The sequence below is a fragment of the Nesoenas mayeri genome, assembly GCF_963082525.1.
Source record: "Nesoenas mayeri genome assembly, chromosome: 7".
In the NCBI taxonomy this organism is placed as follows: domain Eukaryota; kingdom Metazoa; phylum Chordata; class Aves; order Columbiformes; family Columbidae; genus Nesoenas; species Nesoenas mayeri.
In genome coordinates this window covers 25356002-25593617 of record NC_137551.1, presented here as the reverse complement: position 1 = coordinate 25593617, position 237616 = coordinate 25356002, and the positions used below count along the sequence as shown (strand labels likewise).

At 50.3% G+C, this 237616-nt stretch overlaps 6 protein-coding genes across 15 annotated transcripts in view; 2 read left to right on the top strand and 4 right to left on the bottom strand.

Moving 5' to 3' along the window:
- Positions 1-5348: 5348 nt before the first annotated feature.
- On the bottom strand, positions 5349-48371 carry KCNIP2 (potassium voltage-gated channel interacting protein 2; the record flags this gene model as incomplete). Of its 6 annotated transcripts, none has more annotated exons than XM_080348076.1 (9): positions 5349-5396; positions 5728-5790; positions 6067-6171; positions 6562-6669; positions 7202-7272; positions 7376-7445; positions 7848-8019; positions 9073-9190; positions 48299-48371. In XM_080348076.1, 9 exons carry the CDS (start codon positions 48369-48371, stop codon positions 5349-5351), a joined length of 828 nt encoding a protein of 275 aa, XP_080204202.1. The 6 variants fall into 6 exon arrangements, with proteins under 6 accessions (XP_080204202.1, XP_080204203.1, XP_080204205.1 ...); XM_080348077.1 differs by having other exon boundaries at positions 9091-9190; XM_080348079.1 differs by having other exon boundaries at positions 7848-7968; positions 9091-9190.
- Positions 48372-56694: 8323 nt separating this feature from the next.
- Positions 56695-185512, bottom strand: ARMH3 (armadillo like helical domain containing 3). 4 transcript variants are annotated; one of them, XM_080347392.1, is made up of 26 exons: positions 185408-185512; positions 178171-178282; positions 177648-177704; positions 177366-177512; positions 175356-175463; positions 174150-174242; positions 173259-173333; positions 172495-172581; positions 167110-167166; positions 166056-166099; positions 164503-164563; positions 163517-163563; positions 162752-162827; positions 160080-160173; positions 155130-155231; positions 150824-150882; positions 149373-149438; positions 148212-148281; positions 146630-146690; positions 143724-143812; positions 129084-129166; positions 128440-128566; positions 125733-125808; positions 90661-90739; positions 64783-64899; positions 56695-59047 (listed from the first exon to the last, which is right to left on the bottom strand). In XM_080347392.1, the coding sequence occupies exons 2-26, from the start codon at positions 178270-178272 to the stop codon at positions 58955-58957; spliced, it is 2070 nt and encodes a 689-aa protein (XP_080203518.1). In that variant the 5' UTR covers positions 178273-178282; positions 185408-185512; the 3' UTR covers positions 56695-58954. The 4 variants fall into 4 exon arrangements, with proteins under 4 accessions (XP_080203518.1, XP_080203520.1, XP_080203519.1 ...); XM_080347394.1 differs by lacking the exon at positions 185408-185512 and adding an exon at positions 185022-185296; XM_080347393.1 differs by lacking the exon at positions 185408-185512 and adding an exon at positions 182324-182336.
- A 286-nt stretch (positions 185513-185798) lies between these two features.
- Positions 185799-189826, top strand: HPS6 (HPS6 biogenesis of lysosomal organelles complex 2 subunit 3). Its single transcript, XM_080347391.1, has 2 exons — positions 185799-185925; positions 186195-189826. The coding sequence occupies exon 2, from the start codon at positions 186210-186212 to the stop codon at positions 188667-188669; it is 2460 nt and encodes an 819-aa protein (XP_080203517.1). The 5' UTR covers positions 185799-185925; positions 186195-186209; the 3' UTR covers positions 188670-189826.
- Positions 189827-191704: 1878 nt separating this feature from the next.
- LOC308042657 (prominin-1-A-like) lies at positions 191705-203479 on the bottom strand (the record flags this gene model as incomplete). Its single annotated transcript, XM_080348243.1, has 24 exons — positions 191705-192260; positions 193420-193437; positions 194506-194618; positions 194887-194976; positions 195069-195137; positions 195446-195526; positions 195848-195901; positions 196031-196141; positions 196343-196414; positions 196667-196810; positions 196927-197011; positions 197226-197317; positions 197466-197589; positions 198493-198645; positions 198912-199071; positions 199342-199405; positions 199741-199815; positions 199897-200087; positions 200359-200448; positions 200876-200939; positions 201098-201218; positions 201654-201859; positions 202057-202121; positions 203350-203479. The coding sequence occupies 24 exons, from the start codon at positions 203477-203479 to the stop codon at positions 192209-192211; spliced, it is 2424 nt and encodes an 807-aa protein (XP_080204369.1). The 3' UTR covers positions 191705-192208.
- Positions 203480-206599: 3120 nt separating this feature from the next.
- LDB1 (LIM domain binding 1) lies at positions 206600-232881 on the bottom strand. Of its 2 annotated transcripts, none has more exons than XM_080348130.1 (11): positions 232714-232881; positions 213061-213163; positions 212424-212468; positions 212124-212199; positions 211688-211790; positions 211308-211480; positions 210846-210968; positions 210601-210684; positions 210191-210314; positions 209615-209757; positions 206600-209251 (listed from the first exon to the last, which is right to left on the bottom strand). In XM_080348130.1, exons 1-11 carry the CDS (start codon positions 232736-232738, stop codon positions 209021-209023), a joined length of 1230 nt encoding a protein of 409 aa, XP_080204256.1. In that variant the 5' UTR covers positions 232739-232881; the 3' UTR covers positions 206600-209020. The 2 variants fall into 2 exon arrangements, with proteins under 2 accessions (XP_080204256.1, XP_080204255.1); XM_080348129.1 differs by having other exon boundaries at positions 206601-209251; positions 209609-209757; positions 232714-232880.
- Positions 232882-236223: 3342 nt separating this feature from the next.
- Positions 236224-237616, top strand: part of PPRC1 (PPARG related coactivator 1) — a gene marked incomplete at its 5' end in the record, with an annotated part of 13318 nt that continues 11925 nt past the window's right edge. Inside the window, one exon of the mRNA XM_080347685.1 lies at positions 236224-236364. Within this exon, the coding sequence (XP_080203811.1) occupies positions 236224-236364 (141 nt within the window). The remainder of the gene's footprint in view (positions 236365-237616) is intronic.

The following is a 237616-nucleotide window of genomic DNA, read 5'->3' as shown; positions in this document are numbered from 1 at the left end:
GAGCATCACAGAATCATTTTGGTTGGAAAAGACCCTCAAATCATCCAGTCCAACCGTTAACCCAACACTGGCAATAAACCATGTCCCTAAGAACTTCATCTACATGTCTTTTAAACACCTCTAGGGATGGTGACTCAACTACTTCCCCAGGAGGCCCGTTCCACTGCTTTACAACCTTTTCCATTAAGAACTTTTTCCTAATAGCCAATCTAAAACTCCCCTGGTGCAACCTGAAGCCATTTCCTCTCATCCTACACTTGCTAGTGGAAAGAAGAGACCAACACCCTCCTTGCTGCAACCCCCTTTCAGACAGTTGTAGACAGCAATAAGGTCTTCCCCCAGCCTCCTTTTCTTCAGGCTAAACAGCCCCAGTTCCCTCTGCTGCTCCTCATCAGACTTGTGCTCCAGACCCTTCACCAGCTTCATCACCTTCCTCTGCACTCTCTCCAGCACCTCAATGTCTTTCTTGTAGTGACCTGTGCTGTTTTAGGTGAGCTTTTTATAGCTCCCAGAGTAGAGGAAAGTCTGGGGGCAGGGGGGAAGTGGTGGTTGCGAAAGAGGGACAAGTCTTGAGAAGTCCTGGGCCACGTTGAGGGGTCTCTGCTTTGCCCCTTTGTATCATGCAGAAATCCAGGGGAAGGGATGATTGCAAAAGATTGACAAGTCTCGACAAGTCCCGGGCCACGTCAAGGGGTCTCAACTTTTCCCCTTCGTTTGCCGAGCTGGGCATATCAGTAGATGGGGCTACGTGCCCTCCAGCACATCCTCCACCTCCGGCCAGTCAGCTGGCCTGATCTGTGGCTCGTTAGCTCGCCATTGATACGTAGATCGCAGTTACCCTGCTCTGAATGTGTCATCTCCTGGCTGAACTAGTTTTGCCACAATGTTTTCAGCCATAATCCTTGTCAATACACAACAGGGCCCCAAAACCCAACACAGTATTTGAGGTGGGGGCCGCACCAGCACCGAGTACAGGTGGACAATCCCTGCCCTAGTCCTGCTGGCCACACTATTCTTGATGCATGTCAGGATGCTGCTGGCCTTTTTGGCCACCCAGGCACACTGCTGGCACTGGGGAGGGCATGGCAGGTACGAGCCAACAACAAATCAGTGAGCAAAAAGCTGCTGGAAAGCCCAGTTTGTGAGGAAGGGCTGGAGAAAGCCTGCAGACATCAGAGCAGCTCTGTCATTTTTCAGCCAAAACTGAAAAAGAATGAATGAAACTGATTTAAAACATCTCCTTATAATTTGGACACTGTCTGCCCCTACCCAATTCAGCTCTTCCAAAACCTTCCCTTGCATTTTTGAAGTCTGTTTCTTGCTCTTCAAGCTTATTTCTCCTGATGATATTTTGGCACAATGAGAAACCCAAGACAGCTGCATTTCTGGCTCCATCTATACACGTACTCAGGAAGCTGCAAAGACCCTGGCCAAGGAGCATCTCTAGTTACCATCAAGTCCAATCTAAAGCTTTCAAAGAGCAAAAATAGCAGTTGTACAGCTACCCTAAATAGTAACTTGCTAAATTGTATTACCATGCAACAAGACTTTATGGAAGAGGAGAAATGCACAGAATTTGGGTGGAAAACACACAGCACTTTTATACCACCTTGTGCAGAGCTGGGCAGCTGGCTGCTAGGTTAGAAGGGACCCTGAAGGCATCATGCTCATAGCTTTGGTCATGCTGAAATAATCCTGCAGTAACAGCTCCCCCAGTGTTTGGATCTCATCCTTCTACAAGATGTTTGTGTTTCTATGCAATATTTAGAATGCTGGAGTGAATCAGTGCCCCAGGCTGCATCTGCTGCCTCATCCAGTTGCTCAGCTGTTTTTCCACATAACTACAATTCTTTTTACCTCTGAAAGCTGGGAAAAAAGATGGCTTGAAACAGCAGAAAGCTGCCCTTTTCTGAGGACCCACCAGCTCTTACTTCAATTCTCAGCATAAACCCTACAACTTCACTGTTACCCACCTTTAAATGCCATGTCCTAATAAGGGACACCTGGTTCCAAGCGCTGTCTCATACAGTAGCTTCTCATAGCAAGCTGATGACACCCCTGGAGGGACAGATCCGGTCTTCCCTGCAGGTCTGCAGAGATTATTTCTTGGCTACCAGGGAACCAGCAATGGTTCCTGAGCAAACCTATTGTCCTTTAGCATGAAAAGGCTAAAGTGGCATGTGAGAGCTGAGTGAGACCCACAGCACCCTTTTCCCCATTGTCACCACTACCACTCACCCTGGGAAAAAGGACCAAAGGGACCCCATCAGTCTCTCACAGCATCTCTATGCCACGAGAGGGCACATCAAGCCCACAGATGGCCTTGCCCAAAATAGCAACCAGCCAAGCAGACCTCACAGGTTATATATACTGGGAAGGATGTGTTAGATGGGAAAACACACTCAGGCCAATTCACACCGCTGTACACAGACCTGGGCAATCACCAGCAGGTCAAAAAGTCCCTAGGGAGTCAGAGGCTTTGGAAAGAGCAGACTTGCAGCTTTCCCAGCTGTACAATGAAAATTCCTCCCTATAGCAAGAGCTTAATTTTTTAATATGTTTTGGTCTCCAGGCAGCTCTTTGTATTGAGCTTTCAGTTCCTGGACCACAGACTGCACAATGCTGGAAGGTGTCACTGTCCCACATCAGGTCCATTAGCCTGTTGTTCTGTTGTTTTCTTACTTACCTGCATCTTTTTTTCTTCTTTGTTTTGCTTCAAGCCATTTTTTCTACTTCTCAAGGCTACACTTTTCTAAGGATCAGTGAATACCTGTCTGTTCATGTCCATAAGAAAAACCTCTTTCCAGTCCACACACCTCTCTTCAAGCTGGTAACCAAGTATCTTCCTGTTAGCTCAGCCTTTAATACCCCATCCTAAACAAGCGTCACCTGGTCCTAAGCTTGGGTTCGCTCAGAAGCTCCCATGACAAGCTTGTAACACACCTGACAGCCCGACTCCTGAGAACAGATGTGCTTGGTGTAACACCCCATTAGCCTAATGCCTACAGTTTCTTAGCAGAGAAAAGGCTGTATTTACAGGGCCATCAACAGCAAAGCCAGGTTCTTTGGGACCCAGCCTAGCACACACCCCATACCCATGCAACCTCCCAAAGCACCCTGCACCTGCAGCACCCTGAAAAGGCTGCCAACCCTCTGCAGAGACCCCCAGCCCCTATCTCCTCTGCCCCCCACAGACATGTGACAGAGGCAAAGACACAACGGTGTTGTGCATAGCGATTGTGGTTAGATTTTATTGTTGTTTTTGTTTTGTTTGTTTTAAACCCATATTATTGTTATAATACAAAATATACAGACTGGAGATACCAAGCGGGTTATGGGTCACCATGCCCCAGGGTGAGGGGGGGTCACACCATGCGACCTGCAGTGTGAGGGAGGAGGTGGCATCTGCTCCACGTGGCAGGGGACAATGGATAACCCAGAGAACCTGGGTGTAGGGAGGACAGGGGAGAATGAGGGGCAAGGGTCAGGATACCTGCCCTCCCACCCTTGGGAGACTGCAGGTGGGAGCTTGGCCACATGGCAAACCCATGGACAGGACTGTGAGATGAACAATGTATTGAATGAACCTAAAAAACACATCATGTCTGCAAGGGCTGGACCGTGGGTGGTGACCCTGGGGAGCAGCCCTGTAGCTTTGGCTCATGGCCCTGGGAGGGGGTTTTTAATGGCTCCGACACCAGGGGCTCAGCCTGGGTCTGGGGCCTGGCCCAATACAAGTACTGGCCTTGCTCACCCCTCCCCTGTTGACCCCAGACACCACAGCTCAGGCCAGACCTGATCACCCTTGGTTGCTAAGGACGCAGAGACTGCAGCAGCAGAGCCGGGGCTGCCCACACTGGGTACGTTCCCCATGCCTGTGGGATTGCACAGAGAGGCTTCAGGGGTTGGTACGGGGTCATTAGCCCATAAGCATCACTGCCCCAGCTAGGGCTTGGAAGGGTGTATGGGCAGGACAGGCCTGCCTGCACACAGCCAGCTCTGAGGAGCTGGTGGTGAAGATGTGGGGAGCCCCAGGATGCTGGCTCCATCCCTGAGGTGTCCAGGCAGGCTCTCACCCCAGGGCATGGCTGCACCAGGAGAAGAGGCTGAGCCCACCTCACCCCAGGATATCCCTCCAGCCTGCTGGTGGCACAGCACTGACTCCTGGCCAGCCCCAGCCTTGACTTTCTCCCTGAGGAGCCGCCAGCTCAGCTGTGTCCCCAGCACAGGGCTATGCCTGTGGGAACACCTCTGCCCCACTGATTGCTCCCCAGCCCCCTTGGTGGGCTGGGACAGGCCAGGGCACAGGAGCAGGGAAGGTCAGCAGAAAAGCCCCAGCAAGACCCTCCTACACTGCAAACAATGCCAGGAACATGGCTGTGACAGCCAAGGGCCAGAGTGGACACTAGAGCCCAGCATGTCTCCCTCTACTGCATGTCCCCATGTCCTGGCTGCCATGTCCTCAGGGAGGGGTGGTAAGGCTGTCTCTCCATCAGAGCCTCAAAATGGGTCCCCAAGGTCCCCTGTATACCAGCACCCTGAACTCGAAGGACAGGGGCTGAGGTTGCAGCTCTCCCAACCCATCCTGGGCAGACCAGTGCCACAAGAGGCACCTGAGGGTCTCTTCAGTCTCCCCTCTGCCCAGGTCAGGATGAGCCTCCTAGGTCCAACTGGGGCCCACCCGGATCAGGGGCTGCTCCCCACAGCTCATGCAGTAATGAACCCCAAGTGCTCATGAGGCTGCTTTCTCCTGGCACAGCCCCTCTGTCCACCCACCCACCCACCTAGGGGGTGGGCAAGGAGGGCAGCCAGCAGCTCATGGTCAATGTGCCAGACATGCTCCCCTTATCAGGCCACAGCTGGGGCAGGGGAGGAAGCCAAGCTGGTGGCATCCATTGCAAAACTTTATTGGTTTCTAGACAGCATTGCTGGAGGGTTTTGCCTGGAGCCAGTGCTGGGGGCTCCCAGGGTTGGGGAGGGCCAGGGATGGGGAAGCCATGGCTGCACAGGGTGCTCTGCATGGGGGGAAACCTCTACCGCAGACCAAGGCTGCAGCTTCCCCACCGGGAATGGGTGCAGGGAGGTTTGTTCAGGCCAAACACTCGCTTCGTGCCAGCCGTGTTCACACTTCAACATCTGGGAGTACCTGCTTGGGAACCCCCAAGGAAAGTGGAGCTGGCCCAGGGGGAAGGGAAGATCCCAGTGCCAACCTTGTGCCCAGGAAGGGAAGCCCCTTCCTGCCAGGGCACCTGTGCAGCCGGTGGAGGGGAGGCTCAAAGGAAAAGTCGAGAGAGAAGCAGGTTCTGCGCCTGGTGGCAGGAGAGCTCAGCTGGAGGCAGGTCCAGGAACTAAATCACATTGTCAAAGAGCTGCATGGACCGCATGATGTTCTCGTCCTGCAGGGAGGAGGTGGGAAGTGGGGGGGTTGGGTACAGAACAGCAACCTGAGCAGCTCCCCCCAAACCTCGCCTTACTATCATGGCAGCTCTGACCTGTGGGACAAGAGCCCCAAGGATTACAGGTAGTTTCCAAGCCCTACTGGGATGCATGGCTCTCCCTATCTGAACAGGAATGCCAGCATAGATACAGTTCCCAAAGCGAGCCCCACCCTTGCCCTTGGAAGCCCTGCCATCCCCCCCTCTCTGCCAGGATGGTGATGAGGGGACAAAGATCGCCAAGGGACAGGGAGGTTTCCCAGCCCCAAAGCAGAGATGCTGGTGGCTTTACCTTCTGGCAAGACTCCAGGAACTCCTCTATTGTCACCACGCCATCCTTGTTTCGGTCCATTTTCTGCAGACAAGCATAGCAAGGGGGCTATGGCAAGGACAGCCCTGGGGAGAGGCCAGCACCCCCTGCCAGCGCCCCGCAGGAGCTGGACACAGTGTAGCCCTGTCCCAGCCATAGCCAAATATCCAGCAGAACCAGGATGGTCTTTTCTCTCCCTAGCTCCAGCACAGCCCTGCTTCATCCCCAGTATGGAGTGTTTTCTCCTGCACCATGCCAGGTTTTGGGCAGCCGCTGGCTTTGTGCTGGAGCTCTAGTTCCCCAGGATGGTGCTTGGCTCACCTGGAAGAAGTTCTCCACATGCTCCCGGGGTGCTTCCTCCCGCATGGCTGGGTAGGTGTACTTGCCCATCATATCATAGATGGACTTCATGATGTCCAGCATTTCCTGGAGGAAAGGGGAGCATGGTTGCAGGGTCAACATGGGGCTCTACCTCTGCCTTGTCCCCATCCCACACCTTTTTTGTGATGCTCCTGAAGGACCTGTAGGGTGCCCAGGTGTGTTCCTGCCAGCTCTGTGCACCGTGTAGGGCCATGTGTGTGCCTGCTTGTGTGATTGAGCCCCAAAGCAGCACACTTCTCATCTACCTTCCACCCCAGAGACACACCAGTGCAAGGGGGACAGGAGGGACCTGTTTGCAAAGCTGAGCTCAGTAAATGTTGGACCACTCCCAGCTCTTCTCCAGAGCTCAGCCAACACCCCCAAGTCCTGCCCTTGTCTCTGCCAGGCCCAAACCTGCGCTGGCCTCAGGGAACAGCCTGGAACCCCCCATCCCACCTCTTTGGTGATGCAACCATCTTTGTTCAGGTCGTAGAGGTTGAAGGCCCAGTTCAGGCGGTCGTCAATGGTGCCCCGCAGGATGATGGACAGCCCAGACACAAAGTCCTGCAAGGACAGGCAAGGCAGGCAGACAGGAGTTACAGCCACAAAGCGTCTCACAGATGACACATCCCTGGTTGTCCCTCCCACAGAGGGGGAACTCAGCCCCAAAAAGTATGCGCCCCAGGGTTGGGCTGACAAGGAAAATGTTGAGTATCAAAAAGAGCCTGGGGAAAAATGATTGCTTGTCCTCAAACACGATCCACGTAAATCCCTTGGAACACAGCACGTAAAAGGACAATATACACCGGGTCCTGCTGTTCAGCCAAAGCCTGGACAAAACCCAGCCGTGACTCTGCCTGCCAGTCTGGGTACCTACAAGACACTAGCCAGAAAATACAGAAAACTTTTTTTTGTTGCTTTTCAGTGTTTTTCCACTACCTCTAGGAATTTAATAAACTGCACCAGCCCCTGTGAAGGTCACCATCCATTTGTGACAGTCAGCAACACCACTCAGCCCAGCCCATGGTACCCGAAGGGATGTGTCCTCCCCACCCTGCTACCCTCCCCCTTAGCCCCCTCCTTGGTCTCTGCTCACCTCGAAGCTGACAGAGCCATCATGGTCAGTGTCGAAGGCATTGAAGAGGAAGGTGGCGTACGTGCTGGAGTCTAGGGGGAGGCAGACAGTGTGAGGGTGGGTGCTGTGTGACCCCCTGGCCCCATGCAGGCACCCATGCAGGGCATGGGGCTGGAGGTGGGGATAGGCACTCACCTCCCTGTGGGAAGAACTGTGAGTAGATCTGCTTGAAGTTTTCTTCATTGACAATGCCGCTTGGGCACTCCTGTCACGGCAAGATGCAGCGTCACCTCCACATTGCAGAGAGGGGCTAATGACCCCCCCTAAATCCCTGTGGCTCACTTTCCTCGCCCCCCAGCCCTGCACTGCCTGGTGAGGCAGCTGGTAAGGCTGCTTGGAACATCTCCCTGATTTGGTGAGCTGCAGCCCTTGCTGGAGTGGCTCTACAACCCAGGCACCCAAGGAGGTGCACCCAAGGGATGGAGCACAGGATCAAGCCTCCCCACTGTACTCCCCGGAGGTGAGATCAGGCTGCAGCCTGATATAAACTGAACTCCAAGGTCCCAAAAACCTTTGCAAACCCTAGGCACCACTGGGTGCGAAGCACCCTTGGAGGTGGACATGGCAGCGGAGGGGGAACTAGCAAAGCTGGTTGAGGGGTACTCACATTCTTGAAGCCCCGGTACAGGACCTGCAGTTCCTTGCGGGTGAACTTGGTCTGCTCCTGGAGCTGCTCCAGCCCCTCAGGGCGGTGGCAGACAGTGGAGAGCTCAAACTCATCCTCAACGCTGTCTGCAAGGAACCCAGAGGAAGAGAGGACAGCTGAGGCCAGCACTGTCCTGCCCTGCCCTGCTTGGGGGCAGGAGAGGTACCTTGCGCAGCACACCCCATCCTCTGACACCTGCCCAGGGTGACACATTTTTGGGGTGCCCTGCTCAGCTGGAGTTGGGTCTATGCCAGCAGGGGACACTCAGAGACATCATGGGGACAAAACAGTAGCTCACACTGGGCAACAGCCCCCGCACCCCCCCAGTGCTCAGACCCCCCTTGTCTGCCCCTTCCCCCCCCACCCCAGCACAGGCATCTGTGCTGTGAAGCTGAGATCCTGGACATGCTGCAAGTGTGTGCTACGCCAGTGCTTGTGTCGAGCAGGAGAGCTGCCCCCCAGAACCTCTATCCTTAAATATACCCCCAGCCTTGTCCAGACCCCACCCTGCCTGCTGTGCCCCACCTTCATCAGTGGTTTCTCCCCATCATCTGCCAAGCTGCACAACCCCTGCCCACAGCAGCCAGCACCCCCAGACCCCACTGCAACTAAGAGGGGCTGTGGCTCCATAGGAGGTTCCCCCACCCTCTATGTGGTGGATCAGCCCCTGCCCCTCCATACTCACCTCTTCTCCTGGGGTGTCAGCTCGCACTGCAGGGCAGGGGGAGACCCCAGGCAGGGGCTTGGACTCACCAAGTGGCCAAGCATACCTGGTGGAGGAGGTCATGGGGGCACTCTGGGCAGTTCTATGTTCACTCCCTGCTCAGCCCTTTTTGCCCACCCCCCATCACACCTCCATCTCCAAACCAACACTGAGCTTTATGCAAAAACCCTCAGCCCTATAACCAGTGCCAGGAGGGTCCCGCTGCCCCAAGCCAGCTCCAAAGAGGGTCTTGCTGCTGTGCATCCTGTGGGAGCCACTCCAGGGAGCTGGAGAGGGGGAAAACCAGCCTGGAAGCAGGTGAGGGCAGAGATGGGTGCAGAGCTCATCAGATTGGACCCCTTCAGGGCGGGACTGATCTAATAGTCCCAAACCCAGGGCAGGGGAATGGTGGAGGCATCCCCTTCCCATGGGCAGGGCCAGGGTGGAGGGCAGGCAGCAGCACCACCGAGGACACACACACACAAAGGCAAGAAGAAGCACTTGCTTTCGCTGAGCGAGGGGATGGATTTGGGCCGGCAGCAGGGCAGCAGTTTGAGGAATCGCTGCTTCAGCGCTTTTTTAGTTTGGGCCGGCGGGTTGCCTGGAAGAAAGAAGGAGTCACCAAGCAGAAGAGTTAACAGAGCAGCGGCCCCTGGACCCGGCAGACAGCAGGGTTGGGCACCCAGCGTGGGGCAAGCGGGGTCAGGGGCAGGACATGCAGTGTGAGGCCAGAGAAGCAGGAAGGCAAAGCCCAGCCCAGGCTTTGCTCAGCCTTTCTGCTTCAACTCAGGACAAACCCAGCACTGAAGTTTCCCTCCTTGGGAAGGATAGGAGTAGCAAGGGGCAACCCTGCTGGGCTATCCACAGCCAGCACCTCTGCACCCTCCCATTGGAGCATGTTTGGGTGCACTGGAGACACCCAGCAGCCCAGAGACCCACGAGAAGGCAGGACTGGACTCTGCCCTGTAGTCTCAAGACCAAATACTTGCTCCCTGAGGACCCTTCCCTCCCTGTGGGGCTGTGCAGGGATGCAAGGCAGGATGGAGCCCAAGAAAGAGCCTGCAGCTGAGACAGGGCATTGCATCCTCCCTAGAGCTGGGCCCTGGGTTTGATCCTGCTGGCACCCACCAGCTGAATGCCAAGCGTGCGCTGAACCCAGCCATGCAGCCCAGACTGCGACATGCACCCCCATCCCAGCATGGCACTGAGATCCGAGCCAGGGGACCCACTTGGAGACAGCCAGAAGGGGAATGGGGCTCAGGGCTCTGCCTGGGTCAGGCCATGGGGCCAGGTGAGGGGCTCCTCACATCAGCCTGGCCCATGGCCATCACTTCAAAGTGGCCTTGCATTAATAGCAGGTCCCCTCACTATACAGATGCCCCCGCCACCCCCTAGTCCCCCATCCAGACCCCAATGGCTTTGCTCAGCCCCATCTCTCCCAGCTGGTACTGCCCCACGGCTGCAGACCCGCTCCCTCCCTTCCCACAGGGCCCCGCAGTGCCTCAAGCCAGAAAACTCAGCACAGGACTAATGCCACAGGCAGGGAGAGGAGGAAGAGGAGGGGATAAAGGCTGTGCTGGGCTCCAGCCCCCAAAGGGAGGCAGACAGCATATGGGGCACCCACGAGATGAAAGGTGCGAAGTCCCTTTAGGGCTCTGCTGACACCACATTTGCTTCAAGTGCCCTAGACCTCTGCAAGCAGCAGGTCACGATGCGCACACATCCCAAGCCCTGTTTTTGGGGTTGTTTCTCTTGCCCTCTAGGAGATGTGGCTTCTACAGCAGCTTTCTCAGCCTTGTGGGGCTACACTGAACCCCAGGTGTTGGGGAAATGATGCTGTGTGGTACCCAGCTCCAGGATAGGGTTGCGGGTCTGCATCCAGCAGCCCCTGCTAGGCAGGTTGGTTCCCAAGTGCCCGCAGGCAGGACTTGGGATCCTTTGAGCTTACACCAAGGCAGCAGAGGCTGGAGCAGGCAGGTCCATCACTTTTGGGTGATGGAAAACAGCTCCAGGAGGTTATTTTCCCAGCAGGACATCACACAAAGCCACTCAGAGAGGGCAAACTTGTACCCAGGAAGCAGCATCCACAGCGGTATGTCAGTGATGTGGAACCATGCACGAATGCACCCCCTGGCATTTGTCGTGGGGTGACAGGGGGAAGGGTGAGGGCTAGGATCTTGGCACTTGCAGGACAGCACAGGCTGGCTCCAGTCTGCTCTGGGGTTGGCAGACAGGTGAGGACAAAGAGGCCTTTTTTTCCTAGAAGTGAGCATCAGTTGTACATAAAACATTATTTTGCCCCAGCTACTTTTCTAGAGCTTTAATTTACAGAGTAAAAGGGAGATTGCACCTTTCAGCCTTTCAAGGATGCTCTGGGGCCAGGTCACTCTGGCAGAGCCAAGTTGTGGCAACAGACCTGGGAGGCAGAAGCAGCCCCTTTGCCCAGGGGGAGGTGACAGGGAAGGCACAGCGACACCCAATGCCAGGGCGATGGACAAGGGAAGGGAGCAGGGTGGGAGGGAAACCACACAGCAAGAGAGATGCAACAGAGAGTAAACTGTGGTTGGACTCACAGGGGCAGCAGGTATAGGCACGTGCAGTAGGTCAGGTCAGGTGCAAGTTACACTTTAGTTTGTTATAAAGAAGGAAAAAGAAAAAAAAAAAATAAAGAACATGGGCATTTTCTTAAGGAGGAAACTGAAGAGACCCCGATTCCAGGGGCCCCAGGGCAGGGGAGGGAGCACGTTCAGCACATGCAGCTCAACAACAGGAGAGGGGTGACCGGGGCTGGTGTTTTGCTATCCTGGCTTTGGTGCACCTGAGGGCTCTGCAGGGAAGGACGCACCATACTCTTCTTGTCTCCAACATCCAAACCGTGAGCAAGTCTGAGGGCTCCCTGGGTTCCCCCTTGCTAGAAAACAGTTCTGCCCACAGATGGGGAGTGGAGCCTGGATGTGTGCTGCCCCGCTGGGCACACGGGATGTCTACAGCACAAAGCCCTGTCCCTGTCATTGACAGCTCCTTTTCCAGATGTCGTTCTTCCCACCACCCCTCTGCAAGACCCACAAAGTGGCTGGGCACAAAACAAGCCAACAGAGAGGGCTGGCAGTGTTTTATCTGTGGCTGGAGGTCTGCTGGATTAAGTGACTTGTCACTTCCCATGCATCTCTCCGCAACCCAGTGACGTTGAAACACATGCACAAAACAAGCCTCAATCCTTGAACAGCACCAAAAGGGGAAGGAATTTCCCATCCCCACACTGTTGAAATGAATCCCAGAGGCTGCTGAACACTGGCTCTGCAGGGGCCCATAGCAGCAGATCCCTGAGCCCAACAGAGACCACCACTGGGATAGCCATGGACCACTTTGTATTGAGCTGCTGTGTCCTTGGGGGCTGAATCCAGCCAGTGCCACCATGTCGGGGGGTTACATGTTGCTGGGTTGACACCCCCCTTCCCAGGTAGGACTCAAGCCTGGGCAGCTCTGTGGTGTCCCCAGAGAGAAGGCAGCAGCTGGGGTCAGCCCAATGCATAACCATGTCCCCACCCTCCCCACAGAGCCACAGTGGCCTCCTAATGACAACTGGCTGGGGAGACCAACCCACCCCCTTCCACAGCACCCTCCTGCTAGAAAAGACCCTACAATAACAAACCAACAGGCAGTGTCAAGACTTCCTCCTCACCCTCAGTAATAATCCGTCAGTAAATGTATAATCACGATGGGTTGAAGATGTGCATCCCATAGCAGCAAGAACCACCAGTGTCCCCAGCTCAGCACCTGAGCACAGCACCGTTCCAGCATGGGAGCAGAGCACCAGCAGCCACAGGGTTGGTCATGCAGCTCCCACAGCCCCTGCTTTGCCACATGGGGCAACACTGGGGCAGTTGGAAAGTCAGGAGGAGCTGGTACCCCAGGGATGATCTGCCCTGGCAGCAGGGCTAGGGTGGCAGAAAGCAGCTGAGTGAGGGAATCTTCTGCCGTTTCAGGTATCCTGGCTGGGGATCAGGATGGCAAACTCCAGCCAGAGTAAGGGGACAAGCCAAAAGGGGCAGGGCAGGCCCAGAGTAGCATGGAAGAAGAGGTCAGCACTTCTCAGAACATGCTCTTTCCAGTGGAAGAGCCTCCATCCCCTTCCAGAGCATCACCTTTTCCTGGGAGGCCAGAGGCACATGCCCAAGCCCCCCCCAGGCCATGGCTCTGTATCCATCCAGGCAACAATGTTGAGCCCAGCTGCTCCTACAACCTGTGGCTCACCATCATCCTGTGCAGGGTCTACCAGCCCCCAGCTCTGCTCCCCCTGCACAGCACCCAGCCTCGGGCAGTGCCACCTCCCAGCCAGGGGGACCGCAGCTCTGTGGGGTCTGCAATGAAGGCTGGCAGGAGAAAGGGAGAGCAAGCCCCCCCAGCAGCCGCGGGGGGACAGGATTGGTCCCACCAGCAGCAGCTTTGCAAATGACCCTCATCTGTCAGTGCTGACAGAGCTGAGTGAAGACAGTGCCAAAGTGCCTGCAGCAGCAGCTGCTGGGGCCAGACAGTCATCCATTAGGGGAAATAAATCAGAGCTGGCATCTCCAGGGGCAGGACACAGAGAGTCCCTGTCCTGGGGTGGGACAGGGGCAGCCTCAGCCTGAACACCCAGACCCAGCAGGGCTGAAGGAGCTGGGAGCAGCAAAGCTGCTGAGACCTGCAGTTCTTGGGAGAGCAGAGGCTCAGGGCCAGGATGTTCCCTGGTACCAGGGAGTGGAGAGCAGCTGCACAACCCTCATGCTGAGCAGCCCCTGAAGGGAGATAGGGGCATGGGCTAGAAGGGGCAACAGAGCCAAGCAGGGCTTACAGCAGTGCTGTCCCCATTCCCACCCCAAGTCTGTGACAGCGCTCTCAGACAGCCTGGCTGTGCCCAAAGGAGACGTTGGCAGAATAATAATTTCTCAGGCCAAACCATGTATGAAATGTTGCGAACAGGGAACAGGACAGGACACAGGTTGCCAAGGGATAATGGAGCACAGGGGCTCCCCAAGCAGAGCAGGTAAGGTTGAGGGACTGGGACAGCTGTGTGCGTCACTCTGCCACAAAACTTTCATGCAGGGACACATCCTGCCTTGTGTCCATCACCACCTTCTGGCAGGAACATCTCTGGCAGCAGGAACCAGCACATCTAAGGTGCTAGAGGAGCTACCCAAAAAATGCCTCAACAGAGCAGCAGCTCCTCTTGGCTGCAGGCAGCAAGTCCTGCAAGAGAGCTGGTGCTCTGCATACCCATCACCCAGACGCCATCCATACCTGCCCCAGTAAGGCACAGGAACAAAGCCTAGATATGCCTCTGTCACAGCCCAGCCCAGTCCCAGGCATTTCAGGGACACCCTCCATCACAAGGGGGTTGAAAGCAACCCCTGGGCACAGCAGCCTCCTCCTTTCTCTCTGCTCTGCTCCTCTGGTCGTTCCTATCACATCCTCCCATCACAGCTCCCATCGGAGACCTGGCTGCCTGAGGGGCTGCAGCCCCTTCATCTTGCAACATCTGCAGTGCCAGCCAGGAGGCAGATGGGATGGGGGCAAACAAACCCCAAATTGCACTCATGCAGTCTGTTGGCAGCCCTTGTCTGAGCCAGGACTGTCTGTGGCACAGCCAAGGGATGCAGCTGAAGGAGACAAGACAGAAGCACCATGCAGCTCTCTGCATTCTGACCATCACCAGGCACAACCAACAGGTCACACACCCCTCACTCCAGCATGTTTTGGATCCTCTTGTCTAACCACATCCAACCCTGTCCTCAGCACCCACCTGCCAATCCAGGGAGTGCAGCAGCCACAGCAGCTCCTTCCCTCCCCAACCCTGGCACAGCTCCACAGGGTGGGCAAAGGGGACAGGGGCTCCAGACTCTTTTATCTACACTCTCCCCATAGCTGCCAATTCCCATGGCAGCAGGGAAAGCTTTCCACTGTGCGATGCCGTATCCCACATCCATCATTCTTTGCCCCCAGCTCCCACTCCTCTCTCCAGCCCCAGTCACCTGCAGCCCTCCATTATCTGATGAAGTCCAGCCCCCTGCACCCCAATACCACCAGACTGCAACACCCCAGCTAGGCCCTAGTAACCTCCACATCACTGCACCCCAGTGCCTCCAGATCCAGATATCCCCTACCCTAATGTTCCCAGATACCCTAACTTCTTATCATCGTCCACCCCAACACCACATATCCCAATGTCCACAGATATTCCCACCCTAACAGCCCCATGCCCCTGCACCCCAGTGCCCTCCCAAGCATCCCAACACTCCCAAATACCCTCAGACCTCCTAATTTTCCCAGCTCTCTACACCCCAATGCCATCAGACACCCTCCGACACCCTTATGCCACCCAAATGCCCCAAAACACACAAATCTCCCAAACCTCTCCCAAGTACCCTACAGTGCCTGGGATAGGAGGTGAGGAACACCTCTACCACAACATCCCCATCTCATTGCAACCCCATCCCCATCCCTGTCCCACCTCCCCTGGCCAGGTCGATGATGCCCAGGGCATGGAGTAGCTTGAGAGTGGAGCAGAGCAGCAGGATGACGCCCACCGTTTGCAGCCCCTGCAGGTCCCAGGGTGCTCCAGCAACTGACATCTCCCAGACACACAGCCCCAGCAGGCAGCTGGTCTGTCAGTGACAGACCCAGCAAGGGAGGAGAGGGGAGGGCAGGGGAGGAGAAACCTGCCTTGGCCCTCCCTCTTCCCACCCCAGCACCCTCTGGGGTCCCTCAGGCTGCAGGGGAGGAGGGAGCCCATGCAGCTGCCCAAGGGACTTAGGAGTCAGCTCTCACCCCAGGGCACCTCTGCACCTACCTAGCCTGACACAGGCACCCACAGCACTGGAAACCATGGAGGGGTGCAGAGCTGGCAGCATTGGGTGAGTAGAGGAGGCTCACCTGCTCCCAGCTCCCACTCCAACAGCAGCATGTGGTAGCACCATCCCTGGAGTCGAGCTGTGCGCAGGGACTCTAGAGCAGGAACCCTCATCCCAAACCACCAAAGCTGGCCCCACCTTACGTGCACCCACGGCACAGCACGAGGAACTCCCTGCCTTGGAGCTCAGTCTTGTCTGCTGATCATGTCCACAGACACCTGCCACCCTCACCTCTTCCCTTTTCACCTCCTGGGGGAACATCTGCACCTCTCCACACCAGGAAGTGAGTCACAGCCATGTGCAAGACGTGCACGTGGAGAAGCCACAGCTGGGACCTGCCAGCCCTGGGTACCTTGCTTTCTGTTGGAGGGGAATGTACCCCACTACACTCCAGGGTGCTGGAGTGCTCCAGGGAGGGCAGCATGGTGGGGCAGCCAGCCAGAGTGGGGGCTCCCTGCAGCCCACCCAAAGTCCTGCCTTGTGGGCAGCAGGGCAGAGACCCCAGCCTGACAGCAGTGGTTAGTAGAAAGTTTCTTTGAGCCAGTTTTCTATGCATCTCTTGCCTAAAATCTGCTTCCAATGTGGCCACTCCCTGCTCCAGCTGCACAGCAAGACCCTGGGCAGGCACCTGTGGGGAATGAGACATTTCCCTGCCTTCCTGGGAGGGAATGCTGGAGCCAAGCGTGGACAGCACATGAGACCTCCTACTGCCTGAGCTCTGGTGACCACAATCCCGCAGAGCCCTGGCCAAGGCACCTCTAGTCTCACCTGTGCCCAGTCCTGGGGTCCAATTCCATGCAGGGGAGAGGTGAAGGAGACCCCATTGAGCTCTCACAGCACCCTGTAGCCCAACGCAGCCTGTGCTAGAGAGCCCCAGGCCGGCTGCAAGCCAGCCTCTCCCAGTGGACCCCCAGGCTTCATCCTCCACCAGCAGAGCAGGGCTGCAAAGAAGTGCTGTCCCAACAGGCTCCCTTGCTCTCTGGCTTTATTGATTTTTCTCCAGCCTGAGATTTTCTCACCTCCCTGGGTCTGAGTGGTCTCCTTGCCCCTCCATCCTCTAGCTCAGAGCCCATCTCTGGGGCAGGATTCAGCAGAGTGGGTCCCTGCTCCGTGTCCAGCTGGGTCCCCATGTTCCCCTCTCCAGGCACATCAACAACAGAAAGAGTAAGCCAGGCCAAAGGAAAGTGGGAGGGAAGCAATATGAAAAGTGATTAACACAAGGCCGGAGGGAGAATAGATTCAACAAGCTAATTACATCTAGCTGGGCTGAGCGGGACATGACACCATGCCATGGCAGAATCGGTGTGATGTGTGCTGCGGTCCTCGGGGAGCTCAGTGTTGGGGGAAATGCCTTGTCCTGGCTGCAGCTGTGGGTGTCACAGCCAAGGCAACCCAGTGCCAAGTCTCCTTCTCCCACAGCTTCACTGTATCCAGGCAGAGCAAGACAGTGCAGCCCATCCTGTGTCCACAGCAATGACTAGGGCTGATGTCCCTGGGTGTGGAACATGTGGAAGATGCTCCACAGAGGAGAGCATAGGGGCCTCAGGAGACCTTCTTCTCCAAGACCCCAGTGCTGGCAGGATGCAGCCCAGCTATGGTATGTCTCAGAGTATAAGGTTATGCCACAATCCAAATTCAGAGCCTGGCCATAGCTACTGTACATCTCTGGCCCTTGCCCTCTCACTTTGCAAGCCCTCACCATGAGTGGGCAGCTCTCTACTGATTCAGCCTCTAGACCCTGCCCAGCCCTCCAGCCAACTGAAAAACCTGTCAGCCTTTGGAAAAGGAAAGGCAAGGGTTAAACCCACTGCACATGGAGAAATCTCTGTTGCACCCCAACCCAGAAAACCCCAAACTTCAACCTGGAGCACCTACAGCTGTCTCAAGATGGATTTCCATGCTCCAGGATCTACCCCACCTCCAGCCAGTTTGCATTGACCTCTCAGCTCTGCCAAACCTGCCAGGCTGGATGGTGCCCTGAGCCCAAGTACCCCTGGCACTGTGCCCCAAAGGGCTGGTCCCTCCTGCAGCCCAGACACCACACTTCTGCCAAAGTCATTCTTGGAAAGCAGGAGGAAAGCAGGGCTTGGCACAGGGCTTTGCTCTCATTAGCACCATGGGGATGCTCATTTTATCCCCTCTCCAGAAGGACCATCACCCCGAGCCAGGCACCAGGAGGTGGCCGTGCTTCCCATTCTGCATTCTCAGCTCTGGGGCAACAGCCCCACTGGAGAGGGCAGAGGACAGAGTATCTCAGGTTGGGGGCTCTCCAAGACACCCCCAATCCTGCCTGCCCCCTGTACAGACCCTGACCCAGCCGAGGCAGGGACAGCCCTGCCGGCCCCAGGCAGGCACCAATTATCCTCCCAATAGCAATCTGCAGCTTCATCTAATATTCATCTAAGGCTGAACTACACGGGTGGCTCTCCTGCCTTTTACCTCCCGCCCACCTCTTCTCCCAGCCAGGACCAATTGCTCCATGCTGAATTATTGATGCTGCACTTCAGGAGCCAAAATCAATAATGTTTCTCTTTGCCTGCCCCCTCCAAAGCACTTGGCTAAAGTGAGCTCTTGGCAGGGGGCTGGGAGCCCCCCAGGCAGCTCAGCAGCACGTGTGCAGCTCCACCAGGAGATGTTCAGGGCTGGGGACAGGTGTGGTCGCACAGAGTAACAGTGGCATGACATGGTTCATCAGCGATTAACCAGCTGGTAAACAACACTGGCTCTGGCATCGATTGTCCCTGGAGCTCCTGGAGCACAATGCACCCATGGTAGATGCTCCACTGCTGCTGCTAGACAGCAGGTCTGGTTGTATGGGATCTGAGGGGGAACACTGCTAAAGGGACAGGGCGAGAGGGTGCAGACATCCAGTGCTTCCATTCAAGCCCTTGCTCCGAGGCCAGCTAGCTCCCCCATGTCATCCCTCTCCCCTTCATGGTCCCCCCAGAGGCAGATGAGGTCTCGCTGAAAGACGCTCCCACCAAACCCTTCCCCAGGGCTAGGGCATTTTTCTGATCTCTGGGGATGCCCCATCCCCAGCCCACCACCATGGAGGTACAACACCTCCTGGCACAACCCATCCCTGGGACACTACCTGCATGGCCTCAGCAGGGAGACTGCCATAGGCAGGGGAAAGGCAGGGGACCAGCAGTGATGGGACAGGGAGAGCACAGAGTAGCAGCCGGGGCAGGGGCAACACAGCAAGGAGTGTCGATGGCTCTGGAGTAGGTGCTATGGCCCTGCGTCCATTAGCAGACTTGAGCCATTAGCGTAGAGTTTCAGACTCTTTGTGGTTCCTGGGCTGTCACTGCCAGCCCAGGCATGGCTGGTAAACAACCGCTGGAGGGGACTCGGCATTTCCCAGCACCAGACACTGCCTGGGACCTTCCCCAGATAGCAAAGTCTCCTACCTGCTGCCTCCTGAGCTGAGGAGGGGTGAGCCACAAACAGCATCTCACCTCCACCCCAACACACAGCCGCATGCCTGCAGGACTCCATGTACAATGCCCAGGGCTCAGTTCAACCTCAGACAATTTCTGCCCCTTGAGCAACATGTTTTCCTCTCCTCTGAGAACCTTTTGGTGATGGGAGCAATTAGTGCTAATCCAGGACACCTGGGTCCCACTCACACTACCATAGCTAAGGCAAATTTCCACTGAGGTCAGAGGGACCCCACAGCTCCTCAGCATGGGGATGCAGGGGTAGAGCAGGGCAGGCTGCGCCTCCCTATGCTGCACAGTGACACCGTGTCCTCCTGAGGATGAGAGCAGAGTGGCAGCATGGCCTGTCCTGTGTGGGAGACAGGCATGCCGCTGTCCATCCCAGTCCTCTCTGGAGCAGTACCAGGTGACAGGGACAAGGCGGGACACAGGACACCCCACCTTCAGTCTCCTGTTCTGGCCCAGGTCAGAGCAAAGTCACTTGCAGGGGGACAAGGAATGTGCCCCAGGGGACAGAGGAGAATGGGCCAGGCAAGGAGCAGCCACACAGGCCAGAGGGTGGCCCCTACCTTATTCTGCACCCCTCAGCAGGGTGGCTGTAGGGGCTGGGGGGCTCTCTGCCTCCTCACTCTCCACCACGGCTGGGAACCAGTGTGCTTCAGATCAGCCAAAATCGATGCCAATGACTTTGGTCCACAGCTTCAGGCAGCTGTGCGGGGAAGCAAAAGCACAGGGAAGAGGGGAAAACATGGTTTGGGGCAGGCACTCCCCCCAAATTACCAGCAGAACCAGGGAGGTTGGGGGTCCAATCTGGGCACAGTCAGAGTGGTCCTCCTGGGGCTCACAGGCAAGATGCCTGGCAGTTAGCTCAGCCCCTGCCTCAGTTTCCCTCTTGGCATGATCCACCTAGGAGCAGTGCCACTGGAGCACAGCGACAAAGCAAGCAGTTAAGCAGCAGTGAAAACTTCCACCCACCATGCTTTCCTGTCCTGCAAGCAGGTTTGCAGGGCCAGAGGGGCGCTCTGGGAAGAGCAGGAGTGCAGCAGGGACCCATCCTGCACAGTCCTGACTGCTGGTGCTGCGCCTGACAGCTCACATTTGTGCTATTCAGGATGAGGCGACCACAGACCCCGGGAACACCTTGCTCCTATAGAGGTGCTGGCTAAACACCCCCATGCCCACTTGCACATTCACACACAATCCCGGTCCATGGCACCCCAGCACACACCAAAGTCGTCACTGTGCAGCAGACACCCTGCCAGCCCTGTCCCCTCCCCATAGCCCCAGCCACTGCGACCTTGCACGGAGCAGGCAGGACATCCCACACCTCACACCAGAATCTCCCTGCTTGCCCCTATGAGCAGCAGATGAACACCATATCCCAGGACGTGCCCATGGATGCAGCACCCTCAGATAATTTTTGAGGGCAGCTCTGGACACCCACCAGCTGCCCCCCATGCTCCCAGAGGAGCCAGCACCACCCACACCCGTTACCTTCCAAGGACACAGGCTCGAAGAGGCCAAATTGCTCCAGCACCTTGACGAAGAGGACCAAGACCACCAGCACTGCGATCATCTCAAGGCCTTCGAGGTTCATGGTGGGGGTGTTTCATGGCCCTATACCGTCCCACCCCCTCCCCACCTCTGTAATGGAACCCCCTCACCCTAGCACCACAGCTGCTGGACCACGCATCCCTAGAGACCCCTGCCACTCTCAGCTGTCACCCTCCTCTACTCAGAAGCACCCGCCATCAGCTGTGGGTGAGCAAGGGGTCAGCACGGGGCTGTGGCAGGTGGCGTGAGGAGCCACAGCCGAGAGCCCAGGCAGAGCAGGGCCGTGCCTGTGAGTGAGAGCAGAGAGAGGCCAAGCGGGGGGAGGTGTGGGGGGTGACAGTGATGGGGGGGCCGGGGCGGAAGGAGGCATGCCCTCCCATTCCAATGACACCACCTTCATCGATTTGCTTAATGCAGTTGCTAAGGAAACGGGCCACAGATATTAAAAGGCAGTCAGTTCCCAGGGGCGGACATGGGGAGGGACAGGACGCTGGGCACTGGGTAAACATCCAGGATGGCAATGACTCAGACTTGTCCTCTCTACCCCACACAACTGCCGGCCCCATGGGCACCACCATGGCTGAGCAACCCAAAGTCTCCGCAACTGTGTCCTGGAGTGGGTCTGGGGCAACAGGTCCAGCTGCCCCATTTTCAAGCAGACAGATGTGTCCAGCCATCTCACTGGGAGAGTCAAGGGGAGACGGGGAGCAGGGCTGGGGAAACAGGCATGGAAAGGGGGCTGTGATGTAGGATGCCTGAGATGCTGCCAGACCCACAGGCAGCACAGCAACGGGCAGGAGAGGAGGGGACACAGGGGCTGGGGACCCAGCAGGACCAAGGGACCCAGCCAAGGTCGAGCAGTAACTGGAGGCAGAGGGCAAACCCAGGCGTCTATGTGCCTGGAGCACGCACACACAGAGTTATATTTAGCTCCTACACTTTTTTTTAATAGCATCCCAACCCTTGCCTGACTGCTCAATCACAAGCCACAGGGACCACCAGGGGGCCAGGTGCCTGCCAGTCCCTGCCCCATCACCAGGGCTCAGCACCTCTTGGGGTGCACAGCTTCCCTCGAGGGTGCTGCTGACACTGCCCGTCCCCAGGTAGGTGAGTCCCACAAGAGGCATGATGCGAAACCACTCCTAACTCCAGCACTAGTGTGGCAGGCAGGGAGCAGGGCTGCCCCCATGCCACTGCTGCTCCCCATCCCACTTTGTGCCCCCAGAAGCAAGGCCAGCTGCCCCAGGAGCAGGTGGGGTGGCCATGCTCAGGCTAAGGGGCAGATCTCCTGCCCAGCTCTAGGGTTCTCCTACACCCACAAAGGGCCCTGCAGATGGGATGGAGGCAGAAAAGCCCCTCTTCCTCTCCGTTGTCATTGTGCCGGGAGAAAATGTTGCACGAGGGGAAGAAATGTCACCCAGGAACAACCGCCAGGGGGAAGGGGATTGCTGAGGTGCTGGCTGATGCTGGCAAGAGCTCCCAGAAGGGCTGCCCCAAACCAACACCCCCAGGCCCTGAACCCCCACCCAGGCCCCCATTCCCAGCCCAGGAGGTTGCAGATTTGTCCCCTGGCAGGGGATGGAGAGGGCTGGTGGCTCAGTCCCAGGTCATGGGATGGCCAGGCCATCTAGCGGCTCTGTGCCACCAGGCTTGGCATCTCCTGCCTGCCTGGGGTGTGTTCCCAAAGCTCTGATGCCAGCAGAAGATGCCAGCGATGCATCAGAAGCAGCCTGGTAAGAGAGATGAAAGTCCTCCCTGGGGAAACATCCCTCAGGCTGGAAGTTTTCAGACCTGGCATTTCCTTTTCTTGGAAAGAAGCACGTTTCCAGGCACTAAGCCTGGATGTCACCTGGCTGGTTCCCGGCTTCACCCCTGCCCTGACCTAGTCTGTTTGGGGACAGGGTGGCACAGACTTATTACACTCCTGGAGGAAGTTTCTCCCTGACACCAACTGCGTTTTTAAAGCCATTTTTCTTGCCGAGCCTTGCTTGCAATCTATCCTCTCTCTGAGCCTCCAACTGCTCCCAGGGCTGACGCCTGTCCCACACAACAGAGGGATAATTATGCAACCTAATTTTGGCCAGAAACAGCCATAGAGGAGCCCTTCCAGCCTGAGCCAGGACTTGTCCCAACAAATACAGTTTTGAGGCAGCTCCTCTGCAAAGCAAACCTGCTCAGCCCATGTGAGCAGACTGTCCTCAGCCCCCCATGCACCTCCACTGGCATTGTGGGATGCTGGGGATGAAGGGCAGTGGCAGGTCAGCCATGGAGTGACAGCGTCCCCGCCTGCCCTTATGTCCGTCCCGTGCCAGTCAGCCGAGCAGCAATAAATCACCCGCCAGCCACAATGTCAGGATTATTCTTTTCCACACTGAAGCCATTAATAAAAGCTCTCTGCTGTTCACTGCCAGCATGACAGAGGATCCCACCAGGACCAGCACAGGCACCTGCTGCCAGTCCCACATCCAAGTGCCACACACTGCGTCAGAGCCCAGCTCCCAGCACTCCCAAACTCACCAGGGTTGCTTGCCCAGAGCACAGCCTCTCCCACCGAGGGCAGCTCCAGATGGGCTGGGGGTGCTAGGGGACCACCCCCTCAGCTCATCCTCTTCCCTAGGGGTGCTCCTCCACCTGGAGCTGCCCCCAGGATGGAAGAGACATGTGGGACCACATGTGGGGCTTTGCCCATGGAGTTAGATGTGCAGTCGCCTGCAAGGGGTCCTCAAACAGCCATCCAAAGTATATGCACCCCACCAGAAGTAGGACAGGGCTTTGCCTCCCACCCCACCAAGGGCCGTGGCTCCCAGGGGTGGCTCCTTGCCCCTCCAGCCAGTCAGCATTTGGCCATGCCATGGGAAGAGCCATGAGGCTCTGGCTGGGCCACGACAGAGAGGTCACACAGACGGAGGGAGAAACACACGCCCCAGACAGTAGAGGCCCTGCACATCTGGGCTGCACTGGTGCCACCCCTTCTGCCTTGCTCCTTGACTTGTGGGTCTCACCTTGCAAAGCCCCTGGCACACACATTCCACTGCAGTGGGGCTTGGAGAGACCCTTTACTACGGAAACAGGGACCCAGGCACATCCCAGAGCTCCTCAACACACCAGCTGAGAAGCAAAGATATAGGTCATGCCCAAAGGGACTGATAGCCCCAAAATGCAGATTGAGACACCAGCATTGGCACCAGGCACCCCTCACAGAGCAGGAGGCACCAGAGAGCCTGTCTGCATCTCCATCCCGCAGTGAGGGGCAGAGGTACCCAGACACCAGCAGCACGGCAGAGCCGGCTGCCCCTGGAGCAGCCCTGGGCACTGCCATGGCTCAGCTGTGGCTGCCACCAGCCTCTTTCACACACTGCAGAGCAAGACCAGGGCCAGGAGGAACAAATAAAATGACAGAGGAGGACACCGAAGTGCTCCAGAGAGGCAGAGGGGCATCTCCAATACCCTTCTTCCACAACAAATGCCTGGCTTGCCTTGTCACCTGGCATGTGGAAAAGGGTAGGATGAATCAGCATCACCTTGTCCCCCCATGTCCCCAACCCCATACCTTCAATGCCGCTGATGATTTTGAAGCAGCGGGTGGTGAACCAATAGGAGATGAGGAGGAGGATGGCTATCAGGGAGGCATAGAGCAGGCTGTCGTTGTGCAGGGATGTCCTCTCCATGGCTCCATCCCCTGTGCCTGCTTGTGCCCCCTACCCAGCCCTGCTGTGCAATCTGGGGCAGCCCTGTCCCAGCAGCCCTTCTGCTGGAGGAGCTGGCCACCCCAGGCAGGGAGGCGGGGGGCTGCACGGGCAGGCAGGCAGGTAATTGGGAGCAGCGTGTGATAGCCAGGCTCCCAAACCAATTACCTTAATTGTGCTCAGGCAGCACATGGCAAACAGTTAAAAATAACCCTCCCGGCCCGGGGGAAAGTGCCACCATCAGCCAGGAGAAGGGAGCATGGGTCAGAGAACAGATGGGGCTCATTACACATGTGGCTGTGTCTCTATGCCACAGGGCCAGCAAGGCATTGCTGTAGCCCAACAGCTGCTCTGAGTTCATTGATGACCCCAGAACCCTCAGGGCTGAGCCCCTTGCTGCCAGCCTGCAGGAGGAGCTGCGAGTCCTGGAAATGGGGCTCCCCAGGGAATGATGCCGCAGCCTGGGACTGGTGAATGCCAGGATCTCCACTGAGATGCCTGTGCCCATCTTTGCTCCAGACACTGGGACCTGAAGGAAGGTGTATCTGCATGGCAGCTGGCCCAGAGACCTGGGATTAGCATCTGCTTTTCTCAGCCGGGAGTCAGAGCCAACCAGCCTTGCTCCGGCTCTGTGATGCCAGGTGCACTCGGGCAGTGTCACCGTGCATTTGGGCACACTCACTCCCAGACCTCTGAGACATCTGCAGTCTCTGGACCACGCTCAGCCCCATCAGCTGCCCCACAGGACATGTGACTGGGGAAGATGCTGGACCCAAGTGTTCCACCCCCACAGCTCTTTGCATACAAGACATCCCATCCCCACCGCTGCAGCTACAGCCAGGGGACTTGGCCACCCAAGTGTGAGGTGAGGAGCACAATGTTACCCCAGTCATGCCATTTTCAGGGCACAGAACCCAGATGTCCAGGTCCATCCCCAACTTCCTTCTCTCTCCCTCAAGACCAGCTGCTCCAAGCATCTACAGGGGACACAGAACAGAGTAGCAGAGTGGCCCCAGCATGTGCCCATGGCTCAGTGCTGGGGAGGGAGGCAGGCCCTGTAATGCTGCCCCAGGCACAGCTGTGCCAGGATGGGCAGCCCAGGCTGGCATTGAGTCTATGCTGCCTGTCCTCCTTTGGGCTGTGACAATGACATCTGTGAAGCATCCCCTGCCCTGGCTCTTGCTGCCGGTAGCACATCCCTACCATGCGGCTAAAATTAACCACCCTGCCAGCCACCCACTGTGTATAAATAGAAGCGCCCAGGAGCAGGGTTTCTTGCCCAGAAAGCAGCTCCATGTGCACAGCACACCATGGGCACACACAGGGCAACACCCAGAACCATCAGATAGCCAGTTACTGTCCCCATCCTCCCAGCACTGCCAGTAGCTGGGCACAGGGGACTGTCTTGCTGCAGGACAGGAGCAGACAGTGAGGGAGTGGGGCAGTCACCTATTGCCAAGCAACCTGTCTTTTCAGAAGGGGACCACACACTTTGACCAGGCTCTTCCCTGCTTGGGAGCCATCCCTGTGGCTACCCCTAGGGTACTCCTAGCCCAGTGCCACAGGGTGCTAGGACACTACCCCCCCAGAATGTGCTAGGGGACAAAGTGGGCCACAAGAGAGGCAATGGCCCCTGGGCACAGCTGGGCAGCAGCTGTGGTCCCTTGGGTGCCAAGAGACCAGCCTGATGGATAGGAGCCTCTCTTTTTTTTTTTGGTTCTCGAGGCCATCATCCATTAGGGAGAGTTAAATTTAGGTTACAGCTGATCCCTTATTACCTCGCTGCTAATCAGAGCGCGAGCAGATTATTAATAAGCACATTAAAATATTGGTGAAATGCTATTTTTGGGAGGTGAAGTCACAGTTTTAATCTGGTTAATTGATTGAATCATTCCTCTTTTTCCCCATCAGCGACCCGTCCTTGGCCGGCTCCCCAGGGCACCCAGCTGGGAGGGCACCCCACCCAGGACCTGCCTGGCTGGGTACCCAGTGCACTCTGTGGTGAGCTCATATGGGACCTCCTTCACCTATGCAAGGAGGGCAGAGGGGCTCATTGGCCCCCAAAAGGGGACAATGGGGGAGAACAGCAGCTGGAGGGGGGACAGCATTCCAGTGACCCATGTGCCACACGGACCAGTGCAAGGGCTTGGGAGGAGGGGATGCTGCAGAGAGGACAAGGCTGTGCAAGCTCCATATCCTGCTCCCAATCCTGAGCTCAGATCCTTAGTAGGGAACAGAGCTGCACAGCTCTGGGTTTCACTCCACTTTGGATTTTCCCAGAGCTTGGGAGGACACCAAGAGGAGAGTGAGCAGTGGTAGCCAGTACCTCACTGTCAGCCTAGCCCTCTGCTCCCATCCATGCCCCAAGCACACCCAGTAGGGCTGCAGGGACAGTACGGGCCTGAGCCCTTGAGGCCACTCAGCACCACACAAAACCAGCCTGGAGGCCCAGTGCCGGCAGACACCCGCTACAGACCCAGCCCCAGAGTGCCCAGCTGCAAAGCCCAGGACACCAGGACAAGGACCTGCAGGACATCCTTGCAGGTGGTGGGGAAGGGAGCAACCCAAGGTCCCCTTCCCACTCTACTTCATTACCTGCAGCTCTGTCCCACACATCTGGGGCTGGACTCAGCTAACTCATCCTCTGGCCCCTCCACACCGGGCTGGTTGGCTGGTGCCCAATGGAGCCAACTAGAAGCAACAGAACCGGCACTGCCTGCAGGCACACCCACCCTCTGGAGTTCGTCACACTGCTCAGCCAGGCCCATGCTTATCCTGGTACCTCTTCCCCTACTGCCATGTTGTGGGCTGGTGTGGAGCCCTGAAGGACCCATGGAGCTGCAAAGTGATGGGAAATGCCTATGGGGAGGCTTTTCTGGGGCCAAGCAACTCTCCATTACAGGGCTCAGGTTAACATGGGCAGGGAGGTGACACAGCAGCCTGGTATGGTTCACAGGGTAGATACTGCTCCCATGTCCCAGCCCCCAGTGCTACACCAAGAGGTGTCCAGGGTGCCCCCACCATCCACTGGACACAGGTGTGGGCACAGGCTGGGAAGACCTAGGGGACAGGGGAGATGGGAGATGATAGAGCCTGGGAGGGCTTTTCTAGGCAGGCTGGGTCCTGGCGAAGGCGATGCAAATCCCAGCCCTGCTCCAAGGCGTGACACTGCCACATTGGCCCTGCTGCTCCTGGCATGACATGTCCCTCCCCAGCACCATAGTGGCCCAGAGCAGCAGCCTGGAGGTCCCTGGCAGGGCCAGGCCATAGGGAGGACAACCTGCCCCCAGCAGAGGGGCATGGGTACAGGGACAGGAACTGGTCACCCATGGTCCCAGCACACACAGGTACATGATGACCACCCCAAGATGTGCCCATTGGCGTCAGGAGGTGGCTCTAGGCTCACACCCAGGAGAGCAGGTCCTGGCCAGCTGGCTGGGCTATGCAAGTGCTGGCAGAGGGATGCACATCCTGCCATGGCTGTACCAGCAAAACGGGGGACACACAGTACACAGCTCTGTCCTCAGGACCAGGCAGCATCTCAGGATGCAAGCACAGATGGATAAAGGCACCAGGGTGTGTCCCTGTCCCAGCCCATGGGCACACCCAGGGTTTCCCTGGCTGGCTGGATCAACTGAGGGCACAGCCCTGGTCCTGGAAGCAGCAGATGCCTGGTATGACAGGAGAGGGTCAGACCAGCTGTAGTTTATTTCCACAGCAGTTTTCTCACTGCACCAGTCCCCTACCCAAATAAAACATTTCTGTCACCCCAGGTCCACAGGGGACCTTCAGAGTCTCTTATTGCCTCCCATGAGCATCTTCAGCTTTGCCCCCCACAGAGCCTAGTGCAACCCCTCCAACTGGGGCTGAATAGCTCAGCACCACTCAGCACCTAAACAGAATTTCCCCCTCTCCCCAAATAATCCCACAAAAACCAACCAGACAAAAACCCCCTCCAATGGAAAAGAGCCCCTATGCCTCCTAGGGAGGCACCTACCTTGGGAGAGGGTCCCAGTGACAAACTGGTAGAAGAAGCGAATCACCCGGCCCAGCTGTCTCTTGCAGCGCTGCTGGCAGTGGCTCATGGCTCCAGCTCACAGCGCTGAGGAGGGACCCAGACGCCCCCCTCCCAGCCGGCAAACAGTCCCTCAGCTCCTCCGAGCAGCAGGCGATGCCCGCGGGAGGACAGAGCCTTCCTTGCCCGGAGCGAACCTGCGGACATCGGCTGCAGGTCCAGCCCGGCGGGGAGGGCGCAGATAGCGCCCGGGAGCGCGGCAGCCGCCAGGCCCCGCTCCCAGGCGGCAGGCTGCCGGCCGGCAAGTTTGGGGCTGGGATGCTCCTGTGCAGGCTGTCTGCAATCCAAAGGGGCAGTGGAGCTGGCGTCGATGGCCCTCCCAGGGCTTAGGCACACAAAAGCTGACCACAAGCTCGGTGAGGGAGCGGGGTGCCTGGGTAACGCCCCCGCCGTGCCAGCCCGCCGGCCCCTTCCGTGCAGCAAAGTTGCAGGGAGTAGCGGCAGGAGGACGCTCGGGGCCGGGGAGCCCAGCGGTGCCAGCCAGCTCTCCGGGAGAGACGGGTGGACGGCTTCCTGGCTGGCAGAGCCCCGGGTCGCCCCTGGCTCCTGGTCCGCCCCTTGCCAGCAGCTCGACCCGGCACTTCACGCCCCGGCTGGCCAAGAACCAGAGGCAGGTTGGTATGGCAACTCGCAGACTCCACAGGTCCCGCTGACCAATGAGGCACTGCTGCATCCCAGGGCCGCCTCTCTCCAAGAGCAGGGAAGGGTGTTCCTTCCGGAGGGGAGCCGGCACGGAGAGCATTGTACTGCCCTGGGCATCAGCGCTCCGCTCCCACTACCAAGTGCTCTGAGCATCCCGCATCCCTGAGCATCAATCATTTGCTCCAGCCAGCTGTGAGTGTCCTGCATCCCTGTGGCAACAGCACTCCAGCAGTGCAAACGTCCTGCATCCCCAAGCATCAGCCCTCCAGCGCTGCGAGCATTCTGCATCCCTGGCACCAGCCACCTGCTCCCGCTGGCTCCACGTATGGGAAGAGAAGAGAATCAGTGCAAGGATGGGAGAAAGAGGAGTCAGACTCCCAGACTGTCAGGGCTGAGAGCTGCTCACTCCAAAGCTCAGCCTGGCAGTGAGTTGCTAGCTTGCACAGTATGTCAGAGCCAGAAGAGAGTCTGGCACGTGGCAGCAGTGGGATTTCCCTGCTCTCAGAGACAGCCCAAGATGCTCTGTGCAGACTGGCGACCGCATCCCTTCTCAAAGTCCCATTTTTCCAGCTGCAGTTCCCTCTCCACATCACATCCACAGCCTGCACCAGCAGGATCTCTTGGCTCTGCATCCATCCAGGCTCTATTATCTCATAAGCCTCATCTCTTATTAATGGTGGAAGAAGCGAAGAAAAAGAGACCTGATGGAAAATACAACTTTGGGTCCCTCAGGGATGGGAAAGGGGGTACAGGTGTGATCTAGACAGGAACAGTCAGACTACCCAGTCTCTATCGATGCCTCAACAAAGGATGGGGCATGAGCCCCTCCAGGCCTTGATATGGGGTAACCTCACCTCTGGCTCCTTAAAAGAAGGGCCATCCCCTCCAACCCAAGCCGCCCCTGTCTATTATGCTGGCTATGCCCCTGTAAAGGGAGGCAGTCCTCCAAACAGAGAGCCCCCAGACCATGGCAGACAGTGCCCTGGAGCAGTGGGGAACAGGCATCAGGGGATGCTGCACCAGTCAGTGCAGGGCTAAGCAAGCTTTGGGGAGACACTACAGCAAGGTGTGACACACAACAGAGAAGAGGTTTGCAGCCCTACAATAACACATCCACAAAGCCCTGGGCCAGGAAAGGGCTGCAAGGGACATCAGCCCTGCAGGAGGAAGGGGACAGCTGAAGCAGAGTAGTCATTTCAGTGGACACAGGAGCACAGCTGCAGGGCCAATCTATGAATGCAACACCCCAACTGAACCTATTCCCTGCAGACCACCTGCCCACAGAATAAAGCTCAGAAATTTTGGCTGTCAGTGGTGCCCAGTCCCCTCCTGCCACCTTCTGGGGGCAGGTCAGGGGTTTAGGACCCTCAGTCCTTATCTACAGTATCCAGGAGCCCCACTCTTGGCTCAAACCCACAACACAAACACACTGGGACAGTTTCTTGAAACGACCCTTGAGCTGTGTGACACAAGGCCAAATCCCGTAAAAGCAGCACTCCCCCCACGCTGAGAGAGATACCACTGCATCACCGCGGGACCAGCCAGCACAACTCAGCCCAATGCAGCCACAGCATCCCAAAAGCCCGTGGGATACAGGAGAGGTGGCAGACCAGCCACAGGAGGGTGCCAGAGCCCGCAGGACGTGACAGCAAGCAAAGTTTGCAGATCCATCCCAAACCCACCATCCAGCTCCTTGGGAGCCAGATCCCACCTAGGCAGGAAGGTTGCTCCATCCCAGCATGTCCCGGGAAGGTTGGATATGCAAGCACTGCCCTGTGCACCCTGATAGTGATGGCTGTGTAGGACAGGGGAGCTCACATATCCCCCATCAGCATGCAGAGACCACCCCACGCCAACCTGCAGGGACACAGTGGAAGAGAAGAGCCCAGCACTCATGTCACCCGCCCCACCTCCAGGCTTGGCTGCCCACCAGCATCCCCAGGTGCTACAACCAGTCCAGAACTGGACAGTGATTTTTAAAGCAGCATGACCCCTCCAGGTTGGTCCTCAGCTCTCCAGAGAGGCCATCATGCACTGACACCAAGACAGAAACTCATGAGGACCAGATGGGCTGAGCCAGGGGACTGTCCTCATCCCCGTGCATCCTGCACCTGGCAAGTCTCAGCAGGTATTTTGCAAGGACAGTGCATTGCTGAGAGATGTGAGTCAGTTTGCTCCCATCCCAGGGCTCCCTCCAAGCATGCGCTCCTCAGGCTGGCATCAGGGACCACATGTCTTGCCCTTGCATAAGGGCACCAAAGCCACTTGGTCACTGATGTACCTCTCACCCAGAAAGACAAAGCAGAAATCACAAACAACAAATCAGGGCTGTTGAGCCCACTGTTACACACTTTCTTTCTGGCAATCTGTCACCTGGGTCACAGCCACCACAGATACCGTTGCAGGGAGCACCCTGCCAGCCTCCTGACTCACCTGTGCTTCTCCCAAAGTTGTTGCCCCCATGAGGCCAGTGGTCTCCAAGCCCCTACCCCAGACACAGGCAAACTCCAGTCCCCACAGTGTCTCACAAGGGCAAAGGACATCACCTCTCAAAGGGATATTTTGAGCCAGCCTGCGTCCCCAGAAAACCTGTTGGGCTACTGAAAGGAGACACGGCATTGCTAGAGCCGCGGCAATGGGAAGGGGGAAAACAGCTGCCCGCCTGCAGGTTTTGGGGCTGTGCTGGGTCACCTCCAGCTTGGATGCACAGCAGCCCAGGGCAGCGCACGCAGCGCCCGTGCGGTGCCTCGGCCCGACCCGCGGGCTGTGCCGGCCACGGTGCTGTTGCTGCTGTCTGACGCTAAGAGGAGCCCCCGCACAGCGCAGCAGCAGCGGCGAGGCCACGGGGAGGTGAGCCGGGGACGTGGTTCATTCAGACGGCTGTGGCGGCGGGTGGCACACGAGGGACAGGAGGAGACACGTGCAGTTGTGTCGGAGCACGCATGGCCACCTGGACAAGGCCGTGCACACGTGTGCAAGGATACATGGGAACCGTGAAGGCCAATCCATGCACAGACACAGTGCCAGCACACTCTGCTGGAAGTCCCTCGCGGCCTGGATGGGACAGTGACAGCACCACTGCAGAGGGGGACATGACACAGCTATCCACATCAGAGCCATTGCTTCCTTCTCTGCCCAAGTTCTCTCCTCCTGAGATAGCTTCTTGGCAGGCACATCCTTCCTAAGGCACTGACATCTGGGCTGGTACCTGCTTCAGGAGCGCTGGGGGCAGACAAGGGAATTCATGCTGGTTCCTGGCCATAAAATATTCATTAGCACAGCCACAAAAATAAGGGGGAAAATAAAAGATAAACAGAAGGCAGGGAGCAGACACAATGCTTTCAGGCAGCTCAGCAGCGCAAAGACAAGTCCATGGAAAGGCTGGGTCAGGGACAGGACTTAAGACATGGGTCCCTTGCTGCTCATGCAAAACCTGTCCTGCTGTCACGGGTGTTGTGGGCATGTGAACACCCCTGGAAAATGCAACCAGGAGACAGTAATACTTGCAGACAACCACACGCTTGCGTGCACAACCAGCATGGGCACGAACACCCTGGGACATGGACATCCCCAAGGGGCACCATGCTGGTGCTCAGGGGCCATTCCTGCCTATGCCAGCCCTGGATGGTGCTCAGGTTTCAAAGTGTTTCAGCCCAGTCCACATGCCTCATGGACAGGACAAGAACAGGGTTCCAGGCCAGGGCCACCCTGACCAGGGCATCAGGGGGCTCTCTGGGGTCATCCTGGGGCTGTCAGAGGGCAGACCCCTGTGACAGCATCCACCAACAACACCTCCCTCAAGGAAGAAAGGCAATCAGGGTGAGAAGGATGCAGAGTACCCTGTAGCCCCGTGCCTCCTGGCTGGAGGGAGGGCTCAGCAAGACTCACCCCAGAGCCAGAGCATGCTGAGGGATGAGGAGGAGAACACCTCAGCAACAGAGACTGTGGAAGGCGTGAGTTCCTGGTCCCAAACACATGGTATGAGAGCAGGTGGCTCCATGGGAGCCAAACACTGCTGCCATTGCAGAGGAAGGCTTGATGCAGCCAGCCCCACCTGAGTGTCCTGTTGCTGCTCCTGCCTCCTCCCAGCCCTGGGGACCTGCAGCCTCAGGGACTTCGGAAAATTCTGAAAACATGATGCCAGAGAAAATAAATCAGGCAGCTAATGAGGTGATTTGCATAGCTATTAGCAGGTAGGATTTGCAGCAGCTGTAACATGGGATGTGCTGTCACTGCAAAGTGCAGCCTGGGGGCTCTGCTGGTGCCTGCAGAGAGAAACACACAGCACAACCACAACCACGCTGCATGAGCCCACTGCAGGTGCCTTCCACCCCACCGGCCTGGGGGGAAAGGGGGACAGGAGCAAACTGAACAAGGAGGTGAGAGAAAGCCTCAGAGTAGGGCAGACAGCCATGGAAGAGCAGTGTGCTCTAACCGTGAGCCCACGCTGCCTTTGGCCATGCACCCCACATCATGCCAGGCAGGAGAGCGCTGGCCATCCTAGTACCTTCAGGGATGCAGGGGCAACACATCTGCAACCTGCGATGCTGCCGGATTCCCCACCCACGATGCTGGAATAAATGCCCCGTAAATTGGCCGTGTGATGGAGAGGGGTGGTGTGCAGGGCCACAATCCCCCGGGCTGCCAGGGCATGTCTGACTTTGATCACAAACCTGCGGCGACAGCTCGGCTCGTTCTCAGCCGATGGATCTTGTTAAAAAATGCATGTGGCGTGATCCGTCTGCTCAGGAAGGCGCTGCCAGGGAAGGAACCCAGCCCAACACTGTGCACTGGTCCCTCAGCAACAAACTACAAGCAGCCAGCACACAGCAGGTGACAGGGCAGCAGCTTGGCTCTGGTGGCACCGGCTGGGGACCGGGACATGCCCCAGCCAACATTTAGCTCCAAAGCACCCCTGCAATGCAGGGAAAGGATGGGGCTACCCCCACAGTCTCAAGGCAGAGACAAGAAGAAAGACCAAATGGATAGGTGATCAGATGAACAGACAGACACAAGGTCTACCGGCAACTTGGATGGTGGGTGTGGGGCAAAAATTGGGGCCAGAGTCCCCCAGGGACCACCCTGGTGCATTCATCACACCCATCGCCCCCCATGATGGCCCCCAGGCCTCCAGGTTATGCCAAGGCACTAGCTTCTCCCAAGCTGCATTTTTTAAGTCAGTTCTGCTAAATATTTCAGGGATTTACACAGAAAAGCTCTCTGTGCTCAGTGGCATGTCGGCCCCATTGGCATCACGCAGGCAGCTGCAGACACCCCCGCCTGCCGGGGTGTGAATAATTAATCACCCCCACACATAGGGTAGCAGCGGTGGGGAGGAGGGGACCAGACAGGGGGGACGGGCTCCATCACCCCAACCCAGGCTCTTGGGTGCACCCTGAGAGCCTCCATGTCTTGCAAAGGGAGAGCAAAGACCAGGAACAACATCTGCAGGGAAACGGAGGCACGCGGAAGGGAAAAGAGCCAGGAGCTGAGCCCAGCCCTGATTATAGGACTGACACATTGAGAATTACTGAGTGGTAAGCAAGTATAACCATAGCCTGCCTGAAGCACCTGGGGCCATTTCTGAGCTTGTTGGGTCTGCAAAGCACAGCAACACAGGTGGCACCCAGGATATATCAGGCAGTGGGGCAGCACAACTGCCAGGACCTCCAGAGAGCACAGCCATCCAGGTGGGTCATCACCATCTGGGAGTGCACAGCTCGCACTGGGGCACAACACAGCCACAGCATGTCCTTAACCTGAATGGGCATCTATTTTTGTACCTCAGATGCCCACCCTGCCCTATGCCCACAGCACCTCACAGGGAGCACCGGGGGTTTCCATGCCTAACACACTACTCTGCATTCCCAGGTCTGCCCCAGCTCCCACTCCGAGCCTCACCGGAGCCTCCTGAACTGTGAGGCTGGGAAAAATTTCAGCCTGGCCACAAGCAATGCCAGCCCTGCTCCCAAATCTGCTCCAGGGGAGGCCACGGCCAGCAGGCTGCCACATGTCCCGGACCCCCAGCATGCTCCCCTCCAGCCTTGCCATGCTCAAAGCCTTGCACCAAGCCACAGTGACAGCGACAAATTAACAAGCCCCATGCAATCATGCACAGGTTGGGCTCAGATAAATTGGAGATGGCACAAGGCTAATTTCCTTGCAATCAGCGTCTGCTCTACTGCCAATAGCTCCGGCTCGGCACAGTGATGGGAGGAAACACGGCAGGGATGAGCTGGTATGTGAACTCGGCTCCCACATGTGCAGGCAGCAGGGTGCCCTACATCACCCAGCCAGACACTGCCGGGCTGACGGCACGGGAAAGACTATTAGCACTGTGGCTCATCCAGGGGCTCCGGCACACACTGGCTGCGCAGCTGGGAGAGGGAGATAAGGTGCCCAAGGGATCCCAGAGAGGGGAAACGTACTTCAAATGGCTGGAATCCCCCTCAAATGGACTTAGCTTGAAGGCACTGAGAGTGCTTGCTGCTATTAATAACTCGAGTGCTGTAACAAGGCACCTGCCCCCGGCTCCCCAGCTCGGACCCTCCCTGGATGGGGAGACACAGCAACAAAGCAGGGACGGAGATCAAAGCGGTGCTGGAGATGGGGCTGAGGTCCTGACCCACGGCTCCTCACCTTCCCCATGCCAACAGCTTCCGGCACTGGCCTGAAACCCCTGGATGGGTGACAACTGTCTGGGGGGATGTGGGGGGCTTAGGGCAGGGATAACACACTAGATCAGTGCTGTCCCCCTGACAGCCCACATGCACCTTTCTCCAGCCTCAAGCTAAAACACTGCGCAGCCCCATGGCCGGGCTGATGCCTCCCCCACCAGCACTGACCCTCTCCCCACTTGTACCACAAGCAATGGCTCAGCCCTCCAGCCCCCTGCTCTGCCCGCCCTGCATCACGGGGCAGCAGGGCCGCCCACCCAGCATCTCCAGGGCACCCGTTCAGCCCACTGCCAGCCTGAGGGTGCCCCCAGAGACTGCCTTTTTAAACTGACATTTTGGGGACAGGAAATCTATTTTTGGTTGTTTCAGAGGCAACGTTTCCATTGCAGTTTGTCTGCCTTCGCCAGAGGGAGGGATGCTCTCCCCGGGGATGCCGTGGCAGCCAGCTTTGTGTTGGGTTGCGGTGCTCGGCACCAGCTCTGCACCACTGGGTCATCCTCACACTGTCCCAGTGCTTGAAGCCAACAAACCCAGGAGGCAAGAGGGAAAAGACATTTCTGGATTCCCCACCTGGGCATGAGGGCCAGGAGCATCCCACCCAGAAGAGGGGCACAGAGTAGTACCTGGGGTCTGTGCTCCCACCTGGAACATCCCCAGCATCAGCAGGATGTCTTTTCCACACACTTTGGTGAGACACCCCCAAAAAAATAAGCACATAGAACTGAACAGCCCTCACCCTCCCCTGGAGCTGCCAAGCACTCTTGGTAGGAATAAATGTGCCTGGTAGTTACTCAGGGGGGAGACTACAGCCTCCCTGTGCAAAACCTGCTGAGAGGCTTAGAAATAAATATGTTAATAATCAAATATCCATCCCGCGCCTGAGCTCATGGGAGGACTTTCAAGTCTAATTAGCAGCAGATTTGTACCATCACTGCCTAGGCTCAAGGGACAATTCGCCGTGGTTCCCATGAAGCGAGAGCTCGGCTATAATTAGCCAGCAGCATCCCATCTGCAAGGATTACCTCCAAATCCTCCCCTGCGCTCTGGGCTGGGGTGCAGGCAAGACCAAGGTAAGCTGAGATGAGAGATGCCCCCTGGCTTTGATCTGTGAAAAACGACTCCCTGGCTGCAAATCCAGGGCAGGCAGGAGGACAGACAGCGCACAAGAAGCACCCTGAGCCTGCAGATCAACCCACATTACCCTGCCTGCAAGTAAACCCTATGGAGGCAGTGAGGTCATCCTCCCACAGCATCCTGCCATGAAGCCCCAGAGTGCCCCCAAAATCTCTCCATCCCTGGACCCATCATCCTCCCCAACGCACAGGGCTGCTCACAGCACCAGGAGGCCCGTCCCCAACTGGGGGACATTTTCCAGTCTACCCCAGCCATGCATCTTGGACATCTCATCACCCACACCCTCCACGAGACTGAAGCTAAGTGTAGCTTGTGATGCTGCCTGCACAATGAATGGCGGGTGCTTGGTGCACGGGGACCCAGCACTGCAAGGAACCAGATGGCATCTGCAAAAAGAACTGGCTCCTTGTTACAGGCAAACACAAAGCTTGGGGCTTGGGAACAGTTTGGGGACATTCATCAATCCCCACCCAGGCTGGGCTGAGGACCCATGGCACTGCAGTTCAGTGCAGTGCTTTGTCTTGGGTAGATGGAAATCCTGTCAGACCAGACCTTTCCCCAGTCCATCACGGTGAGGCAGGCAGTGCCCAGGGTAGCGTTCCCACTGCCCCGACCCATTTGTTTTGAAAGAAGGACACGTCCTGCTCCTGAGGATGCCACAACACACATAGTTCCTGGTGCTACAGCACCTTGTGGGGTGGCTGGGATGGGGAGGAAGAGGCACCCAGGGGAGCAAGACGTGGCAGCAGCTGGAGGTGCATTACTTCCAGTCCCCAAAATGGCACCCTGGGTTCCTCATGCCAGGAGCTTCACAGAGGCTTGCACCAGGGGACAGCACAAAGGCAGGGAGACAGTGAAGGGATGAGGGAAGGGTTGGAGAGAGAGCAGAGGGGGACACATCCACACTGAGGACCCATGGCACAGCTGAGGATGCTCTGCTGAGTGGGGAGCAGGACCCCACATGTCCAGCCCTGGAGGGGAGTGACTGCCAGATACTCAGTCGGAGCTCACTGACCCAGCAGCAGCTGCCAGGGACACTCATTAAGACCAACTAATTGTGGGCAGAGGTGGCTGGCCTGGCAGTGGGCACTCTGCCCGCATGCTCTTCCCAGCCTGGCAGTGGGCACAGCTCTGAGCCAAGGGGAGAATTACAGATGGGGTGGTGGCAGTCGTACCCAGAGCACCTCCGTAGAGATGGCCTGTAAACATCTGTGCCAGAGATGCTGTGCCCACGAACAACAAAATAACAAAATCAGCACCCTCCCAGGGGCACACAGGTACCCCACCTTCAACCATGTCTCTTGAGCCAGAGCACAGCTGGCCCCATCCAGCTCCTCTGCCAAGAGACCTCCCCAGTGCCACCAGGTTATTTGTGCCAGCAAACAAGGGGTTACCAGCCCCTCACTTTCCCACAGTTATTTAATTAAGCAGTGATAAAAGCAAAGATGTATTATCCAGAGAGTGACAGCAGGTTGTAATTACAGCAGGGCGGGCTGAGAAAACAAACAGTGTCGAGGGAGGCACAGGGTGGTGTGGGGCTGTGGAGCCACTGCAGACCCTTGGGACCCACGTCTCTGCCCTAGAGCTGTGGCCCAGGGCACAGGTGGGACCCTCAGGTCTGCAGGCAACAGAGGGGATGAAAGGCTCCTTTAACCTGATGGATGTGGTCCCAAAAGAGCCTCCCACTCCAGCTCACACTGCGCTGGGGTGGTGCCGATCCTGGTCCCTTTCCAGAGTTGCTGGGTCTGGACCAGCCCCAGGGAGCAGCAGGTTTTCAATGAATTGCTTTGAAATATTAAACACCATTTCCTGCCTCCCTGCACTGCTCTGGGCCAGCCCTCTCCACCAAGGGGAATTGCTGCCCAGCTGGGGTAAGGGGACAAAGTCCCCACTGGGATGTGGCACTGGGGAGGGCCTCTTCTTGCCCCCCATGGAGCCAGGCATAATGTCCATCCACTGGGTTCCCCCAGGCTTGGGTTTGAAACTTCTGTCCCAGGCACAGCAAGGGGCAGAGGTGGGACATGTGGCACAGCCAGGCCTTGAGCAAGCAGAACATGGTCCCTTCCTCACCCAGCCACCCAGCAACAGTGCTCTCCCTGGTGACAAGGACAGTATCACCCCCATGTCCCCTTCCAGGGGCTGGTGGGACCCACTGAGTACCACCATAGTCACAGCAGGGACACATCAGACACATCATTCCTGAGGGGCGCATGGTCACCTTCTCCCTCCTGCCCGTCCTGTGCCATTGGATGCTGCTGTTCCCTGTGCATCCCCCAGCACCACCCACATTCCTTCACTAAATCCTTCTGCTCTCAGACCAGTCCTCTTAGGCTCCCCCTTTCCCATTGCAGCATCTTGAAATTAATGCCCAGCCGAGCACAGGATAGAAGAATATTAATTCTGGGCAGAGGGGCAGTCTCCACTGTGCCTTTGAACACCTAAAGCACTCTTCCCTGCTCTTCTCCCCCTCACCATGCATGAAAGGAACCAGATCTGCCACAACCACAATGAGCATCACTCTGGCAAGAGCTCCGAGCACCCACAGCCCTGAGGTGGGCTGGCTGAGGGCAGTGAGCCCCCGCTCCAGCCGGCTCCCTGCTTAGGAGGCTGTGAAGTCCCCAGGAAAGAGCCCCGGCCGTGCTTGGGTTTGCACCCCCTGCATGGGTTTGCTATCGCCAGCAGCAACAGACAGCTGGGACCTCACTGCAAGTTCCAGAGCTGCCCTTGGGGGCTTCAGGGCCCTGAGCCAATGCAGGGTACCAGACAGCCTGCACCCCCACTGGGACACCTTGGAGTCCCCAGTTCTGAAGTGAGAAGCCGGGAAGGATTTGAGTGCTGGTGGGAAGCACTTGTGACCCCACGGCCTGGGGAGCTCAGAGGAGCTGGAGCAGCATGTGGCGGGTACGAGGCATGGATGTGGCAGGTGCCACTACACACCCCCTGGTCAATGCAGGGGACACTTCGTGCCCCTGTCACTATGGAGCAGTTGGGACAAGGCCCTTTCAGAGGAGCTGTGTGAGGGTGAGCAGACACTGAGGCCACAAGAAATACATCCATCTCATGCAGTCAGGGTCTAGGTGGGACTCGGCGGTTTTGGAAAAAACTCTCAGGGAGCTGACACCATCACTACCAGCACAATGCAGCTGTGGAATCACAATCCCAGCAAGACCTGGGATGCTCCCAGCCAGTGAGCCCACAGAGCCACCCTCTCCTGGGGCAGTGGTGGCCAGGGTGGTGGGAGCCGGGGCCAGGCGTCACTCGCCACAGCAGAGCTCCTGCTGATCCTCTCTGTTATGCAACAAATTATTCCACTCGCATTAATGACTTTGCAGCAAAGGGGGAAATGACATGAAAGATTCCTGGTGCTGGGGAGTGACTCACTTTGCACAGCGGCGGAGGGGAGGCCAGTGGGCAGGGTGGGTGCCGGGGGATATTTGCTCAGGTCAGCATGAGAAATGCAGAGCAGGGGCTGGGCTCAGAAGGTGTGACTTCGGAGGGGATAAAGAGCTACTTGAGGGCATAACCCATCACACAGGAGAGGGCTGAGGTGTCCCCAGGGTACACTGTGATCAGCCCTAACCACAGCACATTACAGCATTCCTGCCCAGGAGCTGCAACCCGAAAAGCCAGCAGCAGCAGCCATCCCTCCCTGCTCTGGGGCCAGATGCAAGTAAATCAAGAGCCACCAAGGGCTGGCCAGCCAGCCAGCCACCTCCTGGGGACACCAGAGACACGCGGAGACACACAAGGGACTTCAACAACCCACTGCCAAGGAGGCTCGGTGGGATCCTTGCAGTGATGGAGGGCAGAGTGGATTATTGCCTTTAAACCCATTTAGGGGCTTTCTGTAAGCAATACAATTTTTAAAAATTCAATCTAGGAAGAAGCGATTAACCAAACGGGCCAGGAGCAGTGGCTCGCTTGTCTAATCTTGTTAGCAAGCAGGCTGGCTCTCATTTCACCCTGCTGCAGCTGGATGGGCTGCAGTATCCAGGTGAGAGCAGCTGGATGGTTCATCCCTGGCTCCTGCTGGGACTGAGGGTGATCCAAGGATGCGCAAGTTTGCCAGTGCCTCCCTGCATCTCTCAGGGCTGCACCTTCCTCAGCTGGGCCAAGGGAAAAACCCTGGAAAACCTCTTCCCTGTGACTCAGATCCTGGCCAGACTGTCACCAATGCTCCGTCCCTAAAATGCACTTTTTTCATCTCCAAATATGTGGGTTTGGTGATGAGAAGACAGTTAAAGGGAGACAGTGCATCCCAGTTCTGCTGCTGGGGTCAGTGCCTGGAGCCAGGACCAGAGTCCTTCTTTCTGCCCCACAGAGGCTCGGTGACAGGGTCCTGTCAGTCTCTCCTGGTAGCATCTTGACAAGAAACCTCCCTCTGCTTCAGACAGTCAAGCCCATTCCCAGCAGGAATGCCACTGCCACAGGAGGTGGCTCACAGGGATAGCAGGACAGCCCAGGGGTGTTGTGGTCTGGCCAGTCAGTCCCCTCATCTCCATACGGCAGAGCTGTGGCAGCGGATTTATGCCATCAGCCCACCTGCAGTTAGCGACTCCATCACTATATCTGACCTGCTCCTAGGTGAGGGGCTGCAGGTGAAGCATCTCTGCTGCCAGCCTGGCACTGGCCCTTGAGGCTCTGAGCACCCCCTACCTGCCTGTGGGCAGCGCAGCCCTCGCCAGACCTTTCTGTAGGCCAGATAGCTCCCACACCACTCCCTCTCCTCCAGGACAAAGCCACCAGCTTGTCCCAGCTACAGCCCAGGGCACTCCAAGCGGAGTGTGGATCGAGCTCGTCCATGTGCAGGTTGTGCCCTTGTCTCACACAGGGCACAGCCCCCACATGCTTGCTGGGGATGGAGCTGGTGTAGGAACCGGACGGGCACTGCAGCAGCCATGGGGGACCTGCCTGCATGGCCCCCAGACTGCAATGTACCCAGGTTCCCAGTGTCCCCGGACAGGGTGAGCAAGAGCAGCATGGATGGGACACCAACCCTCTTGCCGCACCCCAGAACTCCCGGCAGCAATGTTAATTGCATCTTGGGGTTGGGAGTGGTGCCCGACACCCAAACAGACCTGACAGGTTCAAAGTCCAGTGTTTCCTGCCAAAACAGGGCTGGGGTCACCTACAGCCAGACGGAGCTGGGCCCTGGGGCTGCTGTTGGGCATGGGCAGGAGTGTGATACTGCAAGTGTGTGGGCGTGCGGGTGTACGGCACCCCCGCCCACTGGTATCTGCAGGTGAGTCACCCTGTCCAGACCAGAGAGGAAAAATTCTGGGAGACCCAAATTCAGCAGCAGGTGACACATCCCCCATGCCCCCCATCCCCTTCAGCTCCTGTTGAATGTGGCAGCCATTCTGCCCCCAGCTCCCCTCCTGCAGGGCTCCATTCCCAAACAAGTTAATTACTCACATGGCTCCCCAGGGGCTGCACCACCCATTTTCATTTGAAGTGGAAGACAAATTTACTTAAAAGCCAGAAGTAGCCCAAGCCACAGCAGGTCGAGGACAGGAGGACCCTGAAAAGAGCCGCCCTTCCAGCGCAGCCCTGCTGCCACATCCTCTTTACAAAGCCACTCGGTAGGGTATCACTGAGAGCGGGGCCACTTCATCCCCTACATCTCATCCCCAGCCCTGTCCCACGCACTGTCCTGCCGCTCATCCCCATGGCACCGCACCCACCCAGCCCCAGCTGCTGACAGAGCACCCTGGCACAGATGGTGGGTTGAACAGGACCCCTGCACCCACCCACAAGCCCTTGCCCCATGGAAAGGCTCCTCTCTCACTTCGCACCCAGGGAAGCCACTTGCATCAGCTCCAGCAGTTGACTTGCTCAGCAATAGCCTCCCCCAGGGCTCTGCAACCCCTTAGCAGAGGATTTTGGTCACCCATCCCAACCCAGAGCCCCTTGCCACGGCATCAGGGAGGCAGTCTGCCCGGCTCAGCCCCCCGGCAGGGCACAGCACGGAGATTCATTTCACTAGAGGCTCATTCATCTGCAGCACGATTAAAGCCCAGGGCTGGGATCCATCCCGGCGGCAGGAGAGCGATTTGCCAGCAGATGGATTTATCATCTCCCAAGCACAGCAATTTGGCTTAAACAAAACCAAACCACTTCTCCTAATGAAAACACCACTAATGAGAAGAGCCAGTGAGGGAGGGGGAGGACAGCTCCACTAATGGGGTCTGTTCTGTCCTTCAGGGCTGGGTGACCCCGTAATGCCCTGGCTACAAGGCAAGGGCATGAAGCTCAGTTCCAGCCAGGACTTATGGACCCGATATGGCCAAGGGAAACCAGAGCCTGCTCCATGGGCCAGCTCTGCTCACCCTCCCACACCTCCTCCTGTCCCGGCTCCCAGAGCTCTGGGGGGCAGTTGGTCTCAGCATAACACACAGCAGTAAAGCAGCATCACTGAGCCCAGACAACTTGTACAGCTGTGATATGGCCAGACGTAGGGAAAAACTCCTCTCTGTGCCCGGACACAGAGATGACGAAAGCCCTCCCTGCCAGTGCAACGCCAGCCCCGTGCAGCAGGAGTTGTACACCTTGGCCAAAGTTGGAACAGCGCATGAATTATGTATCGGCTTCTGCAGAAATCAGCTGTGTAACCGCCCCAACCAAACGCACAAACTTCCTGTCGATTAATCCTGTGTCACCAGTTCCCCACAGGCTCCGACCCACCTCTGTCTGTGAGGATGCAGCAGCGGCTGCCAGAACCTCAGCTCCAGCCTTTCCACCTGCAAAATCAAACGTGCCCACAGGCAGCAGCACCCAGTAGCATCACCTGCATGTCCCTCATCCCCTGTGCAGCTTTGCCCCAGCACAGGCTCAGAGCAGCATCCCCTCTGGCAAGGAGCCCCAGGGGCTGAACCTCTGGTCAGGGGAGGCCACAACGCGCTGTGAGAGGGGATTCATCAGCATCGAAGGGCTGCAGACAAGCCAGGACAGCAAAGGGGGAAGAGGCAGAGGGATACAGATGCCAGAGAGTAAGAGAGAGCAGACAGAGATGAGACAGAGTCAGGCAACACTCCCATCACCCCAGGAAGGTGCAGCAGCCATGGAGGACAGGGCGCTTTGGCATAGAGAGGACCCCACGGGAGACCACCACCCCAGCGCATGAGTGGGGAGACCTTTCCCCACCGTACCCCACCCTGAGTGGGGGCCTCCTGGAGAAGTTGGGGACCTGGTCTGAGGGTCAGTCCAGCTTCCAGCCCAGCCTCACCACCCTGCCGTGGGTAGCAGAAGCAGCATGTGGAGGGGGAATGCATAGGGCGGCAGCAGCAGCACGGAGGAGGAAGGATAGCGGAGGAGCAGCGGGACGGGAAGCATGCACAGTTCCCAAGGGCCAGACTCCCCAGGGGAAGGACATTGATGTGTGTCACTGTGGGACTGCTTCTAGGAGGTGACAACCCATGTGTGCTGCTGGTCACAGGGATGCAGGCAGCTGGCCCGGCCAGACCTGTGTGGGCAGGGCCGTGCACCCAGGGATGTTCCTGTGCAGTTTGAGAAAGCAACTGGGCAAGAAAAGGAGCTTTGTTCTGGGCATGAGCAAAACGCTGCTGTGGTCTTAGGCACAGTCCCCATCCCAGTGCCCCTCCCTGGGATCCACCACAGCACAAAACCTGCCAAGCACACCCACAGCTGGATGCCCAGCTGGCCTCTGCCTGCCTCCTGCCCTTGATCCACCACATCAGCCCCATCACTCCATTCACCAGCTGCAGATCCTAGTGCTTCCCCTACACACACTGTTATTTTGGACAGACAAGCACTGACACCCCCCCTCCACACCCTGTGAAATGAATTATCCCCCTTGCAGGTAGAAGTCCTATGCTACAGCAATCTTGCGGAGATTTTCCTCCTGCCTGGCTAATCATGGGCTGTGAGCAGCCACGATGGAGCTGCTGGGTTTGCCGACAGCAGAACAAGGCCCTGGCGCAGCCCTAGATCTGCCCATCACCTGGTACCCGCCTCCGGCAGATGCATCGCTGGGGCACAGCTCTTCCACTTTACCCTGCAACAGGGACCGCAGCTCGGCTCCCACTGTCCTCCCATCGTCCCTACTGACCCATCCTCCCCCCAGCATGTTTGCAGGGAACAGCTCAGCCCTATCTCTCCTTTCTTACTATCACTGGGAGAGATTGTCTCTGAAACACCCTCCCTCTAGGTAGGGAGGAGAGTTCAGCCAGATGCTGCGCTGTCGCTATGCTGGTACCTACAGTTTTCAGCTCACTGGGTGGGCTGCTCAAAGCGCTAGGAGTTAGGGAGTCCCCATCCATCAGCCATGCCTTGGGAGGCAGGAGGATCCCAAAACTCTGCAGACAGTCTCTATAGCAATTGTTCACCCATTGCAAACCCTTCGCTGCCCTTGGGGTGGAGCAAAGCAATTGCTCAAGACCCAGCAACCCAGCAATGGGAAGGAGAAAGCAGGGGTGAAAAAGCAGGCGTGAAAAACGAGCCTCCTAACCCCTTTTGGGGGACGAACAGCCCTGGAGATGAATCCCTCATCCTTCCAAAATGCAGTTAGGGGGTTTGGCCCACTCCAAACAGCCCGGTTGTTGACCCTGTGCTGGCACATGCCCTTCCACTCGCAGGACACAGCATAGCTGGGATAGTCTTGTCCCTCAGGGTGGGATGGAGCCCCAGGTCACCAAACTGGGGCTGGGGCAGTCCTCTGCCTCTACAACCCCATGGACTGGTGGGAAAGCCACCTCTGAGACCCTCTCATCTCTTGCGCTGCTAGGATTCAGGGCTGGGGATGTGGTACCTGCACTCCTCAGGGCAAAGTGGCACCGGGCTCCCATTTTTCCTGCATGGAGGGACACGTCCAGAGCACTCCTGAGACACTGGCTCCGGGCTCTGCTTGTACACTAATCGCTCAAGCCATTAGAGGAGTGGAGGAATAATGTAATTTATGGATGGCTTTTACTTCTCACTAGCATCACCTAAATACCCCAGAAATGGACTGGTTTAATTTCCTAGTGGTGTATCACAAACATTCCTCTCCTTAGCACCCAGGCAGGTGCCCAGCCCCAGGCTCAGCAGTGGCATGGCCAGTGCCTGTCCTCACCCCACACCATTGCACTGGGGCCAGGCATAGGCAGAGTCCATCCTGGCTTGCCCCAGCGCTGCTGGCCCATGTCTCCCCATCACCGGAGCCAGTGCTGCCCTCCCCGCTGCTCACACGCAGGCAGCTTTCATTCACTCAGGCGCTCTCTCCTCTCACATACACATCCACGTGCCCTGAGCCTGCAAAGCCCACGGCTGTTCCATCTGGGGTCAGGGTTGCCGGGCACCTCTGGAGATGCCACAGGGATAGGGGGCTGTCACTGCACCTCCATTTTCAACAGCTCTTTAAATTTAAAATTCAGTGTGCTGCTGGGGAAGGTGTGGGGCTTTCCTACCCTGTGGATGGTTGGAGTTCCTGCTGCCCCTTAGCCCCTCTCCTTCTTTTGGGAGGGGATATTGCTAACCGTTCCCTAGGCATGCATAGGTGGGAGTCTCATCTCCCTCATGCCTGTTTTTGAGGAGCAATAGGAAGGCGGCAGGACCGACTGCTGTCCCCATACACATCAACTGGAGCTGCTGTTGCATCACCTGACATCAAATCATCTCTCAGCAGCTCTTGCATGGCAGATGCCCCCTCAAACCCTGATAGACCCTGATGAGTGGAGGACCTCAAGACTGCAGGAACACCCCAGACTGTTCATGCTTGTCCCCAGGCAGAACTGAGATACCAAAAAGCAAGTGTCGGCAGGGACCCTCCCATCTGCAGGGGAGACTAAGCCCATGCTGGCACTGCCAGCTCCACCCTGGGACTTCACTACGGCCCCACGGGGGTCCCAGCTCCTCACCACATCCCCAGGGAACCAGAAGGGCCCAGGCCAGGTTAGCAGGCAGCAGCTTGAGCTATTAAACCCTTCCTAGAGCTAAGGCTGCATTCCGTCTCCTCCTGCCTGCACCACTTCCACGCTCTTTCTGGGAGAAAAACAACTTTCCCTCCACAGGAAGGGACAGCTTCGGTGCACTCAGCCAGCGCAAGGGAAATCGGTGCTGCTGGGACCAGCTCCCTCTCCTCCCTGGCATTACCGCTGGCTCTACCCTGGCAGGTCACTGACCTGACAGCAATGGCAAAAGTGATGTGACCTTCCAGGGCCTCCGTTTCCTAAGCTGAGAAATGGGGCAGATATTTCAGTCTTATTCCCCCAAGGCTCCTCATCAGCCCCATCCCCACAAGTAGGGGCTGCAACAGCGGCACAGATCCCCTCTGTCCAGGTTGCTGCTGCACGGCTGGCTCAGAGGTAAGCCCAGGCATAAAAGGTCTCAGCCTCAGAGAGACTGGAATTTGTTTTTAACTTTGGTTTGATTTAAATCCATATGGACATTTTAAAGTTACCGGAGAAACCAAAAGTTGTGTGTGGGTTCCAAGTTCCTACACAGCTCAAAAATATCCTCCCTGCAGCACGTTTGGGCAAGCAGCAAACAGCAATTCCCACACATGGAGTTGCTCAGGAAAGCAGAGCAGGGGTCTTGCGCTACTACAACCACCTCCTCGAAACTCCAGAGCAAAGCCCAAAATCTATTCTAGACTGTGGCAGGAAAAGCATCACCAGGATTCGTGGGAGAAGCTTGTGCACATAACCCAGTACTGCAGCCTGTACCCAGCCTGCAGTACAAGGGCACCCAACCCCACCAGCTATGGACAGCTTTGGCTCTGCCGTGGGTCCTGCAAGGCAGGTGGGAATTGCTGCCCCATTTCATAGCTCCTGTGACAGAGGCACTGAAAGGGGACAGGATTTGGCCTGATTTGTGGAGAGGACATGGGGAAAAAGGGGTGCTGCCAGCTCCAGCCCAGCTGCTTCATTACCAGACAACGGGGAATGAGGTGTGAGGGATGGACGCAGATGTTGTGGTGGGATGTGGGAATCCAGGGAGTTCTCTGCTGTGGCAAATGATGGAGGGGGATGCAATAGGGTCACAACCGGGTCATATTTGGCTTCCCTAGCTCATGGCCATCCCATCTGGAGGCTGAGCATCTCTGGATATGCTGAGGGACAATGAGTGGAGAAGATACCAGGTTTTGTGGCACTGCTGAGGTTTGCTGAGCGGGGTGAGCCTCCCCGTTTCTGGGAGAACCTGCAGCCAGGGTGCTGCTGTGCCACTCGAGTGTGCTGTGTGGGGTCCAAGGCATGTCAGAGAAAGCCCAGCACCAAACCCTGCTGTCCAAAGGGGTTTGGGAGCAGCGGTGAGGGAGGGTGTGCTTGGGGACAGTCACAAGCGATCCAAGCATCCCAGCCCCCGGTGGGGGCCTGTTCCCTGCCAACCTGCCTCGGGGCAACCTCTGCCGGGCTGGGAACGACTCTAACCCCCTCCCGGGGAATACCCCACCCCGGGCCCGGGACAGTCCCCCTGCTCCAGCGTCGGGGTCGCGGCCGCCCCCACTCCCAGACCAGGCGTGCGGCGAAGCGGGGCGGGCAGGGGGCCGGGGCTCAGGCGGGTCTGGAAGCGGGCGGGCGGGCAAGGGTGCCCGGGGCCGGGTCGGGTGCCTGGGGCCGCCCCCGCGCCGTGGTCCCGAGCGGCTGCTGCACCTTCCCCGGCGGGCGGCACTCACCCGTCAGCTGGTCGTAGGAGCCGTCCAGGTCGCGGGAGTCGGACAGGCTCTCCTTCCTGCCCTTGCTCCGCATCTTCCCGCCCCGCCGAGTGGCGGGGGGAACCGCGACGGGGCGCACGGGCTCCGCCGCCGGGCAGGGGGGGCCCGCGCCCGCCGCCTCCCCCCGCCCCGCCGCCCGCGGCACTCACCGCGGCAGCAGGAAGGGGCCGGCGGTGCCGGGGAGCTCGGCTCGGTACGGCTCGGTACGGCAGGCAGGAGCGCGCAGCCGCCCCGTTCCCCGCCGCCGCCGGGGCTGGGCACAGCCGCCCCCTCCCTCCCGTCCTTCCCCGCCTCCTCCCGGGAGCCGCCGGCCCGGCCCCGCCGCCCTGCGCCGCGCCGCCGCGGGGAAACTGAGGCACGGCCGGGGGCGGGAGGAGGCTGTCCCGGCGGCCGATGGGGGGAACTCCGGGGAAGAGGCAGGGAGGGAGCTGCTCCGGGCTGCACCGAGGTGGGGGTCTCCGGCGGTATGGGAGAGCCCTGGGGGACAGGGACCACGAAGGGATGGAGAAGGGGTTGGGGACGGAGAAGGCTTGGGCCAGGAGGAGCATGGACCCCCACCCCACAGCAGATGAGAGATGGTCCCCCAAGCTCTGCATGTCGGTGCCCATGCTGGTCTACACCTTGGGATCTCCAGGAGCTACAGAGGAAGGGGGACCCTGGCCACAGCAGCTGCTGCATCCCCCCCTCAGGGAAAAGCTGCATGGGAAATCAGTCAGAAGCAGAGGGGACGTGCAGTGGCCAAGGGACACAAGAGAAGGGTGGCCCAGGTCCCCCTGCTTGCAGCCAAGCACAGGAGCAGGTCCTCTCTGCCACCCTCAAACCTAAGCATGAGATGCCCATTCACAGTTGAAGCCTCTAGCAGGATTTTGCCCCACCTCCTGCAGCCCCAGGGAAGGGGTAAAGCAGTAGCACACCTTGCGGGGGGCTTCCAGGGGCACGGTGCTGCCAAGAGAGGAGCTCACAGCCTCACTGGTACATCTGTCACTGAGGCTAGAGGTCCCCCTGCTGTCCCCGGTTATCTGCTGCCATCTGTGCACGATGCCAGCCCGGGAGGGGTGTGGACTATGCTGGAGAGTCCCTGTCACGGGCAAAGCCAGGGGCTTTTGTCACACCATCGCCCATGTGCCACGTGCCACGTTTGCACCGTGCCAAGGGTCCTGGGCACGTCTTGAGGTACTGCCCAGCTCCCGGCATTTCCCACCTCTCCTCCCTTTATCCTCTGATTCACGAAGACAGAGGGGATCAGGAGCCAGAAGCAAGACAAAGTATTCTGTCCCAGCCCCTGTGCTCAAGCCTGTCCCTCCCGGCCCATGGGAGCCACAGGACAGAAAGGGAATCCAGAGCAGCAAGGAGGGAGGGCCACACTCACGCGGCAGCGTGTTGTCAGCGTGCTTTGGTGTCAAGCCATGAAAGAAGCCGCCTTAGCGAGGCAGCGATGCTTAGCAACTGCCTGGATCTAAAAATAAGAGCCATTTAGAGGGGAAAACGCAGTGGAGAAATGCTCGGAGAACTAAACACATTCCCCCAGCCCTCCCCATGGCCCGGCCAACACCGCAAAGCCTGCACGTACGGACCAGCTGGAGAGAAGCTCCCGGGACAGCCCTGGCGATGTCCCCTCTGCTTAGTCTGATGAGCAGAGCTGGAGCCTGGTGAGCCCAACGACCCCCTGCACTGCTGGGCTTGTCCATCCTGCTGCTCCTTGCCCTTCCCATCCTCCTTCCTCCATCCTTTCCATCACACCCTGGGCTGCATCCACTTGGCAGCCCCTGGGGACCAGTGGTGTCCCAGGGAGGTAACCTCAGTTAGGAGAGCTGCATGAGTGGTGCCCAGGCTCATGCGCCCCATCTCCAGAATCCTGCAGCTCCATCCCACTGCAGACATGGTGGGCCCAGCAGAGCTGTATAGGGGAAGTTTTCACCTTCTGCCATCCCTTGTCCATTGGGAGGCAAACATGGCTATTTTTATCCCAGCTAAGTGCTCCTGTTCCTGCAGGCAAGCGAGAGATACTTTGCCAGGCTGGTGAGAGGAGGGGAAAAGTTGGGCAGGTTGGTGGATACCACGGGGTAGGATGGGGCAGCCCCAGGGCCAGGCTGACACAGCCCACCCTCCCCACAGTGTAGAAAATGGGGGACACAGCTCACTTGATCTCTGGTCACAGCTCCTTTCCTTAGCAGACACGAGAGCTGGGCATCCTGCCAGGATTCACAGACTTCAAGCCTTTCTCTGCTCGGAAAAAGTGCAACGTCCTCTCCTGAATGTTCCTCTAGGCACTGGGGGCCAGCGATCTGCAAGATGCCAGAGTGGGAGCAGCCCACTGCTGGCCGCTGCTGCCTTTCTGCTGCAAGAACAGGTCCAGCCCCTGCCTGCCAGCTCAGACCCAGGCAGGGCCCTGCTGCGGGTGTGCTGGGTGCACAGACATCTCAGTAAACATGTCTGGCCAGGGACGGACACGGCAGCAAAGTCACACCCGGAGTGCAGAGAGCATCCTCTGCAGCACGTCTCACCGGGACGTGCGGCAGATGCAGAAAGGCTGGGCCAGGCTGAGGAAAATCACCTGAGTGGCATCCGAGGCTTTAATCAACACTCTTGTGCCTTGCACAGTCCCTGCTGCTGCTGGCCGCATCCACCACAAAAACAATCAGCAGGTCTGGAGTGGGCAGAAGCTGTCTGCAGGTAGGGCTGGCGGCCTCTCCTGTGGCAGAAGACACTGAATTAACCATTTCCAGAAGATGGAAGAGTTCCGGCAGCTCCTGCAAGCCCAGATCCCAGTTACAAGGGGTAATTGGGAGGGAGAGTCATGCCCCAGATGGCCAAGAAGTGGTGCAGGGTCCACAGCAAATGGAGCGCAGCTCACCGTGAAGCCCTTACCCCAGTGCTCAGGGCCAGGAAAGTGTGGAGGACAGGCAGACAGCTGGATCCATCCTGCTGGGGTGGGCAGGGGCTCTGTGGAAGCACCCAGGTTCCCGAGCTCTTCTCGAAGAGAGCAGCAGAAAGCCATGGGGGAAACAGGGCCTCATAAACCAGTCCCAGGGCTTGGCACAGCCAGCAGTGGGGTGGGATGGGGCTGGAGAACCAGGGGGAGGTGAGCTGGAGGCGTGAGGGGTACTGCACCCTGAGGTGCACCTTGGGCTGTGTGTCTCTCGAGGCAGGGACATGGGACCACCCATTCACCCTCACTGTGATGGAAATCACTTGTTCGCATTGGCCCAGACACGAGGCACGTTCCCTAAGTGGCCCATCTGTCACCCTGTCAGCGGCAGCAGTGCTTCGATAAAGGACATCTGCACGGGATTAATGCTGCTCCCCAGGCAGCTGAGCCGCAGCCGGGAATGGCTCTGAGCCAGGGCGAGAGGGGCTGGGAGGTGTGCATGGGGCCGCGCTGTCCAGGGGACTTGTTTGTCCCCAGGTCAGCGTGTGGCCAGTGCAGACTTTTCCAGAGTAACCGGAGAAGGGAACGAGTTTGGGGATGCTCCAGTATTGCCTGGAGCACTGGGTGCAGGGCCCTGCTGCGGGCAGAGCTGTGCCAGGCTGCCACCAGCCTTGTCCAGACCCAGGCTGGGCTGACCTGAGCCCACCCACAGCCATCCCTGTTCGTCTCCAGAACACTCGCCTTGCAATATGGGGCCAATCCCTTCAGCTCATCCACATGTCCAGCTCCCTGCTGGGAACCCTCCCAGCTCTGGGGGCAGCAAGCTCCTCTCAGCTGCTGCTGATGCATGTGTCTCCAGGGAGCCCTGCCAAAAACCCCGGCCGCGACACAAGGCCCAAGACGATCCCAAACTGCTCCCCTCCAGAGGAGCAAGAAGAGCCTGGAAAGGCGGCAGGGGCACTGGGATGTGCACCCTACCGAGCTGGGGTACAGGGGTGAGGGGAGCTCTCCCCTGGGGCACGAGCCATGCAAGTCCTTTGCGAACAATTTGCTGTGGCTGTTATGGGGGGACAGGGAGGGGGAAAGATGCAATTTAACACTTCATTAGGTAACCGCAAGGCATCGATCCGCTCTACCAGCCTGCGTGTTGTCTAATTGCATATCTCCATTCTTATTAATTATATTGGAAAAGCAGAGAGCAGGACTCAGGAGTCTGATCCTATCTTTAGGAAATTTCAAACAGAGATGTAATTGCCAAGTGCACTATATCATGGTGCTTTATCCACTCTTAACAGTATTTTAAAGCCATGGTCATCAATAGCAGTCCTCGGGATGTGCTCTCAACAGATGCCATTAATCTTATTTTGGTTGCAGTCGCCTTGTGCCTCTGGGCTCAGATTTATACTCGGCAGTGAGCGAAAGCTCTGCTCCCCCAGCAGAGAGGGCTCCCGAAGAGCTCCCAGGCTGGGACATGGGACACAGCACCCAGGGGCTGGTTCCAGGGACAGAGGGCAGAAAGTGGAGCTACTTAAGCCAGCTTCACCCGTTGCAAAAAATGCCAGAAAACAGCAGCCTAATATGGAGATGAGCAGCTTGGCACCAGGGCTATTCCCCTCCCATGGTCCACACAGCCCCCCAGGCTGGAGGAGGGATGCTCGTGGCCATGCAGGCAGTTGCAGGGGGGTTCCAGCCAGGGCAAATGGCCTCACTCAGGAATAAACAACAGTGTCTACTACATCCTCAGAGAAAATGGATCTGGATGGCACTAGGCCTAGATGAGCCCCTTGGTCTGAGGACCAGGGGAGCAGCTTCAGCAGACCAGCAGGTCCCGGGGAGGCGATGCCCACCAGGGCATCACCCAGGACACAGGCAGCTGGGGCAGGCAGGGGAGGACAACTCCCATCTCTGTAAACCCACCCTGCAGAGACACATGAGTAGATAGAAGCCACTGGGAGATTCAGTTCTAGGGGGGAATTTCGGCTGCTGAAAATCTTGCAACGCTCGAGGAGGAACAGATGCCTACAAGCTGCCGGGCGAGCTTTGCAAGCAGGAATGCTGCAGGAGAAAGGGAACCTCCTTTGTCAAATGCAAATCAGCAGGTGGGAGAAATCTGGGTGTGCGGGAGGGAGAAAGGACTGCATCACGCTTTACATCCTCAAAAGCAGGTCACCTGCCTCTGCCCACGCCTGCAGCAAGGAGGGAACTCCCCGGCACAGCCCCACTGCTGGGCGGGCTGCGGGGGGCTCTGTGCCCACCCTGAGTGTTTCTCTTCCACTTCTGCATAATGGATACAGAATCTGTGTTAAGAAAAGCACTTGTTCTGGAGAGCAGAGATGGGAATGAAGCATTCCTGGACTTAGGATATATCCCATGTTTCATGAACCCTCCCAGCATTATAAAGGATCGTGTGTTTGTGTGCTCAGTGCCTGTGGGCTCAGCTTTTATTTAAAGAGGAATGAGATACTATTTCCAACCTTCACTTACACCACACTGGATGCCACACCAGGGGCCCTTTCAGCAGCTCAGGTCTGCTGTGAAAACGTGTGTGCATCTTTGTTAGGAGCGAGTCCATGCTATGGACACATGTTCTCCTGCTCTGCCAGGGCAAAGTGCCATGCCTGAGCTCACCTCTGTGGGAGGGGATGTCTGTGCTGACTGTGGTCTCAGCATACGCTCCTCTGTTGCCCATCCCAAGGCCTGGCAATGGCCACAGCAAAGGGGCCAAAAGCTGGGTGTGGGGACCTGGGAGGTGCAGACCCATCCTGCTGGAGCATCACTTGCCCTCGGCTGGGAAAGCAACCAGCTAGGGGCTGCTGAACAGGGCACAGCCATGGCTGCTGCAGCCACAGGTCATCAGAGCATCCTCACCCCCACACACCAGCGGGAGGGCCCTGGTTGAACCCTGGAGCAGAGGGGCTCCAGCTAATGAATCATTAATTGCTTCAGAGAGGAAACAAGCAAAACCCAACCTATGCATGCCCGAGTGACCTGTGGGCCCTGGGACCCAGCCAGACTGTACATCACCGAGAAATGGTTGAGGGTTCACCTGCCAAAGCAGAGCTGGAGAACCAGCCCAGCCCAGTGGGTGTCCATCTCCCTGCAGCCTTCCCAGCCCCATCGTGCCCCCACGGGACTCCCGGGAGCTCCCAGCCTCTGGCAGCAGACTGGCAAAGCTCTGAGCTGCGCTGCAGTGAGCCCGGCTCATTTAATCTATTCAATTGGACTCAATTTCCAGCCACATGATTCAATTAGCCCTGGAGGGACAACATGGGAGAGCAGAGGCTGGGGAGCACAGCCCAGCCCATGCTCCAGCAGCCACCGAGCCAGGAGAGGGGAACGTGGCACGGAGCCCCAGCAGCTCATCCCGCAGGGGACAGGACTCTGCACTTGTCCCAGCCCTCTAGGACACACTGAGATGACAGGGGCTGCCAAGGGTGGCCTAAAGATGCTTTAAAAAGACAACAGGAGTGAGGCAAGTATCCAGCGATGCTCCCGTAAGGGTGCTGCCTGTCCCATTTATTTGGGGTCACCCCTGTGTTTGTCTGGTGTCCCCCTGAGCTCACCCACACTGTGCTGCAGCAGGGAGAACCAGGGTTCTGACCAGGACGCAGGATTCCAGCAGCCCTGGGAAAGTCCAAGTCCCAGAGGCCTTGTAACAACCCTTCTCCAGCCTTCTGGCCCAGACTTTCATTCATGATTTACTTCAGTGTCTGCACTTCCCCTGAAAGCATCAGCAAAGGCATTAATTAGTTTCCACTAGGGGAAAAGCCCAGCTTATCTTGGCCCCTTTGGATGTTCTGCAGTTCCCAAAGCTGGGTTTTACTCCTTTCATGTTACCGCAATAGTTCATCTGCCAAGAAAACGCCATCACCTCCACAAGGACAAACCTTCGTCCAGGATGACCTGCTCAGCATAGACAGGTTGCAGCCCTTGCTCATCCCAACAAGTACCAAAAAAGAAAACAGAGCTCAGAAAACAGGGAGGAGAATAAATATCCAGGCAGCATTGGTGCTGACACCAAGACAGAGAGGTGCTTGCCAGCGCCAAGAGCCAGCCATAAATCTTACCGCAGAACGCTGGCCACACACCAGCCCCAACACGCACGATGGCAGCCGCGACTCAGTGGGGTAACAGCGTCTCCCTCTGCTGCACACCAGGCTGGGAAGGACACCGGCTCCTCCTGCCCTCCCAGCCCCTGGCTCCATCCCAGGAGGGAAGCGTGGGGAGGCAGACGGTGCACACTGGGGGTGATCACCTGTGCAAGTGCTGTCCAGGAGATAGTTCTCCCCGTGACAGCAGGCTTCTCCTCCTGACACCCACCACACAACAGCCTGGCAGGACCCCAGAGCAGGGGGAGAGCATGCAATTCTTCAGCCAGGGAGAGAAATGCGCCCCAGCAGGCACCAGGACAGGCTCACGTGGAGGGCAGCTCAATCCTACAGAGATACAGCCCCACCACACCACATGTGGGAATGAAGAGGACGAAGAGCTTTGTAAACCAAACAGAGCAGGTGAGCAAAGGTGCACTGGGCTCTGGCCGCTGTACATGGGACTCAGGGGTGTGACTACCTGCTTCTGACACCCTGGAGAAGCAGCCAAACCATCACAGGCAGCGCCTCCTCTGACAACCCACAGCCCGGGCACAGGGGACTCAGCTCCTGAGGAGCTGCCTCTCTCTCAAGTCTGCATGAAAAATGGGACCTGTAAGAGTTAGGGAAGAAGAGACAATACTAAAAATCACAGTGGCACTTACAAATTAATTTTTAATAACTCCTTCCAAAGTTTAGCTCAAACTCAATTTTTCTCCTCCAGAATTTGGTCATTATTTTGTAAAATATTTGTCTCCCTGCAGCAGCTGCCTAATTTAAAGGCAGCAATGTGATTTCTCCCCACACTCCCCAAGCCTCAAAACCACCTCTTCCAATAATAGACTAGGTTATGAATTAGATATAATAAAATACACCCAACAGCTCAGATCAGATACGGGAAAGTTCGGGGCCATCAGCCACGTCCTGAGGCTGAATGTTAGGAATTAAACGACTTTCTGCTTAGTTCAAGTTGGCCTCAAAACACTAGTAGTAGTATGGTGTTTAACAAAACAGGCAAATCTGCAGCAAAATCTGTGAGCAGAAGTTTGCTGACACCAGCAGCAGAGAGTATCATACTGTGCACAGGTAGATCTCTGCATCCCTCGCTCACATCCATGGGCTCTCAGTCTTGCTCCCATTTTCCCCACTGGCAGCCCCAGGGGCATGTCAGAGGCAGAAGGATGCTCAGGACACACTGGTACCTGCAGTCTGGACCAAGGAGGAGGCACCGCTGTGCAGAGGGAGGTTCTGATGCTGCTCAGACGCAAGAGCAAGCGACTGCTCTGCTGCAGCCAGCATGTCACCAAATGGTGACAGGGCCACCCCATAATTCCCCCACTTTCCCCTCTGTGAAGGACAAACACTGCACACTCCGGACACGCAGGGCTCTGCTATTTATTGAGCTCTAGGTGTGTATGTACATCCATTTACAGTGCTCGTTTCAGTGACGGTGTGACAAGAGAACGTGTGTCACAGTCTTCCCCGGCTCAGCCTTGGACAAGGGCTGACCGCAAGAGCTGCTCCCAGTCACAGCCTGTGCTTCCCAGTTCATCCCAGCAAGGGAGCACCACGAGGGAGATAAGACCTTCAATGGCTGAGCCCAGAGTGAAAAGCTGAAAATCCCAGAGGTGGCTGAGGCAGAGGCAGGCTCATCCCCACCTGTCCCACCTATCTGTCCAGTCTCAGCCTAAGCAGGATCAGAGAAAAGGAGGCATGTGGACGGTTGGGTGACTCAATGCTCTGACAGCAGTGGTGCTGTGGCTGCACCTCAAGGAAGCCACTCAAGCCCGCTTTGGGAAGAAACTGCCCCCCTCGCAGGGTCTGGGAAGAGCTCCCCACACATACAGACAAGTACCCCAGGCTACAAACTATTTTCACTCATTTTTCACTGGAGAAATGGTCTTCTTCTATATGCCCTGGCCTGTTGTCATGCAGTGTTTTTATGAAGCCTGCTTGCTCTCCCAAGCACCGTCCCTCTGACATGTACACATTTCCACACACTTGCACGGCAGGAAAGCAAATAAGTGTCTGGCTTAGCTGATAAAAGCCAGACAATTCCACGCTGAGGCAAAGTATCTTCTGCAGGGAGAAGCCGGTGCTCCCAAGGGAAATATATGGTCTCCATTGAGTGCTGTGATCAGTGGGCAGCCAAGGACACGGTTTTCAGTTTCCCATGCTCATGGCATGTAAATATGAAACACTAAAACAATTAACACACGCTGGCATGAATAAGCCTTGCCTAAAAATGGCTGAGAATCATATCACTCACAGTAACTCACAAGGGTAAGAGGTGGGCAGGCACTTTTTTTTAAAAAAAACCTCTGCTTTCTAGAGAAAAAAAAATGTGGATCTGGGATGTAAATAATTTCTCTACTTCAATCCACCAAGTCAGGCCAGATCCTAACATCACTGCTGGGAGCTCAAAATGCACGAGCAGGGAGCGGGTGTTCACACTGTGTGTTCCTGAGTTGGCAGCCTGACCCAGCACCGGGAACAGGCTCTGCTGGACCTGGGCACCTCCAGAGCCCCAGCTCTGGCACAGAGAGATCTGCCTGTGCCCCAGGGCACCATCTCAGAGCTCTTCCCTAGGAAGGTCTCAGCAGACTGTTGCTGCAAGTCACTTGGTGAAGATGGGAGGACAAGCGAGAAAGTGAAGTAACTACTCCACATTTTAATTGCGTGCTACACACAAGAGAAAAAACAGGATTTAGTTTGTGAAGGTCACCAGGCACTGGGAAACACGTGCAAGGCAGACGATCCTGTGAGGAAGAGGAGGACTGTCACAATGCAGTCTCTGATGGGCAATAGGGGCAGTGGGGCAAGGGAGTCTCCCTGTCCTCTGCCTCATGAAAACGGAGTATCTATAAATGTCCCTCAACCTTAGAAACAGCAGATATGAGCTGGCCTACTGGAACCAACAGTGACCCCAAGTAGAGCTGGTCTCCAATTACAAAGTGGTCTGTTTGATGACCCATATTCTTGCATACTGGCTCAGACAGAACCCTGTAAGCCAACAGCCTTAGAGGCAAAATTTCTCCTTCTCGAGTAGCCCAATGACTTGGTTCAAGTAACACCATCTGACATGAGGAGCCAGCAGTGAGCAGGGACTGCCCTTGAGAGGTGCTGTTTTATACCCCAAAGCCATTCCCAGTGGGACGGCACTGGATTTGACCTGCACTGTGGGAGGTCAAGTTGATCCAGGCTGATGGAAAAAGAACTGCCCTCACCTGCGATCAGAGAGCTTTCTCTGTAGAGCAGGCGAGCGATCCCGACCCAGAACTCTCTCACACAGCCAGATTGGTTTTATTGTTTTGGTTGCGAGCTTTGCCCAGCTCTGCTACAAAGGTTTCCAGTGCATCTTCCCTGAGGCTGCGGAGGGAATCTCCCATTGCTACATTACCGGAATGGCTGCCCACCCCCATGGCACCTTATAAAATTGCTCCCTCCTCCTCCTTAACATGCCCATCACCTCTCCTCAGCCTCAGTCCTGTTGAAACACACGCCTTTGGAATCAAACACACAGCAGCAAGGCTTTCCCCTAGAACAAATGCAGTCCCTTCTGCAGGTGGAAGGCAAGGGGCGACCGGCTGCAGGTCTGGAGTGTCCCTGCCCAGACAGGCCCGTCTCTGGTCAGCCCTGCGCAGCGGCTGCATCCTTGCTTCAGGAGATCGTAGAGAATTCCTTCAGCAGCAGCTCCTGGCTCAGCGTGTTGAAAGCAAGGTTCTTCCTCACATTGATGCTGATGGACCGAACCTGACAGAGACAAAACAGCACGTTTTAGCCAAGGGATTCTTCCTGGCTCCCCGTGAGCATGGCAGCTCTGACACTGCTGACCTCCAGGTTCAGCATGAAACCGTTTTTATGCTGTTACAGGCCCAGAGAACTTGCTGCAGCCAGCTCTCACTGAGACTCCAGCTTAGCAAGAAATCCCCAAGGATTAGCTGCTTGCTGGAAAAACAGGAATGTCTATAGCGACATATCAGCAAGTAAAGTAAATTCCAAATGAGACAGGGATGGGAGAGGCTGGTCTGTTGGGATGCATGAGCTATGATGTGATGGGGAATGTGAGCACTTCCAGGATGCAGCTGGAAGAGCATTTTCTACCAGCACCCACTGGAATGCCAGCCAGCGTTCTGGATGAATGCAGAGCCATGGCCTCTGTCCTCCTCCAGAACCTGCGGAGCCAAAGACACGGAGTCAAGGAAAGGACAGAAGCCATGCCACTGTGCTGTAAACAGAAATTATCATCCAAGCTGGCAGAAAACTGTGGGCTCAGAGCAAGCTGTGTGTATTCTGTGTTGAGTGCCTTACACTTGAAGCTGGGTCACTAGCTGTCTCTGAAGGAGACACCTTTGTCCCCTAATGATGCCCAGACTTGTGGCCACCCGCAGACTCTGCCAGGAAGAGCTGGGCAGCCCTGTCACGCAGCAGCCTCCCTGCCCCCTTCGTGCCTGCAGACTTGCTGGCCGAACACGCCGGCCCCAGACTGGGCTCAGTCTCAGCTGCACTCAGCAACGAGAAAACAAAGTCAAACATCATCTGTGTCAGCGACTGTGCTGCAGCAACAGAAAGCAAAACTGACACAAGCTCATCCAAACAACGGGATTACGGTTCCCAGAGACTTGGAGCCTGTGATAATAAGGTTGCTGCTGACCTGGTTAGTGTTTTGTGCTTTTTAAAAGCACTGGGAGATGAATTATATAGCAGCAGAATGAGGAATCCAACATCGGGGGCTCGAAGAGCAAGTCAGCAGTGTTTATACTGCTGAGGGTCCTACTTGCTGCCCTGGTGAGAAAGCAGAAGGGAAGGGCAAACAGCTCCCAAAAAGGCAGAATGTGTAGAAGAGTGGGAAGCAAATCAAAACATGGAAGGTTAAAAGGCAAAGCTGCGAAGTGAACCCCAGTGAGCCCCATTGCACAGACTCTTACCACTTGAGCAAGCTAGCAAAGATTTCTACACTTAAGGATGGAATATTTAAGCTTTAGAACATCTGGAGAAACCACAGGTTCTCCTCCGTTGGGATGCTTGGCAGAGACCCCACACATCTTTGTTCCCTTGCAGTGCTTCCTCACCTCTCTTCCCTTGGTGTCTTTTGCCTTACTCCATAGTGAAACAGCTTGGAATCAAGGCTTGTCAGGTAGCCACACGTTACAGCCTATGTTACAGCCAGGATTTGGTCCCAGTCCTACTGAGGGCTCCCCACCCCAGAGACCCAGCCAGTTCTGATGGCAGAGGAAAAACCCAGCTAAACAAATGCAGAGAGTCCTCTGCCCTGGGGAGTGCCTGCAGAAAAGGGCCAGATGCTACAGGCAGCGTAAGCCAGCATCCCTACTCTGACTACGAGCATTTCCATAGGTCCCAGCAACAGAAAGAACAAGCAGAAATGAGCTCCTGGCCTCAGGAACTGCTGCCAGAGGCCAGACACCAGCAGTAAAAGACACCCAAATGCATACACATCAAGGTCTCCAAGAAGGATGTGGCAGCAGTGTCAACAGGCCCAGAAAGGGAAGCTGGAGTGACACATGATGAGAACACAGGGCTTAGCAGAAATTGTACCTATGGGGCAGAGCACAAGAAATTAAGCCTGTTTAACTTGCAAAGAGGTGGTTTAGGAGGAACAGATCAAACACTCTCCAATATGTAAAATGAGGTCAGAAGAGAACAGTGAGTAATATTTCTCTGCCTCCCCAGGGACGGGGCAAGAAATACTTAGCTTAATTTAAGACAAAGAAGATTTACACAGGAAAAGAGGAAATACTTTTAAACCTATGGGTTGTGAAGCAGCGGAGTAGATCACCTGGGGCCAGCATGGAGCTCTTTTCACTTCAAGACAGCTTCAGGTTTCAAGAGGAGCTTAGACACAAACTTTGGTCAAAAGCGGTCTAGATGGACTTGGATCTGCTTTAACACAAGTTGGGGAGAGGAGTGGGCATGATAACACACAAAATGACTCTGACATTTCTACAAATCTCTGACCAGCATTTCTCCTGCTCTGAGAAAGCTGGCGGCTCTGAGCCAACCAGCTTAAAAGGTAAGAATAGCTCAAATTAGAGTTAAATCAAGTTATCTCCAGCACAAGGAGCCAGAGCTCATCTGCCTTTTGGGGCTGGGAGACCAGACAGTGACACAGGGAGGTGTCAGCCTGTAACGCGGATAAACTTCAGAAGCTTCCCTGCAGTCTGGCTGAGCTGCTCCACCCGTGAGGCTTCCTCCGGAGTCCTCATGGTGCAGAGGGCAGCCCTGGCCTGGCTGCTAGCCTGGAAACTTCCAGAACCTTCTGGAGTGGCTTATACAAGGGGCCAAAACCAGCCGCCGAAAGTAAGCCTAGAGCTTTAACATCCACTCTGTCAGGAAGTAAAAGCAGAGCCCATGTCCTCTCTTGCTCCTGTATGGAGCCTGCTGGAGCACACTAGGGCCAGAAGAGCTTTTAAAATTGTTTTCTCTCTATTAGCAGTTTGGATCACATTTAGCCCACAGACTCGGAAGAAACATGGAATGCATGAAATACTGACATCACCTAGAGAACATTGAGCAAATGAAAGAATGGATGAAGTGGTGGCATTAACCATGTGAAGAAAACATTATTCAGTTCTAGTTTTGTGTCATTATAGTTGGTTGTGTGCAACACTGTACAGACACTCCTATTTTGCAGCAAGTCCCATCATTAAACCTGTTTCCAATCAACAAGCAGCTCTTCAGAAATTTGTACAATGGGAGGAAGGTTTACACTGACTACTACATCTAATTAAAAGTCAAATTAGTGTAATTTCCCCTGCAGAAATCAATCCCTAATCAGACTATTTTGAGATTCTGCTGAAACCTCTCCAACTGCAAAGACACTGAATGCTTTGGAAAGATGCTGAATCTCTTTCCACATATTCCTGCAGCTGCGATGCAAGGGTCCAAAAGCTCACATCCAAACCATTCATTCTATCAAAGCAGCACAGACCTCAAATGACATCCCTGAGGGTTCAAAGGGAAAAAAAAAGTGCTAGAAAACTTCCTAGCTTCCTTCCTTTAGCCTCTCAAAAGACAGCACAACAGGCTAGAAAACCCAGTTCATAAAACACTCTGCACATTACCTTCCACCACAATGTGGCTGCAGTATCGTAGGCCTTTGAAAGCTTCTTTGAAAAGGGAATGGGAAAAGAAAGCAGATTTTTCTTTGGGATAAGCAAGAAAGAGCAGCACTGAGGCATAGCCAGAGAAGTGAAACAGTGCATTAGCAAAGCATGTCAAAGGACTGAGAACAAGATTTCTAAGCATAAAGGAGACAAGAGAATGGCTTGGGGAAGTTTCTGCTCACCCACTTAATGGGAGCACAGGGAGATGAAAAGGCAGCTGAAAAGGAAAATGGCTCCTGCATGTCATTCCCTACCAAGAAGGATTTGCTTTAATGCAATCGCACAGATAGAGATAAGAAAACCAGGCAGAAAATGGGAAGAATTATTTGCAAATGGATCCTGTTCAGGAAGACCTGATGGGACCAGCGTGAGTTTGGAAACCATATTGGAAACCGGTAGTTCACCACCAGTCCTGCTCCTTTGGCACTTGGGTAGGGGGATATTATCCAACAGCAGACCAGCAACAGAAGCCGAAGTGAAGAGTCAGAAACAAGCACCTTGTTTGAAGAGGACACGGGGAGGGCTGGGCAGACTGGGGCCTTTCTGGTAAGTCATTCAAACAATTAATAAAACCATCAGTTGCTGTGCACCTAGAGGAAAAACCAGTGTGGAGGATGGGAGGCCAGCTGGGTTTGCAGAAGACAAATCATAACATATCAGGTTGATTTCCCACTGTGTTGAGAGAATGGCTTAATGGAATGCAGGGGATTTTCTGTAGCTGTGAGTAAAGAACATTTAATAGGGTCCCAATTCTCAGGGCATCTAGAGAAACGTGGATTAAACAGATTCACAACTGGGTCAAATCAGTACATTTAGACAGTAATTATTCAGGCTTTCATATGCTCTTGAGGATAGGGTCCCAGGGGTACCTGGATGGGAAATTTTCAGAAGGGCGTTGAGGAGGGACTGGTTATGCTAAACAGATTCTTAAATGATACAAAATTAGGATTTGGAGGGAAAAAAAAAAAGGCTAGGAAGAAAATAATTTTAGCTGAAGTGTTTTGTTGTGATTATCTTAGGACTGAGAATGTCATTTTAATCAATTGGCATGATCAGCCTGAGCTTCTGCCAGGCCAAGTGGAAAGTGGGGCACGCACGAAGCAGAGCATCCACGTGGCCGAGAGGCTGGGGAAGGAGATGCTGGCTGAGGAGGGCAGGAGCCCTTGGGACAGAACAGATGACAACAGAAACATGAACGCGTCTCATTTCCAGGCTACAGTAATAGGAGAAGCCTGTGTCACAGGAAGGCTATGGCCCAATTTCTTTGGGGGTATTCCAGATAGGGTATCAAACAGCAGGCCAGACAGACAAAAACAGGCAGAAAACAGCACAGAAAAATGGCATGAAAGCGACTGCAAGTGGTTTTGCCCATATCCTACCCAATGACAGTGCTGGGATGACCCAGAAAACATTAAAAAGCATTCATTAGAAGGAAGTAAATCAAATTCAGTCATGCTTGCTCTGGAGCAGAGTAGACAGAGGGAGGCATAACATTCCCAAACTCATGCAGACTCGTGACAGAGTGGGCAGACATCAATTACTCATCAATCAACAAGGACAGAGCTGGGAGAAAGAATCAGCTCTCAAACTGGTAGAGGAAGCTGCCAGAGTTAAAGATCTCTCCCTTCGCTGAAGCTGTAATGATTCAAAAGTGAGGAAAACCAGGCTCCCCTCAGATACCAGCCACTACAAAAACACTGCCTCCCTGGTGATGCAGCTGCCGGACAAGAAATTGTTGCATCAGGGCTCTCTGGAACAAGCTGGCTTGCTGAAAAATATAACTACCAATGCAAATTATTTGGACCCAGTTTTGTATTCGCTATATTATTTTTGTGGGGCTTCCTACCACTAGTCTTCTCTGGTAAGAGACATTTCTAGGGAACACCTTTGCTTTCTTTGCTTGAGAACCCTATCTTGTGAGTGATGGAGGAAAGCAACAAACAGGCACGTGTTTCACCAGCATCACATGTTCTGCTCAGTCCAGTACTTTCTGGTCCCCTTAACAACAGCAAAAAGGCTAAGTTGCTCTGCATGATAAACACAAAGTGGGAGCAGTCAGCTTCTCCACCATGCAAATCTACCACCACAAAGGACAGTGGATCCCCATGTCAGAAGTGACAGAGACTGAGTGACCAGAGCTGGCCTGAGCAGTCTGGTGGCTCCTCCCCAGCCACGTTTTGCAGGGCAGGGAGCATTCACATCAGTTGAGACATGTGGTGTCTGCTCAGATCCTATTCCTGCCCCCTCTTTAGAGCCAAATGGAATAACAGGGCTTTTCAGCTATACTGCAAAATGCCACTGCCCAGGCCATAGGCAAAGGCTTTGGAAAAGGGTTGTTAATTCTGCGGAACCAAGGCAGCTTACCAGCTCTTTGAAGAAGGCAGCCTCTTTATGCTGCTCAGAGTAGCGTTCATACTGGTCCAGTCCGTCCTGCAGTTTCAGGGTCAGCGTGTCGTAGTTGGACCGCACGACTTCCAAAACCTGCCAAGACAGCCAAAGACAGCAGAGTCAGTATCCACAGACGCCTCAGCACAGGAGCAGCAAGGCTGAGCTAGATCACAGCTCTGACACCTGTTTTTGCAACACTCATGGCTTGAACAGCCAATATTTGGCTCATGACTAACACCACAGAGGTGGGCACTAAAGTCTTCCAAACGCCAGTAAAGAACAGCCTTCAAATTTACAGAATTTCTCCATTCCTGAGAACAGTGGATGAGCCTATGACAGCAGCAGTTTTCCAAATACTATTATGTCACCAAGAGAAGTAGACATGATCTCATTAAATTAAGCAGCTAATTACCATGTGTATACTCAAATGTAACACAGTAGGCACCATGCGAACACAGGTTTGCCTGATGCCATGGCCCCTCCAATGCTAGTTTTGCCAGCCCACCTCCCTCCTGGCTTGCTAATCACCATTCACAATCTGCTAAACCGCCAGCTTGTACAGCTGCTCAGGTCAGCTTCCACACAGCACTGCACTTCTCTCCTGATAGCAACAACATTCTGACAGGCGCCAAGAGAAGACCAACCCTGGTACGGACTCCAGTTTTGGAAACAGATGGAGACATGAATCCAGGTCTTCTTGCCCAGGAGGTATTTTATTATCTGCCTTCACTGCAATCAAAGTACTTCAGCTTATATTACTGTCTTACTCTGCTCCCAGCACTGGGCTACACTTGCAAATGCATAGTTACATATCTCTGTCCTATTGAACTATTCATTTACCTAACTAGGGAACACCAAGAGGGACTCCCACAATGCTTTTTAGTTTCAAAGCATTGTGTGAACAAATGCATTCCTCAAAGCATTTGTGAGATGCTAACAATAATCTTCCTAACAGGAGGCATATAGCTCAGTACTCCTGGGCAAAACATATGCTTGAAACAATTCTCTTAAACATATGAACTTCTTTCTTAGGCTGTTACCATTGGATCTGAGAGCTAAACAGAATATCAGTATTTGAGGTTTGCACTACAGTAGCATCTGCTCATGAAAGGCCTCAGCCAGGAGGACTACCTACTACAAGGTGCAAAGGAAGAGGACTCTGCCCCAGGCATCACAACTCAGAAAAGATCCTAAGAAAAGTATTGCAGATGATTTAAGACAACAGTCACCAGAACAACAAGGAACCCTTTTATACTTCTCCTCTTGTCCTCCCAGCAATGTAACCACTACCCTCAATTGCCCTTTTAGGTATCTGGCAGCTCCTGTCCTTCACAGTACTGAATCATGTCCTTATATCCTTTACTCTAGGAAACCTAGACTTAGGGTTCTTTCAAAAGCTTGTTTTCCCCAAACTTTGCATGTGGCAGTGGTACAGAGAGACACCCATGCAAATGCTTAGAAGCAGGCTAGGGCCTGAGGTGGCAGAAACCACAGGGCACCATCCAAATTAGGACTGGGGGTGAAAAAAGGTCCCAGAAGTGGTTCCCAGGTAAGGGTCACACAGCAGAGTCTGTTTGCTGCTCGGCTGTCCCTCAGCATTGCAGAGGCAAGCTAGGGGCAGGAATCAGCATTTTGCAACGTGATTGAAGAACCGACTGTCAGTGTCCTGCTGCTGCAAGGGCACGCAGCCTCCTCTCCAGCACTCATTTCCTAATGCTGTTTGTCAGCTCCACTGCAATGACAGCCACCTCCAATTCAGTCTGGCCTTCTTGTTCCCGTGTGCAGAAGCTGCAAGAAGTTATCACAGAGCCAAGAGCAACAATGAAAGCAAGCTGCCTGGGTACATGAATAATTTACTCTGGGGCAACTATCCTCTAGGGATGGAGGGTAATAGTGTAATGCACCTTCTGAGCAATACAGACCTAGCAGCTTGCATGGGTCAGCAGGTTCTCCTCCTGTCAATCTGAGAAAGCCAAGTTGATCAAGATTAATAAACTGCAGGGGAGAAACCTTGTTTGAAAGGTGAGGAGTAGAACAGGCTTCTCCAGCAGTAACTCAGAGTGGAAGCATTTTACCCACTCCACAGGAACCTTCCTCTTGGGCACCCCTTCACTCCCCTGTGTCCCCCTACACACAGCCATGCATAGGGCCGTAAGGGTGTGCCCAGACAATGGATGCACACTCTTCTCTACGAAGAATCAGGATTCCTCCTTGCTAGCTCTGAGCAGAGATCTCTTCAGATGCTCAACAAAGGCATCCTCAAACCATGATGAGGAGTAGTAAATTCCGAGGGCAGCAGCAAGCTCTACAGGCAGTACCTTTTAAATCAGCCCTCCTGTGTCACCTTTGAAAGGCAGCTAGGAACTTGGTTTGATACTCCAGGAGGAGAACAGTGAAGGAACAAGAGGTCCCAAAAGTCTATACTGTGTTACCTGCTACTTATCATTATCTCTGCAGTGAACTTGAGATCAGTGTATCCCTTTAGCTGTGTATTTTCATTGGCTTCCACTCCTTATCTCCTTTAATTATGAAATAGAATTTTAAAAGAAAGGGTAAGTTAAAAATAAACAGCTTCTCCTCACTGCCTGATAATTTCCCTTTCTTGCTGCTACTGAGAAATGCTACGTGGGATCTGAGATAAACCCACTCACAGATCATTTCACTTTATACCTTATAACAGATAGAAAGTGTTACTGAGATTAGGACCTGCCATCCTAGAGACGATTTCATCTGCTCTTTCAGATGCAGCTGCTAGACAGAGGAGAGGTTAAAGAGCAGCAGAAGGTATTAAGAGCATCTAACATGAAGGTTTGAAAGGCATCAGCTTTCTACACAGATGACAGAAAAACACATCCTCCGTGTAACAGAAGATTGTGTGTTAGCATCCTCCACCCTTCTCACACACCGCTTTGACTTTTGCTCAGGAAAACGACTGCAGGAAGAACATCCTTTTGTGTTAAACATACAAGATCCTTATCTGCACCTTTCTGTCAGATACAAAGAACCAGAGGAATTCAATTTTGAGATTACACCATGTCTCTTTCAAGGTCTTGTCCAACCTGGTCTTCCTAGAAGTCTCTGTGGAAGACTAGGAAACATCAATTCCAAGAAGGTAAAGTATGAATAACTTAAAGGAGGCAACTTTTACCTGGACTCTTCCACACAGATGCTAAATAGTCATTCAGTTTTTTAAAATCTCATGAGCAGCTGGAAGAGCACCACTTCTAGTGTCAGGCAAGGGTAGAAGAAAATCAACTGTAGAAGATTTTCAAGGAGCTTGATGTGACACTCCTCAGATTGCAAGGAAAAACATGCAGGGCACCTTTTTTGGGGTTTTTTTAAAAAAAAGCTTTACTGGATCCTTATGGTGTAAAAAAATTAAGTGGAGTCACAACCTAAATCTCTTTTTCTAGGTTACCTTAGGGAGATCAGAGTCTTAAAAATGCAATACAACAGAAGTGAGCAACTCAGACATGGTCAATACAAGAAAGGCAAAGGCTGCTGAATTCCTTTACTGCAGTTACCTGTATTAGCCCTAGAGGCTACATTCATTCATTTAATTCACTGCAACAAACCAGAAGTCAGTGGAGCTGCACCACTGTAATTTAAAGATAATTTGCCATCACATTAACCCTCTGCCCGACCACTCACTCACTGACTGCTTTCCAGAAATTCCAGAGAAACATTAGTGATTCAGGTCCCTGCATACGTGTCCCCAAACCAACCTTCTGGGAGCTGTTCTGAACAGCAAGTGCTTTCTGTGGCGCTCAGATTTCAGGTTGCTCCTGCAGCTACAGCTGCCCCATACTTTGCCTTCCCCAGCAATACGGACACCCTGTGAGCATGGGCATCCCTCTGGGTAACACAGCAGGGGGCTGGCTGCCAATGGATGTGGGGCTCAGCAGCATCCCTGCCATGCCATGCCATGCCATGCCATGCCATGCCATGCCATGCCATGCCATGCCATGCCATGCCTCTGCACCCAGAGGAACAAGAATATTTCACAGTTTTTGGCTCCTTACTGTGGTGAACCACCAGCTTACCACTCCCTTGCAAACTGGATGGACAACCTCTGAAGGCTCAGTGGACTCTTGTGGACACAAGCTCTGAAACCAGTTTCCTCAGAAACAATTGCTCCTGTCCCAAAATTTTCAGCATTCAAAACAGACCATGTTTTGCTGTACCACTCTCTACAGACAGGCTCCTTCTTATGGCACTAGAGCTGCTCCCTCTGGCTGATCCTCAACACAAGCTGACTTGCTGTGCTTTCCCAGGAGAGAACAGACCTTCTGGAAGATCCTGTCCTGGGAAAGCAAAGGGATTTACATGCAGTAGCTTCAGATCCTCATCCTGCCCAGGAGAACACAGCCCCTGTTCACAGCAAAGCCAGAAAGGGAGCTGCACCTGCAATGAAATCTAACAGGCAACACACAGAACTAGGGCGCACCTATTAATGTCTGTCAGACACAGTACACTACACTGCTTAGTAACTTTTTAACCTGCAGAATCTTTCATCATCTACAACTGCAGGCTCTGCCTCACTGCAACAAAAAATTAGAGGGCGTCACCAATTCACATCACCCAGCAAAGGACCTGGTGGTGGGCAGGTCCTGGGAAGCATACACGGGTAACGAGAGAAAAATAAAGGGAAAACAGAAGCAAGAAGAAAGCAAGGTCTCCACACTCACCTTTTAATCAGCGCAGAAAAGGACAGCAATGCAAACGGTCAGCATCACTGGTACTTCGCTAAAGCCCCTCTGTGCCCATAAAACAGTCATTAGCACCCACAACACAGAAGCACTTGGAAAAGAACTGACCGAATGATCACACATGAAGCAAAAGGCAAAAAAGCACCCCAACAAACCCCAGGTTAAAAGCCATTTTTGCTCCCCACGCCAAGTCCATGTGGCTCTCAAAGTTGGGATGCTGGAGGCTCTCCAGGTCAGGCCCAGCATGCCCTCACAGGACAGAGAAGCCGGGTGCTGCTGTCCCAGCTGTCTCATGCTGGAGGACGGAGCAGCCCATCTCTGGGGCATGTAACGCCCTCACCAGAACTTCTGCGTGGACATGGCATGGGGACCATAGGCAGCCGGGGACAGACAAACATGCCTTCTGTCCTCTCCGCAGAGGCGGTGGAGTCCCTGTTGCTGTGTACCACAGAGGGAATTGCAGCAGCCTCACCTCTGAAGCCTAGGCAAAGTCCAAGATACCACAAGCAAACACAGCAGCCTGTGTCCCCAGCTCAGAGCATGCAGGCTGTAGGAAAAGATATTAGGGTTTCACTATTCTAGTAGAAGCCTGATGTGCATTTTACACTGGAGTCCTCAAGCTGGCTTGTTTACTCCATGTTTAGTACAAATCTTCCCCTTTTTCTCTCTCACTAATCTCCACAAGCAACTCACAGTCCCCGAGTGTTTCTCCTAGTGAATTCAACTGAACAGCAACATTTCTCACTGTAATGAAAAGGCTGCTGCCACCTGGACTATGAAGAGGCTATTGCCTCTCCATAATGAAGTGCCAGATAACTGAGATAAATTTTACAGTAGTATTTCCTAATTAATATGCCTTCCCCCTCCCCAAATGGCATCACACTCCTCACAGAGCAACTTAAAAGTTGCTGATGTAGGCTGGAGTCTTTGCTGGGATTAATTCCCAGAAGTGCCAAAGACAAAGTACATAACTAAATAATTACAAGTTAAATAAAAACACACACAGCTGCCGTATTTCCCAACAGACTCAGCGCAGACCCCGGTTGCACTCGTTTCCTTCTCCCTTTCCTCTTTTGCTGTCTACAAGAGCCAAGTTCAGAGAGAAGATCCACTAAGAGTGCCAGTGCTACACGTGTGCTGGAAGCAGCTGCCATTCACACTGGCTTCAAGAAAAACACCCACTCTAGGACAAGCAGCAGCACAGACCTTTTGTCTGACCCAAAACTACCTTACCTTTGCAGCTGTCCTGGAGCTAAATGCAGTGCTGATGCTTCAACACCATCCCTCACCCCTGAGCTGATCAAACCATGAGTATTAACTCTGTGTTCATGAATGTTAAGAGGAAGAGGAGGAGGATGTTGCTATGACAGTCTAACAACTCAGATTCCTGAGATATGCAGTGCAAACAGCACACATCTACAGATCCAGAGGACGCAGAATGAGTCTGGAGCCTGTGGTGGCAAAGACAAAGATCTGGGCTTGAGACGCAACTGTAGTCACGTCACATACATGCAAGATACGCAGAGCACGTTGTCATTGCTGCTCCAGTGCCGCAGATGTCCTGCGCCAAGCTGCTGCTGTACATATTACACACAAGCAGAGGACCGATGGCCCTTTCCTGCTGAGGGTGTGAGGCTGCTCAGACTAAGCCTGTAAGACAGGCCCCACCAGCTCACACAAGTGCCACCCTCAGAGTAGGAAGCAGCAGCCTGTCTGCCCTGGGGGCATGAAAAAATCCTAGAATTTTTACTATTTTTCCAGTAGTAAAAACCTCAGCTAGCCCAAAAAATTAAGTGAAAGCAACCAAGGGCAAATTTCTCCTCTGAGGTCTGAAACAGGACTGCACTGACGCAGAATAAATCAGCAACGCTGGGCATAAGAGTTGTGTCCAGGTCATAGGAGGGAAAAAGGTCTGCAGAGCTGGGTGCAGCTGCCCAGAAGCCCTGCAACAGCACTGAGCCATGAATACACGCTCCAGTACAGACTGTGGGGAAACAAGCTGATGGGAGTTGAGCCTGGAGCTGGACAGATGGTGAAGGCTGAGCAGCACATAGGAAAGGTGAGAGAGCCAGGAGACAGGCAGAAGAAGTGCCTTGTTCTGCTTTACCCTGCTGAGTGCAGGGTCCCCTTGTACACAATTCCCACCAGGTTACTCAGACACTTTGTGTGTCCCAGTCCTCTTCCGCTGGGCTCACTATGCATTAGCCAGGACACACTATGTCTAGGAGCTTGTAAATGAAGTCTTTGCCAATTGATTTGTCCTTCATCCCTGTCAGTCACTCCTGCTGTGTCAACTGCACTGCTCTGTGCCCAGCCAAACCCAAGGACAGACTAACTCTCCGTGTCCCAAACCATTCCTGAGATCTGCTTTTGTATATTTGTACTTGAGCAGTACTGAAATCCAGGCCTTGCCACTTCTCTAGATAAGGCAAAAGGTTTTGACTGTACATTAATAATAATAATAATAATAATAATAATAATAATAATAATAATAATAATAATAATAATAATAATAATAATAATTATTATTATTATTATTATTATTATTATTATTATTATTATTATTATTATTTTACTTAGCAACATCAAGGCAACATCAAGTGCCTCAACTCAGCACGGAGCCACAGTCTGTCAGGCTCAGATGACACACAGTGGCTCAGATGTTTGTTCAATGATCTCACAGAGATCTGTGATCTTTGCAGGAACAAGCCTACAGAGTTGACAGTTTCTATCCATGGAGTGGGAAAGTTCAGTTACAGTCTTTCTCGTCTGCCCATAGGTGTCTCTTCTAAAGAGAAATAATTTATAAGCTTACTCAGAAAATGAGTGCCGTTCTCTGAACTCTGCTAGTAGAAACGGCATCCCATTTTCGGACAAGAGTAATCTGCTTCAGAAGTGTTTTAAAACCACAATCCATTAGAAGCCTAAGGTGTTCAACTCTATTTAATGGTGGGAAAAGACTCATTGATGCAACCAATCTGGAAATCACACAGCTTTCAGAAACATCTCAAAGCCAAAACTGTTCCTCAGCTCCACCCAGAAGCAGCTGTAAATGCACAATGCAGTGCCCATTCCAAGCTCTCATGGGACAGACCTTCGCAAGATTTAAGTTACTTTCAGAAGCAGAAAGGCTGCAAAGTAGGACAAAGGCAAGTAAAAACAGACGTGGTCACAGAGAGCAGCTATATGCACAGCTTGCAGAGGACTTAATTTGTAAAAGTTTCAGACAAATGGAGTATATTAATGTGGTTGATAACCCTTGACATCCCCGTGTAGGCACAGCTGAGGCTAGGAAGTCCTGTGCTGGGAGTATGTAATCTTCTGAGCTCCAGCAATCCGGTAGCTGAAAGGCTGATCACCTCACCAGGAAACCTGTGCCATGAATCATTTTACCACAGAATAATTTCAAGAGTCATGTCCACATGACAACTTCCATACTTGTAAAATGCACTTTGCTCAAACCACTTGGACAAGGAGCAAAAATGCACTTAGCCTCACACTGCTTTTTCTCAAGACTAATCCACTTTTCTTAGTTCCATGGATGATCAGTGGGTTTACACTAAACTGCATGTATCACTTGGCACGAAGAACCTGTCTCTCTCTGCGGGACGCTGGGCTCTTTCCCAAACTGCAGGGACAGACTCTCGCCAGGAAATACAGGAGGCAATTCTGTGTCATTCAGGAGGGGAAAATGGGCTCGGTGGGTTTCTGCCAAGAGAACGAACATCCATGTACTGCACAACACTGGCACTTCCAAAGCCCAGACAGGGAAAAAGAAGTCAAAGATCCTGAAACAAATTATCTTAAAAATTATCAATTAATAAAAAAGCACCCTCCAAAACAGACTTTTATATCTGGAGGGGGAGAGCCACCAGGAACGAAACTGATTGCGGTCCATTAAGCTTGCCTGTTGTTAGAAATGTTGTGAGGAAGGCAGGCAGCAGCCAGGATGATGGCATGAGCATAAAACCCCGAGATAGATAGATTTGCTATTTTGGAGTTACAGCCCATTTTGGAGCTGTGAACCCTTATCTCCAGCTGGTGGCATTTATGAAAACATTTCTCACTGCAAGGTATGTAAGAGCACTTGCAATTCTGCCAAGACTTTAAATGCATTGCAGACAGCTATGGACCGGACCATTAATTTTTTTATTTCCCCGTTGTGCTTACAATTAACTTAAGTGCTGAAATGTGATGGGTTGTTCCAGGAGAAGCTTTTTATCTACAGTTGCAATCTAGGACAGCAGTAAATCAACTGCTGTCACCAAAACATGAGACAAGATGAAGAGAGCATCCTTACACTCACTGTTGCATATTAGCCCTTCAACCTAAGTGGCTAAAGTCAGCAAATGAATGCTGTGATTTGTGTACAACCTTTGGTGCAACCCTCTATTTACAGAAGACCTTGTTTCTCTAAGCACAGAGGAAAAAAAAACAACCAGCAGCAGCTCTCCAGCACCAGTTAACTCACCAAAGTAAGACCAGTGACCTCGGTGCCCAAAACAAGAGCTGCTGCTCCAGCCAAACTGAGAAGAACATACAAAGCTTTTACAGAAACCAAAGACAGCTACAAGAACCTAAAAGAACAGTAGCTGAAGATTTTAAGAAAAGGACAGAAATAAAATCTTTCTAGAGCCAGCAGCCAGAAAGCATCCTGGCAAATGTTGAATCTCAAATATACAACTTTCAGTTCAGATTGCCTCGATGAGGTGACAACAGGACACCTGGTATACGCCAGAGGAAACTCATTCCTAGGAAAGAAATTCACATTTGCCCAGAAGACAGTTGGCTCAGGAATAAGGCTGTCTAGAGAACAGATTAAGACAGGGTATGCAACAAAAACCTTTCCGTTAAATCAAACCTCGACAGAAGCAAGTGGACTGTTCCAGTTCGAAGAAAGCAAAGTCTAATTGTGCCCAAGGGAAAAACAATGGCGAGCCTTGTTCTGGTTATGGTCTAATCAAAGATGTGCAGTCACAGGAGGTTTCTGGAACTATGTCACCTGGTCAGGTTCACAGGAATTGGCAGGGGATCCAAGAGAGCTTGTGCACCTCACATGGCCACCACGGACTTCTATGGCATTTAATCATTGCAGACACTGACTTGGAAAAACACCAAACAAACAACTCACCGGGATTCTGACTTGAAGATCAAGACACATGAAAGCAGAACATAGACACCACAGAAAGCCACAGAGCTCACCATGCATTTGCTTTTTCTTTTTTCTTCTTTTACAGCAACTAGCAGGCGAACAGCCTCTACAGATGCCACTGGTACAACCCTGGGCGTGACATTTGCCGAGAAAAAGTAGATGCTAACCACTTAGCTCATGACTTTTTTTTTAAAAAACAATCAGCAATCTTGTTAAATGTGGTTTGCACATCATGAATAAATTTAATTAAAGGAAGCAGCAAAGCTAAATAGCAATACACTAAAAACCTGGCCACAAACCAAGTGGATACTGTGTATTTAAAGCAAGTCAACAGAATATAGGACATGCCAGAGAAACACCAGTTAGGACTGGGGGAAGATATGCATTGGGAGGGGGAGGGCTTAGAAAGATCAGTTCCATAGCTCCTACTTACATTTAAGTCAAGCTATTAATTGCACCACGGAAGTGATTAAAGGCAATAAAATTCAGTGGCTGGAGAAACAAGAAAAGGCCAAGAAAGAGAAAAACCAGAGCTCACCTACCTGACTGACCACATGTAGAAAATGAATGCAAGTCCATTCTAAGATGGGGAAAACCAGAACACTTTCAAATACAAGCAATTCTGGATAGCAATAAATCAGACAAGCAAATAACTGTTTGATTATCCGTACTATTTTTTACTACAGTATCTTTTCTGAAATAAGGGCACTGGAATCAATATACAAGATTTAAAACATCGTTGTCACTGTGTAAGTCTGTGACAACCCCAGTACACCTGCTTTATTTTTGTTGTCTCCCTAATAATTTCTAATTCTATATCTGTCTTTCTGTCCACCATTGAGCCTTCAGTCAACATCTGCAGGTTTATCACAGTGACCCCAAGAGTCCTTCCCTGCATGGCAATATCTAGAAGACTTTACTGCAGCTTAAAGCCTTTAAGAGACTTATGAATTCAATCTGCAAAAATACATTCTAAAGGTACAGCCCAAAAGAAATAGATCTATAGTTAATTGGTTAGCTACAAATAGCTGTAGCTACAAATAGCTAGAAAAAGGTGTAGTAGCTGTATGCTAAGGCAGCTGGCTAACAAAGAAAGGTGGGCAGAGCTTGGAAGTTTGTGTGACTCAATCCATTTAAAAGTTTTAGCTGTTAAGGCTTTCGCAAATCTGGAGTTGGAACAGACAGCTCTCAGCTGCTGGATGATCCTTATAAACAGAAAATCCTGTAGTGAAAAGGGAACTTCAGTTGCAAAGTGTCTGCTCTAAGGCTGCAGTTCCAAAAGTGGTTTAAGTCCATCTATGTGCTGGCCACCTAAAATGCAATACAGGAGTAGCTCCTCTTTCAAATGCACTTATTTCAGATATAAGGCATCCTAATATGCAACTCAGAAGTATCTTCATTCTGGTCACAAGCCCTGAGGCTACTGATGACCAGGCACAGTGTGGACATCCGGAGGAACTGCGAAGGTAAGAAGGAGCAGAGATGACTGTCCCCTGGACACTGAGAATGCAGCTGTGCAAGTTAAGTTTATAACAATTATGACAGTGACTAAATTCCTACTAAGGCAATGGGATCAAATCTGTCCCAACTGACTCCTCACAAACTCCAGATGCACTTTTGGATCCTACTCTATTGCACAGCTGGAGGAAAAGACAAAGTCTGTGATGAAGGTAAAAATAAGAGAACCAAATAATTTCTGATACGACATACCAAAGGAGTGAAGCTTGTTAACATTTTAATTTGTTAAATTATCCCCTTTTGTGCTGTTGGAAGGTGTCATTCTTTTTGAACTCCATCTGGGCAATGACCAGAGCTGAAACAGAATGAGACCATTTATGCTTGGAAGCATTCACGGCCAGCACAGAAACATCTTTTGCTGTGAAACCAGAGCTGCTTAAAGTTGACTGCTAAGTTAATTCAAAATGAACATTTAAATGGCTAGTGGGACAGCTAGAAATACAGAGGCTACTATCCAAGATAATCACTAGCAAGGGCCTAATGAGGTGCTAAACTTTGTGAGCTGAGACACTTGACAGAAAGGGAGATGTGTAGGACAGCTGGGCAGCAGACAGTCAGCGAGGTGAATTTGAGAGGGAGCAGACTTGGGCATGGACCACACACAGAAAAACAGGTCAGAGGCTTCTGAGAAACCAAATGGTCTGACATTTATTGCTGCTTTTCTCAGGGAGAGAAGTCTGCGTGCATTCTCTGAAATAAACACAGAGGTACCAAAATTTGCTGACGCTCTGTTATTTCTAGTCATTTCTCCTTATACCTAACAGAAGCAATCAGGGCCCAAGATAATAGCCATGTCTCTCAAGAAGGATTCCTGCCACAGTAAAGTGGCACCTTACAATCCAAAGATGTCTGGAGGACAAAAAGGGCTTGTGTGCCCAAGAACTGTTTATCCCTGCAACACTTGTTCCACTTCTATCTTTAAAGCATCAGACCTACCATCTCTTCAGCACCAGCTTTCTCACAATTCAGACACTCCCAGCAACAACCTCAAAACACCACCGAGGACAGGTCCCTTCAGAATGCATGGCTGTGAAGAGACTGAAAAGAGGCATCTTACCTCTAGGAGAGTGACAGTGTTATCTCCACAGAAGTTCAGATGCTGGATGGGCAGGAAGGACATGACACAAAGTGGAGGTTTTTTGCTAATAGGCCAATAAGATTATTGTGTTGGCTGTACGCCCGCCATCGACATTCAAGGAAAAGGTGACTTGTGCTGGCACTGGCCCCATTTTCTCCAAAGGTGAGAACAAAAGTTACGCTTATTTTCCAAAGCACCTTTAGCTGTTGAATCCTCAAGCTGAGCTAATCAGTACGCAGAGCCGCAAGCTGGAGAACAACTTGTCCGCAAAGCCTGCCCTCTGAATGAAAAAAAGGACGCACTCTTTGATGTCACAGCTCCAAACTGAACCTGCCGGCTACAGAGATGGGATATATTTGTACATACTGCACTACTGAAGACTCAGGCAAACATGATGCCACTATCTTGGAGATATGGAGTTGATCACCAAGGCTTCCACTTTCTCTCTAAATGGCTCTTTTTGCCATATTGCCAGATAAGTACCTGCAAGATCTGTAACGGAAATGTCATCTCCACGGTAATTTCTGCAGTGCTTGGAGGACACCATTGTTCTTCAGCCTAAAAATCCCTGTGTGAGGATTTAGTGCTCCCAAGTGCCTCTTGGACCTCAAACGTTTTCAAAGGTATTAGCTCTGATGAGTTTTTGAAGAAGGCTCAGGGAAGTCACTCAGTATTTCTCATAAGGAAAAGGTAGCTCTGACCTGGTAGAATAAAAATTGCTGAGAAGGAGGAGGAGGAAGAAAGTCCACACAGCCCACATTCTCTGCAAGCAAGGAAATGAGATTTGATTTACTCTGTGATTCTGAGGTGTGTTCAATTTCAGCTTGAATTTCTATTGCATAACTTGAGCTTGGCTGAGCAATGTCCCCATTACAGACTGTCCAAAGCAATATAAGATGATCCACACAACTATCTCTGATCAGGTTCAAAGCCTTGGTGAGGTGTTTTTTTTAAGCATATTTTTGCATGTGCAACTCACAAGCCTGTGCTTTCCACTGAGTTAGAGGAAGACTATATAAAAAAGCAATTAGATACAGTGGATACACAGCTCCCTTATTGTTGCCAATTAATTAATGTATTTATTTAGCTCACTGGTTAAATTTCCTCTTACTACACAGCAGAGAACAACTCTGGGTCTGTGTTTTCCGCAATTCAAAGGGATTAGATGACAACCAGAAGTTACTCACTAAAAGGACTTAAGGGTTTCAGTTCAAGGATTAATAACTCAGCTGCTTTTTCTCCAGATTTTAAACCCACTAATTTGTACTGCACCAGCTGGTAATTTTATTTGCACAACTATTTTTGTTTTAATGGGAATCCTAAACTCTGCTCTTTCCAAAATGCTGCTGCATTGACCTCTTGGTATTATTCTCACATCTGAATTCTTGACTACATTCAAAGAGGATTTCATACTTGCTTAGCAAATTTCTTAAGAAATTGCATCTTATATTATACTAATACACAGAAGTTCAAGTTTTACTTGACTCTTCCTAGCTAATCAGGCATTTTCAGTTGAGCAGTCCCCTCAGAAATCAACCACCACTAGAAAGCAGCATTGGTGGAAGCTCTGGACCACGTCTCTCTGCATCTCCAACTCGGTCTCACATTTTAGAGCTCTACAAAATCTGGAGTTTGCATGCATTTGACCACATAGTAACACACCTTCGAGATGGGATAAACCACAGGGGTCCATTTTCACCCTGGGTTAACACAGAATTTGTTACCACACTTATCCTGCTGAGAAACCAAGGGACAGAAGTTCAAGGGGGCCACATCTCTGATCTTACAGTTCTGAGGACCATTCACAAGGAGGAGTTTCAGTGAAACAGTGCTGTAATTTAAGCCAAATGCTTCCACCACCCTGGGCTGTATGAATAAAACTGAAAAGCAAGCCTGCAAGTTGAAAAATTCAGATACTTCATACTTTTCGGGTTTGTTGTAAATCTACAATAGTCTGAACTGGCCTGATGCAGGAAGGACTAAATTCTTTCCATATGCCTTTTTAAGGACTGACTTGTGACTGTGCCTAGAGCTTTTGTTTGATGCATTTTTATAAATGGTAATAAGTAGAGCTGTTCAGTCGGTTTACTGCTTCTAGACAACAACCGCCAGCTACAATCAGCTCGGAGAGAACAGGAGGGCAGGGCTGGCAGCAGCCACGGGACACATCACAGCAGCAAGCGATGGTTGTGCATTAGGAAAGCTGCCATCGTTCTTCCTTCTCATCTCATCTAAAACATGTCAAGGGCACTAATTAACAGGGTATCCATGGCACACAAAGGCTACAAAGAAAGATGTCCCTAGTGCTCTGTTAAGGCCCAATCCCAAGGTGACTACTGAGGCTTCAGGAGCCCGCTGAACTCTCCCAGTGACGAGTCTCCAAAACAGTCTGATATTCAGAAAGAATTCAAAGATCACAAGAGCTGCAGAACTGAGAAAAGCAGAAAGGAAATAGAATGACCTACTTTATATTCTGCTATCACATGTTGAAAGAGACAGGATGGTAAAATGCCAGAAGAGGCACATGTAAAGGAATCCTCTCAAATGTGTGTGCTGTCAGCAGTGTGATGGCACACAATCCCCCACAGAAGAAACAACAGCAGGGAAAAACTCAACTCAAATACTGTACCAGAACAGCAATTCAATACCTAGAGAGAAGAGAACACACAGTAGGAGCTACACAGTGTGAGAGAAGGTTGCAATCGAAACGCCACTCGCCATTACACTAGCGGGCATTAAAACCTCTGCCAGGAAGTGGCACGTCGCAGCAGAATGATCCTATCGCCTTTTCCAAGAGCAAGTGACAGAGGAGAGGTGTGATCTTAAATATTTTGTAGATATTTCTGCAGCATCTGTTCTTGACTTAGTATCAAGAGGCAGGGCAGAAGAATCTGCAGCCACCTGTGAGCACCTGGGTACCACTATGTAAGATTAGTGGAGACAGGGTTAATACTCCAGAGTCTGGATTCACCTTTTAAACTACAGTCCTTTTGGGAGCTGGAAAATCAGGCACTTTTTTTGTGAGAGTTACAGGCAGGTGATTTTTCTTATCTTTTTTTTTTTTTTTTTTTAAAGGGGAATGTTATAAAAATAAAATCCTTCTCCTCCCCACATTTGGCTTCTGAAACTTGTGCATCTTTCATTTTTTTTAAACAAAAATCAGGATCAAACCAAACAGCTTTTTTTTAAAAAAAACCATCTTAACCTGACCTTTTCTAAACTCATCACACAAAAAGCTGTCCTTGACATGCCTAAGTTGACGTCACAATGAGTTATGATCTCATGTACAAAAAGTATGACAGCTCCAAGCTGGGTCCACCAACAGAACAGTTGCTTCCATCTGCAAACTGTGCTTCACTCAAGTGAGGGGTTTCCAGGTGAGGATGAGGGACCAGGCTGTGTCTCAAGATAACAGCGCAGCTGACACAAGACCACAGGTTTCTGGTTCAACTAAACAACTGACTTCCCGATGAGCGACTGGGGCAGGAGCAGTCAGCGGTCCCAGTACCACAACCCACTTCTTTATGCTGAGTTGTTTACTATGACATTGACTGCCTTGCCCTAGCATCACTAAGTCCTAGTTCTGAAACATTAACATATTAAATAATGACAGATACACTTTAGGACTCAAGGAGTCCTGGAATATTATCCCTTTGGGCACTACTGAGGGTGGAAAGCTCAGCAAGAACTGGATGATGTGGGAAACTGTCATCAGCTGGAGAAATTAAGTTCAGTTCATATTAATATTCTCCCCTGCAAAAAGTGTGTCATGCTCAGGTGTCTGCGAAGAAGGCTGAGATGAGGCATTACCGTAGCTTTCTTTTTATTCTCCTGAGAAGGGGAGTTTAGCCCAGCAACAGACCTAAGTTTCCTTTCTATGCCTACAAAGCAACTTGTAGGTGGCACTGTAATTAAATAGGTCCACCACTTAAAATAGAAACACACATCTTTATAGCTGAGGTGAGAACTAGGAGTCTGTAGTGAGATGCTTCCATCAGGTTGTAGGTTTTCAGGAACAGTAACAACAGGGTAGAAAACTCCCAGCAAAGCAGCCTGGATGCAAAACCAAAACAGCCTAAGTTCCAGCGTGACTACCTCAGCTTCCTCTCAAATCCACGCTTCTCTTTCCATCAGCTGCAAGATTGCTCCTGTCCTAGCGTTTCAAGATGTTCAACAAAAAGAGCACTTCTTGCAAACAAAACACAGCCTTAAACAGTCTGTACTGTAGCTCACAGCTACCTCTTTTAAGAAATGAAAGGGACAAAAACACCCTTGCAAATGCTGTCTCGTGAATCTCCATCTAGATCCATGTTGTGTGTTACATAAAATCCCTACTTCACTGACAGACCTTAGGGTGACAGTAACAACCAACATTTCATGCAACTTGGACAGATGCCCAACTCCAGCAAACCACCAGTATGACACAGCTAAGCAAAGGCTGGTATCTAGGTTTGGGGAGGAGCATATTTATTTCTAGTGCAGAAGAGGGCTGTAAAGGGAGACTCAGTTACCAGTCAGCTGAGCTTTAACACTCGGAAGGAAAACTGCTGACAGAATGAGAGAAACCTGAGGGTAGGCTCTGTGAGATCTCCATATTCACATATGGACTGATTAGTCCTGGGTCTGGAACATTAGTTTTCACAGTAACACACAGAGGAGGCTGCAAAGGACAATGCAACACCTATGTGAAAAGGCTGGTGCCTAACTTGCAAGAAAAGCAATAGTTTGATTCACAGATGTTGCTGAAGAAATATAACCAGAGGGGAGTTGATAGCAGTGCCCAGAGAAAAAAATTCTCACAGTATCACCATGATACTATTATTTCAGGCTTTCCCCTGTGTTAAACATCCTCATGGGGCTCCAGGGCAGCTCACTTTGGTCTGCAAAAGATTGTACAGACCTTCCCAAAGTCAAAGTACCCCAAGAACAGCTAGCTAGCCACATCATGCCCACTCACTACCTACTCTCAGACACTGAATCTCACTGCTAGAAAGATGCGGTGGTGTTCTGTGTCGTCACATTTCACTGCAAGCAGCTGTCATTATCTCAGAGATGCAGTCGGTCATTAGCGGGACTGGAGCTCATTCATGGCATTGCAAGTGGGAGGACAAGCACTCAAAGACTTCTCCACCTCTATGGCTCCTATACAAGGCCCTAAGACAGCATTTTCTGACAAGTCAGGAAGTCCAAGAGTAAGATTTCAAAGCCTTCTGTGTCTGTGTTTACATCCAACTCAAAACGAAACGCAGTCTCCTGAATTACAACTGCTGAGGAAAATACAATTGAGAAACCAAGACGGGTTTTGTGCACAAATAAGGCTTAAGCACAGTATTTCATTAGCTGGGTTCTGCACAAAGTAAGATTTAGTGGCAAAGTTTCTAACTAGGAAGATAAGGCATATGGCAGGGGATACTGGAAACCTTATTGGATGTCAGTCTGCGAGAAACTACCCCTTTCTCCAAATGCTAAGGATACATCAGCAGGTTTTCCATACTTATTTTCTTACTGCCAGAGGTCATCCTAACTAACTTGTGTTTTCATGGAAGAGAAAAGCTTCCTAGTTTAAACTAACATTGATGCAACTATGACACACCAGTTAACATTGATGCAAGCAATGATTGCTGGGTCACATCAGCTTATTTCAGAAATTCTATAATAGGTACTTTCAGACAGTGGTCCAGGCCAATTCATCAGCTTCTTGTCTGGGAGGCCGGAATATACTTTCCCTGATAGCAAGTCTTGCTGTGAAACAGTTATTGATGCAGAACATAAATCCATGGTTTGGAAAAAGTGAAAGAGGAACTCCTATGAACAGGTGCTCAGGTGAAAGCGAACACAAGGCTATGAATTAACATCCTTCCACAGGCCCACACTCATGCCAGCTATGAGGCAGATGCTGCTGCTGAAACAGCATGTGCTGCCAGCAATACTTAGCTCCCCAGGAGCTTATTTGTGCCTTAACCAAGCCATGGGGGAATCCAAGCGTCCTCTGACTAAGGCAGCGGAATTGATTTATAGCCCCTGGCACTTGGCTGATGCAGAACCACCTTCCCCAGTTCCATCTCTCTGGACATCCATTTCCCCACTTGCTTGTCTTTGAATGACACATCTTAGCTCCCCGAGCAATCCCGCTGCCTGCCTCAGGTCTCTCATGAAGATAAGAAGAGTGACACACATCAAAGGTGCCACCTTCTCCTTTATTAAAAGGTATGCCTTTGAGCTCCCTACTATGGATAAGAAATTTGAACTTATTGTCTTAACGTCCAAATGCAAAGAGTTAGAGATCCAAAAAACCAAATCTTCCAGCTGAGTGGAGCTCTGTTCAGGTGTGGCACCTTTTGGCTCAGCAGCATTTACTCTCCTGCTCTGTGAGGGATGGAGACTGCGAAGCTCAATTTGTTTCCCACTTCGAAATCAGAGCGATGACCCAATTTGTCACTTTTGGGAAACAGCTGCAGCTCCAGCTAGAGGATCCAGAGGAAGAAGGCAGAAAAACATCATCTGTTGCAGCAGGATACTACCACAGAGAAGGAAGAGTAGCAGTCTCTGAAGGCAGTTTTATCCTAAAGAATCCCCGGAACGAGTATGGCTGGCAGTCACTGCAAAGCCTGTCCCTGTTTGCAGGAGGAGAATTTGACTCCATGAACTCAGAGACACATCACCGTCTGTAACTGGCACAGCAGGCTACAGCCTGTCTGCTTTTAGGATTCAGAAGCAGAGGGATGACTGACTGTAAGGAAGCTTAGGGTGGAGCTCAGGACTAGAGTAACAAAGTACAGTGCAACAAATCCAGCTTTATAGAGAGCAACGAAAGAAGTTTGCACGGTATCTATATGCATTATGCACCTGGCAACAGCCAGCGTCTATTATTCCTGTTTCACAAGGGATTAAAAACCTTCTCAATCTGAAGTCTTACATAATGCAAATTGAATTGTGCATTCTCACAAGCCAGCCGTTGACAGCTCCTCCTTTAATCGTAGATGTGCAAAGTTGTAATTTAATCTTTATAAATGCAGACTGTTTTGATCATTCTGTTGCAATCCTCTGTGGAGCTTTCCCTGCCCTACACAGGCGCTTAGCAGTGACGGCAATCCGTAACATCGCTTTGCCTTCCCCAGTAGATCACACGCTTCAAACGCTGCCTGGCTCCCCAAGGGCTCCACACCAGCTGCCCTCTCACTCAGGAGGACACAGGGCTCAAGGTTTGCTCAAGGCAGCACAGCAAAAGCTAGGAATGAGTTCAGACTCCAGCCTGCAGCCCTGTCCTCTAGCTACCCACAGCCCCCTTTCCAGGTTAAGTACCACAGATACCACAAATCTACCACGTATCTGGGATGTGTTTTGTGGAACACCTTCACCAAGGGTGCAGAACAAGCACTGGAACTAGAGCAACATCAGCATGTCTCCACAGCATGGGCTGGGAGCTTAGCACAAAGTTAAATCTATGGCTCTTGACCAGCACACTCCCAGTTGCGCTTCAAGCTGGGTTCATAACTCTCATCCCCTAGCTTTGCCTCTGTAACCTCAGCACAGAAACTTGTCTAGCTCCAGGAGACTTCACCCTGTTGCAGCAAGTAGCAGCTCCAGAAGGTAGCTCTTCCAAAAGAAGTCCCCAGCATTCAGTGGTCACCTACACTACAGCAGTTTTCAGGCTCTTACCAGTCCCTGTGCTACCAGCAACAGCCAGGCAAGGATATGAAAACAGCCATGAGAACCGAAGGCAAGCCTTACTTTGAAGTTTAATAGACTTATTTTGGTACCAGTTTGTACTGTGAGGCAGTTCCTCATTTGCCCAAGGGGACAGGCTCACAGAAGGGGTAGGAAGCAGAACATGCCTTCAGCATTTGCCATCCACAAAGGGTGGAAAGACTCCCCTGCTCCGGGAGCAGCCAGGGTGATCCAGGGTCACGCTGCCTCCGAGTGCAGCTAAATGCCACTAGCAGTAAAGGGCAGGATGCCGCGGCACTTGTGTCGAGCCTGAAAGAAGGGAATTGAAAGGTTTCTTGCATTTCTTTTTGGGGTTTCTGGGACTGAATTAGAAACAGGGTTACATCTCTCCAGCAGTAGGTGTTTTTAAAACCCTTCTTTTGTCCCTCTAACGTCCTACCTCAGGTTGTCCCTCCTTCTCCAATGACGCACAGTTTATTGTATTACGCTTGTTAATAAAAGGCACTACACAGCACAAACTCACTGCTCCAAAGCTCACCTCCAGCTTCAAACCTCCTTGCAGCAAAGCTGATCAGTCCTTGAAGTCTCTTCAGACCCATTCAGCCTGGCACACTGCGTAAAGCAGTCTGAGGCACTAGGAAACTGCAGGGATATTTCTCTGGTAAACAAACAAACAAAACCCCCAAGATACCTAAACCAGAGAACCCCCCACTAGCTAGGCAAAATGGCAACTTGCCAACTCCAGAAGACTTTTTATATAGACCATTTTAAACCTAGAATTCCAATTTCACCCGGTGCAGCTTAGCTCTTTCTATTTAAACAATAAAATCTGTTTCAAGCCACTAATCGTGAGTAGGTGTCTGTAATGAGACCATGAAACCCAACATCCCTGCCTTACATGCAAAGATGTGATGACTTTAAATTAGGGCTTTGCCTTGGTGACCCCATAGCTGGAGATTCACATTCCTACTACTGCGTGCACCACGGCACTAGCAAGCTTGATGCTTTCTACGCCAAAGCTCACTGCATTTCAGAAGTGAAGTAGCATTATGCCAAAACCATTTAAAAATATTTCTGGAGCCCTCACAACATGTTATATTAATGTAAGAGATTAGGAGGATTTATTGTAGTAGTACCTAGCACTGATGGTACTCAACATTTTAAAAATACCAAATAGACACATGCTAACAGGCTTTTAACTCTTTACACCACTGTCAGCAGTGCTAAAAAAGAACAAAGCATTTCATATCTGCAAGTGGGTTTGCTGCTAGTTACAGGAACCAGAGCAAGTTGAACAAAACATTACACCAATGGATCAGAGTTAGAATACTTCAGGGCACTTAAAACCAACCGCATCCTTTTGTGCAAGTCACTGGTGGAGTCTCCTTGAGCTGTACTTCAGGTCAGTCCCTCAAAGCCCCACCTGATAATAAAAGGCCATGTGGATTGGGGGTGTGTGGGGAGTATTCTGCATTTGTAGTATAACCTCAAGGAAAGGGAAAATAGCTTTTTGAGATTGCTCAACTGAGCTGGATTGCAGCTACCTCAGTTATAAAGGTATTACAGTATGGAACAACCCAAATATTATACTCATTTGTCACAATTTCAAAAGCAATACAGTTTTCCTGCTTTTCCATCACAATCTGTTCTGGCTCCCAGAACTTTTCATCTGCAGTTAGCAGATTAATGCACACAGTACAGGTGTTCACAACAGTCTTTCACAATGAAGTCTATGGCACCTCCAAACCAGAGGTACTCAGTGTCCCTGCTGTGTTTGGAAAGAAAGGGGCTCCTATTAGAAAACAGCACGTAGATATTCCTGACTAGGAAGGATCATCAGTCCCACGTGTCTGTCATCTCAATTTTAAGATCCTTAGAGCAGAAATCCTAGAGAGAACAAGTGCCAAAGAGAAAATGAGACCTTAGTGAGCAATTTTACTACCTAATTCTCCAGCAAATTGGCACAAGACTTGCTTGGCATGCGAGGTACCACAAGACATTCCTGCTCCAAGAAGATTTCACCAAAAGAAGTACTGGGTTCCTCTCACTGTAGCCTCTCTAGAATAATTGTGCTACATCACAACATACAGCTCTTCTTTCTCATCCAGAAAAGGCAGATGTGAGATCCCATCCAGATCACTCATACCCTGCACTGTCAGTCTTTCTGTTTGTCTGCATCTGCCCTTCTGGAGCAACTCTTGTGTTGCTGTTTTCTCACTGCCTTGACCCTGTTTTCTGCAACTGCTTCTGCTGGAAAACATGTTGGGAGCTCCTCAGATCAGATATGACAAAGTCTGCTGCCTCCAGTGTGTTAAGTACACGGCAGTCCGGTCATCTGGAGAGCACAGATAAGCCTATGAATTCATTTCACAGAAGGCTATTTTACCCTTTGACTTGAGAAGGGACCCAAATATCTTTGAAGACATGGGAATAATCACTTGCATGGAAGAGCTAAAACTACCTTGGCAGTAAATGGCAAACCCTATTTTTAACTGTGCAGCATCTTTCAATTCCTTAAAGGAGAGGCGGGCAAGAGCCAAACATGTTGAGAGGGAAAATACCACAGAAACACAGATTAACACTGAAGTCAGGTTTAACAAATTAGCAAGTGAAGGAAGATGCCAATAACTAGCTAAGACACCTCCCATTTCATGGTGAGGAACTACAGCAAGGTCAGAAAGATTATGAGTTTGCTTTGGCACATAGACTCTGCAGAATGGCACTGGCAAGGATCACACGGTGTTGACAGACTGAGGTGGCTCATTGTCAACTCCCTGGCATTCGCGCACTCCAGGGAATCTCCCACCCTTTGCTCAAGAGAATATGGAAAGAAAAGTGTCTCTTCCCAGTATTTTGGATGTGAACACTGGATAAACCCCACAACAGTCAGCAAAGTAGTATCACAAAGCCTTCCAAATATACCTGCCTAGACCACAGATCTGTATGTTCAAACTATGGTTCCTGGAGACCTTTAGGGCTAAAGATGTACAGTAGTGTTAACAGTCTATCCTTAAAACAATCCCCTGTCCATCATTTTACAGAGCCTACAAATCCCCTCAGCATGTAATAATGTCAACATTAATGCTTATAAACAAAAAAGGAGAAAGCCCTGAGATGACAGACTGAGAATGGTAATAAACAGACATGAGTGATTAACAAGGTAATAAAGCCTTCAATAGGATTAGGAAAAAGATAGAGCAAAATCTCATTCAGCTGATTACTTAGCTACTTTTAAGGATATTAAAAATACAAAAATAAAAATAACAATTTTTAATATATTATCTGGCACATGAACAGGGTGCCAGAACAGTCAGAGAGCAGCATAGGAAGTTTCACACAGGCTCAAATAAGAGTCTGGAAGCTGAGTAGGTTCAAGTGAATTGGAAGCACCTCAGAGCAGCTGGAAATTCCTCTTCAGAGAGAGCTATGTCAAAGCCATTCCTGCCTGATTAATAGGAGATTCTCAGATACCAGAGAGGAGTATGATCAGCCATATGAGAATGTGGCCAAAGGCTAGAATCTGGGAAGGAAAGCTTCGTTAAAAGAAAAGTTTGATACTCAAAACTGTAAAAATAAATATTCCCAGTCTCCCAAAAGTATCAAAATAACTCAAGGGAATGACCAGTCCCAAATGTAGTATCTGTGTGTGGATACACAACTTAAATGTCAGTATTACATATTTCAATGTGGTACACTTTAAAAAAAAAACCAAACAAGGCTAGAAAGGAGGATGGGTTTTGTGTAGGAAATATTTATGGAGAGAAGGGGAATTAAGTGAACACATAGGTAAAAACGAAAGGTACAGCTAGAAAGAAAAAAAAAAAAAAAAGACAGCAGCCAAAAAGCAAGCTTAACCCTCCCATGCCATGCTGAAGAGCTAACACAGAATGAAAACAACAAGCTGTGTTAGCCCACAAAAGCCAGATCCTGTCCTTGCTCTCGGCCGTCTACCTTTGCCTCTCATGTACTCACCACATGGGACAGCTGCTGATGGAGGGGAAACCACAGTCCAGCACAGACCTGAGCTCACTGGCTAATTGAAAGTGGCGGCAAGAAGTCTCCATCCCTCTTCTCCTTGTGCAGTAAATTGCACAGAACTGACTGAACACCCTCACTGAGACCACACAGTTCCTCACCACACAGACATGTCCCTTATTTCTCTGCAGTTCACCAGGACCTATTATTGCCTTGCTTTGTTTGAAGTTCTCCTTACATTGAGAGAAAACATGAAGGGAAAAAAGAAAAAAGAGAAATCTAGCTGTCTTTCAACTTCCTAGTCATCTTCCTCAAAATGCTCCATGCATCAGCACCGATTTCATTATCTGCCTGCTGCTAGAGATTTTATTTAAAGAATAACACACAAGGAAGAAGGGATTTAACCTGACCTTTCTGAACTGCTGGGAGATGAATACTACACAGAGCTAACAGTGAAAAGCTCATTTCCATCCTCAGACTAAGCTAATGACTATGCAAAATTCCTCTCTATCAAAGCCCCCAGTTTCAAATTGGGCTATCAAAAGCTTTTCTTTTTTAGGGGCCTGGGTTGATGCAATCAGTGTATCATCAGCAAATGAGGACTGATAACATGAACGATCACAAAGCATAGCTATGGGTACAGTGACTCTCAGAGGTAGAACAATACAGAAAAATTGAGTCAATTAAAACTAGTGTTCTTTTAGCCAGCTATAACAAGAAGAGACTATAAAGCAGTAGGGTCCAACTTTTTTTTTCCCACCACACCAGTACAACATTCAGCTCGAGATTTTGGGGTGTTACATAGTAAAGATCAAGTAGGATAACAAATGAAAAGCTTAGTGGGAAGCATGGAAGGCTATCATCAAGTAATGAGTAAAAATATATCATAGAGAGAGACATGAATTACAGATCAAGGCCTTTTAACAGACACAAGCACAGGATCCCATCCAGTGGAAATGTCCACCCTAGACTGTGTGCGTAACTTCTTCTCCAGAAGGTCCAGAGGTGCTGACATGGCTGTGTCTGTGATGATCTCCCCAGCTTGTGTAGCAGCTCTGTATTTTGTCCACTACAGGCTCCTGCAGAGTCATTTACCTCTCCAAGAGTAATTAACATATAATCCCAATATTTTATTTTGGGAAATAGGCCATCTCTTCCCTTCCTGAGACCACGCACAGTAGCCTATTTTCAAATAGCCACGTTTACACATTTAAGCAATACAAGCGGGACATAAAGAGAGCAAACCAGGCCAAATTAAGGAAGGAAAACCTAACCCTAACACCCTTTTTATTAAAAATGTTCTCTTTTCAACATCTAAAACAACTGAATTCAATTATCCTAGAAAATTTCTACCAGCTGTTGCCTGAGTTCTAATTCCCCAATATCATAGAAAATCAAGCTACACCCAACAGTTCTCCAATAACTAAATTCACTGCCAAAAGCCTCCTGCTCCTTTCTAAACACCAGCATCCTCACAGTCTGTAGCCACACTTGCTGAGAATGCTGCATATCTTCATCATTCGTAGCCATCCCTCTGCATGTCCTGGACCAACATGTCTGCATGTGGTGGTAAAAGTGGCTAAAGCAAGCCTTGTTTCTCTTCCTCTCGCCCACACCTGAACAAGGAACACAAGAGTCTTGCCTTCACTCCTCATATTGCTGCAACTTCATCAGTCCCAGTGAGCACAAGGTATAGCTAAATGCCAGTATTCCAGAGATCAACATGAAAAAAGGTCATCGCACGCCCAGCTTACCTGATCCTCGGAAAGCTGTGATATGTGATTCACCGCAGCGTAAGACTCTATCTTCGGGTTGAAGTGATTGATGATGGCTCTGAAAGAAAGGAGGGAAATTTTCAGGTCTCGGGAACAGCTTAGGGATGCAGCAGACATTCCCTGCCAGTGCACATGGAGCCGCAGTCCTGAGAGCAGCAGTTGCTCCCTCATCGCACCGTATTGCCTGTTCTGCTAAGGGACGCTCCATGCTGAGAGGCCAATGCAGATTCAGCCACAGGCTCACTGGAAATGGCGAGCACAGGCACTGTCCTACCCACGGGTGCATTTTTCCCAGCAGATATGGGGCTGTGCTTGCTGCTTTGGCAGGGGGAATTTGCTCAGTGTTCCAGCAGAGACACAGAGTACCTGGCCATTGCTGTCCCATCCTGCTCAGGAGCTGTATCTCCTCACCCCTTCCAAATCGGTATCACCTGACATTTTGCTCTATGGAACTTGGTTGCCTGATGCGCTGATGCTGATGGTTATTGCTTTGGACCTCCACTATGTTTAAAATGCTGTAAATTGGCTTTTACTTGTAGTTATTCATCACTGCAGCCACCACTTTGACGTCTCCCATAATGACTTTTAGTCCTCAGCCCCAATTTAGATGCTTAGAGATAATTTATGACTGTCCCAAAAGCAGAAACAATGATCACTCCTACTTCTCTGCCTCACTTCTCTCACTGCTTGCAACAACATACTCCCCTTCCCTTCTAAGTGGATCTAGAGGCATGTGTGAGAAATCTAAAATTGAAAATAAAATCATAATTGGGAAAACTAAAAAGTCACACTGCAACTGGAATATTTGCTCAGCTTCTCCTCTGCTTGTCAGGTGCAACTGAGAAGACAAATGGCAAGACTCCCTAGGCTTGGGTTTGCAACTGGTCTGGTTGGGATATTACTCATGAGACCCACTGCCGAGGTAAACACTTACATGGGAACAGACCATGTTGGTGCTTGACACAGATGTGCACTGATGGTGCCTGGAGAACACTTGCTTGGCCAAATTACACCGCAGTAGCAGTCAGGGCTTTCACTCTGATGTTCATCAGCGTGAAAATTTACTCCAGCTCCCTCTGCTGTGCTCTAATGGGCTCCCTCCTCCCGACACCTCGCCCCGCTGAAGGGCTTTCAGCTGCTTTCTCCAAACCTCATCACAGCTAAGAGCTAGCACCTGAGTCCAGGAATAAGTGATATTCAGTGGCGCCAACTGGAGCCAGTGGAAAAAAAAAAACCTACATGGAAGCATCCTTACTTCTTTAAATACATAGATGAAGAAAAACAGTGTGGAAGGGGTAAGGAATATAAGAAGAGTGGAAAAAAACCCAAACAGAATCTGCAGATTCGCTAGAACATTCCCAGCCACACAGTTCATTGACACACCAGACACCATCCATGCGCTGGGACAGTCACTCCAGTGGCTGTTCCTACAGCATCAGTATGTGCTCAGCACAGCGGCTGCTGCAGTCCTGCCTGCCGCGGCGGTTACATCAGTGAAGCGAATTCAGCAGGGCCCCTGCCGGGCTTCCTCTACCTCTCCTCCCTCCGGAGGAGGACAGGCAGCAGGTAGACATGCCCAGACTCTTCCCATTTCAGCCCGAGCAGAGAAACAGCTCCTGTGAGTCACAATCACACTTTCTATTACCCAGCCTCTCAAAAGCTGTGGCTTTCAAGTTGCATGTTTCATGCCTGGCTGGAGTCGTATTTACACTCCTACAGGACACACTACAAGCTATTGAAAGTAAAGGGAACACAGACTCAAAACAACTTAACTTCTGGCTTGACATAAGGTTTGGCAGCTCGGCAGGGTTCAGTGCACTCACATGGTTCCAACATTTACCAGGGAACAGATTTAGCATTCATTTGTATCCACTGCTGTGAAGCACTTCAACATGGGCCGCCTGCTCACAAGTCCCCGCTTGGCTCTGAGCTAGTGGAGCAGCACCTGCAGTCACAGCTGGGGTTCACCCGGGGAAAGTAAAACCAGCAACCAGCTGCCGCTGCAGTGAGAATCATCAGACATTAAGGAAGAGAAAGAATATGAGTCTCCTTCCTCATTTCCCTAAAGGAAAATGGACAGCTCCTCAGCAACTAGAGGAAAAAGTTCAGCTGTTTAATTGGTTTTAAGCAAGCACTTTCAGTCTGAAGAATTCCTTCCCAACCCGATCTTTTGCAGAGCTGTTTTCCTGAGCCTGCAAGCAGCCTGAAGCAAAGGAGCATGAAGAGCTTGGAATCAAACCTGGCTCAGTGTAGCCAGGTTTTTACTGCCCTGCATATGCTACCAGGGCGTACCTGTGCAGGCAGTACAGCTCCTCCTCACGCAGCTACAATGAAAAATTCCATCGCTACCCAGCCCAGGCTGCTGTGCAATAGCAGAGGCTTTCTGCATCAACTACTCTGCTACGCCTCCGCTATTCTTCCATCTCAGAAAATCCTTCTTGTCCCTGGGGCATATTTTTAGGCAACTGGCCTCCTGGGCTACCGAGTAACAGCTGGAATTTCACTTTGCAAAGCTGCCACTCCACAGGCTTTGTTCCTGGAGCCAACAGGGGACTGGAGCTCTTATGCACAGTCTCCCCCTTATGGACAATAGAACAGCAGCTTTGCCATCATTAGTTCACACACCAGCATGTAACAGCTGAGCCACTTGCACTGTGATTGCCTTGGTTATTGGGATATCAGCCAGGACCTTTGGAAAGGGGGAAGGAAACAGTTAAAGTGCTTGGGAAAGATTTGTGATGTGCTGTCCTCTACTGAGATCTTCATATTGATATCATGGAGGAAAAAAAAAAAAGAAAAAAAACCTTGTGTTCAGTATTCATGAAGGACTAGTGTCTTCAATGCATTTGTAAAAGAAAGAGATGGTAAAGTGTAAACTGAAAGACAAAGCACTGCAGTTCCCCAACCAGCCTTCAGTAGTGTGTACACTGAGATATTTCCACACCATGAGTTTCTCAGTGGGGCTGGCTGCAATTTGTCATACAAATGCTTTAGGGACACAGTTCTCTAGGGATGTCACTTTAGTAACTCTGCCTCTTCTGACAGATTCACAGTTCAGCAGGTAACACACAAGAGAGGAGACTGTCACTGGACAAGGGAAGGGTGCTGAAAAGGCAGGAGCTGAAACAATCATTCAGGAATGAAAAGAAAAGAAGTGGCTCTCAGTGGCTTGTCTCATGCTGAGTGCCCCAAGGCAGACCACAACCCACCTCCCCATTCTTTATTCCCCCATCTCCCAATGAGAATCATTCACACTCTAGCCATGCCAGTGCTCTTGGAAAAACATATGTTCTCCCACCACTTCTTCATGCAGCTCTTCAGAGAGCATGCTACCTAGACATCATGATGCCAGACACCATACAAACACACACATACTCATGTTTTCTTCAGGATTAACATAGAACACTTGCATTTCTTTACTTATGCATTTATGGCATACTTATTACATTTATTTATTTGTGAATAAGGAAATCATTGCAGGAAAAATATAGTGTCCAATGTGATTTAGGAATGAATCATTGATTTGTACTAGCTGTATTAACCATGTTTTAGACAATAATAGCGGGTCCTGCTGCAACAGGTGTTGTACAAATACACACTGGTGGGAAACCTCCGTCCCAGAAAGCTAATGTTCTCAAATGCAACACAATAGGGAAAGCTCAGAAAAGTGTGGTGGCAACAGAAAATATTACAATGCTGTTACTTACGAAGTGTCATGAAAGACTTTAGTTAGAGATAAACCAAGGACAGAAAATAACACAGAGAAAGAATACTGAAGCAAGAAGTGCAGAGATGGGAATGGAGACAGAAGGGCAGACGGGATCAAGAAAAACAAAGGTGAAGAGCCTGCAGGACAGAGATGATCAAAGCAACAGCAACTGGTCCCAGGGTGGTCAGTCCTCTACAAACTGAAGAGCTCTGACCGGAAGATTTCTACTTTGGCTGTTCTTGAAGCTGCAGCAACTGGCCAGTTCTGAAGTGACTGGTACTAGCCCTTTCTCCCTCAAATACATAGGTTGGAAGATGAGAAGTGGGGAAAATCTCCATGTGGGCCCTGTTAGGTTTTTTTCCCTCAAATGGGGACATCTCCCATTGCAGCTCTCACCTTGAGCTGTGGTGAGAGAAGGTGTACCTCCAGGTGGGTTGCATTCCCTAACTCACCAACTTCACTGCAACAGGGCTTGCTTCTGCAGTGGCTGCAGTGGTTCTCCAGACAGTAACATTTAAAAAATTGTTTCTATAAAGTCTTTAAAAATTGCCTAGAGTTACTCCTGGATAGACAGAAACAACCAGTGCTGCCCTTCAGAGAAGCCCAGAGTAAAACAGGTTCTGAAGATGCAGAGTTTGCTGGCAGTGAAGGGCTCCTATGAAAACTGATATGGCATGCATGGAAAGAAAATATTTAATTGATTCCTCAGTTTATTTGCCACCAGTTGTAACATGACGTGTGAGAAGTTAAATGCAACAGCAACACTAAGCTACTGGGCCCTTAATTCCTAACATCTCCCACTCCACACGCAGCCACCATGGCAAGGAACACCACCCTGCCCACCCTAGCCTCATAACAAGCTGGTCTGCATCCAGTGCGCAGGGAAAGCAAAATCACAATGCTCAGGCAGGCAGCACTTCCTCAGCACGTTTTCTCTGACCTCCAAACTCTCCTCATCAAGTTATTGCAGATGAGCTGTCTCATACCAGCTCCTGCTTGACAGCAGCTACATTTCCAGAGTCTCGTAAGACAATACTGTCCTCTTGTCCTGAGCAGTGAAATTAAGCATTCTGGAGGTGCTGAAAGTAGGCTAAGGGAAGAACAGAAAGGTTGCAAAGCTTATTATAGGGATGGGAATGCTGAGCCATCATTCAGTGCATGAGCCTGGTCTTTGCACCTATTTTGCAGGTCCAGTATGCAGTGCACAGCATAAAACTTTCTTTGTATACTTAAACAATAAAAGCAGCACTGCAAGCTCAGTTCTTCCTACATCCAGTTACAGTGGAACAGAGGAGCAGTAACACTTAGCTGGTATTTACCCCTTTGCAGGGGTAACTGCAAGGGGTGACTTTATATCCACTACACATATTCATCTTCTCAACTGGATGCTCACACCAGCACAGGGCAGCAGTGAGCGCACCTCTGTTTTCATCGAGTAAAGCTGAATGGATAGCAAAGGCAGCCAGTTTGCTTTCCCTCTGCAATAAAAACTGACAGTATCTGAGATGGACAAACACTCCAGCATGCACTAAGCTTGTAGTACCATGATGGAGACTAGAAACAAGAGGAAACAAGAAAGTGCAAGCGTCTTTTATCACATTCCACTTAATAAAGCTGCTTTACTATAAAACGGAGACCTAAGATACAGCGGTTATTGTTCAAGAACAGGAATCAGTATGTGACCAGTTTCTCTCTGATTTGCTACAGCAGTTCCTTCTCCCACTCACATACCTTAGCTTCTCCCTTCATAAAACAGGAATAAGAACAATCACCTCGACAAAGTGTTTTTAAATGAACAAGGTGAAAAGAGTTCAGAGCATTTTACTATGTGATATGTTCAAAACCGCTCAAGCACAAGCCAGCAAGTAAATTACACATAATATAGAGACCAAAATTAATACAAGCCTCCTATCCCCTTTCCCCATTCCTGCCATCGCAATCATGGTTGCTGGAGACCTGTGCAAAACTCCCAGGCACAAGCCAGTCTTCCCGCAGCAAGCTGTGTCTCAGCAAGCTGCTGTTTGGGGCAGGGATGCTGCTGGCATTGCTCTCTTATGCACTCCCAGCACTCAAGACAATAAAACCCCAGCTGTTCAGCATCTGCAACAATCAGACTGAGTTACGCCATATGTACAGCCCCACCTGGCAGGAGGTGGGGGATTAGATTATTTTAACACATGTCCACAAGGCATTGCTCTAAAGTACACGTATCTGCCATACCTATGCTGTGTGCGTCAATTAAAAGCAAGCAAACCCCCTGGAACGGTGCACTAAATTCTTCCTTCTACTGTGGTTTAATTCCAGTCTGTTAAATTTCTTCTGCTCCTACACTTTAATGAGTACTGTCATTGAGCTGAAAGTCCACAACTCACAGGGGGAGGCATCTTCCAGACACAATAATAAACTGCAGGGGAGAATCCAAGACAAAGGGATATTTGAGTCAAAAGCACTTGCTTTACAGCTCACCAAAAACACCTGAGTCAGCACTGCTGTAATTTCATGGAAGAAATAAGCCCACTACACCTGTTTATTTCTGCCATACTGAAACCTATTGATTGTGACGACAGGCTCCCTGGCAGAGGGTGATACATGGTCTATTTATTTAATACAGAAGGGACAAAAGCGCACGTAAGTGCCAACTGAGGTTCTCCCAATTCCCGGCATTGTTTTATCAAGCCCCATTCTGCAAGGGCAGAAGCAGAGGACATGTTTTGTGACCCACCGTGCTGCTCTGCTGTGCATCTTCCCACTTCACTGTTCGCTGGACGCAAACCTGGTATCACTATGCCTTGCAGGATGTGCTGATTTTCTCTTCTTAGCAGTTCATGTTCATACACTGAAGCCAAGCAACCCAAATATCTCCACCCTCACACCTAAATGACTTCTTTTTGGCTTCTTAACTAAGGAAGTCCTCATGGGTAAGCAGTTAACTGTTTTGGGACAGTTGCATGACCTCACTGGAGACTACAACTCAAGGAATTCATCTGCTTGAATATTTTCATGCAGCCAGAGCATCACTGGAATCACTCCTGCAAGACTTGCAGACACACTGTCAGTTCAAGAATAGTCTAGATGAATTTCTGTTCCCTTTTCTCAATAAATTGGCATCAAAATTCTTAAGTATCCATAGCCAGTGGCACTGCTAGTTCAACTGATATGAATGACGAAGTAGAAGATAATGCCTATGTTTAGGAAGTGAAAACATCTATAGATACTATCCTGATCTATGTTCCAACTCTTCTGCTGATCCATTCTTCCACAGCAAAACTATGACTTGATAATTTCTTATTTTTTTTATTTACCAAATTTATTATTTACCAAATTAATTTACCAGAAAATTTATTTACCAAATTACCAAATTCAACAAAGCCATAATTTCTCAATCATGTAATTTATAAGAGAGATCAAGTGACACCCTTTTTTGACACATTTCATTGCTCTGAAACACCCGGCTACTAGTAGTGAGAGTTTACTTTTACCAAAGTAACAGCATTAAAAAGCCACTGTGCCTCAAATCCAGCAAGCAGCAGTAAACTCAAAGTTTCTCAGCTCACCTCTACAAACTGGTGCAGTTTGACAGAACATGGAAACATCATAGACATAAAGCCTGTCCCCTGGGCTTGGGCTGCTGGACACTAAAACCTGCAACTCAGCCCAGCACGCTTAAGATGCAAGAGCTGCCTATGCCAAGGTGGACAGCTATGCAGCACTCGAGATGTTTATGCACAAAGGGCACAATGTCTCTGCTTCCACAGTTGTGGTACCAATTTTGAAGCTTCAAATAACTCCTAAAATGAGAAGCCCTCCTTAGAAGGTTTCTTAATACAAGCTTTTAGAAAGTGCCTGCTGTCCTAGGTTCCTGGTCCTGCCTCAATATCTGCACAGACCTATAATAAATAATATTAGAATGGAAGTATCTTTCAGAGACTAAACATTTTCTGTAGCACATGCTCACCAGTCCTCTTATCTCATATAATCATTTGTTCAAAGTTCTTCAGATGTGCCAAACGAGCAGAAAATATAGTCTTATTAAATAAAGCTGTGGTTCTTTTAGTATCTAAGCACCCTTTGATGCAAACAGCATGATACACTCTAGTAGGCAGGTGTTTTACAGTAATAAAATATGTCATAAAGATATTGCCACAACAAGTACAAGCCCTTCAATTACCTTTAACTCCCTCATGTACAAGGCAACCTGCTCTCCAAAACATATAACAAGGTATGAAGAAACAGCTAACCCAGAAGATGACCAAAAAAACTCACACAAAAACAAAACACCAAACCAAACAACCAAAAAACACCAAGGAGAACGAAAAAGAAATTGACTAGTTTACCAGACAGGTTTGCAGAGTCAGCTTCGCTGGTTAGTATCACTAGTAAGGAGTAAAGAACTTCTGGCAAATATTTATTCTCTGCAACCACTGTAAGTGGGTCAGCATCTACCCACTGCTTCATAATTCACACTACAGACTGCCATCCGAGCCTCCTGAGACACAAGATGCCGCAAAAACTCAAACAGGATCAAAACCGGAAATATTTTATATTACTTCTACACCCATTAGCATCTTAATTAGCATTTTACCATAGGATGTTTAACTTCAAGGAAAGTAGAAAGTCTGTCTCATTGCATGCTGCATTTAGTGCAGAATGCCATATGGACATCACATACCAGCTTCAAAATATACCGCACAAAGAGTGAAATTTAAGAAGTTTATAAACCATCCCACTGGGACATTTTAAAGCTCTCTGAGAAGGGCAACGAGTAGGGCTGCGAGTCTTATTAACTTAGTGAACACTTGCCATCAACCTCATCTTTTCTACAGCGGGTGGAAATGACTCTTACAACTCCACTTTGCCAGGTGCCAGCCTGCAGGTATTGCACAAGGCCCTGAACACCCTGTTCACAGGCTGTGGCAGCCAGACAGAATCCTCTCTCTTTAGGTCACGTAACACAAGCTCATCTCGCCGACTCACAGTAAGAACTGTGCCTGTGGCAGAAGTCCCAGAGGGAAAGGAAGGCACTGAAGCTTCAGCATTTGTCTGGGCTGAGCGAGTAGAGGGTTAGAATAGCACAATCTAGTTGTGAAGTGGCTGGGTATTAAATCACATTAAGAGAGAGGGAGGAAGGAGTGTTGCCTAAGCAAGAATCAACTACAGTCAAACCTGCTTTGCAAAGGAAATGAAGGCGAGTCCCACAACGATACTTAGTTACACCAAGTGTCAGCTATGGCTGTACCTGCACAGCCACAGATATCTAAACAGAGATTTACAAACTCAATGGTTCAGACATTACCAGCTGCCATGCAGACCAAAACCCGTTATTTACACTCCATTCCTCTGAAAACACAGGATGCTGCAAACCTCCAACATCAGACAGGTGCAAATGAGAATCACATTTGCTGAGAAATGCCTGTTGGAAGCAACTAAAGCAATGCCTTGCCTTCCAAAAACAAGGACCAAGACTAAAGCACAGACTGATGACATGACCCCAAGTGAATACCATGTCCTCATAAAGATGTCATCACATATCAACTGGGACAAGGCGAAGTCGGTTTTCAGGGCCAAGGAAAGCTGTAGAGCCAAACACCATTGCAGCTGAATGAACGGTACCCTTGTTATGACATTTATTTCATGTCTGAAGGGCTGGGAGATCTGTAGTTGATTAACATTCTGTTTTCCTGAGACAGGGTGGTTTATGGAGCCATGCAGAGCTTCATCACATCACAGATATCTAACTCCTTTGCTGTAACTATTTCACATGTACTCATCTTCTTTTCTATTTAATTCCCTTAAGCAGACCTGCCTCCCTGAAAGCCAAGCTCCCTCCCTCCCAGTAACTGCAGACCTCACAAATCTACTCTTCATGTCTAAGGGGTGATGATCAGATGCAAGCGATTTATCGCAGTTGAACAAGTTATCAGCTGAGTTACTGACAACAGGCAGGTAGTAAATCCATTGTGACTGCAGAGGAAAATGCCATACTTTAAGCCAGCCTGCGCACATACAGCCATAGCTCATCAGACAGAAGGAGGACCAGGGGTCAGCTCATCACTGCCCAACCGACAAGCAGCAACTTGAAAAATCATTATGAGAATCACTTCAATGGTGTTGGGGTGTTGTTGGTTTTACTTTTATTTTGTGCATCCTGAGCCATTCACCTGGACTGGCCGTTGAAGGACAAGTCCAGCGTGCTTTTGGGACAGACCTTCCCATGTCACACAGAGGATGAGAAAATGATTTTATTTTCAAATACCCGCAACTCTCCTCTCACCCACCATCGTACCTGATGGATGAACCTGCGCTCACCTCTCCCTCCAAGCTTTGGTTTTGTAATTTATACCTACATTTATTTTGTCTGCTCTGTTCTTTGTATGGGTGTTACTGAAAGCAAGGCCAGTGAAGTACATTTTCTATTATTTCAGAAGTGAAGCATGGTTCTCCAACCTAAGAAGCAGTGGAGCAAACATTTCAAAGTTAATTGCTGATGCTCTCCTACCAAGCAAGTCAAAGAAAAAGCTCAACTCCTACAGTGTTCTGTTACTGATATGTCTTTCATGCTTTAAAATTTAAAGTGTTTTTCAAGGCTCTTAATAAAACATAATGCAAAAAAATGCCACGTTTTTTAATCAGCTACATGTGGTATAAGAAAGGCAGCACAGAGGATCTGCAAGCAGTAAGAGGCCTGGACTTTCCTCTTTGAAGAGAGTTAAAGGTTTACTTCTGCTTTCTCCTTATAACAGCTAATACACAACTACACCTTGGAGAGGTTACATCAGGTCTAGCAAGGCAGTAGCTTCGCAGAGTGTGGGCTTTCTTTGAAGCTTAAGCTGCACGATTCTTAAACCAGCACCACCATTTAAATCGGTCAGGCCTTGGGCCTTCATTTTCTTTTTTAAACACACAGCATCCATGTGGTCAGTTGCAGCTGATGAGGTTTATAGACACCGAGCAAATGGGGAAGACCACACAGCTTCTCAAGCTCAGCAGCCACAACTTGCGCCTCATTTAAAAGTGATACCCATAATCAGATGAAAACACAGGAAAACGAACAAACAAACTTGATGTAAAGAGACAAATGTGCTGTAGTTATTTGCAAAATAACTAATACCAAAAAGGAAGTGACCACACTATTTGACTCAGAATTGCTATAGCAAACACCAAAACACTCTAAGCACTAAAAGGCTGTTGAAATCTTGAATTGTCATTTTACTATTATACCTGCATTGGCAAAAAAAGCAGTGCTCACCACTTCTATTAAGATATTTGATTCTTCCTTGGTTCCTTTTAGCTCTTCCATTCAAGGACTGACAGCAACACTCCTCCCCTGGTCCCCGTGCTGCCACAGGCTGGTTCCCGTTCTTGCCTCACATCCCCACTCTGCTGCCTGCACTAAGGGACCAGGATCTTTTCCCTGGTGTGAACCAGCACTATCCATATCATCTCAGCACTAAAAATGTTTGAGGTAACAGTGCTGCCATACACTACAAAGGGGATGCTGCTCAATTTAGGTATTTTGGGATATACGGAACAAGGGGCGTATCTTACCAAAAACGGCATTCAGCACACACAGAGGTCACTATTACAAACTTTTAAGCTGCCAATAATTACTGCACATTTATATGAGCGATGCTGTAGATTCCCCCAAATTTAAAGAAGAAAAAAAAATTGCGTTACTTTTGTTAGCTTGGATAACATTCATTCTGAGCATATGCATAATTACTATTAATAGGCACACACACAAAAATTCTGACAGTTTAAACCAGATCAAACACTGCTCTAGCCTACCTGATAGAGCATCTATTGCCAGGTAAAATGCTGTAAAAATCTTGCTCCAAAAATACTAGTCAAATGTGCAGCAAAAAACCTCTCAGTGCGACATAAAGCAGTCAGGCTGCTTACCGCTCACCTACCAAACCCCCCTTTCCCTTCACCCACCCTGCACTTGCTTAAGTCATCATTTTCCTGGCTATATTTAAAAACCGTTCTTCGCCACCAGCTTTCCAGTGCTGTGTACGTTAGCTTGCATGGCAAAATTTCCATGTCTATTGCAAGACTCCTAAAGGAATTAAACTATGCAATTCATTAGATAACTTTGATTATTATTTTAAATAACAGGTCAGATGATTATAGAACCCATTCAGTATCAAAGGGATTAATTGCTGCTTTAACAGCCAACATGTGCTAGCTGAGCAACACAGAAAAGTGATACGGGCTGTGGCATTTGATGCTAATAAGCAACAATACTTATCAGTTTGAGAGAGCCAAGGGTTGGCAACATGCTTACTATGGGAAAAGAGAAAACTGCATAAGCCTCTCTCTGGAAAAAATAGGGGGGAAAAAAAGGCAAAAGAGAGAGAAGAAAAAAAGGGTAAAGAAAACTGCTATCTACAGGGCAGAACTGTCTTTGACTTCACAGACAAGTCACATTGTAACACTCAACAAGAAATATGATCAACATTAGAATCGACATGAAGATCCTTTTCTTAGAGAGGATTTCAAATTTATTAGTCTGGCTTTGTTTCAAATTCCAAATTAAACTGTATGATATTTAACCTCTCCATTAAAATTTCATATTTATCCTTAATTTGAATTGATCAAAAACTTTGGACAAAGTTCAAGATTTCAATTCAACTTTGAAATACAAGATTTGGGAGAAAAATTACAACAAAGCAAACTTTCACATTGAAAACATCTAACTATTAAAAAAATTGAGGATTTTTTTTTTAAAGGAAGAATTGGAAAATATTGAAAAGTGTTTTGATTTCAGCCTTCCACTGGAAAATAGTTACATCCAAGTTCTTTGCAAGCCATCTCTAAAATAAACACAGTGCCCTTTCTAGCAGGGCTCCTCTCGCCACAGAGCCAGGAGCGCAGCTCAAGATCTACAGATGTCTAAGCCTTCAGATGCTGCATCTCTGTATTCAGAGGAGATGTGCAACTGCTCTGTACAAAAAGTCACTGCAGGATAAATGTGTCCATAGGCCCCTGGCAGGAGTCCAGAGGAGCTGACAGCAGGACCAAGTTTGGGGCGAATTATCCCAGGCTGGCACATCTGTTCGTTGCTCAGTACGTTCGTCATTCTGTCGTAATGGGAGCAAATATACTTCCCTGACGTTCCCACAATTTTCAGAAAGCCTGAAAAATTAATATTCAGGTGACTTCTAAGGTTTCATTCTGCATAGTGATGCACAGGGAGAGCCAGCAGAGGAACAAAGAGCCTCTCCCTGAATGCAGGTGGCACAGGAGAGCAGGAACAAACAGAGCACTTAACACACAGAATCACAGAATGTCAGGGATTGGAAGGGACCTCAAAAGATCATCCAGTCCAATCCCCCTGCCAGAGCAGGAACACCCAGATGAGGTTACACAGGAAGGTGTCCAGGTGGGTTTTGAATGTCTCCAGAGAAGGAGACTCCACAACCCCCCTGGGCAGCCTGTTCCAGTGTCTGTCACCCTCACTGAGAAGAAGTTTCTTCTCAAATTTAAGTGGAACCTCTTGTGTTCCAGTTTGAACCCATTACCCCTTGTCCTATCATTGGCTGTCACCGAGAAGAGCCTGGTTCCGTCCTCCTGACACTCACCCTTTATATATCTGTAAACATTAATGACGTGACCTCTCAGTCTCCTCTTCTCCAAGCTAAAGAGACCCAGCTCCCTCAGCCTTTCTTCATATGGGAGATGCTCCACTCCCTTAATCATCTTGGTTGCCCTGTGCTGGACTCTCTCCAGCAGTTCCCTGTCCTTCTGGAACTGAGGGGCCCAGAACTGGACACAATATCCCAGGTGTGGTCTCACCAGGGCAGAGTAGAGGGGAAGGAGAACCTCTCTTGACCTACTAACCACCCCCCTTCTAATACACCCCAGGATGCCATTGGCCTTCTTGGCCACAGAGTCACAGTGCTGGCTCATGGTCATCCTGCTGTCCACCAGGACCCCCAGGTCCCTTTCCCCTCTGGAATAGCAATGGCAAACCCAAGTGTCAACAAACCTGAATGACTTACTGCCCCAAAGCACCTTTGCCAGCATTCCACAGGGAGAATTAAGAGGTGGAATGAAAAGAGCAAAGACAGACCTGCAGCCCCTAAAGATTCTCTGCACTTGCACATTGGAACAGTTACCAAAAGCTCCAAAATAGGCTGTACTGGGCTTTGACTTTCGCTCAAACCAGCTCTTCATAACCCAGTAATAGAGGTGCATCAAGTATTGACTGCCTTTCCTATTTCCTTAAATGGTTTTTAACATATCAATCATACCATCGCTTTTAAGTGTTTTCAGCCATTTCAGGAAAACTGCAGCCATTTAGCTGCTCAAGGTCACCTTCTCCCCCAGCTCTAGCAGGCGACAGGATCCACCACAGCCCACTCGACCGGGACAGAGTTTGGCACGGTTTATTTTCTCCCGATGGTGGGCATCATTAAGATTCAGTTCCTGCGCTACTTTCACAGCAACGTGTTGCTGTAGGAAGTGCCAATGGTGTTCAAACAGCAGAACGCCTGTGCATATAGAGACGGAGGCTTTTAAGGAGTGCTGGGCTGCACACCCTGAAGCTGGTAAGCAGGACCTTATGTCTAAGGGTGTCTTGACATCCTGACCTAAAGACTCAAGCATCCTCAAGAACACAGTGTTTAAGAACAGCGACACTACAAGAACACTTACTCTGTACATATGCACTTTCAAAAAAACAAAGAGGGACATTTTGCTGAAATAAACAGCATATTTAGCCCTTCTCTGGGTTTGAGGCCAATTCCCAGCTTGCTTTACTGCTCCTGCCCATTAATTCCACAGCTAAACATGGAAGGATGAGAAAAAATAATTTACAAAAATAAAAAAATCATTCAGGGAAAAAAAACTTTATTTTTAAGCAAGAAAGATACAAATAAAAATAGATGCCCTGAAGCGCTCTAGCTTTCCTTTGCCATTACAACTTAATATAAAACACTTGCCATTCTGAAACAAAATGGGCAAAATCCCTGCTCCCATATAAAAGTTGAAACATGTATGGCAGAAAATATAAATTACAAATGTGACACTTTTACCAGGAGGTTAAGCTAGTGCGTGATTTCCCCACACTCGCAGCACAGCTCCTCCATCCTGACCCTTACTGGCTGAGTACGGTCATCACTGTGACTGCAAACCGCAGAAAAATGAAAAGCTCGAATCTTCTTGAATCTCACCTCTGTCCTGTGGTCTTAAGAGCAACGACTCCTCAAATTAAGTGTCAGGAAGTGTCAGGACAGCCCTTAGTTAATTGCGGCACAGATAAATTTCAGTGGGTCTAAGGCTGATGTACAGGAAAATTCTCTGAATGCAGAAATACAAGCCTGAAGCACAGGAATCCAGACTGAATTTGTAAAGTTCTAAATGCAAAATGAGATCTTTGATCCAGTCTTTAACTGATTCATGAAACCAGAAGTCAGTAGATTGGTTTATCTGAACTTCTGTATACCACAGGCTGTTGCATGTTTCAGCATTATCCTTGCACTGTGTAGTCTCACACTAGCAGCCAGTTACAGCTTCTTCCACAAAGGTATCCTGTTCAGATAGGAAGAGGGGCAGAAAACCGATCCCTTCTGTCATTTACTACGGTGGTTAATTACCTATTAAAAATGAGTACCTAATTGGCAGTTTCAATTTGGTTCGAGTGCCTAGCCTTACGTTCCTTTTCTGTTTTGGCATTTCATCTTCCCAAAGATGCTTTAACACTCTAAAGAGCACACCTCAGGTTTTGTTTTAAAGAGCTTAAGATACTTGAATCTTGGAAGTATTTTTACCAGCTTCTCATAACTGAGGCTTCTCAGTCCAGTCTCCAGTTTTCCAATATACCTTTTGAAACAGAAACTAGACAAAATTGTAAAATATATATGATCGTAAAATCACTTTCCTGCCCCTGCTAATATTTCAAGGGTCAAATAAACCTTTTTAGCTGAACATTTAATGAGAGACCTAGAGTAAAAGCTGCCAGTCAATGCTTCTTGAGTCACTGCTTTTCAAGATACAGCCCTCTTTTGCAGACTGGCACTTGCTTTTTCATGAACTGTACTGCCTGACAGGTTAAAAAGCAATTTGAATCACACCACCTTATCTGCTTCATGATTTAACCTTCTGCAAGTCTTCCAGTAACTTGCAAAATTTATCAGAATGTCCCTTTCTGATCACTGAAAAACTTACCCTGTAGCACTATTTTCACACTCGTCACCCGAGGAAGTGCACCCTCGACATCCCTGCCTTCTGGGGATGCTCCATGACAAGTGCTTTATAGCATCACCTATTCTTGGAATCTGCAGCAGTTATGGATGCACACTGCTAGATCCAAAAGAAATACTATGAGTTTCTGGTTGTGCAAACGAGCTGTAATGGAGGCACGTTACCAAACAATACTTGGAGAACCAACTGGGAAAACCTAAAGCCAATCATGACCAGCAACAATCCCAATGACTTCTGAAGTCTTCCCCTGTACTGATGTTCTGGAGCTCTCCAAGTTTCACTGGGCACCTGGCATTCCTTTGGTAATGAATGCTGAACATACGACCCCAAATTCCTAAAAACTCTCCTGATGGGAAACCTGGTTCATATGGTTTGTGTGCTTTAGCCAGGACAAAATGCTTGATGCTAAACAATTTGCAGAACTAGTGATTTCTAAAGTTGTCTCCTAACTGTAGACGGCAATGTGCTATTCGATCACATCGGCAGTTTTGGGGCCACCAAGTGCAGAAAAGTGACAGGAAGACAAGTCTCAGCTCTGAAACTAGGCTGTATCCATGTTTCCTCTCAACTAACAATGTTAATAGCATGTAAACACAATCCTCATCTTGCAGCTGTAGTAACACCAAGTAACTGCTAGGAAAACATGGATTATAATGAATTTATGAGCATATAAATACATTCTCTCCTCTGCAGGAACCACTGTCCATCAGTTGATCTCCCCAATACAGAGAAGAACCCAAGCTGCCACGACCACAGACCACTTTGAAAAAAAATCACCCTCTTTCCACAGCCTTGATATTTCTAACGAAACAAGAAAAATAAACCCACCCACAATCTAAGAAATACCACATCCCTCTACATTTTGCTTTCTTTACACATAACTGACATAAACCAGAGCAAAAATCCAATTAAATTTCTAAAAACAGGTCACCTCTAGAACTCCTATATACTTTCTCCAAGACTGCCAAGGAGTTCTAATACAGATCTGGAACTAGTCCAACCTCAAATACATTTTGGTGCCCTAAAGCCCATGGAATCTCAAAAGGACAAATTATTCATCAATGTCCCCTACTAAAATGCATCCTGCAATGTTGCTAGCACAAAAATGGTTGTTTGTTATGAGTGGGCAAAATGATTTATTTAGTATATGTACATATAGCCTCCGAAGCACTGCAATCCTTCCAACAAAGAGGCATACAAATGTGAGGATTATGCAGATAAATCACAGGCACAGGACTGGATTTTACTGTACTTCCACTCTGTGTATATAGATGATTTATAACTAGTTTCAGGTGAAGTTTTGTAATATTTTAACATTAAAAGCTCTTGTTTTATAAAGTGGATTACCACTTTCAAATACCTATCTTCCCACCCCTGTGCATTGACTAATACATTAAGCTAGAATAAGACAATATACTTTTTGCTTCACAGCTATTGAGAAACTCCTAACTATGATTAGATTAGCTCAGTTCAACCCAGACCAGAATGATTTTTGGGATGTTCCTACAGCACATTTCATCTAGTACATCTGCATTATTTATGGCATTTACGCAAGGAGAATTGAAGGCTTTTATAAACTAAGACACAAATCAATACATGCTTTTAGCAGATGGGCCTTAGTAGGGTTCCACAGCATCATTCCACACCAAGCAAACTCTTGCAACTGAATAACTGGTAATGCAAATGGAAAGCTTTGCTTAGAAATTCAAGAATTAGAAGCACCCTTGGCACCCAAGCTTTCAATGAGTAATGTACCTGCCTCATTCAGAGGCTGAACAGCCAAGGCCAGGCCTGCATGCAATAGGTCACTGAAACTGCTTCCCAACATCAGACTGCGAGCAGCATGACAGCTCTGTTCCATGGCTCTCCCCGAGTGAAGATGAAAAGGCTGCAACACAGATGGCTTTCCCCATCAGAGGCACCATGAGTTGGGGAAGAAATGGATGGGAGGCAAATTCAGTTTGGCACTCAGTCAGGTCAGCAGTGTGCTCCAAAAAAGACATTTCTCAACCTTGGCCACGTTAGTGTTTAGAATCATAGAATCACTTTGGTTGGAAGAGACCCTCAAGATCATCAAGTCCAACCATTAACCCAACACTGGCACTAAACCATGTCTCCAAAAACCTAAATCCATGTGTCTTTTAAACACCTCCAGGTGCTTGTTGTAGACATTATGGATAGAGAGGCAGAACCATCCTGCAGGACCAGCGCTGGGCAGAGAACCAGCTGAAGCCACAAAGCCTTAGTTCCACAGTGAGGAAAAGACTCTCCTCACCTCCCTATAGACACAGCCAACAGCTGGGCCAACATGGGACAGCAGATGATCGTAAAAGATATGGCTTCACATCTGCCTCTTTCCAGACAATGTTCTTTTAATTCACCTTGGCTGGTCTTCATAGATACATGTTCTTCATAGAATGAAGAACAGATCATCATTTGAGGGACTTACAGCACAGGTCTCCCACCCTGATTCATTTGTTTTCCTAACCCATCTAACCTGTGCACTGAGAACTAATGATAGGTTGAGGTTTTGTTTGGGATTTAGTGAAATCAAGGTTTGTCTTCAGAGACTTCAGCAAGAGAACCTTTTAAACATCTATTTGTAGAGCAGCGCATGGCAATCTGCAGTAGCCAGAAGGAAAAAGGAATGAATGATGAATTATCCAGCATGAACTTCCTACAGAACAGTAACCCGCAGCAGAAAAAACAATTACCTCCCTTGTTCAATTCCTTGCTCTACAAAGGCTCAGTAAAAGGATTTGTCCCCTTAAGCAAGTAAAAAAAACCCCAACAAACTAGGGCCTTTAATTTTTTTCTTTTAAATCAAAGAAGTCTCAAAAGGTCCCACCAACTCAGCCTTAGTTAGCCAAGAAACAACAAGCTACTGCGCTCATGAAGAACCTTCCTCCCAACTGTTATATTTGAACTGGAGTGAACAAGAAAGAAAAAAAAAAGACAAAAATAATCCTGTTAGTTTAAATTAAAATCACGCCTTGCTCAGCTGGCACAGGTTCTACTTTCACAAGATTTGAGAGTTCATGATCCTGACAGCTCTCCATGACTTCTTGCTGGAGAAAAAAAGGAACAGTGAAAATAGTGACTGAAATTCTAAAGTAAAATCATGAGAGAAAAAAAATTTTCCGTGGTTAATCAGCCTACTCTTCTCTTTACCAGCACTCCAGAAAATTACATATTTCTCTGCTACTCCCAGAAAAGAGCAAAAGGCTGTTAGGCAGGAGACCAGCTCATAGGAAAGTACAGTCTTCTTCCCTAGACATTCCTCTTCTAAATTACCAAGGACAATACTTCCTGTGCATACACAAGCAGCAGCAGAAAGCCACAGAAAGGCTTGGAGGTTGTCTCTTCTGCATGCAAAGCTGATGTGGGTAAAAATATAGCTAAGAGACTTCTTCACAGAACCACAGATTGTTCGGGATTGGAAGGGACCTCGAAAGCTCATCCAGTCCAATCCCACTACCGGAGCAGGAACACCCAGATGAGGTTACACAGGAAGGTGTCCAGGTGGGTTTTGAATGTCTCCAGAGAAGGAGACTCCACAACCCCCCTGGGCAGCCTGTTCCAGTGTCTGTCACCCTCACTGAGAAGATGTTTCTTCTCATATTTAAGTGGAACTTCTTGCGTTCAAGTTTGCATCCATTGCCCCTTCTCCTATCATTGGTTGTCACCGAGAAGAGCCTGGCTCCATCCTTGTGACACTCACCCTTTATATATTTGTAAACATTAATAAGGTCACCCCTCAGTCTCCTCTTCTCCAAACTAAAGAGCCCCAGCTCCCTCAACCTTTCTTCATATGGGAGATGCTCCACTCCCTTAATCATCTTTGTTGCCCTGTGCTGGACTCTCTCCAGCAGTTCCCTGTCCTTCTGGAACTGCGGGGCCCAGAACTGGACACAATATTCCAGGTGTGGTCTCACCGGGGCAGAGTAGAGGGGCAGGAGAACCTCTCTCGACCTACTAACCACAACCCTTACACACACCTAATGTGGTATTTCAGCCTACTTGACTTGAAAGCAGTGACAGATTTAACAAACCACATGTATAACCTCGATGGGTGACTGTAAGTAATATGTAATCTTTCAATCCTGAAGGCAGTGGGATGGGCACACTGGCATGTTGCCTTACCCTTGGTAAAGGCTTTGAAGCAAATATCTGATTCCTGAGAAGCTGCTGACAGATAAAATTTATGTAAACACTGAAAATTGCCATACTGAGTCAGTTAGCAAAGGTCAGGTCAGCATCCCGACTTCAAAAGTGTCTAGAAATGGGAGCTCGGGTAACAGTAGAAATCTGATCTTCTGATGCACCCTCTTCTTGCAGCTCCTCTTCATCTTTATGACATTTAATGTTTTTTACAAACTCTTGCATATTCTCTGCCATCTTTCTTCCCGCTTGAAGACTCATCATGTATATAAGCATTCTTCATACCACATCTGGTTCCGTACCTTCAGTCATTCTTGCTCCCCCTTCCTGAAACTTTCCTAGTTCTGCTACACATTTTTGAAATTTTTTTTAAGCTCTGGATACACAGCAATTAATTAATTAATAAAAAAACTTGCCTGGTCTTTGAAAATTGATTCCAGTAGAAAATAACACACTATTTATAGACAGGAAGGGGTTAAGCTAAGAAGCAAACAAAAAAAAAAAAAAAAATACATATTATAGCTGGGTGAGAGTGAAGCTTCACTTTAGAACCAGAGACTTGAACTGATTTTAAATACCATAACTAACAATTTAGTTGGTGCATATTAAATATTTCATATAGAGTGATATAGCAGCATAAACTGCACAAAAAAAAAAAACGAAAGAAAGAAAAGAAAACCAACAGCTTTACAATAGAGCCACTGTAATGTTGCTGTGGGAACATGAGGATATATGCAAATCCCAGGCCCAGTGTTGCAGAAGGATAAGGGTCATTTTGCATGTGTGTGGAAGGTAGTTGCACATGTAGTCAGATCCCTGACTCTGATGAAGGGAGAATGAATTAACATCCTAAAGGCTGGGACGAGTTTTATAATGAGAACTTAAACCAGCTTTTTCTTACATTGTCCTTCAACTATTTACTGTTGGCCTCCTTCACTAATTTTAGGCTGTTAACAATTCTGGTGCTGTTCAGCTGCCCTGTTACCATTTTGTTGGTTTTCAGAAAAAACCAAAAAGCTTTGGGTATGCTGAGTTACACTTTTCAGCAGAGGCCAAGCTTCAGAACCTGGGGAAATTCCCATTTGGGTGGCAACTCTGGAAATGTGCGTCCACCGCTCCAGTTCGGATGTTCCTCACTCCTCACCCTGGACTGTCACATGGTGAACCTGTGCAATGTCAGCACCGTGTCTGTGTTTCAGCGGCACACCAATGAAAACAGAGGAAAGTCTCAGAATGCATCCTCTACAGCATGTGCTACTTCTGTAAAGGAAACCCAGAATATTTCTGGTCTGGGAAAAGGGCAGTAAGATTATAAAACAGTGGGCAAAAGAAAAATACAGACATCTTTCCTAAGACTAGGAGAAAGCATGCTGTGCTAAACAATTTAATAATTAAATTGAAGAAGAAAATACCATTGTAATTAACATAAAAAGAACTAGCATGGCCTAGATAATCTCATCATGAAGAGATCGAATAAAGTAGCATGCATTTTATGGAGCAATTTAATCTGGCAAGCAATTAATCGTAAGAGCACTAAGTCAAACGAATAGATTTCCCTTTAAGGAGATCACATTCATCATCTGTAATGTATTCTAAACTGCAATTTGTTAGCCAGCCCCTGAATTTTACAGAAGACATTTACTGTCTTCCTTTAGTGGAAAAGCGATCCCTGACTGACTGGAGGGAGTGGCATCAGTCTTCTTGAACCAGGTAGCCTATTAACAATAATAGGTTCTGAATCATTGATGTAGGAAGCAAATAACTTACAAAAAGCAGCTACAACTTTTTACAAGCCTTATACTTCAGAAAGCAGCACAATGTTATTTACCAGACTATTGGAATCATGTTCTAATCTGCAGAGCAACGTGATCTGACCCATCTCTGTAACACCATAATACCCTGGAGCTGATAACGTTACTGATGGGGGTAGGGAGAATTAAAAAAAAGAAAAAAACTACAATAAAAACCAGCCAATCCTTGCTCACTGAGAACCTTGATGGGCACCTTTTAGCTGCATCTTCCTGGTACAAGTCTGGAACTCTGGCGCTCTCCATCCTCTCATTCTCAGCCACAAGATAATACCTCCCTGACTAATTTTGAATGGAACTAGATCCATTTAGATGGTTTTTTTCTAGCTGATCAAAAAACTGCCTCAGACTCGCAGCACTTTTAATGTTAGAAATCCTTTAACTTCCAACTTTTATTTATTCATGATACTGCCTGCCCATTCGTTCGCATTACAAGTTCCCCTTTAGCTTCAGAAGCTATTCCACCTCGCTTGTGCTCCCCACATCAGTCACCACTGGTTTTCACTCTGCTGGATGGGGCAAAGCACACAACAAGTGTCCTCTGGAAGGAAACGATGATTCCTTTTGTTTGGGGCTGTACCTGTCCCCATCCAAGTTTATCTTTCTAGAAGATGCATCTGAATGCCTCTGCTCTTCCTAGGAAAGGCTTTCTGCTGAGTATTTTCCTGTCTTACTGTGTAGAGGACATTATTGTTCTTCTGCTTGAGTGCGCAGTTTGGATCACGAAGATTAGCAGGCTGAAAGCAATCAAAGCTCACATGCTCCCGGTGTCCTTGCGCCCAAACCAATTCCCCTCCAAACACAGCAAATGCTTTAAAAAATACAAAAAAGTGTTATCAGACAGAAAAAAGGGCCCCAAGAACCATTCTGTGCATCTAAGTCTTAACAGCAACCATGGAACTTTACCACTTATCTAGAAACCACAGAAAATTCCCACAACTTAAGTGAGGCTATAGGCTACGTGTGAAAAAAAGCTTGCTACAGAAATACATCTTCTGCCAGTGCCTTCCTGCCCCACTGTCACTCGGAATCAATTCGAAAGACAGATTTCTTCAGAGTAATGACAGGATGAGACCTATGCCTGGCTGCTTTCAGTTCTCTTCCATCCTGATAATTTCCCTTATGCTCCACTCAGATTGAAGGCATGAATGTAAAGTAGCACCATGCCAAATCAAAATTAAATAAGTAGTCCTAGGAATAAGTGCAATGGAAAAAAAAGAATCCATTAGCTGCCTTCCAGACCAAGTTCAGTTGGTATCATCTCATTCCAAAAACAGTTAAAATAAAACCCACATTAAACTGATAATAAGTAAATACTGCTTTAGTGCACTGTCAAATAAAAGCACAGAGGAAAAAAGTATAAAAGCAAAATTAATCAGAGCACAGATTTTGGTACTTCAGAGGAAAAACAAGCAAACAAAAACCACACACAGCAAAAAGATGGCTACACTTGAGAAAAACTCCTGATGGCTAAGCCTTTAGACTCCTCTGAACTGAACCTAAGTGCACAGCATTGTTTCAATTGTTTCCTGCTCTATAACATCATACTTACAATTAGACCAATACCACATTAAAATGACAGCAAGTGCTGGCACAATTCATTTAACAATTAATCTACCCTAGCTATCATTTTCACTTGTCATTAACTGCCTCTTAAATGCCCTCAATTTCATATAACCATAGACTCTTCCTTTAAACATACACACGGGGGAATATGCCATTATAGGCATTATTCAAAGAAGCGCTTTCTGTCCCCATCATCAACCACAGCATTAATCATACTGAGAATAGTTTCTTCTCACAAATGACTGAGTTGCATAGTTGGATCTCATCAGCAGGATCCAGTTTACTCTTAAGTTCACAGACAGCAGACAACACCGAGCATCTGCAGCAACACAAACTGTGAGTGCTCTAAGTTGTACCCTTTACCGATCTTTCAGGGCAAGAAAATAGATGCCAAGCACCACAAGCTCCCACTGATTTAAATAAGTCCTCTACTCAGCTTCTTTAGCAGTTGGACCCAGAGTTAACATAGAACACAGTGCCCTCGAACAAAACAAGTCCAACCTGGTCCAGTCTCGGATCACTCATGTTGAGAACAACTTGAGAAGAATTCTCCTTACTGCAATCTGACTTATTTTATTTCCCAGTCAAACTTAAGATCTTGGAGCAGTCTTGTTTTGTGGCTCCTTCATTTCTGACAGAACTTTATGCTGAGAGTGGATGTCACCAAACAAGGAAGAAAAACAGGTGCTACCAAGTGAGGATTGCACAGTCTGCTCCTGCAGCTTCCTGAGTTTAGAAGGGAATGTCTGCATCAGACCAGCTCATCTCAAATGTCCATGAAAAGTTAATGGCAAGCTCAGATTCCAAAGTGAGCAGTTGCAAAATTATAATGAGGACATTAATTATAAAAAAAAGTGTAACTGAAAGCAATTGGCCTTTGTTCATGTACATCACCCTGCTTAACAGGCTCCCTCTTAAGCCTTTTCAGATACTTCATGAAGGACATTGTATAACGTATATCATATTCATGCCCCTCTGTCAGCAGCAAGAGCTTTACATTGATTAACACAACACACAACCTTCCGGAAGAAGGATGCAGTTTAAAATCCCTCATCCAAAGTGTGAGCAACATCACAAGTTTGTTTAGAATAAAAGGCATTTATCCTGCCCTCAAAGCACTTACCAGCTACCTTTTCTATAGTGGATAGATGCATTTTTTCACAGTACCCTAAGCCATCACTGAAATCCAGTGTTCTAAAGTTTGAAATCATCTTTCCCTTGGCCACAAAGATCGCATTACTTCCCATCCCACACAGACTCAAAAACTTTCCATAATCCAACTAATGAGAAGAAAAATGTCACTGTAATGAACAGAGAAAGTGATGACCTAATTAATCACTAAAGCAGCAACACGAAAAAGCTTTTGGGCTTTCGAAGTCTTCTAGCAAACTCAGGCAAAAGGATTGCCAGGGAGCTTTTAAAGTAATTCCACTTCTGGACATCCTCAAAATGAGGCACATTTGAAGCCATGTTTTCGTATCCTATCACAGAATCACAGAACATTAGGGATTGGAAGGGACTTTGAAAGATCGTCTAGTCCAATCTCCCTGCTGGAGCAGGAACACCTAGATGAGGCTACACAGGAACGTGTCCAGGCGGGTTTTGAATGTCTCCAGAGTAGGAGGTCAAACAGAGGTCCACTGCAGAGAGGCGTCTTCAAGGTGTCAGCAATCTCTTGCTGAAGACTCCCTTCCAAGTAGCACCCAGGTTCTCACTTTTTGGGCTCACGGCAATATTGTCTCAAGCCCAGCATCCAGAATGAAACTTTAGGCAATGGTTATGTTGATACTTCTCTTAATGGCAAGAATAGTTTGCAAAAATCACAGTGCACTTAACCAGCACAAGAGAACATGTGCTAAGAGCCCTGCAAAGAGTCAGACCAGTGAGCTGATGACAGGGGACATAAACTTAAAAAACATGTCACAGCATATTAGCCTAAAACTTGTGTAACAGGTCAATGCTGCAAAGAGAGACTGCCCTGTTGTCCTTAATGCCATGCTGTTTGTACACACACTTTCTACAAATGTGAGTGGTCGTATCCCCAGGCTTGAGGACTGACCCAGGCTAAAACGCAGTGGTTGGCTTTGGTTTTTTTTGTTTTGTTTCATGGTGGTTTTGGTGGTGGTGGTTGGTTGGTTTGTTTTCCCCCTGCACGATGCAGGCTGCAGAGAAGAGACACCAGAAACGAATGGCAGGTGAATCCTTCCGCTCAGCAACACTCTCAGTTCGCAGCTGCTCCAGGTGACACAGAGCACACGCTGAGAAGCACACTGGGGCGGTTCTCCCACGGTAACATCCTTCAGCTAAAGCCTTTCAGCATGAGACACCAGAGCCCGGTACCCGTCACAGATGAATTCTTCATGAGGTCACTGTTACCTTACTCTGGTTGGCTTCAATAGCTGAGAAACAGCCAAGCACACGGGCATTTCTGAGTGTGAACCTTCAGTCAGCATCCCTTGGGACAGGCAATAGAAATCTGACCTCAAAGCTAAGGGGAAAATTGCTGCTTCAGAAGCATTACACTATCGTTTTCTGAATTATTCCTCTAGCTATGAGAGTTAGAGAAAAAATTAAAGACTACAAAAAGGTAATAACAAAAGGTTGCATTCCAGGATTCCCTAACAGCCAATTTAATTCAGATCACCTGAAGCACTGATGTATCTTATGGTTTCTATCTGGACGCACAGATATTAGACACCAAAATATTTTCACAGTTTGGAAGAAAGAAGAAGGAAAAAAAACCCAACTCACAACAACTCACTCAAGCTCCCTTTTGATTTTTTAATCCAGGCAGCATTTTACTTTCACCCCAGCCTTGGCTGCACCAGCTGGTATTTACTGGCGGTCGTGACGCTAGCTCGTGTGCTGGTAGGGTCAGACAACCACCTCTGCCTTCGGTGGGAAGAGCTCTTAGAAAACAAGCATCTTAACTCTGGAAGCTAGGATGCACGTTTGTTTTAATGACAAGATGCCTTCCTCTCAGCATTCCCTGGGAAGTGCGCTCCAGATTCTGATGCAGCCTTCACACAGACTGCAGTTCTGCAGTCGTGCTAACAACATATTATCATTGCTTTCAGTTCAAGCTACAGTAGGTACTTCATTACCTTAATGAGCAGATGTACTTAATGAGTAGGTACTTTGTCAATTTAGTCCTAAAGGAAGAATTAAGAGAATAGGGCATTTACATTTCTAGAGCAAACCCAAATTTTAGGCTCCCCACTAGTATAAGATTACTGGACTTTGAAAAGCTTTTTTTTTATTATAAGTACACATCCCACAGCCCAGACTTTCAGAGGGAACAACAATTCAGCCTGCTGCTGTGAGCAATAGATTTCTTTTAAACAGAAAGAACAAACCAGCATTATACTACATCATTTTTTCAAGGAATAGAGGTGCTATTTAAGCTCACAATGATTTTTACATTGTTTGGGTTATGAAGAAAGCCACTTAATGTTCTCCCTCCATTAAAGCAAATCTTGAAGGCTAGATTTGAGACCAGTGGAGATCAGCGTCCCTTATATTTACCCAAAGAATAAGAACAGCATGGACAAAGTTTCAAAGAGCTATCGACAGCTGTTTCAAACTGTGCTTCAATCATGTTCCAGTAGGGCCAGTTCTTGGGGCCAAGAGAATCTGTTTGCAGGGGCTGTTCATGTCCTACTTCTCGTCTGCATTACAACTACCAAGAAAGATGTTGACTGAAATCCCTCAATTAGGAACTGAACTCAGGCCAGTCACAGTACCAGAGAAATAATTAAGATTGTTCTCATAAACAGGATGAAACAATGGAACCATTCAAAGCGAGAAAACAGAAGACCTTTTTGGATTTTCTGCTGCAACAAAAACCCTGAGATGTTTACAAGGCTGCATCCTAGCTGTGCAGCACATGCTTTAATGTATTACTGAGCTCATACGTAACTTGCCTGTGCCTGGCAAGGGGATTCAAGACCAAAATATCTGCAACTGAGTGAGAAAAATAACTTCTGACCAGTAAATACTATATCCACTTCTGAAATAAAATAAAAGCACTCCCAATGCTAACATATATTCTCCATTATTTTTATGTTTCTACAGAGAAACGTATTTGGCAGGCAAAATAAGAAATAATTTCTTGCCTAGTGCCACACTTCTTCAGACCAGGCAAGGCAAAGTGACTCACATAAATCAAACTGGAGACCACAATCACACTGAGAAGTCTCTCTCACTTTTCTCTCCTACTGACTGTTCTCCCAAACCTCCAGACCCGAATTCACCAGCACAAAAGCTGACACTGTGTACCCAATGTTATATTTCCAAAGTTGAATACATAGCTTTCAGGAAAAAAACTGCTAGCAGCTTAACTAACTTCCATCTTGTAAGCCCAGAAACTGCACTTGTGAATCCAGTAAATGAAATCTGCAGGCAGGAATTCTCCTGTTTGCAGGGCAGTTGCATTTGATAGAGAGTAGGTGAAATCTGGGTTGCAACACCTCAGTAACACAGGTAATACTTCTCAGAAAACTTTGCTAAGTAGCCTATGGATTCTGGCTAACTTTCCAAAACATTCCAATTTCAAGGAAAAAAAAATGTTTCCAACAAAATGGCTGGGAAGATAAAGGTTCAAAAAGGGGTAAACTCTGCAGTGAGACGTTCACCCTATGAGAACCACATGAACTAAGATACTTGCTGAACTTAGGAAGAGATGGTTCCTCTCTGCCCAGCGCACGCTCCTCCCTTGAAGAGATGCCTCAACCCTACAGCAATCCTTGCAGAGCAGCTGACATACAAAAATGGATCCTTTCACAAGTTCCCTCTTAAAAGGCCAACCTGTTGACTTCACAACATGAGGAAAAGTGACGACAGTGGCCAATACAACTGCAGACACTGGAAAGGATGTAGGAAAGTCAGTTAAGCAAGGCTGCCATCCTGGCAGTACATCCCTTCAAGTTCATCCCCATTCCAATCCGAAAAATATTGCATACTATGAGGATGCAGTTTTAGAGAGAAAGTGACCCCTGCAGCACGGCTTTCAAGTGCACTGAAGAAAACCATAGCTGCGGCACCTCAGGTAGAGCATTTCTTTGCCACACAAACAGCTTTGCTCAAAATCAGCATCAGTTCTAGAAACCTTAAGTCACCACAAAAAAAAAAAAAAAAATCCTAAAAACCTACTAAACAAACAAACAAAATACCCAACCAAACCTCATTAAAGAGAAAACAGTCTTGACATTGTCAGAGTCCCTTCCCAGGCAGCAGTGACTGAAATGGAAGATAGTGGCAGAAAGACAAAAAGTGACCTGGGATGCACCTGACTTGCTGAACCACGCTGCTGTGTTAGTGGAACTGGTCCATACAACGCCACTCAGTGAACAGATTTGCTCTCTGGATTTGGGCCAGTGGCAGAGACAACATTTAATTAAGCCACTGCATGAAGGAGAAAGAATGAAGGAAAATTATAGCAGAATGAAATTGGCTACAGCTCTGTAAGAGAAAACACACCAAGATGAATCAGCTAGTAAATAAAGAGCAATAACTGAAAACTAACATCACTGTCTCAAGATGAAAACAGATAATGGAAAAGAAATGACACACTGAAGTTACATGAGTAGAAGAAAAACCCTAAACATTAATGAAGATACTGGAAGCATGGGTAGAGTGCCATGAAAAGATGTAACAACGCACCCTGATATGGGAATGCTGCTTTCTTTTTTCATTCTTCTGTTAAGATGCTGCTGGCCACAACTGTCTGGAAGGGTGGCCATTCCCTTTCAGTCCACCTGCTTCCTCCGTTCGGGTTCCAGCTAATGCCAGAATCTTCTCATGTCAAAATCTGTTGTTCCTACCAAATAAACCTTCCATACCAGAATACTGCAAGGTCAAGTGACAAAGCAGCAGCGGTAGCAGGTACACTCTGAGTAACCAAACTCTGCTGTCACCACTATGGTATTTCAGGAACCGTTCTGCTGTGCCAGAGTCCCCATGTAACAAGAAAACCACACAAGAAACACATGAAATGACAAGAAGTGGCAACTAACTTTGCGCCTTCAGCAAGGAGTGATTACAGGTCACTAGAAGACACCTAGAACCAAGCCAGAATCCTCATCTAGAATCCACTTGCTTTCAGTTTTTCAGTATCATAATTTTTTCAAGCTGCCACCAGAAAAATTTAATGAACTAATTCTTCAAACAGTTTACATGCTTAAAGCTTAAAAGTTTTCTTACAGCATTTCAGTAACAATTTGACCCCTAATCCTCACAAAATTGTTAGGATTTTAAAGTACCAGTAAAATACACTTATGAGTTTCCCTTTGGGTTTTGTAGCTTTTTTGTTGACTGTCTCGTACTAGCTCGGCCAGACTGATGAGCAGTGACAGCATGTCAGAGGTCATTACCATGAAACACACCTCAGTGAACAATGCCATGGAGTCATTATTCCACCAGCAGGAGCCCTCACAAGCGGGTTTCAGGATTAAGAGAGGGAACAAACTCCAGATGACGGCTGGCTGACCTGTGTGCCCAAGCACCCTGTGCTGCTCAGCGCCGGGCGGCCCGAGCCCAGCAGCTCTGCAGGGTCCCAGCCCCGCAGGTTCCGCGTGCAGGCAGCGCAGAGCTGCTGCGGGACAGCCACACCTGAGTATCCTTGGCCAACGCCTGTGGTTCATCTCGGAGAAGTGGGAAACAAACAAGGCTCTGGTATTTTCCAGCTTGGAAGTTACAGCATTAGATTAGCTCATTGACGAGAGTTTGTGTGTTTTATATAAAAATATATATACATATTTGTAATTATTTGCATGTGTGTCAATATATATGTATATGTATTTATATATACACAGTCACCCATATATACATCTATGGATACACACATTTATATATGCACATATACATCTAATATACACACAGATATCCGTATATTTTTTTATATATATATATATATATATATGCACATAGATTTTCTTGACCATTTATTTTCATAAACAGGCTTTAAGCTTGCCCCCCGTTTATCATTCTCTTACTCATATTGGCAAGAAATGTGTGTGTTCATTATGTCTGTATGGAGAGGGTGTGTATATATGTAAATATATATTTTTCATATAGTCTCAGCTGACTGTGATCCATAGGCCTCCACTCTATACAGCAGCACTTATCTCTCAGCAGGTTCCCCTTCATGTATCCTGCATAAATGCCAGAGCCATCCATTACAACATGACTAGGTCAGCAGCATCTAACTCTCCTCTCCCCATGAACAGATGCTGAATTCCTTGCTGTGGAGCAGAACAACGCTGAAGGTATTATGTGGTATTATGCAGCCACTCGCTTTCTAACAAGTATCTGAATGGAGTCTCCTCCCCTGTCAAGGTTTTCAGTAAGTGCAGTTCTATGGAGTGCTGGTAATTCCCATGAGCTGTAGCTTCAGAGCAGGGATGACAGGTATCCTACAAGCAGCACAGACCAACCTGGCCTTCTTTACCTAAGTAAAATTCTAAATGTTCCTTCAGAGTGCTCCTGCCCAGACTGGCAGCAAGCACAGCCATTTTTATACAAATCCCCAGTCTCTCATTGAAGACCCCAAAAGCAGCCTTGGGAGAAGCAGCACCTCTTGTACAAAGAGAGAACATCACACAGGGTGGTTCATGTGGAACAAAAGTAGCTGCAAGATGGAAGAGTGAATGAAAGCACCCAAGCGAGGACTGCAGCGTATGCTAAAACAGCACATAAAACACCTTTAAAAAAAAAAAAATCCTTTCATCTAGTTCCATACTACAAACTTACTCTCTGCTTATTAAAACTGTTTCAGTAAGAAAAATAAAATTACTTTAAAAATGATGATGGAACTTAATTTCAGACAATGGGGAAATTCAGTCTATTAATCATCAAGTTAATCTATTTATTCACCTTGAAAAAAAACCTGATCAGGAGAAAGTCTATTAAAAGAATACAGGGATTCAGCTGCCACCTTCCTCACTGAGTAAGCAATCAGAAGATGCCCCTTTGAACTCTGCGTTAATAAAATTCTCATTAAATGCAAACCTGCACAATGTTATCTTAAAGAGGCTCATTAGCTTAAAAAAAATTACTTGTCTCAAAATGTGCTTATTTCCTCATAGGTGAGAAGGTGAGTTTTCAAACCACTAACTGCTGCAGCTTTTTATTTTAACTCCACCGGCGCTGCACCTGTACCTTTCAGCCCATCATGTCTCAATTACATGTAAACCACAGAGACAAATCCAGAGATAGAAGTTATAATCACTCTTACGGGATAGGACAGCAATAGAGATCACTCATTCCAGTATGTTATGTAAGATTTCAGTCAGATAAGGCTACTATTACTATTCTGTATTCTTCAAACTTGCATTTTTTTTTTAGATTCAGCAGAAATTATGAATTTCTGTAAAAAGGAGAGAAGGTATGAATAGCCGCCCTGTCTCTCAATACTCAAACAGAACACTTGTGACTGCTCTTTTCACCAGAGTAAGAAATTAAAAAAAAAAAAAATTTTAAAAAAAATAAATCGGATAATCAGCAACAAAATCCAATCAGACTGTGTCATGGAGAATAGGGTCCCACTAAAGCGTACAGTTAATACCGTAATAGGACACAAAAGTGAGATCTCTCTCTGCAGCTGAGTTTAAACAAGAACATGTCAAAGATTCTCTACGTATTGCTCATCCTGACTCTGTATTAAGGCAATTAATCAGATGACCTTTGCCAGTCCGGCACTCTGGGGTACAAGCAGGGCTGTTTTACGTGTCTCCCCAGCAGTTAATCCTGTAACACAAATGCACTGCACCCTTGAAAAGCTGTAAACAACTCACCCCTCCTTTGCTGGCAGAAACACGTGTAAGATTGTACGCTAGGATTTAAGATGCTTGTTAAAAGCCCATCACATGCACGCACACACAGATGTTTTTACATTTGTAATCCTTCCGACCAAAGGCCTTGGGATAAAGAAATGACAGAATTTTATTTATTTATTTTTTAAATAGCTGTTGTAATGAGATGAAGATATAAACCAGAGGGTGACTTTGCATTGAACTGTTACAGCAGAAAGCAGGTAATCGCTCATAAAAAACCTTTCCAGAATGAGGGAAAAAAATCCAATGTGAGGTGGATTTCTCTAAACTCCTTCCCTTCATGGAAAGGCATCCAAATAAGAAACCGTACACTAAGATCACTAAGAGGAAACAAAAGGGGCACAAAGAAAGACACAATCCAGACAATAGGGATCTAAGCTAGGTTCAAACCAGTATGTCCTTATCAACGCACAAGATAATTACATCTTATGAAAATACTGTCATTCATTAACATACTGTGTTTCTCTAACAAAGCCATCAACGTGGCAGCCCTAAAGGGTTTGTCCTCCTCAAGCATCCCCTCTCCCTGATTCCCTTTGGTGACCTGGGCTTGCAACATCTCCATGACTCTGCAGCACAGAGCCACGAGTGTGTGTGCATGAGGCTCCAGTTTGCTCTGCTGGTCCAACACCAGAAGAAAACATGTGGCCCTGGTATTAATGGTCTTCCTACAGACCTTGCTGCAGAAGTGGGACAGCCAACAGACCAGGGCAGAATGGTCTTTTCCAACACACTGCAGAAGCTTCGGACCTTGGAAGGCTCAAGGCATTCCTCAAAGAATGATCCTCTCATTCCTCTGCTGCATGATCTGCAGCTTTCAAACACCTCAGCCTTTAGGCCAAAAAGGGGTATTACATTATCACAGGCCCTTCACCTCATCCACTTGCCCTGTACAGAGACACGTCTCTTGCAACTTTGTACAGCATATTCTCTCAAAATAAGGCAAATAGCCCTAGACACCATGTTGACAGTGTGATGTTTCAGTCACCTTCACAAAAACAAAATACCTTTAGATTTCTCCACGTTCCAACAACAGTCTGCTCTGGAATCTATACAGCTAAAGAACCTTTCAAAAATGTAATATTTTTACCACAAGAGGAAAACAAACAAGTAGTTAAAATACCCACCCCCTCACTCTTTTTTTTTTTTTTTAAGAGGAAATGAGATAAATCTAACAGAACAAGTTCTCTGACATCTAATCTCTCTACAGGTCTTGAATCATCTCTCATTTAGACCTCATCTCATTTCACTGAGTGAAAAGCCATTCATGAAAACTTCTAAAGCTAGTGAAAGACACATGGAATTTCAACAGATATGAGCAGTTGGGTGAAGCAGGGGAAAGTTCCCAGAAGTCTAGAAGAGAAACCTGTCACAGGTTTCAGACAGCACCATGCACCAAACATGCCTAATACAGGCTGTCCATGGAAGGCGATCACAGAGCCAGTTTTTTGTTTGCCTCTTGTCCCAGGAGCACCCTCCTCTTTACAAAAGCAGCTGTTAAGCCAAGAGGAAATGAGCCACTGCAAAACCTTGGTTGCACAAACCAGGGGCGAAGCACAAACCCTCTGCAACTACTTGCCTTTTTTTAATCTCTTCCCAGTTTAGACTCCTCACCCTGGGTATACAGAGAATTCCCAGCACAGACACTTTGTGTCACATTAAACAACATTAATTTGCCAACAGCTATCTGTTCTGCTGCTTCACCCTGAGTGCATTATCTGCCCACAAGTGTTCATTTATGTCTGTTTACAAAAAATAAAAATAAGGGTAGTAGCAAAATAAATCTTCTGGAACCATATGGGATGTTTTTAAGCTTACAGACTTACTAAGGGAACCTTTAAGGTGGTTTATAGACACATAAGATGTATACTGACTGGAAAGTTGCCCTCAGAGTGTTTGTCCTACACAATCTCTTTGTAGTGAGGAAAATGACAAGCATGAGCAATGCAGCAGTACTGAGCTACTTGGTGCTGCATAGACACCAAGTGTCCAAGGTGACCAGGGAAGTGATGGACAGCTCTTTTTTCAGTATAAACACTGGTATCTTTTATGGTTTGTTTACAAGCCAGAGATAAACAGTAAATTCTCTCTCACAACATTCTTCTATTTCCCAATCAATCAGACCCATAAGCCTCTTCCCCAATACCCAGCTTGGTCAGTACTAGATGCTTCAGAAGCCAGGAAATTATTTCTGTCATGAAGGAATACAGCACAAAAGCACCCCCAGATATTCCTTAGCCTTACAAGTACAACATAACTTCTTCCCTTGAACAAGAGGAAGATGTTTAAGAGAATACTGAGACATTCTTAATAATAATTGTTAAACATATATAAAAATCTTGCAATGTTAAGAGGACTCAAATCTGCTTATCACAGCTGGCTTACAGTTCACTCCATAGTGTCACAGAATTGCAACAGAATCACACAACAGAAATCCATTAGGTTTCCAATTGCTCTGCTATCACAGCATTGTTCCCTGCTGTCTAACTTCTCCCAAGAATGCTGTGAGGATTAATTCATTACAGCTTGTGCCATGCTTTGAAAGCACTCGGCCTACAGAAGAGCCGAGAGAATTATTAGAAAGAAGACAATCAAACCCTGGTGATCCTCTCTTTATCCCCATGGGCCCTGTTCAGAGCAGCAACAAAGCCCAGCAAAGAGAACAAATTCAAGAACAAATTCAATACAACAAATGTCAAAGTGTCATTATAAGAATGCAGTCACACAGGACACAAGAATCTAAAAAAATCATTAACAACTTCTACTCCTTACCTAATATTGACTAATGCATGGGTCACCTTGCTTGCAGGCTCTTTCCATTGACCAGCATTAGTAGAAAGCCTTAGAACTGAAAGGAAAAGATAGTTAACAGTGCTGGCATAGAACTGGCAATTTTCTAATCCAAAATGTCAAAAAAAACAACTGTTCTGGTGAGATGGCAGTCCAGGAACCACGTCAAAACAAAGGTCATCTTTAAGACAATTTGTGATCCAGGGCAGAAGTCCTCTTCAAAGCCCATTTAAGAAACCTAAGAATCTGGAAGAGGTGCACAGAACTAGAGAATGAGTGGGAGACAGGATGCAGAGGGGACAGAAGAGCCTGGGTCCTCCTAACTGCTTTCATCACCACATATTAAAGCTCTTTTCCATCAGAAACAGGACAGCGCCCCAGGTCTATCATACCTTTTATTCTGCTGCTCTCCTCCAGCATCTATTTATGCGAGGTTGTCTGAGCTGGACTACACCCTATGACTTAAACCCAACCCAGCAGTGATGGATTCTTTACCTCCCTGTTTGTCTGGAGTTGCAGAGGGATTATACACCAGCCTGGGGAAAAACACTCCCTGCAGGAATGAGGGAGTTGTTCTGTTGCACAGATGGTCTCTGACAGACTTGAGAGCAGATCTGAAAACGTTCAGCAACAGGAAGAACTTCTAGGAAATAATTCTTTTTTTCTGCTAGAGCACCCAAGATATTTATTTAGGTCACAATCTGTAGTGTTTCTATAGTGGCAGTTACCTGCACATCTCTTGGTACACACCAAAACAATAACAGACCCCGTAGCACATTTTTTGATTAATTTTCCATATTGCCTGAATAGAGGGAATTTTCTATGAAATTGTACATACAGAGTTTTCTGGAGGTTACATTCCACAAGAAAGGTTCACCTCCAACTTGGGAGCAAAGGAACAATACATCGTCACAATTCAGGATCATCTAGAAACATGGATGCTTCAAGTGAATCCATAAGCACAGTGGCTGCATACTCATGCCTGTTATTGCATGAGAGAAGCTTTCAGCCCTGCAGATATGGATAAAGTTCAGATTTGGGACAAGAAAAATAAACAAATAAAAACCAAGGAAACTTAGATTCCACCTCCACTCCCAACGTGGAAAGTTTCAGCCACATTAACAGGAAAACTAAAGGATAAAATAGCTTTCTCATCTGTCCTAACAAACATCCCAAGGCTAGGGGACTGAAGGGTGACTGTAGTCCCAGTGAGATGGACTGACATGCCAAGGGAAGCTGTCAGGACACCTGGCTGAACTGTGGCTTTTATCAACTTGAAACAGTGCTACCTTCTCACTTCCTAGTGCTCCCACCACAAGTCACCTGCAGAAAAAATTACGCCAGCTCTGAATAACATTATTTTGTCAAACAGTAGGTACTGTACTTGAATATCTAAAGTAATGTATTCAGAGAGAGTTTCCGTTCAGGCATTTACAGCATTAATTCAAAGAGGTTTGCTCTGTGTAGCAGGATGGAAAATATTCATGTGGCAAATGAACTGCTTCAACAAGTCAGATGTGCCTGTTGCAGCCCAACTGAGTAGGTATTTGAGTGTTTTATTCTTCCAATCCCCTTTCCTGGCTAGTAAAAACACCTCATCTTACTAGCTGCAATTATCTGGAGTAAGAAATGGGTTATCAAAAAATGTATGTGCTCAGAGGGCACAAAAATGGCCAAGTGATCCTTTATATAATGGATGAAAACTGTAGGAAGTTTGTACAAAAAGGCAGCTCATTTTTGCTTGCAACTGCAGGGAGTATTAGGCTACTTTTATTCAGATAAGGTAACACTGCCCTCTAACTCCCTTGATATGTTTCTATTAACTCCTGATGTTCACTGGGTGATCACACTGAGAAGGGAGCAGGGGGTGAAGGGAGAGACCTTCTAGAACAAAGCAAAGAACACAGCTGTATTCTCTTCTTCACAGCTTCAAGCATGCAGGCACTACACCGGCGCTGCTGCAGCAACCCTGGGCTCCTGGGTATACGCAGGCTGATTATACCTCCATGCATTCCCTGCTCTCTGTTGTTCCTTTTTTCCCTGCTGGGTGTCACTTGGTGGCATTCCAGCGTGCCTCTCTCTCTTTGAAGGATGGCAGCCTCTCCCTGTTTTGCCAGTAGAAACATCCTTCTATCCAGTGATTCGCTTGTCATTGCAAGCAGGTTTGTGAGGGCTGTTTTCTTGGTTTGTTTTGGCAATGAGTGCAGCAGATGTAATTTGTCTGGCACAGCAAGCTTCTTGTTATAAGTTTCTCAAATTCTTTTCCAAAGTCTTGTGTGCACTGAGTGTTCCTCTGTGCTGGCTCATTCTGCAGCACATACCTGTGCTCTGGCTTGAAACTGTCAAATGTGATAGATGGAAACTACACAAAGATGCATGAACTACAACATACCCAGTTGTGCCCACAAAATTATATTTCCAACCACAGTAAGTGGCTGCTAGAAAGGCCAGTGGGTCTGCTCCTGGTTTTTTTTCCTTACCAAAAAAAAAAAAAAAAAAAAGTATCCCTTTAACAAGTTTACCCTCTCTCAATTCTTAATTTACAAAATGTGTGTCCTAGTACACAAAACACATCCATTCACCAAGACACACATCAGCAGCATGTGGAGAGAAAACACCTGACACAAACATCCCTCCATCCCCCTGACTTCTAGCCAACAGTATTCCCAACCAGCCAAGAGGTACTCACCCATAGAGTAAAGGTTGTCAAAATTCTGATGCATCCGAATGATTTCATAATATAGCTCGTCATAGCTGCTGGGAGTGGGGAGAAAGGTGTCTCCGTAAGTGATGAACATGTTGAACAGGTTCACAACCTGCACAAGGAAGTGTAAAGAAGTTACAACAGAAATATTTACAAAAAATCTACTCAGCAACAGAAACAATAGAAACTATGACCAAAACCTTCAAAGAAATAACTCTTAGTTGCACTACGCAGTATTACATTACTTCATTACTTTATCTATTGTTTTCCTTCTAGTACAGAGGAGACAGAAAAGAAGCTTAAATACTATTATATCTGGGGCCAGGAGAACAGGTTTCTATGATTTTTTATACAAATGGCCACAAAACAAGAAAAAGCATTACCAAATCTGGAAAATTAAACTAAGCCTTTCCTCAAATAGACTTGTTTATTTCAATGAGCAGACCCCATAAGTGAGTCCCAGCACTGACCTTTCCAAACATCTAGCTAAATCAATCACAATTCTATTCCTCAGCTTTGTGGCCTTGTTCTGATAGCCTTACCAAGCCAGAACATGGATTCCTTCTTGAGATTCATTCAAGATTAATTAAGTTGTTTAAAAGAAGAGGATTTGCTTTGTCTGTACTCACCATAAGAGCAAGGGTGAAGATGTTGTGCTTGGCCAGCAACACAGTTTCATTAGACATGAGAAACTTCAACAAGTTGATCAAAGCTAGAAGAAAATATGTATTTTAAAAATAAAATTCAAAGCAAAGCCATTCTCAACAAGTCACCTGTGTTATCTCAGATCTAGTATAAACTAACCTAAATGCCAGCTGCTCACCTCTCAAAAATATATTAACTTACATGTGGTGGAGGCCTCTTTTTTTTTTTGTGGCTAAAACACTGTGCTGGACAGGTGACAGCTATTGTACTGTCCCACATTCCCTCTCCTTCACTGACTTCCCAGTCAGATCTGCTGAGGCTCAAGGTAAGTCTCTTGTTAGCTTAGTCAGTTCACAGGAGATTTGTCTGTCTGCCAGATCCTGAAATGAGCCTTGGGGTTGGAGAATCCCACTCTCTCATTTCTGCTTCATACATCACCAACATGATGTACGCGTTGTCAGCCCCAAACTGTCACTCTTGTTGATACATGCAGTTTAAAAAAAAAAAAGGAAGAAGAAAAAAACGCACATGACATAGTTTTTCTGTAGCTCTATGTCAATGCTGCTGCAATGGTACAAAGAAGAATACAGTATTTTATTGTGTCAGTTATCTAGGGCTGTGCAGTAAAGACTACAGATCTGGTTCACACTTGTCTTAAGAAAACAACAAAAGCTCCTTCTGTAACTACCCCAAATCAGTTAGTGAGAGTGGGAATTAACAAAAAGGTTGGCTAAAAGAGCTTTAATCAAACAGACTTTACAATAAACAATTGTATTCCATATACTTGAATAAAATGAAAAGTTCTTTATCTTGTTTCTAGTTCTTGAAAATTTCAAAAAAGAAAGCTCTGCTACATTGTATCCGCTCAGGGCTGAAAGCGGATGCCTGCCTTGAACAGATTCTTAATGTATTCTCTGCTCTGAAGGCAGCAGATTTCAAGACTTACAACATCTGAATTAGATGGCCCACGAAGTCAAGCTGGAATGCTACACAGGCTTTTTAAAAAAGGTTCTTAATTGCCTACTAATTGGTAACTGCATCTAACAGAGTAATGCCCAGCATCACTCTGATTTGTTATAGGTTCACCTAGAATTTATTAACCTGTTCTTCCCTGTTACACACTACCCAGTAACCTGCAAAAAAACATTGAGAGAACCACATAGCAAATACAGAACAGACTATTCCTCTCAGTCCAAAAGTAGACAAAACACAGGGAACAGGAATGAGGTAAGGGCAAAATTTAGATACCCTTCCCCCCTTCAGGATTAGAGTATTCAGAAAAGTTAAAACCAAAAAACCTACAGTAAAAAGACAGATGCAGAGGCTGGTAAAACCTGGAATTAAACAAAATTGTCAGATTCTGAATACAGTCCTGAAACCACTACCTTGAAGTCCATCAGAAGGATCAAAAGTTTTTATATGCCCCCAAAAGGGAAGTCTACAGTCCTAGTGAGGGTATCTATTTGCCACAGACAGAAGATACTCCAATTTAATCTACCAGCTGGTGGCTTGATGCTGAACTGCAAACCAGAACAAAGTTCTCTGCAAGCTCCAGACAGGTGAGTGATTTATCTTTCAGAGCTCTTCCAGGATTGACCAACCAGCAGCAGCATCTCTCCCTGCCACAAAAGCAGCCCACCTCACCAAGCAGATATACTGGTACCTTTTCCATCCAGCCACACAACTCCCCGCACCATCATCACCTCATCATCAGACTCAAATACCTGGGACCGAACACATAGCCTGGATTCCACAATAATGCAGCTCTGCAAATACTCTTGTCAGATACTTTTCTGTAAAACAGCAGTTTCAAAACAAAGAAGTAGCAGGGACAGATGGGCTCTCCACTGGAGCAGATATACAGCTAAAAACAGGTTTCCAAGGTAACCAAACCTCCACGGCAAAAAAGTAGAGTCTCCCGCAGTCAACACTTTGAACTGAAGACAGCTGCCCTGCATCTCTGCCACAGCAGCTTTTGGCCACCTCTCTATTTAATAGATACAACCACGGTTTTACCTCTTTCCCAGCCACATCCCATGACCAGGCATGGCTGTTCAATAGCTAGAAGTTTGGGCTTCTGAAAGCAGAGCAGCAGAGCTCTGCATTTTCTGTAACAAGTGGTGTGAAGCCTCTTGCTCATCCCATTGCGTGTCTCTCCGCCTCAAACCCTGCTGAAAGGTCTTTGGCAGAGGTTGGTCACACACCACAATGAGAAGACGCCGAACATCCAAACATAGCGAACATGAAAGCTGCCTGTGGCGGGGAAACACTTTTTTAAAGAACAAGCATAACCATCATTGTCTAGAGCATGAGCACTCACCACCTGACAGGGGCAGGTACCCTACAACTGCCCACTGCAGTATCTCTCAGATAACTCCCTAAAGCATTTGTACTTGGTGACAACACTTGAAGGAGAATTGTTGCTCTGTTCTACCCCAATAACAGCTCTTACATTTGTTCCAGTCATCATGATGAATTTGCTCATGTTTAATTTTCCTGTTTCAGTCAGAAAGAAGATATTACCATTGCTTGAAATCTATCTTTATACCTGAATTGCACTGCATCATAGCCCATTCACAGTCAATCTACGCTGTTCCTTCCCAGGAACTAGGAAGGATGGGGACGTGCTTCACATGAAGAAGAAACAGTGCAGGGCTCAGAGCTGGTCAGAAGAGCTAAGCCACCAGGTTTACAGTCACTATGTGCACTGCACCGACAAATTCATCCAACTGTTGGGAAACCACACATTCCTAAAAAAGTTGCAATGAGTGCTTCTATTCAGGATACCCACTACATCGATGCTGAAAGAACAACTGATCTTCTTCCACACCAGCACATCCTGCACGAGCTTCTGTTTCAAGTGGCTCTAAGGAACAGGAACACTGTGGAAAACAAGCCCTGAAATCTCATGTGTCTCTGTAGTTTGCTTGTAAGGCAGACCCCACACTGAAATGAGGACAGCTATGCCATGGAGTTTTCAGGATTAACACCTTTTAGATCCAGCTTTACATGCCCAGTGTCTTTCAGTTACAGTTACACACACACAAAATAAACCCTTAGAGCAAAGGTCCAACTGGCTGAACGTTCCTCTGCCCTGAGCTCCAACAGGCCACTGCTGCTCCTCCTGAGGAACCTGAAGCCAAAGCAGATGTGTCACTTTTTCCCTGATGCAATCCTATCCACAGGCTGCCCTCTCATGCTAGCCAGGAAATTATCCTTGGTTTTTTTTCCCCAACAGAGGATCAGTTCAATCTCTCAGCTGTACAGACAGATAGAACTGTGGCCCCTGCTTGGGCTCAGCCACATTATCCCAATTTGTGTTCCAGGATTTAACACTGATGAGTGGCTTGCGCATGAGATCTAGTTCAACAGTAACTAGAAAACAGCACCACTTTTTCAACAGTCTCTAGAGCCTTTTTTTCCTAAAGATATTTGTATTTGGTATTCCTTACCAAGACATAATACACTCACTATGGTGAGTCTTGAAACATCCCTAATTTCACAATGCAATGCTGTCATTAAAACTTCTTTAGCAACAAAGGCAGGAGGCTGTAACTGAACTAAACTAGCAGCTATCAGTATTTGCATGCAGGCTCCTCATTTTGTGACCTGAGCTGAGCACACTGACTATACTTCTTAAATCAACAAGAAGAGAACACAGCCCTGAACACCTACATTTACATCCTCAAAACCAAGTAGAAAGGCATGTTGAGTGGACACTTAAATTAGACATGAAGGCATATGACTGGCTGTACGTGAAAGTGGTATAAAGCATACAGGTTGTTTTTTAGGCAATTTTCTCTCCCAAGGATTATTATAGCCAAAGGATGAAAAGTGACATCACCAGCTTTTACAGATACCGCCCCACACACACTTTTTAAATTGAAATAACTGCAGTGAAAGAGGCTCTTGGCTCTCCACCACACAGCTGCATTTGACGACAGCCACTTTCCCTATCAGCTCCTGTGGCCAGACTGTCTGCTGAGAAGAAACAGTACTCCTGCTCAGTTATTTGCTGCCCTTCTTCAAGCGAATCCTCTGTAAGGAGACTGTGGGCAGAGCAGCACCTCTTCTTGCAGGAAGGAGGTAATTCCTGTCCCAGACAGATGCCCTTCACCTCTTCCTCCTTCCCCTATTCCTCCTCCCATAGCTGACTTACCTTCTCTCCCTGGTAAGCCTTGTTTCAAACAGAAATAAATACACCCTCAGCACATTTGGGATTCACACAAAGTTTTTATTCTATTTAGTGTTCCAGTGTTCACTGTTTGGATCAGACATAATGCAATGGGAGCGTGAAGGCAGGTTAAGTAGAGAAAAGTGAAAAAAGAAGTAGTATCGTCCCTTGGGCAAGTCAGAATGTAGTGCAGACTCTTCCAAGAGCATCAGAAGGCTCTGATGTGTTATCGCACGACAGAGCAGAAGAGAACAGCCCTGAGACACACATCAATGAGAGCTTGGATGGGTTGAGCACAGTATGGAGGCCTCTGTCACTGCATCTGCTGTGCTCACAGCTCAAAAAAAATCTTCTAATGGTGCATATAATGGCCCTCAACAAAGGAGCAAGAGAGAAAAAGATGTGAGGGCACCTCAGAAGCCGCAATGTAACATGAATTAACAGACTCCTGTACTCTATTAAAACCCTTCGATTTTCTAGTCTCCAGCTCGCATGGCACACTGTGAAGAACACTGATTTTCCCATTCCCTCTGGAAGTTACTATTGTATCAACAGTATATTCAGTGTCCTGCTTTCAGTGTCTCAACTCACAACCCCCTTAGGATGATCCCCACCCACAAGTCACTACAGGGCAGCAGATAACAGCAATTCTTCCTGCACAGAAATCCTCTGCTCCAAGGGCTTCAGCAGCACAGGAACTATCTTGGGCCTGTTACAGCCAGTCTTTTCACATATATGTACTCTCAAAGCAGGGTCCATAGTGCTCATAGCAGCACATGGTGAGCCAGATCTGGTACGGATTAGTGCACTAGACTGGAACTAAGAAGAAACTAGATTACATTCCTCAGGAAGCAGAACTTCGTATGTTTTTGATTCTTCTTTCTGTCCTTCAGTCTCTCCAACACAGAAGAGAAAGCAGCACTATTCTGTCTGAACCAGCACCGGAAGCACACATAGAGCAATGAGAACATGCCTGGTTGTACATGGTCAGACCAAAGGCCCACCTATGCTCAGTATTCTGCCTCTAACCAGTCAACATCAAATGCCTGTTCAAAAGTAATAGGTCAAACAATGCTTTCTTTCTCATAACAGTTTTCCAGATTCCAAAATTCAGCCTTACATGAGGAAAACTACAGCACAGAGTGGGGAAATTACAGACTATCACAACACAACAATTCTATAACCATGGACCAGTTCACTGTCCTGTTCCAGACTGGAGGTCACAAACGCTTAGCTCAGATAACCATATGCCTCACTTTATGAGGAGGAGGAGAGAATCCAGAGCAGAGCAATCACCTGTAATAAATGCTATGCCTGAAAAGAAATTCAGAAGTAGGGAAGCAAAAGGCTCAAATAAGATATACTGAGATGACCTGAGCGTTAAGAGTTCTGGCCACATTCAACATGGGCAGACGCTCAGCAAAACAGTGATCAAAACAAACTCAGCAGGAGATGGGTTGACAGAAAAGAGGGTTTGACAGAAAAGAACCAACTGAGGTAGTTTCCAAACAGAGCAGTAGGAGTAGGAAGCGTGCCCAAGATAGCTACATTGCTACTACAGACTAATGCACCAGAACCCCCCTGAGGTACAAACTATCCCAGCATCCTTGGACAAGTGAACCAGTTACTCGGGGACATCACTTGCAGCTTCCCGTCAATCAGCCCAAGCGCTAGAAAACAAGACTGTTGCACCATTGCTGCAGTGCCCTCTCAGGGGAGCAGAGGCAGCAATAAAAGCTCTGCCAACATCACTATTCAATATGCTTCAGCTCCTTTCCTCTGCTCTGCTAAGGAGGGAGCACCCTGCTCATGGTTGTAACAATTCACTTGACTGGTCGGCTCCTCTGACCGCTGCCACCGCTGCCTCCCTGCTCGCTGCTGCAGGTGCGGCCGAATTCCTGCTCCCAGCCACCAAAGCTCCATGGCCCGGAGCAGCCAGTGACTGGCAGGCTCCCCATGGCCAGCATCTCAGTGCTCTACGGCTGTTCCCTCCTCTCCCTGTGACTCTTGGGGTATAAGCATGAAAGCAGACTGTGTTCTTAATGAGAAAAAACAGCCTGCCAGAGGGCTGGAGCACATGCTGGCATAACCCATCACTCCCAGGATCAGTTGAGCAGGCCATTTCCAATCCTTTACTTTCTTTATATAGTCCCTATTCCTAGTACTCACTGTTCCCACCTCACCGCAGCCAGCGGTGTGAAAATTGCAAGCTTAATGGAAATGCTGATTGCTGATGCCAGAGAAATGCTGCTTGATAGCAATCCAGTACACAGTGAGAAAGAAACCAAATTTTCCAACTTCAGCTAAAGCTCAGACGAACAATTTGCTTCTTTCTTAAAAATAAAAAAGAACACACCCACAAGCTTCATTCCTCTTTAGGAGGTATCGAGCTCAATTCTATTCTGACAGGGCAGGTTCACAGTGTGAATTAAATAGTAGTCTTGGGAGTTAAGGTTGCACATTTTTGCATGGGATTTTAGAAGAGGAGAAGGATTTGGAGAAAGAGCAGAAACATTGTGTGAGAACATGGAAAGACATCAAGTACAAGACCCAGGAGTGCTGCTGCTTGACAACAAAAAGGGGAAAGGGTAAATCACCACACTTCAAATGCTGCAACCCCTTCATGCAGACAAAGAAATGGCTGGGAACAGCTCTAGTTCTAATACTTCTGTCATCAATGGGACTGCTTCCCAGGTGAAATTATCACACTATCTCCACTAGGTCATATGATCTACAAACTGTTAGCAATTCACAAATTCTCCAGTGTTTGCTACCTTTATTTAAAAAAGCAATATGCAGGATAGAGCAACATATCCGGATGACACCTGCCAGGCTGAGACAGGATGACCAAAAGGTTACTTGATTTCTGTCCACTTAAATGACTAAACTCCCTTTGTGCTCATCTGAACAAGACTGTTAAAGAATTCCCATCCTGATCTTACTAGGTGATCAATAACTGCCACAACTCTTATATTATTCTTTTTCTCTCCATCGGCAACTGGGGCCAAACTCTTTATCATCAGTATTAAAATATATTAAAATAAAGTGAAGGTAACTAGAGTTAAGTAATACCACAATAAGAAGTATTTAAGTAAAAGCAGATTAATTCCTGCATTTCCATGCATGGAATTTAGAAGAACCTCTTTTACAAGAAAGCCACTGAGTTTTTGCATTTCTTACACTATCTTCTTTGGGAGATTTATGCCAGTCCATTTCAGCAAATGGTTGTGTGCTCTAACCACAAAAGTGTTGTAGCTTTGATTGCAGGAGGTAACATGGAATGTTTAACATGAAGTTGGGCAACCAGTTGCGAATGGCAGCAGAAGACTACAAGCAGATGTTTGCTATTTCCCTTCTGAACTTCACACATCTTTTGCCTGTAACGAGCTTTGTAAAATAGGACTGGAGTTTTCCTTATAACATCATGGAGGGCTACCAGAAGTATAAATTAAACAAATCAATGAATATCAACCCACAACATGCATGACAACTACAAATAAAATCTCTTTTATAAAGCTATCTTTCAATTTAAGTCCTTTCCTAAATTCACCGAAAAAGCTAACAGGACTAACAGTTGCACTCCTGTACCGAGCTTGTGCCAACACAGCACCACATGCCCAACCAAGCATCAGCAGTCCTGTAAGTAAAGAAAACAGACAACTCTAAGGGCTGCCAGCTCCCACTACCTGTTCCACAGCACATAACAGTTACAGAAACTACATTCTTTCCAATAGATTTTCAGAACTATTCCAACTCCTCAGAAACTTCGCTAGAGTCAACAAGCACAAGTGCTTGTGAACCTGTTGGGCTTCCTACTGAACAGGTGGCTGATATTATCTATTTTCTTTCCATTTCAAAGATAAGGAACAGAGAGAAAGCTTGCCGGTCACCTGTCTACAAGTAAAGGTGAGAGAAGTTCCCATAGACAAGGACATTGCATAAAATGCAAGTTAATCACAATTTTAATATTGATTTACTGGGCCACTTAGAAATAAACATGAAATCCAAAACTTCAACTTAATGACGCAGTTTGTCGGGATACTAAAGGACCTCACTGTTTTTTGCAATCCTAGAGGAAAACATCTCTGCCCTTATGGTGCTAACACAAGACCTGAGAAGTCCTGTCCATGTCCTTGGCACAGAAAGAAGACATAAGCACAGATGAAATGGTCAAAACATTGTTCTGAGAAGAAAACATCCTTTCCTCTTTCAAGCATACAATGCATTAAAAAGCACTGTGAAAAAAAATATCCAGGATATACACTTAAGCTAGACATTAGCACTCATTCCCCAGTTTTCCACACTGAAGTATGGCCCCAGGATGGCATTCAAATAAGAAAATAGGAAAAGAATATTTAGTCCCATCTCTGGGAGTTAAAAATGCTGAAGAGCTCCCTTTCCAGATCATGCAATGATTTCTAACTCAAAGGTTCTATCCAGTAACACCTCCCAGACCTCATCCTACCTAGTCCCTCCTGTATTCAGGGCTTCCTATCACCTCCGATTCACCTTAGGCTCTCCAGCTTCCCAAGTTGAGATGCCCTCTGGCTCTAAAGACCTAGCCCACCACATCATATCAGAACTCCCATGCCCATTGGAACTGCTCAGCAGCTCCCATTTAACCAGCCTGAACACCATTCTTGCCTCTTCCTCCCTCACTTCCTGGTACTCCCACAGATGATCACTGGATACTGCAGAGGGACCCATCCTTCTCACTTCCATCCTCATTCCTCAGTAAAGCAGCACTCTCTTTTAAAAAACAGCATCGCCTAGTACTCAGAAAAACTCATGACATCCCAAACCTCCAGCACAACACATGGCACATGGCTGGGAGCTTTCAGTCACATGGAGATACCCATGTGTGGCTTTGAAAAGCTGGGCCAGCCTCCCATTATCAAAAGGCATGAAGAAATGAGGGGGTAAGCACCAGGTAAAACCTGCATTATGCAGAGTATGTTGACCTAGCAAGGTGTTAAAAACTCCAGCATTTGTTCTATAGTTCTCTTTACAGTTTACATGCAGTGCAGTAAAGTCAGAAAGCATTTCTGCTGGAAGGTATTTCAAAGGTCAAGTCTCACATAATGACTTATTTTTCTTCCCAAAACAGTAAGCTCAAGTAGAACCCTTTAATGAACAGGCCTTGTTTGTACTCATCATGGATTTTGTTTTATGAAAGCATTTTACACTTAACACACAAGCTCCTTTTCCTGCTACTCTATCCCTACCCATGACCTTTATTAGTTACCTTTGAAGATGCTGTGCTGAAGAGATCGTTCTCTCATGCTTGCAACACCCTTCACAACTTAGAAGACATTTCTTTCTTTGTTACTATATTATAGAAATCCTCATTGCATAGCAATTACCACAGCAATCTTATCTATACCATCAGCTGGATCATGACTGCTGGATCTTGAAACTTGGTAGCATTTTTTAAAGCCACATAAGACATTCTGCTTGTTCGGAAGGTCAAATTTTCAGTCTTTAATTCTTCTCCCTAAAATATTTAAGTCATTTGCTAACTGGCCAAGCAGCATTAAAGTCTTTCAAACTCTCGCAGTACCTAGTGATCAGGCATTTTACCAGTAAACTCGACTGTCTGGTACACCAGTATATGAATCCTGCCTCCACAAGAGCTGCAAGAAGAAAAGCTTCCCTTGCCAGGTAGCTGCTGCAGAACGTGACAGTGACAGCAGGACTAAAGATGAAGTGGAGACGCAACATCACCTGATTTCTAGTCTGTTCAGCAACACAAATCAGAGGGCTGAAGCAGACCTGATCAGCAGCTGGAGAACCAGAAATGCCGTAGGTAACAAATACGATCACTAACCAATATTTCAGACACAGAAATAACAAAGCAGAGCACAAGCGACTAAACAGTATCACCTTAAACACGCACTGTATAAGGGCAAGTGTGTTATATAATACTAAGGTGGGGTTTTTTCTCCCCCTAAAAATATTGCTTCTTTATTTTAAATGTTCCACAGAGGAACCTTTCACCTCTTTAGTATTCACCCAAAAAGACTTTGAAATCAATATTATCCTCACATTATAAATACAGAAACTGACAAAACAAGATCTAAGAATTAAGTCTACTAACGGGAAAACAGCATATTTTGTTCAGTAGCATTGCAAAAGGCTGCTTTGATACTCTTAAAATAAAAACTGATAAGAATTAACTTCTTGATAGTACTACACATTTGAAGCACCTTAATTTTAACAGTGCATTCAGCATCTATCAGATTAACTAGGATAAAAGATAAGAAACTGTAGCCTTTATGTTACAATAATTTGGAAACTGATCTTCAATGCTTACTAGTGGCAAAGTTCATTTTTAATCCTACTTTGCATTCAGTTGCACTAAAAAATAGCTATTTCACCATCGTTCATTATAATATGCAATATTTTTTATGATCTACTCTTGCTGTTGTAAGTCTATATTAGAACTGCTTTTCTGTTTCTTTAAAACGGCTTTTGCTTAAAGCAAACCAGAGCAACCGCAAAGAAGTTACCTGCATCCCTAAGCTCAGAATGAAGTGCTCAAGCATTACTAATTTTGAGGTGGGAGGAGTTGAAGAAATGAGGTCTTTTTATATAAAAAGCTTAAATGACTCATGAAAACTCTTTTGGCATAGCTTATACATGCTTGACAACAACATATATAGCACCTTCCATCACTCAAGTGCTGCACAAACTAGTTAGAGTTCAACAACTAAAAGCCAAACCTCACCTTTATGACCAGCAAAAATCAATCTTGTTTTCACATGAAAAGTAGCAGAACTTAAGACAAATATGGTGCAGAACACGCTATTTCTGAGAGCAGGGAACTGGTTGGTACTGAGTAAAGTTTCTTTATCAGCTCTGTGAAGTACGTTATACTTGACATTCAATAAATCAGCATTTAAAAAGTACAAGGTACCTGGCATAACAGTTCAAATTTCCAAGTGGCCAAAATGTCTGTAAGGGAACAGGTCAATATAATGATATCCACTTATGGTTTGTGACCTTGACCAAATTTCCAGGCTTGTCACCAGTAATGGTGCACTGTCACAGAAGAAAAACCTGAAGATTTTCTTCAGTGCTCAAAGGGAAGAACCACATACTAACCACAGATTGCTCAAGTGAAGCTAATAATCTGCTGACAAGTTCTGTTAAAGAGCAACCAAGATCAACAGGCATCTCTGGATCTAAATGTCTGGTCCACCTATCAGTAAATGCACTTACTAATCATTTTCATAGGCTAATCAAATCACAATGGTTTTTCATTCTCCAGCACTCTCTTTAGGATATTCTAGAATCTAGCTCCACTTCTGATCTGATATTTATTTTTACACTACTTTTAACTAGAGCCAACTTGTATATAGTACTTTCGCCAACTTCAGATCTTCCTTTCTGTCAGTCTCGCTTCCAGCTCTCAAACCTCTGCATCATTCTCTGTCAGCTAACCATTCTTAGTCATCTGGCCAGCACAATTATAGACTTATACTGTATTAAGTATTATTAAGGTCCCAAACCCTTGACTTAATATGAAAGAATTAACCTAATAGGGAAACTAAAGCTGGATCACAACCAAGGACTCAGTCACAATATTCTCTTCCTCAGGCTCAGATGTTGAAAAAGGAAGTCCAACAGAAGCAAGATCGTATGTAAGCAATGTGCCACATAGTGGTGTATCCAAAAATCTATAAAGTATTACAAACTGCGCAAACAGCCCGATGAGTCCTGAGAGATGCCAAACACCTGGCTCCACTGCAATCATTGTAACTTAACATCAAGAAAGGAAATGCAGAAACTTTCTCAAAGTGCTGCTGGCCTTCCATACTCAAGACGAAGCACCCACAATGGAGGAGCATCCTTCCGTCAGGTGACACACAAGTGGCTTTCCTTAATTAGAGACTAGCTAACATTAGAATTGGTATGTGAACAGAAGGCTCCATACATTGCTACTACTTCCACCTACCACTCTTATCTCAGTTCCTTCGCACCCTATACTGACTACCCACCCCACAGTATTCCTTTTGTCTTCCTCTCCCACTCAATTTTCTGCCTGAAATAACTCTCCTCTTCTTACATGCCAAGTAGAATTCACTTTGGCTTGGGGTTTTTTTTTCAGTACTTCTCTACACCCATTCCCTCCAGCTTCTTTGTTCCACTCAGCTCTGTTGGGGGGCTTCCATTACTATTATCCCTGCTGCACAACAGGGGCATTGCTTCAGTCATCACACACCTTGTCATTCAAGAAGACAAGTGTGGGCTTGAAGACCTCCTGTAAAAGCACACCTGATGGGGCAACCCGAGATCTCAAACCTCACCATGAATAGCTGCTCATCCGGCAGTGGTAACTAATTCTTCAATCCAAAAATAGAAGCCTGAAGGGGAATATGCTCACACAGAGGAAAAATAAATCCAGAAATCCCTATGCTTTGGTTTGGAATAACGTGTCAAATCAAGACGGGAAAAATAGCCATTCCTTCACATCAAAGGTGGCAGCATTCTGGGTAATCAAAGAGCAGCCTTGACAAGGACAGCAGTTAATTATGAAATATCTCAAGATAGGGCTGGCAATTAGCATTTAGCCTGCTACATATGGCACTCTAGAAGTACACACCTGGAGCAGCCAGGACGTGCCCTTTTACAGGTGCACGTAGCATTCAACCCAGGGCCCTCCAGCCGCTATGAATCACCAAGCAGCTGCTGAAGAATCTCTCTGTTCACCTCAACATCCTATAAGAAAAAAATTGGAAACATTCTTACTGTAATTTACTCCTGTATGAGAGTATCTCCCTAAACACACAAAAATCTACAGTAAGCATGGAGATCTTCAGCTCCATCAGGTGTGCAGACATGCCAGGTCCTTCACAGAAACCTGACTGACCTGTGTGTTTTTTACTTTACTGCTTTGCTTTTGAAGCATGTGCAGTACTTAATACTTCTAAGGCACTTGAAGTTTCCAAAGCACTATACAAATATCAGCTAATTAGAGACAGCTAACAAGAATATCCCAGGATACTAAATCTCTGTGTTTAGCAACGACTTTTTTTTTTCACCTAAAATAAGGAAAATTAAGGACTGAAAGATGCCTAAGAGTGTGCTCCCCAAACTGTGGAACAGTACCTTCAAGCAAAAGGCATTGTATTTGAGACTTCCATACTTCCAGCAAGTAGGAAAGACCCAGCTCAGCCCGGCCAAATAGGAATGGATTTGGTTCACTGGTAACTACTAAGACATCACACACACCGTCAGATGCAATTTCTATTCACAACAAACATCTATATTGTACATATTCTTCTCCACAACCAGCACTACACTGCAGCCATGCCTCTAGGGGCTCTGTTCTGAAGAAAATCACCAAAAAGAAAAATTGCTAATCCCTTAATTAGGGGCACCCACTTCACCTTCTGCAGGAATAATTTCGGAAGTCTGAATGGGCCACACATCACACAAGGTAACAATTTAATAACTGCAAGTGACTCGGATAGTTTGCACTCAGCTGTGCAAAGCTACTGAAGGGAAGTACTCAGCGTTAATTGAGAACAGCTTCACAAACCACTCATCTCCACCTTTTTCAAAAGTCATCCTCTCCCAGATTTCTGATGGGAATTGCAATACACCAGCCAAGTCACTGATGCTAGGTCTCAAGCACAGCTCCAGGAATACACAGTTAGGGCCACGTTCCCTTGAATTTTCATAAACCTCTTGTTTAAGCCACAACAGCGAGGGGATTAAGTGTACTTCCCTGAGATACTTCACTGCTTGCAAAATAAGAACAGAAGCACAGACCATATCCATGATAGAAGCCTGTTAGGTCTCATAATCCATTCTCCTACCCCCTTCTTCAGACCTCCCACACGATGGCATCTTTAAACACTCCTACAAAGCTACATCTGCTAGATTACGAGTCAAACTCCATAATACTTACCTATCTCAGGATACCAGTGACATGAACCAGACTAACTACCATCACTGCAAAGGTCAGAGTTAAAAGCCTCTCTTCCCTCCCTCTGACATTTCTAGGTTGCTCTCTACAGAAGCAGCTACACACACTATATGTATCCATCTCTTACAGCAAAACGTAAGGTCCACCTGCCTTTACCCAAGAGCCTACTTCATTTCCACTCACAAATGTCTGAGAGGAACACTGCTGCATAAAACATAAATCCATTCCTCCAATCAGGTGAAGAAGGACTCAGGTAACGAAACAGAAAAACAAAGACATTTGGATACCATGGTGATCATGGCCAGACAAGAAAGTAAATTAGCTACTATTATGATAATGACCTGGCTTTCCAAAGAGGTAATTTGCATGTAGCAACTACGAAGCAAAATAAAGATGCTTTAACAGAATTGCTGCTTGCTGTTTAACCCCGCAGCAATAGAACAAGCAGTCACAGCCACCAAACAGCCACCCACTCTGGGCTTTTCATATTTGACTGTCTCTGCAGATGCAAAGTACCTGACCAGAGCTCCCTCCAGGTGTAATGAAGCCTCACTCTGCATTTCTTCTGGTAGCACAGCAGCTTGTGCACAATCTGAATGCACCGTCTGGAAAAGAGATGGCAAACCATCAATTACATTGTATTTCTCAGCAATTCCACATAGAACCTGGAAATGTCTCCAAAATCAGCAGCTGGGAAACAGACAAACTCAAAGCCTGTCAGAGGAGGAAGGGGCTTGTGGTTTTAGGCTCCTAAAGGGAAGTAACACCTACAAGAAAGAACCAGATGAGAGGAGAGAAAGGCACCTGTATACCAGTTTTAGCTCAACATGATTGGACCGACTACAGATCCAAGTTTGTTGTTTATATTTAATCAATACCTTCCACTCTTTGCTGCCCTTATTTGAGGACCTCATAAGCTCTAAAAAAGGAATCACTTAACTTGCAGGCTCCGTATGTATGAGACACAACGGAGCTTTTCAGTTTCTTTGGCCCAAATGATGAGGCTAACAGAAATGACAAAGTCAAACAAACTGCAGGATTTTCAGTTTTGCTGAGGTATGCAGTTTAATTACACAAAAAAAAGAAAGTTTTCTGACAAAATTTCCGCTCTCCTTAAACAAACAAAGTAAGTATGAGCTTTGAAATGATCAAGCAACACACCTACAAGCTCTGAAATCCCCCAATGTACAGCTGGTATACTTGTGAAGCCTCCAAAGCATGTCGGTCTCTACAGCATCTAGTGTTCATCCAAACTCTTAGGTGCACTAATATTCTTCACAAATACCATCAGAACTAAATATACAATATAAAGAGTAAATTCTCCAGTGCTAGCTATCATTAAGGACAAGACAGAAAAATAGCTACAAATTTGAATTTGTTAGACCAAGCTATTTTTAGTTATGGACATTGTGAAAAAAACAGAAGGAAGACTTCAAAAAGGAAAAACTCCTTTTTCGCCCAAAATCCTTCTTTCTCAAAAACACATTATCTCATTAATATCAACATTTCTCTGAAAAGATGCTACTGAAATACACGACATAGCAAACACAGAAATTAAAAAAAAAAGCATGGCATTTATTCAAAATGGAGTGAAGTGCTCAAAATAAGGCTTTAAACAGCCTTAAGAAATAATATGTAGATGGTATACATTTTTTTTTCAGACTGCTAGATGATCCCAAAAATACCATGATGGGGTAAGGATTGAAACTAACTTTAAATGAATCAAGGTAAAACCATCTATGATAGCCGAGCATCACATTAAGTGCTGTATTTCAATTTGGATTCTCATAAATTCAGACAGCTGTCTTCATATCAGGAACAGCAATTGCTCTGGGGAGAGACCTGCTATTTCTGATGTTACTGGTACCAGACAAAGCCCACTACCTTTCCACCTGTGTATTTGCGTGGCTGTAAGAATAAAATTGGCCTCTACAAAAAACCTGTTTAAGGCACTGATCAGAGAGAATCTGGTAGTGGCTAAAACCCATTTTGTTATAATTACAATAGCTGTTAATGCAAAATACTCTGCAGACACACCTTAGCATTGAAACCTTGTGGTTGTATTCAGTAGCCTACAGCTTTCTCAGCAAAATCAAGGCATGGAAGAGGAGGGATGAGGAAGGGCACAACAGTCCTAGTATCCTCGCCAGAGCACCAGCTACCAGCCTATAGACTCCCAAACCACACTGCTTCAGTTATGAAACTGCTTTAGTTAGGAAGGTATCCATCCTGGTGGGGTGGTCTTTGTTTTTTAGCATTGTGCCAAAGATTTGTAATAGACATAATGGAACAAAAAACACCCTCGGTCAAAGCAACCAGGATTTCTCAGCTTCATATTGTCACCTTTTAAATGTATTGCAGAGAAGAATGACGCTATTTGTGCATTCAGAACACCCACTTGGTCTGCAATAACCGCGCCTGCTATGGGCTGGTTTCAGACAGGAGTGTAACAAAAGGACTGCACAAACATGCCAAAAGGAATGGATACAGATGTCTGCTGATGGGTTCTACTGCTCATTATTTTCATTCTCCTGGGGTTTCTAGATGTGACCTTACTTTTGAGCCCAAGTATTTCATACCTTTCTTGTGAAATTCCAATGCATTATACTCAACTACAACTAATTCTGTAAATATCATTAAAAAACATTTTTCACGAACTCAAAATTGAACTGTACAACTCTTGCAAAGGCACCCTAGTGGTAGGGTTATTTGGGCAAATTCAGAACACGCTAAAAAGTCACCTTAAAGGAAAACACCTTACATAGGTTATGTATCTTTATCTCTTCTACAGAATGTAGTGCTGTTCAAGCCTTGGGGAAATTCAGTACTGTACAAACAGTCAGAGCGAAGCCAACGATCTGCCGAAATCCTATTTCTGCCCTCCAGGCTAAAACAGAACAAAGCATTCAAGGAGCCTCCTGGGACATGGAGTGCTCATGCGTAGCCCTGTCCTCTTCTCTCCTTTTCCCCATTGCTAAGTTTTACCCCTTGCTGCCTAGCAGCCTATTTCAGGCTTAAACCTCTCTCCCACACCTCACGCTGCCCCCCAGGCCTCACGTCAGTCGCCTTTGGTTTTTCAAAGGTGTCTTTTCAGTTTCTAGACTAAGATTCAGCTTTTCGAAGTAGGGACTCTTGCAACGACTGTGTATTACGAAACTTCTTTCAGATTGAAAAGCTCTTTGTATTTGATCAAGTAGATGAGGAAATCGGTCTGAAAGGTTGAAATTCATTTTGCTTTCAATTTTCTGGCACACAGTGCATTTTAGAAGTAGAAAAAGTTGCTGGAAGAGTTCATGAAAAGCCATCCTGCTCCCCACCAGCCACAAAGTGTTATTTCAGCCAGAGGATTGCTTTATGACTAGAATTCCACCCAAATTCAAACTTCAAATGAAATCATAACAAGTTACCCCAGAGACACTTACACATAGAGATCCATAGGAAATTCTTTCATCATGTGTGTTACAATGAATTCCACCATCAAATCTGACAGAAAAGAAAATGATCAAGTAAGTATTGAGCTAGCTATGGTTAACTTCTAGCATGTAACAATGAGGAAGTCAAACTACCCCACCCACCTGCCTCTATCAGACAAGAGTCCTGCTTAGATGAGAGAAATTTCACCTTTTTTAAAAATTTGTTTTAAAGAGAATTAGACATCCTCTGGAATTAAAAAAAAAAATACAAAAAACAAACTACTGGAAACTGAGGGCATATAATGTAATTTGCTTTGAGACTCTGCTTCCCTATATCTTTTACTCCACTATTAGTCAAATAAAGAATACACCAGAAATTCTGATGCCTAGAATTGCTCTTATATTTCAAGCCTTGTCACTAATGCAAAATTCCATTTAGAATCACATTTTAGAAAATCATTCCTACCAGCAACAACACAAAACATACCCTAGATGTTTACTTAAAGATATCGTAGAGAACACCTATTTTTCCTTAAAATAAATTCCAAAGCAAGTAAATCTAGTTTGATCTCAACACAGGCTGAGCTTAAGAGTCATTCAGAAAAAAAAAATAAAAAGGATAATGTTTCTAACACTTAAGGGCTCCAAGTGTGAGGATAAGAGGCAAAGAGTATCGAAACACAATTGAAAGAGATAAGTTACTATGGTTCTGCTAATAAACACTAACTGAATGTGTGTTCCCTGCCCTACACAACTTCAGCATAAAACGCTTAACCCGTGCCAGTGGTAACAATTGTGAGATGTAACCTCCTAGGTAATAGCCCAGCAATATGACTCGATAGTGCCTAAAAACAGCCTAGGGAGAAAGTTCATGAAATCTGATAGGTCTAGAAAGATTCTTCACACAGCTGTTGTATCTTGGCTTCAACAATCACCTGTTTGAAAATGCTGGAGTTTGAGACTGCTGCCATATCATCAGGCTTAAGAGTCACACAGGGATCCAGGCTCCATCCATTGCTGCACCCATTTACGCTTTTGGCCTCCACAGCAATGAGTGTCAGAATTTAACCATTCACTGTGTGAAAAGCTTTCAACCGTGCTTCCAAATCCACTGGCAAACCCAGACCCAGCTACTGACGCTCCTACTGTGGTTTGGTTTTTTTTTTTCCCCTCAGAAAAGGCCAAACACTTTCCCCCAAACATGTGCTTTCTGTAGGTTTGCCCTCATTATATAATCTATAAAATACTTGCGACCAACTGTTCCTACATTCACCTGTAACACTGAATTTGTTAATCCACTGCCCTCCTAATTGTTACTTATCAGGTAAAAGGGACAAACAGGCTGCTGTAAAACTTACAGTAAATCTATACAGGATTTCTTGCTACAGAGCAGCAATCTTGGATTTAATTTCTCTGAAAGGCAGCCAGGTATAGGGAGGGATAGTCCGATGCTAGAAATATCTTCAGTACGTAAATACCTTCCTTTTAAAACCATCCACCCCTCCCCTTAACCTACAAATCTCATATTTCTATTGCAGAACAAAAGATGTTTTGGGAACCACAAGCACACACGTACTGTAACAACACTCACCGAGCACCGCACACACCAGCGGGCGGCAGGGCAGGTTCTTGTCTGCTGCTTTCTTCCGATGTCTCATTGGCTTCAAACACAAGAGGATGAAAAGAAGTCAGTAGAAGCCTGAAGTGACATTCTGTGTATTACTGTATTTTTCATGCAAATAGTACCATCAGCACAGGCTTCTCTTTTTCTCCAACTGCTGTCTCACCTATATTAATACTAAAGGCAATGGCTGGAGCAAAATTGTGCCTGCTTTTCAGCATGCTGACCATTTGGTTTCTGTTTATCTAGCTATGTAACTCAAGGGCACTGTTATATCACAGGGGTAAAAAAACAAACAAACAAAAAAAAAACCAAAACCAAACCCCACCACACACAGTAATTCCTCCCCCTCAGTTAACACACTGATTTACTCCTGATCCAGAATCTGATCTGCATTCTTAACACCATGGGCAGTATTAAATGGTTTTGGTCTTTATTGTAACAGACCAGAAAGGCTAATTGAATGGCAAGTTTGCTGTTAGGTGGAAATGACTAGCATTCTTGCCGTACACTCACTATAAAAAGCAAGATGTTTCTTTCTGTCCTAAACTAGTGACACTTCCAAGTGCTGCTTCACTGTCAGATGAGGAGGAACTTGCCAGTACCACAAAAGCAGAACACATCAAGTTATGATAACCATTCAAGTTACTTGTAACTACATAGTTTCATGACGCAGGTAAGGATACTTTCTCCACAGATACCTATAGGAAAAAGCTCTGGAAAAAATACTTTACCCACTGAAGGTGAGTCACCCCACCCAGGATGAAGCATAAGCCAAATTACAGCACTTAGTGTAACTCCAGGTGGCTATCAGTATATCACAATACTTGCTGAAGATTAAGGCAGAACGTTCTCTCTGTCACTGATTTCATCAGACACCTCATAATACACAGCTACTCCCCAGCTACACGGGCCTCTGAATTCCTGAGTGTTCTTTTAAAGAGACATTTTAAGAATGATTTAAAAAAAAATAAAACAATCATTCCCCAACTACTGCCTTTCTCCCAGCATTTCCACATGCCTTAGCAATTTAGGTTACATGTCTGTGACACAGTTTTCAACATACAGGGACTCGAATCCTCTGTGTTCTCTCTCAAAGAGAAAACAGACCATCTGGAGGAAAAGACTCACCATCCTGTGTAGGTTTACTCGAAAATTCATGTTGTCATCATGGAGAAAAGCGTTAGCATACTGATCCTATTAAGAAGAGCAAGAAAAGAGAAAATATATGAGTAGCCAACCAAGTACCCAACACCTTCTATTTGCCTCTCAAATCACAGGTGTTTCAGTGTAAAACTCCCAACATATAGCTATAAGGTTAGAAAGCCACCTGTCACCTCCTCTTGTCTCCACCCACACAAAAGTAAATCACCTCCTCATCCCAATTCCACTTTAACCAAGTCTGCACTAGTGCTTGTTTTGTGAGCAATTTATTTTCCATTCTCCTCCTTTTGCTCACCCAAACTCTGGACTGCATGCACCACAGTGTCAAGATTTTAACAAGTGCTGGTGGCTTTTAACATGTGGTGGCTCTCCAGTGCTCAAGTCCCTGTGACTGTGTGCACAAAGGTTTATATGAGTATTTTGATGGACCTATCATGCCAGAGGTTACTGCAGGTAGGTTTATTATCAGCTGTCCCACTCCTCAGGGAAAGTGCATTCAAAGACCAGCTTTAAATCAAAGTGATACCTTCACATAATGCACAGCCAGGTTGGGTAATAAATATACCCTCCATTTAATACCAGAACCAAAACATGTCCTTGATATATACAAACAGAATTTCTTATCTTGTATTACCTATGCATCCTATCATCTATCTTATCATGTATCTTATCTTGTATTATCTATGCATCCACATCAAGTACTCAAGTTCCAAAATAATTTAATCATAAACATCTGAAGCACAGATTATTTGCTTACAGACTGCACCCTGAAGAAACATTACTTCAGTATCCTTACACAGGCTATCAACACATCACTGCTTTTTATTCTTTGTTAAGAATGAAAGGTCTGTACTTGCAAGCAAGCAAAATGCAAATGCCACACAAACTCAATCACCACTCAGGACACTGGTCAAGCCATTAGTATACATTTCCCATGAGACAGGACTACACTTGGCCAGGAGTGCTGACATAGCTCTGTGATGCTGCTTTCTCACCCTACTGCCACATCTGCTACTTGTCTTGCTTGTAGGGACCCACAACCATGCAGCTTTCTTTCACACTCATACCCTTCTTAGGCAGAAGGGATATGGCATTGCCCACATTCACCAGGAGCAGCACCAAGCTGAAAGCCGTTAGCACATTACTCATCTAAAAGCCACACTGCAAGGTCATTCAGCAGCTAGGAGAGAAAAGGCTTATGTTCCTTTCTTTTCTCTCTTCATCCCTGGAAGCTGGCTAATCCAAATAAAATGATACCATTTTCATGTTTCAACATAATTTTAACAGTACTGCATCAGTACTGCAGTGCCTGAAGTCCTCCCTACCACTGTGAATCTTCAGCTCCTGGTCAACAGGAGGCAGGGGATATGCACCCTGTAACTCACCATCTGCTGAAGGACGTCACACAAGAAACCTACCTCTGCTATGCACGTCAGGATAATCAGACACAGCTTGCCGCTGTGTAGCCGGTGCTCGTCTGCAAAGAAGAAAAAACAAGTCCTGCACGAGCCACACAAGCCTAACAATGCTGAAAAGTGAGATAGCTGTTGTAGCAAGAGAAAAGCCTGGCCTTGGAGATTTTTCATGCTCCTGCCTCCTCCATGACAGCTAACAGTCTAACTACTCTCAGTAAGCACTCGCTCTCCAGCCTGACCACTAAACCCCACCAATTTTTCACCAGTCTGAGCCAACAGCATAGTTTCTGATTTGAACCTCCAACAGCACTGTAACTATCAGTGAAGCTTCTGTCTCATTTACTTTTACTTCCACAGATATTCTAAATACTGCAGTTAGTCCCCATCTTTCTGTCACAGCAGAGATGCACTTTTCCCTCTCTCCGACAAGACGGAAAGAAAAAGATCACCTTTGCTGTAGGTTATGAAACAAGCAGCAAAGCTTTGGCACAGCATAGTGTAGCAGAATGACTCCCAACATTATGCTCAAAGTCCTAAGCTTTAACCCCAATACTGAGACATGACCTACTTTGCTCTGTGCAAAACCATGAAAGGAGGAAGCCTGCAAAGACTTAGCATTTCAAAACAAAGGAGTTCCACCCTTATCATGTTCTTCAGCTTGTTATTCAGCTTACAACTTCAAGCAGCTTTTGCCCTGAAAGACAACTGGAGGGCTGAGAGACTCACAAACAGAGGGACTAAGACAGAAGAACAAAAATTTTATTTTGGATTATTTAAAACTTTTCTCTCTCAATTTTAACCTTGAAAAAAAAGGTTAAACAAAGGTAAACAAAAAAGACCAAGATACACACAAACATAGAGTAACACCTACAAACATAGAGTAACTTAGGACGGAAGAAATCTCTGGTCTAATCCTTGCCCAAAGCAGGGCCAGCTAAGATCAGGTTGTTCAAGGCATTGTGCAATCAAGCTCTTTTTAAAAACAAAAAACAAAAAACTTTTTTCTTAAAAACCAAACCACTGATATCACACATCCCCAAAACCACAATAACAAAAAAACCACGAAAACCAAACACAACAACATGCCTAAAAACTAAATTCTGAGGAAGGTTAAAACTTCACACTCCAATAGCTTCTCTGAAGCCTAAGACTACTGAACACACCATCTCAGACACCTGCCTTAGAGTCAAACTTGGAGGAGAGGGAAATCTGAAACAGCCAAACCACTTTCATATAAATCAGAAGATGGCAGTAGTCAAACTCCTTCCATCTGTGCAGGTCACTTTTACAAACACTTTGCTAGTGGTAGGAAACATAGACCAGCTTAGCCTATGTCCAGGCCTCAGTTTATTGAACTATTGTGCTTGTACAATCAAGAGGCTTCCCCAAGCACTCCAGGGCAGGACTATCATGCAAGTTGCTATACCCCTTCTTACAGAACTTCCTTAGCATAACTCACTTGGCATAAGGAACAAAATTTGCTGCAAGCCTTAGGCCGCAAGCTGTGAACTTTTCTTCGATATGTCAAACTTTTAACCTAGTTAGGCAAAGAAGGGCCCCAGAGTCAGTTCGAGCCAGAAGATAAGGGAGCTATGACTGTCAGCAGAAGCTGCATCCATCCCTAGAGATAAGTGAAGGAACGGAATAGCACATTTAGAAACAAGAAACAGCAGAATGTGAGAACATACTAATGTTTTGGCTATTGCCAGGGAGACCAAGAACCTTTTTCAGCTTTCCAGTTGCAGGTACAAAAAGCAGGTGACAGAACAGCACCTACATTGACATCCAGGCTGGTCAGTGAGAGAAAAACAGCCACCCACAGAGGTAAGAAATGGCCAACCTGATGAAAACGAAGGGATCCAATGAAGAATGGGGACAGCTGAAACTCTAATTTTACAACTGGCCCAAGCTGGCAAGTGAGAGGTGGGAAACTGAGACTGTAAGGGTATAAGTACCCAGGGATTTCTTTGTTTGGGGACTCTCTTTGGTGGCACTCAGCTCGAGCTGCTTTCTACTGCTATACCTTTCAAAATAAATTACTTAAGAGGAATGTCTGGAATTTGTAAGCGAGACTCTGCTTCAGGAAACCGAGGGTGAAGAAACATCCTCAACAGCTAGCTAATGTGTATGTGGTAATCTATAAAAATAGATAGAATGGGCTCAGCTAGGTGTTCTGTCTAGTTTAATACCTCTTTTTGTTTTATTTTCTATGCTGCTGAGGGACAGATATTTACTAACAAGATGTGCCCTAAAGTGTGCTGATTTAATCTTGCTGCACTAAGCAAGATGAAGAGGAATTTTGGAATGGGAGAGTTAAAAGTCTCTCCTATGACTCCTTACCTCAGCTAAAATGTTTAAGTGAAAAGTTTTCTACTCCAGCAAAGCAGGAGAATTGGCCTCAAAGAACTCTGATACACCAGAGCCTTGATATTTTTCTATTGTAAGGTCTCACTGTATATTTTTGTAGGTGCTGCTACCACTTCTTTCCCTGGGGACCATGCTGTAAGGGCTCCTGTTTCACAACAAGTACTCTACCTTCAGACAGTGTGATGTGAACGTCATGCCATTTTCAGCAGCTATGCGGCAGCTACTCACACAGACACTTTGTGCTTTCGTAGCATCCTTCATTAAAGGAACAAAGCAGACCACTTCCTACGGGGAGGTATATCAGTGTGAACCCTGTTTTACTGATGAGAAAAAATGATGCCGAGTTTTTGTTTCTCCCAAAGCAGCTGCGTCTGACTGACACAAGAGAGAAAACAAGAGGAAGATCTAGCAAACGCAATCTATTAAGTTATGTTCTCTAGAAAACGACCAAAGCAAACATCTAGTCCTGGATGTGGAACAAACCAGGCTCCCACTTGTCCCCACCTGTCTCCAGACACATGGAGTAAATTAGACATATTCATTCTTCTTCTCTTGTGGCTATATTGGTGTCACATGCTTGGTCTTACACAAGAAGAAAAAAAAGTTAGGCAGGGCCCCATTATCATCAAAATATAAGGACAGGAACATACCCACTAGAATGCATAAGCACCAGCTTGGAAGGCACAATTTTTTAAACAATCAGTCAGTAGAGCTCATTGTCACATATTACCATGTTGACAAGGAGATTAAGTCTACAAGCCACACAAATTTCATATGTTATACAAGCTAGAACCAAAGTAAAGAAAGAAACATTAACTCCTGTCTCATACAAGAATAAACTCCTCTCTTGCTGGCTTGTTTAGTAAGGAATCCCCTCTATCAGATTTCACTCCATCTGAAACTAATCCAGTCTGGCAATTCCTGAGGCCCTGTGCAGACTTTTCATCTTAGAGTGACTAGTAACTGCAGAAGCCAAATTCGAAAACATAGAATTGTTCCATCCCAGAGTTGGATCAGTGAGAAAGACCCTGAGAAAACCAAATGAGAATGATGACAGATCTGGTGGGCCCTCCTCATGCGTGCAATCTAGAAGAAATGACTGAGCAAAGATTGAGGTGTTTTAGCTTAAAGACAAAAGCAAGAGGAAACATGAAAGCAGACTTCAAATACATAAGGCCTGTCACAAAGAGGAAAGAAATAATCCATTCTCAGTAGCTATTTTGGAGAAGATCACTAGTAATTAATTTAAATCATAGCAAAATATTTAGGATGCACATGAAGCTTTCTCACAATAGTTAAACGCTGGAATGGACAGTCTAAAAACGATGCTCCATTATCAGTGTCTTTATCCAACCTGCTAGCAACACCTCTGAGAAAGATACAGGTAAACCTGAGTCTGCCTTCACTTTGAGGGGTGTGCTAAACATTTTCATGAAATCTTTCTTGGTCCTAATTTCAATTATTCACTTTTTCCTCAACTACTTTGCATACTGAACAAGAACAAGACAACCAGGTACAATTTGACTGCCTGCCTGGACAAATTCAATATTTCCTCCAAATGCTGAGCTTTGCCTCCTGTGTCAGCTTCCAAATGTTCTCAAAAATACAGTTTGCTGGTACATGACTTCTCCTCTCTCCTAGGTAGCTGGAAATCAGATATGCTCACACCTCCTGCATAGGGACAGACTTGATTATTAGCTACTATTATTATTATTTATTATTATTCTATTCTTTCCACATTTGACTTCTCTCCTGTCAGAATTAGGTGTCTCCCCATCTCATAACTCTTATCTTGCAATAAGAAAACATTTCATTTTCTCAAAAGGTGGAATCTTCAGTCCTCTAAAGGGACTCCAGTTAACTTTATTTCTGGAGTCACTAGGCATGTTCTTAGGCCCTCCTGACTTCAAGAAGCACTGTTTGCTGCATCAACAGAATTTACCTTTTGTGTCCTGCATCACAATCGAGCTGTACTTCAGGAAGGTTATCAGCAGGTTGCTAGTTTGCACATCAGCATCCAAAGGCAGCTCTGCAGAGCTTATAACTAGAACAAAGCAGATAAGACACATTTAACCTCCTCAAATACAAGAGATAACTATACAGAGAACTAAGCCACAGATTCACAAATCTGTGATAGGATCAGCTCACTTGCAGGGTTACCTGACCTCCTCCTCCTTCATGACCACCCAGCAAAGATTTTGTTTCAAAGACTTAAACAGTACCACTCCCCCAGAGGCCATTTTTCTGCTCTACTTATATGTTGTGGTACTCAGCAAAGTGACACCCCTCTCTGTCCTGCCCCCCACTGCCACCCCGAAGAAGATCAGCCTGCTGTTTTAGCACTCATCAACATTCCCAACCTAGGGAGCTCAAGATACTCTATTAACCCGATATCCTTTTAGTTTTTACAACCAACACAGCTAACATTCACACCATTCGTAGTCTGGAAAAAAAACATGCCCAGCAAAGATCCTTCTCTGTTTCAGCAATTTTGGAATTTCAGTTCCAAAAGGTCCACATCAATGCCTTTCTTCCCTCCAAACAGTAGCCTCTCTTGCAGAAGCAACACGAGACAATAATGTAACAATTATTGCATGACAAAAATGGTAGAAAAGAGAGATAGAAAGAGCAGTTTTATAAAAATCAAGAAGGAGAAGTAATCATCTCTTGTGCTAAAGAAATCACAATACAGCAGGGAGCAGAAATGTACCTTCCATACCTGCAAGCAGAACAGCAGTTCATTGGCATTTCTCTAGGATACGCTCCTTGTTACCACCAGCTGCACTTTTGACATCTTAACACTGGACATCATCTGCCTTAGACTTTACAAGAAGGCATCTCAATTACTCAGCTAATTGCACAGTGTGCCTCCTGCTCACTCCCCATGTACCACCTGAAGCACCGAGTTGATGAGCTGTCAAACATCTATCATGCGACTGAGCCACATTTTTACTGATGACTGAGCCTGCGCTGTCCGTAAGGGCCATTCTCAGCCTCCTCGCTCAGAAACGCTTTACGAGAAATATTGCAGCGGGGGAAATAAAAGCGGAAAGATGCAGCACACATTCACCTGCAGATCCTGCCAGATAAGTCTGATATCTTTTAAGATAAATTATCTCAGACAAAAAAAAATAAACATATCACACCACATGGATGGAGCTAGTCTAGGAGGACTTCAATAAAGCCTTTAATGCAGTTCTGTATGAAAAATCAAGAGTGAAGCAGATAGGTGTGAACCAATACAGAAATGTAAAGTATAGTGAAGATCTGTCAAAGGAGAAACAACTGGAGAAATTAATACTCTGGGAAAAAGTTACTACTTGTATTCCTTAAGTGTCAGTTTAGGGAACAGTTTTCTTTTTTGTGAGTGACCTGGGCACAAGAAACAGCTGTTTGTTAATGAATTTGCTAATTGCAGAAAGTTAGGATGTGTAAACACAGAGGAATATCAGACTGCACACAAAGAACGGGACAAAAACAAGGACCAGATAATAAATACAAGACGAAATTCAACAGCACAAGGCGTAAGGTCAAGAATTCAGGGATTTATTTCCATGGCAAGCTGAGAGCTCATGAGCTGCAAACGAAACCCTGTGATACTACAGTACACTGTCAGATCATGAGGTGATGAGCTACCAGCACAAAGCACTGAAGAGTAAGCGCAGTCCTACAACATAGCCAGCAGAGACAGGAACACATTAATGTCCTGCACAAGATGCTGGTGAGGCCTCGTCCCAAACACTGTGTGTAATTATGCTGAATCCATGTTAAAAGGGGATGAAATCACACTTGAACAAGTTTAGAGAAAGACTAGTAGGTTGACCAGAGGAACAGAGTACCCTTCTTATGAGACAGAAAAACACATAGGTGAGCAGCCCAACGTATGAAAAAGAGCTACTCGCGTTTCAAAGTAAGGTTAACATCACGATAAATGGGTATAAACTGACAAGAAATGCAGGTTGGAAAGCTGAAGATTTCCAACCAAGAAACAAGATGCTGAAAATGCCTCCCAACAGGAGTTATTGGGAAACAAATTTAACAAACTGAGACAGAACTTGACAAATTTAAGGGATTCCATGATGATGTGCCTGCAAGCGTGAGGCACTAGATTCAAGGAGTCAAGGGGAGCTTTTCCAGCTCTGAGTCTGTCCTGACACAGCAATAACTACTGTTCTGGCTGCCTAGGAGCTCAAACTCACAGGTTTTCACATGCAGGAGGTCATCGGTGGCTTCAATTACCATTGCCAGAAGGCCCTCTCTCTTTTCAAGCTATAAAGACAGTCTAAGATAAGGCTCCCTTTGCACTAGAAACAGACCTGCAGACCACTAGGACATGCATCTATAGAGACTATATTGTCTCTTTTCCATATCTCCTCAGGAATGCTCAAGATTTTTCTCACTCTTGACCAAAGAAATGGGTATTTATGATGAGATTTGACCTTGCAAGAAGGAAGGAATTACTCAGATCTGAATTTTGGATGGCTAGGTTTGGTGCTCTGAAAGGAAGTGATTTGATCCTGTATGCAACTGTATTTTGGCTCAGGGAAAAGTCTGTTTTAACAAACTGCCTTTCACAATTCAAGCCTTGTAATCCGTAACCCTGTAAATGAGGCAGGTAAGGTTTATCTATCCCGGAACTGGGGCAAGCACTGGCACAGAAGGATGAAGGAGATGAACCAATAGTAAAATGCAGGATTCTTTAAACTGAGCACTGAGAGGCCCAGAGCAGAGCCGAGCTTCTCATGCAGCTCAGGATTATACAATCACCTTGAATACAAAATTGTAGCCCTTGGAAACAACAGGCCAAATAGATCAATGTAACCTCACTGTTCGAATTGCATCAAAGAAATGATAATGGGGCTTTTAGCTTCCAAAGGCGGCACATCCCCAAGTGTGAGCTGCTTTAGTCCATTCAGTCTTGAAGCTCTGGGGCTCCTGACACATTGCTAATGTGCCCAGTCTGATGGCAAAGTCTGTGCAACGAGACTGGAAGCTTTTTCACCCCCAATATTTTGAATAGCTCAAAGATTTCGCTAAAAGTCTGAAGAAGGTATTTATATCCCCAGTGGGTCCTCCTGGAGCTGTTACAATGAACGCAGTGAATGAATATTTAACAACAGTAAGTAAACTGACATTTAGATAACTATGGTGACAGGCACACTTGATTTACATATTATGGATCAACAGTTTCTAGCAAAAGTCTCATTAAAAAAAAAAAAAAAGAAATCACTCTGAAGAACACACCAGTGCTTATGCTGGTTCATGCTACAGACCTTGATTTTTTTAATAGACGTTTTTAAACTTTAAAAGGCCTTAATTCACACTATAGGCTTACAGAGAAATTTCAAACCAGAATTTTAACCCATTTTTAATCCCAGTCAGCATAAAAACGTGCCTGAAACCCACAGATGGATTTCTACATATTGATGTAACTTGAAAATAGCTCAACTACACTTTTTTTTTTTTTAAAGCAGGAAAAAGAAGAAAGCAATCTTTTAATTCCAAAGCCAAAAAGCCTCTTGCTAACTCTCAGCCATAGGCAAATTTTCCAGCCGAGTTGCAAGACCTTAGAAAATGTGGAAATTTTTGACATACCTTTAAAATACTAAAGTGCCACCACTCAAACTGAGCTGAGGTCCTCAAAAAAAAAAAGTCACTGGGAATAGGGATCAGCACGGTGACAGCAAATAGAAATAATGAATATTTCCCGACGTAATTGCTGCACATTAAGATCAGCTCCTCTCCTTAAACTTAGTCACCTTACACGCAGCAAGAAGCCTCAAGCTTCACAAGATCACTGCCTCTGCTGAAAGCAGGATGGAGTTTTTGTTTTCCTTTTGGGTTTTTGGTTTGGTTTGGGTTTTTTTTTGTAAATTAAAAAGAGAGAGTGCCAGCAAGCTGTGGATGTAGGTAAGCATAAATTCTGTCAGTTGTATAATACAGTGTGTGGGAGGATACATTTGCAATGAACACGTTGAACAGACGCCCACAAAACGCCCGTCCCTCTACATTTGATGTTATATGCACATGGAGACTTGAGACATAGGGGGCTTTTTAACTGAAGCTTTTGATATCCATGGTAACCAGACAGAATTCATCCACAAGGAGGATCATCCTTAACTAGGATATCAAATGACCTGAATAGCTGATATAACTGAGTAGCCTAGGCTGCTTTTCCCCAGAAATATTTCCAAACTGTGCTCTATTCAAACTGAACCTGTTCCTTCACTAAACACTTTCTTCAGATCTAGAGGATGTCAGTAAAGCCATTTGATTTATTCTCTTAAACTAGGCTATACCTATCCATACATTAAATGAAAAGGGTTTTATTTTAGATTATTTCAAAATGTAGTTATGTGGACATGTAACATCTCATTTAGAAGAAAGACCTCAGGGCAAGCAGTCACTTACGAAGCCTATCAGAGAAAAGGCAGTAAGAGGGAGGAATACCTCCACGTCCAGCTTGGATTCAAATCCCAATTAATTCAAAGCTTGGGACAAATGTATTAAGGACAAGCAGGAATCCACTGTGATTCTCTGTAAATCTGTTTCAATGACAAATAATCCCAGGCAAAGAATCTGACACTAGAAATATTAAAAAATAAAAGCCTACAAAGAATAACTAACGGGCTGGGCGTATCTTCATGCAGATACTGGGACAGTACTGTTTTCAGAAGGAATATCAGCATAATTCCACTTATTCCATATACAAGTAAAAAAATAATCCAATTCAAAGAATCTTGCTCATGTTTAGTAAGGCAAGTCACTCCAGGAGGAGACTACCAGGTTACATCTGCTCCAGACCTCATTAGTTGCCATCTTGAGAAAATGCTTTGCTAGTTATTCTACAGTTTTTAATTGTTTTTCCCCAGGAGATCATTATATTTCTTACCATCTGAAGAAGGCGGGGTGGTTCCAAGTGGAGTGACAGGTGTCATTGGAATCGGGCTTGTTGGTGTTGTCATGAGGCCCATTTCAGGATGGCTCTAGCAGAAAACACAAATGCCCAGACATACACAGGTCAACAGCTTCCTGAAACACTAGTCATACAGATCGCTGCTTGTCCTGTTTCATACTCTCACACAATAGACACAACTAAGGAAGTCTCAAGAAACTTCAGCTTCTCCTTCTAAAAGCAAAGCTATGCCTCCTGACCGTGGACATCTACAATTAAACTGTACATCCGTTTCTTTACTCCACAAAACATACAAATACATCAGAAAGTGGTGGCTGTCCCCAGAGAGGTTAAATGGTCTTCCCCAGTGTAAATGGGAAAAGGCATGCAGAAGCCTACACCATTTACAGCTTCCGAGGCTCCCCAAAACAACCCAAGGGTGTGCATTTGAAGTCTTCCTCCAATATCCTTTTATTTCTCTTTCTAAAAGCAAATGCTCTTCACTTCTGCCCTCCACCTGTTCATATGCAAAGATCATGTCAATTTATTACTTCCCTGTCTCACTATAAAGCCCAGGCACTGCAGGAAAAGAGTGCATAACATAAATAACACTATCATTATCGATCCTCTCAGCTTTCATCAGTCAGTTACTCTCCCCATTTCATCTTTGTTAATAGTTTCCTGCCTAATTACTGCTTTGACTTTACTCTTTGCAAGCTTCTGGATCTATACACGCTGGCAACAGTGTAGACAATCTGCCATGCTATTTTAAGTCTGGCTGCCAAACAAAGTGTCCATTTCACAGGACAAGTTTTACATAAATGTATCTTTCGTCTTAATACATAGTCACAATTTAAAAATAAAATAAAGGGACACAGAACTGCTGACTTGACGTTAGTTCTGTAGGATTTTTCACAAGCAGGTATCTTCCACATTGTCTTTGAATATCTCATTTTATGACTAATTCCAAATTTTCTGGGATGTACAGACACACCTACCACAATTCAAAGACAATTTTAAATAATTACAGTTACTGATTTAAGCTTCAAAAACAATTTTCTATTTAAAATCTTACATAAAACAGATTTGCTTCCATAGATTTTGCTATGGTGTTTACCTTTCTTTTCTCCAAACACTAACCATCAGTTGAGAGATAATAGTGCCACCTAGCAGCAAAAACTGGGGACTAACAAGCCACTATTACAAAAACCTTAACGCTTCAAGACATTACCACAGCTCTTCCTACATGCCCACACAGCAGCAGGTAGTCAGTCATTCCTGTGGGCCCTGGCAATGGGCACCAATTCAGACAAGAGCATTCACCAGCTTTTAAGAGTATTTTTTCCAAAGGACAGCATGACCTACCTTGCCCTCTCTTAAATGAAGGATTACAGACCATCCACTCAAGAACATCAGACCTCCACTTTAATTAAACCCGCTAACCAGTGGCCTCCTCAGCGATCACTTTGACAAATAACTAGTTCGTCCTTTTATTTTTGAGACTTTACTCCAGCTGCTCTTTTCCTGCCAAAGGCCTCTCTTCCCTCAGGGATATCTTGACCACAGAAAGGCCTAAGTTGGTATTACCCAGAACTGAAAGAGCAGAAATCTCTCACAAGCAGCAGAAATTAATAACTTGGGAAAAGAGAGACAGGGGACTTCAGCAAATTAACAACCCATGGAAAAGAAGCTTTCTTCAGAGGCAGTAGATTCACCTATCAGACCTCTTCTATCACTTCTACTGTCAGGAGCCACCACAGGTCTCCTTTGTCATGCCAAGTGTCTAGCCTGTGATGGATGGCTGCACTCTAAGGACTTGAAATAACTGGGGAAAGGTGTTAACTATTTTGTCATTTTTCTCACAGATTACCAGTGGTACGTACAAGCCAAAATTAAAAGCCTAAACCTGAAGTTTTCCTCAACCCATCAGGCTATCCTTCCAGCTAGCTGCAGCACAATCAGCAAATCAGACTAATTACCTGTCTCCCCAGCCACAACTGCCTTTGCCAACTCACACTGTGTGCAGAAAAGCATCCAGATGCTTGTGGTCAGAGGTATGGAGCAGAAGGCAGCCATAGCTCTGGTTGTTCGCCATAAACAGCACAAAGAGGAGTGCCATGTTCTGGCAACAGTGTTCCAAGCAAATGGGATTGGGCTCTCCAAGGAAATTTGAACACAAACCAGTATTTGAAAAAAACAGCTCTCACAGGTCAATTAGTCCCTGAGCGGGGGATACTTAGACAAACAACACCACGCAGTCCATGCACACTCAGACCATCTTCTTTCCCTCAACCCTAACTTACCAAGGGCATGAATTGCTTTCTTAGCTGCAGCAATCTTACCCCCACCACTCCACCCACTGCACACTCACTAAAGGCAGTACCATAGGCCATTCCACACAGCCCTTCCCATTCAGTGGGAAAAACAGCTCATTCTAACATGAGCTGTGTCCTCAAAACTTCACTCATTTTCTAGCAAGGCTGGAAGCATTTCCTAAAAGAATAATAAACCCAGGCCCTGGCCTGCTTCTGATCTTTCATGCCCATCTACACCTATGACAAGTGCATAAGAAAAAAGAAAACTTGTCTTCTTACCAGTTCCATTTTTGACTTTCTAATCTGAAAGACATCCACTACAAAGAAATGGGCAAACACTGCACTGAAACTCACTTGTGCCAGAACTGTGATGAAATTCCGGTTTAAGTGAACAGCTTCATAGAGGGCCAGAAGGATTGCTTCATTTGTTCTGTGGACAGAGACAAAAGCACAGCTAGTTAAGGGCTAACACCAGATGAGAATCCCAAGAGCAAACTTTTTCAGAAGCATGGCCCATCTGAAAGAATACATTTTCAATTATATGAAACTCTGCCTCTGCAATCCAGTTTTTTTCTGATTATTAGTAGTACTTAACAATCCATAAAAATAGCTATTTTTAGAGCGCAACTACAGTCTTTGTTCCCTTCTTGCTGAAGTTCTCCCTTGTTGCTCAGTCTCAAACAGTGTTTTCCCTTTAAAGCCCTTTCTATTAAGGGAAGGCATTCCTACAGACACCATAAACCCTCATATCTATCACTTCTCCCCTTTCATTTAGGAAACACATTATGGGGGACAAGAATGCACAAACCATCACTTCCCATCTGCCACCTCCAGTATGTCTATTATATGCTAAAAATGCCTCAAAAAACCACAGATTTGGGCTGGCTTTTTTTATATACACTTCATTACAAGCAATTCAGCTGTGGCTCCTCCCGTTGCACCCTTCTCACTTAAGTGAGAATCCATTGTTTTCAGAGGTGCAGTACCATTTCAGTTACAAGGGAACTGATATTTCTTTAGCTTGCTTTGCTACATTAAAACAGCTCCATGATGGAGCAGATCATGTTGATCATCATGGTGAGCTGCCAACTGTTGTGTAACTAACATCTGTGCACTTACTGGACTGAGATCTTCTCATCAGCATCTGCTATGAACATGCTGCCCACCTATGGAAAGAAAGAGCATTGCACAGGAGGAATTACGAAAGCCATTCACAAGAGAGAAGACATGGATTTAACCAAATCAAAGTGCCCTGGGAGAGGTGTTCTCATCCAAAACACAGACACAACTTTCGTTCTAATACTAGCAAAATACAAATGAGAAACAGGATGCCCATCTAGAAACACATTTCGTTTAGCACTACTGTCATTGACCAATGCTTCACCTGTCATATCACAAAAGAAAAAAAAAAAAAAGACTGTATCTTGAATCCCAACCTGGATTAATCTGCAATTCTATAAAGGGACAAAAGAAATCATTTCCCCTCTGCTTGGCCCAGAGCAGTAGCAGTTTCACCCATCCCACTCCTGACTTGCAGCTGCCAACACTGAACTCTTACACTACAGTTAAATCTCAGATTAAAGCAAAGCCAAAATGAACAAGGGGAACAGTGGTCACCCTTTATAAGGAAGAAATTCACAAGTGCCTTTGGAGGGTAGCCCTCCAAAAATGCAGGCACCGCCCACTGCAGAATCCAAGTTTAATTCATGGCTACAGTGCACCCAAAGAAACAGATCTCTAAAGCTCATGACAGACTACACTTTGTCACAAAAATATTCAGCTTCTTTATTTTAGGCTACATCAGCAGAGCAGCAACTTGTTTTTAAAAATAAGTGGCTATTTAGAAGTGTCCAAAAAGTAACTGTGATGTTTAAAATAAGGTCAACTAGAATGAAAACAATAAAGGAAAACAAATTCAGTTATCAACACCAGAAGAGAGATCCCATCCTTTTAAAGAGCTTTCCCAGCCATGTCAGTTGTATTTGGTTTGGATTGGATCAGTGCATCTCCTCCAGAACCCATATTCCAAACTCAATTTTTGGAAATACCCTCCTGCTAAACTTCCATGAAGTCTCCTCTTTTAAGAACAGAAAAAGGCTGCTTACCATATTAGTTAGGGCTGAGAAGAAACCACTCTGGTGCTCCTCTTCTTTATCTTTATATTGCCTGAACAAAAAGGAGTAAGGATCAAGCTTCAGGGTTAGAAATGGAAGTAGGGTTGTTTTATATAAATCCCTATGAGACAGTCTTCTCTGATAAGGATATAGGATGGAGAAATCTTCAGCATCCACAATCCCTTTTCAAGAACAGACAAGAAGAGAAGATGCAAAGGCATGTGAACTGTGTAGAGTTGAAGTGGGGTTTCTGAAACATGTGAGGCTGAGCAATGTCTATGCTGTTCTAGAGGACACACCCCAGTCTGGGCTAACACTGAAGGACAGGGACCAAGTGACTTATGAAATTTTGTCCTGCACTGGCAAAACAGTAACGAACCACACAACACGCAGTCAATAACCACAGAACACTTTGATTTCAATCATCACCTGCTACAGACTAAAGCAGAGCTGATCACCCTGTGGCCAGCAGAAACCAAGAGAACCACTATGGTTCATGGCCTGATCGGGCCTGGTCCCTCATACCTGGAGTAAGCGAAGCCAACAAACAGGTTGGGTACCCCACATTTAAGCTAAGTTGCTTCACTTGACATTCAAATGGACTAGCAAAGCTCACATGGCCATTTTTTGTGTCTTGAATCTGATCACACACCATGCAACATGCAAAAAAAAATAACTATTATTTTTTTTTGAAAGGGGGAAAGAAAGAGCTAAGCAAGAGAGGCCATAGTCTGAGACAGCTTTTGTCAGAATGAAGGAAGTTGGGTAGGTGAGGTTTTTTCTGCTTTACTATAATAATTCACTCTGTTAAATTGTGATTTGGTAACTTGCATCGTCTTGCAAGTCATCTGCATATCTATAATAGCAGACCTTCAAAGGAATTCAAACATTTTTCTGGACACCTGGAGAATCCTACTGCACAAAAAAAAGCTTTGGGTTGCTCAGGTGAAATTGCTACAGGTTTCCAAATTTTCCTGAAGGACTTTCTTCTTAGGAAAACTTATACATTTTTTGCTGTTGCTTACAAAGCAGAGGCTGGGAACACCCTACCCCTACTGCTGCCTTTCTGTCTCTTTCTTCAGAAGCAGTTAATGCTATCCACCATTTTCAAGGCCACACACTCCCTAATCATCTCTGGTCTGGTATGTGGATAGGCCTGGATACATTTGTTTTAGATCATATTTCAGTTACAATAATTTTCTAATAGGGAAATACTCAGCAAATCATTTACTCTTACACTTGGGACTAAGATTTTACAAAGGTTCATACAAAGGTAAAATCTGTGATAGTAAAAACATATATTAAATATCTTCCCCTACAGCAAGATCTCTACTGAAGCACATCAGCAGAACTGGTACAGATGCATTTACACTTGCAATGACAGCAGCAACTGAGCCAAAGTACCTCAAAGCATAAGACTATTTCCTGCCTCTCTGGGTGCATCAAGGCTGTTAGATGATAAATACGTGCTTTAACAGGAAAAAAAAATGGAAATGTACAGAAGCTATCATGCATTGAAAAACAAGAGACAAATTTGATTTTACCTGTTATATTCCGATAAAGCCTGGGTAATTACAAGTCCCATACCCTGAAAAAAAAAAAAAAGTGTTAAAAAATCTTTACAAATCTCACTGCAGGAAATCACACACTAACATACAGCAGAGCTGCACCCCCCAAGATAACCCAGCATGCTATGAAGAATTTCCCCTGAAGCTGTTTGAACTATTAAGACATGTTATGATACGACAAAAATATCATCCAAAAACCAAATCAAGACACCAAAATTTAAAGTTGAATACCTAATTACTAAGTTCAGAGAAGATTTACTCACTCAAGAAGCCTCAATAAAGCAGCAAGAACTTCAGAAGGAAGCTGGTGTCAGAGGAAAGGCATCCAAAAGCTCAAGACAAAGGCCATAAACACCAGCAACCTTTTCAGTTCTTACAAACAGGTTCCACCATTTCAGACCTACCGATCATCCTTTCTGTCAAGCTAATTAAATTAACTCAGAACAATCATTCTTGCCCTTTAGTTAGCATGGAGCTTGCTTTTTACTTCACACCTGAAGAACAGCTTCTGAGTCCAGACCTCGTGAAGTTCATAGTGCGCTGCCACTTTCTATCCAGACCTGAAGAAAAAACTTAGGCAGTGGCTACAACCCAAAGTGTGTTGCAGGACTCTTGACTCAGGTACAAGCTTGCACTGAGCTACAAGAATTGACTTGTGGAGTTGTAAAATCAGATGATGCAGCACTGGAAATTAGATATTCTTTGGCATAAGCTATCTTGCGCCTCTCTGGCACGTGACAGCAAATAATGTATAGATAGTTCATAAATATACAATAGATCAACTTTAGCATGTTCCTTGCTACCTACCTTTTTAATCACCGCTGTCATTTAACTGATGATCAAACTGTCCAAATCATGAGCTGCCTGAGCTGTTGCAACAGTGCAGTTAGGGCAGAAACCCACTATTCTGGTGCTCTTTACAGTAGCACTGTTCCTATACCTTCTTTCCACTATACACCATGATTGCACTCATTACACGCACATGAAAGAACAACCCCAGCAGCACAGAGGTATCAAGTCAAATACTCACATTGAGTGTGGCCTCATCATCTACGATGGAGAGCTTCACAATGTAGGGATTCACTGACTGCTCAGGGTAGCAGGAGAAGGAAGAAAGAAAATTGGTTTTAAGTTCAGCCTTCATGAAAAAAACCCACACTATTACCTTTGCAAGTTCACCCAACCACCTGGGAAGAATCTCTCTCCTGTACCACAAAGCAGAATATACACAAAGAAACAAGTCACAGCATATGCTAAGGCCGCTATGCCTGGGACACCTTCTCTTTACTGGCTCAGCCAGGCAGTCTCCTGATTTTATTGAGAGGGAATTTCTGCTCCTCTGCTAGCTCATCTGTCAGTCTTGAAAGCGGAGCAGCTGTCCTGCAATGCTGTTATCTGTGACACGCACGCTGTCACACAGCAGGAACAAGCAGCGAGGCTGAGACTGAACATTAGTGTTCAGATATCTCCTTTCTGCAACACCTTGCAAAGATTGCTTAAAGGAAGGAGGACCCAGGAAGGCATGACAACGTTATAGACTCATCTGCTGCGGGGTTAGAGCTCAACACTTGAACAGTTTATACCACTGAGAGCCAGAAACCTCTGGAGAATACAAACTCCTTCAACTTAGCTGAACAAAGCACACAGGCTCCATCTATAAAAATAAGTACCAATAATTTGGGAAGCATTTTAGATTAGCAATGTATATTTTTTTTCCTGGTTTATATGCATCAGTGCAAAACTAACGAAGTTGATTTGGAACTAGGACTGAGAAGAAAAGACTCAATCTGTCTAGTAAGTCCAAAGTGGATGGGAAGAATAAAACACAAAGCAGGCATCAGATGTAGCCCTACAACTAACACAGTTATCTAACTGATTTGCCCATGGCTTTACAGCAAGATTAAAAAAGACTGATTAGAAAACACCACTCTCACAATTATTTGGTGCTTTGGGAGGATCAGGCTTTCTTTTTGGTTCAGAAAAGAAGCTGATGGGAACAGACCAAAGCTCAGGCAGTCTCAGCCTGCCTCCAACAGCATGCATCCCTGTCTGCTGTCTTAGAAAAAGACAGAAAACTCAGACCCATTTGTGCACACAGCATGCAAAGACGTTTCCTTGAAGCTGGAGTAGAGGCTCCCATTGAATAACAATATATGGTCCTGTCTGTACAACCATGCTCCATTCAGAAATTTAGTCAGTGTCAGTAAAGCAGAAGCAAGCTTCAAGAAGTCATAATTAAACATAGATTAAAATCCATCCCTATAAATATATCTCAGTTTTGCCAATTTCAGTCATTCTCTTGTTCTCCTTATATAACAAAGAGAAACTCTTCACACCACAGCTCGCTTACAGAGGCAAGGCCAGCCTGCGATTCGTGACCAATAAAAGCAATGGGGCTTTTCCAGGCAATGGGCAGCAGGGCTATGCTGGATCAGAGGCTGCAGAATCCCCAGATGTGGGGAATCAGCAAACTGGGAGACACTGCACTGACCAATGCCACCAGGCTGCCTTGAGATGTACTCATACATGCCATCCCATCACAGAAATGGAGGAGACTGGGTTCCTTGTCATCTCTAGCCTATCAACTACTCTCCATGCTCCCATTGTCCTTGACTTTCCAAGATGCATGTTCCATGTCTCCTGCCACTCGGCAGCAAGATGACATCAGTGCAGGGCTGACAGGGTCATGAAGCTGGCCAAGCTTGCGACAGATCTCTGCCCTCCATCTTTTCAACTGTCATTTTCGTATCTGCAAAAGTCTGTTTAATAATTCCTGTCCGAAGTATTCCATTCCCCTGACACATGCCATGCCTCCTCTTGGCTTCCCTAACTCCTTAAGCAGCAGATGACTAATCAGCACAATCCACACACTGCATTACTCTGTGTGAGACAAGGCAGTTTCTAGAGCCTTTCAGTGTGCAAGTCTGTACCAGTGTGATGAGAACATTTTGTGTGCTGCCCACAGGGAGCACAGTTTACTCCTGCTACTCCTCGAGAGCCAGTGGTTCAAACAGTTATTGCCTGTGAGCATTAGTATGCACATCTACCACAAAAACCAGCAACCTGCAAGTTGTACAAGTGGCCCTAAGCCCAATCCATGCTCTCTACCTGTTTCCCTGTTCTAATCCTGCTCTTTATTTCAGAGTTTCCTACATTTTCCTCTTACTGGGAATCACAGCATAAGTTTTAAAAGCCTAAACTGTGCCTGCCACTCCACAACTTGCAGAAACATGCAATAGACTTGAGAAATGGTTGACAAGCATTTTGAAAACTTAGAAGTGTGTCAGTGAAGCGGTGACACAAACTTAGAAATAGCTTCTGCTTCCACCTAGCCCCAGAAGAACACAATAATACACTTCTCAGCTCTTCAGAGAACACAGGTCTGTGCCTATCACTGTCATCAGATAAAAAACATCATAGCATTAAGTTCTTCTTGACAGTGACGAGGTACAGACACAAACTCCTGGAAACTGGGACTATTCAAGGTGTCCTTCGCAAACTACCCACCATTAGATACCAAAGATCTCATAGAAATGAAGGTGGAAGCTGCGGGGAGATCATTATCAGGTAATTTTTAAAAGACAAGCCAATTAAAAGCAGATCAGAAATGCAGTCTCCAAATGAGACGTGCCATATGAAGTGAATGTTAAATGACGACGCATACAGATATGGTAGAGAGAGATCTCCATGCCCCAAAATGTAACTCAGCCTCCAGGACAAACCTACGAGAAATAAACTTTTGGTAGGAAAAGAAAGCAGAGAAAAAACAAGCTAACCATGTATAACCCCTAGTTAGGTGCTTAACTTAGCATCTGTAACACAAACAAAAGCCAGAGTCCACTCGATTATCCCTTGCAAGACTTTTCCCTGAACACTCTTCAGGGATGATTCAGGAGCTTTGTTGCCGACTGTATCAAGGAGAGGCAAGTGCACGTAATCGGACTTGAAGGGCTGTCAGATACACCACATGCTACCAGACAAGCACATAAAGCAAAAAAACACGTTTTGACTAATTTCTTTCGGCTCTGCCTAGCAAAAAACACCATACGTGATTCTAGCAGGTTGAACATCGGGCAAAGAAATTTCCACCTAGATGTTATCAAAGGATCTAACTATTGAAAAGTCACTACCTGGTTTTAAGTTTTAACTTGCTATTCTAGCAGGCATCCCCTAAAACATGGAGAAAGTGATCAAATAAATACCATTCCTCACAGCATTTTCTCTGCTTGGCAGCCTTTTGTGTACACTCAGCTTCACCATCCTCCTGATACAGTCAATTGTTTAGTTGTTCTTTTATGTTTTTCTCACATAGCATCAAGGTAAAAATATTTGCCCTGAAATCAGGACTGGTATTAAAAAAGAAAACCAACAAAACCATAAAATAGATCTGAAAACCTGAATAAGTATATATTTGGAATAACTTTTGAAAATTATTAAGTTTCAGATCAAGGACATCCCTTTAAAGGTTCCATGTAAAGACATGTAAATAATTTTCAGTCCTCAAACAGAAATTAACGAGCAAGCCAAATTCTCAGTTACACTGGTAAGGAAAACATGGACAGATATTCCACAGGGAATTTGAGAGGAGACTACAAAATTAACATCCCAAAAAGGTGAAAGAACATCCTGATGCAAAGCACACTGGTATTCACATTAAAGACAGACACAAAATCATAGTCAACTAATGAATTTTCAGCCTAATTAGATTTTCTTAAGCAGCTGGAAACAAAATTTAGCAACCAATGAAGTTCAGAACAAAGGAAAACCTATCAACTGCATCACAGCTAACTAAAAACTGAACTCCAAAGGATTTGAGGCATGAAAATACACTACAACACACTGACAACCAGGCAACCACCAAATTGATTCTAAGGGCCAAAGAATAGCAAATTAAAGCCGTTATGCTATTTAAGGATAAAGACTACAACTGCATCACTGCAGGCTTTGCTTTTAGCATCGCTTACAAAGGGCAGCGTCAGGCAGCCAACACAAAAAACCTTCCTTCACGTTGCTTTCAGCCTTGCCAGATGAACTCCTCAAGCTGAAATTCCCCTTGCTACATGTCTGCTTCAGGTTGGATTGTACTTTTTAAACATCAGCACGATTTCTTTTGGGTACCCAGTTTGAAGACAACTAGGACAATGTTTCCCAAAGCACTCAACTCCAACTCAATACTCTACACAAAGCTACTCCAAAAAGCAGAAGACAAGTCTTGCGTACTCACAGCACTCTACTTAAGGACAGGAACTTTGGTACACAGGCGTCCGTAGCTCACGGATGGGACTACGCAGCTCTCCATCCTTTTGCCTGAACGTTGCAATGAGACCTCTGGTCTTGTAGTCTGCCCTCATCAGTAACACAACCCAGATCATGCAAAGACTTTTCCCTCATGGCCATATACTGAAACCAAACTCCAGGTTCTCGTTCCATGCTACCACAGCACAGGTAATTCATGATTCTGACAACATTCACAGGAATGAGAAATTAACAGGGACTACTCTGACACTAAGTGTAGCTCTGTCTTTGCCTATTCTCTAGATATATTCAAAATTCAAAACAAGATCTATAACAAAACCAGGTAGGTTTTGGAGCCTGCCCCTTCCAAGTAATTCTGTTGAGGTGGGAGTATTCCAGAACTTTCCCATTTTTAACAATCTAAGTATATTAATATACTCCTAATTATAGAAAAAAAAAAAAAAAAAGATTGATCAGTAAAGCATCATGCCTCATGCAAAGAAAAGACAACATTGGCTGTTTTTTGGCATGTGAAGTGTTTCTTTTTCAAGGTGATGAGTGACACAGAAGAAAATGGGAATAAACGACAAAGTAGCACAACCAGTTTAGAAAAAGGAATGTGAATAAAGTTTCTCAGAGAGGAATTCGTCAAAGAGATAAAGAGCAGACTTCTCTCTGTGATGTTTCAGTTCAGTCTTTGGTCACAGCTTCACCATCTCTTCTGGGGATCTGTGCTCCTTCAGTTTGCTAGTCAGGCTCTGAATCACAAATTCAGTCTGAATCTCTAGATGACTGACAGCTCATTTTACTTCGGAGATTATGTATAACCACACAGCCACAGACAGAGGCAAACATGCAAGTTCGGCACAAGAGTAACTCTTCCAAAACGACCTTCCTCAAAATACTTTCATGAAGGAAATATGAATCCCCTAGGTAGTTTCTTTCATGTTTGCACAAAATGAGCTGTATGAATATCATACACATTTGATCATACACATTTGTCAGAGACCTATACAGTTAGCACAATACAACTGCCCTGCAAAATTTCTGTAGCTCTGTGCTGATACTCTGATAAATGTGACAGTGTGTACTGCTGGAAACTACCTAAATAATCCAGAGGTCACTGTAAATTAAGAAAGTAAATAGAAGTAATGTTTCTGTTACCCAGAAGAATACCTACCTCATACTTTCTGTAGTTGACCAGCAAGGCAAGAAGGACAACAGCATCATAGCCATGTTCCCTGCGACTAAGTGGGCTGGACAGGATCTGGAATAAATAATCACACTGTTCTGTTCAGGCCTGCTTCAGGAAGCTTGCAAAGAGTCTCAGACAATGTGTGGCTGTGAAACGTGTTTGTAAGAGCAAATTATGTCCTAACTGAAAGATGATATTTAAGGTTGAGGGAGTGTCAGTGCTTCCAAGAAGTTCGGCGCACACAGAGAAGCTTATTTATAACAGAGAGGATGCATACAGGCTTTCTGGGCATAAAGGGCAAATATATTTCTCAACAGCAATGGACAGTATCTCAGTGTATCACCAACATTATCTGTGCAAGTTTTCTGGGTTTCCCCAATCCCAGTTCCACTTCCAAAAAGTATAATTTATCCAAGAGCAGAAAAAAACCTCAACATATTTGGAATGCCTTCTGAAAAGAGTTCATCCAATACAGGAATCATCTGTGAAATTAGCCTAGAAATCTGTTCAGCTTCTATCTATGCACAAATGTCTCAAGTGAAAGTACTTTAAATACTCGGTAGTGACTAAAAACAGCAGACTAGAGTAAGGAGGAGACAGCATCTCCTTACAAACTATGACTGAGCTGTGAATGGAAGCAGCACAACGCCAGTTACCTGCTGCACTGGAAAAGGTGAAAAGCAAATATATATGGCCGAAAGTTCTCATTATGGAAAAAGAACCCCTCTAGTAGAGGGAAAGCCCCTTACCTGTAAAATGGCTTCAAATATGCTGTTAATCATCACATACTCCAGGATGGTGTTCTGGCTAATGTTATCTGTCACCTGAGTACAAACACATGTTTTAAAAATCTCATTTGAAGCCTCTGGCACACACTAGGACTACCAGACGGACACATTTATCCAGAATCTCACACTTTGTCAGCAAGTCAAGGTGTGACTAGCAGTGGAGCTAGACATGAAGAAATCTGTCCCGCTGCCCAGCCCTCTCTCTGGCAAGAACATGACCCATCTACAGACTGATATTTTACACAGCTGCGTGACAACAGCCATCAGCAGCTGAACAGACTGCTACACTAGTGAGAGTGAGTGAAAAAATACAGGGTCCATATGCTCCACTGAGCACTTTCCCATTGCATACAGGGCAGTAAACACCTTTCCCACACTCAATTATCTCTTATCACAGACAAAATAGTTTACAGTTGTCCATCTCCAAGAGATGCTGTTTGTTCCAACTTCCTTATTCTTCGCATCCTCACCACTCCTGTGTACTCCACAATTCCTGTCTTTCCTCAACCTCTCTCCTCTGATCCCTTTTCATTTATCTGAGACTTCTTAAATATCTCTTCCCCTAAAAAAAAAAAAAAAAAAAAGTGCTCCAATTGACACTTCTGCCTGTGTCTCTCCCCTTTTTGCCCCAGTTGGCACCTATCTTATGAGGTGAAAATAGTCTGTTAGTCAGTATTGGCACTGTGGTCAGAGCAATGATGCACATTCTAGGCTGACCCTTGTTCTCATTCACAAGTTCTTTCCCCTTGTTAAGCTCCACACTGCAGCATTCTGCTCAAATTTTGAGACAGTTCCATCCCTCAAGATGTGGCTCATATAAGCCTTTAAGTTATACAGCTGGTATTTCTTTACCGTCACCAAGCAGAGAAGTAGTTTCAGACACAAGCTTTTGAGGCTTTCAGAACCTTCTGCACAGAGAAGCGAGTCCAAACTCTCCATCAGATTCTAAAGAACAACAATCACATTATTTAAAAGTAATATTTAAAATTACTTGGAACATTTGTTATAAAAAGCTTTTTGGGACATCCAAACACATCAATACAAAGCCATGTTATTCCAGAATCAATAATTGAGCCATTACTACTGTTACACAGGCCATATTCACACTATCGGTTCTCAATGTTGTTTCGTGTTACCTACATTTTAATGACCACTGGCATAACACCACGATCAATTTCCAAGAATTTTCTCTAGATGCATGAGAGATTTTTGTACACATATAACAACAGATTTTATTCACCAAGTAATTCTAAGCTCCACAGATATGATCCTCCTTTTTGTTTCTAAGACATTAATAACAGTGCTTTCTTTTTTCAATATTCCATTTTACTTACAGGCATCATGAAATTTTTTGTAAGCAGCACACCTCCAATTTAGTAGTACATATATTAGTTATGATTAAAAATAGACACTATACAGCTGTTGGACAGCCATTCATAAAGGTTTTCCACATCCTAAGTGACAGGTAATAGTTATCCTTAAAAGAAAAATGTAGTTATGATAGGCAAGTTACTACTTAATATTTTCCCCAAATGTACTACTATTTGTAGAAAGATGAAAAATTACCATTTTTTGTAGAGCAATGAACGATACAACAGAAATTCAGCTTTATCACTGGTTACTTTGTCATTTCCCAAAACTCACATGTTTACAGTGAAAAGCATCAATAGTTTTAAATTGCACATATGCTGACACCAATGTGAGAACAAGGGATATGACTATCAGCTAAAAATCAACCACAAGGTTTGAGGTTCAATACCAGGCACTAATGCCCTGTGACAGCCTTTTCTGGCTTTAAGATTTCTTAACCATAGTGACTGCACAGCATGGAACTAAAGGAAAAGAAAGAAAAGTGCTATGTTGTATTACTAACAAACACAGAGAGTCCTAGTGTCTTTACCTGCTGTTAGCTGGTAAAGAACTTCAGAGCAGCTGTTTGTAATAAGGGGCTGGAATATTTTCCCCAAAAGTTCCACATTGGTAGACACACCTGTCTACAAATCAGCCCCTGCAAGACGCTGCTGTGCAAACTGTTTCTCTGCATTGTCAGGGCCTCACCTTCATGCATAGCTCTGCCTTATCAAAACCCACAAGCATGTTGATGATGTCAAACCCAGAAGTGGATTTGTTCTTCTGATGGACGCCCCGAATCAACGCACACAATGTCTGCAAAGGGAAAAAAAAACAGAGGGTAAGATGTAAGGCAAGATCTGTAACTCAATAGCAAAACCTGTCCTAACACCCGTTCCTAGCACTGGCAAAACACAGATATTCAGATGAACACCACCTGCCTAGAAGCCATACGTTCTCTCTGACCTCTCCTCCACCTCTGTTTTTTCTAAGGAGGATCTTGGATACTGAGAACTGAAAAAAGATAGAGAAGAATACACTGATCCATACTTTTCCTGTTTGTTCACCCCTCCATTTCACATTTCATAGCACTTCGGAAAAAGGTAACCTTACTGCTTCTTCTGTCCAGACCCAGTTTGTACCAGACAGGACCACGATCTTTGGAAAATAGCTAAGCGTAGCTTTAAGGCAAAAAATACTGATCAGAACGTGCAAGGCAGAAGCAGCACCCAATACATGGATAGGCATGTCTTAGAGCTTTCCAGATCTATTTCTTATTTCAAGCATACCAAATATGCATCCATCCACAACACAGCTTATCACATTATGCCTGTCCAAACAGAAGATGCTTTTCCTATAGGGAGCACAAACTTCTGTTTGCTTATCCACACTGCTCTACTAAGTCTGACAAATAAATTGCCCCTTTGTCAAAAAAAGAGGAAAAAAACCTTCTCCAAGGCTATCAGACAGCCTAAGTTTTGCTGACTGCTGCTGGGATTCTAAGAACCTTCTCACTAAACATAATCTTTCACATTCCTTATTGCAGGCACCGGGTTACAGGTTCACACTGCTCTAGGAGATTGCTGGCAACACACAGGTGTCAGCACGCTGGGCTTCCTGTAGACACTCTGGGAAATCTATGGCCAGTAAATGTCTCGTTTGTCCCAACAAAGGAAAATTCCTATGGTGACTTTTATCATCAGGTCTGTGATGAGGGGAATGAGCAGGAATATAACCACTGAAGTTTTAGACTCCACCTTAAATTCAGCTCTGAGAAGTAACTAGTTTCAGAAGATGTAAAGCTAGAGACAGATGTCTAGGAATCAGCAGACCTCCAGAACCATACAGAAGCAAAAGGGTAAGGTAGACATCCTTTTTTTCATTACTGTCAGTGATAGCATACTTGGCTCAACATGGCTGTTCTCAAGAAAAGACTGCTTAAATGAGTTTGGGTTTCAGGCTCACTTTCCACATGAACACAGCCTTATTAAGGAAATGCTCTCCCAAGTCAAGCTCAGGATGTGATACCTGGTTCCTATTTACACTCACACAGCAGGATTCTAGACTTGACCCCTGGCCTAGCTTTTGCCAAGAGCCTGAATACAAGTTTGGGCATTCAGAGCTGGGCTAGAGCATCTATGTAGCCATTACTACAATATTTAGTAGCATAGTTTCAAAATAATTCAATAATAATAACAGTATTAGCTTTGGTATGAAGTAACCTGCAGGAAAATGGATATTAATTCTGGGTCACAATTCTTCACAACTTCCAATTGGAAGGCATCCAGCAGGGACAGCCCTCTGTATAAATTTCATTCTAACTACTCCAGAGCTTTATTTCATTTTCGACTCATATGGAATTCAAAGGAGGCTGAAATCAGGGAGAACAGGAAAAAGTAGGATACACAAAGCTACACAGAGCACTCCTGAGCCCCCAAACTGACAGCCTGCAGTGTGAACAAACCCCTCTCGTCCTCCCCATTGCCATCCACTTCATCATGCATCACCAGGTCCTCCTGAATTCTGAAACAAACTATTGTTCTTAAGAGACTAAAGAGACTATGAGAGTTTCTAACTTCCAAAGACAGTAGCAACTGCTCTGTAGACATCACATCTCCTCAGAAGCAAAGAAGCGAGCACAAGATGTTTGATAGCAGCAGCAAATACATTTCCCCATCAGAAGCAAAAGGGAGCATTCCCTATCTCTCAGCATGGTACCTGTAATGCATTGACCACTCTGATCGGGTGTTCCTCACCCAGTGCCTGGATGCAGTGCTGAAACAAGCAGTTGATGTTATCTTTTATTTTCATTAACTCCTCCCCATCCAGAGCCTCCAGCTTGCCTTCTAGATATTCCAAGTTGACCTGTCAGGTTAAGAAGCAGTTCATACATGTTATACAACTGCTGACACCTTAGAAACGCAAGTTCTTGCACGGACAGTCTGTCACGCCATAGGCAGAACAGCAGCAGCAAATCAGAGGATGTTCAATTCCTGTTACCTTCATCAGAAAGAGCTCCTCCCAAAACCTCGGGTTGCATTTACTGGGGTCCTCTGTCTGAAAGGGAAAAGGAACAGCCATGAGAGCAAACACAAATAAATCATTCAGGCAGAATTTAAAGAAAATCATTACCACAAGTAACTCAGAGCCAGCATCATCCCACTGGATGACCAAGTGGTCTCACAGTACACAATTCTGTCTACTACACAGACTCCAAGAAATAGGACAAACAGAAGCAGTTCCCACTTGGGATGCCTCTGTTTATTTTCTGGATTATTTTTTGATAAATACGTGAGAAGTCGTGACTTCCCATAGATCACATATGGTCCTGATAGACAATAGGTCAAGGTGACATTAAGGAAGAGAGCAGGATGCAGATCTTTGCATGACAGCAGGAGAGCCTGAAGTGTGGGCCCACACCATGCAGTCCAGAAAAGAATATGCCATGCAGAGCCCTCAGCACAAACTAAACCAAGAAAATTTAACACAATGCTTTTGAAATAAAGAGATGCTCAAGTCTTACCATGAAAATCTCATCATACATCAACACAACCTTCTCCTTCAATGGCTTCTTGGAGGCTGAAGATTTCCGGAGCAGCCCACCTTTCTTCTCTGTTTGGGCCATGCTGTATACCCTGAAGGTAAAAACAGACAAAAAAGGCTAAGGAAACTTGAACTTTTCTTCAAGACATATCTGGCCTGCCTCAACCATGAAAGACTTTTTCACTGCACTGAAATACTAGTAGTCTCTCACAAGCTGAAAGTAGGGGCTTTAAAAACTATACCAGATAAGAAATCAGATCAAAGGCACCATCTAGTCCCACATCCCTTTCAAAGAAAGAAGCAAAAGTCCAGCTACAGAAAGACACAGAATAAGCTGCTTACAGATCAATTTTCTTAATTCTTCTCTGTCAGAAACTGATTCATGATCCAGACAAATGCAGCTGACATCTACAAAACTGTAATTTTTTTTAACTCGTTGTATGAACTGTGATGCTTGTTATCAAATTGATATAAAGTGCTTTTTGACGCTGGTCAAGCCTCAAGGATATCTTGTGACAAAAAGCTCCTGAGACTTCTCTTATCTGTTTAATTTGCTGCCTACCAAAGCACTTCAAATTCTGCTTTTGCACTCTGAGGCGACGTCCAACATTAGGAAACACTTGGCTGCAAAGCCTCCCTAAAGCACTCCTGCCACCCTCACTCATCCCTACCTCTGCACCTTGGCACCCCTCACCTATGCCAGCTGCTCTGCAAATCAAGCCAGAGAAGCAGCCCAGCCTCAAAAACATCACAAGTGGCTCAGTTTTGGGAGGAGGATGAAGGAACACATGGACACAGCTTTGCAGGGATTTTTTTTTTTTTTAACAGATGAATTTCCTGATCCATTTGACAAGAAACGGGTTTCTAGAAACACAAACAGGTTTTACTATAATTAAGTGGTGTCTCATGGTTACTGGTTATCCCACTTAAAAAAAAAATGGAAAGGAAGTATCGTTATTACCAAATGATCTGTTACACAAACTAACAGCCCCGGCTGTAGTCCTGAACCTTCTGACAGTCAACCCATTCCAAGGGCTGAGAGTCTGAACACGACTTGCCATGTACTCTCGACCTCATGTCTGATGCTACAAAGCACATCACCACTCTGACCTTGCAAATATGTATTTATCTGCATCAACAGGCTTCTCTGGCAAGTATCGCAGCTTTAACACTGTTCTAACCTCCTCCAACACTTCAGCACTGTCAGACATACTTAGCAGAAAGGGAATGCCCTCCCTTCTCGCATCTCTGAGCTCCCAACCTTTCTCCCATTCCTCCAAAGGCAATTACTCACACAACAGTGGCACACCTCAGGCAGAGGCTTAAGTCATGCTCCAGAAAACCATGGGCAAGCTCTTGTGGCAGCTGCACTCAGCCACGCTAAATTATGCACAGAGAGGTAAGTTCAGTGCAGTCTCCAACTCCCCAGAGCTTCCTGAGCTGGCAGCCGCGGAGACAGCTTTGGATTCAGCCTTCGGCTCCCAGACCACCTGAGCCCCTTCCACAACCACTGCACGTTTCCCTCAAAGAGCAGGTTCCAGCAACTACTGAATACCAGCTCCAGATCTCTTCTGCATTCTTTCCACTGCACACAGCTTTTGATTGTCTTAGACTACAACTATGTTCTCAACTAAGACTTTCCATGCTCCCAGAGGAGGTTTTTCACACATCCATCCCTTGAGCCATAAATCTCAGTTCCAAACAGCAGGAAAACCTCTTTGGGGCAGGAGAAACACTGCAGCTGCAAAAGACCCTATCCCAGGTATGAAAGGCAAGAGATTTGCCTGGGTGGGGAAGGAGAGAGTAGGACAGAGAGCAGCAGATCCCACACCTGAAAAGCTGAGATTTCTGTAGGAAGGGGGAGAGGTGTTCTTGCTGCCCTCCAGGAGGGGAATATGCACAGCTGGCTGGTGTGTGTGCTGGGGTGAGAATGGAAACAGGCCTGAGATTAACAACCACTGCACTTTAATCTTCTGTAAACACAGAAATTATTGTAGCCTAGTAGGTCTATATATCCAATTAAGACGGAAAAAGGTTTCAGTCTAATAAACACAAAAGAAAACATTATTCAATCATCTTGATAGCTTCTCTTTTACAGCATTATTTTTAAACTGTCATGGGAAATAAGACATTATTCTAATTAGAAACATAATTGGAAACAGGGAGAAATCTATTAAAAACCAAATGAAGAATGATGTCACTTTTAGCCTAGCAATACAAATCTTACCCAAGATTGCACAAAACAATTTCCCAACTAGAATTGTAGGTTTCTGAATCTAAAGCAGCCGCCAGCCCAAGCATACAAACACATCCATCAGCATGCTTCTAATTGAATTACAGCTAATGAATCCCAACGTCAAAACCAATAAACTAACTCCCAGTGCTTCTAGGTCAGCGTTCTCACATCAACTGTGTATATGAATGGGAAGGGATCAATACACTCTGCTTAGTCCCTGAACTTTGAGGGCTGCATTTTCATGCTTCTCCTACATTTCCATAAAGACAGAAAAAATCTAAATCCCACAAGACACAAAGGCTTGATGCTGGGTGAGCATCACAGGGATGGCATGATCATGTGAAAATTCTAGTGTCTGTCAAAATGGGACTTAGGATTCATATTCTCTTCACCAAAGCTGCACAGAGCACATACAAAGAAGACTGCTAGAGGCAAGGATTAAATAATGTTCTTGTTTGTAATTTGCTGTTCTACAAATGAGCATATGGAGGAGCAAGGGGAGAAAAGTAAAAGTTGCCTTTCATGCCAACGCTTTATTAGGCTGTGCTTGTTTCATAACCTATGATGATCAGGCTGTACAAATGGCTTTTTCTTTTCACTTTATGCAATTACATTTTCAAGATGTCATAAAGACAGAAACAGGAAACTCCATTTTGCTAATGGGGACCTTCTAGGCAGCTGCAGAAAACAACAGTCAAATGCAAAAAACATCCATAACTATGTTGTAGAGGTGTCAAATTATCAGGACGCCGTGACAGCTTATGAAAAACACACTGAATATGTTTAACAATTATCCTTTAAATGCATCACATTTTAAAAGCATCACTGCATTTTCCACATTGTAGGCTCAAACGGATAATTTATCCTGACAGTAGGTCAGTCCCATTAACACATGCTGCCGAGTGAACCTGCCGCAGTCACTGCACGGGAGAACCAGCCCTCGGGGCCAAGAGGAGCACATGCACAGGGACTGCTGGAACAGCAAGATGCTTCATCTGGAACTAAAAGAAACCTCGACAGAGGCAGAACATGAGTCTTGGCAGCTCAAAGGCAGAAAGATAAAAGCCGTGGCAAAGAGAAGTTCAGGCCAATTCTTGCTTTATCTACCATCAACCCCAGGATCAGCTGATCCGGTCAGAAAGAAAGGGATGAGCACATCCAACCATCCACCTCCTTTCCATTTCATTCCAGAACTCATAGCAGAGATTCCAACCAAACATGTGACATTCTGATGAAGGGATCTGTCAGCTTTTTGTTAGGATACCCACAGGATAAATTAACTTGACATTTTAAGTCTGAGGTTTACCCAGACGCGTGCACACTGAAAACTGTGGCTGGTCCACACTGTCACTCGGCTCCCATACTAGACATTTTTACTACATAGATCATCTTATAAGAGTAAAAATACTACTGCAGAGAACACAACACTAATGCACATCTACACTGTAACCACATCAGGATCCAAAAATTATAACTTCTATAATTTTGCATGCAGCCATTCAAGCAATGTATTTTGCATTTAATTGCCTAGGCTAACAAACCTGAAACTCTTCAAGATTACAGATGCATATACACAAACCCCACATACAACCAAACAGTAAGAATATTTTTTTCAGTATGGGTGCCTCAAAAAATACACAGTAACGCTTCTTGGCTAAATAAAAAGAATACAAACAGATGACATAAAATAGTATTTTCACATATTGACTTACTTAGCAAACCACTTATTCCCTATCTGAAAAAGGCAGTGGAAACAATGTGATCTATATTAGTGTATTAATGCCAAAGCCACAGACCTCAGTCAATATTTATGAAGACTCTGAATAAGAACTGAGGTACTTTCGCCCTTAGAATCCAATATTCCTTGGCTTGCCACAGCTACAAAGATTGGACTCACCTGTTTAGGTATTTCAAGGTAGTAATTGCCACACCACCAACCACCCGCACCTGGGACCCAGTGTGATCCCACTTTGCCTTTCAAGGCATTTTGCAGGTATATCACTCAAGTCTAAAGGAAAGTTGTGCAAAAAAGATCCCGATCATACAAGAGAAGGGGAGATAAAACTGCTAGAAGTTAACCTACAGCTTCTAAAGCAACACATTATAAGCCAAGTAGTTATTAAACTTCTCAGCGCAGTTCCAGGAAAATCTTGCACTCAATCCATGTGATGAATCTGCAGAGTGAATATCAGACCTGAGCAACGGGCAGTTAAAACACAGGTTCCAGCACTGGTCCATGACCAGAAGCAACAGTCTGCACTGTGCACACAGGTGTACAAATCCCAATGCACAGACAGCGTCTTGACTGAATTAAAGCTCCAGGATCGAAACCCCCTGGACCACCGAGCAGCATCCTGGCAGACCACTACTGAAAACTAGAGAGAAGGAACACGTTGGGCCAGATTTTGTCAGGGCTTTAGGAACCACTGTGACCAAGTTTCCGCTAGAAGCCCTTTTGCAGCTTATGCTATGCCAACTCTCATGTTAGCAGTTACGGTTCATGACAGGAGGTCCATACTGCTTTTATGTTTCATCCATTCTTTACGACTTTATTTGTATACTGTCCATTGGAATGAAAACTGCTCAGACTGTACCTTCCTTGACAACTGTAAAGTGCCCAACCCATCAAGAAGGGAAATGGTGACACACACAGCACACAAGCCTTGGATCCACATAGAAGAATTAACAGGTGCCTTCACGCAGTATATAACAAGAAATACATTCTGAGGGTGTGCAGATGACAAAAGCCCACATAGATCCTACTTACTTCTCTGCAGTACAAAGCAACAATCTCAAGCACAGTCCCAGTATTTGCATTTTTACTAGCAAGTCCCTCCATCCCGCTGAGAGAAGTAGTGGTGTATGTGCTTCTACATAGTACAATTTAAAGTTCCACCAAGACTAACTTAATTTTCTCTCCTTGAAAAACAGGAAAAGCAGCTTCCTGATGCAGACAGAACCACAGACTTCCTTCCACCACACCTGCTTTAGCAATGATATAAAAGAATAACATCCAAGTTACATTTTTAACACTTCATCCATAATTGCCTTTCACTTCTAACTGTCCAGTTAAAATAACACCCAATCCATCAAATTCACACCATGAACTAGTTAAGCTTCTTCCTGTCAAGTCCATCTACACAAACGTCACATGCTTCCACTTCCATCTGTTCACACCATTTTTCCAAATTAATTTTTTCATTTCATCTCCTTTCCTTTCTGTATTCTCAGATACAATGCTCAGTTCTCTAATATCAGAAAGTGTCTTTGAGTTTTCATGTTCCAAGCCCATCAGAACCCATCCCACCTAGTTTAACCGTGAAATATTCCGCATGGCCTTTGCACCCAAACTTAAAAAGCTTATGCCACTCAGAAACCTTTTCAAATGTCTTCTTTCTGAAGATAAACACTTTCCTGGTAACCTTCCCTGCCCTTTTCCCCAGGGTTTCAGCTGTCAGTGTGGACCCAAGGCCCACAGTGAACACAGCAGAGCTGCATGACCTTGGCCCTGACTTCTGAGGAAGCTGCTACCTTCTAAGAAAACACAGAGTAGAGCCACATCTAGACAGAGAGGTAAAACTGCAGAGAAGTAACATTTTTGAGGCATGGACCGTTAGTAGCACAAGCACTCAGGAGGAAAAAACACAAACATAAAAAGATATAAGTTCTTTAAAAAACAAATAAGCACCAGGAAGCCAGAACTCAGCAACTCTGAGAGAAGCTGACCCCTTCCCTCCTGAGGGATGTCTATGTGGCTGCCTGGTGTGTCTGCAGGGGTGGTGAGCAGATGAATGCCTAGCCTAGCAGCTCATTAAAGCCTCACTGTTTCTTTTGTGCAGACTAGCCAATAGCTCTTTAACATTTTTACATTCTATATACCCTGCCTGCAGAGTTCCTCCACACATAGCAACAAGTGCTCAAAGACAGATGATTACGCTATTATTATTGGAAAACCAAACAGATGTCCTTTTCCCCCTCTGAAACTCCTCTTAAAATTTTTTGTAACACTTCCTACTAGAGCTCAAACAGCTGTTGAACTACAATCACCATATATCACAGCGATCCAAATCATCTTACTGCTTTGCATATTCCACCCACCTGCTCAGCCCAAATTGGCTCTCGTAATATATTCAGATTACAGCCTCTGCTTAAAAGCAAACTTTCTTATGGTGACACACACAACAGGGTTTTGACTGAGGCTGCGAGTTTGCTTAGGTAGCAACCTGCCTCTGCCTTTAGCACCATACACATAACAAGCTCCCACTCCTCTGCTATTGTTTACAGCTCCTCTCTGCTTCACTTAACACAAGTGCCCACAGGACGGTGAGGTAAACCTGGTAATTAGAATGACCAGGGGTCAAAAAATATGTCCTGCTCGTTCTTTTCCTAGAAAGAGTTACCTTGAACCCAACCCATTCCAGCAGCCAGCTGACACTGCGGCCCAGGACCAGCCGAGCCCAAGGCCCGGGCAGCCCAGCACTTACTGGGACAACGCGGCAGTAACGTGTGGACACCGGTACCGGCTGCGCTGCAGGAGCGGGAAAGGCCCCACAGCCTCTTAAGCCACAGACCCGTACTAAATCACTCCCGCTCACCCGCAGGTGCCAGGAGGCGGCCGGGCCTCGGGCAGGACACGGCGGGCAGCGAGGGGCTCCGGCACGGCCCAGCCTCAGCGGCCCGGGAGAGCGGCCGCAGCAAAGCCGAACCCCCAGCGAGGTGCCGCCAGCACCGGCTGCCCAGCGGGCGGGCTTGGCTCCCCAGTGGCCCCGACAGCCGGGTCTGCGGGACACCCCGACGCGGCCACCGGCGGCGGGCAGCGCCCCCGCCCCGCGGAGATCCCCTGGGCCGGCAGAGCCGCCGGTGCCGCCCGCTCCCCGAGCGCAGGCCCGGGCCGAGGCGGCCGCTCCGGGGGGCGGCGGGGGCGTGGCCTGGCCCCGCGAGGTGGGGGGGCCTGTTCCACCCCCCGAGCCCCAGCACTTACCTGCGGCCGAGCCGATCCCCTTCCCACTGCGCAGGCGCTGCGCATGCGCTCTGAAGGGGGCTGAGCCGCGCGGTCCTAGCGCCGCCGGCATCTAGGGTGGGCGGGGGGCGCTGTCAGCGCCGGGACTCGCCGCCCGCCGGTTCCCCGGGCGGCCCCAGCACCGGTTTCCGGCGACAGCCGCAGGCGAGACGAGCAAGGGCAGCGGCAGAGAGACTCCTCCCCGGGGCACACGGGACTCGCCTCTCCCTGAGGAGACTGACACCCCTGCCCCTCGATAGAAAATGGCCCCTCCGCCTACGAGGCCGCCCATGCCGCCCCCGGGCCGCGGCGCCGCCGCCCTCCCCACACCGGCGACGGAAGTAGGAGAGGGGCAGCCCAGCCCGGCGCGGCGCGGCTGTGCCCGGAAGCCCGCCGCCTCGTGATTGCGCAGCGCCGGCGTCCTGCCGAGCCCGCCGAGCCGCCACTGGCCCGACCCCGGCGGAGGGGCGGCCCAGCCCGGCAGGCAGCCGCCGCGGCAGGTAGGCCCCGCGGGGTCCCGGCGGGAGGGAGGGGTCTCGCGAATGCCTGGGGCGGCGGGGAGTCCCTCGGGCGAAGGTGGGGAGCCGGGGGTGCGGCAGGTACCCGGGGGTTTGGTGCCCGCGGAACCGGCTCGCCGCGAGAGGAGCGTCCCCGGGGGGTTCCTGGGGCTGGAGGGTCTCCAGAGACCCCGGGGAACGGGGGGATCTAGGGGGGGCTCCGCGGCAGCAGCAGCTCCGGGCCCCCCCTGGAACTTGCTCTCGGTGACCAGGGCGGGTGCCCCAGGATGAAGCGGGCCGAGATGCTGCGGCGAGTCTCCGACTTCAGCGACTTCAGCCGAGGCCACCGGCTGCAGGAGCTGCTGCGCCAGGGAGAGGAGCCCAAGCACGTCAGCTCCAGCCCCGATGGGCAGCACCTTCTGGTCCTGCAGAAGAGCCGGCCGCCCTCCCTGCCCCGGCTGGTGGCCTTCCAGCGCCACGGCATCGGCGGAGCCGACCTAGAGAGGAGCTGGCAGCCGCCCCAGCCAGCCCCGGTGGGACTGCTCTTCCTGCAGAGCCCTGTCACGCTGGGCTCCTGGGCACTGGCCCTTGTGTGGGAGCACGGCCGGACCGAGGTCTGGTACTTCACGGTGGCCATGGGCTGGCAGCTGTTGCAGACACTGGAGCTCTGCCAGGGTGCCCGGGCACGAATCGTCTCCGTGTGCAGCCAGGGAGCCAGCCTGGTGTGGTGTGAGGAGAGGCCTCCCCTGGATGCCCCCTTGGACATGAACAAGTGTGCCTTTATGTTCTGTGTCTGCACGCGGGCTCTGGAGGTGGAGGAACAAGGTGTGCGGCTTGGCACCATGAGAATAGTCCTGCACAACAGCCCTGAGTATCAGGTCCTGGCCTCCCCGCAGCACGTCTTCCTGATGCCTGCCACTGCCAGCTTTGCCACCACTTCCAAATTCCTCCTCGTCTGGCATCCTGAGAAGGCAAAGCTCACCATGACAGCCCCCTCCGCAGGCTTTGTCCACAGCAAGGTGCTGTGCTCCAGCAGCGAGTCAGACTTCAGGAAGCTCCTGCTTGGCTCTGTGGGTCTTCTCTCAGGTTTAGCACCTCTGGACATTCACACCTCCACTGTGTCCAACAGTGGGAGTCTGCTGCTGGTGAGCAGGAAGGGTGCTGTGAACGTGGTGGAGCCAGATGGTTCCCAGAGGCATATCTTTGACCTAGAGGGGGGTCCCCTGGCACAAGGAAGTCCTGTACAGCTGAGGACTTTTGGCAGCATCCTGGCCTGCGTGCTGGCTGGGGTCCTGTACCTCATTGACCAGAACAGTGGAAGGCTCATAGAAAAGAAAATCCTGAGCATGAAAGAAGTGCATTTCCTGGAGTCTCCGGGAGAGGAGGACAGCATCCAGCTCCTCACTCAAACTGGCATCTACAGCTTTAGCTTCTCCAAACCTGAGGACAGCAGCAGGCCTGAGCCATGCCTGGTGGACATGGTGTTTGAGGAGGCCTGCAGATACTACCAGAGAAGGAGCCTTAGCAGCTCCAAGCTGACAGTGGAGAAGTTGAAGAAAGGTGGTGTGTTCCAGGCTCCTGTGGCCCTTGCTGCCATCTTGCAGCACAGCCTCCGCCAGAAGCAGAAGCCACGTCGAGGCCTCCAGGACACTTATGCCAAGCTGTTGAGCACAATGAGCCTGGAGCTGCAGAGCTACATGAGCTTGGAGCTTCTCAAGACCTGTGTAGTGTGTGCCCCAGAGAGTGAGGTGGAAAGCTACTGTGAGGAGCTGGTAGAGCAGGAGATCAGCCGTGTTTTGCACTCTGATATGGACAAGGACAACTTGGCCTACCTGAATTCTATCTTTGCCTCCTTTCCCAAGGCTGCCTGGAAAGCCACAAGGAGCTGCCTGCAGCTACAGCAGAATGGGGATGGCCTATTGGTGGCCAGAGCCACGCCGGAGGTGTGGAAGAAGGTCCTGGGAGGGCCACAGCAAGAGGAAGTGGGTCCAAATGGTGTGGTACCGCTCTTTGAGCTCATCTGTGCCTCCTTCCTGAGGTTCAAACCCAAGTGGCTGCCCAGTTTTGTGGAGCTGACCCAGCAGTACGTTAGCATCTCTTGGCCGTACGGCAGCAAGGAGGGCCCAGAGGGCCGGGTGCCGCTATACAAGAGAGCACTGGGAGTGCTGGCCAGGACGAACAAGCGCAGCGAAGCAGATGATGAGATGGAGCTCGAACTGCTGCTCTGTAGCAAGAGGCCTAAGGCTGTGCTGCAAGCTCTGCACCTTCTCATTGGCCTGAAGCAGTGGCAGCGGGTGGTGGAGGTGGCAGAGAAGTTCTCCAAGCTCAGCCCCTTGCTTAAAAAGGAGATATTCACCACACTGCTGGCAGAGTTTGCCCAGCACCGGGAGCTGGACCCTTATCTGGACACACTGTGGCCACTGTGCCCCGCTGAGCTCACTGCCTCTGACATCCTCACTGTGGTCCTGCAGCACCTCCCTCACTCCCAGGAGGACCCAGTGCCCTTCTCCAGCGATGGGAACCAGCTGACGGTTGGTTTGCTCAAGCCGCTGCTGCTAAGGGTTGTGCAGCATCCCAGCACTCAGGATGAGATGTACTCTGATGCCTTGCAGAGCCCCACCTTCCCCCCTCCTACCCCACCCCGAGAACACAAGATCCCCTCAAAAGCAGTGGCTGATGATGCCCCTCAGCCACCCATGGCAAGGACTTCCTCCCCCTCTGCACTGGCACAGGGTGACACTGCGTGAAGGGGGGAAGCACAACGGGACCCCGAGCTTTGGGTGCAGGATGAGGGGAAAGCCACATCCACCTCAGGAAATCCTGCCCTGCCTGGCAGTGTGGAAGCCTGCTCCTTTCTGAAGCCTCCCTGCAGAAGCATCTCGAAGAGTTGGTTGGGTGGCAGGGGTTGGGGGACCTCACCTGAAGCTGGGACAAGTTTTCTGGCTCTTTCTAGCAAGTGCAATTGCGTGTTCCCTGGTAGAGGAGCAAATGCCAGGTGCATCTGCAGATGAAAGTGCTGACGGCACTACAGGACTACAGAACTGCTCCCTGCCCAAAGCACTTTGTTTTCAGTCTGCTTGGCTCCTTTATAATTTCACTTCTACTTCCCTGATCCTCTAGGAGTGGTGGTGGGTTGGTGGGCAGGGACGCACAGTCTTTCCCCCCAAATTCTTTGCTCAGTGGGTTGGGTGCTGCCTCCCAGCTCTGCCTGTGAGAAACTGGGCATGTTCCTTGCAATGGGGTCACAGTCCTGCTGCTCTGGGCTCAGATGCTAAATGCCAGCATGGGGCAGCTCCATGGTACTGGGGATCCCAGCACACACGCTGGCAGCTGCAGCATTCTGTGCTGTCTCGCTGCAATTCCTCTGGGATCAGTCCTGTAGCTGTGACTGATTGCAGCTACTTAGCTGAAGAGAGCAGCTTAATTCCCTTATCTCTCTATCCCAGGCGGTACCCAAACTCTCTTCTGAGCTGAGAAGCTGGCAGCAGCCTGTGCAAGCTTGGGGCTGGCCCTGTTTCTCCTTTCCTTTGTGAAAGCTTAGATTATGCTGCAGGACGCCCGGGCCTTCTGTTCCCATCTCCTCTACCTTTGCCCTTTGCACACAAAGGGGCTTTGTCAGGGTTGTCTGGCTCATATTGTGCCTCTGTTTGCAAAGTCAGTGTAACTTGAGAGCAGTCATGCAGGAAGATCCAGGTTCCAGCCTCTCTCCAGTGCTCACTGCCTGGCCCCCTCTGAGAGAGAGAGACCCTGGCGGTGGCTTTGCCCTTGCATTTCAGGGCTATGGTGTGAAGGAGCTCTCTCTTGCCTTGCTGGGCTGGCAGAGCCTGGCTGGGATGGGGAGGATTTACCTGCATTAGTCCTCTTGAGAGTGGAGTTCAGTGTGCAAAACAGACTTCTTTTAAAAAATAAAGGTTCCTAAAGCAGTGCTGGGGCAGTGGTGGATGTTGTGAGGATGCACACTCTCAGGAAGAGGGTAGTTTTGTTTTGTTTCTGGTAAAAAGTGGCCAAGCTTAACTCACCGTGGTACTGCCTGGCATGAGTCACTGCTGGGATGTGCTGGGCTCAGAGATGCAGCTGTGCCTGGACAGCCCATTCCCTCCACAGCACTCAGCCCTTTACCACTGCGAAGCCGTGGAGGCAGGACTGCACCAGCAGGTGGGTGACTGTCTCATACGTGCCACTCCAGGCAGTGCACAGCTCAGCAAAGGCAAGCCCACACAGTGCTGGGAGTAAGAAGACCTACCTGGGCTTCGCTCCCATCCTCTCTGCAGCTGTTTGGTGCCACAAGCAACTCCCAAAGGCCATTTGGGCTTCTTGTTGGGGGAGCTGTGGCTGGGCCCAAGATAGGGTTGGGGAAAGGGGAGTTTTTTCTCAAGAGCTGCAAAGCCTCCCCTTGTTCCTGGCTGGAAAACCAGCAACAGGGAGCAACAGGCTGACCCCAGCAGGAGTCAGCTGCCCTGGGCACGCAGTGGCAGAACTGCTGTCGGAGGGATCCTTGTTTGTCAAACTGCTTTAAAGGTGCGGCAGGGCCTCCCCCAGACGAGAGCTCAGCCGCAGAAAGTCCCTGTGGTGGAAAATGATCTGGCAAAGGGGAAGAGGAACTGCTGCAACAGTTCTCTAGAGACTGGCTGGCTGTTGGCGAGAAGAAAAGGCCGCAGCTGGAGGCTGAGCAGAGTGGGGAGCAGCACCCGCAAAGCCAGCGAGCAGAAGCTGAAGTCACAGCAGTCCTGCGCAGCTACTGTCCCCAGGGCACGGCAAGGGAAGAGGAAAAAGGGAACATGCTGCGGTTGGAGACAGCCTGGGGCTTAGGGATGGAAACTGCTACATGCAAGCTGTAGTCAAGCACGAAATAGTCACAACTCGGGAGGCTGAGGATTTGGGGTGGGGGAGAGCAAAGGCAGAGCAAGCAGAGACAAAACGGAGCTAAAGGCTCTTGAGGGGCTACCAGGAAGTCCATCCCGAGAAGCAGAAAGGGTGGGGCCATCCCTGGGGGAGGAGGGGCTGAGCCAGCACACGACAGATTCAGCTGGGTGATAGGAAAGCACAGGGTTCTCTTTGCGGGCAAGATGGGTGCTGGGGGAGATAGCAGGAGGTATGGCCGGTACAGCTTCAGATAACGCCTGAACGGAGAAAATAGTGATCAGAAGATCTGAACGCAAATGGAAAAAGCACCAAAGCAGATGCATATAGCAGAGAGTGAGCTGGTCAGCTTGGCCCACTTGCTCATTCCAGAGACACTTAGACTTTTCAATGAAAGAAATGAGTCAAGCTGCTCAGGTTTGTTCCCACATGCCTGACCCAGCTTTTGGGATGGTCCCTGTGCTTGTGCCAAGGAGCAGCACTGAGCAACAACCATGGCTCACCTCACCACACTTGCGGACCGAGTAGCCCTTGGCTCACCTGTGCGTGCAGCTGTCGTGGCCATCCATGCCACGCACCAGTGTGGGACATGTGGGGGTGGACTCACAGTCCCCATGCCACCATACCCAGTAGATGGAGGGAGATGCGGGCTGCAGGCACCCCATAAACTAACTGGAAACCCACAGATGACACCTAGCAGGATCACCAGAGGGCACAGGGAAGTGCCTGTGCACCATGGGGGCACCTCATGGACAGGGAGCTTTTGGCATGGCTTTTCCCAGGGAAGTACCCACCCAGCCACAGGTGCAAAGGGCTGCCTGGTGAGGGGATTGTCACCCAGCCTTGGTGACACTGGGCCATGGGCTGGGCCAGGACTCCAAGGGTGGGCTGTGGGCAGGTCACGCTTGGGGACCCCAGCAAAAACTCTCCAGTCCCAAGCACAGTCCCAGCAGTGGGGAACCCACCCTGCCCCTACCCTTGTGTCCTTCCATCGCAGCTGGACATGAAGAGCTCAGCCACATGTCTTCAGTGTGCACAAACACCCCATTTATTGTCTGACACAAAAAAAAAAAAATCACAGCCTCAGAAAGAGTCAGGCATCTTGCAAAAATAAATAGTCACATTTTTCAAGCGAGGGGAATGGACGAGCAGGTTCCTGCTGTCCAGCAGCACAGGCTGCAGTGGCATGGACAGTACAAGCTGCCCCGAGCCCAAGGGGTCTAGTGTGGGGGTGGTGAAGTCCCAACCTGGAACAGTGCAAGGGTCAGCCCCCCTCCCACACCTACCAGAGTATCATCACATATTGGGAATTGGGGACCGGGTTTCAGGTGGGGTTCTCAACCTGCTCCCCAGAACCCAGGGAGAAGGTGCAGCAGACGGGCAGCCGTGTCCATCTATTCTGTGCCTGTGCTGTGGGCAACGGGGGCTAATGCCTTGTGGATGGCCGGGGGATTTTGTAAAAGTTGAAGGTGGGTGGCCTGCAAAACCAAGATCACCTACATCACCCCCAGCCCCAGAAAGGAACAAGGGACAGACCAGGATGCATTGGGATGGCCAAGTGTCATCCCACTCCTCTCACCCACCACTACAGGAAAGACGGTAAGAAGATTCCTCCACCCCACCAGCTTGGGGAGGCTGGGAGCAAGAAGCACCCAAAAACTGAGGAGTGTGGGGAGATGATGAGGGGACCCCAGAACAGTCCACACTGCTCAGGTCCCACCTTCCCACTCCATTCTTCTCATTTTTACAACTTTTTGTATTTGTCTTTTTGATTGTAAAGACTTCTTCCACATTTTTTCTATGTTATCAGAAGGCAGAGAGACATGTTACATGAAGAATCTAAGCTTTCCCACAAAAGGGTTATTTCTTCACCCATCTTTTTTATCACCATATCCCCTCTTGTTAGTTTTCCTTATTTATCTCAGATAGTACTGAGGGGATCTTTGGAAATTGTATTTTTATATAAATTAAATTAATAATATTATTTCCTTAGTTAAAATGAGGAATAAAAAGTATGTGGAAGTGCTGGCCAACCTATCATCTAGATTTGTGTGTCTGAAATTTTAATCTTTTTAGCACATAGTAACCAAAAGCATTATAAATCATGTTTTAAACCGTGGCCAGTTATAGCTGTAACTAGATGCTGAAACAAGTTGCATGGATGTAAGCTGTGAGCTAGTCTGGCACTGTGCATTCACACTTAATGGTTTTCAATGGTACAGTTCTGCCAGTGTACTTGCAGTTCTTAAGTGACCACAGCAGAGCTCTAGAAATAACCAGACTCACTATCTGACCATTGTTTAAAACACTTGAATGCCAGATGTAATTTTAGCTTGTATTATTTAGTCACAACATCAAACTTAAAAAAATTCTTGCCACAAGCAACTCCCAAAGGCCATTTGGGCTTCTTGTTGGGGGAGCTGTGGCTGGGCCCAAGATAGGGTTGAGGAAAGAGGAGTTACTGCCCTGGTACCAGTACCCTCCTTGGCCTGCATTTGCCCTGTTCCCCTCCTCACCCCGCTCCCTCTGCGCCCTGTTCCCCTCCTCGCCCCCCTCCCTCTGTGCCCTGTTGCCTCTCATGCCACAGCAGCTGCCCACCCTCCTTCCCCCCTCCAGGGACCCAGCACTGCTACTTACAGCTCCAACGTTTCATTCCTGGAGGGAAATAAAAAAAGAGGGGACAGCTTCAGTGGGGCAAGAAGATGCCTCATGGGGCAGCCCAGCAACTCCTGGTGGGACAGGGTCTCCCCCAGGGCACACAAGGAAGACATCTGGGCTGCAGAGTGCTATGGTCCCTTCCATCCCAGCTGCCCCATCTGGACACAGAACATGGGCTCCTACAGCCTCCTAAAGCATTGCTGCCCCCAGAGCATCACTCCTCCTTCCCCCGACAGGCAAAGTGGGGCCCCACATTCACCAGCTTGGTGGCACACAGCTGCCCTGTGCCACCATTTCAGTCACCCCAAGTTTCCCTGGCAGGTGAGCCCATGTCTCCAGCCCAAAGGAAATGACAGGCACTGGGGCCACTGGTGAGGACCCTGGGCACACTGTGGGCAGGGCACAGCCTGGCTCAGCACCACGTCCCCCACACACCACATACACCCTCGCACTGGTCCAGCGGGGTGGTACGTGGGGGCTGGAGCAGGGGAACCCCCCCCAGCAAACCAGGTGCACTGCAGGGCCAAGCCATAGCCCTCTGCAGCTGGAACCCAGCTGGGAACTGCTGACTACCTCAGGGGCTGGTGGCTGCACTGGAGGTCGGGCTGTTGATCAGGGGGCCCCAGAGGGACCGGGAAAGGGTCCCAGAGGGCTGGGGAGCAACCCTGGGGTGCTGGTGGCCACCGGAGCATGAGTGAGCACTGCACCCTCGTGGCAGCGACACCAACCACACCGTGTGTTGCGTTCTGCACAGCATCCAGCTGTACTCCCATTTTGGAGCTCCAGCACAAAAACATGGTGCAAAGCAGAGTAAGTTTTGTGGCAGAGACCTGAGCCAGGCTGGGGGCTGCAGCCCTGCCAGACAAGCTGGGCTCCTTCCTCAGAAGGGGAGGTCACATTCAGCTGCCCAGAGGAGGGTTGCAGAGTAGGCAGAGCCAGGATCTGCTCCAAAACTTCTCCATTCTTGGAGGCTGAAGGTCCCAAGCCCCCTACCTGGTCCCTGCCAGCCCACATTACTTTAGGATCAGCACCCAGTGCGGTCACAGGCAATGGGTGGCTCCTCACCTGTAGACATCAGCAACGTCCATGCGGCGGTAAAACTTAGCAAGTCTCACAGCCAGGATGATGCTGGGCAGCAGGAAGAAGGTGCACCATCCCAGGCTGAACCAGAAGGCGTTCTGGGTGTGAGGGAAGAGCCATCAGAGCCTTGACACTGACTGGAAAAGCCTCATCTGCTTCCTGCCCCCCTCACAATGACACCCCCCCCACACACCTCTTCTCACAGCCTGGCCTTTGCTCTCAGCCACAGGAGTGTACCAGGGAGATGCTGAGCCCTACTTGCTCAGGACAGAGATGGGTACCCCTCATTCTGTTTGGAAGGGGTCAAGGGGACTTCATTGCCACCCACCACATACACGTCACGCCTCACACCATGGGCCCGCTTACCAGAGAGTCCAGGATGTAGTTGCAGGTGATGGCCTCCACGTTATCCAGGGTCTGAGCTATGGGCTTGCAACGTGCCACATCTCCCGTCAGCTGAGCACACAGTGAGGACCAGATATGTCAGTGTCCCCCATAACCCTAGAGCCTGTCCTCCCCTTAACCCCATTGATGAATGCTCAACTCACGCTGCTCTTGGCCCAGGAGATGTAGGTCTCAAAGAAGTCCAACAGCTGCTCCAGGAAGGCCCACGTCTCCTGGGATCAGGCAACCAGAGACAGGCTGCATCCCCAGCCTACTCCATGCCCCATGTCCCCCCATGCGAGGATCAGGGCTGTCAAAGCACCTCAACTCAGCAGCAACAGGGTTGCAAGCCCCCACCCACCCCAGCCCCTTGCCATAAAGGAAGTGGGCACCCAGGGGCACGGGGGACCCCTGGGGAGGGCAACAAGGCAGGACAAGCAAACAGATATTGCTTGGCATCCCTCCGCAGAGGGAGGTCTTGGTGTGGGGATCTGGTCACATTCCCACCAGCTGGCCCAGCAGCGGGGCAAGGTGAGCTCACGTTCTTGATGATGTTTGCCATCTCCCTCTCCAGGAACTCCTGGGTTTTGCTGACTTTATCCAGTGCGGCCTCCGTCTGTGCCTGAGGTGCAAGGTGCTCTCAGAAATGTGTTGGGGGAAGTGGGGTCCCCACATCTCCCCCTCGTCCCACCCAGCAGCAATGCTTGTAACATGGTGTCTCTGAGCTGCGGTATCCCCAGTAGTCACATGCTGGATGCATCTGAGTGCTGTGGCATTGGCCGCCTCCCTCTGCCCCATGAGCAGCCCCTACAGTGCATGTCTGGGGAGTCCCACAGCAGCCACCAGCCCTCCAGACTGCAGGTCTACACTGTGGGACCTCAAGGCCACTTTGCAGGGTGCTCCAGACTGGGATGCGCTCAGAAGCCCCTCTTGTACAGCTTACCTTGAGCTGGGCAGCCCCACTCTGCACCGAGTGGATGTTCTCCTTCAGGCTTTGCTGAGGATGGAGAGAGGGGGGTTGGAGGCACAGACCCCACAGCTCAGCTGAGACCTCATCAGCAGACTCTGAGCCCTGGGGCAGCCCAAGCCAAAACCCCCAGGACCTTCCAACCCCAGAATCACTCACCAGTGGCCCAGAGAAGCTCGTCTGTATCTCCTTGCCCAGCTCCCTCAGCTGGCGAGCATAATCCTTCAGCTCCACTTTCACAGTCTCTTCCATACCTGTGCCCTGGAGGAGCTGCAGTCAGCAGTACCCCCAAGCACGGGGTCCCTGCCCCAACATGGCCACCTGATGGGGGGCCAGGCTGGGGAAGAGAGCTGGGCGAGGGTGAACAGCTTTGCCTCCCCTTGACACCCAGGCAGATCTGTGGAGGAGTCGCCATGGCCAGTGGCTTTGGGGACAGGGTGGCCATGGCCCTGGGGTGCCATGGGCTCTCACCCCATTGTCTGCCAGCTGCTCCAGCTCTGTGGCCAGATCCAAGAGGCTTCCCTGTGTTACACTCTGATCCAGCTGGAAAAGGCAGAGACAGAGCCATGAGAATGGGGAGTGCTGCCCATGGCGGGCCGTACCCCACCCCTGTGGGACAGAGTGGAACCAGAGCCCCCCAGGTGGAGGAGGTGCCCAGTTGCCCTAAGAAGTGAGACAGACGGCAAGGGACACTCTGGGAGCCTGCAGTAGGACTCCCAAAACCGTGAAGGGCAGTGAAACCCCTTAATACACATCAGGACCTCCCATCCCAACACTAGGCTGTCCCCAGCCCACCTGCTCCAGGGTGGAGGTGAAATTGGGGGGCTGCCCTGCCCGGCTGGCGTTCAGCAGCAAGTCTCTCTGGCTCTCTTTGAGCAGCAAGATGGGGCTCAGGGTGATGTTCACCTTCTCAAAGGCTGTGGAGATCTCTCCTGTGTACTGCCAGAGTGAGGGAAACCATGATTGGGAATGGTGCTGTCTTATCACTGTCACCCCAGCACCAGCCCTGCATGCCCAAGCTCTGGTCCCCCAGACCCTGGCACCTCTGCGCTCACTTGGCTGATGTTCAAGAGCTCATCCAGGGACACGCTCTGGTCCAGGTGCAGCACTTGCCAAAGGGCAGTGTCTTGCTGGCACTGCCTGCAGGAAGGGGGGCATGGGGGTGAAAATGGGGCAGGAGAGAGCCACCCCCTCCCAGGAGCATGTCCTCACCCACATGGGCAAGTCACACCTTGCTCCTTCCCTGGCATTGGCACCTGCCCACAGGGCAAGCTGTCCCCATCCTGGGGAGCTTCTGTGGGAGCTGAGCAGCTGTACCCCTACCCAAAGATGCAGTGCTGGGGCTGGGACTCACCTGTAAATCTCTGAGAAGTTTGTTGTGCCACCCTCCTGGCCCAACAGTTCTGACAGGTTGAAGCCAGGGATCAAGCCAGGGGTGTCCACAAGCTGAGAGCAAAAGAGATGGAGAAACTAGACAGGACAGGACACCTGGGAAGAGCATCCCAAAGCAGCCAGCCCTGCCTCTGCTCCACCAGTAGCCCTCAGAAAGGCGTCAGTGGCTCCAGGCAGGGGTGTCTCCCCACAGGGACCTCACCTGGAAGAGCTGCTGGTTGCGCCAGGACTCACAGACGAGCATGTAGGTGTTCCCCCCCAGCACAAAGGTGATCAGCACCAGCAGCATCAGCAGCCAGGAGAAGATGAAGCTGAAGCCAACCCCTCTGCCAGGACAGAGATGCTGTCAGCACCCGAGGCCCTGCACCCCGGCATTATAGAATCATAAAATCATTATGGTTGGACGAGACCCTCAAGATCATGAAGTTCAACCATTAACCCAACACTGACACTAAACCATGTCCCTAAGAACCTCATCTATACATCTTTTAAACATGTCCATGGATGGTGACTCAACCACTTCCCTGGGCAGCCTGTTCCAATGCCTGACAACACTTTCTGTAAAGGAATTTTTTCCTAATATCCAATCAAAATCTCCCCTTGCCCAACCTGAGGCCATTTTCTCTTGTCTTATCACTTGCTGCTTGGGAGAAAAGACCAACATCCTCCATGCTACAACCTCCTTTCAGGTAGCTGTAGAGACCTATAAGGTCTCACCTCAGCTTCCTTTTCTCCAGGCTAAACAGCCCCAGGTCCCTCAGCAACTCCTCATCAGACTTGTGCTCCAGACCCTTCACCAGCTTCATTACTCTCATCAATGCTGGCATTGCCTCCAGCCAAGACCTTCACATCCCTTGCCCCCACAGCAATGCTGGGAAGCTCCACCATTCCCACAAGCATGTCTCCACTCTGCCTTCGGCCCCCAGAGCACAGCCAGGCTGTACCCTGGGTCTTGGACCCCAACATGGCTTCCCCCAGCTTTGCAAGCCACCACCCCCCAACAGAGCCACAGGACCAGGCACATGCTGCCAGGCCCCCACTAGCAAGAGACAAATGTCCTCTACTCGAATGCCTTTCACCAGCACCATATTTTACCCTTGCATTCACCACCTGCATGGTGAGTTGCCAGGGGGCAGGTCATTAAGCTGCAGTAATTTGATTATTTGGGAGTTGAGCATCCTCAGGCCACCCCTGCCCACCCATCCCACAGCTCCCACATGCATCCTCACGCCATGAAGAAGTTCCCGCCAGCATTGGAGACACAGCTGCGCTGTGTGGGCAGCACACTTTCCTTCAGCCCCAGGGGTCCCAGCAGCAGTCCCATGACATTGCAGAGAACCACCAGCAGCACCGTGCAGCACAGGAGGACACACACGCTCCACCTAGGGCAAGAGGAGGGGCAGGAGTCAGACAGCAGGACCTGGCACCCTGAGCAGTGCCCGGCATCACATTAGCTGCTGTCTCAGGGAGGAGAAAGCTCCCAGGAGCCTTGGCAAAGAAGGGGCATGGGTGGCTGCCAGGCAGATCTCTGGCTACCCAGCACCCACAGCCCCACCACTGAGCAAGCCCCAGCTCCAGCAACTGGAGGATGAAGAGTGTGAGCCTCTCCAGACAAGGGAGCCAGGCGATCCAGCAACCCCTCGCCCACCTGAGCCAATCCACGCTGATGGTCGGCTCCCTGTACTTCTCCAGCACCGACGTGGCATTGCTCAAAAAGGTCCCAACATTCTCCTCCACATCCAGGAGCGGCAACTGCTCCTGCAAGCTCCTGATCTCCTGCTTGATGAGGCCCAGCTGGTCCTGGGTCTCTGCAGGGGATGGAGACAGGTTGGTGCTGTGAACTGCTGCTCTGGTCCTGCTCATCTGGGGCAGGTGAGCCTGGGGCAGCAGGGACTCAGAAAGGATGGTAAGATGGTGGTTTTGGCCAAGGATGGCATCAGCATGACAGCACATGGGGACTTGGGGACAGTCAGGGCTGCAGGCAGTGGGGTGGCAGCAGGGGAGGGCTGCAGGCAGAGATGGGATGAGAGCCTTGAGAGAGGGGGAATTCAGCACATGGGGCACAAAGCCCTGCTTACTTGTCACAACGTCCTGGGACTGCTCTTGCACCTTGGCAGGGATCCTGTACAGCGTGCTGTTAACCTGCGTTTGGGGGGACACAGCATATAGCTCATGTCCCTGCCCACAGCCCAGGGCTGAGCAGTGCATCCCCTCCATCCCCAGATCCCAGTGGCTCAGGACAGCCAGGGTTCCCCCAGCACCCAGCCCTGACCATGCTATAACCCATGGTTGGCGGGGACAGCGGGCAGGCTCCAGTCAAGGCAAACATTCAACCAGCACATCCCTCCATGCAACAGCAATTAACTCTTGGTGGGGCTCTTCCCAAGCCACCCCCTTGCAGCACAGCCCCAGCAGCACCAGGAGCATCCAGCCCTGTACCTGGGTGCAAAGGGGGACCACTTACCTTCTCTACTTACCTCCTCTAAATCAGCTGTTATGTTGGAGTCAGACACACCATCCAGCACCTCCAGCTGCTGCTCCACACTGGGGATCTGCAGGGAGAGCCTGGGGTCACAGGGCTGCGGGGGCTGGGGAAGGGGCTGTGGGGGACTCTGCACCCTGCTGCTCCTCACCAAGGTGAAGTTGGTGCTGAAGGCAAGGCCGCCCAGGGACACGTTGCCGCAGGGGTGGCCGCAGCGCTGCAGGCTCTGGTTGAGGCCGTCCCGCAGGCTGGCCAGCTGCTGGCTGTAGTTGCTCTGCAGCTCCTCAAGGTGCGAGCGAGTGTCAGCAATGCTGACAAATGTGGCCGCCAGCGTCTCCATCCCTGGGGAGATGGGGGGGGCTCAGGGCCTCATCCTGCCAGTGTGGTGGGGGTTTATCCTCACCCAGCTGAACCTCAGGGATCCATCAAAACATGCAACATAGGGGCACCCCCCAAACTCCCAGCATTTGGCCCAGGCTGCAGCTGGGAGGCCAGACAGACCCTCATCCCTGGGGGCCTTATGCAAACATGCATGTACTCCAGCTCTCAGCACTGCTGTTCCCCCAGATCCCCTCTGAGACCTTGCCAGCCACCCAGGGATGGTTGCCACTACCTTGCAAGAGGCCCTGGAGGGATCCCAGAGCCTCATCCATGCTGCTCCTGATGCCTGAGATGATCATGCCACCCAGGTTGGGCCCAATGTCTGCAGATATAAGAGAGACGGTGTCAGTGATGGGACCCCTGAGGCCCTGGGACTTGCAGGGAAACTGCCAAAACCACCAACCCCACCTCCAGGACCCCATGCCACATCCACTCCCCAGGTGAGGGCAGAAGGGACACCCCCATCCTGCCACCACTTGCATCACCCTCCCCAGAGAGCAGCCTGAATGGGGAAAAGCAGCAGCTGGAGCAGAGCAAGAGCCTGGAGGAGCCCCCAAACCCACTCCTATTAGACATCCCCATGAGAACCAGCCCGGTGACTCCCAGGGCCAGCAACCATCTGCAAGGCAGTGAGGCATAGCCACACAGAACCCCCAGCCACCCTGGTCCCCAAGCACCCCTAGCCCTGCTGGAGCAGCTCGCTGAGGTGCACAGGGATGCTCCAGCCCGCCTCTGCTGCACACTCTCACCCTGGAGGCTGTGGTTGGCATGGCCCAGCGGGATATCGCTGCTGTTGATGATAAAATTGACTTGCTGCAGGGACAGAGATAGGGTGTCAGTGCAGGGGAGGACCCTTCCCCACCTCCAGCCCCACTGTTAACCTTCCCAAGGGGGCTATTTGGACTGCTCTCCCTGCTTGGCCCCTTGCGCCCCATCAGGCACCCCAGCCAGGGTAGAAGGACCAGGCATGCCTGGGGGATGGAGGCCAGGTAGGTGTGGGCATTGTCCACGGTGTTGTTGACATTGGGGAAGGTGCCATGCACAGCCTGGGAGAAGCGGGTGTTGCTGATGAAGGCGCAGACATCACCAGCCCTACAAGGGAAGGAAGGCAAGGTCAGCACACGAAGAGCTCAGTCCCAATACTCCCTCCCAGGACCCTCTAAATCCCCCAGCACCGACCCCAGGCTGCAGGGTCCAGAGTACAACTCTGAGCCATGCTTCCAGAGCATCCAAACAGTGCCCTGCGCACAGCCAAGGGACCAGACAGAAGGGACATGGAAAACTGAAGTACAAGAGAGCCTGGTGCACCCGTATTTCCCTGCAGGGAAGCTGTTGGAAAGGGTCTGCGCCGTGTCAAGGCACAGCCCCCTGGGGCCAGCTCCCCACTAATGCTGCTTCCTCTCCTTTGTCTGGTCCTGCTGGGATCAGCCCCTGTGAACAATGGCAGCTTCCTGGCACAGCCGCCAAGCACCGGCCTTTCCACCCTCCCCCGGGTCCCATCCGGAGTCTCCCAGTCAGTGCACTCACAGGAGGAGAGCAGAGACCAGCAGGACGGAGACCCAGAGCGCCTGGCGCCGGCAGCCCGTCCGCCGGTCCTGCTTCTGGTACATGCGGCCCCCACAGTTCCCGCAGCAGCGGCAGCAGCAGAAGCAGCATCCCACCAGGGGCACAAGGATGATGAAGAGGAGCCCAATGGCCGTACAGACCAGGAAACCCATTTCATAGATCAGCAGCTGGGGGAGGAAGAATGTGAGGCAGCATAACACTGGTGCCCCTGAAGGTTTCCCAGCTCTAAGGTCCTGTCCAGACCCCCACAGGGCAGAATGGTTCTCCCTAGGGTGTTGCCCAGCACCCACGGCTCAGCCTCAGAGCAACACCCACCGGCATCCCCCAGCCCATGGTGGTGTGGGGCTCCTGGCTCCCCGCTCACCTCCTCGACTTGCTCCTTCCCGATGGCCTTCTCACTCTGTGACTGCCCAAAATCTGCAATGAGTTCTGGAGGACAAGGAGCAGAGAGGGCTGTGAGCAGGTGCTGGTCCCTGGGGGGCTCTCCAGGAGGGCCCCACACCCCGCTCAGCCCAGAGAGAGGCTCTCAGCACTGCATATCACCTTCAGCGCTGCAGCTCAAAGTGGCTGTGAGTGCATGGCACATTTCTCCCTTCCAGCTGTCCCTCTCTGGCCATTGTGTCACACGGCACTTTTGCACCCAGGAAAAGCGCTGCCAGCCCCCAGGCTCTCAGGGGTCCACAGAGCAAGGGTCCCCCCCTGCAGCATGCCCTGGGTGCAGGCTCGGGGAAGGATGCTCCTACCACCACCTTGGCAGCCCGGCCCCAGGCAGATGCTGAGCTGGCACTGCAAGCACGGGATAGGTGCTGGGGCAAAGTTCCCCTCCACCGTGCTGCCTCTTTCATTGCCAGGGCTCACCCTGCCCATGCCCCATGGCCTCACTAAAAGCTGTGTCAGTACACAGTACTGTGTGATTGTACCCTGGTATCTGTGTGACACAAAGCCACAAAGCCACCCCATTGTTTGCCAGCCACACATTTGCCTGTCCGTTGCCGGCAAGCAGGGGCTGAGCCCAGCGAAGTAGGAAGCACAAATGCCAGCAGCCAGAGTGGCAAACCCCCGCGATGTGGGCAGCACTCGCCCCAGGGACATCGAGCAGCCGCAGGGTCCTGGCATCACTTGTGCCAGGCTGTGCCAGCACATCCCCTCAGGAGTGAAGGAGGGGGGGCAAGTGTTGGCAAGCAAGGTGTTGCACAGGGGGTACCTGCAGCACTGCCGTGTGGGTGCTGGCATGGGTACATGCTGCTCTTGGTGGCCCCAAACCGAGTCCTGCCTAAGCGTGCTTTGTCACTTGCAAGCACAGAGACCCAGGCAAGGACCTCCCAAACTCACAAGCAGTGTGAGGTTTTTGTTGGTGCCTGGGATGAAGTTATCTCCAGGGAGGATGCGGCAGGACTCTGCCACCAAAGCCTGTCCTGGGGCCTCCTGGGGCCCACCTGAGACTGTCCCCTAGTTGTGATGGGACATGGGCAGGACACAACTTGCAGTCCTCAGGGATTCCATTTGCCCCCCAATCCTACCTCTCCTAACCCAGTACCCCGGCATTTAAATGCTGGATGGACAGTCACCAGTGCAGTAGGGCTCAGGCTGAACCAGGACCCAGCAGCTCCAAGCAGCACCCCCACCCCATCGCCAGCCCCCCATCACTATTACCCACCTACGGGCAGGGCGTTGGGCTGCACCAGCCGCAGGAAGCCATGAACCATCCCCACCAGGCCTGGGGTGCTGCTCCTGGGCGCCTCGGGGCCAGGGCCGTACACAGGCTGCGAGATGTTCCCCAGCTCCATTGCAGCACCTCTGGTGGGTGCCTGGGCACAGAGAGGAGCTGTCAGTGTCGTTGGGGCGTGGGGCCACCCAGCCTACCCTACCTCTGAGCAGGAAATGCAGCGAGAAAATAATCAGGCACCTGCCAGCTCCTGCCCGGAAGGAAAAGAACTGTGGGAGAGCACCGAGGAGGGACGGGGAGTCCCAGGGGCAGCAGCGTGGGGGGCCAGGCAGGAGGTGCACACAAGTGACCAGAGGGGCTGTGGGGGATGAAGCAGAGACGAAGCACTTACCCTTTCCTCTGGCACCTCTGCGCACACAGGTCTGCTGCAGGGCTCAGCTACACAGTGTCAGCCCCTTGGGGCTTTATGGTTTGTTTAAGTTTCAGCTGTGATTGCTGAGAAGCTGCTTGCCGGGGAAGGCGTCAATGCTGGGATTGCCCCACCCTGCCCCTGCCACCTCCTGGCACCCGGCCACCCTGGGTTGCCTCTCCATACCCAGGTCAGGGTCACCACCAGCCCGTCCCAACCCAGGCACCAGGGAGAAACCCCTCCGCGAGTTCCCGTGCTCTTTCTGGTTTCCTCCTGTCCCGAGGGTGACCCGTGAGGATCCCGAGGGCACCCACCGCGCCTGCTCCACCCCAGCACCAGCTGCATCCCTTTGGGATGGGGTGTGCTTGGCCAGCCACAGTTTCAGCACAAACCAGCTCTGGCCACAGAACCCGGGTTTGCGTTTAAAAAAACCTTCCCAAATGGGGCATTGCATCAAACCCGGCATTTTCCACGAACACCCTGACCCTCCCAAGCAGGGGACAGCCTCAGGGACCCCCAGACAGGATTTTTCCTCCGAGGCTGGAGGTCTGCCAGCGCCTGCCCCGCTCCATCCCCCCCTCCCCGCCCGCCGAGGTCTCCCACGCCACCGCCCCGTGGTCCTCAGCCCGCGCTCCACCGCCAGGGTCCCGCCCGGGTCTGAGACCCACGGCCGGAGGCAGGGTGGGGAGGCCGGAGGTCTCTCCTGGTTGTGCTGCGGACGCACCCGGTGGGCGCGGGGCGGCTGCCCCGGGGATCGCGTCTCGGCGGCGGGAGCTCTGCGGCTCGGCTCGGCACGGCTCCGCACCAAGACCACGGCGCGGGCGGCCCCGGGAGGGATGGGCATGGCCGGGCTGGGCCGCCCCTTCCGTCCCGGCCCCCCGGGGTCTGTCCGGGGAGTGCGGCTGCCCCGGCCCCCGCCTCTGTCGGGAGGGACGCCCCTGCACCCGCTCCGCTGAGCCTTGGCACCCCGCCACCGCTCCGAGGGGACCCCTGCTCCTGCCCCATCCCATTCTGACATGCTACATCAGCCCCCAGAGACCCCAGCTCCTGCCGTGTCCCACCGGGGAGAGACCCCGGCCCCCAGTGCCCAGCCCATCTGCTCCATGCACAGGTGAGGCTCCCTCTCTGCCCCACAGAGACCCAGCGCTGGCCCCTCCAACAGCCCACCCTGCTACAGCCCCTGTGCCCAGAGCTCCCCATGCCAGCCCTCAGCTGTGCCCTACACCTCCCCAGGACAGTCAGTGTCCCCAGCATGATCCTTGGCCCTTGTCTCAGCCCTGTGTCCCTGCGTGGGGCACCATGTGGTTTTGGACAGGCACCAGTGGGGAGTCTGAGTAAACCATACCGGTACATCCCAGGCTGATGGCTTGCTGGCTGCCATGTCCCAGGTTACTGCTTAACTTTCCCAGGCACAAGCTGGCACCACTGCTCTCCCATGACCTTGGGCAAAGGTGGCACGGGGAGGAAGGTAGCCCTGCCTTGGAGCTTCCTTCTGGCCTGGCTCGTGCTGGGCACTGGGGTGCCCTTTGGCTTGGTACTGGCACCAGGGCAGAGTATCAGAGGACACAGATGCCCCAAAACCAAAACAAAACAAGCAGAAATTCAGCAAGTTTCTCACAGCACTAGGGCTGCTGTGAGGAAGGGGGTTAGGGGCTTTCACAAGCATATTTCAGATTTCCGTTTCAGACCTCAGCCCCAAAGTGTTGCCTCAACGCCCTTTGCCAGCTCCTGGGGCAGGGGCCATGTGCGGAGCTGGGCACCAGGGACCCTGCATGGAACGGGGCTGGCTGCCCTGGGTGCTGTGCTCCCCAAAATCAGTGTATGCCCAGCTTCCACAGTTGCATGTGGGCAACATTTGACAAGGCATCTGTGGGATCCTTGACAGATGTAAGGATCTGCACCTGCAGGGCACTGGTCCCCTTCAGCCTAGGGCACCCTGCTGAGGCCGCTAGAGCTCAGTGTACACCAGGGTGTTGATGCCTCGGCCCCGGGTGCCACCACGCCATGGGCTCAGTGGGGCTGCCCTGCTCCCACTTGCCCAGCCATGAGCTGCCACCATGGTGCAGGTATCCTGCTGCACCCCAGCCCCAGCCCTTTCAGAGGAAGGATTAGCAAGGTGACATCCCTCAGTGCGGTTGTAAACCCAACCCCTGTCCCTGTCCCTCTGCTCTGAAGACACGGGCCCATTCTGCCCCAACCTTCTGCTCCATCAGCCCTATTTGAAGAGCCTGGTTTCCTCCCATCCCTTTTTTTCTCCCCCATTACTGCCAGGTCTGCCCTCACCCCAGCATTACCCACAGCCACAGGCTCCTTGCACAGCACATTTGGCTGGGGTGGGGGCTTTGCACTGGATAAGGAACCTGTAGTGTAAGTCCACTCTGTTCCTATGTCCATGAGCTGAGCCTGGCTGCCCTCAGGCACCCCACTGTGTCATCTCTGGAGCCAGCTAGTCAGGGGAGCCGGGGACCAGGACCTTGCCCCCAACACTGGTATGGGGGCCTCTTGCTCTGGGGGTGGATCACTGCTCCTCCTTTGTCTCCCAGGCCACCTCCATGCTGCTCAGCTGTTGCTGCTCTGTTCCCACAGCAGGACTGTGCCACCCCTGCTGCTCCCCAGGGGATGTGCCCATCACCTTGGTGTCAGGGCAGGCCCCGAGACACTTGTTTGCTCTGGCTCAGGGACAGGGCCATTTCCCAGCAGCCCTGTGCCCCAACCCTGCTGGGATTTCTGCTTTCTGCAACGCAGCAGGGAGCCGGACGGGGCCTGGCTGGGAACCAGCAGCCCGAGGCGAGCCAGCACCATCCCAGGAGCACAGCAAGCCCTGTGCCCGCACCCCCTGCCAGGGCACTGGGGGCACAAGGGTCCCCCCCGCTGCCTTGCCCACATCAGCTGGGTCCCATACTCAGAAATAAGCGCTCAGGACAGCCTCAAACTGAAAAGTCATTTTATTGGTACCATACATGACTCATAAATGGCACAAACTATGGAGGGGAGGAAGAAAAAAAAAAAAAAAAAAAAAAAAAAGAAACAAAAAGGCATTACAATGTGCCCGGGGGGGGCAGGGGCAGCGAGGGGCTCTGCACCCTTCACAGGAGCCCAGCAGTGCGGTGGTGAGAATCGTACCTTAATTGCAAAGCAGAGCCCCCCCCTCCCCACCATGCTGGAGCCTCCCCCCCCACCTGCAAAGGCGCCGTAGGGCCCCCCCTGGGGGTCCACAGGGCTGAGACCTCTGCCTCCAGGCTGCCCGTGGAGGGGCCAAGGAGCTGATGCAGGCACCTCTCAGGGGCCTTGGGCTTGAAATCAGGCCAGGGCTCAGTCAAGGGGCCCCTGTCTCCCAGCCTGACCCCAGTGACAGCAGAAAGAGGGGGGACAGTGAAGGTGTGTGTGACCCCAGCTCGGCCAGCCCCTGCAATCTCAGCCGGGTGGGCAAGATGCAGGCTGCAGGCAATCCCTCTGCTGTAGGCAGAGCCCCACACGGGGGGGCAGTCCCACAGGGCAGTGGGACACATGCTGTGGGATCCCCAGTGGGGAACTGGAGGGCTTCTGGAGGTGTATCCCCCCTCTCCCCTGAACTGCAGGGCTGCTCCTCCTGCCCCAGGCTCCCTTACACACACACAGACAGACACACGAACCTCTCGCACACGCACTCCTGCACACATACCCCCCACCCCGACCACCCCCGTGGCAGTGCTCGCTGCACCCCCACCTCGGGGTTGTGCCGGGGGGTGCCCACAGGCAGCCCAGACCCCCAGCTCCCCCCAAAACCCTCCTCCGAGGCTGCTGGAGTGAGCTGGTGAGCACAAACGCCCTCCCCTGGCACCTCTCGTCTTCTCCTTGGAAGAAGCCTTGGAAGTGATTTTTTTTTTTCTTTTTTTTTTTTTTTTAAACCAAAAAACCCCCCAAAATTATTACTTTTTTCATCGTTTCCCCTAACATCAATGGAGGCACCTGCTCTAGTGATAACACATTGAAAGAACAGTATCGTACACACTGTCTACAGCGCGGAAATGTACAAGCACGAGGTACACGAACCCGAGGAGGGGGAGCAGGGACAACAGCACACAAGATTTACATTGAGGCGGGAGGCGGGGGGCTGCCCCCCCGGCCCATGGAGGAATTAGAAAGGAAGTCTGCAAAGTCTCTCCTTGGTTTGAAGCTCTCCGAACTGGATATAAAACGAGACTCCCAAGAGAAAAAGCCTGTACAAAAGTCAGGACAGGGTGAGAGGGCTTGGGACAGGGGGGGGAACCAGCGAGGGGGCTGTGGGGGGAGCTTTTCAATTTTTTTTTCTTTCTTTTTTTTAAACTTACAAGTTTAATAATATTATTTTTTTTTCTTAAAAAAAGACAAAAGTAGGAGGTACAGGCAGCTGGGGATTGCAAAGGGGCCCCAGGCGGACTCACGCAGGGTGGGGGGAAACGCAGGGGCTGCAGGCAGGGACCGAGGGCAGTGGCTTCTCTGGCAGAGCCGCAGGTCCTCTGTGCCTCCATCAAGCCCCACAAGTCCCCCACCACGCACTTCCTATATACAGAGTCCCCTCATGGCCCTGCTGCGCTCTCGCCCCTGGGGAGCGAGGGGAAGGGGAGGGGGCAGGAGAGTGGGAAATGCGACAGGGCCCAATCCTGGACACCACCCCAGCGCAGCAGGATCCGATCCCAGCTGGAGGAGGCTCCGTGGCAGAGCCGGCAGCACAGGGAAGGCTCTTTCCATCACCAGCCTCCCCACCTAGACTCAGGCTGGGCTGGGGATGTGCAACCCTGCTGCAGGTGGCTGCCCAGCAAACCCCAGTCGTAGGACCCAGGGAGGAAGAGGAGGAGGGTCTCTGGGCTGTGCCAGACCCCAACACACGGCATCTGCACACCGCTGGCTTCCTGGACACGTCAGCCGCTGCTGACACCTCCCTCCTAATTCCCCCTGGCTCAGCAGGCACGGGCTGGGCACATCAGGGCAGGGATGAGAAGCTCTCTGGGGAAGAAACAGGGAGGAAGAGGCAGAAGGGGCAATAAGGAAGCTACGGCCTCAGAAACCCACCCCTGCCCTGGGGTCTGGTGGGGAGGCAGGCATGGGGGGAGTGTGGAGGCGGTGGGGGGAGAGGGCTGGGGCTGCCTGCCTGGCGCGCACCCCGCGCCGTGCACCCCACCGGCTGCGGAGGGCTGATCCGCCCCCAGTACCTCGCCGCTTCCCAGTCACTCTCCGTTGCAAATGTACAGGTAGATCGGTTGGGACTGAGTCCACGGGGCGGCGGGGGGGCCGTTACTGCGACGCCTGCGACGTGGGGTTCTCTGACTTGCTCTCCTGGCTGGAGGGTGGTTTGCTGTTCCAGGGGCTGTTGGCCCCCAGTGCGGGCGAGTTGTTGAAGCTGTCCTCGTCGTCGATGCCGTTGGCGGCGTCAAACTGTGTGTTCTCCAGCCGGGTGATGAGCCGCTCGTCCTCATCCCCAAACTCCCCCCCCATCAGCGTGGGCTCGCCTACCACCATCACATCCTGAAAAGGGAGACGGTCCCGAAACATAATCGAGGTGGGGGTAGCCCGGGCCTCCAGAACGTCCCCCAGCACCACAATCCCTTTCCCGAGCCACAAGGCCACCTACTCATCTCCACTGCAAGACTCGAGGCTTGGGTGCTGTGTGGGTCAGCACTTCCTCAGCCCTTTAGTGGGGAGCAAAGCAGCTCAGGGAAGGCAGCTGGGACACCCCCTCCTTCCCCCATCACCTGGAGAGAGCTGGGGGGCTCTAACAGGCAGTTGCCAAGGGGTCTCTCCCTAACCACTCCCAGGGGCTGGAGCAGGGAGCCCTCCCCTCCACCCCGGGGGAGGAAGAGAGAATGGAAACGGGATGCTTACAGGTACCTGACTGGACAGGGCAAAGGTGCTGGCTGGGCTCTTCTTCTTGCTGTTGCTGTTGTTGGTGTTTCCCCCGCCAGAGCTCATGGTGCTTCCCCCCGACATCTTCCTTTTCCGGCGCTTGCTGGGCTGCTGCCGCGCCGGCTCCGCTGGTGGAGGAGGGAGACACGGTCAGTGCTGAGAAGGAGCCAGTGCCCCCCAGCCCCTTCTCTGCAAACACCCTTTCTCTGCAAGGACCATTTTCCCCCCAGGGCAGCATCGCCAGACTCCTCCCCTCCACGGCTTCACTGTCCCCCCAGTGCAGGGGACAGGAGAGGGCACAGGGAAGATTTCTGTCCTTGCTTTGCCTTCCACAAGCAGCTGGCAGCCCCCCAGGCAGGGAGCTGCCTGCAACCCTGCTCCGCCCCAGCGGGAAGGCAGGTCAGCAGATGATGAAGCCAGCTGGCCAAGCCGCTGTCCCCAGTGTCACAAGACGAGGCCAGGGACAGGCTTTGGGGCTGGGAGAAGACTGTGTTGAGGGCAGGGCCTGAGCATGCAGCCCTGGAGACCTGGAGGCAGCACCACAGGCAGTGGGAGACTCACCAGGCGGAGCGACCATCCGCTGCCACTTCTGGAAGAGGCAAGTCTTGAGGCAGTCCCGGGGACTGAGGCTGTAAGTCTTGTGCCGTGACATGAGCTCCTGCATTGGTTCTAGGATTACACAGAGCTGCAGGGAGCAGAGAGATGTGGGGTTAGATCATGATGTTCCAGGCTGCAGCAAAAGCCCTTGCACCGGCCCATGCCATGCTGGGAGCCTGCAGGTTCCGGCAGACCCACTGCTCTACATCTCTCTGCAGCCCATCTGCAAGGCCGCTCCTACAGAGCCTGCCCCGCTGCCTCCCTGCACCCCAGGGCAGCCTGGTGTCAGGCACCTGAGAGCACAAGACTTGGCCACACAAGCCCCACTCCCCCCGGGAGCAGAGCTGCACCTGCCCCTCTTCCCGCATGCTTACTCGGAGGTAGTTGAGTGTGGAGTTTGAGAGCCCACAGCGGGTGATGTTCTTGGATAACTGGTCCAGCATCTGGGGGTCCTGTGCCTAGGTGTGAGAGAGACAGATGGCTCAGCTGCCTCTGGCGGGGATGGGCCTCCCGTACCCCAGCCTGTGATAGGGGGACAGGGCTGAGGTGCCTCCAACCTGAGCAGCAGGGAGAGGAGCTCAGCAGTCTTGTGTCACTTGTGCTGCAGAGCGGTACTCACATGCATGGCAAGGATGCTGCGGGGGATGAGCTCTCGATGCTGGCGGATGCTGAAATGCCACGTCTTTATCCTCATCATGTCATCGAACATGAACTCCAGGTACAGCCGCCCCTCCACACACACCTGGGCAGGGCACAAGGTCAGGCACAGGCTGCCCCCACTTGCCCCACCCCAGATCCCCTGGGAACCCACTGCTGCACAGTGGGACACCCTCCAGGTGGCTTGTCCCTGCCTGCCATGAGACTCGCCACAAGCCAAACCCACAAGCCCACAATGGCCAGGGGATCTCTGTAAAAAGGGGATGTTGGGCTGGGAAGAGCTGGCTGGGGCACGTGGGATTACAGCATGGCACTCAGGAAGCCATAGAAATCAGTGTCCCTCTCCCTGTGGCACCACAGCTACCCCGAGGCCACACTGGACCAAGGTATGAGGGGCAGGAGTAGCCACAAGTGCTGGCGGTACCTGGGTGAACATGGGCTTGCCGTGCTGGGTGACCATGGTGCACTGGTCGCAGTCCAGCGAGACGAAGTTGTTGTGGAAGGACTCCTTGGGGTGCTTGAGCACATAGTAGAGCTCTGTGGCCCCCCCTTCGAAGATACTGCGGAAGTAGCGAGGAATCAGAGTCCGGCCAATCGCTGAAGCGGGAGGAGGAAGATAATGTCAGTAAACCTGGCTCACCCAGATGTGTCTCGGGGCTGCAGGGGGAGAGGGTTCCCCAGTTCCTGCTGGCTGGAGGCGGCGAAGCCCCGACACCCCGCCCGCATCCCCAGCACGGCACAACTACTGCATCTCCTGCTGGAGCAGCAATACCCTGGGCAAGGAGAACTCAAGCTGCTACTCACTGTATCTCTTTGGTCCATCCTCCAAGCAGAAAGTGATTGTTAACATGGCGTCATCCTCGAAGAACTCTGTGGTGAAGGCATCCCACCACAGATTGTCACATTCCTGGGGATGGCAGAGAGATGCCAGGTTACAGGTAGGAGAGACAGACAGACAGACACTGGCTGCCAGCCATAGCAGCCACGTGCTCAGCCCACAGAGGGCTGTGACCCTGGCTGAGCGCTCAGAGATGGGGATGATGAATGCTGTCCCCTGCCCAGGCAAGGGACAAGGCACTCACGGACCTGCACAGCAGGACAGGACCGGGCTGCCAAAGGGATCCTACTAGAGCCAAGGCAGCTCGCGAGGGCAGGCACCACGAGAGGACCCTATCCGCAAAATGCAAACCTGGGAGTGTCTCCCCACCCCTGGCCACCCCTCGTTCCTCCAGTTCCCCACCTCTGTCCAGTTCTGCAGCCGCTTGTTGAGCTCAAATATCCTGTAGTCAGTCTGGTTCCCGTACGGCGTGTGCCTCCTGCCCAGGAGCAGAGCAAGCAGTCAGAGTGGGAGGCAGCCACAGGGCAGGGAGGGGTCCTGAGCCCACGGTGGGGGACACAGAGGCCCTCCAGGGCTGGGCAGAGCCAAAGCAACCACCCCACAAACCCCTGTAGCCAGCAGCATCCCAGCCCTGCTGAGGCATCCCTGTCATGGACATGAGCTCCCCTTCTAGGGGGGTCCCCAGCAGCCCCCTGTGCTTACCCGATTCCAGGCTCCAGGTACGTCGGTGGGTACATGGGAGTAGGTCTGAGGGGGGGAAAGAAATGCAGGCAGGTTAGAGTTGGTGGGTGTCTCCCTCCTCAGCCACTGCAGCTCCCCCTTCACTGCCTATGGCAGCAGGTGGTCAGGCTCGCTGGAGGTGAGACCTCACGTGTGGTATGGGCTTCACCTGGGCTGCAGATGTCTGATGGGCCCATAGGGTGACCTTCACCCCTTAAAGTAGGCTCTGCTTCATACCAGTGGCTGCTCCACCGCCCCTGGGACCTGGGCCGTGGCTCTCCAGAGACAAATCCAGCTCCTCTGCAGCAGGGGCTGGTGCCAGGTAGGATGGAGGTTGGAGAAGGAGCTGGGAGTTTTGGCAGGAGCTGTGAGTGCTCCCTGTCCTGGGTCATCCCAGGGGCTTGGCACTGCAGAGCTCAGGGATGTCCTTCATTCTAAATGTCACCCTTTTTCCACCCAGTCCCACCCATCCCTGCTCTGATCTCCTCCCCCCTCACACTAACTCAGCTCCATGTGCTGCAGTCTCCATATGCTGCTGGGGAGCCTGACAAAGAGACCCTCTGGTGCAGACCACAGAGAACCCCCAACGTCACAGAACCCTCCTCAGGCCCCAGCTCACCCCACATCTCGATCCAGCATGGTGCCTGGGTGGAAGGGGGGGAAGGCGTTGCCGTTCGGGGGCTCCTTTGGCGAGTACAGCTTGAATGACTTAGAGGAACAGCCTGGAGAGAGAGAGGGGACACAGGTCAGCCAGGGGCACCCCACCAAAACACAAAAAACTCTGTGGCAAGGAGGAGGAAGGACACAGGACCAACCAACGCCCCCATCAGCAGAGCCCTATCCCTTCTCTGCTCTGCCCTGAAGCCATCCCAGCCCCTCCACACCGCACACGGCTCCAGGCATCCCAGGATGGGACCCACAGGCTGAGCTCTCAGGTTCGGCAGCCAGAGGGGCCCAGCCCCACCCCAGGGGGGTCACACTGGTGCCCAGTGTTTCTCAGTTCTCATCTGGCTGAGCTCTGGGGACAGTGCCCGAGTGGGACAGTCCAGCTGGTGAGACCATGGGGGGCTGGCTGGGCCCTATCCTCCCCCCAGCCCTCCTTCCCGCGCTGCTCCTAATCCCACCGACCTGACCCAGGAATCACACGGGATCTTTTCGCTGACCTTTCTATCGTCATGGTGACGGGTGAATAATCGCCCAGAGGGATGGATGGCGGGTCCCCAGGCAGCCACCATCTGCCGCTCGAGCGGCCACCCGGCTCCAGGCGGATGGAGAGATCCCACACCTGAAAGCCTCGCTGCTTCCCGCAGCACTTGGGCAATGGACAAGGAGCCCAAGGAGGACCACGGGGTGTGCAATGCATGCAAGCCAGCACCCATCCCCAAAAGTAACGTGGGGACCCTCCAGGCCCACTGATGGGAGGCAGGGATGTCCGCCACATCCAGCCACGCTGGCACAGCCAGTCCCATCCGGGCTCCTGAGGGGCAGTCGGTGGCTCCCATGCTTGCTGGCCCCCTCCCACAGCACGTTCCCGGGAGCGGCAGCTGCCGGCACCCCCCCCCAAGGCCCGCAGGAGCCCCGGCACGCCCCACGGCTGGCAGGACCCGGCACGCCGTGCCCAGGCGCTGCCGAGGCAGGCGGCTCCCCGCCGGCGGGCAGCCGGGCTGACCTGGATGAGCAGCAGCAGTGGGCAGGCTGCCAGGCAGCTCCGGCTCTACCGGCTCAGCCAGCCCTGCCGCGCACAGGCACGTCTTCCCCCGCCAAGCCGCGGGCCCTAAAGCTGGCTGCACTGGGCTGCAGGGCACAGCCAGGGCCAAGGCGGGATCCCCCTCGGCCGCCCGCCCACACGCAGCCCCGGGTTGGGCGCTTCCCGACACCCATGAGCCGCCAGGATTGCCGGCCAGCAGAAAGCGAGCCCAGCAGTGCAGGGGAGCGGCCCGGAGGTGCCAGGCGCTGCCCCACAGCCAGGCTGCAGGGAAGGGTGCAGGGACAGGATGGGAGCAGTCACCCGGCTGCAATGGGTGGAGGAAGGGAGCAAAAAGCATCAGCGTTAAGAAAAGTGGTGCCACCAGCACTGGGACCTAAGATGCCCAGCTCGCTGTGCCCTGCTAGTCATCACAGGAGCCCAAGTGATGAGGACATTGCCATCACCCCCAAGGAGCTGCTTGGGATCCTGAGCCCACAAGCACAGGGATCACACACGTGGCTGAGTAAGCGAGGAGTGGTCAAAAACAGAGGGAGCCACCTCCCAGGTGTTAAATCCAACTTGCAACAGGGGAAATCTGCATTTCACTCCTTGATTCTTGTTTTCTTGGGGCCCCAGTGCCTTTCCACCGTGTTTCCCTGTGGCAGCCAAACCCAGCCTCTCCCCAGCACCCACCAGGACGCACCAGTCCCGCGGGACCAGAGCCAGCCCGGCTGCTCTGCCCGAGGCTTGCTGCTCCCACTCCTCGCTCCTGCCCGCCTGCAGCGAGGATAAGTGGGGCACGGCACAGTTTCTCATACAGCTGCTAACAATGCCGGTCCCTCGCTCTTACCTAATGTGTTCATAGATAAAAATTTTCCTGCTAGGGAGGTGCTGGTGCGAGGGAATTTTTGCCCTCTGCTTTAATGCCTGTCAACTTGTGCCTACTGGAAATATAATTCAAACAAAATTGCACCAGAAACAGAGTGTTTCCATTTCCTCCTTGCTGCTGCTGAATGACACGATGTTGAAGTGTGCCTCATGCATAGGAAACTTCCCAAAAGTGCGCGTCTTCTCTTGAAAATGCATCGATTCATTAGGCAGAGAAAGTGGCTGGAGACAGGGAGCTGAGCTGCTTGTTTCTGGTCACCATGTCCTCAAGGGGGATAAAAAAACATCAGACCCAGCAGGTCTCATCCTCAAATGCTTTGTTTTTGTTCACGGATGGGAAGGAAAAAGCCCCCACGGTTCCTTGCTGTCCTTGGTCCCCATCTCGCTTCTCGGGGTGCAGGAGGATCTCCTGGGGTGGTGAGAGCAGGAGGGCACATCACTCTCTATCCACTCTACTTCTTCTGGTCTTTCTTCAGCTCCTGCTCCTCAAAGTGAGAGAGTGGACGAGCCAGCCCGCTGCTTTGGCCCAAGCATCCATTTCCATCCTGGGCCTTCCCAAGCAAGTTAACAGGGACACAACTTGTTTTGGGGCTTCACTGAGTGACCTATCTCAGGATCTAGAGGAGTGGAGAGGAGCCTGTTATGTGACCTCAGCAACACTAGCATCCTGACCAAGTATTACTTTTACTGCCGTGTAAGGTATGTTCCTAGACTCCGTGGTTTTAAATAACGCTGACAATAGCCCTAGGATTTGACCAAGGCCGTCCAAATCCTGCACTCACTGCAGACACTCACATTATGTGCATTACACAAAATAACACAATTACTTTATAGCAGTGGCAGCATCAACATCAACTTTTACCCACATGAGGGTCACACTCCCCAATCCAGGAGATCCCTCCATCACCGTCTCTCCCCTTCTTGCTGTCCCAGGTCCCTGCAAGACCCATCCTGCCAGCACAGTGACCCAAACCCGCAGGACAGGGCCCTTCCCAAGCCAAGCCCAGTGCTCGGCCGCAACCCGCATCTCCCTATGACCCTCTCTGCCACCTGCTTTGAGCACAGGGGATCCAGGCAGGGTCTGGGCAGGGTCCAGGCATGCAGAGATGCTGGTCAGTAGGTGGGCATGTAATGCCCCTGCGGACCCTGAACTGATGGGAGAAGCTTTCCATGGCTGTCCCTTGGCGCTTGTCCAGCGCCACAAAATTATGTGCATGGTTGGCAAAAGAAAAAAATCAGGCTGACACTGCAGCTGGTGAGCTACCAGCCCAGGCAGGTCCAGGCAAACGGTGCAGTGCCTGTAGCCGGGCAGGCGGCCACACGGCTCCTGCTTGGTGGGGAGGCGTGGGAGGAGGGCACCCCACAGAGGGACACCCCAGCTCAGAATCCTCTGCTGAGGCCACAGCCTCATCAAGGGGAGGATGGAGCTGGCCAGCCACAAGATCTCAGCCAATGCAGCAGCTCCAGGCAGACGCATGGGGAAGAAAAGGCAAGTGCTCTGCCAGTGACTCACATACAACCCAGCACGGCCCAGCCGTCTGCCTGCCTTCTCCTCTGCTTTCCCTGCCTGCGAGCTGCCAGCCCTGTGGGCAAAGCTGTTCTGGTGCACTGCCCAGAGGGTTTGCTGGAGGAGGAACAGTTAAAACCCAAACCAGGTTCCCAGAGCCGGGGAACATCAGGTTTCCCAAGAGCATGGCAGCCACCTTGCAGAGCCAGCAGAGCCAGGAGGTGGCATGGCACCGTGACCAAGACCAGTGCCGGCCAGGGAGCTGCCTGCCTGCGCAGGGGACATGCAGAGCCTTCCCTGGTATCCAGCAGGGAGAAAAGCCTCTGTCTGCACTCCCCTCATTCTGTCTTGCCAGCAGAGAGCAAAGAGCTGCCGACGACAAAGGCAAAGCAGTGCCGGCATCTCGCTCCTACACCTGCAGCCATGGGTGGGAATCAGTGCTTCCCATCCCAGAGAGAAGGCACCCCGGCCAGGCAGCCAGCACACTTTCGGTGCAAGAGTAAAGCTCAGCAACAAGGCAGGGACTCCAGAGGCTAAAAAAAAAAAAGTAAAAATAATTGAAGAAACAGGGCTTGAAAGAGGCTGCAGGGTTACAGCTCAACCAGGGAGCATCCTGCTCCTCCCAGCAGCCCAGCCGCGAAGAAAAAGAGGGGCTAGCCTTCATGTGAAGGCTGTCACCTCCTCCCGGCATGCACTGTGCCTCCTGCTTCCTGGTTGCCTAACGAGGCTTTAAAGTGTAAATAGCGGCATTGTTTCACAGGGCTGCCTCGCTGGGGTGTGGAAGCTGTGATAGCAGCAGGAAATCCATCTTCTCAGCCCAGGGCTGCCCAGAGGGTGCTAGCCAGGAGGGTGCTATCCAGAGCCAGGTGCAGGGTAGCATCTCAAATAATTCACCAGCATCCCAAATAATTCATGTGGCTTTGCCCAGTGATGGTGCTTGGTGTCGGGGAAGCTGGCAGGGCTGGGGGACAAACGCAGAGAAGTAGCCAGAGCAACTGGGACAGGCAGAAGCACACGGAGTAGTCCCCACAAACCTGTCTTCATCTCTTCTTTATCCTCTTCTTTGGAGCAGAGGGGTTGGAGTGAGGCCAGTTGCAAACCCTCATGTTGCTATTAAACTGACAGGAACCCAGGCCAGCGCAAACCAAGGCATGGTCTGAGGCATACTCAGTGACAATCACAACTTGTAGCATCCCCGTTTGCTTTGAAAATGCAGAACTGATACAGCTGAAGCTCCCAGGAGGCCAGGCTGTCCAGGTAAGAGGAGACACCATTCCTGGGAGACCATGGGATGATGCCACAGACCCAGCAGCATCCAGAGACTGAAGCAGGCCAGCACGCTGCCTAGCCCTGACCCACACAGAGGCAAAACCTGCAGCACCACCTGCCCTGCAGCACACAGGGATTACCCTCTTGCTTTTCTCAAGGCATACATCCAAGCTGGCCACAGAACTTACTCTGACCACAAGCTGCCTTCCTGCCCGCACCCCATGGCTGTGCATGGTGTCCCCTGTGCACAAGGCCACAGGAGGAACATGTGTCCCAGCTCCGGGTTGCATCCATCAACATCAGTGCAAAAGCCACTCGCTGCAGCACACAAAGCACTCTGGATGAGCGGTTGCTCCTCCCTGTTGACCAGCTTGCAAACTCAGGGGGATGCTCAGAGAAGTAGTAATTACCTCCAGTTAATTATTACCAAGTGACAAATTTGATGCAAGCTGCAAGGCAGCTCTATCTGAAAAGCACTGGGCAAGGAGAGCTGGGGCACAGATTTAGAGGTTGAGGCTCAGAGCCACCACAGCCTCAGTTCTGCTGAAGTCCAGGGTATCCCGGGAAGGCATCCTGTGGAGCTGGGTACTCCCCAGGGGTCCAGGAGGACCTTGCTACCCCACGGTAACCCTAGGGATGGCAGGAGTCTTCCCTTTCCCATTCAGGCCCTCTGATGATTCAGACACGCAAACTGGGATTTCTCCAGGAGGGAACACGGGAGAAGAGCACGCCCTGCCAATTGCAAAACAGCCTGAAAATTGAATCACGTCCAAGGCTGTGAGCCCCAGATGCAATCCCACAGATAACCCAGTTTCAGCTCCACTACTATCAACTTAGCAAGAGGCAGTCATTTCCTGTGATTCTCAGGGAAATATCCCACTGTCCCTAATTACTCCTTTCGGCTCGCCGTCTCAAAGACCATCCATAATCAAACACTGCTGGTTTCAGCCTCAGGAACGCACCTTTCACATTTTTGGCTGTTTTCCCTCTCACCCAGACCCCTGCACCCTGGGGCCCTGCCACCCTGTAGGGCTCCTATAGTGGCCCGGCTCCCGTCCCTCCTGCAGAACACACCGGGGCAGCATCAGCAAACAAACAGCCAGCACGGTGTGGGAACCACAGGGCTGGAAAAAAAAACCCTCGTCAGCATCCCATGAAAAAAAGCCTCCCAACAAACTAGGATTTTCATCTTCAAAGGTTTTTTAGGCTCTGCGGCAGCAAGGAAAAATTCACAGGCATAGCCAACCGCAGCGATGGCCCTGCAGGGGCTGCAGCCAGCATCTCTGCTCGTGCTCCCAGCCCCCTGCCTGCCACGCACGTGGTGAGCAAAACCACACGGCTCTGCACGGTGTTGTGGGGCTGCTGCTCGGGGCAGCGCTCTGCAGGGACAGGATTCATCCAGGGGAGCTGGAGACAAGAGCCGAGGGCAGGGGAGAAGCAGCGAGAAGCTGAGGTCCATCCCTCTGGCTGCAGAGGGGGATCCCCAGGCTGATCCCCCGACCTGCAGGACCCCCAAGCACCACTGCTGCCTCGGAGCACAGGAGGCTGTCAGTCCCCACGTGGCACATGGAGATTCACCATCCCGGGATGCAACGCTCCTCCTCGCTCCCCACTGCTGCCAACGGCGCCGAGTGCTGCACGCTGGGACGCGTAGTCTCCAGAGACGGCAGCCCCCACTGCCGACAGCCGCCTCGCTCCATGTTGCGTCCTAGGTGGAGCCCCGCAGCCCTGGCAGCCAGCCAGCCGCCTGCTCCAGGGGGAAAAAAGGCTGGATAGCTCTTGCTGTGAGGATGTGCTGGGAGCTGGCGCCTCACAGCTGGCCACGCCGGGGAGGTGTGTGCCCAGGAGGCAAACCTCGGTGCTGCGGTGCAGCGCTGGCCCCAAGGGCCAGGCTGTTCACCATCTCCTCCAGTGAGATGCATGCAGAGGGGAGGGATGGTGTGGGCACGGTGGGAACCTGTTCGCTGAAGTTTGCAAAGTACCTCCATTGCTTCTTCAAGATGCCAGAGCAAGTCTCTGCCCGCCCTGCTCAGGCTGAACCTCTCTCTCTTAGGACTCGGTTTTAAGAGGTGACGCGGGAGCAGGTGAAGGAAGAACGGGGCAGGCAGCTGGCAGTGCTAGGACAGAGCAAACACTTGCGGTTGCTGGACTTGCACTGTGCTGCTGTTCTGGCAGCACATGCTGTCGCTGGTGTCAGGGCTTCAAACAACCAGCACAGAATGGGTTAAAACCCCAGGGAACAAAGCGACAGGGTAGGACCAAGCACACCTGCCTGGTGCTCCCAAGACATGAGCAACCCAGCCTGAGGTCCCAGCCCCAGCAGCACAGCACTGTAGAAACCATCTCCACCATTGCAGCACAGCCCCAGGGAAACCCTCTCACCTGGGCATCCCCGGTCGCAATACCAGTCTGCTTGAAACAACAGCAACCGGTGGGGCAGCAAACCTCATCGCAGCAAGTGTTGCAACCCACAAACACCCACGTGCACAGTGCAAACAAGAGTGGGAGCACCCCATCCGTGGGCTGCTCAGAGGACGGGAGGTTTCCAAAGGAGAGGGCCAGGAGAAGCACCATGGCTGCTGTGCCACCACACAGGACCCAGGTTTGTACTTCTTATGCAGACCTCAAGCTCACGCCAGTGCAGAGCTGCAAGTGCGCAGAAGGCTGGCACACCAGGAGAGAGCACTCGGGGAGAAGTGCTGCTGCCATCCTGCGAGCCACAGGACAGGGAAGGAACCCTGAGGCTGGACTAGTCCAGCTCACCCTCCGCTCCAGCATCTCAAGGGGTTGGGGAGGCTCAGGGCTGCCAGCTCTCACCACCCTCCACACCACACTCTAAAAAGAAGCTGAAGGAGGCTCCAGGTCCCCAGCCCAAGGCATCTCTGCTCACAAGTGATATTCTGCAGCTTTTCACAAGCCTCTTCTTATTTTACATGGACTATGACTTGCTGCACATAAGGAGAAAAGCTCCCCAAAAACAACAGCAAAAACCCTGTATCACCAAATGCTCCAGTCCCAGCCTGTTCCCCCTGAGATCACAACTTTTCTTTCTCTTTTTCAAGCAACACAACTTGCACGTGGTTCTGTTCAGCGCTTCTCTCCCCAGTCTTTAAGGCGTGCTCAGATCACAGACATGGGATTTCTACAAAATCAGGAGAGCAGAGAGCACATTGGGTTCTCCTTCAGTGAAAACCACAATTTTCCCACAACAAGAACAATAAAACCTGAAGCTCTAAAGAAGGAATAAGGACATCCAAATTTGCCCATACTTAAAACAGACACATAAAAGCCAATACCTGACCAGTGCTGGGGGAGTCACTGCAAAGCTGCCAAGACAAGGTGCTATTGCATGCACGGGGAGAAGGAACTGGGGAGATCCCAGAGATGAGTGTTTGCTCCCACTCCTGCCCAACCCACCAGGCAACCACAGGCCAGCTCTGACCCTCCTGGTAAGAAGGAAGCAGGTTTGCAATACAGGGTAGGTATACAGCTCCATACCCCAGGAGGTGATTCCCCACGGGACCCCACAGCCTCTGAATCCTTTGCTCACGCCTCACACAGGGCTCCTGTGTCCTGTGTTTGCTCACACCTCACCCAGGGCTCCTGCTGTGGCACCAGGACTGGCTGGTGCGAGGGCACCGGGAGCTGCCCAAGCCCAAGAATCCCGGCCCAGAGTGCTCCAGGGTGCTTATCTTATCGTGCATCCCGGGCGGGCAGGCTGGCAGGGACTGCTGGAGTCAGAGTCCCATCAGCCGCCCAAGATCAAGACAGCCCACCCACAGCATGCTCTCCCGGGGGGGCCTCAGGGGAACACTCCCCAGGTAAAACACCCCTCTACAGCCCCATCACACACATCGATTCCTGCGCTGGAGCTGCAGCACTGAGTTTCCCCTGGCACTGAGGATGCCATGCCCACCTCCAGCCTGGCCCCCCACTCCAGCTGCCCCAGGCCGAGCCAGTGCCTTGTCTGCCAGGGGGGGTGAGGCCCTGCGCCCATGGCCCCCCAAACCCAGACACCCCAGCAGAGCAGCTCCCGTAGGAAGGTGTGCAGCCCCCTTGCATTTATTTGCACCCCTTGGACCTTTTATTCCTTTCAAAGCACCCGTGGGAGAATGGCAGGACCCTCCAAGCCCCAGGCAAGGATGAAGTTACAGCCGGCAGGGAGGGGAGGGTGGCGTGCAGCCCCCAGAGCTGGGCACCGTTCCCCTGGCCCCTGTGACAGCACACACAGGGGGACCAGTAGGGCGCGGGGTAGCTGTCAGGGGGCTCGGGCAGGGGAAGAAGCTGGGGGAAGAACAAAGGGAGCTGCGGGTGGGATGGAGCAGGGCAGGGCAGAGCACGGGGCTGCCGGCTGCACCCTGTGGGGCTAGGGGTGCCTGTCCGAAAGCCCGGACCTGGGGGATGGAGAGGGGAGCTGGGAGGACAGCCGGGGAAAGGGGGACAGGCAGGGGAGCTGGGCAGGGATGGGCAAGGCAGCTGGTGGGGAAGCAACAAGCCAGGGGTCCAGAGATGCACAGGGGAGCTGGGGAAGACGAGAAGGACGGGGGCGCTGGGGAGGGAGAGGGGAGCTGGGGACAGGGATGGAGCTGGAGCCGGGAGTAGAAGGGGCGGGCAGGCAAGGGGAAGCAGAGGAGGCGGGCGGGCAGGGGGCTGCAGCGGGGATCCCGGGCTGTACGGGGGGCCGGGCGGGGAGCGGCGGCGCGGTGCGGCCGCGCACAACTTCGCAGGCGCGGGGGCGGCGCGGGCGGGACCCCGGCCCACCCCTCCGCGGCCCGAGCGGGGCCGTCACCGGGCGCGGGGGGGTGGGGGAGCTGGGACCGGGAAACTTCCGCGGGGGGGGGGGTGCCGGGGGAGGCGGGGTGACTCACGGCGGCGGCGGCGGGCGGGGGTCCGGCGGCGGCGCGGGCGGCGGGCGGGCGGGCGCTGGGCCGCCGCGGGGGCGGGGCGGGCGGGGCGCGGGGCGGGGCGGGGGCGCTTCCTTTGTCTGCGCCGCGGCCGGGACCACAATGGCTGCGGCGGTGGCGGAGACCGCTCCCCCCGTACCGACCGCCTTTCCCCCCCCACAACACCGCCCCGGCCCCTCGCTGCCGGGAGCGGAGGGGGGGGAAAGGTGGGTGCCCACAGGCCGGGGGTGAGGGCCAAAAGGGGTCCCCGGAGAGCTGCTTCCCCTCACCCCGCGCAGCAGCGCTCCCCGGGATGCACGAACCGGGTCCTGCTGACGATACTCGGCACCAACCGGGGAAGCGTTTCCTCCCCCTGCGAAACTTTCAATAAAAAAATATACTTTTTTCCCCTAGTTTGGATTGGGGTTTTCTTTGAAGTTTTTCGGTATTTTTCTTTCTGAAACTTGTCTCCCGTTTCCCCCGTCTCTGGGGAAGAAAAAAAATACAGCCGTTTCATTTTTGAGGGGGCATAAAAATAAGATGAACAGGTTTGCAACTGCCAGCAGCCACAAAAGGTCTCCCTTCCTTGACGAAGCTCCAAGCTCTTCCAACTAGGAGTTTTTACAGAAACTTCCATTTTAGTAAAATAATTCAATTTTGAAAATTTCCATTACAAAAAATCCCATTTTTTCCATATCCCCCTTGCCCCACACTTACCACTTGTGAGCTCCTGCTCTCCACCCTGGCAAATCCGACTGGCACAGACCTACACCCCCAGCCCAGCTGGGGAGCCCATGGGCAGCAGGGACACAAGCTGAGAACCCCGAGCCCCAACAGCCCCTGGCTATGGGTGGGAGAGCCACACTTGGCAGGCAGGGCTGTTGCAGGCACACACATGCACGTCGGTGCATCTCGCCCTGCACATGCAGGCTGGTGTGCATGCTCATGGGCTGGCATGCGCTTGCACATCTCCCCAAACACCTCCCAGCACCCCCCCCGCCCGTCGGGTGCGCGCCCACACCCGGGGCACACACACCTCCCTACGCCCTGGCACAGCCAGGCCTGCGCCTCGTCCCATCCCTGAAACAGCAGCCGTGGGGTAACGCAGGCACAATCGGTCGGGTCCTGCTGAGCACACTCATCCCACCCGGCAGTGCACACATGGTTTCATGGGCATCCTCCCCTCCATGCCTGCCCATTCCCAAAATCCTATGCCCAAGGACTGGGGGCAGCCCTCTGCTCCCCACCCCACGTGCTGCCAGCTGGGACCAGCACTGAAGAGGGACAGGCAGGAGCTGCTCTGCTGCAGCATTGCCCATGCCGCTCCATCCCCACGCTGGTACCCGTCATGTCATCGTGTGTAATCTTCCCTTCCCCTTGCAGGCTAACCTGCAGCAAGCACTGCTTTCCGGGGGCACGTGAATAAACAGAGAGCAAAACTCTCTGTAAAACCCAGATAAACAAGAGAGAAAAACTCTCAGAAAACCCCAAAACCCCGGTAAAACCCTGCTCTACAAAAGGCACACATAACTGGAGGTACCCACACTGTTGGTGCTGTGGGAACTGGGCATGCGGGATGCTGCGAGTGCCTCGATATACTGCCCCACCGCTGCTCACCCCCTGCCAGCCTGCATCTGTGTGGCATCAGGAAAGATGGAAGTGCAGTAGGATGCCACCCACTGTCATTAGGCCAATAAACCACGCTGGCGACAGCTATGGGGTGGCACAGCCCTCTTGGGCAGGACAAGCCATTAAGTACAGCCTGCCTGCACCTCATTGCCACTCCAGGGCTCGAGCATGCATGAGGCACCGCCAGCCACCAGTGCTCAACACTGCACCATCACTGCAAAATACTGCAAAACACTGCAAAAAGAGATGTTTTGCCCCTGTACCAGCAACTCCCAGTGCCGGTGCCATGGACACAGCGATCAGAGAGGAGCCCCCACTGGTTCCTGGGCTCCATGGTCCAGTGCATCCACAGCGAACATGCCCCAAGCAATTTATCCCAGGGCTCAGCAGCCCTTCGGGACTGCTCACGTGTCCCCGTTCGGCTCTGACGACAGTGCTGGACTGGTCCACGTGGCTGCAGCAGCCCCAGCTGTTTATGGTTATAGCCGAGTTAATAATTAAATAGATGCTGGATGGAGAGCAGAAGGGCTGGGATGCAGCTGGGAAGCGTGTGTGGTGGTGACAGTCATGGAGGGAGCCCCTTCCTCGCAATGTGCTCATGCCTGCAGTGTGGGGGGAGTGGAGGGTGATTCCAGCTCCCCACGTTTTTGTGATGGGGCACTGCACCCCTGGATGCCAGCCTCCACTCTCCCCATAGCAAGGGCCCTGCGCCTGCCTGGGTTCCCCAAAGCCCAGCCATGCTCTGACACCCGCTGCAGGTCTCGGCCGGGAAACCAGCAGCAGCTCAGGAGCAGAAGGGAGCACAGGGATGCATCCCAGACAGGCAGATGGGAAGAACCTGGTGGGGACCATGGCAGCCATGGGATGCCCGGGTCTCTCTGATCACCATGGCTTGGTGTGCCCGCAGAGCGTGTGTGAGGGATCTCAGGCGAGCTGGGCAGCAGAGGCAGGGCATGCTCGCACTGACACCAGGTGCAGGTGTAGAGCAGGGACATGGCTGCATGCTTACATAAAAAATAATAATAATAAAAAATCTGCTAGCTCTGCAAATGGCACAGCCCACACAGGGGGACAGACTGGCCTGGCACTTCCAAACCTCCTGGTCTTGCCCAAATAGCAGCAAGACCAGGGCACTGTCACACGCATGCACATGCAGCCTGCAGTGGTGCAGCATGGCATGCACCTCACAGCCCCCCTTTCAGGAACACAACAGTCATCATCCCCCAAATCCTACCACCTCTCAAACAGAAATAGGCTTTGCTTCCCAAGAAGGGGTTTCTCTTCCCCCTAAAGCTATGCATGCCAGGATCAGAGGCGGGAGGGGCACAGGGGGCCCCCTTTTTCAGCTGGAGAAGCCACAGCTCCATCTCTCCCAGAGAACAGAGGCTTGGGGGAGGCTGGAAACTCAATGGTGAGTCATGCCGGGCAGGAGGCAGATCCTGGGGCCTCCTGGGATTAACCCTTCAAAACCAGAACCACTTTCAGACACCCAGAGGCAGAAGGAAGGCCCAGGAGCTGGGGGAAAAGCTGGCTGCCAGGGCAGGGTGGGAAGTTCCATGGTCACATCTTGAGCATCCCAGAGGGAACTGAGAAGAAGACGTGAGTACACAAGCACTCGAACAGCAGCAACCAAGTAAGTACGTGTCTGTTTCCATCCCCTCCAAAACAAGAGAAGGTGGGGAAATATTACAGGGAGCTATGGGACCCCAAAGTGCATGGGGTCCATATGGTGTGTCTGCCCTCACATCACAGTTTGCTCTGGCTTGGTGGGTCATCCCCAGTGCTGCCCAGCTGGCTGCAGGCTCCGAGGGGAAGGCGCAGTCTTCACACTGGCTTTGGCAGGTCCTGCTGGCAAGAGGTTTCCTTGTGGCACCAGCACCAGAGAAATGCCCCGCAGTGTTCCCGTGATGTCCTTGAGACATCGCAACGTGTGTCCTGCAAGAGCTCAGCCCCAGCATGGCCACCCGCAGCAGCGAGCCCCAGCCCCTCTGGCAGCAGCCCCAAGCCAGCCTGCCAGAGCTGCAGGGTTTTAAGGCTCCTCCAGAGGCTCCAGGTGGATTCTCTCATGTTACAAGAATGGTTCGTTTTACAGCCCCTTTCCTGGCCTGGGATCTCACGGTGGGGAGGGGGTGACATGCAGCATGGCTACGAAGCCCCAGTATCCTGCATCTGCCCACTGTCCCCTGAGAGGATCTTCAACCCCGCAATGGGCAGGCACTGCTGCTTAAAAGGGAAACCAAGGCACAGCCCTCAACACCCAGCCCTGTGGCTCCAGGGACTCTCACCCCAGCTAGGAGAGCACCCTGGTCCCTGGCTGCTCCCCTTCCTTTCTCTCCTCCCTGCCTCATGAGCCACAGTAGGACCTCCGGCATCTCCACAGAGATCTGCACAGCTGGGAGCTGCCACCCACCAAACCCCCACCCCTCAGGAATGAGCACAGGGCTGGCACCCATCCTGGTACCCACATGTCACTGTGCCCCCGTGGGTGCTGTAAGCCCTCCAGAAGAAGGCAGGGGACATCTCCCAGGGCCACAGTCACACATGGTTGACTCGGAGCAGGTAAGTGTCCACCAGCAGAGCCCACCCCACTTGCCACCCCCCGTGCAGTGCTGCTGAACACTCCAGAGTGGCTCTCCGAATATAGAAGCATCAAATAGCTCCATCAATAATGCATCGCTTCTGCTTCCTCCCGCTGCTGTGTTTTCATTGCTAACATGTGTGTCCTTCCTGTTAGCGGCTGCCTCCTCTCTGCCACCTAGGCCAAGCAGGGACACAGCCACCACAGAATGGGGACAGCAGCCCCCACAGCTCTGGGCTCAAAACCCACCAGGAGTGGACACTCAGCCCTGTTCACCTTGCTTGGGCACGACCCGAGATTCGGGGGGCATCTCGCCGCTAGTCCAAGCCTCTTTCCATGCACATGCTGGCAACAGGCAGAGCACCCCAGCACACTGCGGCTGCCCAGAGCCTTTAGGCAGAGGAGCATGATGGCATCTCCTCATCCTCAGCAAGGTAATGCCCCTCCTCAAGGATTTTTGGCAGTCTGGTACTCCCTGTGCAGGTGACACCCCCATTCAGGGCTCTTCCAGCAGCTCCATGCCACCGCACCAGCGCTGCCATCCCCGTCGGGGAGAGAGCTCCCGCTGCCTTGCTCCTGCCTGCCCCTGCCCGCAGCTGCTCCGGGCTCACCCCGGGCTGGTCGGTGCAGGCAGGTTGGGGCGTCTGGGCTTGCCCCGTGCCCGGCGGAGCTGCGTGCCTGCAATGTGGCATGCTCCCGTCTGCTCCCGCCGGCAGGGAGGCAGCAGCCAGGGCAGGCAAGAGCTCACACCCACGGCCCTGCAGGGCAAGGAGGGTGGGCACCTGCCTGCAGCAGGCAGCGGCAGCCCCTGCCCTTGGGGAGCCCCCAGCGCTGTGCACAACCCTGGCCGGAGAAGGATGCAGGTGGCAGAGCAGAGGGTGCAACTGGTTGCTACAGAGCAGGGGGGGCGGGGGCTGCGCACCCCGTGGGGGGCTGCCACCCCACCAGCCCTCGCCCATCACTGTCCCCAGCATGGCCAGTGTCCCCGCCTGGCTCAGGCAGCAGCTCCACCTGGGCTGCGCTGCAGAAACCTGGCTGCACTCCCAGCACCAGCCCCTCAGTGCGTAGGAGGGGGGCTGGGGCTGCTGCTCTTGCAAAAAACAGGGGGCCCATCCAACCCCCAGCTCCTGCCTGCTGCCCCTACACTGTGGGGCCATGCTGGGGGGGGCAGGCACTGTCACCCTAGTGCAGGGGAACCTCTGCGTCCTGCCTGTGTGTCCTGCAAAGCCAGGGCCAGAGAGGGGCGGGAGCTGCACTCCAGAGGGCCCCCCCAAGAAAAGGGCCACAGAGGGGTGTGGGCAGGGTGTTATCAGCTGCCCCGCAGCCAGGGTGGGGTCGGGGCCAGGCAGGGGCTGGCGTCTGCGGCAGGGGAGATTACACCGGGTCTAACGTTCGTCCCCATCAGCAACCTGCCTGGGAGGGAAGGGAGTGAATGGTGATGGGGGGCCGGTCTGACAGCTCTGGGGGGGTCCCGTCCCTCCCAGCACCCACGAGCACCCCTGCCCAAGGGGGTCGCCTCGTGCTGGTGTACAGCCCATGCTCCCACACCTCTGCGAGCACTTTGCAGCAAACTTCCCAAAAACTCGCTAGCACCACCTCGGCTGCAGCCACCCCATCCCCACCCCGGCTGCAGGGACCCCATCCCCACCCAGCTGAGCCCCCAGGGCAGGGGCTTGGGATCCCGTGTGGACGGTTGCCACCACTCCTGCTCCAGGTGGGGCCCAGCAGCCCCCGGCAGCCCTGCCAGCTCCCCAGCACCCTCCCCGCCAGGCACCAGCAGGAAACCACAGCCCCAGCCTGCAGGCAGGCCGATAACGGTCACCCAGCCCCATCCTGCTGCCTGCACCCACGGCTGCCCCAGGGAGGGGGCACTCAGCCCCGCCACCTGCTGCTCCTCAGGCACAAGGTAAAGAAGGGGTGCACCCACACCACATTGGCCCCATAGGACACATCACCTCACAGGGAGACGGGGGTTCTCGTGGGCTGTGCTGGTGGTGCAGTGCACCCCAAGATGCACCGGCAGCTGTTGAGCATGGACACGCGCTCCCACATGCCACACAGCCCCGCACCTCGTGCATCAGAAACAAAGATGTGGCCGGAGAATCCCACAGCAGAGAGCGGAGGAGAGCATGGCATGAGTTGGGACAAGCAGGGGACATCTGGGCTGCTGCCATTCCGGCTCTTCCCAGGGGCAGTTTGCCACAAGGGCTCCTGGGCTGCAGGGAGCTGCCCCAGCAGTCCCATCCTGCTGGCTGGCACCCACTCACTCCTCAAGCGAGATGCTTTCACAGCAGCTTTGTGTTGAGGACAAAACACCACCTCGGAGCCCCACACAGACACCCAGCACTGAGCCTGCAGGTATGGCACTACCACATCCACGTTTCTCTGGACAAAGCCAAGCCGGCAGCAGGGTGAGCTTGCACTAGCCCCGATGAGTGGTGGGATGTGTACAGCCCCACACCAACACCAAAAATCCCAAGGAGCCACCTTGCCAAGCTCCCGTTAGCCATGACCCCATCCTGTCTTCGCCAGAGCATGCCGAGCGTGGGCAGGTGACACAGTGCATATGGCATCTACCAGGCAGGTGCTTCGCTGCACAGAGGATGGGGCGAATGGCATCTTCCATCCAAGCATCGCCAGCATCATGAATAGACAGCAGGCAAGAGCACACAGGTGTGCAGGATGAGGCCAAGGACCTCCACCACTCCCTCCCCGCCGCATGCTCAGGTGCACGCCAAGGTGCGAGGCAGCCCCAAGGGGTGCGTTGGAGCCAGAGCCTATGGGTTTCGGGAGCTGCCCGACCCCCTCTCACCACAGCACTCAGCCCACTCCCCATCATCAGTCTCCCAGCGCATCTGTCACAGGAGGCACGTGGCACAGCTTGGCCTCGTGACGGCGGGGGACGCACAGCACCAGCTCAGCGGAAGGGAGGGAAATGACAACGGGCATGTCCATCCCAGGACCCGAAGTGCGTGGGTCAGGAAGTCTTCCCTCCCGCCAGAGGGTTCACAGGCAGGCAAAGCCTCCCAGGGAAGGTGCTGACCTCGGGAATGTTGCTTCCCTGCAGCGAAGCTGGAGCTAAAGCCAGCCCCATGGGGAGGGAGCACAGCTCTGCTCCCCTTCTCCCCCTCTCTGTACCGACATCATCACTATACAGTGAAAAATAATGATAATAAAAACGATTTTTAAAAGCGCAAGCACACTGGGGAGCATGGTGCACCTGGAGGTCAGGACCCGGTGGGCTCTGGATGGCAAGACCTGCCTGGTGTGAAGGGCTGAGCCAAGTGGCCAGGCTGCCTGTCCTGCTGCGAGAGGCCCCAGGCATGGCAGCACCAGAACCAGGCGGCTGCCGCCACGGCCGCCGCTGGCTCCACTCTGAGCCGGGCACACTCTCACTGCTCACATCTCCATTTCTGGGCTGGGGGGCCTCAGCCCCCAGCCCTCCACTGACCCCGCCATCCTTGGGCACAAGGACCGTTGCAGGTACCCAGCTGGGCAGCCGCCCCATGCCCCAAACCTCTTGCAGAGGAAGGCGAGGAGCAGGGAAAATATCCCCAGAGGGGTGCAGGAGGAGCTGCAGGGGGGCAGGGTGGGCCTCGAGGATAGCAGGGAGCACTCTGCCCCCCGGCGAGGGCACGATTTTGAACAGGAGGGTGGCTGCAACTCCCCCAGCAGCAGCTCCCAGGCAGGAAACTCCTCCAAGTTAACGCAGCCCCAAAGAGCAGCCTGGGCAGAGCGGCTCATTAAATGTTTCTGGCTGGCGGGAGGCCAGCAGCAGAGCTTGTTTTTTTTATATTCCGATAAACAGTCCGGGGAGGGGAAGGGGGAGGGGGGCGCAGGCTCTGGATGTGCCACCCAGGCCCGGCGGGGGAGCGGGGGGAGAGGCGGGGGGCACATGCACATCGCTCTCACCCGCGTGTCCTCCCCGCCACGGGGGAGTGGGCAGCAGTGGTGGCGGGGGGGAGTGGGGGAGACGCAACACAGGAAGCCATCTGCAGGGATGCTCCCAGCTGCGGGGTGACTCCACAGCCCCACATCACCGCAGCAAGGGAGGACCCCCCCGCTTTGTGCCCACCAACATGGCGATGACATTCCCGGTGGCACGGGGCCAGCTCCCGGGGGACGCGATGGGGCTCGGCCGTTAGCCGCTGCTCTGCCGTCTCCTCCGTCAAGGAGGGACCCCCGCCAAGGTTGGAGGGGGTGTCGGGGAGGGGGAGTCGAGCCCCCGGGTGCGGGGTCCCTGCCAGGGCGGGTGCTGTGGCTGCTCGGCCTGGCTCGAAGGGAGGTTCACGTGACTTTCTGCTTGAGGAAGCAGCGCTCTGGCAGCTTCCAGTGGGAGATGGAGGAGGAGGATGGGGGAAGGGGCCGCCTGCCTTCATGGAAACACGGCGGAGAGGCGCAGGCAGTGCAGGGGCGGGGGGCCGCCAAGCTGGGGCACCCCCCTTCCCCGCCCCGTGGATCCAGCCTCAAGAGAGGCAGCGCCGGGGGATGCACAGGGACCGTGTGCTGTCATAGCGTCCCGCTGCCCCCCGCAGCCCCACAGCACGGGAGTCCCAGCCTGGCAAGAGGCTCCCTTGGGACTGCCAGGGTACTGGAAAGTGGTTGTGGAAGCTGGGCTGAGGAGCATCCCTGCCGTCCCCCCACAGGGACCCCAAGTGTCAGCTGCGCTGGGAAACGGCAGAACCCTGTCACCAGGACCCCTGGACAGGGCTCCCCGCTTCCAGCACCCGGCACCACTGGGAACTGGTGCTGGTGGAGGCTCCGGCAGCCCACCAGGACCCCTGCCCTTGCCCTGCTCCCAGCACAGCAACATCCTGCACACAGCAGCAGGCGATGCAGCCGGGCCAGCTGCCCCAAACCTGCCTCCGACCCCAGGCATCTGGGTGAGCATCCCTTCAAGAGCACCCTGCTGGGTGCCGAGACCTCACCAACTCGTCACACCCCCCAGGGTAACCCATCAGCCTGGCCAGCCCACAGGGGCCAGCATGGGGAAGAAGCCCCCTCTGCAAGCCCCCTACAACAGCCACGGCAAGGGGCACCCAGCACCCACTGGCAGCATGGCCAAGTCCCTCCAGGGACCCTGTGCCCCACACCTCCACGGGGGTCACCCATCACAGCGTCACCTGCACACCTGCCCAAAGCCGCTGCAGCACCCTGCTCGCAGGGTCCCAGTCCTGAGGGCTGGTACCAGCACCCACGCTGTTGAGTCCCAGCCTCATGAATGGACCTCAGCATCCATGCCATGGGGACCCCAGCACTCACACTGTGGGGTCCCAGCCCCACATCCAGACCCCAGCACCCATGCCTTGGGGACTCCAGTCCTACAACTGCACCGGAGCAGCCATACCATAAGGACTCCATCTCCACACCGTAGTGCTGGGACCCCAGTCCCACACCTTGCTGACCCCTGCTCCGTAGGTGGCCCCCAGCACCAATGCCATGGAGATCTGCAGCCCCATGGCCAGCTGCAGCACTGGTGCCAAGGAGACCTCAGCCTCACAGCCAGCTTCCAGCAGCCATGCCCCGCAGACCCAGCCCCATAGCCAGATCCCAGAGCCAATGCCGTGGGGCCTCAGCACCACAGCCGGACAACAGCATCGATACAGTGGGGACGCCAGCCCCATAGCCAGATCCCAGTCACCGTGCTTTGGGGACCTAGCCCGACAACCAGACCCCAACGCCAAAGCCGCGGGGACTCCAGCCCCATATCCCGGGCCCAGCATCAATAACATTTGATGTCCCCCCATACCCGGTCCCCAGCCCCACAGCCAGCCCCAAAGCTGAGGGGACCCCAGCCCCACGTCCCCGGCCCCCGCCGCCGCGGCACTCACCAGGGCATGCACAGCCCACTGACATCTTCACATGCCTGGCCCGGCCGGGGGTCGCTGCGCGCTGCCCGGGCCGCGGGGGTCTCGCATGGGCGGCGCGCCGCGGGCTCCGGCGCGGCGGGTGGCGGGCAGCCCCGCGCGGCCGCGGGCACGGCCACGGCCAGGAGCGGGCGGGCGCGCCGCGGACCGGCGGGGGCGGGCGCGGCGGGGGCCGCGGCGGCGGAGCGGGAGCGGGGGCGGCTGCGCCGGCGGCAGCGGCGGCGGCGGCGGGCGGGCGCGCCTCTGCGCGTGCGCGGGACGCCCCCCCTACCGCCTCCCCGCGGGCGCGTGCGTGCTGCGTGCGTGCGCGCCCCCTCGCCCGGCGCCGCGCACGCGCCCCCCCTCCTTCCGCGCGTCACCCGAGGACGGGCGGGCCCCGCCATGTCAGGAGCCGTCGCCCGCCCCCGGCGCGGGGCGTTCGTTCTCCGGCCCCCGTCGGGCCCTGGGTCGGGCCGGACTGTGAGAGGAGGGGGAGCAAGGGTCCCGAGGAGCTTCCTCCCGGCGTCAGCATCCCTCGGAGGGGGGCAGTGCTGCCCCCAAAGCCCCGCTGGGTGCGGGCTCTGCGGCCCACGGGCTGTGCAGCCCCTGGGGGCCTGTCCTCCCCGGGGAGGTGGCGCGGGGCTGGGCCTCTCCTCAGGCTCCCTCCGGCTCCGGGAGCTCAGCGCCGCTCCGCAGGGCCCTGCAGAGGCCCCAGGCTGTAGCTCCCGGCAGGCGGCCAGCGGTTCCGAGCCCCGGCTGCCCTTCCCCCGGGTGGAGGGAGAACCAGGGCCACGGCGGAGGGACGAGTGTGCGAGCACCCCCGCCCAGGGGAGCGGGTGAACCCGCCCGGCCGAGCCCGAGGGCCCGTAGCAAAGAGCCGCATCCCAAGGCAGCTGGTGGCAGTTCCCACCCCGGGGAGCAGCGGGGATGCCGTGGCTGCTCAGCGCTGCGCCGCACAACACTGGTGCTATTTGGGACCTTGGCAGTCCCCCAGGCTGGGGCACCGTGAGGGCTGCCAGCCCCGGGGGGAGGCTGGAGAAGGGTGAGTGGGAGGGAAAGGGCCAGGCAGCTGCAGAACTGGGGGCGGGCAGGAAGGAAAGGGGTTTATAGTGGCGTGTTGCATGGCTGGGGAGATCGTGGCTGGTGTCTGCTGCACCTTGTGCAGGGGCTGCCAGGCAGGGGAGCTGCTTGGATCTGTGCCGCAGCCTGTGCCATGCAGGGATATGACTGCATCCACCCGCCCTCACAGGACTGGGGCCAGAGAGACATGGCAGAAGGAGCAGAGCACCATCCAGACAGGATCTCCCTGGGGGCTTCTTCCCCATGAGCATCACACCCCCAAAGAGGAGCCCCACAAGGGATCATCCTGCAGCCGCAGGCAGCTCTGCAGGACCCTGCACACCTGCTGCAAGGGCAGAGCCCAGTGTGGCCCAGCAGCTCTCTCTGGGAGGAAAGGAACAGCAGCCTGGCCAGAGCAAACTGCTCATGGGGAGTCCTGGCCCCCTCTCCCTGCTGAAGGGCAGACACCAGCCCATCTGCTCCTGCCCAGGTGGGATTTCAATTCCCAGGCTATGCCTGGCCCAGAACACTATCACTGCACGTGGTGGGAGGGCAGCCACGGATCCGGGATGCACTATGTGTATTTTCCATTCTACCTGTTTGTTTTACTTGTAAACCAGCAGGAGTGCCTGGCACTGCCCCTGTGCTGGAAGACCGCCCCAACGGGTCATGCTGGGGGCTGGAGGTACCTGCACATAGGCTTCCCTCTGGTCGCACCCCAGGGACCCCATGTGCAGGGGATATGGTCGCACATATGGGATTCACGTCAGGCTTGGCTTGCTCTGTGGTGGATCAGTTTTGCAATGCTACAGGGTCCTGCCACACGCAGTAACGGAGTGATTAGGCAGATCACTGCATGCCTAGATGCACCCCAGGGAGAGGATAATTCAGAGCAGGAGGAAAGCTGCAAGGGTTCAAGGGCAACATCTTTCCACATCCCTGTGGGCAGGTCCATGGGTGCCTGGTCATGACTGGCCTCTCCTTGGGCCAGCAGGGGAGACATGGGCTTTACCAAAGCGACTTGTTCCTTGATTTAGACACGTTGAGCTCGGGACAATCAAAATGTCTTTCAGACAGGGAAGCCAGACAAGGGTGTCAGCAAGAGGCTTGGAAGGTGCTACAGGCTGCTTGGAGGAGGAGGGGAGCAGCTCCCCGAGATAAAATCCTGTTTGTTGCTAGGGAGGAGCAGCCCCTCTGAGGCAGGAGGTGATGTGGAACAAGCGATTGCAGATGGAAATCCCTCATGGGAGGCATGGAAGAAAGGAGAGCAACAAGATGAGGCTCCACATGTCAGACATGCCCCGGCTCGGGGACAAGGCACACAGGCTGAATAAAGCAGCTCTATCCTGTGGATCCCCAAGGGAATCTGGGTGGGGCAGGTCTGCACCCCCAGGGGCCGACAGAGAGGCCAAGACAATTACCCTTGGATGGGTGAATCCTGCACAGCAAAGCTCCTACCAGCATGTCCACGCTGCTCTTGTGCTGCTGTGAGCACATCCCTGCGCTCCACAAGACAACCCTTCTATCAGAGTGGTGGAGGAAGAGCCACAGGAGGTGACAGCACCCAAAGGAACTCTGGGCTTGCTGAACAGGGGCTATCAGCATGGAGCCAGGCCAAGAGCTGTGCACACCAACATCGCCTGCCCCTCCTCGGGGAGCAACACTGGACCGCAGCTGTGCCAAATGAGCCAAGTTTGGTTTCCTCCCATCCCCTGCACCTTCCAGGGGATTTTCTGTGTGCGAGCTCCGGAGAGCTGCACAAGGCTGTTACTCGGTATCCAGTCCTGCCCTGCAGCCGTGCCAAGGAGCTGCTGGGCAGCATGAGCTGCCATCCTGCCTTTCACCCCCAATAGTTTTTTTTCAGTGCCCCTTGCCCGCCAAGGTGCTCCACAGACCACCATTCGCACTGCCGCGAAGGCCTCCGCCGGCGCAGGGCCGGCTCACAGCGCGGAGAGCGAGCCCCGGCCGGGCGCTGCGCCTGCAGCAGCTCTGTCCCCGCGTCCCGGGACGCCAGAGGCCGCCGCGCCCACGTGTGCGGCAGAGCCGGCAGCGGGGCGGGCACTGCCGGCGCCGCGGGAAAACGCGCCATCGCCCCGCCCCAGTTGGGCGCTTCCCGCCAGTGACGCTCCCGCCGCCCCGCCCGCCGCGCGCCGCAGGGTGGTGCCGACCCTCCTCGCCCTCGCCCGCCGCAAAGATGGTGGTGAAGCTGGAAGGCCTGCCCGCTCCCAAGATGGCCGCCCACCGGCCACGACCGGGCGCCCGCGCCGGCCGGCGGCAGCCGCTGGGCGCGCTGCCGGCAGCGAAGGGGTGAGCTCCCGGCGTGCCCCGCGCGGGGAGGGGCGGGGCCGCGCGGTGGCTGCCGGGAGCTGTAGTGCGGAGCGGGCGGCGGTCACGTGCCGCGCCGGCAGTGGCCGCGCTGGAAGCAGAGGCGCCAAGATGGCGGCGCTGCGGGGCAGAGCGGTGCCCGCCGCGCTCGGGAACGGGGGTGGCTGCGCCGCGGCCGGGGCAGCTCAGCGAGGGCTGGCGGGCGGCGGAGCCTCCCGGGAGTTGTCTGTCCGCGCCGGCAGCCCCCTGCAGGTAGGCGCCGATGGAGCGCGGCGGGCCGCGCCGTGACACGTGGAGGCTGGGGCGGCTCCCGCGGCGGCGGCACCACGTGTGCCGGGAGCGGGCCTGCCGGCCCGGCGGCGGGCGGGTGGCCCTGCGTGGGCCGAGGGCGGCCGTCCCGCGGGCGGAGCGGGGTGCCCAGTGCTCTACCGCTGGGGTGGGGTGGTGGCGGCACCGGCGCGGGGAGCCCCCCGGGGCGGGGGGGCCGCAGCACGGCGCCGGTACGCGCCGGGACGGTGGTCTTGGTGCCTCCCGCGGGGCGTGACACTCAGTCTGTGGGCTGTGGGGGTCGGGGGGGCGCTGGCCAGGTTCCCCTCCGCGGTCTCTCCGTCCCGGCGCCGCCACCTGCACCCGCGGCGGGGGGGGCGGTCTGGGACACCGGCAACCGGCGGTTTCGGTGGCAGGAGCTCCCGGCGGGGAACGCGGGTGCTCCGGCCCGCTCCGGAACGAGGGAGCTCTTCTGAGCTGCACTGGGGTCTTACCCTGGGGAAAGCGAGGGGTTACTCCGGGAGAAGCGTCTCCTGCCCCGGGCAGGTGTGAGGCGCGGTGCTGCGGCCCGTGCCCGGCGTCCCTGTCACCGGCCCCGGTGGGACCTAGCCGGCGCTGGGCTGAGGTGCTGAGTGCGGGTGCGCTGCTGTCTGGACAGGGAGCGCAGGGGTGCAGCACCCCTGAACGGGATCTTGGGGCACCTGCCCTGTGCATCAGTCAGGATTTTGGGGAACTTCATGCTTCTGTCCCTTCCAGCTCCAGCCTGGCCGTGGGGGATACTGAGGGAGACGCCCGAGCCCAGGCAGGGGTACACCATTGACTCTCCCTGATGGGGAAGGAGGGGTCTGCATCTTGGGAAGAGAGGTGTGTTCCCACCTGATGCTTCCCAAAAGCAGCTGAGGAATCCATGGAGCATCCTCTGCTGGTGCAGGGCCGGCTGGGTGGAGCCCCCCAACTTCCCAGGCTCACCCTGCGCCCTTGCTGGCAGCCTGCCCAGCCAGAGTGCTGCGGGGAGGGTGGCCACTCTCTACTTGGGGTGTAGCCCTGGCACACCATGCTGGGTGCACGTGTTGCATGTCACCAGCGTGGCTCGGATGGGCAGCTGCCCACGGAGCCCTCGGCTGTGCCTCCTGGTTACCACAGCAGCAAGTGCAGCATCCCCTGCACTGGCTGAGTGCTGCAGGAGCTGGTGGCCATGCTGAGGCCATCACCATCTTAAACTGTGGGCTCAAATCCC

Coding starts and splice junctions, on each gene's coding strand:
- ARMH3 (XM_080347392.1), bottom strand. CDS start 178,272: ATGGCCCAAACAGAGAAGAAAGGTGGGCTGCTCCGGAAATCTTCAGCC. Junction 177,705..178,170: donor TGTATGATGAGATTTTCATG/GTAAGACTTGAG, acceptor TTTCCCTTTCAG/ACAGAGGACCCCAGTAAATG. Junction 155,232..160,079: donor CACCCCGCCTTCTTCAGATG/GTAAGAAATATA, acceptor GCTTTGTTCTAG/TTATAAGCTCTGCAGAGCTG.
- HPS6 (XM_080347391.1), top strand. CDS start 186,210: ATGAAGCGGGCCGAGATGCTGCGGCGAGTCTCCGACTTCAGCGACTTC.
- LDB1 (XM_080348129.1), bottom strand. CDS start 232,738: ATGTCAGTGGGCTGTGCATGCCCTG. Junction 212,200..212,423: donor TACCTGGAGCCTGGAATCGG/GTAAGCACAGGG, acceptor GCTCCTGGGCAG/GAGGCACACGCCGTACGGGA. Junction 210,969..211,307: donor GCAAGCCCATGTTCACCCAG/GTACCGCCAGCA, acceptor TGCCCTGCCCAG/GTGTGTGTGGAGGGGCGGCT.